This window comes from Rhinatrema bivittatum, chromosome 10 (assembly GCF_901001135.1).
Source record: "Rhinatrema bivittatum chromosome 10, aRhiBiv1.1, whole genome shotgun sequence".
Taxonomy (NCBI): Eukaryota; Metazoa; Chordata; class Amphibia; order Gymnophiona; family Rhinatrematidae; genus Rhinatrema; species Rhinatrema bivittatum.
Genome location: NC_042624.1, coordinates 122,618,390 through 122,892,743, shown reverse-complemented (window position 1 = coordinate 122,892,743; position 274,354 = coordinate 122,618,390). Strand labels below are relative to the sequence as shown.

General features: G+C 48.8%; 2 protein-coding genes across 4 annotated transcripts; both read left to right on the top strand.

Annotated features, from left to right (window-relative positions):
• The first annotated feature begins 23,140 nt into the window (after window positions 1-23,140).
• EIF2B3 (eukaryotic translation initiation factor 2B subunit gamma) lies at window positions 23,141-80,444 on the top strand. Its single transcript, XM_029618208.1, is given in 12 exon segments — window positions 23,141-23,288; window positions 28,143-28,282; window positions 31,743-31,899; window positions 32,657-32,737; window positions 32,740-32,767; window positions 37,855-37,944; window positions 46,115-46,245; window positions 47,985-48,175; window positions 48,601-48,678; window positions 52,733-52,881; window positions 75,231-75,334; window positions 80,293-80,444. Coding segments are annotated over 12 exon segments (1,350 nt in total). The 3' UTR covers window positions 80,346-80,444.
• A 31,059-nt stretch (window positions 80,445-111,503) lies between these two features.
• PTCH2 (patched 2) lies at window positions 111,504-234,875 on the top strand. Of its 3 annotated transcripts, XR_003858937.1 has the most exons (24): window positions 111,504-111,664; window positions 117,943-118,135; window positions 162,594-162,783; window positions 163,395-163,464; window positions 170,423-170,514; window positions 174,075-174,270; window positions 177,102-177,223; window positions 180,926-181,073; window positions 187,647-187,778; window positions 187,886-188,041; window positions 192,436-192,528; window positions 192,618-192,743; window positions 200,312-200,430; window positions 200,703-201,093; window positions 202,736-203,048; window positions 206,742-206,884; window positions 207,179-207,359; window positions 207,552-207,832; window positions 209,693-209,830; window positions 210,188-210,330; window positions 224,080-224,179; window positions 225,669-225,908; window positions 230,747-233,078; window positions 233,176-234,875. XR_003858937.1 is itself a non-coding variant. In XM_029618111.1 (23 exons), exons 1-23 carry the CDS (start codon window positions 111,563-111,565, stop codon window positions 231,101-231,103), a joined length of 4,026 nt encoding a protein of 1,341 aa, XP_029473971.1. In that variant the 5' UTR covers window positions 111,504-111,562; the 3' UTR covers window positions 231,104-234,875. The 3 variants fall into 3 exon arrangements, 1 of the variants encoding a protein (XP_029473971.1); XM_029618111.1 differs by having other exon boundaries at window positions 230,747-234,875; XR_003858938.1 differs by lacking the exons at window positions 177,102-177,223; window positions 187,886-188,041; window positions 192,436-192,528; ... (11 more) ...; window positions 230,747-233,078; window positions 233,176-234,875 and having other exon boundaries at window positions 187,647-187,774.
• Window positions 234,876-274,354: the final 39,479 nt, after the last annotated feature.

The following is a 274,354-nucleotide window of genomic DNA, read 5'->3' as shown; positions in this document are numbered from 1 at the left end:
TCGCAGCTTTTTTCTCCATGTCGCATCCTTCGTCCCTCCCGTGCCTCTCCCGGTCGCAGCTTTCTCCCTGTCGCTCCTTCGTCCCTCCCGTGCCTCTCCCGGTCGCAGCTTTCTCCATGTCGCTCCTTCGTCCCTCCCGTGCCTCTCCTGGTTGCGGCTTTCTCCCTGTCGCTCCTTCGTCCCTCCCGTGCCTCTCCTGGTCGCAGCTTTCTCCCTGTCGCTCCTTCGTCCCTCCCGTGCCTCTCCTGGTCGCAGCTTTCTCCCTGTCGCTCCTTCGTTCCTCCAGTGCCTCTGCTGGTCGCAGCTTTTTTCTCCATGTCGCTCCTTCGTCCCTCCCGTGCCTCTCCCGGTCGCAGCTTTTTTCTCCATGTCGCTCCTTCGTCCCTCCCGTGCCTCTCCCGGTCGCAGCTTTTTTCTCCCTGTTGCTCCTTCGTCCCTCCCGTGCCTCTCCCGGTCGCAGCTTTCTCCCTGTCGCTCCTTCGTCCCTCCCGTGCCTCTCCTGGTCGCAGCTTTCTCCTTGTTGTCTTTCATCCTTCCAGTGCCTCTCCCAGTTACCACAGAAAACAATAAGGAGATTGCAGAACTCTGCTAGTCTTCTGCTGAAGGTTTTGTTAGCCTATCTCCTATCTCCCCTGGTTTTCAAGATCTTCCTCAGTTGCCAGTCGAGGTTGGTACAGAACTTAAGCTGTAACACTTCCTGCTCAATCACTGCAGGGTTTCTTGCACACGAGATTAATTAAACATACACCAAGATGTTTTCTTTTGATCAGAGGCTGAATGTCTTTTGTACACACCACCACCACCGCAAAGGGTTTAATCTGCAAAGTCCCGAGAGCAGTGCTTTCTTATCTGGTTCCAAGGTTGTGGAAAAAGCTCCCAAATGAAATTCGTTCTCCTAATCTATCACCAGCTTTTGGCGTTTACTGTCGACGTGCCTGGTTTGTAGGTTATGTGCGTAACATAGAAAATGACAGCAGATAAAGACCCAAATGGTCCATCCAGTCTGCCCAGTCGCTCCGTGCAGCTTACCCCCACGCATTCTGGTAAGGGCAGTAACTGTTGCCCCATGCAGAAATATTATACCTAAGGTTTCTCCATTTCTATCCTCCAGCCCCAAGGATCCTCTGTGTTTATCCCATGCCCGTTACCATGTTCATGTCCCCACCTCTTTCATTCCATGCATCCACCACCCTTTCCATGAGGAAATAGCTCCTGACATTGTTCCTGAAGCTATCCCCTTGGAGTTTCATTCATGGCCCCTAGTTTTCACATAGAAAGGAATTATAAATTGGTTACATAAATATGCATCAGTTAAATAAATGTCCTCCAGCCGTGAGATAGATACAAAATCTCTCAATATAATTATTATTTTTCTTCTTTATCAAAACCTGTTGCAACAGTAAATGCAGTCATCAATAAAGCTTTTCAAAGTAAGGAAGACAAGTAATATATAGACCACCTTTACTAAAATAAGACACTATCTGGGCCCAACTACCCATAAAACATACAAATACCAATTAAACATAAGACAAAAGACTACAACAACCTAACAAATGCTACAATAAACAACCAACCAACCCCACAATCCCCACCCCTACCCCCGTGGACAGTTACCCACATAAATGTTACCCTTGTTAAATGTAACTGCACCTTCAGTCACCACAGTTCCAGTTTGTTGTATCTACTGCACTCCTGTTTATGTAAACCAGCAAGATATGTTTTTCATGATTGCCGGTATATAAAACCCTTAAATAAATAAATAGATAAATAAAGCGGATCTCACAGCAGTTTATAAATATCCAGGGTAAACAGATGACTCAAATCCTAAACAAATTCAACAGGGAGGATGTTATTTCAAAACATCCGAGACAGTGTTACAGAGTGGAAAAAAAGACAAATAATTCATTCCCCAAACTTCAAACGGGGGAGGTATTCAACCGAAATGATCCTAGCATCAGTGTCCTGAAGGGCCCCGCTATTCCCCTTGCTCAGAACGTTGCCATCCTTACGCGCCGTACTCACTTGGCCAGATTTTAAAATCTACGCCAATTTTATAACGTGTGGCGCGCACAAGGGGGTGCACAATTGTGCAACTTGCGCGCGCCGAGCCACGCAGCCTTCCTCCATTCCCCTCCAAGGGCACTCCGAAATTGGAGCGGCCAGGGAGGGAACTTTTCTTCCACCCCCCCCCCCTTCCCCTACCTAATCCGCCCCCCAGCCTACCTAAAACCCCCCCTTACTTTTAATTTTTAAGTTGCGCCTGCCTCTGCGTTTCATGCGTTTTGGACGGCGGCGTAACACAGAAGAAGATAGTCGAATTGCGGCAGGCAACGATATATGTGAGAACGTTGAGACCGGTGTTTTAAATGTTGAAAGCTGAGATTAAGAAGGAAGGGTACATATAAAGAAGGTTGGCAGCGCCGGAAGTGTTACAAAGTTGCAAGATTACCTTGTAATCTAGGTAATATATGAAGACAGATGGGAGTGAATGACTACATAGACGGCAGAAACATTGTAATCATTAGTGGAATGCTGGCATTAAGGACCCTTTGCTAGACGTGGAATTGATATTTGTGAGCAAGGCGGCAAGAAGAAAATTCGTGATCATTAAATTGGGAGATTGGAAGTTTGACTTGGGTACTTCAACATGATAATACCACGAGTTTGTGGACATAGTCCCTGAGGAAGCCCGCATTTGCGGGCGAAACGAGATCTTCGTCGGGTGATATTAATTTACATATGAGAATGATTATCATATTATGTATTTTGTAATTAATTATGTTATTATTGTGAGGTAGTACGCTACACATTGTAAGAGATAAATACGCATTATATCCTTGTATTCAATGATCATGTTGGGGGATTTTATGGGATATGTGAATGATGTGAGTATGTGTGGTTAGTGTGTATGTAGGGTAATGAATGATTGTTTATGTTTTAATATATGCACTGTCTAGATAGGAGTTCCTATGTATTAGAGGAGGTTATTATGTGATAAAATAGATTTAATAAATTTTTGGAAAGAAATGTAATTGTTATAGGACCTCTGGCTTTTGATTAACATATGATACAGACAGAGGCACTGCACTTTTTGTGTTTACCTGCTACGATGAACACTGGCAGATCTTGGCCTTTTCAGCTGCCTTTGGAGCATCTCCCTGGCGTGGGTTTAGAGGTCCTGGAGTTCCTGGGTGGTTAGCTGAGCCGCAGGCAAGGGGACTACTAATGGGAGAGGTAGAGGAGGTCAGGATGTTCTTCATAGATGCTTTGGAAAGGTGAGGGGCCTGGTGGTGGTATTGCAGACATGAGAGTTGTGGGAGAACTCTGCCCATGGCAGGAGAGGTGTTCAGTTGTCCTGGCATTCATTTGATAAGCTTAGAGGAACCTTTTTAGATTGTGGTTGGTTCGTTCAGACTGTCCATTGCCCTGCAGATGGTACACCATTGTAAAATCCAAAGAGATACCAAATTCTTTGCAGACGGAGCGCCAGTACATGACCATGAACTGGGTCCCTTGGTCATAGATGAAGTGTTTAGGTAATCCATGCAAAAAGAAGACATGGTGCGTGAACAGGTGAGCCAGTTATGAGGCCGAAGGAAGTGCTGGGATCAGAATAAAATGAGCCATTTTAGAGAAGAGGTTGATTACAACCCAAATAATTCTGGAGCCCATAGAGAGAGGGAGATCCACTATAAAATCAGTGGACAAATGGGTCCAGAATTCCCTGGGAGCTAGCAATGGCTGTAACAGCCCCCAGGGTCGACCCAACAAGGGTTTATGCTAAGGGGCGGATTTTCAGAGCCCTGCTCGCGTAAATCCGCCCAAAACCGGGCGGATTTACGCGAGCAGGGCCCTGCGCGCCGGGAAGCCTATTTTACATAGGCCTCCCGGCGCGCGCAGAGCCCCGGGACTCGCGTACGTCCCGGGGTTCTCGGAGGGGGGCGTGTCGGGGGGCGGGGCCGGAGCGCGCGGCGTTGCGGGGGCGTGTCGGCAGCGTTTTGGGGGCGGGTACGGGGCGTGGCTACGGCCCGGGGGTGTGGCCGCGCCCTCCGTACCCGCCCCCAGGTCGCGGCCCGGCGCGCAGCAGGCCCGCTGGCGCGCGGGGATTTACGTCTCCCTCCGGGAGGCGTAAATCCCCCGACAAAGGTAAGGGGGGGGTGTAGACAGGGCCGGGGGGGGGGGTTAGGTAGGGGAAGGGAGGGTAAGGTGAGGGGAGGGCAAAGGAAAGTTCCCTCCGAGGCCGCTCCGATTTCGGAGCGGCCTTGGAGGGAACGGGGGGAGGCAGCGCGGCTCGGCGCGCGCAGGCTATACAAAATCGATAGCCTTGCGCGCGCCGATCCAGGATTTTAGTGGATACGCGCGGCTCCGCGCGTATCTACTAAAATCCAGCGTACTTTTGCTTGAGTCTGATGCGCAAGCAAAAGTAGGCTGATCGCGCTTCTTTTAAAATCTACCCCTATGTGCAGGTGGGACAGGAGTCCACATAGGCTTGGACATCTCTCTGCCTCTGTGGCCACCAGCAGTATTGTTGGAGCAGTGCGAGAGTTCAGGGCCGTCCAGGGAGTCGTGGGGCCATCTCAATACTTTTTCTCTGAGTTTGTGGGGGATGACCGTCTTCCCTGGTGGAACAGTCACGGTAGTCGCTAGAATGATCTTGGCTGGATCGTTAATGTGTCTGGGAGGTTCCAGGATGTCCTCTGCCTGGAAAGAGTGGGACAGGGCATCCGCTTGAACGTTCTTGATGGCCAGTCGATACCTTAGCTCGAAGTCAAATCATGCAAAAAAACAGAGACCAGCAAGCTTGGCATGTGTTTAAACGTGCATGATGGAGGTGTTCCAAGTTTTTATGATTGGTGTAGATGGTAAAGCGATTTGGAACCTCTTCGAGCCAGTAATGCCACTCCTCAAGTGCGAGCTTAATGGCCAGAAGTTCTCTGTCGCTGATCCTGTAGTTGGCGTTCAGCAGGCGAGAATTTATGTGAAAAGGAGGAGCACGGATGGAGGACATCATTGGCAGAGTGCTGGCTTAAGACTATCCCTACCCACAGGGTGGACACGTCTACTTTGACTATTGTTGCAACCATCGCGGCCCGACGGCTTCACTCCGCCTACCTTTCTTTTTCTGTGACTCCTCCTGCTCCCTGTGGACGTCTGGCTGCCGCGGCATCTGCCCACCGTCCTCTCCGGCGTCCCCGAACCGGCTTGGGTGCTGCCTCCTGCCATGCTCCTCAGGTACCTTAGGGCACGCGTGCCACATGGCCCTCATTCTTATTTGCTCTATGGCGCGAACCTCAGTGGCGTCCCCCTGCCCGGATATTTAAGCCTACTGTTTATTGCTAGCCGATGCGTTAGCAAGGGATTTCCTACGGATGGGATTCACTCTCCCTACCCAGCTACTCTGCCTCCAACTTCTATTTGGACTATTTGCTGTTAACGAGGTACCCACTCCTCAGGGGCCTCTCTGCTTCTTTCAGGTCGCTATCAGGAACCGGTATTCGCTCCTCGAGGGCCCATGTTCCCTGACTTGCTGCCTGTGACCATCTCCTCTTCTACTTGGAAGAATTCGCTACAGACACCAGCTGTGAGTACCACTACCATCTACTCCTCAGAGCTGTCTCCCTGGAACCAGGTACTTGCTCCTCGAGGGCCTGCCTCCGTTCCAGCACCAGTGCCATCTTCCACGGAGAACTGCTGCACGAGTACTTGCCAACAAGTTTCTGTGCCCAGGGATCTGGTACTCTCTCCTTGAGGCCCAATTCTCCCTATCTCGGGGCTTCTCCATACTGGGGACTGTGTATATCTCAGTGAACTCATTTTCTCAATTCTTCTTCCTACAGCACTGCTACCGGAGTTACCGCTGTTCCAGTGCCCTGAGGAATACTAGCCCAGCCGGGCCCCATCTTCTACTCACTACTGCCACCTCTGGTGGCTTCACAAACTGTCTAATAAAATATATAATCTGTTTGTGTGTCCAGAGCTGAGTCTGACCTGTGGCCCCTCACGGGACTTCCCCCTGTGGGCGTGGTCAGCTGTCACAGTGTCCAAGGGTCCACCCAAACCCTACAAAACATAACAACTATGAAGGGGAGAGTAGGGTCCGGATGGTGAAGACAGGGTTTTCGTAGAAAGGCATCCTTCAATTCTTGGAAGGCGGCGACGGCTTCTGGTAACCAAACTTTAGTATTTGCCTCTTTACGGGTGAGTGCTGTGAGAGGAGCCGTAATCTTAGAGTAGTTAGGAATGAAGTGCCGGTAATAGTTGGCAAAACCTAGGAATCTTTGCGGGGCACGTAGCCCAGGCAGTTGAGGCCAATGTTGGCCCCCTCACCTTTCTAGAGTGACTCCAGCCTCTGGTTCCTCCTCGCTGGCGGCGGTGGGCCGTCATATCCGTCCTTGGGCCTCCCCCGGTGCCTCCAGCTCTGCCACAGTCCCCGGCGTTCCTGGTCCTGCTTCCACTTCTTGTCGGGTCTCTCTGCATGGCCCGCGGAGAGACGCTGCTACTTGCGCCGCGTCCCTCCTCAGGCGCACGCGCAACATTGATTCTTAAGTAGGGACCGTGGCAGGAACCTAGCCTTGGCCCCAGATGATTACATCAACCTGACTACAGTATTTAAGCTCAGGCTCCGCTCCCTGGCGTTGCCTTTGCAACAGGTCTCCTTGCTGGTCGAGTACTCGTTGCTTCTTAGAGATTCGTCTCATCCCTGCATTCCTGTTCCCCGTTGTTCCTGTCTCTTCGTTCCTACCCTGCTTATGCTTCGGATTGACTACACGGACTTTGATTTTGCTTTGCCTGACTTTGCCATTGATCATCTCCAGACCCAAACCTCTGCTACGTCCGACTATGCATTTCCTATCTCCAGACCGCCGCTTCATCCGACTACGCATTGCCTATCTCCAGACCCAGACCTCTGCTTCATCCGACCACGCATTGCCTATCTCCAGACCCAGACCTCTGCTTCATCCAACCACGCATTGCCTATCTCCAGACCCAGACCTCTGCTTCATCCGACCACGCATTGCCTATCTCCAGACCCAGACCTCTGCTTCATCCGACCACGCATTGCCTATCTCCAGACCCAGACCTCTGCTTCATCCGACTACACATTGCCTGTCTCCAGACTCAGAACTCCGCTTTGCCCGACTACGCTCTTGACTATCTCCATGATCAGACCTCAGCCTTGCTTGCCACTGCCTTTGGATTGCCGCCAGCCCTGACTCAAGCCTGCCTTTGGACGCCTCAAACTTATTCCCTGGACGTGGTTTCTTCAGGCTTTGGCCTGCTTTTGCTCGAGCGCCCCCTGTCTGCCTTCGTTCCATAGGCGACCGAGTTTCCAGGACATTACCCAGGCCAGAGTAAGACTGTACCATCTGTCACCTGCTGTCTCTGGGCTGAACCAACGTCTCCTGCAACTACATCCAGGGTCCCACCTTAGTCCTGCTGGCCCCGGCACCCACAGGCTCAACCCGTGTGGAACAAGGGCTGGTATAGGTGAAGCTCCAGCGGTCTTTATCTATCAGCCCACTCTACCTGCCGACGGTGGGGACCCATAGTTCCTCGCCTATGGGTTGCGTCAACCCACCTCGGCTCAAGGGTCCCACTCCGACGCAACAAATACTCCATATATCTCCACAAGAAGCTATAATACCCATCATTGCAGGGGGGGTGTGTCAATAATGCCTTGAGTATCATTAGAAGGGACTATAGTATTTGAGTATCTTCACAGGGTCGGGGGAGTAGAGAATCATAATAGGAAAATTTGGTTCTTACCTGCTAATTTTCATTCCTGTAGTATCAATGATTAGTTCAGATTCCTGAATTTTGCATCCCTGCCAGCAGATGGAGACAGAGAGTTTTACTGACACTGCTACATAATCTAGTGTGCCTCCTGCAGTCCCTCAGTATTGACCTGTTCCCAAGCCAAGAATAACCGTAACAATAATATCCAGGAATAGCCATAATAGCTTAAATGCAAGTTCCCGCAATGAGCAGGAGGAAGGTGAAATTTAAGCTCATGAAAAAAAATAACAAGCACACAGCCTTGAAAAACATGACAACTCTGCATTATACACAAAATCATGGTACTAGTGGCAGACTGTCCCCCTCCCTAATGGGCGGGTCTCTGGACTGATCCGTGGTACTACAGCAATGAAAATTAGCAGTAAGAACAATTTCCCTTTCCCTGTACGTAACCAGATCAGTCCAGACTCCTGGGATATACCGAAGCACCCCCAAACAGAGTGGGACCTGGAGAACGCTCTCACCAAAAGCCATGGAAGCTGGCTTTTGGTGAGAGCTTTTGGATGTCACTTGGATGCAGATACGGAGCTGCTCTCTAAATTGATGGTAGGGTGGAGGGGAATTAGGGCTGGAGGGTACTGGAAGCCAATAGTAACAGGTGGGAGAGAGAAAAAGGGAAAAAAAATGGATAAAGTGCGTAGCTTGCTGGGCAGACTTGACGGGCCGTTTGGTCTTCTTCTGCCGTCATTTCTATGTTTCTATCTTACCCTGACATCCAAGGAGTGATGGGGGGGGCACTGTGGGTGTAGACAGTTGGGACTCCTGGGATGGAGGGCAGGGAGTGATGGGGAGGAAGGATTTGAGAGCTGCATTTCTCAGTCAGCTAAATACAAACAGAAGCTGTAATTAGTGAGTTGGTGGCAGGAGGTTTCAGGGAGGAGGCTGCACCACATCCTTCTCCTTGGGTGGTCCCAAATAGCCAGGTTTTTAATTCAAACCTTCCAGAGACCTCCCAGTAACTCTCCCTAGCTTTAGATGTCCATGAGAAACTGGGCAAGACGCAATCCCCAATCCCTCTCTAGGGTGGGGATCCTCATCCCCAATTGCTGGCCAACAACCCCTCCCAAACTATCCAATTTCAAAAAGGCAGGTGACCCTTCCACACTTTCCCTCTCTGTTCTGATCTTTGTAGCTTTTCCTTTCTTACTGCATTTAATTCTATTATTTTTGGAATTGTGAGGAACGTAATGAAAAATAAGTGTACACATACTTGTCACAATTAGGTCCCCTCTCCCATTCTGAAAAATCTTATTCACTGTGGGGGTCTCAGGGTGCTGTTTTACATTCCCCTGAGGTCTCTCTTCAGCTGTCTGTGCTGTATTCATACTGTGGGTGAGATCTCTTCAGCTGTCTATGCTGTATTCATACTGTGGGTGAGATCTCTTCAGCTGTTTGTGTTGATTTCATACTGTGGGGGGTCTCAGGGTGCTGTTTTACATTCCCCTGAGGTCTCTCTTCAGCTGTCTATGCTGTATTCATACTGTGGGTGAGATCTCTTCAGCTGTCTATGCTGTATTCATACTGTGGGTGAGATCTCTTCAGCTGTTTGTGTTGATTTCATACTGTGGGGGTCTCAGGGTGCTGTTTTACATTCCCCTGAGGTCTCTCTTCAGCTGTCTATGCTGTATTCATACTGTGGGTGAGATCTCTTCAGCTGTCTATGCTGTATTCATACTGTGGGTGAGATCTCTTCAGCTGTTTGTGTTGATTTCATACTGTGGGGGTCTCAGGGTGCTGTTTTACATTCCCCTGAGGTCTCTCTTCAGCTGTCTGTGCTGTATTCATACTGTGGGTGAGATCTCTTCAGCTGTTTGTGATGTATTCATACTGTGGGTGTCTCAGGGTGCTGTTTTACATTCCCCTGAGGTCTCTCTTCAGCTGTTTGTGCTGTACTCATATTGTAGGGGTATCAGGGTACTGCTTTCTCTTCCCCTGAGGTCTCTCTTCAGCTGTTTGTGCTGATTTCATACTGTGGGTGTCCCAGGGTGCTGTTCTCTCTTCCCCTGAGGTCTCTCTTCAGCTGTCTGTGCTGTATTCATACTGTGGGTGTCCCAGGGTGCTGTTCTCTCTTCCCCTGAGGTCTCTCTTCAGCTGTCTGTGCTGATTTCATACTGTGGGTGTCCCAGGGTGCTGTTCTCTCTTCCCCTGAGGTCTCTCTTCAGCTGTTTGTGCTGATTTCATACTGTGGGTGTCCCAGGGTGCTGTTCTCTCTTCCCCTGAAGTCTTTCTTCAGCTGTTTGTGCTGATTTCATACTGTGGGTGTCCCAGGGTGCTGTTCTCTCTTCCCATGAGGTCTCTCTTCAGCTGTTTGTGCTGATTTCATACTGTGGGTGTCCCAGGGTGCTGTTCTCTCTTCCCATGAGATCTCTTTTCAGCAGTTTGTGCTGTACTCATACTGTAGGGGTCTCAGGGTACTGCTCTCTCTTCCCCTGGGGTTTCTCTTCAGCTGTCTGTGCTGTATTCATACTGTGGGTGAGATCTCTTCAGCTGTTTGTGTTGATTTCATACTGTGGGGGTCTCAGGGTGCTGTTTTACATTCCCCTGAGGTCTCTCTTCAGCTGTCTGTGCTGTATTCATACTGTGGGTGAGATCTCTTCAGCTGTTTGTGCTGATTTCATACTGTGGGGGTCTCAGGGTGCTGTTTTACATTCCCCTGAGGTCTCTCTTCAGCTGTCTATGCTGTATTCATACTGTGGGTGAGATCTCTTCAGCTGTCTATGCTGTATTCATACTGTGGGTGAGATCTCTTCAGCTGTTTGTGTTGATTTCATACTGTGGGGGTCTCAGGGTGCTGTTTTACATTCCCCTGAGGTCTCTCTTCAGCTGTCTATGCTGTATTCATACTGTGGGTGAGATCTCTTCAGCTGTCTATGCTGTATTCATACTGTGGGTGAGATCTCTTCAGCTGTTTGTGTTGATTTCATACTGTGGGGGTCTCAGGGTGCTGTTTTACATTCCCCTGAGGTCTCTCTTCAGCTGTCTGTGCTGTATTCATACTGTGGGTGAGATCTCTTCAGCTGTTTGTGATGTATTCATATTGTGGGTGTCTCAGGGTGCTGTTTTACATTCCCCTGAGGTCTCTCTTCAGCTGTTTGTGCTGTACTCATATTGTAGGGGTATCAGGGTGCTGCTTTCTCTTCCCCTGAGGTCTCTCTTCAGCTGTTTGTGCTGATTTCATACTGTGGGTGTCCCAGGGTGCTGTTCTCTCTTCCCCTGAGGTCTCTCTTCAGCTGTCTGTGCTGTATTCATACTGTGGGTGTCCCAGGGTGCTGTTCTCTCTTCCCCTGAGGTCTCTCTTCAGCTGTTTGTGCTGATTTCATACTGTGGGTGTCTCAGGGTGCTGTTTTACATTCCCCTGAGTTCTCTCTTCAGCTGTTTGTGCTGATTTCATACTGTGGGTGTCCCAGGGTGCTGTTCTCTCTTCCCCTGAGGTCTCTCTTCAGCTGTTTGTGCTGATTTCATACTGTGGGTGTCCCAGGGTGCTGTTCTCTCTTCCCCTGAAGTCTTTCTTCAGCTGTTTGTGCTGATTTCATACTGTGGGTGTCCCAGGGTGCTGTTCTCTCTTCCCATGAGGTCTCTCTTCAGCTGTTTGTGCTGATTTCATACTGTGGGTGTCCCAGGGTGCTGTTCTCTCTTCCCATGAGATCTCTTTTCAGCAGTTTGTGCTGTACTCATACTGTAGGGGTCTCAGGGTACTGCTCTCTCTTCCCCTGGGGTTTCTCTTCAGCTGTCTGTGCTGTATTCATACTGTGGGTGAGATCTCTTCAGCTGTTTGTGTTGATTTCATACTGTGGGGGTCTCAGGGTGCTGTTTTACATTCCCCTGAGGTCTCTCTTCAGCTGTCTGTGCTGTATTCATACTGTGGGTGAGATCTCTTCAGCTGTTTGTGCTGATTTCATACTGTGGGGGTCTCAGGGTGCTGTTTTACATTCCCCTGAGGTCTCTCTTCAGCTGTCTATGCTGTATTCATACTGTGGGTGAGATCTCTTCAGCTGTCTATGCTGTATTCATACTGTGGGTGAGATCTCTTCAGCTGTTTGTGTTGATTTCATACTGTGGGGGTCTCAGGGTGCTGTTTTACATTCCCCTGAGGTCTCTCTTCAGCTGTCTATGCTGTATTCATACTGTGGGTGAGATCTCTTCAGCTGTCTATGCTGTATTCATACTGTGGGTGAGATCTCTTCAGCTGTTTGTGTTGATTTCATACTGTGGGGGTCTCAGGGTGCTGTTTTACATTCCCCTGAGGTCTCTCTTCAGCTGTCTGTGCTGTATTCATCCTGTGGGTGAGATCTCTTCAGCTGTTTGTGCTGATTTCATACTGTGGGGGTCTCAGGGTGCTGTTTTACATTCCCCTGAGGTCTCTCTTCAGCTGTCTTTGCTGTATTCATACTGTGGATGAGATCTCTTCAGCTGTTTGTGATGTACTCATACTGTGAGGGTCTCAGGGTGCTGCCGTCTCCCTATTTTCTTGTATTTGGCTTCCTTCATGTTCAAGCTCCTCTGGCTGTTTCTGAAAGCAGGGGATTCTTGTATTCTGATGTAAATGATAAAAGTAAAAGAAAAGGAGCGAGGGGGGGAGCTGGCTTTTTTTGGCAGTGACTGAGCCTGCTGGGGTGCGCCGGGACTGTACGCGGCTTGCAGCCGCTGTGCTCGAGCTCCAGGCTGCCGCCCTCCGCGCTGCAGTAGTTTGGGCCTCCGGACTTGCCGTTGTTGCTCACTGCGCACGTGCGACCAAAGCGGAAGTGAGCGGCGCGAGCGGGGCCGGAGTGGACTTGCGGTGAGTGGGGCTGGGGGAGGGTCTGAGTGCCCGAGAGAGGAAGAACCGGGACCCCTCCCCACTCTCGTTATATACTCCGGACACCCTCCCAATATACCCGGCACTCCCTGCATTTACTCCTCCTCCCTATCCACAAAATACTCCACGCTCACCATATACTCCAGATCCCCGCACCTGACGTCTTCCCTCCCTCCCAAACTCACCTTATACCTCCTACACCCCCACCATATGCACCTGACATCCCTCCCTCCCCACACTCATTATATACCTAACGCTCCCTGCACCCACTGTGAGACATCCCCCCTAAACCTCTGACACCCCTGCACATCATTTACCCCAAACCCCCTGCACCTGATACCTCTATCTCCCAGCACCCCCCCTCCCCCCAGATATGTCTGACACGACTCTCCCTGCACCTGATACCTCTATCTCCCAGCACCCCCCCCCCCAGATATGTCTGACACGACTCTCCCTGCACCTGATACCTCTATCTCCCAGCACCCCCCCTCCCCCAGATATGTCTGACACGACTCTCCCTGCACCTGATACCTCTATCTCCCAGCACCCCCCCCCCCAGATATGTCTGACACGACTCTCCCTGCACCTGATACCTCTATCTCCCAGCACCCCCCTCCCCCAGATATGTCTGACACGACTCTCCCTGCACCTGATAACCTCTATCTCCCAGCACCCCCCTCCCCCAGATATGTTCTGACACGACCCTCCCTGCACCTGATACCTCTCTCTCCCAGCCCCCCCCTCCCCCAGATATGTCTGACACGACTCTCCCTGCACCTGATACCTCTATCTCCCAGCACCCCCCCTCCCCCAGATATGGTCTGACACGACTCTCCCTGCACCTGATACCTCTATCTCCCAGCCCCCCCCTCCCCCAGATATGTCTGACACGACTCTCCCTGCACCTGATACCTCTATCTCCCAGCACCCCCCTCCCCCAGATATGTCTGACACGGCTCTCCCTGCACCTGATACCTCTATCTCCCAGCACCCCCCTCCCCAGATATGTCTCACACGACTCTCCCTGCACCTGATACCTCTATCTCCCCGCACCCCCCTCCCCCAGATATGTCTGACACGACTCTCCCTGCACCTGATACCTCTATCTCCCAGCACCCCCCTCCCCCAGATATGTCTGACACGACTCTCCCTGCACCTGATACCTCTATCTCCCAGCACCCCCCTCCCCAGATATGTCTGACACGACTCTCCCTGCACCTGATACCTCTATCTCCCAGCACCCCCCTCCCCCAGATATGTCTGACACGACTCTCCCTGCACCTGATACCTCTATCTCCCAGCACCCCCCTCCCCCAGATATGTCTGACACGACTCTCCTGCACCTGATACCTCTATCTCCCAGCACCCCCCTCCCCCAGATATGTCTGACACGACTCTCCCTGCACCTGATACCTCTATCTCCCAGCACCCCCCTCCCCCAGATATGTCTGACACGACTCTCCCTGCACCTGATACTCTATCTCCCAGCCCCCCCCCTCCCCCAGATATGTCTGACACGACTCTCCCTGCACCTGATACCTCTATCTCCCAGCACCCCCCCTCCCCCAGATATGTCTGACACGACTCTCCCTGCACCTGATACCTCTATCTCCCAGCACCCCCCTCCCCCAGATATGTCTGACACGACTCTCCCTGCACCTGATACCTCTATCTCCCAGCACCCCCCTCCCCCAGATATGTCTGACACGACTCTCCCTGCACCTGATACCTCTAACTCCGCTGCCGACACGCCAGATATCCTTGTCAACCTTCCTTCTTGCACCCCTCCCCACTGACAGCCAGGAAACTCTTCCCCTCCACACTCTCCAGAGTTTCCTAATACCTCCTCCTCCACCCACCCCCCCTGCTACCCCTTTCCTCACACCCACTAACTACCACAAATAGCTCTCCCTCCACACACCTCATATACCCCTGACACCTGCCCTCTTTGCAAGAGGTATCACTGCCCACTCATGCACCATGACACTCCTCCCCAACACTCACTAGATACCCGATACCTCTAACCCCACTGACACTCTTCATCTCTGCTCATGATACCCCTTCCAGTTCGCTCTTGACACCAGATACGCTAACACCCCTCACCTCACTGATACTCCTATCACCTCCCTGTTGACACCTCTCCCCCCACAGGCACTAGCTAACCCTAACATCCTTCCCACCACACAGAGAGCCAGATACTCTTCCAGTCCACTCACCCTGACACCTCTTCTCTATCTTAGCCCTGAGCTCCCAGTCTGCTGCACCAATCTCCACCTGACCCCCTGTCAGTGAAGCAAGTGGTAGGAGAAAGTGGGACCCTTTTATTGGACCCATTTAATATATTCTGCACAGAGCTGACCTCTCCAAAGCTCATTCCCAAATCCAGGAAACATGTCTTCTGTATATTGATTTTACTGTGATCATTCTCGACTACCTGCTCCCTAATAATTAGAATCATGACTTCTATCTAATTTGTTGCCCTGTTACCTTCCTCTTGTATATATTACAGTTTCATTTCTCATATTTCCATTCTCATGCCTTTTCCTCCAATCTCCCAGTTTTTTTACATTCTTGTTTTTTGTAACTGATTTTCTACATTTTCTCCCTTGTTACATATAAACCGGCATGATGTCCCTGATGAATGTCAGTAAAGAAAAACCTTAAATAAATAAATAAATAAATAAACAAATCACATATGTACTAGGTTAGTCCAAGACAAAGATCTCGCATGCAGCTGACTTTATTCCCACATATTTAAATAGACTAAGACATCAATGGCATTACTTTGTACAGTACGCGGAATCTATCTGCATGACTATGGTGTTAGCAGGATCCTGGCATGCTGTGGAGGAAATCCGCTCCAACTACCTCCTGGATGCTGAGTTACTATCACCATACGCAAGTTAATGAAGGCATGGCTGTAACTTTGGGTTTCTTGAGCCTGCTTAGAGAGGAATTTATAGCCAGTCTAAGATGTCACTGGGTCTGGGGTTGGTTCATGCATGCTGCTGTGCATGAAGAGAACTGGTAAAACTGCCATTTCCTAGCGTGTAACCAGATGGACTCAGGACCAATGGGTTATGCCAGCAGATGGAGACTGAGTCAGATTTCAAAGCTGAAGTCACCCTACAATCACCCCTGCAGTGACCTCAGCCCTTCTGAACTTCTCTGTATCCAGAAGATGGTGGACGTAGCTCTCCCTCTGGGGATCGCTGTACCTTTTGGAAGAAGAAATTCTACTTTAAATTGGAGAAAATATTGAGCCCCGCTCTCCTGTGGTGATTCCTAAAGGTCCCTGAGAATTCCTGAGGTGATTTCCGAGATCCCTCAGAGGTTTGCCTTGGTCCAGTAGCCGGCTCCCGGCATGGACTTTGCTGCTTGAGCAGCTGAAAGGCAGTGGGTGCAGGAAGCAGAGCGCAGCTGTGATGGCCAAAGCCCTCTCCCCCTGCAGCTGGAGACCATCTCTGCCCTCAGCCGGTAAGCACTGAGCCCAGGTAAGTAAAAAAAAAAAAGAAAAAAAGAGAGAGATTTACCTCTCAATTCAGAGACATTTGGAGGGGTTTTCAGTAAAACTAGTTTCCTTGCTCATTGCACTGTACTGACGTCGTCTCTGATCCCGTTGGGGTAAGGGGAAGTGGACTTCTGAGCGGACCCCCGGTGGGCTAGGCCCCACTTTAGGCTTGGTCAGCACACTGCATGGTAGGCACCTTCTTGCGCACGTCGTGCGTGCTATATTGCCCTCCATAGAAAGTCAGTATGCACAGTGCGTCAGCTCTGCGTGTGCGCTGTATGCATAACATCGCATGCGTACATATGCGTACAACCTACTAAGCTCAGAATGCAGGTAAAGCCGAGCACACAGGCTGTGCGTGTGCCTCGCCGCATCCCGCCTAGGCGCCTGAAATCTGTGCGCATAACATTTTAAGTGCGAGTCGGCAGAACGTACAGTTACTACTACCACCAATGGCTCCAGCAGCCAAGAAACGTAAGCGCCTTTCTCTCTGCGCTGCTTGTCATATTAGGCTTTTACAGTCTGACCTGGATTCCAACTTATATCAGCACTGTGAGGAAGCCCAGGGAGAGTTGGCCTCCCTGGACTTTGCTAAGCCCGGCTCCTCCCATTCAGAGGATGGGTCAGCCACAGCCTTAACTGGAAGTACCCCAGATCTAAGTCCCCCTGGGATTGGGTCAGCCATGGGAGAGGGAAATTCAGTGGTACCTACCCCAGTACCTCCTGGACTAGGCATGGACCTGGCAGCCTTTTCGTGGGTGAAATTTTTCCAGGGCCTTCAAGCCTTCGTACAGGCGCAGTCTGCTACCTCACTTGCCCTGTCCGGACGGAGCCTCAGTCGGTAAGCCCTCCCTCTCCCGGTCCTATTGGCAGACCTTGAAGCATGCCTCGACTCACCAAGGATGTCCCTGGCAGAGGCACGGACGAAGAGGAGGCTATGGATTCCTTGGAAGATGGGGAAATTCCCCTTGGCTTAGAACCGTATCGGACCATGTTAAGGTTTTTCCACAGATATCAATTGCTGACCCTAGTTTCCTAGACCCTGAAGATGCTGGGAGTTCCTTCCCTAAGTCAACTTGCTTAATAGCAGTTAATGGACATCTCCAAGAACTTATCCAAACCTTTTTTGAACCCATCCTCTGGCAACAAATTCCAGAACTTTATTGTGCGTTGAGTGAAAAAGAACTTTCTCTGATTAGTCTTAAATGTGCTACTTGCTAACTTCATGGAATGTCCCCTGGTCCTTCTATTATTATTATTATTATTTAAAAGTGTAAATAACCGAGTCACATCTACTCGTTCAAGACCTCTCATGATCTTAAAGACCTCTATCATATCCCCCCTCAGCCGTCTCTTCTCCAAGCTGAACAGCCCTAACCTCTTCAGCCTTTCCTCATAAGGGAGCAGTTCCATCCCCTTTATCATTTTGGTCGCCCTTCTTTGTACCTTCTCTATCGCAACTATATCTTTTTTGAGATGTGGCAGCCAGAATTTTAAACAGTATTCAAGGTGCGGTCTCACCATGGAGCGATACAGAGGCATTATGACATTTTCCGTTTTATTCACCATTCCCTTCCTAATAATTCCCAACATTCTGTTTGCTTTTTTGACTGCTGCAGCACACTGAGCTGACGATTTCACAGTATTATCCACTATGATGCCTAGATCTCTTTCCTGGGTGGTAGCTCCTAATATGGAGCCTAACATCGTGTAACTACAGCAAGGGTTATTTTTCCCTATATGCATCACCTTGCACTTGTCCACATTAAATTTCATCTGCCATTTGGATGCCCAATCTTCCAGTCTCACAAGGTCCTCCTGTAATGTATCACAATCTTCTTGTGATTTAACTACTCTGAATAATTTCGAGTCATCTGCAAATTTGATAACCTTATTCATCGTATTCCTTTCCAGATCATTTATATATATATTGAAAAGCACCGGTCCAAATACAGATCCCTGTGGCACTCCACTGTTTACCCTTTTCCACTGAGAAAATTGATCATTTAATCCTACTCTCTGTTTCCTGTCTTTTAGCCAGTTTGTAATCCACGAAAGGACATCGCCTCCGATCCCATGACTTTTTAGTTTTCTTAGAAGCCTCTCATGCGGGACTTTGTCAAATGCCTTCTGAAAATCCAAATACACTACATCTACCGGTTCACCTTTATCCACATGTTTATTATCCCCTTCAAAAAAAATAAAGGAGGACGAGCGTTAGAAGCTCTATACCCACTGGATCCAACAGAGAGCATTTGCGTTTCCCTAAAGTGGATGTGCTGGTCTGTGCCGTCTCTAAGCGAACATCTATCCCAGTGGAGGGAGGAGCGGCCTTGAATGATGCGCATGATAAGTGGATGGAGTCCATCCTTAAACAGGCCTTTGACGCAGTAGCAATGACCTTACAGATTGCTTTTTGTTATGCCCTGGCAGTTCGTTTGTGCCTGCTCCTATCTCAGGAGGTGGATGACTCGGGGGTGAATTCCAGAGCGGTTATGGAACCTGCAGCCACCTTTTTACCTGTTCTTCGGCCAGAGGAGTGGCCTCAGTGGTGGGAGCCAGAAGAGACAGCTATGGCTGTGGAATTGGTCAGCAGACGCAACCTCCAAGACAAATCCTACAAAGATGCCCTTTAAAGCATCACTCCTTTTTGGAAGTGAATTGGAAATGTTGGCCAGTAAATGGGGCGAATCTCCAGTTCCCCGGCTACCAGAAGATAAGAGAAAGTAGTTACAGTGCCCCTTGCCTAAGAGGGTTCAATCCAGGGGCTCCCAACGCTTTCGCCCCTCCAGAAACTCGACATTTCAGAGTTCTCGGCCGTTTGGGAGATCTCAGTCCTTTCGTGGTTGACAGCCCAAGAGAGGGGCAGGCTCGGGTTCAGGTTCATCCTGAACGCTCCAATGAAATTTTGCTTATCCGCCCTCAGAATGAGAAAGTAGGGGGTCAACTGTCCGTCTTCTACCAGCGGTGGGTCGAGATCACTTCGGACAAATGGGTACTGGAGGTCATATGAGAAGGATATCTGCTGGAATTTCACAGCACTCCTCGGGACATATTCATGATGTCTCCTTGCCACTCAAGCATACGAAGCAGGCAACGGAGACTACTCTTTAAGGCTCCTCAGGTTGAGGGCTATAATCCCAGTACCTGTGTCCCAGGAAAATACGGGACGTTATTCCATCTATTTCATTGTACCCAAGAAGGAAGGTTCCTTTCGCCCCATCCTGAACCTCAAGTATCAACCAACATCTATGAGTGAATCATTTTCGCAAGGAAAGCCTACACTCCATGATAATGGCCATACAATCGGGAGAGTTGCTAACCTCCCTGGACCTGTCTGAGGCCTACCTACATATTCCAATCCGTCAAGAATGCCAACGTTTCCTACACTTTGCGGTACTAGGTCACCATTATCGGTTTCGAGCATGCCCTTTGACCTAGCCACCGCCCCCAGAACATTTTCCAAGATTATGGTGGTCATAGCCGTTGCAATGAGAAAAAAGTGAATCCTAATGCACCTGGATGACCGGTTGATCTGGGCCAAGTCCGTGGAAGAGAGTCTCCAGGTGACCAACAGGGTGAACTCCTTGCTTCAGGAACTCGACTGGGTCGTACATAAGAACATAAATGTCAATCTGGGTCAGACCAAGAGTCCATTAAGTCCAATATCCTGTTTCCAACAGTAGCCAATCCAAGTCACATGTACCTGGCAAGTACCCAAACATTAAGACAGATCACAAGCTATTATTGCTTATTAATTACCTTAATAGTTTATGGATTTAATTTTTAGGAACTTATTCAAACTTTTTTTAAACCCAGTAACACTAACTGCTGAAACTACGTCCCCTGGCAATGAATTCCAGAGCTTAACTATGCACTGAGTGGAAAATAATTTTCTGCGATTTGTTTTAAATGAGCTACTTCCTAACTTCATGGAGTTTCTTCTGGTCCTTCTATTATCTGAGAGAGTAAATAACCGATTTATAGTAACTTGTTCAAGTCCATTCATGATTTTGTGGACCTCTATCATATCCCCCCTTAGTTGTCTCTTCTCCAAACTGAACAGCCCTATCTTCTTTAGCCTTTCCTTATAGGGCAGCCGTTCCATGCCCCACATCATTTTGGTTGCCCTTCTCTGCACTTTCTTCAGTGCAGCTGGACAAAAGCAATTTGAAGCCCTCCCAGTCCTTGGAATATCTGGGAGTCTGGTTCGACACCATCAGGGCAAAGTTTTCTTTCCAATCACGTGGATAAGGAAGTTGATGTCCCAAGTGCGTCAGTTGATGAGCACGACATGCCCAATGGTGTGGAGCTATCTCTAAGTTCTCGGTTTGATGGTGACAACACTGGAAGTGTAGTGCCTTGGGTGAGGGCACTCATGCGACCATTTCAACACTCACTACTGTCACGTTGGAACCCGCAGTCTCAACACTATTCGATTCACCTCCGCTTACCGATGGGAGTATGCTGTCGTCTCCAGTGGTGGCTGCAGGAAGCTCATCTGAGCAGGAGTACCTCTGTCCTCCCCGGACTGGTTGGTCCTCACAACAGATGCAAGCCTCCGGGGCTGGGGAGCTAACTGTCAGAAACTGACGGCCCACGGACATTGGACTGAGGAAGAGGCCCTCTGGAACATCAGTCACCTGGAAGCCCGAGCAGTCAGAATGGCGTGTCTACAATTCAGCCACAGACTCCAGGGTCAAGTGGTCTGCGTAATGTCGGCAACGCAGCGATGGTAACCTACATCAAATACATCTACAGATGATCTCAGCCTCCCACATCACAGGAAAAGACAACGTCAGACCAGACTTTCTAAGCAGGGAGGGTCTGGATCCAGGAGAGTGGGCATTGTTGGCCAAAGCCTTTCAGCTGATAGTAGATCACTGGGGTCTCCTGTCCATTGACCTGGTGGCCGCCACCCACAATGTGAAGGTTCCCCGATTCTTCAGTCGCAGAAAAGATCAGTGATCCCTGGGGATCAATGCTCTTGTTCAGACCTGGCCGGCAGAAGAGTTGCTATACGCCTTTCCTCCATAGCCCCTGCTGGGCAGTGTCATTCGCAGAATCAAGCACCACAGGGGATTAGTCTTACTAGTAGCACCAGTTTGGCTCAGGTGTCCGTGATATGTGGACATGTGGAGACTCCTGGTGGTGACGCCCCTGTGCGGTGGGAGGCTTCAGCAGGGACTAATCCTTCACGAGGGTCCGACTCAATTCTGTCTGGCCCTTGAGAGGGCTCGCCCGATGAAGCGCGGATATTCTGCAGCAGTAATTGCCACCTTACACCACGCTCAGAAGTTCTCTATCTCCCTAGCATATGTGCGGGTCTGGAGAGTATTTGGTGCGAGGAACATGGTGTCCCGCCTCGGGTGGTCAAATCCCACTAATTCTGCAAAATTTGCAGGATGGCTTGAATAAAGTTTTGACCCTTAACTCCTTGAAGGTACAGGTAGCAGCTCTCTCCTGTTTCAGGGGCGAGGTGAACGGAACCCGCCTGTCGGCTGATCCGGATGTGACTTGTTTTCTGAAAACAGTGAAGCACCTTCGGCCACCCCTACGGTGGCCGGTTCCCTTGTGGAATCGTAATCTAGTACTGGAATTTTTGGCAGGGGCCTTCCTTTCGGCTGCTGTGCAGTCTTTCCTTGCATTTATTAACCTTGAAAATGGTGTTCCTGGTGGCTACGTGCTCGGCACATCGCATCTCTGAACTGAAGGCTTTGTCGTGTCAGGAATCGCGTTTCTCTGGATGACTCCAGGAGCATCACAGCTTCGTACCGTTTCATCCTTCTTGCCTAAGGTAGTCTCGGAGTTTCATTTGAATCAGTCCATTTCGTTGCCATCCCTAGATAAGCACAAGGGCACGGAAGAATATAAACTCCTCCACCATTTGAATGTCAGTAGACTTTTGGTGCGCTGTCTGGAAGTTTCAGAACTATTTGTCCTTCACGGTGGAAGGAAGTAGAGCGAACCAGTTTCACGGGCTCCCGTAGCTCGCTGGATTAAGGAGGTGGTCACAGGAGCCTGTGTGGAGGCAGGAAAGCCATTACCGCCTCAGGTTAAAGCTCATTCTACTAGAGTTCAGGCAGTCTCATGGGCAGAAGTTAGACTGCTGTCTCCCGTTGACATCTGCCGAGTGGTGACGTGATCCTCCTTGCACACAGTCTCCAGGTTCTATTGCCTGGATGTACGGGTCCGAGAGGGCACAGTCTTTGCTCGGGTGGTGTTAACCGGACCGCGAGCAGCCTCCCGCCCAATTAGGAGTAGCTTTTGTACATCCCATCAGTCCTGAGTCCATCTGGCTACACGTAAGGAAATGGAGAAATTACTTACCTGATAATTTCATTTTCCTTAGTGTAGACAGATGGACTCAGCATCCCACCCACGGCTGCCCAGGAGCGGTGCCAAAGATTCGCCCGTGGAGTGGCTATCGATTCCAAGAGATTACGGGTAAGCCGTCACCCAGTCCCTAGATCAGGGCATCTATAATCTTACTGGGGTTCATTGTTTGGTTGAGTACAGTTACGGGTATCTGTTTTTAATCAAGTTTTTTCGATAACATGTCCACAGTGGCTTGAAGAGAATATTGGAGGGCTGAGGGCACTGCAGGGCTGTAGCTAGGGCAGTGATGGCGAACTCCAGTCCTCGAGTGCCACAAAGAGGCCAGGCTTTCAGGATATCTACAATGAATATGCATGAGAAAGATTTGCATGCACTGTCTCCATTGTATGCAAATCTATCTCATGCATATTCATTGTGGATATTCTGAAAACCTGGCCTGTTTGTGGCACTTGAGGACTGGAGTTCGCCATCACTGAGCTAGGGTGACGTCGGCTTTGAAACCTGACTCCGTCCCCATCTGCTATCAGGAGAGCACAATACCCACCGGTCCTGAGTCCGTCTGTCTACACTAAGGAAAACAACATTATCAGGTAAGTAACTTCTCCATTACAGTGGGATGGAGGTTGGAGGGCAAAGCAGGGGGCTGATGAGTTGCTCACTGATGAAATGTAACCCTCTGTTGCCCACAGGTTGGTGAGATGGAGCTACAAGCTGTGGTGATGGCTGTAGGAGGGGGGTCTCGGATGATGGATCTTACCTCTAGTACTCCCAAGGCTCTCCTGCCAGTGGCAAACAAGCCCCTGATCTGGTACACGCTGAACATGTTGGAGCGGGTGGGTTTTGAAGGTGAGGTTATTGCCGTGCTGACAGCAAGAGCAGTGGTTTGTTTGCTATGTAATGTCGCTGGAAGTGGCTGAGTGAGTTTATCTTTTGTATTGAGCATGTGCTATAGTTTTTCCACAGCTCTGTATGATAGCAGGAAGCCCTGGGACCTGAAGCAGTCTTCATGATGCCTTGCAGAAGAGCAGTGTGTGGAGGCACACAGTGGGCCCAGCTTCAGTTCTCTGGGCTGGCTGAGGCGAGATGCAGTTCTCGTGCAGCAGTAGCATTAAGGGGCTGGATTTCAGGCCCGTGATTGCCGGGTCTTATTTATTTAGTTAGTTCCAAGGGTTCTGGAAGGTGCCCTGGCGGAGGACCGTCGCAGTGAGAGGAAGGATGCCTGGACAGCTATGCATGAAAATCCCTGGTGCCCTAGTTCATCAGAGGTCCAGAAGCAAACTGCTAGGTGAAGACTAGGGCGTAGGATGGGGGTCAAAGGCAGAATGTGGGAGGGAGACATTGGAGACTTTCGATCTTGAAGGAACAGCTGAGACCCAAGGGGAGCTGAACTCCTTGCCCTGAAGCTGTTACAATCAAATAATTTTAATAGTAGTTTTATCATTCAACCAATCCCCTTATATGGGAGTGAGGTAAGGGGTCCATCATTAACCCCAGAGTGTACAGAATGGGGCCGAGCTCTGCTAGAAATTCTACAACTCCAGTTCTGCAAACGTTCACTCCCTGTCACAGAAACACCCCGAATAGTGGGTGCGGAGCAGAATTTGGACACTCGCCATGCAAAAAAGAATATTCAAATTCTGGTGTCATCTCAGTAACTGCGAAGCAAACTCCTTCATTACCAGACACTCTGCAACATAACAAAACCCTGCAAAAAGCACACTTGGCACCTATGTACAAACCTGTCGTGCCAAACCAGCACCAACACCCAGAACTCAAAACTACAACCCGCGAAAGAAAAGGGCAATGCAATACACCAGTGCACCTCTTATTGGGAAGTGCAGATAGGAAAACTAAATTGTTACATCTCCCTGCATGCCAGCAGGATCTCTCACCTCAGTCACACAGACTAGAAACAGAAAGATGCAGAGAAAACCTGAAGTGGAAACCCCAAGCCAGACTCTGCATGCAGTGCAACCCTAAAGAAATAGAAACAGAAATGCATTTCCTTCTATGAGATCAGAGAGGGTCATCTCCCAAAGTTTACAGAGAAAATCCAACACTTTCCACATAAGAATGAGCAGGAAAACTGCAAAATGTGTCCTGATCTGTCCAAGGACATTGTGGGCCAGCACCAGCTGAGACTTATAACTTTACTGTTATGTGCTAATGAATTCCCCTGGTTCCCCTTTTTTATTTTAATCATTCTGTGTATTACTTTGGCAATGCATGTAAAATTGTCCTGCCAATAAAGTTCTATGAATCAAAACCCACTGTTCAGATCCTGCGAGTGGCTGTAACATGCAATAACAGTAAATGATGGTAGATGAAGAGCATTGGCCCATCTACTCTAGATTCATCCTTTCTGGTTCTCTAGGCAGAGAGCATAGAAATTCCCAGACTTAAACTAACACCAGCACTCATGGCTCTTATCCCACCTCTCAAAACCAGTTCCAAGCACTGCCCTCCATATCTGTTCCAAGCATTTACAAATTCTGTTACAGTGCTGGCCTGACTAACCTCTGCTGAGAGGCTATTGCAGACAATGTGGCCTTTCTTTTTGATTCTTACAAGAACTTCCATGGAGTTAGCAAGTAGCACATTTAAGACTAATTGGAGAAAATTCTTTTTCTCTCAATGCACAATAAAGCTCTGGAATTTGTTGCCAGAGGAGGTGGTTGGTGCAGTTAGTGTAGATGGGTTCAAAAAAGGTTTGGATAAGTTGTTGGAGGAGAGTCCATTAATGTCTATTATTCAAGTTTACTTAGGGAATAGCCACTGCTATTAATTGCATCAGTAGCATGGGATTTTCTTAGTGTTTGGGTAATTGCCAGGTTCTTGTGGCCTGGTTTTGGCCTCTGTTGGAAACAGGATGCTGGGCTTGATGGATCCTTGGTCTGACCCAGTATGGCATGCTCTTATGTTCTTATGTTCTTAACCAAGGTTAACCCAGGTTAGGACCTCAGTATCTGCACCCTAGAAGAGAGAGGAGACAGGTGGAATATGATACCTGAAAGGTATTAATGCAAAAGAAGCAAACCAGTGGAAAGGAAATTGTAGAACTAGGGTTCATTCTATGAAGCTCCAAGGGGAGAGACTTAGGAACAGCGTTCGGATATATCTTTTCCACGGAAAGGGTGGTGGATGCCTGGAATGCTAGAGGCTAAGATGGTAACAGACTTAATTAAAAAAAAAAAAAAAGTGTGGGATAAACACAGAAGGTCTCTGGAGAAAAGAGCATGGTAATGAAGACTGGATAATCTTCCCAGAGTAGCAGTTCAGCCCATAACAGCAGTGGTGTGACTGCTCTGTGTTTCCAAGCATGCATCGGGGTAACCTGCATGGAATGGCAGTTCCAACCTAAGCAGCAGTGATATGATTGCATCGGGGTAACCTGCATGGAGGGGCAGTTTCCAACCTAAGCAGCAGTGATATGATTGCATCGGGATGAATCTGCATGGAGGGGGCAGTTTGACCCTAAGCAGCAGTGATATGATTGCATCGGGGTAAATCTGCATGGGGGGGCAGTTGTGGCCCTCAGCAGCAGTGATATGATTGCATCGGGATGAATCTGCATGGAGGGGCAGTTGTGACCCTAAGCAGCAGTGATATGATTGCATCGGGGTAAATCTGCATGGAGGGGGCAGTTGTTACTATAAGCAGCAGTGACATGATTGCATTGGGGTGAATGTGAATGGAGCAGCAGTGATACGATTGGATTGGGATGAATCTGCATGGAGGGGCAGTTTGTGACCATAAGCAGCAGTGATATGATTGCATCGGGGTAAATCTGCATGGAGTGGCAGTTGTGGCCCTCAGCAGCAGTGACATGATTGCATCGGGATGAATCTGCCTGGAGGGGCAGTTGTGGCCCTCAGCAGCAGTGACATGATTGCATCGGGATGAATCTGCCTGGAGGGGCAGTTGTGACCATAAGCTGCAGTGATATGATTGCATCAGGGTAAATCTGCATGGAGTGGTAGTTGTGACTATAAGCAGCAGGTAGTGTGGTGGCACTGGGCTTCCTGGAAGGTTGGTGTCACCCTCATGGTGGGACCATGGTTGAGGTCTGAGAAGGCTGGATCTTTTTTACCCAGCATCACTAATCTTGGTGGCTGTGGGGATTATTTCAAAGCTTGGTAGTGCGACAGGAAGAGGGACCTGGGTGTTGGTTTGGGAATGGATTTTACAGAAAGCAGGGTCGGGGATGGCAGGGTAGATTTTGGGCAGGCTGAGGATGTGAGCGACGGTTATGGGAAAAGGGTTGAGGGTATAGGTAAAAGACTTAGGAGTGGAGGGACTGGTGTTGGTTTGCATTTTGGTTTTTATCTGCCACCTTTTATTGAGTTACAGTACGCAGGCCCTCTTCCAGGTCTTATTGTCAGCACTGCCACCAACATTTGTGAGGCTGTGTTCACAAACATTTGTCCTGCCTTGCTCACTGATGTTTGGTTCTAACTATCGTCGCTCCTTGCAGTTTACTCCAGCCTTCCTGGAAGTCAGATGCAGCTATACCACTGCTTTAATGGCAGGGGGGATGAAGAAAAGAGGATTTATATTCAGACAACAACCAACAAGGACTGAATTGCACAGGCTGGGTAAACAAAAAAGAGTGGGAGTAGCTTGCTTATTGCGGCGGTTCCTACCCCGAATCAATTAAGCCTGATACTTCACTTGGAATACATATCCAGCGCAGCTCACTGCTTCAATGGTAGGGGGATGAAGAAAAGAGGATCTATATTCAAACAGCAACCAACAAGGACTGAATTGCACAGGCTGGATAAACAAATAAGCGTGGGAGTAGCTTGCTTATTGCGGTGGTTACTACCCCTAACCAATTAAGTTAGATACTTTACTTGATGCGGCTCCAGCACTGCTCTCTGTATCAATGGCAGGGGGGAAGGAATTGGAACCAAAAAGTTACCAATAAAGGGCCAAGAGTAACAGATAAGTATGAGAAACATAAGTGTGAAAGCTTGCTGGGCAGACTGGATGGGCCATTTGGTCGTCTTCTGCCGACATTTCTATGTTTCTATGTAATCTAGTCTGATGCAGCTGTACCCTGACAGCGCACTGATGGAGGGCGACGTGCTGGCTTCTCGTCAGGGTCAGTAAGGTTGCTGTTTCTCACCCACCCCTGGAATGGGTAGCATTTATGGCAAGGTTCAAAGTCAGATGTGTTGGTGCCAGTCCTATTTGTCTTGCCTCAGAAAGGCCTTGCATGATGCTGGCAGGGCTTTTTGAGATCTGTGCTGGCTCTGCCCAGAAAATACTCAAAATTAACAACATGCTGTTATTCTTTTCTTTCTCTGTTTACATTCCTTATTTCATGAGATTTAGGGATGCAGTAGTTTAGCTTTTCATTTACTTGGTTTTCGGTTCTGTGATAAGGGGCATCTCTCCAGCTGTCCTAAAACCTCCAGGATCACTAAGACACCTCTTGCTATGCTAAGAAATCAGAGATGATCCTCCTCCCTGCAGAGACGCAGAAAATAAACCGAACCCAGATAGCCATTAGGAAGTCGGGTCCAGTTTTTGCCACCTGTGTCCGCCATGGCCTTGGGTTACCTGCTCAGCAAGGAAGCTCTCTGGGCTGAGCTCCCTGCACCTGTGCTAAACGGCAGGAGTAAATGATTTCTCCTGTTGCGGTGGGACTTGAGCGTATGTGGCGGTGACTGCCTGCTTTCCATCTTTCCTCTGCAGAAGTCATTGTGCTTACCAGCAAAGAGGTCCAAAAGCAGCTGAGCCCAGACAGGAAGCTGAAACTGGATGTTGTGTGCATTGCTGACGATGCAGATATGGGAACCGCCGACTCCCTGCGGCACATTCACCAGAAAATCAAGGTAACTTCTGACTTGTGTGATCTCTTCCCGACCCAGAGTGGTACAAGTTGAAGCATTCATAAATTCAAGGGGGAAAATCAAAATGAAATGAAAGCATCAAAGATTCATCATGTCTCACAAACATAACAATTCTAAAAAACAGACAAATACTGAATATCAATCCTAAAGTAATGCTTTAAATGAGGGAAATACACTTCTACAAAGGATGAGACCTGGGTGGGAAGGCTTGAGGAGAGAGATGCTGCGAGATGCTTTCCTGATGAGAGCCAGACTGAAAGTGTAACCCACCAGCCGCTGCCTTGGAGGAGACTCGCATGCTGGCTCTCCTCCAGCTGCTCTCCTCCCTGCTTTAAGTGGTACTGCTCTTAGTGACCGCCTGGCCTTGTTATATAGGTTCTCTGTGCAGGGCAAGAGAGAAGGAGGGATACCCTGTTTGATGACTCCCTGAAGAGACCTGCGTGACAGAGAGTGAGGCGAGAGGCTGTATATGAATGCTTCCAGATGAGTAGAAGAGGCTGTGCATGAGGACCAGATGGGAGGGAGTTAGGAGAGAGGCTGCGTATGGTGGCCTCCTGACGGAGCTGACCTTGCAGGAGGGGGTAAAGCTGCCTCAGCAATACAATTTCCTGTTGGTGCATAGGGTGTAGCTGTGCACATCAGCATCTGGGGGCCCTGCTGCAGCTGATTCGCCCTAAGTCCCTGCACCCCATTAGAGGGTCAGCCCTACTTCCTGATGAGGACTTGCTAATGTGAGCCAGGTGAGTGAGGTGTCAGCCTGCTCATGTTAATTCCTTCATAAAAGAGAGACGACGTCAGTAACTCTTCACTTCAGGGGAGTCTGCAGGAAACTGGGGTGACATGAAACCTATGTGCCCTGAGGTGCCCCCCAGCTCTGCCGGGGAAAGCGTAGACGTGTTCCCGCCGCATGTTTCAGTGTTTGAGTTCCCTGCCCGCAGTGAAGGTGCCACGGGACACCAGCAGGAAGCCAGGGTGGAGTCTCAGTCCCACAGCCTCCTCGTGACCTTTTACCCAGCAGAATCTGTGTCGCCTTCCCGCTCCTCATTGCAGAACCAGGTTCTGGCCCCGGCTCACTGCGACAGGTCTCAGATTTATTTTGATCCATGGGACGAACGGGACGAGCTTACACGTAATGCTTTCCAGAGCGAGGCAAAATCAGCAAGGGGTTGATTTTATTTGTCCTAACTGCTGATGGAATTGAGGACTTTTTTCAAAGCACAATCACTCCAGAGCCCGTTTCCCCCAGCTATAATCAATTTCTGCACCGAGAGCTGAACTTTACAGCTTTGCTTTTGTTTCATTTTTGTTTTATTTTTATTTAACGGGTGACAAGCACAGCAGTCTGGCAATGGCAATGTTACAAAATCTTATTGACTTAAAATGGGCCCTGTATAAGTTAAAGGCAGGCAGTCGGAGATCCACAGATAAATTGGCACCTACTGGATCTTTATTATATGCAGATTGTCTCATGCATATTCAGTGTGAGGTTACCAGAGCAGGTTTGGGAAGTCCCGAGTTAAAATATGAATGTACATAGTAAGTGAAAAAAATCAACCTGCACCCTGGCTTCAGGATCTGTAAGTGATCTAAAGATTCTGCACTCATGGAAACGTCTCAGTCCTTCTCTTCCTCGAAAAGGAAGCTGATTCCCTGTGCGCCATCGGGGAGCGAGAGAGGTGTGCACAAATGCTGTAGCACCCTCCTCTGGCAGAGCCTAGACTATGCGGCTTCCCATGCATGAATACGTGCCAGGAAAGCAACCTGTAGAAAGGGGTTGGGTGCAGTCAGGCCTTGTCAAGCCAATAGATGTATAAACATATATTTCCAGCCCTTGGGGAAAGAGGCTCGGCCAGACCGGGAGCGTGTTACCATGTTCCAGAGGAGGCTGGAGACTGCGGCCCCAGGCCTGCAGTTATTGGGAGGGAGATAAGAAAGTAGGGAAGTTCCCCACACACACAATATATATTTACAGTTAAGGAATTCATTTCATAGATTAAATCAGAGTTCTTGCGCGTATGTATAATGACATAACTGACAAGGATGACGTCCAGATAGGGTAGCCTCCATGATAGAGGATTTAGAGCCTCACGTTAGACGAAACTGCCTGGGACGTGATATCGGAGGCAGCACACTCGCTGTTTGTGCTAAGAAGGTGGATCTCATGGTAAAGTCATTACACAGGTATCTAGATACCCTAACTTTTTGTTGGTGGGCTTGCAGACAGGAGGGTACATATGCACATGTAGTGGTTGTATCTTCTTTTGGGGACGATGTGGAGAGGGAGATTCGATTGATAAGTAGATCTAAGATCTCGCTAACACCTTGTTTGGGATTGTTAGGTTATTGGCGAGAGGTAAAGATACGGCACTGATTAATCATAGGCAACCAACAATGTCCCAAAATGATATATGATGTCGGTGGAAACCAATGACACCTTAAATATACCAGCCAACCACAGTTTTCAATACTTATAACAATAGCCATTCATGCTAGGCTTCATCAGGGAGTGTAATCAAACACTTCAAAGGTCTTCAGCCTTATATATAATCATTGGTCTAATAAACTCCCACTCCTTTTTATTTTTGTTTTCTTATGCACTTAAAAGTCAATCAAATGTAAAATGTATTATTCAAAATGATGCCAATAACTTATCTTATTGAGTGAGCTCCAGTGGTGAATACTCCCTCCATTATAAAGCTCTGCCAAATATTGTTCCAAACTTCACTCAACGTCCAACGCTGTTCAATCCTCCGCCAATGTGAAGCCGCTACAAAACCCACGTTATTGGGATTACAGTGCCCTGATGAAGAACCACAGTTGGAAACATGGTCCCGTGTCGGCAAAGGTTGGCGGAGGATTGAACAGCTTCGCACGTGTGGTAGGGAAGCTCTGTGGAGCTCTGCCGACCCTCTGACCAAGTGTTGTCCGGCAATAAACCACACTGGTAACTTAGAAATAACTTGCATGCAGGGAGATCTATTTCTGCTGTTAACAACAAGCACATGACATTATATTATCTGAGGTTATACATTAATAATCGGTAACTCATTATTTAATATTCAGCTGATAATTGGAGCTTACCACCTCCGGATGGTCTGTCTTACAAAATAATATAGTTCCATATAAGGCAAAACTCTTATCCTGACATTTGTAGTAGATTCAGTATTGTGAATAATAATTTTATGCCTACGTGTAATTCTTACTTCTCTAAAAGTTGTACCGTTAGCTGCAAAGAATTTTTTTTTCTGGTTTGAGCTAATCATGGTCAGTTCAGGGCAATGACTCTAACTTCAGAATAGAAAAGGTTATTACAGTCCACAACACAGAACAACTTCTGGCTAATTCTGTGAGACCTGCGCACTTCTGCGTAGCTAGACATGGAAAAGCACAATACACAAGCTGGGTCTACTAAATTTCTACAGTTGTGTGTTTCTTCCTGCAGAGTGATGTGCTGGTGCTAAGTTGTGATCTTATCACGGATGCTGCCTTACACAAGGTGGTAGACTTGTTCCGCGCTCATAACGCCACTCTCTCTATGCTGATGCGTAAAGCAGATGAATCTACGGAGCCTGTGCCAGGTCAGAAGGGAAAGAAGCCAGGTAAGGAGAAATGTTTGTATGAGTTGATCATATCCATTCACTAGCAGAGATCTGATTGGAGCTCTTCTGTCCTGTCCTGCGGTGCAAGCATTGAAAAAGGACTGCAGGAAAGCAGTGCATCAGATCCGCTGCAGCTGCATGTCAGTGAGCCAGGACGTTTAGGAAAGCAGTGCATCAGATCTGCTGCAGCTGCATGTCAGTGAGCCAGGACTTTTAGGAAAGCAGTGCATCAGATCTGCTGCAGCTGCATGACAGAGAGCCAGGACTTTTAGGAAAGCAGTGCATCAGATCCGCTGCAGCTGCATGTCAGTGAGCCAGGACTTTTAGGAAAGCAGTGCATCAGATCTGCTGCAGCTGCATGACAGAGAGCCAGGACTTTTAGGAAAGCAGTGCATCAGATCTGCTGCAGCTGCATGTCAGTGAGCCAGGACTTTTAGGAAAGCAGTGCATCAGATCTGCTGCAGCTGCATGTCAGTGAGCCAGGACTTTTAGGAAAGCAGTGCATCAGATCCGCTGCAGCTGCATGTCAGAGAGCCAGGACGTTTAGGAAAGCAGTGCATCAGATCTGCTGCAGCTGCATGACAGAGAGCCAGGACTTTTAGGAAAGCAGTGCATCAGATCTGCTGCAGCTGCATGTCAGTGTGCCAGGACTTTTAGGAAAGCAGTGCATCAGATCTGCTGCAGCTGCATGTCAGAGAGCCAGGACGTTTAGGAAAGCAGTGCATTATATCTGGGGCTCTTCTCTCCTGTTCTGCAGTGGAACAGCGGGATTTCATTGGGGTGGATGACACGGGGAAAAGACTCCTCTTCATGGCCAATGAGGCAGACCTGGATGAAGAGCTGTGGTGAAGAAATCGATCTTGCAGAAGTAAGTTTCATGTGACCCCCCCCCACCCCCCACACACACATCTGTTTCTGGAAAGTTTGTTAAAATGTCTGGGGTAAGTGGAAGTAGGGATGGGGGAGGTGCTCAGAGCTTGTGCCTTCAGTCCTGGATAAATCAAATGCTGACCTGATGACTCTGTTTGGGGAGAGTAAGAGACAACGTCAACATCTCCCACTCCACCACTGCTCTTTCCCATCAATTTTTCCAAATTTTTTTTTTTTTTTGCCAATTTTTTTTTTTTTGCAATTTTTTTTGCAACAGAGTGGACACGCCGGAAGGAGTGGAGAGAATGGAGACGGGATCTAAGGAAACTGGAAGAGTGGTCGAAGATATGGCAGCTGAGATTCAATATATGATATTGCCAAGAAGTGCAAAGTCATGCATATGGGGAGTGGAAATCCGAATGAACTGTATTCGATGGGGGGGGAAAGGCTGATGTGCACGGAGCAGGAGAGGGACCTTGGGGTGATAGTGTCTAATGATCTGAAGTCGGCGAAACATGCGACAAGGCAAAATAGCTAAAGCCAGAAGAATGCTGGGCTGCATAGAGAGAGGAATATCGAGTAGAAAAGGGAAGTGATTATTCCCTTGTACAGGTCCTTGGTGAGGCCTCACCTGGAGTACTGTGTTCAGTTCTGGAGACCGTACCTTCAAAAAGACAAAGACAAGATGGAGGCGGTACAGAGAAGGGCGACCAGGAAGGTGGAGGAGATCTTCATCGGAGACGTATGAGGAGAGATTGAAGAATCTAAATATGTACACCCTGGAGGAAACGGAGGAGCAGAGGTGATATGATACAGACTTTCAGATACTTGAAGGTGTTAATGATCAAAAGACAACGACAAACCTTTCCGAAGGAAAAAATCAGCAGAACCAGGGGTCACGATTTTTAAGCTCCAGGGAGGAAGATTCAGAACCAATGTCAGGAAGTATTTCTTCACGGAGAGGGTGGTGGATGCCTGGAATGGCCCTTCCGGAGGATGTGGTGAAGACCAAACTGTGAAGGACTTCAAGGGGCGTGGGATAAACACTGTGGATCCATAAAGTCAAGAGGCTGCCAATGAAGAGTGGGTGACTCGCCAGAATGATGGCTACTGCCTGGAGTCAATACCCTTATTAAATAAACATACACAGGCTTACTGTGACTCCAACATCGCTCTAAGCTTCAACAGCAAGAGGAAATGTGGAAAAAAGGATTCACACTCACAAAGAGGGGAGTAGCTGGCTTGTTACGGCGGTTACTACCCCAAATCAAATAAGCCTGATACTTCACTTTCAATGCATATACAGCAAAGTTCTCTGATTCAACGGCAGGGGAGAAGAAAAGAGGGTTTCGCACTCACAAAGCGGGGAGTAGCTGGCTTGTTACGGCGGTTACTACCCCAAACCAAATGTGCCTGATACTTCACTTTCGATGCACATCCAGCATGGCTCTCTGCTTCAACGGCAGGGGAGAAGAAAAACAACCAATAAGGGCTAATAACATAGTCTGGGTAAAACAAATAAGCATGGGTGCCAGCTTGCTTATTGCGGCGGCTACTACCCCTACTACCCCTAACGAATCAAGCTAGATATTTCACTTGGATGCAGCTCCATCACTGCTCTCTACATTAAAGGTGGGGGTGGAAGGGAAATAGAAACCAAGAGCTAAGAGAAACAGATAAGTATGAGAGAAAATATGTGTGAAGCTTACTGGGCAGACTAGATGGGCCATTTTGGTCTTCTTCTGCCCGTCATTTCTATGTTTCTATGTTTCCTCCTGATCTGAGGGAGTGCGGACCATGTTGCTGCACTGCATAGCAGGAGCAATCTTTGTTTCGTGGGAGCCCTCATCAGAATTGGTTGACTAGCAGTGGCCAGTTGCTAAGGGCGGACAGAAGTGCACCTCAAGAAGAGTTTTGAGGTGTGTGCCCTCGGCATTCTCGCGGCTGTGTGTAGCAGTTTCATGTTGAAGGTGGACTTGCGCTGGGTACAGTAGTTGCAAGCAGACAGGTCCTTGTTTGAATCTGAGATGCAGCAGACGGAGCGGCTGGAAGCTGCGTTGGCCTTTGGCGCTGATGCATTATCTGTTCTCGTTAGGGACCTCCTCCAGGACAATGATGTTGCCGGTTTCGGCCCGGAGACGCCTTTGGTTGAGGAATCGATCAGCCAAAGTTTCATCCAAGTCTCAGTTGGGAGCTTTGCCTTCAAGGGGAAGCTGCTGTTAGGTCGGGTCTTGGTACACTGCTGTTTGTATATCGTGGTTTAGGGCTCTGGTGAGGGTGGGTCTTGCTGTAAGGTACACCGTTGGCTGTGTATCATGGTTTAGAGCTCGGGTGAAGGTGGGTCTTGCTGTAAGGTACACTGCTGGTTGTACAATCGTGGTTTGGGGCTCGGGTGAGGGGTGGGTCTTGCTGTAAGGTACACTGTTGGCTGTATATCGTGGTTTAGGGTGAGGGTGGGTCTTGCTGTAATGTACACTGCTGGTTGTATATCGTGGTTTAGGGCTCTGGTGAGGGTGGGTCTTGCTGTAAGGTACACTGCTGGTTGTATATCATGGTTTAGGGCTCTGGTGAGGGTGGGTCTTGCTGTAAGGTACACTGCTGGTTGTATATCCGTGGTTTAGGGCTCGGGTGAGGGTGGGTCTTGCTGTAAGGTACACTGCTGGTTGTATATCATGGGTTTAGGGCTCTGGTGAGGGTGGGTCTTGCTGTAAGGTACACTGCTGGCTGTATATAATGGTTTAGGGCTCGGGTGAGGGTGGGGTCTTGCTTGTAAGGTACACTGTTGGCTGTGTATCATGGTTTAAGGGTGAGGGTGGGTTTTGCTGTAAGGTACACTGTTAGCTGTATATTGTGATTTAGGTCTCGGGTGAGGGTGGGTCTTGCTGTAAGGTACACTGCTGTTTGTACATCTTGGTTTAGTTGAGGGTGGGTCTTGCTGTAAGGTACACTGCTGTTTGTACATCCTGGTTTAGGTTGAGGGTGGGTCTTGCTGTAAGGTACACTGCTGGTTGTACATCGTGGTTTAGGGCTCTGGTGAGGGTAGTTCTTGCTGTAAGGTACACTGCTGGTTGTATATCGTGGTTTAGGGTGAGGGTGGGTCTTGCTGTAAGGTACAGTGCTGTTTGTACACATCGTGGTTTAGGGCTCGGGTGAGGGGTGGTTCTTGCTGTAAGGTACACTGTTGGTTGTATATCATTGTTTAGGGTGAGGGTGGTTCTTGCTGTAAGGTACACAGCTGGCTGGTATCGTGGTCTAGGGCTCTGGTAAGGTTGTACACTGTTGGCTGTATATTGTGGTTTAGGGCTCGGGTGAGGGTGGGTCTTGCTGTAAGGTACACTGTTGGCTGTATATCGTGGTTTAGGGCTCGGGTGAGGGTGGGTCTTGCTGTAAGGTACACTGTTGGCTGTATATCATGGTTTAGGGTGAGGGTGGTTCTTGCTGTAAGGTACACAGCTGGCTGGTATCGTGGTCTAGGGCTCTGGTGAGGTTGGGTCTTGCTGTAACGTACACTGCTGTTTGTACATCGTGGTTTAGGGCTCGGGTGAGGGGTGGTTTCTTGCTTTAAGGTACACTGTTGGCTTGTATATCATGGTTTAGGGTGGAGGGTGGTTCTTGCTGTAAGGTACACTGTTGGCTGTATATCGTGGTTTAGGGTGAGGGTGAGGGTGGTTCTTGCTGTAAGGTACACTGCTGGTTGTACATCGTGGTTGAGGGTGAAGGTGGTTCTTGCTGTAAGGTACACTGCTGCTGGCTGTATATCATGGTTTAGGGGTGAGGGTGGTTCTTACTGTAAGGTACATTGTTGGCTGTATATTATGGTTTAGGGTGAGGGTGGGTCTTGCTGTAAGGTACACTGTTGGCTGTATATCATGGTTTAGGGTGAGGGTGGGTCTTGCTGTAAGGTACACTGTTGGCTGTATATCATGGTTTAGGGCTCGGGTGAGGATGGTTCTTGCTGTAAGGTACACTGTTGGCTGTATATCATGGTTTAGGGTGAGGGTGGTTCTTACTGTAAGGTACACTGTTGGCTGTATATCATGGTTTAGGGTGAGGGTGGGTTCTTACTGTAAGGTACACTGTTGGCTGTATATTATGGTTTAGGATGAGGGTGGGTCTTGCTGTAAGGTACACTGTTGGCTATATATCATGGTTTAGGGCTCGGGTGAGGATGGTTCTTGCTGTAAGGTACACTGTTGGCTGTATATCATGGTTTAGGGTGAGGGGTGGTTCTTGCTGTAAGGTACACTGTTGGCTGTATATCATGGTTTAGGGTGAGGGTGGTTCTTGCTGTAAGGTACACTGTTGGCTGTATATCATGGTTTAGGGTGAGGGTGGGTCTTGCTGTAAGGTACACTGTTGGCTGTATATCATGGTTTAGGGTGAGGGTGGATCTTGCTGTAAGGTACACTGCTGGTTGTATATCATGGTTTAGGGTGAGGGTGGGTCTTGCTGTAAGGTACGGTGTTGGCTATATATCATGGTTTAGGGCTCGGGTGAGGGTGGGTCTTGCTGTAAGGTACACTGTTGGCTGTATATCATGGTTTAGAGTGAGGGTGAGGGTGGGTCTTGCTGTAAGGTACGGTGTTGGTTGTATATAATGATTTAGGGTGAGGGTGAGGGTGGTTCTTGCTGTAAGGTACACTGTTGGCTGTATATCATGGTTTAGAGTGAGGGTGAGGGTGGGTCTTGCTGTAAGGTATGGTGTTGGCTATATATCGTGGTTTAGGGCTCGGGTGAGGGTGGTTCTTGCTGTAAGGTACACTGCTGGTTGTACATCGTGGTTTAGGCCTCGGGTGAGGGTGGTTCTTGCTGTAAGGTACACTGTTGGCTGTATATCATGGTTTAGGGTGAGGGTGGGTCTTGCTGTAAGGTACACTGCTGGTTGTACATCGTGGTTTAGGCCTCGGGTGAGGGTGGTTCTTGCTGTTAGGTACACTGCTGGCTGTGTATCATGGTTTAGGGTTCTGGTGCGGGTGGGTTTGTTGTGGCCACATGTTAGTGCTTGAGTGGTGTGAGCAGGGCATCCAGCACAGAGGAGATCTTCACTGCTGACACTTGCAACTCACAATTTTTTCTCTTTTTCAGACACCCAAGAATCCATGTGAAAACCAGCTTGGTGGATGCCCATCTCTATTGCCTTCGGAAATACGTTGTGGACTTCCTAGTGGAAAACAAGTAAGAGAGAGACGTAGGAAATGAGGTGGGCTGGGTCAACAAGTAAAGGTTTTTCCAGAGTAACTCCTTCCAGCTCGTCCTCTGTGTATTCCCAGTTCTGAGTGACTCATGGAGTGGAACCCAACCCGGACCCTACTCTGCTCTTGTATCCAGCACAGGCTGCTTTAACAGTCTATCCTGAAGTGACAGCATTTCTCTCTCCAAACGAGTTTGCAATCCAAGTTTTTTTTTCAATTTATACTTATTAAATTTCTCATACATTATTCAATGAAAAGAAAGTAAGAATTCTAGGTTACCATATCTTCAGTTTACAAAACCAAAAAAGAAAAGTGAAATCTATACACATTCCCATTCCCTGTATGTACCAGGATCAGTCCAGGACACCTGGGTTGTGACTCCGCACCAGTAGATGGAGACAGAGCAAGACCTGTCGGACTCAGTGATATATGACAATGTGCCTGCCACAGCCCCTCAGTCTTACTCTGCCTCCAGTAGATGGTGCAGGTGCAGTCACAGCCTCTGCCTGCCCTGGGTGCTGTTAGTCAGTCAGGGTTGAGTTTGTTTTCTTATGTTTTAGTGCTGGTTAGCTGAAGGTCCAGACATTTATTTGTTTTTGCCTTTTTCCCTTCTTGAAGAAAGTCCCGTCCGCCCTGCCTCCCAGGGGGGGTGGGAGGTTCTGAGGGGACCATCCCCCCCTGGTAGAGGCCGCTGCTAGGGTCGAAGACCCGGCTGATCGAGTGGCAGCGTCAGGGGTGACACCGGGGAGCCTGGTTCACTCACCCCCGCTGGAGCAGGGCCCCAGGACCGAGGACAGCGGCAAGTTGAAAAAAAAAAAAAGGCTTCTTTTGTTTTTACTGCCTGCCGGCTCTCCTTTGCTTCGCGTCTCGGGGTTTCTCGGGGGGGGGAGGGGGAGCCGCTTGCTGGGGGGTGGTAGTTAAATTTAAATTTTACTTTCTTGGTGCCGCGATCGCTCCGGATGCCGCGGGGGTCAGTTTGCAGGGCCTGTGGCTCGGCGCGCGTCTCTTGAGGGAGGGCCTTTGTGCTTCCTGCGTCCCGGGTGGTGAGGGTCCGTCCGGGGGGCCGATCACGGTCGGGCGCAAGATCGCCGCCTTCGTAGGGAGTGCACCGCCTGACAGGGCCGCCAGATCCCTTCCTGATTAGCGCGGGAGTGGCGGCCATTTTAGGTACCGCCCGCGAAATCGCGCAGGAGGCGGCTGGGGATGGCGGCATGCCCCCCCGCGCTTTCCCTGCAGCAGGGGCCTGCGGGGGGGGGGACGCCCCGGGGGGAGCCGAGTCCCCTGGGGAGGCTAGTATCGCCGATGATTCATCGGGCTCCGGGTCCTCTTTTTCTGCGGATTTTGCGCTGTTGCTGCGCAAGGTTCTTAAATACAAGGGCCGCAGGCGCTGACAGGGGAACGCTTCTGTGGTGGGAGCTTACAAATCTGGTTCTAAGAAGAGGAAAGCCAGGGAGGCCCCTGGTTTTCCCCAAGTGCCACCCAGAGGAAAGCGGCCCCCGCGGGGTGTCCCACAGGAAACGGACAGCGAGTCCACCTCGTATGATGAGGCGGATTCCCCTGAGGAGCCCCCGCGGGGGGCCAAGGGGGCGACAGGGGACGGTTCCGCCCAGCCCAGTGCGGGCAAAGGAGCGCAGGCCATTGAAGGGGATGACCCGAAGGTGGTCCATCTTTTTCGCAGGGTGGAGCTGTCCCCGCTTATTCCGGCCATTCTCCAGGAGCTGGGAATAGAGGCTCCACCGGTGGTCGCACGGCAGGAAGCCAACATGGATCCGGTACTTTTAGGCCTCACGGAGCCAGCAGTAGCCTTCCCTTTCCACTTTTCGTCGACGGATATCCTGTTTAGGGAATGGGATACACCAGAGTTAGGCATGAAGGTGAGCAAGGCCATGGATAAGCTCTACCCCGCTGCCCGGAGGATGCGCTGGAGCTCCTCCGGCTTCCGAAGGTGGACGCGGCGGTTTCGGCGGTGACGAAGAGGTCGACGATCCCGGTCACGGGGGCCACGGCTCTCAGAGACATACAGGACAGGAAGCTGGAGGTGCAACTTAAGAAGATTTTTGAAGTTTCAGCTTTGGGGGTCCGGGCCGCCATCTGTACCAACTTCGCCATGTGGGCTAGTCTGCGCTGGGCCCAGGTCCTCCAGGCAAATGCCGATCTTTCAGCGGAGGAGGCCTCGCAGGTGGATCGGTTAGAGGCGGCAATAGCATATGGGGCAGATGCTCTCCACGACCTTCTTCGTACGTCAGCTAGATCCATGGTTGCGGCCGTCTTGGCGCGCCGCCTCTTGTGGCTTCGCAATTGGGCGGCGGATGGATCCTCCAAGGCTCACCTCAGGGCGCTGCCGTTTAAGGGAAAGTTGTTGTTTGGCAAGGAGTTGGATGATTTGATGCTTTCCCTGGGGGAGAACAGGGCTTTTAAGTTGCCTGAGGACAGGTCCAGAACTCGGTCCTCGTTCCCTAGTAGGTCCCGCTTTCGTGGAAACAGGAAGTCGCGTCCTCAGAGGTCTGCCGGTCCTTCTTACAGGTCGTCTTCTTCCCGGTCCTCCCAGTGGCCGCAGTCCTTTCATGGGAAAAGATTCGGTAGACAAGGGGGAGCCCCGTCGGGCACGGGGCCCAAGGCTTCGCAATGAGATGCGGTTGGCCCATCCCTCGCGTCAACCCCAGGCCGGCGTTCCAAATGACGGGGCGAGGTTGACGTTGTTTTTCGAGGAATGGGCCAACGTAACGTCGGATCAGTGGGTCCTCAATGTGATAAGACATGGCTACGCATTAGATTTTGCTCGAACCCCATCAGACAAGTTCCTGGTGTCGCCCTGCAAGTGTCCCGAGAAGAGGGCGGCAGTGCTAGGAACCCTCCGGCGCTTGGAAAGCTTGGGAGCAATTTCCCCCGTACCTGCCAGTCAGCAAGGCGAGGGCCGTTACTACATTTACTTCATCGTTCCAAAGAAAGACGGCACGTCAAGGCCGATTTTGGATCTGCAAGGGGTAAACAGATGCCTTCGCGTTCCTCACTTCAAAATGGAGACAATTCGATCGGTAATTGCCTCGGTACGTCCAGGCGAATTCCTGGCCTCCCTGGATCTTATGGAGGCGTACCTCCATGTAGGCATCCAGCCGTCTTTTCAGCGGTTCCTCAGGTTTTGCATCCTGGGCAGGCATTATCAGTTCCGGGCGCTCCCTTTTGGACTCACAACGGCCCCTCGCACATTCACGAAGGTGATGGTCGTGGTGGCGGCTCAGCTCCGACGGGAGGGATTCCTGGTACACCCCTACCTGGACGATTGGTTGATCCGGGCCAAGTCCGAGAGTCAGTGTCGTCTGGCAGTTGCCAGGGTCCTCCAGCTGTTGCAGTATCTGGGCTGGGTCGTCAACTTCAGCAAGAGTCAACTTGTTCCCACCCAGTCCTTGGAGTACCTGGGAGCCCTATTCGACACGAAACGGGGCAAGGTGTTCCTATCCGAGGAACGTGTGCACAAGCTGCAGAGTCAAGTGAGACGGTTATTGTCTCTTCGGCTACTGCGGGTCTGCGATTATCTGATGGTTCTGGGTTCTATGGCGTCAACGCTCACGTTGGTCCCCTGAGCGTTCGCTCATCTACGGCCATTACAATCATCCTTACTATCCCGCTGGAAGCCGGTATCAGAGGAGTTCCACCTGCCGCTGCCACTCACGGTCCAGGCGAGAGCAGCCTGCACTGGTGGCTAGATTCGGAACATCTGACTTGTGGAGTGTCCCTGCTAGTTCCCAACTGGACGGTGGTAACCACGGATGCCAGCCTCTCCGGCTGGGGTGTGGTTTGCATAGGCAAGTCAGTACAGGGCCGGTGATCATCGACGCAAGCGCAGTGGTCCATCAACCGGCTAGAGACCAGATCGGCTCGCCTGGCGCTGCAGTCCTTTCTGCCGTTGGTACGGGGAAAGGCGGTCCGGGTGTTGTCGGACAACGCGACCACCGTGGCCTACATCAATCGCCAAGGTGGGACAAGAAGTCCACTAGTGGCGGAGGAGGCACAGCTCTTGATAGCCTGGGCAGAACAACATCTCAGCAACATCGCAGCGTCTCACATTGCCGGAGTCGACAACATCCAGGCGGATTTTCTCAGCCGTCATCACCTGGATCCCGGGGAATGAGAACTGGCGGAAGACGCCTTTCTTCTCATCTGCAAGAAGTGGGGGGTACCCCACATGGATCTGATGGCCACGTGGCAAAACGCGAAGGCCCTGCACTTTTACAGCCGACGTAGAGAGAGAGGAGCCGAGGGCGTTGACGCGTTGGTCCTTCCCTGGCTGACGGATGTGTTGCTGTACGTGTTTCCTCCGTGGCCAATGATAGGCAAGATTCTTCGGCGCATAGAGTTGCACCCGTCCACCCTGATCCTGGTGGCACCGGAGTGGCTGCGTCGTCCGTGGTTCGCAGACCTCATTCAGTTGTCGGTGGATGCTCCCCTTCGTCTTCAGGGGTTTGCGGGGCTCCTCCGTCAGAGCCCCGTCTGTTTGGAGGATGCGGATCACTTTTGTCTCGCGGCATGGCTTTTGAGAGGAATCGGTTGAAGAGAAAAGGTTACTCAGATGCGGTGGTAGCCACGCTGTTGAGGTCCAGGAAGCAGTCCACGTCCTTGGCGTATGTCAGAGTCTGGGTGGTTTTTGAAGAATGGTGCGTGAAGCGCGGGGTGGATCCTACCTCTGCCTCCGTCTCCGATATCCTAGCGTTTCTTCAGGCTGGTCTTGCCAAAGGACTAGCGTGCAGTTCTCTGCGAGTCCAGGTTGCGGCGCTTGGTTGTTTGCGAGGTAAGGTTCAGGGATCTTCCCTGGCACTGCACCCGGATATCTCCCGTTTTCTTCGGGGGGCAAAGCATCTCCATCCTCCATTGCGTCATCCTTGTCCATCCTGGAACCTCAATTGGGTGCTCTCCACCTTATGCTCGGCGCCTTTTGAGCCCTTGAAGCGGTCGACTCTTAAAGACCTTATGTTGAAGACCGTATTCCTTGTCGCGATTACTTCGGCACAGCGAGTTTCGGAGTTGCAGGCGCTGTCCTGTAGGGAGCCGTTCTTGCGCATTTTCGACTCAGGAGTCTCCTTGCGGACAGTCCCTTCCTTTTTGCCTAAGGTCATGTCAGCGTTTCATTTAAATCAATCCATTGAGCTTCCCGCTTTCGCGGTCGGAGAGTCTTCTGACCCGAAAACGAAAGACTTGCGGAAGCTGGATGTGCGGAGGTCCCTCCTTCACTATCTAGAGGTCACTAATCCTTTTCGGGTGACAGATCATCTATTTGTTCTGTTCTCCAGTCCGAAGAGAGGTGCCGCAGCGTCCCGGACGACGATTGCCCGTTGGCTCAAGGAGGCCATTGGCTCAGCGTACCTAGTGCGGGGGAAACCTGTTCCCGGGGGTCTCAGGGCTCACTTGACACGATCCCATGCTGCGTCTTGGGGGGAATCTTCTCAGGTGTCGCCTCAAGAGATTTGCAGGGTGGCTACCTGGAAGTCGTTACATACCTTCATTAGACATTACCGGTTGGATGTTCAGGCTACTGATGCTGGGGGATTTGGAGAGAGGGTACTCCGAGCGGGACTCTCTGCTTCCCACCCTCGGAAAGTTGGCTCTGGTACATTCCAGGTGTCCTGGACTGATCCTGGTACGTACAGGGAAAGGAAAATTAGTTTCTTACCTGATAATTTTCGTTCCTGTAGTACCAAGGATCAGTCCAGGATCCCGCCCGAGTTGCTGCTCTGAAGTAATGGAGAGTCCACTTGTTGTTTGATTACCTAATCTGATTGCTTGTTTTTCACTCCCTCGGTTGGGGGAGTTTATTTATTTATTTAGATTCTTTTCTATACCGAAGTATAGCATATTGCCTTCACTCCGGTTTACATTAAACAAACAACTTAGTACATATAACATTTCTGTGTGTTAACTTATTAATAAGTTTACAAAAACTGGATACATTTCAGTCTCGGATATAGATTATTAACAGGAAGACAAGAAGAATAACGTAAGTCAGTTATCAAGAGAGGCACTTGAAGGTTGTTATGATATGAGATGTAATATAGCGATGTTAATTTACATTGAAAGAGAGTTTATTTATTTATTTAACATTTTTCTATACCGACCTTCATGGTAATAGCCATATCATAATAGCCATAGTTAATGTTCCATTTACAAATTGAAAAGAGTTAAAAAGATATACTATAAAATATGGGGGGGTGGGGAGGAATGGTGGGATATAAAGTATATATCCGGAGAGAGTAGAAAAGAAAGGAAGATCAGTGGGGATGAGGAACTGGATATGAGAGAGATGGTTTATCCAATGCCATCTATGAAAGTTTGTCTAAATAACCATGTTTTGAGTTCTTTTTTGAAAGATTTGCAGTCATTAATAGAGGATAGATAGTTTGGCAAAGAGTTCCATGCTTTTGGTCCTGCAATTGAGAAGGCTCTATTTCTGGTGTTAGATAGTTTGGCAGAGAGTAAAGAGGGGATGACTAATTTGATATTGCTGGAATTTCTTGTTGAGCGAGGCATTATGTGAAGTTGGATCAAGTGGTAGAGGGCATTGTTGTCAGCTTTGTGTATTTCATTATGAAGTAATGTTAAGGTCTTGTATTTAATCCTTTGATCGATCGGCAACCAGTGAAGATTCTTCAGAACCGGAGTGATGTGGTCAAATTTCTTTTTGCCGGTGAGAACTCTGGCTGCTGCATTCTGCAACAAGTTCTGTTCCAGTGGGGGGTTTTTGAATTGCTCCCTGTTAAAGTTAGGTTATCTAGCTAGTTCTTCCTTGTTCATGGTTTTCTACTTTGACATTTCGTAAGACTGAGGGGCTGTGGCTGGCACATTGTCATATATGACTGAGTCCGACAGGTCTTGCGGAGTCACAACCCAGGTGTCCTGGACTGATCCTTGGTACTACAGGAACGAAAATTATCAGGTAAGAAACTAATTTTCCTTTACCAATACACAGCTTTTAATGCAAAGATAATATAAGCCCTTCTCTCCCATGATTTCTCAGCCTGATGACATCACCAGAAGTCCAAAATAATGGTCTTAAATAAAGATTTAATAAAATTGCAGAAAGTACTGACCCTTGAGGGATTCCTGCACTACCAAAACAAATTCCAGATAAAACAAAAACCAAGAAAACATTTGACTTCTAATCCCTATTTCATTCAAGAGATCAAGGAGGATATCAAGTTCCTCAGTGTCAAGTGCCGAGCTTATATCTAAAAATATACCCATAACAGCAGGCCCTCCATCAGATTCATGCACTGATAGCAGCAGATTTTCAGCGCTGTGTGATTGTTGCGGGTGCAATATATCCTCATCCCTCACAAACAGGCCGATGCAGTAAAGTGCGCATTAAAACCATGCATCCAAAGTGGGCGCCCGTTTTTTTACCCCGTGCACATTCACCTCGCTTGGGCGCTCGATGCAATAGGCAAATGAGCCGCTGCGCTATACAGGATGTGCATCCCTCGTGCGTCCTTGGCATTGGGCACCCAGGAGACGCGGCCGTGCTGGGTTAGGAAAATGGAGGCTTGTAAATTGAGCGTCCTTTTTCCTAACCTGACCGCTGTCAAGACTTTTTGTTTCTTTCATTTTTCTGCTTTCTCTGGTTCCTCCTACTTAGTATTGCAACGATCATGAGTTGGAAGAACCACAGAAAATCAGTATTTTCTGCTTTTCTGTTCAGCTTCAAACTGGGGTTGGTGTTACTTTTTCATGGTTAAAATGTGCGCATCGGGCAGGTGTTTTGTTGTTTTACATCGGGGGTACTCGCCAATAGCCTCATCAACACGGCATTTACATGTGATGAGCATTTACATGTGATTTACATGTGGCATTTACATGTGATGAGCGCTATTAGCTACGCGCAGGTTTGCATGCGCTGATCCCCTTACTGCATCAGGGGTTATGGGCGCACGTCCAGCGTGGGTTAACCTGTGCGCTAGCCTGAAAATTCGATAGTTGGTCATAAACTACCTTCTCTAGTAATTTGCCCAATGTGGGTAGATTGGAAATGGAGTGAAAACGTGAAGGGTATCTTTTTAAAGATTCTGGTGTTGTTGTTTCTAGCGCTGTTTAACATGGAATGTGGTGGCAAATGGACACAAAGCTCTGGTGAGTAATTCTTGTGTTGGACGTTCCCTCTCTCCTAGATCGATCACGTCTCTGCGGAGTGAGCTTATTCCTTACCTCGTCAGGAAACAGTTCTCGGCTCCTGCTTTCTCGGAACAGGACCCAGCAGAAAAAGAACAAGACAAAACAGGAAAGGAAAACACGTCTCCAGGTTGGTGTAAGAGGATCAGCGAAATGTACAATTACTTAAATCAAAGCCAGATCACAGGTGTGGGGTTCGACAGGCGGGGGCCTCAAGCAGCAGCTGCTTGTAGGCAGGGATCCTGAGCAGCGCCAGATCGCAGGTGTGGGCCCCAGGTGGGAGCAGGTAACGTGCAGGTACTCTGAGCAGTGCCAGATCACAGGTGTGGGGTTCGACAGGCGGGGGCCTCAAGCAGCAGTTGGTTGTAGGCAGGGATCCTGAGCAGCGCCAGATCGCAGGTGTGGGCCCCAGGTGGCAGCAGGTAACGTGCAGGTACTCTGAGCAGTGCCAGATCACAGGTGTGGGCCCCAGGTGGCAGCAGGTAACGTGCAGGTACTCTGAGCAGTGCCAGATCACAGGTGGGGGCCCCAGGTGGGAGCAGGTAACGTGCAGGTACTCTGAGCAGTGCCAGATCGCAGGTGTGGGCCCCAGGTGGGAGCAGGTAACGTGCAGGTACTCTGAGCAGTGCCAGATCACAGGTGGGGGCCCCAGGTGGGAGCAGGTAACGTGCAGGTACTCTGAGCAGTGCCAGATCACAGGTGTGGGCCCCAGGTGGGAGCAGGTAACGTGCAGGTACTCTGAGCAGTGCCAGATCACAGGTGGGGGCCCCAGGTGGGAGCAGGTAACGTGCAGGTACTCTGAGCAGTGCCAGATCGCAGGTGTGGGCCCCAGGTGGCAGCAGGTAACGTGCAGGTACTCTGAGCAGTGCCAGATCACAGGTGGGGGCCCCAGGTGGGAGCAGGTAACGTGCAGGTACTCTGAGCAGTGCCAGATCACAGGTGGGGGCCCCAGGTGGGAGCAGGTAACGTGCAGGTACTCTGAGCAGTGCCAGATCACAGGTGTGGGGTTCGACAGGCGGGGGCCTCAAGCAGCAGCTGCTTGAAGGCAGGGATCCTGAGCAGCGCCAGATCGCAGGTGTGGGCCCCAGGTGGGAGCAGGTAACGTGCAGGTACTCTGAGCAGTGCCAGATCACAGGTGGGGGCCCCAGGTGGGAGCAGGTAACGTGCAGGTACTCTGAGCAGTGCCAGATCACAGGTGGGGGCCCCAGGTGGGAGCAGGTAACGTGCAGGTACTCTGAGCAGTGCCAGATCGCAGGTGGGGGCCCCAGGTGGCAGCAGGTAACGTGCAGGTACTCTGAGCAGTGCCAGATCGCAGGTGTGGGCCCCAGGTGGCAGCAGGTAACGTGCAGGTACTCTGAGCAGTGCCAGATCACAGGTGGGGGGCCCCAGGTGGGAGCAGGTAACGTGCAGGTACTCTGAGCAGTGCCAGATCACAGGTGGGGGCCCCAGGTGGGAGCAGGTAACGTGCAGGTACTCTGAGCAGTGCCAGATCACAGGTGGGGGCCCCAGGTGGGAGCAGGTAACGTGCAGGTACTCTGAGCAGTGCCAGATCACAGGTGTGGGGCTGTGACTGGTGGGGGCTTGGAGTGGCAGCAGGTTACAGGTAGAGACCCCGAGCAGTGACAAGTTAAAAGCGTGGGGTTACAGGCCTGTTGGCCTTCCAGATGTGGCTTAGTAATGGCAGGGCTGGGTGATGTGACGTGGAGAACCGATCGGGATTGTAAAGCAGGTCATTTCTAGGCAGTCTGTCTTCCAGCTAAGCAGAAGTGAAACTTTTTTCCTGCTAGTGGTCTTGCAGTTTAGCTTGTTCAGAGTATCTGATGTCGTTGATTTTGTAGCTGCAGCTGCTTTGAACATGCTCCTCTGCAGATATTCACAGTTACCTGAAGCGGGACAAACTGCTGACGGAGGTTCAGGGCAAGTCCTGCTGGAACGATCACCGGGGGGATATGAGCGAGGCGTACCATGGAGGGAAACTGCGCTGCTACGTCCATGTTCTGGAGGAGGGAATCTGTTACCGGGTCAACACGCTGGCAATGTACATCGCAGCTAACAGACAGGTGAGCAGCGCGCCTCCTGCAGGATCCAGCTGTAAAGCCTCTTCCGTTACTTTCTCAGCAGTCGGGGAAGTAACGTGTCTCATATCGTGTATGAGGCAGGCTAGGGAAATCACAGAGGGAGCTGAAGAGCCTCATAGTAATTATTGGTACAACCCACTGAGTGTGCGCGGTGCTTTACAGGGTCATTCCCCTCGCTTTCTCAGTCTGTGCACAGAGAGGGTACAGGATTTGCATGGTTGCCATATGAAAGGAAAGTGAAGTGGGGTCTCTTGAGAGCACAGGCAGGGGGCATCCAGGGGGCGAGTGCTTTAGCAGGCAGGAAGGAGAAGGCATGGACAAGCCCCTGTCTGCTTTGGTTTTGTTGCTTGGCCTGCCGTCCAGCACTCTTTACCTGTCTTATTTCTGCCCTCATTTTGCTCCTCTAGGTTCCAAAACTGCTGAGCCTCTTGTGCCCGGAAGAGCCATTGCTCCACCCCTCCGCTCAGATCTTAGACAGAAACCTGGTGAGTAAGGCCAAAGGTGCCTCTTAGGAGTCTGTACGATGCCTCTTGCCCCTGTGGATGGGACGGAGCAGAGTGCGGAAGCCTGAAAGCCAAGGGCATAAGATTGCCTGGAAGCAGCCATCCTGCCAGCAGGGTAAACATAAAAAGGGCTTTCCCTGTACGTACCCGGATCAGTCCAGACTCCTGGGTTTTGCCCCCCTCCCCCCCAGCAGATGGAGACAGAGATGTTTTTAAGACAAACTCTGCCTTACATAGGCTGGTGCCACCTATAGTCCGGCAGTATTCACCTGTCTCCAGCAGGTGGAAGGGGTGCAAATCCTGCAGTCTGGTCTGTGGGAATAGTTTTTGTGAGGAAAGTTAGTCAGAGTTAGGGGATTTTTTTCTATTCATTTGTTAGTGATTGCCTTAACTTTGCTACTTGGGGAAAAAAAAAAAAAGAGGTGAAGCTTAGAGTTTCGACGTACGAACGACGTGGGCGCTAGGCTCGGAGAGGGCCATCCCCTGCTGGTCTGAGGCAGCTGCGAGCCAGGGTTGAGGACCCTCGTATTCTTCTGTGGCAGCTTGGGTGCGATACCGGGGGAGCCCGGCTCACTCCACCCCGAGGATGAGCAGCGTGGACCACTGCCGGGGCAAGGTTGGAAAACAACAAAAAAAAGACTTGGTTTTATTTTTACTTTCGTTTTCCCTCAGCGGGTCGGCTCTCTCTACCTCCCTGGGTTTTCGCTGCATTTCGGGTGTGGGGGTGGGGGGGGGTCATTTTTGGGCTGTTTGGGGCTCGCTGCTTTTCTGTCTGTCTCCCCTCGTGCCGCACGCGTCTCTCGCTTGAGGGAGTTTGTTCGGCATGTTTGCTGGGGGGGTGGGGGTGGGGGGAGGGTTCCTCCGGTGTTCCAAAAGTTTTAAAAATATCGCGAATGCTAGGTCTGCCCGGGATGTGGCGGCGTCAGGCTGGAGTCGATCCGTTCCTGCGAGTCCATCTTACAGTCCTTTAGATCTGCTGCTCAGGCAGCCATGGGGGAGGGGTTGCTCCCACCTCCTCCTTCTCCGCAGAGGAGTTTCCCTGCTGATGGGGAGCCTTTGCAGCCTGATTCCCCTGCTACGCAGGATGACCCTGAGGGGGTCTCGGACTCCTCCTCCTCTTCTTCCTTTTTGTCTGCGTTTGCCTTATTACTCCATAAGGCATTTAAAGCACGGAAGTCAGGCAAGAGGCACACGGCAGAAAAGGTCGCCGCTGGAGGGACCAAATCTCGTGCCAGGAAGTGCACTAAACCTCGAGGCGAGGAGGGACCGTCTCTGCCTAAGCGCTCGCTCCGTACGGGGTTTCCTCAGCCGGATACAGATTCCTCGGGGCAGGATACCGATCCACAGCCTTCTCCTCCGCAGGGGGTGGATACGGATCCTGATCTGCAGCCGCAAGGGGCAGTAAGAGGCTCGCAGGCTGCGGAGGGGGATGACCCCAAAGTAGTTCGCCTTTTTCGCAAGGACGAGCTTGCTCCTCTTATTCCTGCTATCCTGGCGGAGCTGGGCATTGAGAGTCCTCCCGAGGAGGCTAAGTTAGGTAAGATGGATCCTGTCTTGTTGGGTCTGAGAGGTCCAGCGACTGCCTCCCCTTTTCATTTCTCAGCTACAGACTTGCTGTTCTGGGAGTGGGATACCCCGGAGCTGGGGTTGAAAGTGGGAAAGGCCATGGATAAGCTATATCCTCTGCCAGAGGATGCTTTAGAGATGCTGCGGGTGCCCAAGGTAGATGCAGCCGACTCCGCGATTACCACGAAGACCACGATTCCTGTTACGGGAGCAACCGCTCTTAAGGATCTGCAGGACCAGAAGTTGGAGGTCCAGCTTAAGAGAATTTTTGAAGTCTCCGCCCTGGGAGTCAGGGCAGCTATGTGCAGCAACTTTGCAATGAGGGCGAGTCCCCGCTGGGTGCAACAATTACAGGCCAGTGCAGGTTTTTCACAGGAGGAAGCCACTCAGGCGAGTCGGTTAGAATCCTCCGTGGCCCTCTGTGCTGATGCGTTTCATGACTTGTTACGGGTGTTGCCGCAGGAGATTTGTCGGGTGGCTACTTGGTCATCCATTCATACGTTTGCGAGGCATTACCGATTGGATGTACAGGCACTGGGGTCTGCGGAGTTTGGAGCAGGTGTGATGCGAGCGGGCCTCTCCAGATCCCACCCATGTTAGAAGAGCTCTGGTACATCCCAGGAGTCTGGACTGATCCGGATACGTACAGGGAAAGGAAAATTAGTTTCTTACCTGATAATTTTCGTTCCTGTAGTACCACGGATCAGTCCAGAGTCCCGCCCGTAAGATATATGGTAGTTAGAGAGAGTCTGCTCGTTCTCTATTTCTTTGGTTGTTAAATCTGCAGAAAACACTATTCTGTTTTGGATTATCCTTGTGTCAATGGGTCCACAGGTTCTGTTCCTTGAGGGGTTCGGTGACCCGAGTATCTTTTTTTGTCTAGTTGAGAGTTTCTTGTACATAGGTCTAGTAGTTCTGAAGTCATACTGCTTTGACATTGAGTAATACTGCCAGACTGTAGGTGGCACTATCCTATGTAAGGCGGAGTTTGTTTTAAAAACATCTCTGTCTCCATCAGCTAGAGGGAGGGGCAAAACCAGGAGTCTGAACTGATCCGTGGTACTACAGGAACAAAAATTATCAGGTAAGAAACTAATTTTCCTATCCTTGTTTACACACTTAAATGTAAAGCGCTCCTATCAAATCTTATGAGAGGGCTGTTCCACCAGTAAATGGGTGAAAGCTACAGCCCTCCTCCAACTTCCCACGTACTCTGCGGTCCCCGCTGGGGAAGAGATTTTCAAAACAAAACTCCATGGGGAGATTCCCTTTGAAAACTGGTTTGCATGCCCACTGGCAAGCTTCCTGGGGAGTCAGTGGCCACTAAAAAAGGAGCTGGGTGTCCCGCCTTGATTACATCGCTGAACATATGGAGCAGCACTGTGATGTCATCAGCTGAGCGACAGCTTCTCCTGTTAGAAAGGTTGAAGGCTGATGCATTTCTGCTGAGTTTAAGAATTTAGGAAGCAGTTGTCCAGCATTGTCTATTTTAAAATCCAGTTAGGGGCTTATGCTGAGTTAGAAAATGAGGCTTTGCAGGAATCTTGGTCCTGAATCTTGATTTCAAGCATTGCCTCAGGCTTGCAGAGGCCAAGAGTATTGCTGAAGTATTGCTCCTAGCCTTAGGGAGGATGGGAGAGCCAAATGCTGCCCTTTCTGTGGTTGCAGTGGGTGACCCACCTTTGCCAAGAGCCACAGACAAAACCGGAAAATAATGGCAGCCAAGCATGAAGGGTTCCTAAGGAGAGACAGGTGGAAAATAGTAAGGCACAAGAGTGTGCATGATGGTGTGTGATGCATCCTTGATGAGAGACAGATGGGAAAAAGTAAAGACCTAGGGGATACATGATGGTTTCCTGTTGAAAAATGAGTGGAAAGGATTCAGGAAAATGACTTTGCCATGATGACTCTATGATGAGAGCCAGCTAGAAGGGAAAGGCCATTTATGATGGATCCCTGATGAGAGGTGGTTGGGGAAGAGTAAGGAGTGAGGATTTGTATGATGGATCCCTAATGAGAGACGAATGGGAAGAAGTAAGGAACAAGGGTATTCATGATGGCGACCTGATGAAAGAAGGAGGGGAAGGAAGTCAGAAAAATGGCTGTGCCATGATGACTCTATGATGAGAGCCAGATAGAAGGGAAAGGCCATTTATGATGGATCCCTGATGAGAGACGGATAGTAAGGAGTGAGGATATGCATGATGGATCCCTGATGAGAGACAGATGGTAAGGAGAGAGGATATGCATGATGGATCCCTGATGAGAGACAGATGGTAAGGAGTTAGAGGATAGGAGTGATCACAGCCATATCATAACCACGTCCTATCTTGGAGAAGACAGCTCACTCTTGCTTATTCAGTAATGGACCTTTTCCCCACTGTCTTCCTCCCTGACGCTCTGTACACTTGAATGGGTGTTGGGATGTTGGCATGTGTGACTAAGCTTAGTTTGTGCTCCTCCTCTACAGGTCGGATCAGACAGTATCATTGGCTCGGCCACAAAGGTGGGGGAGAAGACCTCCATCAGTCAGTCTGTCATCGGGACGGCTTGTGACTTAAAGGAGAACGTGAGGATTGCTAAGTGTGTCATCATGAACTCGGTGATCATAGAGGAAGGGTGCGTGAATAGAGAATCATCAGGACCCTCCCTTCAGCATGAGTCAGATAAGGAAGTCACCTGAGTATTACCTGCTTGGGACCACATAGTTGAAAGCCCCTAGGGGAAAAAAATGTATTGCAGAAGGAGCAGGCAATGGAGAAACAGTGCTTTCTGGTAAATGGCAGCGCTGTATTACAGTCAGACAGAGCACGAACAGGAAATCTCGCACAAAAGGTCTGCTTTGAGGAGTTCTTATATTGGTCTTATAAAACTATCGCAGACTGCACAGCATCGGGGAGAGATGCTCCCCAGTATGTGAGCTCGACTCGGTGTTTCTGCACACCTCAGAGGCAGGGAGCTTCTCACTCACACCATTCCCAATATTGGATCCTAGTATTCATTTATTTAAAACAAGCCGTAAAGCCCGTTAAAACGGGCTACATCCCTCTGTCTCTCACCTCCCCCTCATTCTCTCTCCCCTCACTCGTCACCACCCCCCTCCCCCACCCACTCCTCTCCACCCTCCCTCTCCTCTCACTCAGTCCCCCCTCTCCCTCACTCCCTCCCACTCAGTCCCCCCTCTCCCTCCCTCCCACTCACTCAGTCCCCCTCTCCCTCCCTTCACCCACCTCCATTTCCTCCCGGCGCCGTAAGCGCGACTTCCCGCAACCCTCACCCGGCTCCATTAACTCCTCCCGCTCCTGCCGGCAGATCTCGGGGGGGGGGGGGGGGGTCACTCCCGCGCGCGCGGCAGTGACCCCCCCGAGATCTGCCGGCAGGAGAAGTAGCGGCACCGCGCGTGCGCGGTGCCGCTACTTCTCCTCCCGCTCCTGCCGGCAGATCTCGGGGGGGGGGGCGCGGGAGTGACACCCCCCCCCCCGAGATCTGCCGGCAGATCTCGGTGGGGGGGGCGCGGGAGTGACACCCCCCCCCCCCCGAGATCTGCCGGCAGATCTGGGGAGGAGAAGCAGCGGCACCGCGCGCGCGGCGCCGCTGCTTCTCCTCCCGCTCCTGCGGCCCCACCGCCATTTTTTTTTTCTGATCGACATCCTTGCCCGCACATGCGCAGTAGAGCTGCGCTCTACTGCGCATTTGCGGGCCGTCGGTCACAGGCCATTTATAAGGTAGATAATTTATATTTTGACAAATCATAAAAAATAATCTCAGTGGAGTACAATATAGCAAGAACAAAACAAATCAATAAAAACATTGTGTGCAGTTCTGGTTACCACATCTCAGGAAGGACACAGCAGAATTAGAAAAGGTACAGAGAAGGGCGACCAAAATGATAAAGGGGATGGAACAATTCCCCTATAAAGAAAGGCTGAAGAGGTTAGGACTCTTCAGCTTAGAGAAGAGGCGGCTGAGGGAGGATATGATAGAGGTTTATAAAATGATGAGTGGAGTAGAGAAAGTAAATGTTAATTGGTTGTTTACTCTTTCAAGAAGTACAAAGCTCAGGGGACACACAATAAAGTTAATAAATTTAAAACTAATAAGAGAAAATATTTTTGTATTCAATGAATAATTAAGCTCTGGAATTCTTTGCTAGAGGTTGTGGTGAAAGCTGTTAGTATAGCTGCATTTAAAAAAGGTTTGTACAAGTTCCTGGAGGAAAAGTCCATAAAGCATTATTAAGGTAGAGTTGCAGAATTTGTCCAAACCTTTTTTAAATGCAGCTACACTAACAGCTTTCACCACATCCTCTAGCAAAGAATTCCAGAGCTTAATTATTCATTGAGTAAAAAAATATTTTCTCTTACTAGTTTTACATTTATTAACTTTATTGTGTGTCCCCTGAGTTTTGTACTTCTTGAAAGAGTAAGCAGAAATCCACTCCTTATCCCTGGGATAAGCAGCTTGGAAGTTTATCTACCCCTTGGGATCCTGCCATGTACTTGTGACCTGGCTTGGCCACTGTTGGAAAAAGGATATTGGGCTTGATGGACCCTTGGTCTGACCCAGTATGGCAAGTCTTATGTTCTTAACATTAAAAGTAACACCGTATACTTAAGCAAAACATTAACATTCTGACTTATTGTTTGCATTATTGTATTTAAAAAATAGAAATTTAAATGTACCTATTCATTTCCTTTCTTTGAACCCTGCTTAGACCAGTCCATATGTATTGGTTTATTCCTCCCAACCAACAGATGGAGACAGAGAACACAACCTTTTTCAGTGACATCACAATGTTAGTATCCTTGGGGTCCATATTCAGCTGTGGAGTGGCTAGTTAAGGTAGCCAGATATACCTATATTCAGCAGCGCGGCCACACCACTGAATATAACCGGCTATCTTAAAGTTAGCCAGATCAGTATTTCTGACTAACTTTAGGATAGCCTTACGGCACGACCAGAATTAGCCGCAGAAGTTAAGCGGCTAACTCCAAATATCAGAGTTAACTGCATAACTTGTGCGGGTAACAGTGACCCACCCCAAAATACCTCCTGCCTGCCCCCAAATTATGCAGCTAAATTCTAGCTGCATACAGCTTCAAATATTGCCACTTTGCCATTTAGACGGATAACTTTTCAATCACCCATCTAAATGGCTTCAGAATATCGGCCTCCTTATGTCAAAGCAGTAGGAGTATAACGATAAACTGTTTTATAGAGAATGAGAAGAGACAGCATTTTCTCAAGAGTTAATTAAGGATTTAGATAAAGACGAGAGTAATCCTGACCTAATAAACTGATTACTTGTAGTTCCCTTGCAAATCATTCACGAACAAGCACAAAATAAATTTGAAGGACTTTACATTAGATTAGATTTCCCTATTCCCTTAGCAATTATAAATATCTAACAATTCATTAACAATATTAGAATGCCAAGAGAGAGCAGTTCAGCAGCGAGATGGGGCTATCTAGTCTTTTGTACCGAGTGCCACATGTGTGATCATCTACCATTTGGTGAGAGGTTGAATGTGTGCACCTGGCTCTCAGAGAATGAGTCCGATTTCTGGAGACCAGAGTGGCAGAACTGGAGGAGCTGAGGCAAACAGAGATGTTCATAGAGGAGATCTACAGGGACATAGTAGTAAAGTCCCATTCCTGTCCAGACAACAGATCAGATCAGTCCAGCAGATGGAGGCAGAGAATAAAAACTTTTCAGGCTCTGCTACATAACCGGGAGTGCATCCTGCAGTCCCTCAGTATTTCTCTGTCTCCAGCAGGTGGTAGAGGTGAAAACCTGCAGTCTGCACAATTTAAAGAAAAAAAAAGAAAAGAAGAGCTAGAAGAGACAGAAGAGGATTGTGGCGTGGGTTCCCTGAGATGTTAGGCAGCTTTGAGGGCCATCCCTCAGGTGGCGCAGGGCAAGCAGGGGGTTGGTATCCCTGGTTTAGCTCAGACTCGAGTCATCAAGGAGACTGAAAGCCGGTGGTTCTGGCTCCCTCCTTCCCCTGGAAGTCAACGAGGGGACTGAATGCCATTCCTGTTCATAACCAGATCAGTCCAGACGAGTGAGTTTTGCATCCCCACCAGCAGATGGAGGCAGAGAACAAAACTTTGAGGCGCTCAGTCCCTCAGTATTTCTCTGTCTCCAGCAGATGCTAAAGGTGCAAACCTGAAGTTGGACTAAAAAAAAAAAGGAGAGAATTTAGTTTTAGCGGAAGATTAGAGATTGGACTGAGGATCCTGAGGTGTTATGTGCTTTTGTGGACCATCCCTCATGTGGAGCCGGGTAACCGGGGGGGTTGGTAACCCCTGTCTGTAGCCCACTGCTTCCGGAGGCCATGATAGCCAGGGGGCTGGCTCCCTCGTTGCCTCTGAGGTCTCCTCCCTCAGGCCGTCGTCCCCGGATAGTGAAGTATTTGATTGTTTTTTGTTCATTTTTATTAAGTTTAAAAAAAAAAAGATTAGGTGAAGCTGGGAGCTTCCGTCTCGGCGGCAGGGAGCTGTCGGTGCTGATTGCAGGGAGTGAGTTGGGAGCCCGGGGGATCCCGGGGACTGCAGGAGGTTTCCCACTCGTCATTCAGAGCGGCGCGGCTCGTCTTGCTGACTGAGTACACGGCCTGCTCTTTTTGATCGATGCGCGCAGGTTGAAATATTTCCCCTTAGCACTGCTGCTTGTGCTTCGTGGGAAATGGCGGCGTGTAGGGCATATGTCCTTTGGTCTGCGAGGCTCAGTGCACGCTCACTTTGTACCGGCTGTGCGATAGGGGAGGAGGGAACCTCCGCTGGCGCAGCTGGTGAAAGGAGGTTCCCTGTACGTCCCCGGATCAGTCCAGACAGTGGTAAAGTCCCCCTTCCAGCAGATGGAGTCAGAGAAAACTTGGAAGGGTGCTCCCTTATAAGAGGGTGCACCCTCTGTTAATCCTCAGTATTCTTCTGACTCCGGCTGAACTCTAGTTCCCCACTAAGACTTCTGAAAAGCTAAATTTAGTGCTCTTTTCTCTATTTCTTAGCTTCCTTCCTATGTTAAGATGGATCAAGGTTACCAGAGGATAGTGGAAAAAAAAAAGAGACAGGGAAAGCTCAGACCCTTGTCTAGGGCCCAGCAATATAACTTGCAGGAAGAGCTGTTTCTCAGTCTCCATTGCTGTATTTTCTTTCAGGTCTATCCTGTAAAGTGCGTCCGCGGTTTCCCCGTTTCTAACCGGCCCTCTACTCACTTTCCGGCCGCGTTAGCCCTTCCTGCGATCCCGAATCCCCTTTAACCTACTCCTACCGCGTCCTAAAATCCCCAGCCAACCCCTTCCGCACGCGGCATGTATATTGCATGCAAACGAGCGAATTAGCTATTCCCTAGCATCCCGTAACCCGCGCCCCGACTATCGCTAGTTTTCCCTGCCGTTTGTCGCGCGTTTAACCTGCAAACTTACCGCCTACCCTGACCCCTGCGGTAGAGGCAGGGGTAAGGGTAGGTGGCAAGCTTTCCCCCAGCCCGGACCCCCAACCCGGACCCGACCGGCCAAGAAGGTATCGTGGCTCCCCTTTTTTTTTTCGCTTCGCCGCTGTCAGTGTCTATTCTTTGCTCCTCCCGGAGCAAGGCTGCTTTTCGCGCCCTGCTCCGGGAGGAGGGGAGAAGAGACCTCAAAAGTGATCTGTCAAGATCCCAAAAGTACAACTTACTTTTTTTTGCAGCCAGACCCGACCCCAACCCGGACCCGACCGGCCAAGAAGGTATCGTGGCTCCCCTTTTTTTTTTTGCTTCGCCGCTGTCAGTCTGTTCTCCCTCCTCCCGGAGCAAGGCTGCTTTTCGCGCCCTGCTCCGGGAGGAGGGGAGAAGAGATGACAGCGGTGAAGCAAAAATAAAAAAGGGGAGCAATTTTCCAAAAGCGACAATTTTGGTTTTTTTCCAAAAGCGACTTACTTTTGGGATCTGTCAAGATCCCAAAAAGTAAGTCGCCTTTGGTCGCCTGCACAACTTACTTTTTTTTGCAGCCATCAGCAGGAACACATGGCGATCGTGGCTCCGGTAGCTCCTCCCGACGAAGATGGCCGCCTGCACGGGGGAAAGCGTGCAATTGGCCGCTCAAGACGTGGCGTCACATCCCGTGACGCCAAACGTCGTGACGTCACGTCTTCAGCAGCCAATTGCACGCTTTCCCCCGTGCAGGCGGCCATCTTCATCGGGAGGAGCTACGGGAGCTACGGGAGCCACGATCGCCATGTGTTCCTGCTGATGGCTGCAAAAAAAAGTAAGTTGTGCAGGCGTCCAAAAGCGACTTACTTTTTGGGATCTTGACAGATCCCAAAAGTAAGTCGCTTTTGGAAAAAACCCAAAATTGTCGCTTTTGGAAAATTGCTCCCCTTTTTTTTTTTTTGCTTCGCCGCTGTCAGTCTGTTCTCCCCTCCTCCCGGAGCAGGGCGCGAAAAGCAGCCTTGCTCCGGGAGGAGGGGAGAACAGACTGACAGCGGCGAAGCAAAAAAAAAAAAGGGGAGTCACGATACCTTCTTGGCCGGTCGGGTCTGGCTGCAAAAAAAAGTAAGTTGTACTTTTGGGATCTTGACAGATCACTTTTGGGGTCTCTTCTCCCCTCCTCCCGGAGCAAGGCTGCTTTTCGCGCCCTGCTTCGGGAGGGGGGGAGGGGGGCTGGCGGTCCCGACTTCCTGGTATCTGTCATTTCAAATGACATTTGAAATGACAGATACCAGCGTGGCGTGAAGCCTTAGGCCCGCGCACCCAGGATACTGTATAGGCGCTCTATCCAGTAAAATGGGTTGCGCAGGCCTAAGGCTTCACGGACGCGGTTTACATTTACATAAAATTAGTGTTCAGGATCGAGCGGTAGGTGAGCTGCACTGTGCCTGCGGCAACCGCGGGTGCCGCAGGCACTAACGCAGCTCTTCCTACCGCTCGGTACTGGATAGACCTGTTTGTGGGGGTAAGTTTTTGTACCCTTCTTACGTGCAAGGGCCGAGCTGTGTGTGGGGTCTCAGTACTGGAATAGCAGGGGATGGCAATGCAGGAGTGAGAGGCATTGGCAGATCTGTGTGTGGGGTCTCAGTACTGGAATAGCAGGGGGTGCTGCAGGGCAGGAGTGAGGTGCATGGGCAGAGCTGTGTGTGGGGTCTCAGTACTGGAATAGCAGGGGGTGCTGCAGGGCAGGAGTGAGGTGCATGGGCAGAGCTGTGTGTGGGGTCTCAGTACTGGAATAGCAGGGGGTGCTGCAGGGCAGGAGTGAGGTGCATGGGCAGAGCTCTGTGTGAGGGTCTCAGTCCTGGAATAGCAGGAGGTGCTGCAGGGCAGGAGGGAGGTGCATGGGCAGAGCTGTGTGTGAGGGTCTCAGTACTGGAATAGCAGGGGGTGCTGCAGGGCAGGAGGGAGGTGCATGGGCAGAGCTGTGTGTGGGGTCTCAGTCCTGGAATAGCAGGAGGTGCTGCAGGGCAGGAGGGAGGTGCATGGGCAGAGCTGTGTGTGAGGGTCTCAGTACTGGAATAGCAGGGGGTGCTGCAGGGCAGGAGGGAGGTGCATGGGCAGAGCTGTGTGTGGGGGTCTCAGTCCTGGAATAGCAGGAGGTGCTGCAGGGCAGGAGGGAGGTGCATGGGCCGAGCTGTGTGTGAGGGTCTCAGTACTGGAATAGCAGGGGGTGCTGCAGGGCAGGAGTGAGGTGCATGGGCAGAGCTGTGTGTGAGGGTCTCAGTCCTGGAATAGCAGGAGGTGCTGCAGGGCAGGAGGGAGGTGCATGGGCAGAGCTGTGTGTGAGGGTCTCAGTTCTGGAATAGCAGGGGGTGCTGCAGGGCAGGAGGGAGGTGCATGGGCAGAGCTGTGTGTGAGGGTCTCAGTACTGGAATAGCAGGGGGTGCTGCAGTGCAGGAGGGAGGTGCATGGGCTGAGCTGTGTGTGAGGGTCTCAGTACTGGAATAGCAGGGGGTGCTGCAGTGCAGGAGGGAGGTGCATGGGCAGAGCTGTGTGTGAGGGTCTCAGTCCTGGAATAGCAGGGGGTGCTGCAGGGCAGGAGTGAGGTGCATGGGCAGAGCTGTGTGTGGGGTCTCAATCCTGGAATAGCAGGAGGTGCTGCAGGGCAGGAGGGAGGTGCATGGGCAGAGCTGTGTGTGAGGGTCTCAGTCCTGGAATAGCAGGGGGTGCTGCAGGGCAGGAGTGAGGTGCATGGGCAGAGCTGTGTGTGAGGGTCTCAGTCCTGGAATAGCAGGGGGTGCTGCAGGGCAGGAGGGAGGTGCATGGGCAGAGCTGTGTGTGAGGGTCTCAGTACAGGAATAGCAGGGGGTGCTGCAGGGCAGGAGTGAGGTGCATGGGCAGAGCTGTGTGTGGGGTCTCAGTACTGGAATAGCAGGGGGTGCTGCAGGACAGGAGGGAGGTGCATTGGCAGAGCTGTGTGTGAGGGTCTCAGTACTGGAATAGCAGGGGGTGCTGCAGGGCAGGAGGGAGGGGCATGGGCAGAGCTGTGTGTGGGGTCTCAGTCCTGGAATAGCAGGGGGTGCTGCAGGGCAGGAGTGAGGTGCATTGGCAGAGCTGTGTGTGGGGTCTCAGTCCTGGAATAGCAGGGGGTGCTGCAGGGCAGGAGGGAGGTGCATGGGCAGAGCTGTGTGTGGGGTCTCAGTCCTGGAATAGCAGGGGGTGCTGCAGGGCAGGAGGGAGGTGCATTGGCAGAGCTGTGTGTGGGGTCTCAGTACTGGAATAGCAGGGGGTGCTGCAGGGCAGGAGGGAGGTGCATGGGCAGAGCTGTGTGTGGGGTCTCAGTACTGGAATAGCAGGGGGTGCTGCAGGGCAGGAGTGAGGTGCATTGGCAGAGCTGTGTGTGGGGTCTCAGTCCTGGAATAGCAGGGGGTGCTGCAGGGCAGGAGTGAGGTGCATGGGCAGAGCTGTGTGTGGGGTCTCAGTCCTGGAATAGCAGGGGGTGCTGCAGGCCAGGTGCATGTGGGAGCTCTGTGTGTGGTATGCTCTTGTATTCTGACTGTTAACAGTATTAGCTGAGCCTCCTTGAGCAGTCAGGGAGATGATTGTGTTGCTTGCTCAGAAGTTTTTGTCATCCCGCTGTTAAAGATAATTGTCCTATCTATCCCTTTTGTAAATGTTTGCATCCCGCCACCTCCAGCCTGAGCGGCACTGGAGTTCCTGATCTCTCTTATTCCAGCCTTTTTCTCCAGAGAACATTGGGCAGAGATTCGGGGCGTCCTAATATTTGGTGTTTTCTTTTAGAAGACCAGGTTGTGCTTCCCATTCCTCCCCAGCTCACAGCTCAATGCCTTTGCTGAAAAGAGCGGCTTCTGCAGAACATTTGGTGCCTTAAATCTTAAATTATTAGCTCAGAAAGTGAATATTAAAACAGCCAACGGAGCTCCTGGCTTCCGATCTTCCTTCCTCGCCTCTCATGTCTGCAGACTGAGGCTTTCATTGTAGGTTCTTGCATGCAGGCCCTTTGCTGTTTCCTGTCAGAGAGATGGAGCTATCGGAAGAGTCCTCGTGTAGCACTGACGGAGACAGACAGGGTAGGAGGAGTGTGGAAAGCTGATGCCGTGGCTCCTGACCACGAGCCATCATCATAAAATACACATCGACCTCAATCCAGTGTAACAAGAACACATGGCTTCAGAATTAGAACCGTAATAGGATAATTTGTTGAAATCTGCGAGAAGTGAGGAATGTTTTATGCTCATTGAAGGGGGACTCTCCCTCGGCAGTGAGTCAGTGGGGAGAGGGAGAGCCTCGTTCGAGGTAGGCAATCGCTACCCTTGCAACGTCAATGATTTTCTAAAATTTGGACAGTCAGAAAAAAAAAAAAGCAGAAAACCAAAATCAGGAAGCGGAGTATTTAAAGAAAGAATTTGGTAATGAAATGCATCGGTAGTGGCGTGCAGGTTCAGTCTCTGCTTTCCAGGGTGGACGCGGTGCTGGGGAAGGTGTCAGAGTTCATGCTTGCAGAGCCCCTCCGCCCCAGGACTGTCGCTGCCCGAGAGGGAGATATAAAACAGGGGAAAATATCCCCAGGTGTAGTTAGAAATGAAGGCTCATGGCACTGCCTACCCTCCCTCTCCCAAAGATAGGCTACGTGTGCTGCTGAGTGCCAGACCTGGCCTCCCGTGACCTAGGTGGCAGATCTGATTTCCATGCTTGATTTTAGGCAGGTTCGGGTCAAAGCTGGCGGTGAGTGAGCGAGCCGGGTGCCATGCCCAGCTAAAGGCTGGTTGCAGTTAGGATCACAGGCCTGTTCCCTCACGTTGCACAAGGAGGTGGTTTTAGAGAAAGTAACGTGTTATTACAAACACAGATGCACAGTAAGGGAGAGCTAAAACCAATGACAAACAAAGCACTGCTTCTCTTTGTCTTGCATATTATAGAGGGGCAAATGGCAAATTCACAAGGCTAATCTGCTAACATTTTACCATGCTATGCCCTGTCCTGTGACCTTGCTACTTTGATTTAATATTGATGGGTAATAAGCAAAATCCTGTACCAGTTTATTGGCCTATGGTGCCATGCAATTGACTGCCAGCTTATCCAGCAGACAGGTGCTTATGCTTTTTCCTATTGCCTTCATTTGGATCTCTTTTCCCTTGTTTGAAAGCTGTTCTTTTGGCCAGAGTAGCCTCTTTCAACTCGCTTTTTAACCATGCTGGCCGCTGTTTGGCCTTCCCTCTGCTTTTTTAATGCATGGAATACATCTGGTCTGGGCTTCCAAGATGGTATTTTTATTTTTTTTTATTTATTGTTTATAATTTTTACAAATATATTTCAAGAAAAAAAACCATCTTGATTTGAAGTCAGAGATAACACAGGAAAAAACAAAAACAAGGTATTTACTATACATAAGAAAATCTTCTTAATATCTCTGTTCCTACTCCAAGTCCTCAATAGGAGGATCCAATACCACAACATCAGGAGTGCTAATCCATTCATTTTTACCAAAATGCTGGCAATTGCACTTACTCAGTCATGATAGGAGAAGAACTAAGAACCGGTACACCTTTATCTGAAAGAAAAGAAAAGAAGAGAGCTGATACTTAACGATACATTTACAAGGGAACTTAAGCAGAAACATTGCGCCAAGCTCTATAACCTTAGGCCTTAACAGTAAAGATTGTTTTCTTCTTTTCTGCGTTGCCCTAGACAAATCTGGGAAAATACTAATTTTAAGACCCATAAAAATGTCTAAAGGATGTCAAAAAAACATTTTCAATGTCCGTTCTTTATCAGCCTCCAAAAGGAAGGATGGAATAACAGAATCCTCCTGCGATGCTTCAAGAATTTCCGTGAGGTTCAATTGAGGAGTCACTACAGGAGTTCCTTCTTTTTAAAAGGAGGTATATAGTAGACTCGTGATGTTACTGGAAGAGCCTGTTCAGGCACTATAAGGACTTCAAGCATATTTCCCTGTACGTACCAGGATCAGTCCAGGACACCTGGGTTGTGACTCCGCACCAGTAGATGGAGACAGACTAAAACTTGTGGGCGGAGCCATATATGCCCCTGTGCCAGTCACAGCCCCTCAGTCTTACTCTGTCTCCAGTAGATGGTGCAGGTGCGGTCACAGCTCCTGCCTGCCCTGGTTCTGGTACTCCGTCAGGGTTGGTTCTTTACTTGGTTTTAGGCCAGTTTAGGCTATAGTTGTTTTCTTTTGGGAATTTTGCATTTTGCATTGTAAATTGTCACTGCCGTCCCGTCCGCCCTGCCTCCCAGGGGGGTTGAGAGGTCCTGAGGGGACTACCCTCCCCCGGTTGAGGCCGCTGCTAGGGTCGAGGACCCGGCTACGCGAGTAGCAGCGTCTGGGGTGACACCGGGGAGCCCGGTTCACTCACCCCTGCTGGATTAGGGCTCCAGGACGGTGGATAGTGACAGGTTTTTTTGTAAAAAAAAAAAAAAAAAAAAAAGAAAGTTGTTGATTTTGTTTCCGGCTCTGTTCCTTCGCGTCGCCGCTCCGTGTTGGCTCCGGGGGGGCGCTGATGGCGGGGGGAGGTCGGTCGCCTTAATCCTACCTGTTTATTCGCGTGGCTCGTCTTTTCGTCGCGTTTCGCCGGCATGCCTCGGGGCTGGGTCGTTTGCTCCCAGGAGGTTCCTAGGTCCTGAAGGGACCATTCCTCCTGGTAGGGCACTGGCTGGGCTACGGGTCGCGGATCCGGGGTTCGCTTACAGCCCAGCCGGGGGATACCGGGGGCCCGGTTCTCTCGCCCCGGCCAGACCGCCGTACCGCTGCGAGGGACAGCTCAGTTTAAAAAAAAACAAAAAAAAAAAAAAAAAAAACGGTGCAGTTTTCTTTTCAGCGCGCCGGGTTCTCTGCTGCAGCGGTCGTTTCGGCGTTTCCCTCTTTCTCCCTTCTCTCTTTTTAATTTTGCTTTTTCGGCACGCTTCCGAGCAGGCCGCTTGGGTCGGCCTGCTCGACTTGCGACTCCAGCGCCGTGCGCCTCTAGCGAGCGCGGTTTCATCAGGCGGCAAAAAGGGGGGGCACAGGATCGTCGGCCTGTCTTCAGGGGGTGCTTGTTCGGCGGCAGCCTCTCGCGTTTGCGGTCGGGGACCATCCGGCGGCCTTCCCCAAGCTGTTCCTGTCTGCCGCGGGAAAAGATTTAAAAAAAAAAAAACAAAAAAAAAAAAAAAAAACGCCGACCTCTCGCGCGAAATTGGCGGGAACGTCGGCCATCTTGGTGCCAGCGTCGAGCGCGACACCAAGCGGCAGGTCCCAGGATTTCCCTTGTTCCGTTCCCCCCCTCCCCCCTCCCCCCTCCCCCCCCAGCGGCCGACTCCGCGGTCTATTTACCATCGGAGGCGGTGGGGGGGGAGGGCTGGGGGAGAAACGCTCTTTGCCCCTGGTTTGCTTTTGGCCTGGCATGGGGCCTTTTCTGTCCCTGGTTTTCTTTTGGCCTGGCTTAGGGCCTTTACGGCCCGCAGAGCCCTCAAGCGACCTTCTGGCCAGGTGGGGGGGGCCTGAGAGGCCAATCAGTTTGGACTGGACGCGTATTCGGCCGCGGATCGCGGCAGCGCGATTCATAGCCAGATCGCCCGTTGGGGGCCCTACCGCCTAGCTTGGGCACGGACCCTGCCTCTGACTCGTCGGATCCGGTATTTCCTAGGTGCCCTCCCCTCCTCCGAGGGGGGCTGGGGGAGAGGTCTACATCTGATTCGTCGGGTCCGGAGATTTCCAAGGCGTCCTCCCCACCTCCGAGGGGGGCTGAGGGGGATGGCGCGCCGCCGCAGGGGGGCGGCGAGGCAGACACAGGCTTCGGAAGGGGATCACTTGAGCTTGATCCGCCTCTTCATCAGGAAGTAGATGGCCCCTGATTCCCGCCATCCTGGAGGGGTTGGGCATCGCCACCCCGCTGCGGGTAGGCTCGGCTGGGCTTCCTTCCTTTTCACCTCTCTGGGTCAGCCCTGCCCTCTCGAGAATAGGATACTCCGGCGTTGCACCTTTAGGTCACGAACGCTTTGGGTAAGCTCTCTCCCTTGCCGGAGATCGAAGGATTTCCCTAGGGGAAATCGGGGTTTTTCCAACGGCCCGAGGATAAATTCAGGGCGCGGGATTCGTTTTCGGCCAGGTCCCGCTTTCGTGATCCCAGGACGTCACGTCCTCAAAGTCTCCTGGTCAGGCGTATAGGACTTCTTCCTCCAGGACCCCGCCATGGCGGCAGCAGTCCTTCGGGGGAAACGAGGGAGCCCCGGAGTGCGCAGGGGTCCTAAGCTTCACAATGAAAGGGGGTCGGCCTCTCGCTCTCTCACCGCAGCCACAGCACGCCATTCCCAACGTCGGGGCGCGGTGGATTTCAGTTGTCGAGAGATGGGCCGGTGTAACGTCAGACCAGTGGGTCCTCCACGTGATCAGACTCGGCTGCCTCCTCCGTTCCGGTCAACCACACGGCAGGGGCCGTTACTCCATTTACTTCCTCGCCCCAAGAAAGGCGGCACGGCCAGATCTATTCTGGATCTCGGTGGAGTGCACAGATGCCTTTGCGTTTCTCACTTCAACATGGAGTCGATTCGGTCGGTAATTGCTGCGGGGCGGCCCGGCGAGTTTCTGACCTCCCTAGATCTCGCGGAGGCGTATCTTCGCATAGGCATTCAGCTGTCGTTCCTGCACTTCGTCAGGTTCTGCGTTCTAGGACGGCATTGCCAGTTTCAAGCGCTCCCGGTTGGTCTCGCGACGGCCCCCGTACGTTCACGAAGGTGATGGTCGCGGTGGCGGCGCGGCTGCGCCAGTAAGGTCTCCTGGTACATCCTTACCTGGACGATTGGTGGATTCGGGCGAAGCCCGAGGATCAATGTCGGTTGTCAGTTGGCCAGGGGCCTACACCTTGGCAGTCCCTAGGATGGGTGGTCAACTTCAACAAGAGTCATCGGACACCCTCGCAGACCTTGGAATATCTGGGAGCCGTTGCCGACACGTCGCAAGGCTAGGTGTTCCTGTCACACGAACGGAGATACGAGCTGCCAGCTCAAGTAAGGCGCTTCTTGTCTCTCAGCCGGCCGCAGGTCTGCGACTGCCTTACGGTCCTGGGCTCTATGGCTTCCACACTCGCGCTGGTTCCCTGGGCGTTCGCTCATCTGCGACCATTACAGTCGTCCTTACTATCTTGCTGGGCGCCGGTTTCCGAGGAGTTCCGCTTACCGCTTCCACTAGGGGGACACGCGAGGTCCAGCCTGCTCTGGTGGCTGGATTCCAGTCATCTGTCCTCTGGAGTGTCTCTTCTGGTGCCCAATTGGACGGTGGTGACCACGGATGCCAGCCTCTCCGGTTGGGGAACGGTCTGCCTAGGGAGCTCGGTCCAAGGCCTATGGTCAGTGTCGCAAGCCCAGTGGTCTATCAACAGACTAGAGACCAGAGCGGTCCGTCTGGCTCTGCAAGCCTCCCTACCGGTAGTGCGGGGAGAAGCAGTCCGAGTGTTGTCGGACAACGCGACCACCATGGCCTACATCAACCGCCGAGGCGGGACAAGGAGCCCACAGATGGCGGAGGAAGCTCGGCGCTTAATGGTCTGGTCAGAGCTACATCTCGGCGACACAGCAGCCTCTCACATTGCAGGAGTCGACAACGTTCAGGCGGATTTTCTCAGCCGGCATCGCCTGGATTCTGGAGAATGGGAGCGGGCGGACGAAGCTTTCTTCTCATTTGCGAAACGTAGGGAGTGCCCCACATGGATCTGATAGCCACGTGGCACAACGCGAAGGCTCCGTGATTTTTCAGTCGGCTTCGAGAAAGGGGGGCAGAAGGCATCGATGCGCTGGTGCTTCCCTGGCCGACGGATGTTCTGCTGTACGTGTTTCCCCCGTGGCCGATGATCGGCAAGATTCGGCGGCGCATTGAGTTGCACCCAGCCAACGTGATCCTGGTGGCACCGGAGTGGCCACGCCGGCCGTGGTTCGCAGACCTCCTCCAGCTCACAGTAGCGGCACCCCTTCAGCGCCAGGGAATGGCGGGTCTACTCCATCAGGGCCCCGTCTGTTTGGAGGATGCGGATCACTTCTGTCTCGCAGCATGGCTTTTGAGAGGAATCGGCTGAGGAGAAAAGGTTACTCAGATGCGGTGGTAGCCACGTTGCTACGTTCCAGGAAACAGTCGACGTCCCTGGCTTATGTCCGTGTCTGGGTAGTTTTTGAGGAATGGTGCGTGCAACGTGGGGTGGGCCCCACTACGGCTTCTGTCTCCGACATTCTGGCATTCCTCCAGACAGGTCTAGCCAAAGGTCTGGCTTGCAGTTCTCTATGGGTCCAAGTGGCGGCGATCGGTTGTTTGCAAGGTGAGATCCGTGGTACGTCCCTGGCTCTTCACCCGGTTATCTCCCGTTTACTTCGGGGAGCTAAGCACCTTCGTCCTCCATTGCGTCTCCCCTGTCCGGCTCGGAACCTCAATTGGGGTGAACCTTTGAAACACGTAACTATTAAGGACCTCACGTTGAAGACGGTGTTCTTGGTGGCGGTCGCTTCGGCACGGCGTGTTTCGGAGTTACAGGCCTTGTCCTGTAGGGAACCCTTCTTGCGCATTTCCGATTCCGGTGTTTCTTTGCGGACGGTTCCTTCCTTCCTGTCGAAAGTGGTGTCGGCCTTCCATGTAAATCAATCGGTTGAGCTGCCCGCTTTCGCGGTCGGGGAGCCCTCTGATCCAGAAGCGAGGGAATTGCGGACGCTTGACGTGCGGAGATCCCTCCTTCGCGGTCTGGAGGTCACTTATCCATTTCGGGTCACAGATCATCTGTTTGTTTGGTTCTCTGGTCCAAAGACAGGAGCTGCAGCGTCCCGCACGACGATTGTCCGTTGGCTCAAGGAGGCCGTTGGTTCGGCGTACTTGGTGCGGGGAAAACCACTTCCCGTGGGTCTTCGGGCTCGCTCGACTCGCTCTCAAGCTGCGTCTTGGGCGGAGGCTTCTCAGGTGTCGCATCAAGAGATTTGCAGGGCGGCTACCTGGAAGTCGTGGCATACCTTTATCCGGCATTACCGGTTGGACGTCCGGGCTACCGATTCCGGGGATTTGGAGAGATGGTACTCCGAGCGGGACTCTCTGCTTCCCACCCTCGGTAAGTTGGCTCTGGTACATCCCAGGTGTCCTGGACTGATCCTGGTACGTACAGGGAAAGGAAAATTAGTTTCTTACCTGATAATTTTCGTTCCTGTAGTACCAAGGATCAGTCCAGGATCCCGCCCGCAGTGCTGCGCTGAAGTAACGGAGAGTCCGCTCACTGTTCTGGGTTAATCTTGTCCGCTTGTTTCGCTCTCTCGGTTGGAGGGTCCGTTTCCAGAAGGGATGTTTCTTTCCCCGTTCTATTAGCGGTTTATAGTTAGTTTTGGTTTTAGTTCTCTGGTTGTGTTTCTACTTTGACATTACGTATGACTGAGGGGCTGTGACTGGCACAGGGGCATATATGGCTCCGCCCACAAGTTTTAGTCTGTCTCCATCTACTGGTGCGGAGTCACAACCCAGGTGTCCTGGACTGATCCTTGGTACTACAGGAACGAAAATTATCAGGTAAGAAACTAATTTTCCTATTTCTTCCACATGTCCTTTGGAGAAGTAAATTGATCCCTGGGAAAATTTACAAAACGCAGATTTTTCCCTCTTAACATATTCTCCAACCTAATGGAAAGTGATTATTCAGGGCTTCCTGAATAATCAGGACAGACCAGATCTCGTGCCTCATTGTATATAAAAGTATGAAAAGAGGCCGTGCTTGCAGGGCTTCCTGAGTAATCAGGACAGACCAGATCTCGTGCCCCATTGTATATAAAAGTATGAAAAGAGGCCGTGCTTGCAGGGCTTCCTGAATAATCAGGACAGACCAGATCTCACGCCTCATTGTATATAAAAGTATGAAAAGAGGCCGTGCTTGCAGGGCTTCCTGAGTAGGCTTCCTGAATAATCAGGACAGACCAGATCTCGTGCCTCATTGTATATAAAAGTATGAAAAGAGGCCGTGCTTGCAGGGCTTCCTGAATAATCAGGACAGACCAGATCTCGTGCCTCATTGCATATAAAAGTATGAAAAGAGGCCGTGCTTGCAGGGCTTCCTGAATAATCAGGACAGACCAGATCTCGTGCCTCATTGCATATAAAAGTAAGAAAAGAGGCAGTGCTTGCAGGGCTTCCTGAATAATCAGGACAGACCAGATCTCATGCCTCATTGCATATAAAAGTATGAAAAGAGGCCGTGCTTGCAGGGCTTCCTGAATAATCAGGACAGACCAGATCTCGTGCCTCATTGTATATAAAAGTATGAAAAGAAGCTGTGCTTGCAGGGCTTCCTGAATAATCAGGACAGACCAGATCTCGTGCCTCATTGTATATAAAAGTATGAAAAGAGGCCGTGCTTGCAGGGCTTCCTGAGTAATCAGGACGGACCAGACCAGATCCCGTGCTCCACTATAAGTGAAGATGTGAAAAGGGGTTGTGCTCACAGGACTCCCTGTGTAATCAGGACATTGCAGATCTCGTCCCACACTGTAAATGAGGGCGTGAAAGAAGGCCATGCTGACAGGGCTTCCTGGAGAACCCAGATCTTGTGGCATGCTGTAAAACTGGCCTGTCTCAGGAGATACGTTTGTGTATGTGTGCGTATTTATATGGCACTGCTCACGTCTGTAGGTCCATTACAGGTTCATATAAACACACAAGCACATTTAGGCATTCAGCCATGCACAATACATACATTTGCGCATGGATACATATAATGGACATTTGAAAACATTGGCATATGTAATATTTATATATGCAGTCACAGACACGTACTTAATCCATATGCACACAAATATTTAATTTTATTCAACAAAGTAACATAGTAACTTATTTCCGAAAAAGACCCAAGTGGTCCATCCCATGTGCCCAGCAAATTGTTAGAGTAGTAACTGCCGCTCCGTGCAGGTTACCCCCATGCCTTCTGTTAAGGATAGTAACTGCCGCTCCCTGCAGGTTACCCCAGTGCCTTCTGTTAAGGGTAGTAACTGCCGCTCCCTGCAGGTTACCCCAGTGCCTTCTGTTAAGGGCAGTAACTGCCGCTCCCTGCAGGTTACCCCAGTGCCTTCTGTTAAGGGCAGTAGCTGCCGCTCCCTGCAGGTTACCCCAGTGCCTTCTGTTAAGGGTAATAACTGCCGCTCCCTGCAGGTTACCCCAGTGCCTTCTGTTAAGGGCAGTAGCTGCCGCTCCCTGCAGGTTACCCCAGTGCCTTCTGTTAAGGGTAGTAACTGTCGCTCCCTGCAGGTTACCCCAGTGCCTTCTGTTAAGGGTAGTAACTGCCACTCCGTGCAGGTTACCCCCATGTTTCTGTTAAGGGCAGTAACTGCTGCTCCGTGCAAGTTACCCTCATGTTTCTGTTAAGGGCAGTAACTGCCGCTCCGTGCAAGTTACCCTCATGTTTCTGTTAAGGGTAGTAACTGCCGTTCCGTGCAGGTTACCCCCATGTTTCTGTTAAGGGTAGTAACTGTCGCTCCGTGCAAGTTACCCTCATGTTTCTGTTAAGGGTAGTAACTGCCGTTTCGTGCAGGTTACCCCCATGTTTCTGTTAAGGGCAGTAACTGCCGCTCCGTGCAAGTTACCCTCATGTTTCTGTTAAGGGTAGTAACTGCCGCTCCGTGCATGTTAACCCCATGTTTCTGATAAGGGCAGTAACTGCCGCTCTGTGCAGGTTACCCCCATGTTTCTGTTAAGGGCAGTAACTGCCGCTCTGTGCAGGTTACCCCCATGTTTCTGTTAAGGGTAGTAACTGCCGCTCCGTGCATGTTAACCCCATGTTTCTGTTAAGGGCAGTAACTGCCGCTCTGTGCAGGTTACCCCCATGTTTCTGATAAGGGTAGTAACTGCCGCTCTGTGCAGGTTACCCCCATGTTTCTGTTAAGGGCAGTAACTGCCGCTCCGTGCATGTTAACCCCATGTTTCTGATAAGGGCAGTAACTGCCGCTCTGTGCAGGTTACCCCCATGTTTCTGTTAAGGGTAGCAACTGCCGCTCCATGCAGGTTACCCCAGTGCCTTCTAGTAAGGACAGTAACTGCCACTCTGTGGAGGTGACGCATTTCGTGCAGGTTACTCCCATGACTTCTATTTAGGGTAGTAACTGCCTCCTATTTCATCACTTTTTTGATTTTCTTAAGATTCTCTCATGCGATATTTTGTAAAATGCTGGCTCACAGGTTTGTTCAGTAGGGGTTTGCATTTTGTTTAGTTTTGTCTGTCATATTGTTTGGGGGGGGGGGGGGTTTGTTTTGTCTTTTGTTTCATTTTTGGTTTTGGAAAATGTGTGCTATTTCCCCAGTCCCCCCCTCCCCCGGCTGATAGCCCTGCCTCCCAAATCCCCACAGACTTTGCCACTAGTTCTTATCAGTTGATAAGGTGAAAGGGCTGGTGCCATTTTGGAATATGGCAGTGCCTGGGTCCCAGAGCCGAGAGGTTGCCCCCAGTAGAACACTAGGGTCATTTTGGTAAGTCGGGGGGGGGGGGGGGGTATTTTTTTTAAACCAAAGGGAAAGCTTGAGGGTGGACCATGCGAATGGCAGTTTTTCTCTACTATTTATTTATTTAAAATCTTTTCTATACCGTCACAACGGTTCACATATAGGCACATATAGTAAATTGTACATGCAAACTGTTCCAATTATTAGTAATGGAGGTGCCTGATGATCTCGGTAACATCGTTTCATAGTAATGGCTAAGAGTTTAGTGATGAATAATCTGACCTGTGACTTAAGATAAAGACTGTTAAATTATACATTTAATTTAAAAGGTGCAATAGACAGACCATGACATACATACATATACTGTGCTAGTGCTGTATGAAGATTGTGTGTGTACAGCTTTCAGCGTGTTTCTCTTTCTCACTCTCTTTGTGAAAAAGCTTCTCTAAAGAGCCAGGTCTTTAAGCTCTTTTTGAAAGTCTTGAAATCTCCCTGTAGTCTTACCTCTATGGGCAGGGTGTTCCATAGCATCGGCCCGGCCAATGATACTGCTCTGTCTCTGACTTGTGTTAGTTTTGCAGTTTTTACTGAGGGCATGGTTAGGAGGGCTTGTTGGCGTAGCATTGTACAAACACATAAGAGACAATGCTTACAGTCTAATCAAGAGACTTGGGGAGTTTCGTGTAGGAAGACAATAGTTAAAATGAGTTAATGAGGCTGAAGGCAGGCAATCTGCTTTAAGGTATAAAAGTAGCTTGATAAAGGAGGGTTTTTAGATGGGGATTTAAACACGGCGAGAGAGGGCCTATGACGCATCAGCTGAAGACGTCTGTTCCGAGCACCCTGCGCAGCCAGAAGGAAAGCATAGGACTGATGGTAGAAGAGAAGGGCTCGGATAGGAGTGACTTGTCTGATAAGCCGAGTGCACTAGGAGGGTTGTAGAGAGATAAGAGAGGAGAGGTAGGGAGGCGCTGCAGAGTGAAGGCTCTTGTAGGTGAGAAAGAGGAGCTTGAACTGTTTTGCAAGAACGGATAGGGAATGACATCAGAAGAGGGGTTATGTGAGCATAGCGACTTTGGAGAAAGAGGAGTGACGCAGGTGAATTTAGGACAGATTGCAGTGGAGAGAGATGGCTCCCTGGGAAACCTGTGAAGAATAAAACGGAGAATGTCACAGTACCTCTGTATCTCTCCATGGTGTGACCACCCCTTGAGGTGCTGGGTGTGGTTCTGGTCACTGCATTTCAGAAAAGCTATAGTTGCACTAGAAGAGGTTCAGAAAAGGGTGATCAAGAAGATAGGGGGGATGGAACGGCTTCCCTCTGGGAAAACGCTAGAGAAATCAGGGCTGTTTGGCTTGAAGAGACGGCTGAGGGGGGGATATGATAAAGGTCTAAAATCATGAGAGCACTAGAATGGGTAAATGCAAATTGATTATTTACTCTTTTGGATGGTATAGGGATTGGAGGCATTCTATGAAGTTAGCAAGTAGTACATTTAGGACAAATTGGAGAAAATTCTTTTTCACTCATCACACAATTAAGCTCTTGAATTCATTACATGAGGATATGGTTAGGGTAGTTAGCTTAGCTGGGTTTAGGAAAGGTTGGACACAAAATTGTTCAGAGTAGTTAAATCACAAGCAGATTGTGATAAATTGCAGGAAGACCTTGTGAGACTGGAAAATTGGGCATCCAAATGGCAGATGAAATTTAATGTGGATAAGTGCAAGGTGATGTATAATAGGGAAAAATAACCCATGCTATAGTTACACAATGTTGGGTTCCATATTAGGTGTTACAACCCAAGAAAGAGATCTAGGTGTCATAGTGGATAACACATTGAAATCGTCGGCTCAGTGCGCTGCGGCAGTCAAAAAAGCAAACTGAATGTTGGGAATTATTAGAAAGGGAATGGTGAATAAAACGGAAAATGTCATAATGCCTCTGTATCGCTCCATGGTGAGACCGCACCTTGAATACTGTGTACAATTCTGGTCGCCGCATCTCAAAAAAGATATAATTGCGATGGAAAAGGTACAGAGAAGGGCAACCAAAATGATAAGGGGAATGGAACAACTCCCCTATGAGGAAAGACTAAAGAGGTTAGGACTTTTCAGCTTGGAGAAGAGACGGCTGACGGGGAGATATGATAGAGATGTTTAAAATCATGAGAGGTCTAGAACGGGTAGATGTGAATCGGTTATTTACTCTTTCGGATAGTAGAAAGACTAGGGGGCACTCCATGAAGTTAGCATGGGGCACATTTAAAACTAATTGGAGAAAGTTCTTTTTTACTCAACGCACAATTAAACTCTGGAATTTGTTACCAGGGGATGTGGTCGGTGCAGTTAGTATAGCTGTGTTTAAAAAAGGATTGGATAAGTTCTTGGAGGAGAAGTCCATTACCTGCTATTAAGTTCACTTAGAGAATAGCCACTGCCATTAGCAATGGTTACATGGAATAGACTTAGTTTTTGGGTACTTGCCAGGTTCTTATGGCCTGGATTGGCCACTGTTGGAAGCAGGATGCTGGGCTTGATGGACCCTTGGTCTGACCCAATATGGCATTTTCTTATGTTCTTAGGAGAGGAAGAGAGTGCAGGGGGTCCAAAGCTACAGGAGGTAGAAATAGAAGAAAAGAACCCAGGAGAGGAGGAAGAGCAGGAAGAAGAAGAGAGGGTGCAGGGAAAGAGCACAAGGTGAAGGAGAGAAAAGGATGGGTAAAGCAAAGGAAAGAGAAGACGAAGGGAGCGAGGTGAGAGAGGGAGAAGCAGAAGGGGTGGAAAGAGTGAGGAAGGAACGGAAGCTGAGGCTGTATTTGTTTCTGTGGTGCTAGGACCTGCAGAAAGCAGAGAGTAAACTGAAACTAAAGTACAGACAGAGGGAGAGACAAACCTGAAACAGAAAAGAGAAAGACATTGAGGCATGACCAGAGAAGGAGAAAAGAGACCTCACGCCGCCGGCAGCAAAGGCTGGAGACTATTGGATTGTCTGGAAGGGAGAGACAGTAAGCGGCCGAACATGACTGCAGGCACTGCTGGAAGAGGAGTCCCCCGCGGTTGTGATTTAAACTCTTTCTTTTCTCTCTGTCCCACTGACAGGTGCAACATCCACAGAAGTGTGATTTGTAACTTCGCTGTGATTAAGAAAGGAGCCAACATCGAGAACTGTCTGATTGGAAACGGACAGCAAATAGATGCAAAATGTGAGCATTCATTCTTTGCTTCATTCTCATGTTAGCAGCCTCTGAATGGTGATAGGTGGCCACTCCTTTCAGTCTGAGGATACCTGTCACTGCTGAACATTTCTACACAGAGCAGGCTGGCAGTGCATCTAGTTTATCTAACAGGTACAGGGATTGCAGTCTGAGTCCAGCTAAAGCATGTCGGTATTACACACCAAGGGCCGGATTTTAAATGCCCTGCGCGCGCCGGCGCACCTGTTTTGCATAGGCTGCCGGCGCGCGCACAGCCCCAGGGCTTCGTAAAAGGGGCGGGGAGGGGGCGTGTCCGGGGGAATGTCCAGGGTCAGGGGGCGGTTCGGGGCGGGACCGGGTGCGTGGCGCCGGCCCGGGGGCGTGGTCGAGGCCTCCGGACCAGCCCCCGGGTTGGGTGATGGCGCACCAGCAGCCCGCTGGCGCGCACAGATTTACATCTGCTTTCAGCAGGCGTAAATCTGCCAACAAAAGGTAAGGGGGGGTTTAGATAGGACCGGGGGGGTGGGTTAGGTAGGGGAAGGGAGGGGAAGGTTTGGGGGGAGGGAACAGGCAGCGTGCGCCGGGCTCGGCGCGCGCAGGTTGCACAAATGTGCACCCCCTTGCGCGCGCCGACCCTGGATTTTATAAGATACGCGCGTATCTTATAAAATCCAGCGTACTTTTGTTCGCGCCTGGTGTGCGAACAAAAGTACGCGCTCGCGCAAATTTATAAAATCTGCCTCCAAGTGCACCCAGGGCATGAAGTGTGTTACACACTGAGTGTATCCGTGGCATGTCGGTATTACACACTGAATGTACGCAGAGTGTGAAAGGCCTTTGCACACTGAGTGCACCCGGGGAGTGAGAGTGCTACACACCAAGTGCACCCAGGGCATGAAGTGTGTTACACACTGAGAGTATCCGTGGCATGTCGATATTACACACTGATGCACCCAGGGCATGAAGTTTGTTACACACTGAGAGTATCCGTGGCATGTCGATATTACACACTGAATGTATGCAGAGTGTGAAAGGCCTTTGCACACTGAGTGCACCCGGGGAGTGAGAGTGCTACACACCAAGTGCACCCAGGGCATGAAGTGTGTTACACACTGAGAGTATCCGTGGCATGTCGATATTACACACTGATGCACCCAGGGCATGAAGTGTGTTACACACTGAGTGTATCCGTGGCATGTCGGTATTACACTCTGATGCACCCAGGGCATGAAGTGTGTTACACACTGAGAGTATCCGTGGCATGTCGGTATTACACTCTGATGCACCCAGGGCATGAAGTGTGTTACACACTGAGAGTATCCGTGGCATGTCGATATTACACACTGATGCACCCAGGGCATGAAGTGTGTTACACACTGAGAGTATCCGTGGCATGTCAGTATTACACTCTGATGCACCCAGGGCATGAAGTGTGTTACACACTGAGAGTATCCGTGGCATGTCAGTATTACACACTGATGCACCCAGGGCATGAAGTGTGTTACACACTGAGAGTATCCGTGGCATGTCGATATTACACACCGAGTGTACGCGGAGTGTGAAAGGCCTTTGCACAATGAGTGCACCCGGGGAGTGAGAGTGCTACACACCAAGTGCACCCAGGGCATGATGTGTGTAGCACCTTCATGCCACGGATACACTGAGTGTATCCGTGGCATGAAGGTGTTCTCAGAGGACAGCAGGGTGTCCGTCCTTACACATGGATGACATCATTGGATGGAGCCCGGCACGGAAAACTTGTGTCAAAGTTTCTAGAAGTTTGAGTCTCATTAGCATGGCCAGCATGCAAGATACCATCCATCTATGCAGGGTCCCCTCAGTCTCCTCTTTTCTGTGGAGCTTCACATCTCAAGGGCAGATCAACCTCACGTTTTGGGCACATGTTTATAGCGCTTTTTTCAAGTTATTTTTGCGCTGCTTTTTCTCGCATCTACCGCATGCTGTTGATGTGGGGTCTTCCCAGTTCTCCCGTTAGTGTCCTAGACAGGTTTTTCGGCGTTTTGGGGTAAGTTTATTTTCATTTTCAATCTCCTGGGGTGGCAGTGTGCTCAGTGTCTGCCACCACCATCGATTTCAATCTCGTGTCCCTTTTGTTTCGCACTGACATGTCCACTTCTGGTTTTAAGCGATGCCCAGGTGTACGAGGACCATGTCTATCAAGGATCCCCATCATAGATGTTTCCTCTGCCTTGGGGCATTGCACAACATTCGGGGTTGCAGCAAGTGTGCCAAGATGAACCTGAAGGGGATGTAAGATCCAGCTCGACAAGATGGAGCTCCTCTTCGAGCCGAAGAAAAATGATCCATCGGCATCGAGGGACTTCTGAGCTGCACCAGTGGACACCGAGCCATCGACATCAGCAAGGCCGCTGTTTCCATCGAGGTCAATGGCTGCCAGGGACACTAGAGAGCGGCCATCTCAGCACCAGAGAAGGACCAATCTGAGTATCGAGGGAAGCCAAAGAAGCCTCAGCATGGGTCCTCGTCGATGCATGACCTCCGAGTCTTTTCTTCCAGCCCCGCTCCTTCCAGCTGTGATAATTGAGCCTCCATCTTCCTGCCTTTTTAGGCCCACAACACATTTCCTCTGCCAGTCTCAAGGTCAGGAAGAGGAGTTACCAATTGCCGCTTTCCCCAGCTGCCAGCAGTGATGGGACAGTGTTTTTCTGCAAGCCTAAGCAGAGCCGGTGTAAGCAGTAGGCAGTCACTGTGCCGCCCGCAAACCTTGGCACTCTGGGCAGTCGCCCTGGGTGATGGGGCCCAGCAAGGCCCTCCTCTCTTATCTTGGTGGTGATGGGGCCCAACGAGTCTTAGCAATCACTGGGTCTAGTGAGTCTCTCCCTTGCCATCTAAGTCAGTGTTTCCCAACCTTTATCAGCCACACCAGACCCCCGCCCTGTCCTGAACCCCCCTGCCCCCAATTCCATCCACTTGCTCACGCCACAAACCTGTCCCTTCCTAACTCCAAATCCCTATCCACCTCTTGCCCCCTCCTATCCTTCCAGAGGCTTCACCCTCCATAGCCCTGTCTCTTTACCTACCCCCTCCACCCATACATCCAGTCTGTGGCCCCTTCATCCACACGGTGACTGCTTTACATGGCTTCCCTCCAGGATTCAACTCTCTCTGCCCCTCCAAACCCAGGCAACAGGGGGAGCAGTTCCTCCTCTCATGCCTTCCACAGTTCCTCTGCATTCCTCCAGCTCTGTCCACGCCTCATACACTCCCCTGTGGCCCCATTCCTGTCCTCCGTGGACGGAAAAGGGGAAGAGTCTGATGGAACGGAAGAGCAAGGGGAAGGCTATGGTGGGGCAACAGAGGAGCTCTGTAGATTGTTTGGTGGAGGCAGGGGCAGAGAGTGAGAGGGGAAGGATTTCCTGCAGAGGCTTAAAACAGTTTCCTTCCTTGTCCCCTTTTACTTTTGTGCAGATTGTGAGCTCTGCTGTCTGCTGCCCTGCTCTTGGCCTCCTCCAATTGCAACCAGCAGCAGGGCCGGTGCAAGGGTCTACCCAGTATGGCCACTTCTTATGCTTGTATGTCTTCTCTGCTGATGTAGGAAGAGGAGAGCGTCATGGCTTAGATCTGTTCTCTTGCCCCACTCTGAGGTTGCTTGACTACTTGCTGCACCTTTCAGCCACTGGTCTGAAGATAACACTGTCAGAGTGCACCTGAGTGCCACCAGGGCCTATCACCAAGGTGTCGATGCTTCGCTTGTCTCCGTGCAGCCCATAGTAGGCTGCTTCCGCTGAAGCCTCCCCTGCGGCCTCCTGTTGTGTGCGAGACCCTTTTGAGCCGCTGAACTCCTGTGATCTGAAGTTCCTGACCTGGAAGGTCATCTTCCTGCTTGTGGTCACTTTGGCGAGCAGGGTCAGCGAGCTTCAGGCATTGGGGACGTATCCGCCCTACACAAAGTTTTTCCATCATAGGGTGGTCCTCCGTACTCACCCTAAGTTCCTGCCTAAGGTGGTGACTGATTTTCATCTTAACCAGTCAATTGTTTCGCCCACCTTTTCTCCCAGGGTGAACCGGCTCTGCAGGGCTTGGATTGCAAGAGGGCCCTGGCTTTCTACCTCGAGAGGACAGCAGGCCACAGGCAGTCCACGCAGCTCTTCATCTCTTTCCACAAGCATAGACTGGGTGTTGCGGTTACCAAGCAAACACTGTCAAGCTGGCTGGTGGATTGTATTTCCTTCTGCTGTGCGCAGGCGGGCTTTCAGCTTGGAGATCATGTCAAGGCTCACTCCAGAGCCCTGGCGGCTTCGGTGGTCCACTCCCTAGCAGTCCCCGTGGCCGAGATCTGCAAGGCTGTGACGTGGAGTCCTGTCCACACGTTCACTGCCCATTCCTGTTTGGACAGAGGTGGCCGACATGGCAGCAGCTTCGGCCAGTCTGTTCTGTGCCATCTCTTTCAGCTGTAGAATCCAACCCTTCCTGCCTAGAGCCCTTTTTTGGGTTCAGGCTGTCTCCCTCTGTTCTCCACAGCTCCAGGTTAGGTGCCTGTGGGTTTAGAGAAGTTCGGGAGCAGCCTGTAGCTAGATATTCACCCGTATGTGAGGACTACCATCCTGCTTGTCCTAGGAGAAAGCAGAGTTGCTTACCTGTAACAGGTGTTCTCCCAGGACAGCAGGATGTTAGTCCTCACCAAACCCGCCCGCCGCCCCGCAGAGCTGGGTTTCTCCTGTGTTTGTTATTTTTTCATAATTCTACGTGGATGGTGGCAGTCTGGGCAGTCAGAGTTTGTAGAAACGTTGAGAAAAGCTTTCCTTGCTGGGCTCCATCGGATGTCACCCATGGGTGAGGATTAATGTCCTGCTGTCCTAGAAGGACACAGCTCCACTATCTCATCAGATGCAGTAGAAGGGGTGGCGTGGGGGAAATTGCCATTACATCCACTTATGTTTGAGCCGATGTCACAGGTAAATTCTGTTCTTTTCTCTTTTTTGCAGCTAAACACGTTAATGAGGTCATTGTGGGCAGTGAGCAGCTCATGGAGATATAACAGCCCTGGGTTTATTTTTTATATGTTACAGAAACTTCCAACTGTTCTCACATTGCTTTTATTTATAGCCTAATAAAGGATGTGTAATGTCGTCCCATGGAGTGCTGGTCCCTCTTATTATTCAGAACTGTGTCTCTACAGAGAGCAGGAGATTCATCGTGTGGCCAAGCATCGTATATGTCGGAAGGGAAGGGAACTCGCACAGGGCATAGGGGGCAGCAGTGGGACAGTGAGCTGGCTATCCTTATCCATGACTCTCCTCATGGAGCGAGTCAGCAGCACCATGTGACCCAGCAGATATTTGTTCTGACCCCTACAGGATGTGACCAGTGACTCTCCCTCCCTGGCATCACTCTGACCTCTGTGGGGTGTGACCAGTAACTCTCCCTTCCTCGTATCACTGTGACCCCTACAAAATGTGACCAGTAACTCTCCCTTCCTCGTATCACTGTGACCCCTACAGAACGTGACCAGTGACTCTCACTCCCTCCCTGGCATCACTCTGACCTCTGTGGGGTGTGACCAGTGATTCTCCATTCCTCATATCACTGTGACCCCTACAGAACGTGACCAGTGACTCTCACTCCCTCCCTGGCATCACGCTGACCTCTGTGGGGTGTGACCAGTGATTCTCCATTCCTCATATCACTGTGACCCCTACAGAATGTGACCAGTGACTCTCACTCCCTCCCTGGCATCACTCTGACCTCTGCGGGGTGTGACCAGTGATTCTCCATTCCTCATATCACTGTGACCCCTACAGAACGTGACCAGTGACTCTCACTCCCTCCCTGGCATCACGCTGACCTCTGTGGGGTGTGACCAGTGATTCTCCATTCCTCATATCACTGTGACCCCTACAGAATGTGACCAGTGACTCTCACTCCCTCCCTGGCATCACTCTGACCTCTGCGGGGTGTGACCAGTGATTCTCCATTCCTCGTATCACTGTGACCCCTACAGAACGTGACCAGTGACTCTCACTCCCTCCCTGGCATCACTCTGACCTCTGCGGGGTGTGACCAGTGATTCTCCATTCCTCATATCACTGTGACCCCTACAGAATGTGACCAGTGACTCTCACTCCCTCCCTGGCATCACTCTGACCTCTGCGGGGTGTGACCAGTGATTCTCCCTTCCTCATATCACTGTGACCCCTACAGAATGTGACCAGTGACTCTCACTCCCTCCCTGGCATCACTCTGACCTCTGCGGGGTGTGACCAGTGATTCTCCATTCCTCGTATCACTGTGACCCCTACAGAACGTGACCAGTGACTCTCACTCCCTCCCTGACATCACTCTGACCTCTGCGGGGTGTGACCAGTGATTCTCCCTTCCTCATATCACTGTGACCCCCTACAGAACGTGACCAGTGACTCTCACTCCCTCCCTGACATCACTCTGACCTCTGCGGGGTGTGACCAGTGATTCTCCCTTCCTCGTATCACTGTGACCCCTACAGAACGTGACCAGTGACTCTCACTCCCTCCCTGGCATCACTCTGACCTCTGCGAGGTGTGACCAATGATTCTCCATTCCTCATATCACTGTGACCCCTACAGAACGAGACCAGTGACTCTCACTCCCTCCCTGGCATCACTCTGACCTCTGCGGGGTGTGACCAGTGATTCTCCATTTCTCATATCACTGTGACCCCTACAGGATGTGACCAGTGACTCTCACTCCCTCCCTTCCTTAGGAAAGGAATGTCAAGGAAATGGCACCTTGGGGCAACATAGAATTTCCTCCAATTTGCAAATTGAAATCTCCCAAAATTATCATATTATTCAAATTAGCCTTATTGTCCTGTATATTTGTTTTGATTAGATTGTAAGCTCTAAGGAGCAGGGACTGTCTCTCATGTGTTTTTGTACAGTGCTGCGTATGTTGAGGAGTGCTATAGAAATAAGTGATAGTTGTAGAGCTTATGAATATAGATTTGCTGGAGCTCATGAAAGCAGTGGAATTAATGCCTGGGTAGATACATGACCTCACCACTTTCTTTTTCACAAGCCATTGCAAGCTGCTTGAATTCTGTTTCCATCTCGTCCTGCTACACCAGTCCAGTCCCTGACATGTAGGATAGTTCCCCCTACCATCAGATGGAGACAGACAACACTGTTTTCCTGTGTGACATTATTGCCACTACTTAGGGGTGGTGCTAGCAGCAGGAATCCAATATTTTCTGCCTCCAGCAGATGATGGGACCGGGTGGTGCAGCAGCTCAATGTTGGAATCCAAAATTCATTACAAAGTATTAACTCTAATTTTCAATATCATCAACAATATTAGCTCTTGTTTATTAGGAGTAACACTTCAACTCTACACACCACAAAGAGCCCTAAGATCACAAAACAAAGGACTTCTAACGGTGCCTTCCGCTCGGAACACACACCTAATGCAAATAGGATAAAGCATAAGCATTGTCAAGTTAAATGTAAAACATTAAAAGGACAGGCGAAGAGAGAAGTTGAAATGAAGTTGGCCGTAGAGGCAAAAACTCATAATAAAAACTTTTAAAAATATATCCGAAGCAAGAAACCTGTGAGGGAGTCGGTTGGACCATTAGATGACAGAGGAGTTAAAGGGACTTTTAGGGAAGATAAGGCCATTACAGAAAGACTAGATGAATTCTTTGCTTCCATGTTTACTAATGAGGATGTTGGGGAGATACCAGTGCCGGAGATGGTTTTCAAGGGTGATGATTCAGACGAACTGAACCAAATCACTTTGAAACCTGGAAGATGTAATAGGTCATATTGACAAACTAAAGAGTAGCAAATCACCTGGACCGGATGGTATGCATCGTAGTGTGCTGAAGGAACTAAAAACTGAAATTTCTGATCTATTAGTTAAAATGTGTAACCTATCATTAAAATCGTCCATTGTACCTGAAGACTGGAGATTGGCCAATGTAACCCCGATATTTAAAAAGGGCTCCAGGGGCGATCCGGGTAACTATAGACCAGTGAGCCTGACTTCAGTGCCGGGAAAAATAGTGGAATCTATTCTAAAGATCAAAATCGTAGAGCATATAGAAAGACATGGTTTAATAGAACACAGTCAACATGGATTTACCCAAGGGAAGTCTTGCCTCACAAATCTGCTTCATTTTTTTGAAGGGGTTAATAAACGTGGATAGAGGTGAATCAGTAGATGTAGTGTATTTGGATTTTCAGAAGGTGTTTCACAAAGCCCCTCATGAGAGGCTTCTAAGAAAACTAAAATGTCATGGGATAGGAGGCGATGTCCTTTCGTTGATTACAAACTGGTTAAAAGACAGGAAACAGAGTAGGATTAAATGGTCAATTTTCTCAGTGGAAAAGGGTAAACAGTGGAGTGCCTCAGGGATCTGTACTTGGACCGGTGCTTTTCAATATATTTGTAAATGATCTGGAAAGGAATTCGACGAGTGAGGTTATCAAATTTGCAGATGATACAAAATTATTCAGAGTAGTTAAATCACAAGCAGATTGTGATACCTTACAGGAGGACCTTGCAAGACTGGAAGATTGGGCATCCAAATGGCAGATGAAATTTAATGTGGATAAGTGCAAGGTGTTGTATATAGGGAAAAATAACCCTTGCTGTAGTTACATGATGTTGGGTTCCATATTAGGAGCCACCACCCAGGAAAGAGATCTAGGCATCATAGTGGATAATAATTTGAAATCGTCAGCTCAGTGTGCTGCAGCAGTCAAAAAAGCAAACAGAATGTTAGGAATTATTAGGAAGGGACTGGTTAATAAAAAGGAAAATGTCATAATGCCTCTGTATCGCTCCATGGTGAGACCGCACCTTGAATATTGTGTACAATTCTGGTCGCCGCATCTCAAAAAAGATATAATTGCGATGGAGAAGGTTCAGAGAAGGGCGACCAAAATGATAAAGGGGATGGAACAGCTCCCCTATGAGGAAAGACTAAAGAGGTTAGGGCTTTTCAGCTTGGAGAAGAGACGGCTGAGGGGGGATATGATAGAGGTGTTTAAAATCATGAGAGGTCTTGAACGAGTAGATGTGACTCGGTTATTTACACTTTTGGATAATAGAAAGACTAGGGGGCACTCCATGAAGTTAGCATGGAGCACATTTAAAACTAATCGGAGAAAGTTCTTTTTTACTCAACGCACAATAAAGCTCAGGAATTTGTTGCCAGAGGATGTGGTTAGTGCAGTTAGTATAGCTGTGTTTAAAAAAGGTTTGGATAAGTTCTAGGAGGAGAAGTCCATTACCTGCTATTAATTAAGTTCACTTAGAGAATAGCCACTGCCATTAGCAATGGTTACATGGAATAGACTTAGTTTTTGGGTACTTGCCAGGTTCTTATGGCCTGGATTGGCCACTGTTGGAAACAGGATGCTGGGCTTGATGGACCCTTGATCTGACCCAGTATGGCATTTTCTTATATGTGGTTATAGTCATGAGATTCTTTCATTCTCTCGATATTTAATATTGTCTTTGTCCTTGTTAATGTTATTCTGTATTCTGATAGGGTTAGGTTGAGTAGTAGGCATTTTTAAATAGCCAAGTCTTTAGTTCTCGTTGGACTTTTTCTTTCTGGGATCATTCATATTGACTCTGGTAGTAAATTCCATAATTTGGACTTGCTGTGGAAAACACACGATCTCTTACATGCTTCAGATGGGTTTGTATAGTTAATAGACCTTTGTTTTGGGATCTTACAATTCTCTGTAGTTTATGGGGAGGGGTAGCAATAGCTTGATATGTACCCAGTCAACTTGACTAATGAGAACATTAACTTGCTTGCATCTATTTTCCCTTTGACTTTGAGGTAGCTTTATGACCCACTAATTTGCAGTGGGAAAGGTGCAGCACTATTTCCTGTTGATTTATATAGATGAAGGTGTAGCACTGTGTCTTATTGTCTCACATTGGTGAAAATGTGGCACTGTGCTCCACTGATTTACACTGGTGAAAGTGTAGCACTATATCCCATTGACTTACACTGGTGAAAGTGTATCACTATATCCCATTGACTTACACTGGTGAAAGTGTAGCACCATATCCCATTGACTTACACTGGTGAAAGTGTAGCACCATATCCCATTGACTTACACTGGTGAAAGTGTAGCACCATATCCCATTGACTTACACTGGTGAAAGTGTAGCACCATATCCCATTGACTTACACTGGTGAAAGTGTAGCACCATATCCCATTGACTTACACTGGTGAAAGTGTAGCACCATATCCCATTGTCTTACACTGGTGAAAGTGCAGCACTATATCCCATTGTCTTACACTGGTGAAAGTGCAGCACTATATCCCATTGACTTACACTGGTGAAAGTGTAGCACCATATCCCATTGATTTACACTGGTGAAAGTGTAGCACCATATCCCATTGACTTACACTGGTAAGTGCAGCACTATATCCCATTGACTTACACTGGTGAAAGTGCAGCACTATATCCCATTGACTTACACTGGTGAAAGTGCAGCACTATATCCCATTGACTTACACTGGTGAAAGTGCAGCACTATATTCCATTGACTTACACTGGTGAAAGTGTAGCACCATATCCCATTGACTTGCGCTGGTGAAAGTGTAGCACCATATCCCATTGACTTACACTGGTGAAAGTGTAGCACCATATCCCATTGACTTGCACTGGTGAAAGTGTAGCACTATATCCCATTGACTTACACTGGTGAAAGTGTAGCACTACATCCCATTGATTTACACTGGTGAAAATACTAACATGACCCATAGACTTGCATTGAAAGAGTCCCTTGAGATGTGTGTTTGCGGGTTATTTGTCCACTAGATACACTCATACTGCAATCTGTATCTGCTTCTTTCTTGGCAAACTTATTCATGAAACAGAGCCACCACTCAATCCCCTCCCCCAACACTCCTACAGCAGCAGGTCACTGGGTCTGTGTGCAGAGGCCAAATGGTTCTTTGTATTGAGGGAAACAAAGGCATGAAGCAGGGCAGAGGCGTGTCTGGAAGCAATGCAGGAATTTCATCTTTGCAGGGTATTCAGGCAACGAGCTGGGACAGTGAGAGCTCGGTGAGATGTGGGAGTTCTGCGCTGTGCATCCTCACTCCCGTCTCTGAACCTGCTTTGGTACTGGTGGCTTCTGCTGCCTGCATATTATCAGCTCTGGACTCTGTTCCCTTGGCTCTCGTTCCTTTCACCTGCCTTAATAACCTTCTTTCCTGATAAAAAGGTCTTATATAGAAAATTTCCTCTTAAGATAAAATTCTGATTAAGCAAGGCGAAGGCCTTATGAATTACGAGAAGAATATTGAAGGTTTGGTTGCTTCAAATACAGTGCTTACCCAAGAAAATCAGGTTTAACATAATAAATTACAGATTAATCCACACCAATGGGTTGTGCACCGCTACCAGCAGATGGAGACTGAGCAAAGCTGACATCATGGTGTATATACCCCTGCACTGACATCATGGTGTATATACCCCTGCACTGACATCATGGTGTATATACCCCTGCACTGACATCATGGTGTATATATCCCTGCACTGACATCATGGTGTATACACCCCTGCACTGACATCATGGTGTATATATCCCTGCACTGACATCATGGTGTATATACCCCTGCACTGACATCATGGTGTATATATCCCTGCACTGACATCATGGTGTATATATCTCTGCACTGACATCATGGTGTATACACCCCTGCACTGACATCATGGTGTATATATCCCTGCACTGACATCATGGTGTATACACCCCTGCACTGACATCATGGTGTATACACCCCTGCACTGACATCATGGTGTATATATCTCTGCACTGACATCATGGTGTATATATCTCTGCACTGACATCATGGTGTATATATCCCTGCACTGACATCATGGTGTATATATCTCTGCACTGACATCATGGTGTATACACCCCTGCACTGACATCATGGTGTATACACCCCTGCACTGACATCATGGTGTATACATCCCTGCACTGACATCATGGTGTATACACCCCTGCACTGACATCATGGTGTATACACCCCTGCACTGACATCATGGTGTATATATCTCTGCACTGACATCATGGTGTATACACCCCTGCACTGACATCATGGTGTATATATCCCTGCACTGACATTAGCCTGCCAATATTCTCCATCTCCAGCAGATGGTGGACATGCATTTCCCTACTGGGGATTACTTAAAAAGAAATTCCTCCAAGGTTGGAACTATATGGAACAATGTTGCTGGTTTTGATCTCCCAGACACTGAAGATTGTGTGTGTTCATGCAAATGTTTATAGGGGTGGATGCGTATCAGTATATGAATGTGTGTGAGTATACATGCATGAGAGTGTTTATAGGGGTGGATGCGTATCAGTATATGAATGTGTGTGTATATACATGCAAGTGAGTGTATACATGCAAGTGAGTGTGAATGTGTGCGTACATAAATGCAAGTGAGTGTTTATAGGAATTTGTATATATCAGAATATGATCGTGTATATACCTGCAGGCAAGTGATTATAGGAGTTTGTATGTATCGATATATGATCATGTGTATACGTGCAGGCGAGTGTTTATAGGAGTTTTTGCGTATCAGTATATGATCGTGAGTATACATGCAGGCACCCTGTTTATAAGAGTTTGTGTATTGGTATATCATTGTGTGTATACATGCAGGCAGTGATTATAAGAGTTTGTGCATTGGTACATAATTGTGTGTATAATTGCAGGCAGTGATTATAAGAGTTTATGTGTATTGGTACCTAATTGTGTGTATATATGCAGGCAGTGATTATAAGAGTTTATGTGTATTGGTATATGATTGTTTGTATACATGCAGGCAGTGATTATAAGAGTTTGTGCATTGGTACATAATTGTGTGTATACGTGCAGGCAGTGATTATAAGAGTTTGTGCATTGGTACATAATTGTGTGTATGTGTGCAGGCAGTGATTATAAGAGTTTGTGTATTGGTATATCATTGTGTATATACATGCAGGCAGTGATTATAAGAGTTTATGTGCATTGGTACATAATTGTGTGTATACATGCAGGCAGTGATTATAAGAGTTTGTGTATTGGTATATCATTGTGTATATGCAGGCAGTGATTATAAGAGTTTGTGCATTGGTACATAATTGTGTGCATACATGCAGGCAGTGATTATAAGAGTTTGTGTATTGGTATGTCATTGTGTATATACATGCAGGCAGTGATTATAAGAGTTTGTGCATTGGTACATAATTGTGTGCATACATGCAGGCAGTGATTATAAGAGTTTATGTGTATTGGTACGTAATTGTGTGTATACATACAGGCAGTGATTATAAGAGTTTATGTGTATTGGTATATAAGAAACATAAGAAATTGCCATGCTGGGTCAGACCAAGGGTCCATCAAGCCCAGCATCCTGTTTCCAACAGAGGCCAAACCAGGCCACAAGAACTTGGCAATTATCTAAACACTAAATATGATTGTGTGTATACGTGCAGGCAGTGATTATAAGAGTTTATGTGTATTGGTATATGATTGAGTGTATACATGCAGGCAGTGATTATAAGAGTTTATGCGTATTGGTACATAATTGTGTGTATACATGCAGGCAGTGATTATAAGAGTTTGTACATTGGTACATAATTGTGTGTATACATGCAGGCAGTGATTATAAGAGTTTGTGCATTGGTACATAATTGTGTGCATACGTGCAGGCAGTGATTATAAGAGTTTGTGCATTGGTACATAATTGTGTGTATGCGTGCAGGCAGTGATTATAAGAGTTTGTGCATTGGTACATAATTGTGTGTATGCATGCAGGCAGTGATTATAAGAGTTTGTGCATTGGTACATAATTGTGTGTATACATGCAGGCAGTGATTATAAGAGTTTGTGCATTGGTATATGATTGTGTGTATACATGCAGGCAGTGATTATAAGAGTTTATGTGTATTGGTACATAATTGTGTGTATACGTGCAGGCAGTGATTATAAGAGTTTGTGCATTGGTACATAATTGTGTGCATACGTGCAGGCAGTGAGTATAAGAGTTTGTGCATTGGTACATAATTGTGTGTATGCGTGCAGGCAGTGATTATAAGAGTTTGTGCATTGGTACATAATTGTGTGTATGCATGCAGGCAGTGATTATAAGAGTTTGTGCATTGGTACATAATTGTGTGTATACATGCAGGCAGTGATTATAAGAGTTTGTGCATTGGTATATGATTGTGTGTATACATGCAGGCAGTGATTATAAGAGTTTGTGCATTGGTACATAATTGTGTGTATGCGTGCAGGCAGTGATTATAAGAGTTTGTGCATTGGTACATAATTGTGTGTATACATGCAGGCAGTGATTATAAGAGTTTATGTGTATTGGTATATAATTGTGTGTATACATGCAGGCAGTGATTATAAGAGTTTGTGCATTGGTACTTAATTGTGTGTATACGTGCTGGCAGTGATTATAAGAGTTTGTGCATTGGTACATAATTGTGTGTATACATGCAGGCAGTGATTATAAGAGTTTGTGCATTGGTACATAATTGTGTGTATATGTGCAGGCAGTGATTATAAGAGTTTGTGCATTGGTACTTAATTGTGTGTATATGTGCAGGCAGTGAATATAAGAGTTTGTGCATTGGTACTTAATTGTGTGTATATGTGCTGGCAGTGATTATAAGAGTTTGTGCATTGGTACATAATTGTGTGTATACGTGCAGGCGGTGATTATAAGAGTTTATGTGTATTGGTACATAATTGTGTGTATATGTGCATGCAGTGATTATAAGAATTTGTGCATTGGTACATAATTGTGTGTATACATGCAGGCAGTGATTATAAGAGTTTATGTGTATTGGTATATGATTGTGTGTATACATGCAGGCAGTGATTATAAGAGTTTATGTGTATTGGTACATAATTGTGTGTATACATGCAGGCAGTGGTTATAAGAGTTTGTGCATTGGTACATAATTGTGTGTATACGTGCAGGTAGTGATTATAAGAGTTTATGTATATTGGTACATAATTGTGTGTATACGTGCATGCAGTGATTATAAGAGTTTGTGCATTGGTACATAATTGTGTGTATACATGCAGGCGGTGATTATAAGAGTTTATGTGTATTGGTATATGATTGTGTGTATACATGCAGGCAGTGATTATAAGAGTTTGTGCATTGGTACATAATTGTGTATACATGCAGGTAGTGATTATAAGAGTTTGTGCATTGGTACATAATTGTGTGTATACGTGCAGGCAGTGATTATAAGAGTTTATCTGTATGGTATATAATTGTGTGTATGTAGTTGTCTCTCTCTCCCTAGGTGGCTTTCTTTCCCTAGTTATCAGTTAAAACATGTCAGACAAATCTTGCTGCCTGATCTCTGATGGCTCATTTTCTATTGGGGTGGGTCTAGGGGATGAAGTGGTCACTGCCTAGGGCACTGGGGAGGAATATCAATGTGTGTGAGGGAGGGAGAATGGGTTCTATCTCTCTGGCTGTTTGCCTGGCTGTCTGTGAATAAAAGCATGTCGTGCGGGCCTTGAAGTCACAGGAATGCACTGGAAGCGGACCCAAGAATGGAGGAGGCTGGCTGTGCCTTTCAATCATTCTCTAGATTACTTTGGCAATGCATGTAAAATTGTCATGTGAATAAAGTTCTATGAATTTGAATCTGTTGTGGGCCTCAGCACCACTTCTCAGTCCTATCCTGTTTTCTTTCCCACTAAACCGGCACTGTTTTACCCTGGTGTTAGCTGGGTGCATGCTGCACCTCTGACAGAAGGGGACAGTAATATGGCAGCACTGCTTTAGCGCAGTGCAGACGCTTTCCCAGTGCCAGCTGAGCACATACCATACCCTCGACATAACAATTCAGGAACAATAAGGCCCTGTCGTTGAAGGGGGTACCTGAGATAAGAGGAGTGTGAAAGGTTGTACACAAGAAAATCCCAAAATACCTTAAGGGACCAGATGCAGAGATTTGTTGTGGTCCGCCTTAAGTCTCAGACAACAGGGAATCTTGGTCCAGGCGGAGGCCGCAGGAAAGTATTCATCTAGCGAGGTCCAGGAAGGTTAGGAAAGGTCCAGATTGAGAGACTGTAAATTGTGACACTGCTCTTTATTTATAAACTGCGAAGATTTGCAGAGTTGTTTTCCGATGTGAATTAATAAAAGTTTCTGAATATTCAGCCAGATCATAGCCTGTGTTTATTCTCTGGCCATTCTGACTGCACATGGTGCCACATATGGTGTCAGTTCGGGGATCTCTGAGCTTAGCTTGCACAGCCAGAAATCCACACCAGAGGGAAGAAAATTGTTTTTGTTTCTTGTTTTTCCCTGCTTCCTGAGGCCCAGAGGCAGCAGCTGCCCGGGAGAAGGTTTTAAACAGGCTAAGGAGAGTATCTCCGTTTGCAGAGAGGGAATTAACAGTACGTCAGTGACGAACAGGCAGGGTTTGGTTTTCAAGAGAAAAGAAAGGGAAAGGCTTCTTGTGCAGGTGCTCGGGAGCAGCGCAGAGCCTTTTTTGGTTTCATCAGTAAACTAAGACCAATAAACCAACATGGAGCAGATGATGCAAGCCCTGGTGGAAGGCCAGCAGTAGTTCCAGAAAGTCGTTCAAAATCTGTATGAGCAGTTCACCCAACTGCAAGCTGCCACGACCCAGGTGAATCCACTACCTTCCATCCTATTTAAGATGAAGGCAGGAGAGGTCCCGGAGATCTTTCTGAGAAACTTCGAAAGGACCCCAGGAGCTAACTGGAACTCATACCTGGCAAATTTGCTTACAGGCAAAGGCCAATCAGCCTTTCAAGTGGCCAATCCCTAGGGAAGGGCCCCTATGCAGAAGTCAAGATCGCCATCCTAGGAAGGGTGGGATGTACGTCAGAAACCTTCCAGCAACGGTTCCAGCAGGGCATGAAACAGCCTGGGAAAAGTCACTGAAACCCATTCCACCACCTGAAAGACACCGGATAGAAATGGCTGCAGCCCGAGGGAAAGACTGACCTCGAGGTAGCCAACCAGGTGCTTCTGAAACAGTTCGACCAGCCCATGTGAAATTGGGTCTTTCAGAGCTCCAGACTGAGTTTGGAAAAAGCATCAGAAGTGGCAGACACCCTCCAATTAATGCCTGACATGGTGTGGAGGTTCGAAAGGCAGCCCACACCGGCCCCATGGCGTAATAATGAGAGTGAAGGCCCCCAGCAACAGTTTTCTGCCCAGTACACAGGCCACATCCTCTCCCGCTTGCTTCAACTGTGGAAGAAGTCACTTGGTCAGACACTGTTGATAAGACAGAAGTGACATGATAGACATCAACCTGGTGACACAGCTGTCACTAGAAACTAAAGTCCACGTGGACAAAGGAAAATCTCCAAAGCAAGGTCAGTCCTTGTCAAAAGAAAAAGAAACTGATAGAAGCCAATAACAAGGTTACAGATACTTTCCCCTGTGTGGGGGATGGATATGGGGAAGAACGCTGCCCATATGGAAAATAAGCAAATGAAGATCCCTTGGGAGGGACAGCTAAAGTTAAACAGAAGGCAGCCCCATGGGCAAGCTCCTGCTGTAAGGCAGAGGATCATACGCAGCAAGAGTGGGAACTCAAGACAGCCCGAGAGTTAGTGTGCATAGTGCTGGATGAGGAGGTGGATGGAAGTGGTGAAAGGAGGATAAGCAATGCGACACTGATAGCAGGGTACAAATTATATCGAAATGATAGGATGGATCAAACTGGTGGAGGGTGGCACTGTCTGTTAGAGAGAGCATTGAGTCAAACAGGATAACGTTCTGGGGGAAGCAAAATGCAATGTAAAATCCCGAGGAGGAAGCAGTGCAGTTAAGTTACTCAGGCCCCGTACCCAGCAGGCAATGTCATTTCAAGAAGATGAGGAGAAAGAAGTTCTCTGCGGCCTGCTCTCCAGCTTCTGGGCCAGGTCTCAGCATCAGGCCTAGGCATGGGCCTAAACCCAGCTGTCAGTACCCGGCCTGCAGGCCCAGCTTAGGGCCCAGACGTCGGGACTCAGCCTCTGCTTCAAGGCCCACAAGGTCCCAGCGATGGGATCAGGTTTCTAGGCTGAGTCCTGGTGTGGAGCCTGGGCTGAGGCCATGATGTCAGGCCTAGGCCTCGGTGTTGGGACCAGGCCTTTGTGTGGGCCTAGGCCAAGGTCTTGGCCTAGGCCCACACAAGGCTGAGGCTTCGGCCTGGGCCTATCCCCCCTCCCGGAGCAGGTATAAGTGGGGGGCGGGGAGAATCCTGGCCCCAGCAAGTTTCCAGGTGGGGGAGAGAGGGCCTCGGGAGGGCCCTGGTTCTTTTTTTAATCCATTTTTGGGGGGTTTTTTTATTTAAAGGTTTATTTCACTTTTGTAAACTTAAGAAAATGAAATAAACATTAAACAAAATTAAATCTGTGGGAAAAAAACCACCCCAATAACAAATAAAAAGAAGAAAACGACATTTCTGTTCCCAGCACATCCCCACTTAACACCCACTTTCTCCTTTGTTTGATGCGGTTGAGGATGAAAATAAATCAATTAATTCCTCTACAACAGGATTCAAAATTCCAGCTAAGTCGATGCTCAGCACCCGTTCTGAAGTAACTGCCGTTCCCACAAAATGCAAATTCTGACTTCAGCTTCCTTCAGTAACACTGTACGTGCTGGGGAATTATATTTAAAAACCATGTGTGCTTCCTTCCTTGCAGCCGGCACTTAGAATATTAACCAGCAAAATTTCTGCTTCCAAGCTGCTGGAATATTCATAACTAGAAAGCAATTCTTCCTATCAGAACATCTTTTTCTGATCTGGCACTTCCCTCCTGCTGCTTTATTTGTAACTGCCCGAGGATTTCCCCATAGGCTCACTCTCCACCACCTAGCCCTCCAGTGCAGTGTCAGGCCTAGTCTGGGGCCACAGACCAAGGGGCCCTCAGGAATGCGGCACACAGGCCCCCGAGTCCAGCCACCTGCTCTTACAAAAGGTGGGAATGGTCCCAAACTGGAAAAAGCACCCGTCCATCCGTCTGTCTATCACTAGAGCTGACCATGGTGCTGAACAGTACTTGACGCACCTTTCATAAATCCCCAAGTTTACTGGTGGGAAGTTTGAGGGGCAGGGGGTGGAGATTGAGCAGTGAAGTATTTTTGAAGTCCGAAGCAGAATTCTGTGTTGTTCAGACCCAGTCCCAGTACCTTTCTCTGTCAAACCATTGACTGAACAGCAAGACATCAAATTACGAGGAGCAGCATCTGAAATGAGATAAACATGTAGGGAAATGACCACACAAAGGGGCTTACACACTGACTCTTAGTGTGCTGTCTCGTGGAGGTGACAGTGTGGTCATTTCCACACTGACTCTTAGTGTGCTGTCTCGTGGAGGTGTCAGTGTGGTCATTTCCACACTGACTCTTAGTGTGCTGTCTCGTGGAGGTGACAGTGTGGTCATTGCCACACTGACTCTTAGTGTGCTGTCTCGTGGAGGTGACAGTGTGGTCATTTCCACACTGACTCTTAGTTTGCTGTCTCGTGGAGGTGTCAGTGTGGTCATTTCCACACTGACTCTTAGTGTGCTGTCTCGTGGAGGTGCACATGAGGCTGAGCAGGTGCATTCTGAATAGCATGGGATGCTCTCCTCCATTCGCTGCTTAGTGCAACTCGCTAAAGCCTAAATTTAACAAGGTAGCAACATTTTAGCATGCATGCTATTTTGTGGGCTCAGCCCACAGGCCGGGGCCACTCCAGTATGGCTTTTAATTTGTCTGGGTCCATATAGAGGGCTTGGTGACAGATATTATATCTTAAGAAAGGAAGTTCTTCGTTTGAAGGCGCATTCTCTAACTTGGTACAGAGATGCTGCTCATAGAGTGTCTGGAGGACCTGTTTCACATGATGTTGGTGCTCTGACAATGACTTCAAGAAGTCTAGAATGTCATCCAGGTAAACTATCTCATGGGAGCAGAGAAGGTCCCGAAAGATCTCATTTGCCATAAATTGGAAGACTGCAGAAGTGTTGCACAACCTGAAGGGCATCACTAGGTATTCATAGTGTCCATCATGTCTTCCACTCATCGCCCTCCCGGATTCTGATCAGGTTGTATGGCCCCCCAAAGGACCACCTTGGAAAATATTTGCACACCACGAAGGTGGTCAAAGAGCTTGGAGAGCAAGGGAAGAGGGTAGGATTCTTCTTGGTAATAACTAATGCAGGAATGTAAGAACCCATCCTTCTCTACAAAAAAAGAAGCCGAGAGGTGAGTGAAGCCTTCTGTCCAAGTTCACTTTAATATATTTGGTCATCGCCTCTGTTTCAGGGGCAGAGAGCGGGTATACTCTGCCTCTGGATGAAGTCTATGGCACAATCATAAGAACAATGAGGCGGCAGGACCTCCACCTGCTGCTTGCTGGAAACGTCTGTGAACTTTATATATTGTGCTAGCAGGCCTGGAAGCTGTGAAGTAAATGTCTGAGCCAGAGGCACCAAAGGCTTTGCTCTTGCCAGCTAGGGCTCCATCTGGCAATTTGTAACGTGGTCCAATCTACATGGGGCTGGTGTAGCATGAGCCACGGTCGGCCCAAAATAACCGCATTGACTGCCTTGTGCAGCACGGAGAGGCTGATCTGCTCTCCATGCAGGATCTCTGTTTACATGGTCAGTGGTGACGAGTGCGGGCAAGGGTTCTCTGTAAATGGAGGCGATAGAAAATGGGGTGTCGAAGGGAACCATAGATGTGTGGTAGTGCTAGACCAGAGCCTCATGGATAAAGCTGCCACTAGTGCCAGTATCCAGATAGGCACGAGTGCTGGCAAGAACGTCCCCAAGAGCGAGTCGTACTGATCCTAGCAGCTGTGGGGAGGTACAGGGATGACCTAGGGTGGCCTCTCCCACCAGGCCTAGGTCCTTCAGTTTTCCTGGCTTATTCGGGCAGCAATTTCCAAAATGCCCAGATGCAGAACAATACAAGCCCAGGTTAAGGTTATGGTACCTCTGCTTCTCCTCTGCTGACAGCTTGAAGTGATCCAGCTGCATGGATTCTACTGGTGCAGGTCCCAGCTCCGGAGGAGAGCAGGAGGTTGTAGGACCCTGGAAATGCAGGGCGAGGCAGACGGAGCAGCGAGCCAAGCCCTCTCTCTCTCTGCTCCATTCCTGAAACCTTATGGCTTAAGCTAATCAGACCTTCCAAGCTATCTGACAAGTCCTGGGCAGCCAGCTCATCTTTAATGCCCTCCAAGAATCCTTGTGGGAAAATCACCGTCCGGCTGTCACTGCCCCAGTGAAGGTTAGAGGCCAGAGTGCGGGACCCTCGTCTAATCTGTAGAAGTTCAGGTGCCTTGGAAGCCCTGCGACTGGGCTCATCCAATATTTGCTGGAATTCTTGCAGGAAGCACGCCAGGTCCCCCATGAGCGGATCATCCCTTTCCTAAAGGGGTTAGGCCCATGCCAGAGCGGTGCTGCCCAAGGAAAGAGTATAAGTCACTGTGACTTGTTCTGTCGGAAACAAGAGAGCCTGCAATTCGAATAGCATCTGACATTGGCTGAGAAAGCCTCTCCCTCGTACCTCGGAGGCAGAGGCAGGTGGAGCGTGGGAGGAGCAGGTCACATGACAGCTGCTGGCGCAGGCTGGATCCCAATTTCCTGAAGATATCCAGCCAAGGTGTTGTGCTAAGCCAGCGATGGCGGAGGCCAGAGTGAGGCCGCTAAGCTCATGGCCTCAGCAAACTGTGAAAGGTAGCGGGGTGAGTGAGCCCTTTGTGCTGTGCTTGACACAGCCTCGAAGGCGAACCCACGCGGTCTACACCAGCAGCTGCTGAATGCGCCCTGTAGTGGGACAGCCTGGAGCTTCATCTATACAGCCGCTTCCCCTGCAGGTGGAGCCCTTGGGTTCTGGGGGCTGGCAAGACTTAGGCGGGTCTTTAGGGTGGTGAAGAAAACTAGAGTCCAAAGGCACTCCGGGGTCAGGGCAGGCAGCATGAATACAGCACAGACAACTGAAGAGCGGATCTTCATCAAAGCCAGCATGCAGGGTCACTACTGATACATGTAAAGCATGAATACAGCACAGACAGCTGAAGAGCAGATCTTCATCAGAGCCCCATGCAGGAGTCTCACTGATACATGTAAAGCATGAATACAGCACAGACAGCTGAAGAGCAGCTCTTCATCAGAGCCCCATGCAGGGGTCACACTGATACATGTAAAGCATGAATACAGCACAGACAACTGAAGAGTGGATCTTCATCAGAGCCCCATGCATGGGTCACTACTGATACATGTAAAGCATGAATACAGCACAGACAGCTGAAGAGCAGATCTTCATCAGAGCCCCATGCAGGGGTCACACTGATACATGTAAAGCATGAATACAGCACAGACAGCTGAAGAGCAGATCTTCATCAGAGCCCCATGCAGGAGTCTCACTGATACTTGTAAAGCATGAATACAGCACAGACAGCTGAAGAGCAGATCTTCATCAAAGCCACCATGCAGGGATCACACTGATACATGTAAAGCATGAATACAGCACAGACAGCTGAAGAGCAGATCTTCATCAGAGCCCCATGCAGGGGTCACACTGATACATGTAAAGCATGAATACAGCACAGAGAGCTGAGGAGCAGATCTTCATCAGAGCCCCATGCAGGGATCACGCTGATACAGGTAAAGCAGGAATACAGCACAGACAGCTGAAGGGTGGATCTTCATCAGAGCCCCATGCAGGCGTCACACTGATATATGTAAAGCATGAATACAGCACAGACAGCTGAAGGGTAGATCTTCATCAGAGCCCCATGCAGGGGTCACACTGATACATGTAAAGCATGAATACAGCACAGAGAGCTGAAGAGCAGCTCTTCATCAGAGCCCCATGTAGGGGTCACACCGATACATGTAAAGCATGAATACAGCACAGACAGCTGAAGGGTGAATCTTCATCAGAGCCCCATGCAGGGGTCACACTGATACATGTAAAGCATGAATTCAGCACAGACAGCTGAAGAGCAGATCTTCATCAGAGCCCCATGCAGGGGTCACACTGATACATGCAAAGCATGAATACAGCACAGTCAGCTGAAGGGCGGATCTTCATCAGAGCCCCATGTAGGGGTCACACCGATACATGTAAAGCATGAATACAGCACAGACAGCTGAAGGGCGGATCTTCATCAGAGCCCCATGCAGGGGTCACACTGATACATGTAAAGCATGAATACAGCACAGACAGCTGAAGAGCAGATCTTCATCAGAGCCCCATGTAGGGGTCACACCGATACATGTAAAGCATGAATACAGCACAGACAGCTGAAGAGAGGATCTTCATGAGAGCCCCATGCAGGGGTCACACTGATACATGCAAAGCATGAATACAGCACAGAGAGCTGAAGAGCAGATCTTCATCAGAGCCCATGTGGGCATCAGACTGATGCAAGTAAAGCATGAATACAGGATGGCTGGTTGAAGAGTAGATCTTTCAGAGTCCCCTGCAGCATCACATTGAGAGAGATACATTAAGAAACATACAATCAGCTGTAGAGGGCACTCTGTGAAAGAGAGTTTTGAAAAAGAGGGGACACTTTGTATTCCAAAATTGTACAGATAGGAATCAAGATATATTATGTGGAAAAGGAGGCAGGCATAGTGTCAGAAAGCAGGTACATTTAAAATCCAATGTAGAGAGCAGCCACTGCCTGGGACTCTCTGGCCATTGCCCCGTATTGAGCTAAACATCAGCCATGGGAACAAGATGCAGATCGTTAGATAAAAGTCATCTCCCTCAATATTCCGTTTGTAGATAGAGCCTTGGAGAGAGTAAGTTAAGTTTGTAACTCCCTGCAAAGCAGAAAGGTCTGTGTGTGCAATGCACATAAGCCTGCTGTGAAAATCCTCCCCTATCTGGCCAGGTACGCGTGCAATTGTCTACGCACAGACGGGCTGATACAATACAGTGCGCTCCGGCAGAGCGCACTGTTAACCCGCGACTGGACGCGCTAGCTTTACCCCTTATTCAGTAAGGGGTAATAGCGCGTCCAAAATACGCGTCCAACCCTCCCCCCCCCCCCGAACCTAATAGCGCCCGCAACATGCAAATGCATGTTGCGGGCGCTATTAGGTATGCGCGCGCGATACAGAAAGTAAAATGTGCAGCCAAGCCGCACATTTTACTTTAAGAAACTAGCGCCTACCCAAAGGTAGGCGCTAGTTTCTGCCGGCACCGGGAAAGTGCACAGAAAAGCAGTAAAAACTGCTTTTCTGTGCACCCTCCAACTTAATATCACATATCACCATGATATTAAGTCGGAGGTCCCGAAAGTTTAAATAAGTACAAAAAGAAAAAAAGAAAAAAAAAAGTTGAAATGAGCCCGCAGCCCGCGGGTTGAAAACCGGACGCTCAATTTTGCCGGCGTCCGGTTTCCGAACCCGTGGCTGTCAGCGGGCTCAAGAACTGATGCTGGCAAAATTGAGTGTCGGCTGTCAAACCCGCTGACAGCCGCCGCTCCTGTCCCTAGCGCCTCTTTTTACCGCTGGCCCTAATTTTAATAAATTAAAATACTGTATCGCGTGCACAGGAGAGTGGCCCGCTCTCCCGCGATTTTACTGTATCGGCCCGAGCGTTACAGAGCGTAAGTTTGCGCACACTGCTTGCATGCAGAATTTGCAGAATATGAAAAGTATGCGTCCCTGCGCCAGCTCCGCATGGGAACCGGGTCACACAGGCATTTTAATGCGCACTGGTCCCCGGTTGTGTGCATCAAACAGGGCTCTCTATAACCTCAAGTCCTCCTTCTGCACAGACGTTTTCCATAATGCGCTGGCTAATTAAACACTTTCTTTACAATTGTTTTGTACTACGGAAGGGTGGGTACATGAAGAAATGAATAATGTGCGCCTGTGCATTTTGCTGCAGAGATGGCTGCTAGGCTGTGAAGTGCAGCCTCGGCCTCCTCCCACCTCCAGATTATTCCCCAGCACCTTCTGGAGCAGGGCAGAGACGGTGAATCCTGCTCGGAGCTGCCGTCCTGCCCCCGCTAGCGCGCTGCGGACACACAAGAGCCAGGCTGGGGTAAAGCGCATGGCTTGCGCCTCTTCCTTGCGCTGTTTTCTTTCAGGCCGTTTTTATTGCCCCGTTAAAGAGTCGCCCAGGTGTGTGATAAGACGCCCCCCCCGTCAGCTCAGAAAGGGCAAGCGGTGGAGGCAGCGCTCGCAGCCCCTGGGTGGAGGGGATCCCAGACGCAGTGCAACGGTGACACCTAGTGGCCAGATTAGGGACACTGCGAGGGGGGGGGGATATAAAAGAGGGGGGAAGGCTCCCGGCGCCAGATCCGAGCCCGGTTCTGATTCGGCTGACAAAGGAGAAGGAGGAAACTGAATTGTCCTGCACGCCGGTGCTTTTCTTGATTTGGGAACTGGGATAAAGATATTGCCAGCCCTTACTTATTGCTCTACAAGGACTTTCTGGCCCGGCCCTCGCGCCCCTTCCAAGCCGTGGGCACAGCAGAACATGGACCCCCCAGACCGCCAGAAGTCCAAATGTAACTGTTGCTTGGAGCCCCGAGACAGGACAATTTGTACACAACAGATGTTTACAGATGCTGGGGAAGTCTTTCATCTTCCTGAAAGGCAGCTCACGAGGAGCCAGCCTGCCGGAGAGCCCCTTTCCTGGGGGCTTTCAGATTGGGTTTTCCACGCTTGTGTGCGCTTTTTCCTCAGTTTCTTATCATTGCAGACTGAGGCAAGGCAGAATTTCCTGCAGATGGGACAGAAAGAGCCTTCCCTCCCCCAGAGGCTGCATCCCCCACCCTAGCCTTGGCCCCTGCCAGACTTTTCAGGCAATGAGAAAGTTTACAGCTGTTACAATAAATGGCCGAGCAAGTAGCTGCACTAATCTTGGGTGAGAGTGTCAGTGTTTCAGTCAGTATATGTATGTGTATGTGTGCATATAAGTTGTTATAACTACCTAGAAATGCCTGTGTATATCTGTATATATCCGCACATGTGCCTCTCTGTAGCTAGGAGTGTGTCTGCATGTGTATGTGTGCATATATGTTGTTGTGTCAATATATAGCTACCTAGAAATGCCTGTGTATATCTGTATATATCCGCACATGTGCCTCTCTGTAGCTAGGAGTGTGTCTGCATGTGTATGTGTGCATATATGTTGTTGTGTTCCTGTGGGAACAGGGAGGAGGCTGGCAACTACAGACCGGTTAGCCTCACTTCGGTGGTGGGAAAAGTAATGGAGTCACTGCTGAAAGAGAGAATAGTGAACTATCTACAGTCTGGAGAATTGATGGACCAGAGGCAGCATGGATTCACCAGGGGAAGATCCTGTCAAACAAATCTGATTGACTTTTTTGACTGGGTAACCAAGGAATTGGATCGAGGAAGAGCACTCGATATCATATACTTGGATTTCAGCAAAGCTTTTGATACGGTTCCGCACAGGAGACTGGTCAATAAAACGAGAAGCTTGGGAGTGAGTGCCGAGGTGGTGACCTGGATTGCAAATTGGTTGACGGACAGAAGACAATGTGTGATGGTAAATGGAACCTTCTCTGAAGAGAGAGCGGTTTTAAGTGGTGTGTACCGCAAGGATCGGTGTTGGGGACCGGTCCTGTTCAATATCTTTGTGAGCGACATTGCGGACGGGATAGAAGGTAAGGTTTGTCTTTTTGCGGATGACACTAAGATCTGCAACAGAGTGGACAAGCCGGAAGGAGTGGAGAGAATGAGACAGGATTTAAGGAAGCTGGAAGAGTGGTCGAAGATATGGCAGCTGAGATTCAATGCCAAGAAGTGCAAAGTCATGCATATGGGGAGTGGAAATCCGAATGAACTGTACTCGATGGGGGGGGAAAGGCTGATGTGCACGGAGCAGGAGAGGGACCTTGGGGTGATAGTGTCTAATGATGTGAAGACAGCGAAACAATGCAACAAGGCGATAGCTAAAGCCAGAAGAATGCTGGGCTGCATAGAGAGAGGAATATCGAGTAATAAAAGGGAAGTGATTATCCCCTTGTACAGGTCCTTGGTGAGGCCTCACCTGGAGTACTGTGTTCAGTTCTGGAGACCGTATCTACAAAAAGACAAAGACAATAGGGATGTGAATCGTGTCCTCGATCGTCTTAACGATCGATTTCGGCTGGGAGGGGGAGGGAATCGTATTGTTGCCGTTTGGGGGGGTAAAATATCGTGAAAAATCGTTAAAAATCGTTAAAAATCGAAAAATCGAAAAACCGGCACACTAAAACCCCCTAAAACCCACCCCCGACCCTTTAAATTAAATCCTCCACCCTCCCGAACCCCCCCCCAAATAACTTAAATAACCTGCGGGTCCAGCGGCGTTCCGGAACGGCAGCGGTCCGGAACGGGCTCCTGCTCCTGCATCTTGTCGTCTTCAGCCGGCGCCATTTTCCAAAATGGCGCCGAAAATGGCGGCGGCCATAGACGAAAAAGATTGGACGGCAGGAGGTCCTTCCGGACCCCCGCTGGACTTTTGGCAAGTCTCCTGGGGGTCAGGAGGCCCCTCACAAGCTGGCCAAAAGTTCCTGGAGGTCCAGCGGGGGTCAGGGAGCGATTTCCCGCCGCGAATCGTTTTCGTACGGAAAACGGCGCCGGCAGGAGATCGACTGCAGGAGGTCGTTCAGCGAGGGTTCCGGCGCCTCGCTGAACGACCTCCTGCAGTCGATCTCCTGCCGGCGCCATTTTCCGTACGAAAACGATTCGCGGCGGGAAATCGCTCCCTGACCCCCGCTGGACCTCCAGGAACTTTTGGCCAGCTTGTGGGGGGCCTCCTGACCCCCACGAGACTTGCCAAAAGTCCAGCGGGGGTCCGGAAGGACCTCCTGCCGTCCAATCTTTTTCGTCTATGGCCGCCGCCATTTTCGGCGCCATTTTGGAAAATGGCGCCGGCTGAAGACGACAAGATGCAGGAGCAGGAGCCCGTTCCGGACCGCTGCCGTTCCGGACCGCCGCTGGACCCGCAGGTTATTTAAGTTATTTGGGGGGGGGTTCGGGAGGGTGGGGGATTTAATTTAAAGGGTCGGGGGTGGGTTTTAGGGGGTTTTAGTGTGCCGGCTCACGATTCTAACGATTTATAACGATAAATCGTTAGAATCTGTATTGTATTGTGTTCCATAACGGTTTAAGACGATATTAAAATTATCGGACGATAATTTTAATCGTCCTAAAACGATTCACATCCCTAAAAGACAAGATGGAAGCGGTACAGAGAAGGGCGACCAGGAAGGTGGAGGATCTTCATCGGATGACGTACGAGGAGAGATTGAAGAATCTAAATATGTACACCCTGGAGGAAAGGAGGAGCAGAGGAGATATGATACAGACTTTCAGATACTTGAAAGGTTTTAATGATCCAAAGGCAACGACAAACCTTTACCATAAGAAAAAAATCAGCAGAACCAGGGGTCACGATTTGAAGCTCCAGGGAGAAAGATTCAGAACCAATGTCAGGAAGTATTTCTTCACGGAGAGGGTGGTGGATGCCTGGAATGCCCTTCCGGAGGAAGTGGTGAAGACCAGAACTGTGAAGGACTTCAAAGGGGCGTGGGATAAACACTGTGGATCCATAAAGTCAAGAGGCCGCCAATGAAGAGTGGGTGACTCGCCAGAATGATGGCTACTGCCTGGACACAATACCCTTATTCAATAAACATACACATGGTTACTGTGACTCCAACATCACTCTAAGCTTCAACAGCAAGAGGAAATGTGGAAAAAAGGATTGCACTCACAAAGCCGGGAGTAGCTGGCTTGTTACGGCGGTTACTACCCCAAACCAAATGTGCCTGATACTTCACTTTAGATGCATATCCAGCATAGCTCTCTGCTTCAACGGCAGGGGAGAAGAAAAACAACCAATAAGGGCTGTATAACATAGTCTGGGTTAAAACAAATAAGCATGGGTGTAGCTTGCTTATTGCGGCGGTTACTACCCCTACTACCCCCTAACTAATCAAGCTAGATATTTCACTTGGATGCAGCTCCATCACTGCTCTCTACATTAATGGTGGGGGAGGAAGGGAAATAGAACCAAGAGCTAAAAGAAACAGATAAGTATGAGAGAAAAAATGTGTGAAGCTTGCTGGGCAGACTGGATGGGCCGTTTGGTCTTCTTCTGCCGTCATTTCTATGTTTCTATGTTTCTATAGCTACCTAGAAATGCCTATGTATATCTGTATATATCCGCACGTGTGCCTCTCTGTAGCTAGGAGTGTGCATGTGTATGTGTGCATATATGTTGTTGTGTCAATATATAGCTACCTAGAAATGCCTGTGTATATCTGTATATATCCGCACGTGTGCCTCTCTGTAGCTAGGAATGTGCATATCTATGTGTGCATATAAGAACATAAGAACATAAGAAAATGCCATACTGGGTCAGACCAAGGGTCCATCAAGCCCAGTATCCTGTTTCCAACAGTGGCCAATCCAGGCCATAAGAACCTGGCAAGTACCCAAAAACGAAGTCTATTCCATGTAACCATTGCTAATGGCAGTGGCTATTCTCTAAGTGAACTTAATAGCAGGTAATGGACTTCTCCTCCAAGAACTTATCCAATCCTTTTTTAAACACAGCTATACTAACTGCACGAACCACATTCTCTGGCAACAAATTCCAGAGTTTAATTGTGCGTTGAGTAAAAAAGAACTTTCTCCGATTAGTTTTAAATGTGCCCCATGCTAACTTCATGGAGTGTTCCCTAGTCCTTCTACTATCCGAAAGAGTAAATAACCGATTCACATCTACCCGTTCTAGACCTCTCATGATTTTAAACACCTCTATCATATCCCCCCTCAGTCGTCTCTTCTCCAAGCTGAAAAGTCCTAACCTCTTTAGTCTTTCCTCATAGGGGAGTTGTTCCATTCCCCTTATCATTTTGGTAGCCCTTCTCTGTACCTTCTCCATCGCAATTATATCTTTTTTGAGATGCGGCGACCAGAATTGTACACAGTATTCAAGGTGCGGTCTCACCATGGAGCGATACAGAGGCATTATGACATTTTCCGTTTTATTCATCATTCCTTTTCTAATAATTCCCAACATTCTGTTTGCTTTGACTGCCGCAGCACACTGAACCGACGATTTCAATGTGTTATCCACTATGATGCCTAGATCTCTTTCTTGGGTTGTAGCACCTAATATGGAACCCAACATCGTGTAATTATAGCATGGCTTATTTTTCCCTATATGCATCACCTTGCACTTATCCACATTAAATTTCATCTGCCATTTGGATGCCCAATTTTCCAGTCTCACAAGGTCTTCCTGCAATTTATCACAATCTGCTTGTGATTTAACTACTCTGCACAATTTTGTGTCATCTGCAAATTTGATTATCTCACTCGTCGTATTTCTTTCCAGATCATTTATAAATATATTGAACAGTAAGGGTCCCAATACAGATCCCTGAGGCACTCCACTGTCCACTCCCTTCCACTGAGAAAATTGCCCATTTAATCCTACTCTCTGTTTCCTGTCTTTTAGCCAGTTTGCAATCCACGAAAGGACATCGCCACCTATCCCATGACTTTTTACTTTTCCTAGAAGCCTCTCATGAGGAACTTTGTCAAACGCCTTCTGAAAATCCAAGTATACTATATCTACCGGTCACCTTTATCCACATGTTTATTAACTCCTTCAAAAAAGTGAAGCAGATTTGTGAGGCAAGACTTGCCCTGGGTAAAGCCATGCTGACTTTGTTCCATTAAACCATGTCTTTCTATATGTTCTGTGATTTTGATGTTTAGAACACTTTCCACTATTTTTCCTGGCACTGAAGTCAGGCTAACTGGTCTGTAGTTTCCCGGATCGCCCCTGGAGCCCTTTTTAAATATTGGGGTTACATTTGCTATCCTCCAGTCTTCAGGTACAATGGATGATTTTAATGACAGGTTACAAATTTTTACTAATAGGTCTGAAATTTCATTTTTTAGTTCCTTCAGAACTCTGGGGTGTATACCATCCGGTCCAGGTGATTTACTACTCTTCAGTTTGTCAATCAGGCCTAGCACATCTTCTAGGTTCACCGTGATTTGATTCAGTCCATCTGAATCATTACCCATGAAAACCTTCTCCATTACGGGTACCTCCCCAACATCCTCTTCAGTAAACACCGAAGCAAAGAAATCATTTAATCTTTCCGCGATGGCCTTATCTTCTCTAAGTGCCCCTTTAACCCCTCGATCATCTAACGGTCCAACTGACTCCCTCACAGGCTTTCTGCTTCGGATATATTTAAAAAAGTTTTTACTGTGAGTTTTTGCCTCTACAGCCAACTTCTTTTCAAATTCTCTCTTAGCCTGTCTTATCAATGTCTTACATTTAACTTGCCAATGTTTATGCTTTATCCTATTTTCTTCTGTTGGATCCTTCTTCCAATTTTTGAATGAAGATCTTTTGGCTAAAATAGCTTCTTTCACCTCCCCTTTTAACCATGCCGGTAATCGTTTTGCCTTCTGTCAATATATAACTGTCAATATATAACTACCTAGAAATGCCTGTGTATATCTGTATATATCCACATGTGTGCCTCTCTGTATCTGGGAGTGTGTCTGCATGTGTATGTGTGCCTATATGTTGTTGTGTCAATATATAGCTATCTCTGCATACCTGTGTATATCTGTATATATCCACATGTGTGCCTCTCTGTATCTAGGAGTGTGTCTGCATGTGTATTTGTGCATATATGTTGTTATGTCAATATATAGCTACTTAGAAATGCCTGTGTATATCTGTATATATCCACATGTGTGCCTCTCTGTATCTAGGAGTGTGTCTGCATGTGTATTTGTGCATATATGTTGTTATGTCAATATATAGCTACCTAGAAATGCCTGTGTATATCTGTATATATCCACATGTGTGCCTCTCTGTATCTAGGAGTGTGTCTGCATGTGTATGTGTGCATATATGTTATTGTGTCAATATATAGCTACCTAGAAATGCCTGTGTATATCTGTATATATCCACATGTGTGCCTCTCTGTATCTAGGAGTGTGTCTGCATGTGTATGTGTGCATATATGTTGTTGTGTCAATATATAGCTACCTAGAAATGCCTGTGTATATCTGTATATATCCACATGTGTGCCTCTCTGTATCTAGGAGTGTGTCTGCATGTGTATGTGTGCATATATGTTATTGTGTCAATATATAACTATCTCTGCATACCTGTGTGTATCTGTATATATCCACATGTGTGCCTCTCTGTAGCTAGGAGTGTGTCTGCATGTGTATGTGTGCCTATATGTTGTTGTGTCAATATATAGCTATCTCTGCATACCTGTGTGTATCTGTATGTATATGCTATATACTGACACAAAAACATATGCCTCTCTGAACATAAGTGCATGTCTGAGTATGTATGTCTGAGCATCTGCCTGTGTGGAGTGGAGGAGTAGTCTTAGTCTATTGGTTAGAGCAGCAGGCTGGGAACCAAGGAAGCCAAGGTTCACATCCTATGGCCACTCCTTGTGACCTTAGGCAAGTCACTCACTGTTTATTGCCTCAGGTACAGACTTACAGGCTGATACAGTAAAAGTCACGGGAGAGCGGGCGAGGGCCTGCTCTCCCGTGCGTGGAATTTAGTATTCAAATGAGGGTCCGTGGTAAAAAGAGGCGCTAGGGACACTAGCGCGTCCCTAGCGCCTCTTTTTTGACAGGAGCGGCAGCTGTCAGCAGGTTGCTCAATTTTGCTGGCGTTGGTTCTCAAACCCGCTGACAGCCACGGGTTCGGAAACCGGATGACGGCAAAATCGAGTGTCCGGTTTTCAACCCGCGAGCCACGGGCTGATTTAAACAAATTTTTTAAAAATTATTTTTAACTTTTGGGGCCTCCGACTTAATATCGCCATGATATTAAGTCGGAGGGTGCACAGAAAAGCAGTTTTTACTGCTTTTCTGTACACTTTCCCAGTGCCGGCAGAAATTAACGTCTACCTTTGGGTAGGCGCTAATTTCTTAAAGTAAAACGTGCGGCTTGGCTGCACATTTTACTTACTGAATCACGCGGGAATAACTAATAGGGCCATCAACATGCATTTGCATGTTGTGGGCGCTATTGGGTTCGGAGGGGGTTGGACGCACTATTACCCCTTACTGAATAAGGGGTAAAGCTAGTGCGTCGAAAACGCGCATCCAAACGCAGGTTTACAGTGCGCTCCGCTGGAGCGCACTGTTAACCTGATGCAGTACAGTGCGCTCCGCTGGAGCGCACTGTACTGCATCAGCCTGTTAGATTGTAAGCCCTCTGGGGATAGGGAAGGACCTGCAGTGCTTGAATATAACTCACCGTGAACTACCAATGAAAAGGTGTGAGCTAAATTCAAATAAATTTAATCCATATGTGTGCATTAATGCATGTATTTGTGTGTAGCATCATATATAATCTTTGTATAGGTAGAGTAAATGTATGTGTGTGTATATATAAAATGGTCCCTTGTAACCTTGTATTTTGTAAACCCTTATGCTGGCTTTATGATGACTAATCCGAATGACGGTATATAAAACTCGATAAACAAATAAATAAAAGAATATATATAGGGGTCCATTTAAAGCCAACCTCTGGCCAGTAAAGTTAACTGGATAATCTGGCTGACTTTCTCAGATATTCAGCAGTGCACCTGAGCACTGAATATACGTGGATATATTAAAGTTACCTGCTATGTTAGCCAGATAAGGCTGAAAATCAGCATTACTTAACCAGAAAACTGCTACTAGTCCAGAATGCTCTACCCTAACCTCTATTATCCAGCTATCTCAGGGCTGGTCAGTGTGGCAGGTTTTTCAAATCCCACTGTTTGTCCAGACAAATAGTTCCAAATATTGGCCTGTATAAGTATTTATGTCTATGTGTATATGTAATTATGTGTATGCCTGTATAGATATGCATGAATCTGTGTATATGCATGTGTGTGTTTCCGGTAAGTTTGCCAGTGTGCAAATATGCATGTGCAGTATATACACACAGGCATATACACACAAATACATTGATGTGTATACACAGACACACATAGATACAAGCATATATACTGTACGCATGTATCTTGGTCACTGTGTGTATATGCATGTCTGTATATAGATGCATGTATGAGTTTGTGTTTATACAAGTATGGTGTGTGTGCATGCCTATGTCTATATGTGTGTATCTATATGTGTATTTGTGTATATATGCATGTAACTCTGTGTGTCTGTATGTATATGTGTGTATCTGTGTGTGTGTTTGCATGTGCCGTGTATATGCATATCTGAGAGTATATGTGTGTGTCTGTATATATACATATATTTGTATGCTTGTGTATATGCATGTTTGTGTTTGTATATATATATATATATATATATATATATATACAAAGGGGTACATTTTATAAAAAAGCGCGAGCACGTACTTTTGTTCACGCACCACACGCAAACAAAAGTACGCCGGATTTATAAAGTACACCGGAACTATAAAATCCAGGGTCGGCGCGCGCAATGGGGTGCACATTTACATGTTTCCGTATGTATATGTGGGTGTCTGTTTTTGTATGTATATGTATGTTTCTGTATGTATCTCTGGGTATCTGTATGTATATGTGTGTATTTACCTGTTTCTGTATGTATATGTGGGTGACTGTATTTGTATTATATGTGTGTTTCTGTATGTATCTGTGGGTATCTGTATGTATATGTTGGTATTTATGTGTCTCTGTATTATATGTCGGTGTTTGTTTTTGTATGTATATGTGTGTTACTGTATGTATATGTGGGTTTCGTATGTATACATGTGTTTCTGTATGTATATGTGTGTTACTGTATGTATATGTGGGTGTCTGTATGTATATGTGGGTGTCTTTTTGTATGTATATGTGTGTTACTGTATGTGTATGTGGGTTTTATATGTATATGTGTGTTTCTGTATGTATATGTCTGTTTCTGTATGTACATATGGCTGTCTGTGTGTTTCTGTATGTATATGTGGATTTTGTATGTATATGTGTTTTTCTGTATGTATATGTGTGTTACTGTATGTACACGTGGGTGTCTGTGTGTTTCTGTATGTATATGTGGGTTACTGTATGTATATGTGTGTTACTGTATGTATATGTGGGTTTCTGTATGTATATGTGGGTTACTGTATGTATCTGTGTGTTACTGTATGTATATGTGTGTTTCTGTATGTATATGTGTGTTACTGTATGTATATGTGGGTTTCTGTATGTATATGTGTGTTTCTGTATGTATATGTGGGTTTCTGTATGTATATGTGTGTTACTGTATGTATATGTGGGTTTCTGTATGTATATGTGGGTTACTGTATGTATCTGTGTGTTACTGTATGTATATGTGTGTTTCTGTATGTATATGTGTGTTACTGTATGTACATGTGTGTTTCTGTATGTATATGTGTGTTTCTGTATGTATATCTGTGTGTTTTGTATGTATATGTGGGTTTCTGTATGTATCTGTGTTACTGTATGTATATGTGGGTTTCTGTATGTATATGTGTGTTTCTGTATGTATATCTGTGTGTTTTGTATGTATATGTGTGTTTCTGTATGTATATCTGTGTGTTTTGTATGTATATGTGGGTTTCTGTATGTATCTGTGTTACTGTATGTATATGTGGGTTTCTGTATGTATATGTGTGTTTCTGTATGTATATCTGTGTGTTTTGTATGTATATGTGTGTTTCTGTATGTATATCTGTGTGTTTTGTATGTATATGTGTGTTTCTGTATGTATATGTGTGTTTTGTATGTATATGTGTGTTTCTGTATGTATATGTGTGTTTCTGTATGTATATGTGTGTTTTGTATGTATATGTGTGTTTCTGTATGTATATGTGTGTTTTGTATGTATATGTGTGTTTCTGTATGTATATGTGTGTTACTGTATGTACATGTGTGTGTGTGTGTGTGTGTTTGCTGGTGGGTTTCGGGTGGAGGTAGTCTGGGGTTGCATTTGTAGCAGATTTCCTGTTCAGCCCCCCTCCCCCTCCCCCTTTAGTCTTGAGTGGGAGGAGGAGGGCAGCCTGGGTGGTCTCTCCCCCCTCCTTTGCTGAGCTGTTGCTTAGCAGCTAATAATAGGAGATGTTTGCAGAGTAATTTGCCTCTTCCTTGGCCAATGGGAAGCGGCCCCCAGCCCCCACCCCGGCTCCCTCTTTCAGGATCTTCCCTGCCAGCTCGGCTCCTGGCAGTGTCCGCATGGGGATGCTTGGGCTGCAGCTGCCCACCTAAGGGAACCCATGGCCCCGGGGCCCCCCTCCGCCGGGGCCGCTGCCAGCTCGGATCTGCTCCGGAGACCCAGCTACTGCCAGGCTGCCTTCGCGCTGCAGCAGATCTGCAAGGTACGAGGTGTCAGCTCCCATCCTGGCGCCCGAGCTTTAATTCCTTGCTCTAAGCGTTGTGGAAAGTGTGGATACTTGCGTATTCTGTGTCTCCCGATCCGTGTGAGAGCTGGTGTGTGCACGTCTGTATGTGTGTGTAAGAGAATGTCTTTTTGTGCATGTCTGTGTTTGAGTAAGGGGGTTTGTGTGTGTGCGTGTATGTCTATAAGAGTATGAGTTTGCTTGTGTATGTGTGCATGCACGTGTGTGTGTATGTGTAACAGTATGTGTGTGTGTGTATATGTAACAGTATGTGTGTGTGTGTATGAGTTTGCTTTTGTATGTGTGCATGCACGTGTGTGTGTATGTGCAACAGTATGTGTGTGTGTATGTGTAACAGTATGCGTGTATGTGTATGAGTTTGCTTGTGTATGTATGCATGCACATGTGCATATATGTGTGTAAGAGTATATGTGTGTATAAGAGTATGTGTGTAAGTGAATGAGTGTGTGCATGCACGTGTGTGTGTATGTGTAACAGTATGTGTGTGTATGAGTAACAGTATGCATGTATGTGTATGAGTTTGCTTGTGTATGTATGCATGCACGTGTGCATGTATGTGTGTAAGAGTATATGTGTGTATAAGAGTATGTGTGTAAGTGAATGAGTGTGTGCATGCACGTGTGTGTGTATGTGTAACAGTATGTGTGTGTATGTGTATGAGTTTGCTTGTGTATGTGTGCATGCACGTGTGCGTGTATGTGTAACAGTATGCATGTATGTGTATGAGTTTGCTTGTGTATGTGTGCATGCACGTGTCCGTGTATGTGTGTAAGAGTATATGTGTGTATAAGAGTATGTGTGTGTATAAGTGTGCTCTTGTGTGTGTGTAAGTGAATGTGTGTGGCATGCACGTGTGTGTGTATATGTAACAGTATATGTGTGTGTGTGTGTGTATGTGTATGAGTTTGCTTGTGTATGTGTGCATGCACGTGTATATGTAACAGTATGTGTGTGTGTGTATATATGTATGAGTTTGCTTGTGTGTGTGTGTATATGTGTATGAGTTTGCTTGTGTGTGTGTATATGTAACAGTATGTGTGTGTGTCTGTGTATGAGTTTGCTTGTGTATGTGTGCATGCACGTGTGTGTATGTGTAACAGTATGTGTGTGTATGAGTATGAGTTTGCTTGTGTATGTGTGCATGCACGTGTGCGTGTATGTGTGTAAGAGTATATGTGTGTATAAGAGTGTTTGTGCTCTTGTGTGTGTGTAAGTGAATGTGTGTGCGCATGTGAGTCTTTGTATGTATGTAAGAATGTGTAAGTGAATGTGTGTGTGTGAGTGTGGGTGTGTATCATTTTTTCTCACAGAACTGTCAGTGAATCAGTTGCTTTAGGATATTTGGGAGGGGAAGGTCTGTAGGGAAACAAATCAGATTCTTTTTTTTATACTAAAAACTGCGGTTAAAGTCAACCAAGGAGCAAAAGAACTGTTGTGAGAAAGACAATTTGAGACTGGGAGTGCCGAGGACTGGGAGAGGAGGGAGGGAAGGGCGCTGGGAGTGAGCCAGTGTGATGGGGGTTTAGGAAGGTACCTACACTGCCTTGTAAAAGTCTTCACACCCTTTACCCTTTTCACATTCTGCTGTTTTAAAAGTGCAAATCAAAATGCATTAAAGTAGGAGTTTGTTCCACTGATTTACACAACATCATCATGAAAGAACAATTACAGAAATATTCCAAAAGGGATTATTAAGAATAAAACACCAAAAGGACTTGATTGCATAAGTCTTCACACCCTTTGTCATAGCAAATCCAAATTTGCTGCGATTCAAAAGGGCCATACTAAGTTAAACAGAGCCCGCCTGGGACCAATCACAGTAGCTGAGCTGCTTGGAGAGCTTCTGGATGAAGAATCAGCTGTTTCTGTTGTATGAATCTGAAGCAAAGGTCAAAATCAACCAGAACTCGGGGGTCACAGATTGGGGGAAGCTGTAAGGGAAGTTCAGTGTCTCTGAATAGTCCTTGGGGCTCCCAAGCCCATCGTCGTTAGCTGGAAGCAGTTTGGTACCGCTGAGAGGTTAAAGCTGTGGGCTCAGAACCAGGGAAGCCAGGGTTCAAAGTCTGTGTGACCGCAGGCGAGTCACTTTCCTCTCCTCTGCCTCGGGCACAACCTGATTTACTAAGGCTTATCTCCCTGAATGTAACTTGCCTTGAGCAGGAGCTGCATCTAAATATTTAAAGTAAAGACGCTCCCTGCAGAAGGTCTGTGTGAGGGCGAAGGTGTTCTGTACAAGCACCAGAGAAGGCTGTGGCAGGGGCTGGTGGCCAGAAGGAAGCTGTGCCACTGTACATAGCGTTTGCAAAGAAACACTCAAGGGAACACTGCCTGCCTGCGGCAGAAGGTTTTGTGCTCCGATGAGAGCAAAGTGTAAAACAGACGCAGCACCGCATATACGGCAAAGACTGAGAGAACGCGTGAAGGTCCGACCGGTTCCAGTCTGCCACAGACCTGGGACTGTGGAGGAGATTCCTCTTTCATCAAATGAATCATCCTAAGCGCAAAGCAAAAGCAAGAGTGGCGTGGCTTGGCAGGAAGAAAATGAATGTCCTGGACCTTGAGTGTCCCAGCCCTGAATCCAATAGAAAATCCATGCTAAAGCTTGAAGACTGCGGTCCACAGACGACTTTCCTGCGCGACTCCTGGCTGCAAAGGGGGCTCCCACCAAGCACTGAGGGAAGGGGGTGAAGACTTATGTAATCAAGATTTATTTTTTTGTGTGTGTGTGCTTCATTCTTCATTACTTTTGCAATATTTCTGTAATTATTTTTTCATGATAAACGTGAAGAATATGTTGTGTAGATCAGTGAAAGAAACTTCTAATTGAATGCACGTTTGTATGTTTTAGACAAAACAACATAAAGTGGAGTTTGGCTGGGAGTAGGGAGCTTAGTGAGCTGTGAGCACTCAGTAAAGCGCGGCTGACCATTATCTTTTATTAAATCTGCTGGGTGTAGATTTGTACAGAAATCCCACTCAGTATTTCCCTGGATTTTCACAGAAGGTGCCACGGTGACGTCTCCTGTTCTCTGTACTTGAATGAGAAGAGTAGAGGAGGGGCTGCTGTGAATTCTCTTATATCTGGTCCCACAGGAAGCTCTTCTAACTGCTTTCTGCAGGCCCCCAGCTGACGGGCACTGAGCTGACCACTAGCCATTCCTGTAGGTAGGAGGCTCGGAGGGGCCAGCTCCTGCCTTCCTGTCAGGGTAGCTGAGGCCCAGGCTCCCAGACGCACTCTCCTGGGCAGTGACCCTTGCAAGTCTCCAGTGTCCAGGCTGAGGTGTGCACTGGTCCCAGTGGGCTCCATCCCAGTGGGATGAGGCCAGCATTCGTTCAGTTTCAGACCTCACAAGCATCCGTCCCCTTGGAGGCAGGATAACCTTCACTCCAGTGCAGCGATCGCGTCAGAGCTCCTGGAAGGCCACGCGGGAGCCTGCGACGTGCAGCTCTCAGCAAGGCTCCTGTGCTTTCCATGTGCTGATAAAGGATTGGACCTGGGAGAGGGGGGGAGGGGAAGGATTGGACGTGGGAGAGGGGGGGGGAGGGGAAGGATTGGACCTGGGAGAGGGGGGGAGGGGAAGGATTGGACCTGGGAGAGGGGGGGGGAGGGGAAGGATTGGACGTGGGAGAGGGGGGGGAGGGGAAGGATTGGACCTGGGAGGGGGGGAGGGGAAGGATTGGAACTGGGAGGGGGGGGGGAGGGGAAGGATTGGACGTGGGAGAGGGGGGGGAGGGGAAGGATTGGACCTGGGAGAGGGGGGAGGGGAAGGATTGGACGTGGGAGAGGGGGGGGAGGGGAAGGATTGGACCTGGGAGAGGGGGGGAGGGGAAGGATTGGACCTGGGAGAGGGGGGAGGGGGAGGATTGGACGTGGGGAGAGGGGGGGGAGGGGAAGGATTGGACCTGGGAGAGGGGGGAGGGGAAGGATTGGACCTGGGAGGGGGGGGAGGGGAAAGATTGGAACTGGGAGGGGGGGGAGGGGAAGGATTGGACCTGGGAGGGGGGGGGAGGGGAAGGATTGGACCTGGGAGGGGGGGGGGGAAGGATTGGACCTGGGAGAGGGGGGAGGGGAAAGATTGGAACTGGGAGGGGAAGGATTGGACCTGGGAGGGGAGGGGGAGGATTGGACCTGGGGGGGAGGGGAAGGATGCTGCTCTTTGCTCTGCTGGTGGAGTCTGGGGGTTCGCTCAGGAGCTGTTGGATTTTGAGCCATTTTCCTGCAGACTGGGGGGGGGGAGCAGGGAATGGGAAGACTCCCACAGGACTGAGATGACCTCTCCCTGCTCTGGAGGGGGTTTCTTATGGGGGCAATGGGTTTCCTCGGCACATACACCGCCAGGAATGAATTTCATTCGTATGCTGGGAGTGACCTCACCCTCTCAAGTGTACAAAGCTGAAAGGCAGAGTATAAAATAAATAAACAGGTAACTACTGCTAATGCTCATCTTCATATCTGCATCGTGGTAAAGTGATGCGCACAAGGCGCGAGAGCGAGGGGTGCCTGCAAGTTCTTAACCAGGCCGTGGCATCCAGTGCAATTGGGACTATTCCTGTATCTTTCCGCCACAGCTTCCCGCTCTCTGATTGCATCATTTGATACCTGAGGATCTTCTCTTCTCTCCAGATAATTCACAGAATAGACTTCTATCAGTAACGCCTTTCTTACGCTTTTCTCCTTTACCTCAATATCTGGTTTCTTGCATTAAGCTTTTTGTCGGTGAGAATAGGAAAGTCCCAGGTGATCACAACTCCTTCATTCTCTGTGGTTCTGTCAGGGTCGTGATCGCAGCGATGTTACAGTATTTACAGTTTGCAGTGCATGAGCCCTGCTACTTTACTGTGCCTCTCTGTATACAGAGCTTCTCACATCGGCACATCGCAAGGGGTATAGCTCTTTCTAGTTCTCACAGTGAAGCACTGTGTACCCCTCCTTGGGGAGGAGAGGGGTTCTCGCAGTGAGGTGCAGTGGATCCCTTCTATTGGGGAGGAGAGGGATTCTCGCAGTGAGGTGCAGTGGATCCTTCCTATTGGGGAGGAGAGGGGTTCTTGCAGTGCATCCCCTCATTGGGGAGGGCAGTTCTTGTAGTGAGGTGCAGTGGATCCTTCCTATTGGGGAGGAGAGGGGTTCTCGCAGTGAGGTGTAGTGGATCCTTCCTATTGGGGAGGAGAGGGGTTCTCGCAGTGAGGTGTAGTGGATCCTTCCTATTGGGGAGGAGAGGGGTTCTTGCAGTGAGGTGCAGTTGATCCCTTCTATTGGGGAGGAGAGGGGTTCTCGCAGTGAGGTGCAGTGGATCCTTCCTATTGGGGAGGAGAGGGGTTCTTGCAGTGCATCCCCTCATTGGGGAGGGCAGTTCTTGTAGTGAGGTGCAGCGGATCCTTCCTATTGGGGAGGAGAGGGATTCTCGCAGTGAGGTGCAGTGGATCCTTCCTATTGGGGAGGAGAGGGGTTCTTGCAGTGAGGTGTAGTGGATCCTTCCTATTGGGGAGGAGAGGGGTTCTCGCAGTGAGGTGTAGTGGATCCTTCCTATTGGGGAGGAGAGGGGTTCTCGCAGTGAGGTGCAGTTGATCCCTTCTATTGGGGAGGAGAGGGGTTCTTGCAGTGAGGTGCAGTGGATCCTTCCTATTGGGGAGGAGAGGGGTTCTTGCAGTGCATCCCCTCATTGGGGAGGGCAGTTCTTGTAGTGAGGTGCAGCGGATCCTTCCTATTGGGGAGGAGAGGGGTTCTCGCAGTGAGGTGTAGTGGATCCTTCCTTTTGGGGAGGACAGGGGTTCTTGCAGTGCATCCCCTCATTGGGGAGGGCAGTTCTTGTAGTGAGGTGCAGCGGATCTCTCCTGTTGGGGAGGAGAGGGGTTCTTGCAGTGAGGTGTAGTGACTCACCTCATTGGGGAGGGTGGTTCTTGCAGTGAGGTGCAGTGAATGCCCCTGGTAGCGAGGGGAGGGGTTTGTGCAATGGATCCTTCCTGTTGGGGAGAGGATGAGTTCTTCCCCTGAGGTGCAGTGGATCCCCCATTGGGGAGGGGGTACTGCAGTGAAGTGCATTGGCTCCCTCCTGTTGCAGAGGGGAGGGGTTCTTGCAGTAAGGCGCAGTGCCTCCCCTGTTGGGGAGAGGGGTTCTCGCAGTGAGGTGCATTGGTCACCCCCTGTTGTGTGTGTGGGGGGGATTCTTGCAGTGATGGGAGGGGCACTGGATTGGTTATAATTTGCGGGCTTTTCTTTCCTCTGTCCTTTCTTACAGGGTAAGGCTGTGGGCCGGAAGGCTCCCCTCTGGCTGAGGGCCCGCTTCCAGGCGCTCCTCTTTTCCCTGGGCTGCCAGATTCAGCGCCACTGTGGCAAGGTGCTCTTTGTTGGACTGCTGCTCTTCAGTGCCCTGGCTGTGGGGCTGCGGGTGGCCTCCATCGAGACGGACATTGAGCGCCTCTGGGTGGAAGGTAAGGCCCCTGCCTCTCTTTAGTAGTGAGGTGGCAGGAGATATCTGCAGTACCTTTGGTACCTCAAGGGAAGTCTCTCTCCCAGCACACAGGAGAAGCTACCAACATCCAAGCTGCCGCTGCAGGGCACTCAGAGTTATACGGGTGACGGGGTACACGTGATGTGCTAAATAAGTGACTGTACACACGTGCTGCACACCATGTGATTGCATACATGTGATGCTGTACATTTACAATAGTTTTTGTTGCTTCTGTTGAACCTTTGAGTATTTTGGCTGATTGTTCGGGGACGTCATCCTCTGTCCCATGTACCCCTTTTCTGTATTACATAATGTTATAGATGTGACCTCTCTCTGTCCCATGTACCTCTTTTCTGTATTACATAATGTTATAGATGTGACCTCTCTCTGTCCCATGTACCTCTTTTCTGTATTACATAATGTTATAGATGTGACCTCTCTCTGTCCCATGTACCCCTTTAATGTATTACATAATGTTATAGATGTGACCTCTCTCTGTCACATGTACCCCTTTTCTGTATTACATAATGTTATAGATGTGACCTCTCTCTGTCACATGTACCCCGTTTCTGTATTACATAATGTTATAGATGTGACCTCTCTCTGTCACATGTGCCCCGTTTCTGTATTACATAATGTTATAGATGTGACCTCTCTCTGTCACATGTGCCCCTTTTCTGTATTACATAATGTTATAGATGTGACCTCTCTCTGTCACATGAACCCCTTTTCTGTATTACATAATGTTATAGATGTGACCTCTCTCTGTCCCATGTACCCCTTTTCTGTATTACATAATGTTATAGATGTGACCTCTCTCTGTCACATGTACCCCTTTTCTGTATTACATAATGTTATAGATGTGACCTCTCTCTGTCACATGTACCCCTTTTCTGTATTACATAATGTTATAGATGTGACCTCTCTCTGTCACATGTACCCCTTTTCTGTATTACATAATGTTATAGATGTGACCTCTCTCTGTCCCATGTACCCCTTTTCTGTATTACATAATGTTATAGATGTGACCTCTCTCTGTCACATGTACCCCTTTTCTGTATTACATAATGTTATAGATGTGACCTCTCTCTGTCACATGAACCCCTTTTCTGTATTACATAATGTTATAGATGTGACCTCTCTCTGTCACATGTACCCCTTTTCTGTATTACATAATGTTATAGATGTGACCTCTCTCTGTCACATGAACCCCTTTTCTGTATTACATAATGTTATAGATGTGACCTCTCTCTGTCACATGTACCCCTTTTCTGTATTACATAATGTTATAGATGTGACCTCTCTCTGTCCCATGTACCTCTTTTCTGTATTACATAATGTTATAGATGGGACCTCTCTCTGTCACATGAACCCCTTTTCTGTATTACATAATGTTATAGATGGGACCTCTCTCTGTCACATGTACCCCGTTTCTGTATTACATAATGTTATAGATGTGACCTCTCTCTGTCCCATGTACCCCCTTTTCTGTATTACATAATGTTATAGATGTGACCTCTCTCTGTCACATGAACCCCTTTTCTGTATTACATAATGTTATAGATGTGACCTCTCTCTGTCACATGTGCCCCTTTTCTGTATTACATAATGTTATAGATGTGACCTCTCTCTGTCACATGTACCCCTTTTCTGTATTACATAATGTTATAGATGTGACCTCTCTCTGTCACATGAACCCCGTTTCTGTATTACATAATGTTATAGATGTGACCTCTCTCTGTCCCATGTACCCCTTTTCTGTATTACATAATGTTATAGATGTGACCTCTCTCTGTCACATGTACCCCTTTTCTGTATTACATAATGTTATAGATGTGACCTCTCTCTGTCACATGAACCCCGTTTCTGTATTACATAATGTTATAGATGTGACCTCTCTCTGTCCCATGTACCCCTTTTCTGTATTACATAATGTTATAGATGTGACCTCTCTCTGTCACATGTACCCCTTTTCTGTATTACATAATGTTATAGATGTGACCTCTGTCTGTCACATGAACCCCGTTTCTGTATTACATAATGTTATAGATGTGACCTCTCTCTGTCACATGTGCCCCTTTTCTGTATTACATAATGTTATAGATGTGACCTCTCTCTGTCACATGTACCCCGTTTCTGTATTACATAATGTTATAGATGTGACCTCTCTCTGTCACATGTGCCCCTTTTCTGTATTACATAATGTTATAGATGTGACCTCTCTCTGTCACATGTGCCCCTTTTCTGTATTACATAATGTTATAGATGTGACCTCTCTCTGTCCCATGTACCCCGTTTCTGTATTACATAATGTTATAGATGTGACCTCTCTCTGTCCCATGTACCCCTTTTCTGTATTACATAATGTTATAGATGTGACCTCTCTCTGTCACATGTGCCCCTTTTCTGTATTACATAATGTTATAGATGTGACCTCTCTCTGTCACATGTACCCCGTTTCTGTATTACATAATGTTATAGATGTGACCTCTCTCTGTCACATGTGCCCCGTTTCTGTATTACATAATGTTATAGATGTGACCTCTCTCTGTCACATGTGCCCCTTTTCTGTATTACATAATGTTATAGATGTGACCTCTCTCTGTCACATGAACCCCTTTTCTGTATTACATAATGTTATAGATGTGACCTCTCTCTGTCACATGTGCCCCTTTTCTGTATTACATAATGTTATAGATGTGACCTCTCTCTGTCACATGTGCCCCTTTTCTGTATTACATAATGTTATAGATGTGACCTCTCTCTGTCACATGAACCCCTTTTCTGTATTACATAATGTTATAGATGTGACCTCTCTCTGTCACATGAACCCCTTTTCTGTATTACATAATGTTATAGATGTGACCTCTCTCTGTCACATGAACCCCTTTTCTGTATTACATAATGTTATAGATGTGACCTCTCTCTGTCCCATGTGCCCCTTTTCTGTATTACATAATGTTATAGATGTGACCTCTCTCTGTCACATGTGCCCCTTTTCTGTATTACATAATGTTATAGATGTGACCTCTCTCTGTCACATGTGCCCCTTTTCTGTATTACATAATGTTATAGATGTGACCTCTCTCTGTCACATGTACCCCTTTTCTGTATTACATAATGTTATAGATGTGACCTCTCTCTGTCACATGTACCCCTTTTCTGTATTACATAATGTTATAGATGTGACCTCTCTCTGTCACATGAACCCCTTTTCTGTATTACATAATGTTATAGATGTGACCTCTCTCTGTCACATGAACCCCTTTTCTGTATTACATAATGTTATAGATGTGACCTCTCTCTGTCACATGAACCCCTTTTCTGTATTACATAATGTTATAGATGTGACCTCTCTCTGTCCCATGTACCCCTTTTCTGTATTACATAATGTTATAGATGTGACCTCTCTCTGTCACATGAACCCCTTTTCTGTATTACATAATGTTATAGATGTGACCTCTCTCTGTCATATGTACCCCTTTTCTGTATTACATAATGTTATAGATGTGACCTCTCTCTGTCACATGTACCCTCTTTTCTGTATTACATAATGTTATAGATGTGACCTCTCTCTGTCACATGTACCCCGTTTCTGTATTACATAATGTTATAGATGTGACCTCTCTCTGTCACGGAAGGTTGTGCATGTGACCTCTCTCTTTGGCAGACCAGGGACAGGATTAGAACCTGCCAGGAATCGCAGCTTGAGCCCAAGCCAGGGAGCGCGCTGTGTGCGGGGATCCGTGCCACGGCAAGTCGCTGCCGCTGCAGTGAACCCGCTCTGTGTACCCTCCCCTTCGGCTTTGCTCACGCATACGTTTCCTTGTTTTTCAACCCAGCAGTGTTTTCTGCTTGTGTGCAAATCTGGGAACACATACTGTGGGTGCCTGCGAACAATCTTTGAGGACTGTCGGTGGCATTAGTACATCCTCAGGTTTCTGAGCAGAGAGAGGAGCTCCCCGCCAGGCATCCCCTGACTGGAGCAATCTGTGCTGTCTTGGGGTCTGAGCCCTGGCATTCGTGCCCTGACTAATTCTCCTGACTCCCGCCGATAAGGCTCTTCCCTGCACAGAGCCCTATCCTCCAACGTTGCTTCTCCACTCCCCGAGACCTCTCGCTGCTGCCCTCAGCAATTAACATTAAAACAGACAAACATGATGGCAGGAAAAGGCCGTATGCCCCATTGTGTCTGCTCATCTCAATAATCACTCAGACATCCCCTGTGCTTATCCCAGGCTTTCCTGAATTCAGATCCTGTCCTTGTCTCCTTCACTTCCATTGGGAGGCCGTTCCATGCATCCCCCACCCTCTCTGTAAGGAAATATTTCCTAAGATTACTCCTGAGTCTACCCCCTTTTCACCCTCATCCCATGACCCCTCGTTCTAGAGCCTCCTTTCCATGGACCTTGGAGATATCTGAATGTCTCTATCCTATCTCCCCTATCTCTCGCCTTTCCTCCAGGGTATCCATGTTTAGATCTTTAAGTCTCTCCCCCTATGCTTTAGAACAAAGACCACTGACCATGTTAGCAGCCTCCCCCCTCTGGAGCGACTCCATCCTGTTTATATCCTATTGGAGGTGGGGTCTCCAGAACTGGACTCAGTATCCCAAGTGAGGTCTCACCAGGGACCTGCACAGGGGCAATATCTCCTCCCTTTCTCTGCTGACCCTTCCTCTCCCTGTGCAGCCGAGCAGCTTTCTGGCTTTTACCCTCGCTTTATCCACCTGTTTGGCCGCCTTAAGATCATCAGATACAATCACCCCCAGATCCTGCTCTTGTTTCATGATTAGAAAAGAATTTCACCCTCATACTTAGAGCTTCTGATTCTAGGTATTTATTTTCAGTAATTAGGGGATCTTTGGAAGTACTAAAAATTGGTGTTTTGGGGGATCTTTTCTGGCTGAATCAAATACATACATTTGTGCAGCTGAGGCGTCGTTAGTGTACAAAATGCACAAAGATGAGGCGAGGATGCAGGATATTCAAAGGAAGGGGCGAGACAGCACTATGGGAAGTGATGTTTTTCCAGGGTTTATCTAATAAATGCTTTTTTTTTTTTTTTGCATTGGGGTGTTCTGTCTGGGTTTATCCGTTAAAACCTAAAACTCAGAAACCCTACCTATACTATACCCCTGACCCGGGTTTTTGCTGCTCTTCTTTTGTTAGCATTAAATCTTACCTGCCGGACTCAGGTTTTGCTAGCTCCCTAATTATGTTTTCCACACCTTCTTGGGTATCTACCCTGCTGCAGATTTTTCATTTATTTGTTTACCAAGTCTTATAATCCGCATCTTTCATGCTAACTTCAGTGCGGCTACAAAAGAAACACTCATCAGCAAAAAGACAAACCTTTCCTAACAATTCTTCCACAATGTCACTCACGAGCCCCGCGGCACCGCACTAGTAACATCTCTGCTCTTGGAGTGAGCTCCATTTACCACTCCCCTTTGTCACCTCCCACTCACCCACTTTCTACCCCAGTCACTCACTCTAGGATCCACACCAAGGGCGCTCAATTTATTTATAAGTCTGTGTGTCAAAGGCCTCGCTGAAATCCAAGTACACTACGTCTAGTGCTCTTCCTTGATCCAACTCTCTGGTCACCCAATCAAAGAAATTGATCAGATTCATCTGACAAGATTTGCCTCTGGTAAAACCCTGCTGCCTCGGATCCTGCAATCCATTGGATTCCAGAAGCTGCACTCTCCTCTGTTTTAGCAGCGAGTCCATTAGTTTGCTCAGCACAGAGGTCAGACTGACCGGCCTGTGGTTCCCAGCCTCCTCCTTACTTCCACCTTTGTGAATAGGAACCACATCCGCCTGTCTCCAGTCCTCCGGAACTGCTCCAGACTCTAAGGAAGCATTGAAAAGGTCACCAGCGGGGCTGCCAGGACATCTCTGAGCTCCCTTAGTACCCTCGGCTGTGTCCCATCCAGCCCCATCGCCTTATCTGCTTTAAGTTTAGTTAGATCCTCATGTTCTGAAAATCGATTGAGGTTTTCCTCACTTCCAATCTTATTTGTGTTTGTTTTGTGTGGTCCTGCTCCAGGCCTTTCCACAGTGAACACCGACTTGTTAAGCAGCTTTCCTCATCAGCCTCCATGTATTCCTCTCCCTCGCCTCTGAGTCTCACAATAACACTTTTGCACTTCCTTCTATCCCGAACATATCTAAAAAAGTCACCCCCCGGGTTTTACCACATTTGCTGTTTTTCTTCCTTTTGAATTTTCGCATTCCTGACTGCTTTCCCAGATATTGTCTCCTGTCTTCCTCTTTTTATGATCGCTAACCTTTCCTCCCTTACCTTTTCAGCTACTTCTTTAGAAAACCACAGTGGCCTCTTTTTCTTCTTTCCTTTATTTACATTCCTAACAAAAAGGTTGCCCTTATCATATCTCCTTTTAGTTTTGCTCACTGCTCTTACTTCCCTTCGATTTTCTCTTCCAGCAAACGACTCCTTGAGCTTCTCCCCTGTTTTGAGAAAGTTCGTTTCCATGCAGTCTGGAACCATGAGCTTTGAATGAACCTTCATCTCCTGTGCTTGAATACTGAACCACACCATCAATTGTTTAATCTTTCAAAAAATAAAAAGACTGGGGGGAGGGGGCAATCCATGAGGTTAGTAAGTAGCACATTTAAAACAAATTAGAAAAAATACTTTTTTCACTCAAAGCACAATTAATTTGGAATTCATTGCCGGAGGATATGTTAGAGGCAGTTAGCATAGCTGCGTTTAAAAAAATATGTGGGCGAGTTCCTGGAGGAAAAATCCATAAACTGTTATAAACCAGGTAGACTTGAGAAAAGCCACTGTTTCTCCCTGGGTTGAAGTAACATGGACTCTATTTACTATTTTAGATCCTGCAAGGTACTTGTGACCTGGATTGGCCACTGTTGGAAGCAGGATACTGGGCTTGTATCTTTGGTCTGACCCAGTATGGAAAATCTTATGTTCTTAGCACCTTTTATTTTTTTCCATCCAGCTAATGACTCCTTGAGGTGCTCCCCCGTTTTGAGAAAGTTCGGTTTCCTGAAGTCTAGGACCTCACCTTAAAATGAACCTTTATCTCCTGAGCTCTAACACTGAACCACACCATCTGGTAACTCCTGGATCCCAAATGATCATCTACTACAAAATTAGAAATACTGTCCCCATTGGAAAGCCCAGGACCGGTATCGCCCCCTCTGGGTGGGTTGCATTATTAGTTGATGGAACATTTCTCCTTGCAGAGGATCCAAGATCTGTCCCCTTCCAGAGGACACCACTGTCGGGATATTTCAATCAACATTTGACAGCCTGAAGTCCCCTAGCAATAGCATGGAAAATCTGTATATCCCATGCTGTCTGTCTGTGACCCCCAAAGCCAAGAGCAGGCAGTGCACAGTCAAGGCGAGAGTGGAGCAGAGACCGGGCATCTTCTGCCTGCCACAGTCACCTTCCCCTTGGATTGAGCCCTCATGTACGTCGACAGGAACAACAGGAAGCACAAGACACTCGCTAAGAAAATGGAGAACCCAAACCTAGAGACATTAAGGCACCCACAGAAGCAGTGCAGGATACATGAAGCAATCAAGAATTAAACGGGAAGATACAGTTATTAATTTATTAAAAATGTATATACCACAAATCAATGTTTCTAGCAGGTCCCAATATTACATTCCTAAAATCATAAAACAATAAAAAAAATACATATTAAAATAAAACATGAGTAAAAATAACATGAGTAAATACAAAATAGACAACACAATAAGCTTAAACAATAATGCTGCTTATCTACACAATCTGCCATAATGTACTTTACACCATATCACTGCTACCAAAAAAGCTTTTTTCTTAAGTGGCTATTCAAAACCATTTTAAACCGGTTTCAATACAAAAAATACCATTGCTCGTAAAATCTAAAATAGCGTAAAACAACCCCTTATAAAGTAATTATCAGCCAGCCAGTTTAGCAGCCAGAGACCCCAATTCAAATATATATTTTTTAATAAAAGCCTGTTGAAAAAGGAAGCCCTTCACTAATTTCCTAAATTTTAATAAAGATGATTTTTCTTTTATAGGTCTTGGCCAAAGGTCAAGACCTTGTATGTAAAACAGCCATTTTTTTTTGATTCGTCCAGTCTAATAACATGAAGCAATGTAGGATTAAGCAGGAACATGAAATGCAGGACCAAGTTTAGGAAGGAACATAAGACCAAGAAGGATCAAGCTCTGGCAATGCAGACTATTGAGGAGCCTGAACTATAACTGTGCAAACAAGAACAAGAGGGCTGCCAGCAGGAAGTGTGGCCCATAGAGCTGGGAGAACTAGCCAGAGTGTTCAAGAGGCTCACTATGGCCCTCTTTAGGCGGGAGGCAAGAATTGCCCAAAAGAGTCACGCTTTCCAGATTAACCCACAGTGCTGCCTCCTTACCTCCTAATCTTTAATAGATTTCATATTTACCACCATTCCTCCCTGCTCAGCCTTCTGGAATATGTTGTAGCCTGGGATAACTTTATCCTAGTCGTGGTGTTCTGTGCACCAGGTCTCTGGGACGGCTTCTTCCAAGACTGCCGCTGGATCGGAGACATTTTATTTATTTAGATTTTTATATTCTGCTTTTCGCACACGTTGGCACTTCAGAGCAGGTTACATTCAGGGACTGTAGGCATTTCCCTATCTCAATCAAAGTTTGGACTTGAGGCAACCGAGGGTAAAGTGACTTGCCCAGGGTCACAAGGAGCGACAGTGTCTCCCCAGATGGTAACCACTAGGCTCCTCCTCCACTCCCCTCCCCTCTCCGTGCAAGTGTTTAATGTTCTACTTCACCTGCCCCCAGTGATCCTCAGCAGGCTTGCCAGTCCTTTATTTATGTAAAAACTTTTCTATACCGTCGCTAAGTTAGGTACCATCGCAACGGTTTACAAACAGGCACAAAATAATTTATTTATTTATTTATTTTAGCATTTTTCTATACCGACCTTCAAAGTTAAATACCTTATCAGGTCGGTTTACATCGAACAGGGACGTAAACAGTAAAACATAAACAACTTATTATAATCAGGAGAAACAAAGTTACATTTAACAAGGACTGCAAAACTTGGAAGCTTAAACAGCTTACATTCTAACAGGTGCCAATTAAGTACGGTTACAAACTCATGAATAAAATCAATCTTTGAGTAGTGATGGTCAATTCCAGGGGTGTTATTGAGTTACTCTTCATAGTTATGTTAACATGCATTTTTAAGGACTGTTAAAATCTTCATTCTCAGTTGCACTTCTCTGACTTGTTTTCTCTCCTCCTCTCTACCCTCCCGCTTCTTTAGGAAAGGCTTGTTTAAAGAGCCATGTCTTTAAGGTTTTCTTAATAAATTTGATATCACTCTGTAACCTGATTTCAGTGGACAATCGTGTTCCATAGATTGGGCCCTGCCAGTGATAGGGCCCTTTCTCTTACCTGGGTTAGTTTTGCTGACTTTACTGAAGGGACTGTTAGTAGTGCTTTGTTAGCTGAGCGGAGGTTTCTTTGTGGGACGTGGACTCGTAGGGCTGTGTTTAGCCAGTCTGCTTCTTTATCATATATTAGTTTGTGTATGGTGCACAAGGCCTTGTATTTTATCCTGTATTCGATGGGCAACCAGTGTAAGTCTGCTAGAGTTTCAGTTATATGGTCCCTCCTCTTTTTTCCCGTCAGTATTCTGGCTGCAGTATTTTGAAGTATCTGGAGTGGTCTTATTGATCTGCTGGGGAGTCCTAGTAAGAGTGCATTACAGTAATTATTTATTTACAATATTTGTAGGCAGTATAGTCCAACGTTCTGTCCTGGGAGACAGTTTTGCCCCTTCTTTGATCAATGGTCACCCTCCCCACGGCTTCTCTCTCTCTTTCTTTGGATTTATAAACTGCCTCTTTCCCATTCGGCTACAAGGCGATGTACAACGAAACTGAGATACAAGATAATTACATAACACACTATACATAGCATTAAGCAAAGACCTTAAGATAAAATAAAGTTTGAATCTATTTGCAATCTGAGATGCATGCATGGGTAGACGACCCAGGGCTCACTTTCCGTTAAACGTGCTCTTGGGGAAGGAAGGACGCGACCAGGCTGATAGCGAGACATAAAGAAAGCTGTGCCCAATAACTTGCACGCCCGCCTGTGAGTGACGGGCAACCAGCGGCTGTGCCTGATGATGAGTTTTAGTGCTGCAGTCATCTGAGGTCTGCGCATCTGTACCAAAAGTGCGAAGGTCATCTTTATCAAGATATCATGTGTTCCCCTTCCACAAACCCTCTGGCTCCTGCCCTCAGACATTGCTTCCCCCCCCCCCCCCCCACACACACACACCAAGCCCCCTGGCTCTCTCCCTCAGGCGTTGCTTCTCTCCCTCCCCTCTTTTCTGTGTTTACACTCCGTCTTGTTAGACTTCATTGCTGCCGGACGTGTTGCATGAGTGCTAGCCCTGTCTCATTGCCCTTCCCCCAGCCAGCCCAGCACTCCTTGGGTGGTCCCAGGCTATCCTTGGATTTCCTTCAGCAATAAGAACAACTTTACTGATGCCCCCCATCCCCTCCACTTCAAAAATCCAGGCGGAGTGAGTTGAAAGGCAGCAGAGTTTACTCACCTGTTGCCCACAGGATGGAGGGGTCAGAGATGGGGCACCACTGCCTTGTGTTGACCTTGCACACTGCAGGCAACGCTGTTCCCTGTCTTTGCCGAGGCCTATAGGGCCTGGGGAGGGAGGTGGTGGAGGTAATTCCGGAAAACCTGCAATAAGCGCTGAGGATTCCTACATCCAAAGCTAGGGATCAGCTGGGGTCAGGGCTGCTACTCCAGGCATGGACCTTACATTGATTCATCAGTGTCTGTGCAACGGCAAGGTGCTACCGAATAAAGGTGGAGACAGAAATTTGGGGCACTGGTAGGATTTTTTTTGGTTTAGGAAGTTTAAATGTGCGACCGGTGTTAGCTGGCTTTGAAATAGAGAATAGAAAGCCTGGGAGCAGCGTTAGATTCCAGATCCTTTCACGGAGGCCGGTGGGCGGCAGCCATGCTCAGTTGCACCAGGCCGCTTTTAGATATTAAAGCACCGAAGCTGGTGCTGGAGCCCTGGGCGGTTGTGTTGCTGGGGATGCCCGTTGCTGTGGTTAAGAGAAAGCTTCTCCTTAGCCAGTTTCCCTGCACTGGAGAGAATAAACCTTAAACTGAGACAGTGGGTTTTCACTGCATGTGCTCCAAAGTATTTGTTTGACAAATTGGCCTTGTATGAAGCGGGAAGGGCCATCAGCCGGCAGCCTGTAAGGTGCACTTGCTTAGATAGTGGCATTGTGATACGCAGGCCTGGCCTAATGTGGCGCCACACATTTGGAAGCAGCTTCCCATCACTATCCGGGCTATCAAAGGCCATGAAGACCCTTTGAGACCTTGTGGTTCCTGCGTCCTCTTCTTCCTCTGTTTAATTGAGAGAGCTGGAATCTTATTTTCTGGAAGTTGTTTGGTTGGACGCTTGAATGGCTGAATAGAATAATAGCAGCAATGACGATGACGGTGTTTTCTGTTGATGTCCAAGTCATTTATGCTCGTCACAGATGCCAACATGCAGTGAAAGTTACAGCGGGGGTAGTCGGGTCGATAACACCAAAACCTGGGGATGCAAAATTCTGCTTCTCTCAGCGGGACATGTAACAGGACGAGTGATGGGGGATGCAGCCAGACCCTTCCCAACATTTAGGACACTCACGGCTTCTCAATCCTCAGAAATCTGCCATCCTAGGTAAGGGCTTGTGCAGAAATTCAGACCTTAGTCTGTCCTGATGTCTAAACCTCAACTCCATCGGCGGAGCTCGATCTGACACCACAGCCCTCAACCTCATCTGCTTACCTTCATCCTGCAAGCACGCCCTGGACCTGCACCGCCTGCTACACAAAGATTCAGAGACCCAGGCCCTGACCAACCAGTGTAATGGCGGAAGTGACAGGGTTAGGAGGGGGAGGCCATTATAGTATCTGGGGGAAGTGATGGGGTTAGGAGGGGAGGCCATTGAAGTCTCTGGGGTGAGAGTGACGGGGTTAGGAGGGGGAAGCCATTGATGTCTCTGGGGTGAGAGTGACGGGGTTAGGAGGGGGAGGCCATTGATGTCTCTGGGGTGAGAGTGACGGGGTTAGGAGGGGGAGGCCATTATAGTATCTGGGGGAAGTGATGGGGTTAGGAGGGGAGGCCATTGAAGTCTCTGGGGTGAGAGTGACGGGGTTAGGAGGGGGAAGCCATTGATGTCTCTGGGGTGAGAGTGACGGGGATAGGAGGGGGAGGCCATTGATGTCTTTGGGGTGAGAGTGACGGGGTTAGGAGGGGGAGGCCATTATAGTATCTGGGGGAAGTGATGGGGTTAGGAGGGGAGGCCATTGATGTCTCTGGGGTGAGAGTGACGGGGTTAGGAGGGGGGATAACATTGATGTCTCTGGGGTGAGAGTGACGGGGTTAGGAGGGGGAGGCCATTATAGTATCTGGGGGAAGTGACGGGGTTAGGAGGGGGAGGCCATTATAGTATCTGGGGGAAGTGATGGGGTTAGGAGGGGAGGCCATTGAAGTCTCTGGGGTGAGAGTGACGGGGTTAGGAGGGGGAAGCCATTGATGTCTCTGGGGTGAGAGTGACGGGGTTAGGAGGGGGAGGCCATTGATGTCTCTGGGGTGAGAGTGACGGGGTTAGGAGGGGGAGGCCATTATAGTATCTGGGGGAAGTGATGGGGTTAGGAGGGGAGGCCATTGATGTCTCTGGGGTGAGAGTGACGGGGTTAGGAGGGGGAGGCCATTGGAATCTCCGGGGGAGGGGATCTCTCGGTCTTTAAGCTCTTACCCTTGTAGTGAGGTAGCTTAGGATCGTGGCTGTAAATTGAGCTTTCTCTTGGCTCCCCCCACAGCAGAGGCTGTGCTGCCTGGTGTTTTGGTTAAGTTTGGCCACCTGGCGCCTGGCCTGGAGCATGGAAAATGTTTTCAGGGCAGGGTGCGGGAGTCAAGCTGCTCTGGCCCAGCAAATTCTTGATTTATGGTTGTCAGGATTTCCAAGAAAGTTTGGTTTAATTTTTAACAAAAACAATCAAGGCCCAGCTGTGCCTGTGTTGCTCAGGCTTTCATCAGACTGATGGCTTTATAGCTGGCCAGCCTCCTTGGAGAAACTTTTCTGCCTGCTATAAAATCTCTCCCTCTTCTGTGGGTTTCTCTCAGGCCTGAGATCCCAGGGCTGCCTGGAGTGTGCAGGAGTGGGGGCAATTTGCACAGAGCTGAGGAGAGAAACATGGAGGGAGAAATACATAAAAAGCGACTGGGAGACCCACCTGAAACAGCACTAAATGCCAATATTCAAACAGTAACTATCTCATCTATGTAACGGCAAGAACTACAAATGTACCAGGCCCTAAAACACCAATACTCCTCCTATTAGGAAAATAGACTAAGCCAGGCTGCTGTAGATCCTTTCACAGAAACTACACGCTAGCAGAATAGCTCACCTCAGTCAAACGTGCAGATCACAGACAGACCCTCATCAACTCCAGAATAAAGAGACCATAAAGTATAAATAGAAACATAGAACTGGAAATCACAGCAAGCCAGACTCTGTATGCAGTGCAACACTGGAGAAATAGAAATGCAGTCCCCCCTCTGCTGTGCAAAATACAGAGGTTCCTATTCAGTAAGGCGGTGAACAGCTAAAAGTTTCCAGATAAAGCAATCTGGATAACTTTAGCTGAATATTTAGCAGGACATGTCTCCTGCTGCATATACTCAGCTAATGTTATCTGGGTGCCTGTTAGCTGAGTATATTCAAGAGATGTATTCCACTGAATATTCAGCTAAAGTTATTCAGAAGTGTGTGTGTGAGGCGGTGTACACTAGAGGTGTGTATTAGGGGGAATATACTACAACTGTATGTATATCTGTATAGGGCATTGTGTGAGATGGGTGTGTACCAGTATGAACAGAGGTGCATACTATGGGCGTGTGTCAGGGTGTGTGTATATACTATGGGTGTGAGTGAGGGGATATATACTACAGTTTATGTATCTGTATATAGAGCACAGTGTGAGGGTGTGTATATTATGAGTATGTCGGGGTTTTACACAATAGCTGTGTGTGAGGGGTATATACTACGGCTGTATGTGTGTATATAGCACTATATGAGGGGGTGTATACTATGGGTATGTGTGTGTGTGTGTGTGGTGTATACTATGGATGTGTGAGGGTGTGTACACTACGGCTGTATGTATGTGTGCACAGAGCACCGTGCGAGCAGGTGTATACTATGAGTGTGTGTCAGGATGTGTATACTATGTGTAGAGTGTATACTATGGGTGAGTATGAAGGGGTGTATACTATGGCTGTATGTGTGTATACAGCACTGTGTGAGGGGATTGTGTGTTATAAGCGTGTATCTGTGTATAGAGCACTGTGTGAGGGGGTGTATACTACAAGTGTGTGCCAGGATGTGTATACTATGGGTGTGTGTGAGGGGACATATACTATGGCGGTGTGAGAGGGGGTGTATACTATGGGTGTGTGTGAAGGGGTATATACTACGAGTGTGTGCCTAGATGTGTATACTATGGGAGTGTGTGAGGGGGTGTATACTATGAGTGTGTGCCAGGATGTGTATACTATGGGTGTGTGTGAGGGGCATATACTATGGCGGTGTGTGAGGGGGTGTATACTACGAGTGTGTGCCTGGATGTGTATACTATGGGTGTGTGTGAGTATACACACACCCATAGTATATGGGTGTGTGAGGGGGTGTGTGAGGGGGTATATACTACGAGTGTGTGCCTGGATGTGTATACTATGGGGGTGTGTGAGGGGGTATATACTACGAGTGTGTGCCTGGATGTGTATACTATGGGTGTGTGTGAGGGGGCATATACTATGGCGGTGTGTGAGGGGGTATATACTACGAGTGTGTGCCTGGATGTGTATACTATGGGGGTGTGTGAGGGGGTGTATACTACGAGTGTGTGCCTGGATGTGAATATTATGGCGGTGTGTGAGGGGGTGTATACTACGAGTGTGTGCCTGGATGTGAATATTATGGGTGTGTGTGAGGGGGTATATACTACGAGTGTGTGCCTGGATGTGTATACTATGGGGGTGTGTGAGGGGGTATATACTATGAGTGTGTGCCTGGATGTGTATACTATGGGGATGTTTGAGGGGGTATATACTACGAGTGTGTGCCTGGATGTGTATACTATGGGTGTGTGTGAAGGGGTATATACTACGAGTGTGTGCCTGGATGTGTATACTATGGGGGTGTGTGAGGGGGTATATACTATGAGTGTGTGCCTGGATGTGTATACTATGGGGGTGTTTGAGGGGGTATATACTATGAGTGTGTGCCTGGATGTGTATACTATGGGTGTGTGTGAAGGGGTATATACTACGAGTGTGTGCCTGGATGTGTATACTATGGGGGTGTGTGAGGGGGTATATACTATGAGTGTGTGCCTGGATGTGTATACTATGGGGGTGTTTGAGGGGGTATATACTACGAGTGTGTGCCTGGATGTGTATACTATGGGTGTGTGTGAAGGGGTATATACTACGAGGGTGTGCCTGGATGTGTATACTATGGGGGTGTGTGAGGGGGTATATACTATGAGTGTGTGCCTGGATGTGTATACTATGGGGGTGTTTGAGGGGGTATATACTATGAGTGTGTGCCTGGATGTGAATATTATGGGGGTGTGTGAGGGGGTATATACTACGAGTGTGTGCCTGGATGTGTATACTATGGGGGTGTGTGAAGGGGTGTATACTACGTTGTGTGTGCCTGGATGTGTATACTATGGGGGTGTGTGAGGGGGTATATACTATGAGTGTGTGCCTGGATGTGTATACTATGGGGGTATGTGAGGGGGTGCATACTACGAGTGTGTGCCTGGATGCGTATACTATAGGGGTGTGTGAGGGGGTATATACTATGAGTGTGTGCCTGGATGTGTATACTATGGGGGTATGTACTACGAGTGTGTGCCTGGATGTGTATACTATGGGGGTGTGTGAGGGGGTATATACTACGAGTGTGTGCCTGGATGTGTATACTGTGGGGGTGTATGAGGGGGTATATACTACGAGTGTGTGCCTGGATGTGTATACTATGGGTGTGTGTGAAGGGGTATATACTACGCTGTATGTATGTGTGTACAGAGCACTGAGTGAGAGGGTGTTCACTGTGTAGCATTTTGTGTGTGCTTTTGGGGTGGATAGAGACCCAGGATGGTCTGGTAGCTGTCAGAGCGGGGAGGGTGCTGACAGATTCATGGGTGGTCAGGATAAGCTGTGGGTGGTCTTGGGAGGATCTGGCTGACCACAAAGGATGATGCTAATAGAAGAGTCAGCAGCTGTGGCTTGGGGGAGGAAGGTGCGGAAGAGGCCAATATCCAGCCTTTCTGATGTGAAGGATGTTTGCAGTGCACTGGGCTGGGAGTCCTTGGGGCTGAGTGCATGATTAGGGTTGGACTGCGTTATGTGGGCTGGGAGCACAGTTCCCTGCTCAGTCTTGTGCAGGTTGCATTTCACTCTGTATTGGCTCCTCTGTGGGTTATGATTCACATTTTTGTACCCTGCTTCGAGCAGGCAAATCGCGCTCCCTGTGCACAGACGCGCCGTGGCACGTACTCGCATAAGTGTTGCCCAGATAAAGCTCTCCGGGGGATTACAGACCTGGCAGGCTGCAAGCAGACTGACCCAGGCTGTTTTATTTACTTACTTATGTATTTTCTATACCGATATTCGATTCGAAGTTTCGCACCGGTTTACATACAACGGGATGTGTAAAGGCGAGCCTTACGGTGACATGGTACAGTGTAACAGATTACCCGAGTAAAGATAAAGAAAACTTGCTTTACGTAATAACTTGTCTAACAGTAAATATATTCTGATGTAATTACTATGTACCATGGCAGAGAGGGGTAACAGGAGGGGGGGGGGGGGAGCTTTCCAAAAGAGCCTTGTTTTCAGATGGTGGGGGTTGAATATGAGTGCGCCCCGGGAATGGCTGGAAGCCGACCCTAGCGCCTCCTTATTGTCAAAAGCAGTGGCTGTCAGCGGGTCTGACAGGCGACCCTCAATTTTACCAACGTCGGTTGTCGAACCTGCTGAAAGCCACGGGCTCGGAAAACGGGCGCAGGCAAAATTGAGCATCCGACTTCCAACCCACAGGCCAATTTTTTTTTAAAGATTTTTTATTTTTTTTTTTATTTTTGGGGCCTCCGACTTAATATCGCTATGATATTAAGTCAGAGGGTACACAGAAAAGCAGTAGTTAACTGCCGCTCCCTGCAGGTTACCCCCATGTTTCTGTTAAGGGCAGTAACTGCCCCTCCCTGCAGGTTACCCCCATGTTTCTGTTAAGGGCAGTAACTGCCGCTCCCTGCAGGTTACCCCATGTTTCTGTTAAGAGTAGTAACTGCCGCTCCATGCAGGTTACCCCATGTTTCTGTTAAGAGTAGTAACTGCCGCTCCGTGCAGGTTACCCCATGTTTCTGTTAAGAGTAGTAACTGCCGCTCCGTGCAGGTTACCCCCATGTTTCTGTTAAGGGCAGTAACTGCCACTCCCTGCAGGTTACCCCCATGTTTCTGTTAAGGGCAGTAACTGCCCCTCCCTGCAGGTTACCCCCATGTTCCTGTTAAGGGCAGTAACTGCCGCTCTGTGCAGGTTACCCCATGTTTCTGTTAAGGGCAGTAACTGCCGCTCTGTGCAGGTTAACCCATGTTTCTGTTAAGGGCAGTAACTGTCGCTCCGTGCAGGTTACCCCATGTTTCTGTTAAGGGTAGTAACTGCCGCTCTGTGCAGGTTAACCCATATTTCTGTTAAGGGCAGTAACTGTCGCTCCGTGCAGGTTACCCCATGTTTCTGTTAAGGGTAGTAACTGCCGCTCCCTGCAGGTTACCCCCATGTTTTTGTTAAGGGCAGTAACTGCCGCTCTGTGCAGGTTACCCCCATGTTTCTGTTAAGGGCAGTAACTGCCGCTCTGTGCAGGTTACCCCATGTTTCTGTTAAGGGCAGTAATTGCCGCTCTGTGCAGGTTACCCCATGTTTCTGTTAAAGGTAGTAACTGCCGCTCCGTGCAGGTTACCCCCATGTTTCTGTTAAGGGCAGTAACTGCCGCTCTGTGCAGGTTACCCCCATGTTTCTGTTAAGGGCAGTAACTGCCGCTCCGTGCAGGTTACCCCCATGTTTCTGTTAAGGGCAGTAACTGTCGCTCCGTGCAGGTTACCCCCATGTTTCTGTTAAGGGCAGTAACTGTCGCTCCGTGCAGGTTACCCCCATGTTTCTGTTAAGGGCAGTAACTGCCGCTCCGTGCAGGTTACTCCCATGTTTCTGTTAAGGGCAGTAACTGCCGCTCCGTGCAGGTTATCCCCTGCAAGCTTTCTTCGTTTCCTTTGGGACTTTGCTGCAGAAGCAGTCCTGTGCTTTTTCCCTTAGGTCTGGGTATCAGTATCCCAGACCATAGAATTCGGGGCCCACGGCTCTTTTCTGAATCAGTGTGCCTTCGCCATAAGGCTCATGGATGAGAATAATAATAAGAAAAGGAATGCTATAGTGGGATGCTGTCCATGGCCAGCAAACTCAGCAACAGGCTGAGCAGGGGAATTATTATGCCCAAATTCCTTGCCTCACTTACTCGCTTGCTTCTCATCCTTGTGAATGCTGTTGTCTGCTTCTCAGCCTGTTGCAGGGTTGCATGTTCCCTTCCCTTTACTTTCACATCTGTCGATGGTGGAAGCAGAACTTGGTAGGGTCTGTCCCAGGAACAGCGAGGTTCTAGGGTGTTAGCTCGCAGGAAGTTTTGGATTAAAACAGCATCAACTGGCTGCAGTGACAGATTTAGGATTTTGTTGCCCCTAGGCCCTGGTGGTGCTGTCCCCCCAACCACTAAGTCAATAAACAGGGAGTAGGTCCAAGGCACAGCCCCATAGTTTTCTGTGTCAGCTCAAGGATAAATTCTGTGCAAACGTTTTTGAAATTTTTGAAATACATTGGCAAACATTTCCATCTTTTATCCTGCGTTATAAACCTTTTCTCTGTCTGTAGAGTTTATTTTCCTTTTCCTGGGTAAGCACAAGGAATCTCAAGTTTCAGTAGAAGGAGGAGATCTCAGGGATAGTAAAGGAGGAGGAGTGGACCGGGAATAGAGGGAGGAGGTGAGAAGACAGTAAACAGTTCAGCCAACCTGCTGACCCTCTAGCCACAGGCCTAGTGGGCCTACTGACAAATCCAGGCTAAATGCACATGGACCAGAGATTTCAGCAGTCACTTTGCAATATAAAATTAATCAAGACAAGCCAATCAGGTTCATTCCTGAAGCTGGGGATACTGGCATGGGGTGCCCAGCAATCAAATCATTCAGAAGGACAGCTCTGGCTTCAGTAAGTCTTTATAGCAGTTTTGGTCAGCGTAAGCCAGTTTTCTTTACAGCTTTAATCAGTCTAAATCAGCTTAGTTTTAATGATTTAATCCTTCATTAGGCCACTGAAATCTATATTTCACACACACTGCAGTGATCACTTACTCAATTACCTTATTGTGAAATTCTTTGATCACTGTTTATGCTTGGTGAAGAACGGATTTCTGGAGCAATACATTTTTGTCACTGTGGTATTAGTGTTAGTCATTATTGGCAGCCCTTGTGCATCAAGTCCATTTGACATTGCAATGAAAAGTTATGGTGTGCACAGGTAATAATACAGTTTGTATAAAGTTCATTGCGCAAATCTTATAAAAAAGCATTTTCTCCCTTTGGCTATGTGCCATACATTATCAGAACAGAGTTTACAATTAGGCTAGAAGTCCTGTGAGGGAATCAGCGGGACCACTAAATGACCGAGGGGTAACAGAGACACTCAGGGAGGACAAGACCATAGCAGAAAAACTAAATCAATTCTTTGGTCTTTATCCAAACGATTAAATTACACATAAAATAATATACAACCTCCTCAACCCAGTATAACCTCAACAATCACTTATGTTATTCAGAAGTTTAAAAAAACCCCACACATATGTAAAACCCAAAGCCAATAGCAGTCGTACCTTAAACACATCTCATTCACACGTATAAAACCATATAAGTATGATAACTTCCATACCTTACACACATCCCATTCATACGTATAAAACCATATAAGTATGATAACTTCCATACCTTACACACATCCCATTCATACGTATAAAACCATATAAGTATGATAACTTCCATACCTTACACACATCCCATTCATACGTATAAAACCATATAGGTATGATAACTTCCATACCTTACACACATCCCATTCATACGTATAAAACCATATAAGTATGATAACTTCCATACCTTACACACATCTCATTCATACGTATAAAACCATATAAGTATGATAACTTCCATACCTTACACACATCCCATTCATACGTATAAAACCATATAAGTATGATAACTTCCATACCTTACACACATCCCATTCATACGTATAAAACCATATAGGTATGATAACTTCCATACCTTACACACATCCCATTCATACGTATAAAACCATATAAGTATGATAACTTCCATACCTTACACACATCCCATTCATACGTATAAAACCATATAGGTATGATAACTTCCATACCTTACACACATCCCATTCATACGTATAAAACCATATAAGTATGATAACTTCCATACCTTACACACATCCCATTCATACGTATAAAACCATATAGGTATGATAACTTCCATACCTTAAACACATCTCATTCACACGTATAAAACCATATAAGTATGATAACTTCCATACCTTACACACATCTCATTCACACGTATAAAACCATATAAGTATGATAACTTCCATACCTTACACACATCTCATTCATACGTATAAAACCATATAAGTATGATAACTTCCATACCTTACACACATCCCATTCATACGTATAAAACCATATAAGTATGATAACTTCCATACCTTAAACACATCTCATTCACACGTATAAAACCATATAAGTATGATAACTTCCATACCTTACACACATCCCATTCATACGTATAAAACCATATAAGTATGATAACTTCCATACCTTACACACATCCCATTCATACGTATAAAACCATATAAGTATGATAACTTCCATACCTTACACACATCCCATTCATACGTATAAAACCATATAAGTATGATAACTTCCATACCTTACACACATCTCATTCACACGTATAAAACCATATAAGTATGATAACTTCCATACCTTACACACATCTCATTCACACGTATAAAACCATATAAGTATGATAACTTCCATACCTTACACACATCCCATTCATACGTATAAAACCATATAAGTATGATAACTTCCATACCTGACACACATCCCATTCATACGTATAAAACCATATAAGTATGATAACTTCCATACCTTACACACATCCCATTCATACGTATAAAACCATATAAGTATGATAACTTCCATACCTTACACACATCCCATTCATACGTATAAAACCATATAAGTATGATAACTTCCATACCTTACACACATCCCATTCATACGTATAAAACCATATAAGTATGATAACTTCCATACCTTACACACATCCCATTCATACGTATAAAACCATATAAGTATGATAACTTCCATACCTTAAACACATCTCATTCACACGTATAAAACCATATAAGTATGATAACTTCCATACCTTACACACATCTCATTCACACGTATAAAACCATATAAGTATGATAACTTCCATACCTTACACACATCCCATTCATACACATTCATACACTTCCATACCTTACACACATCCCATTCATACGTATAAAACCATATAGGTCTGATAACTTCCATACCTTACACACATCTCATTCATACGTATAAAACCATATAAGTATGATAACTTCCATACCTTACACACATCCCATTCATACGTATAAAACCATATAAGTATGATAACTTCCATACCTTACACACATCCCATTCACACGTATAAAACCATATAAGTATGATAACTTCCATACCTTACACACATCCCATTCATACGTATAAAACCATATAAGTATGATAACTTCCATACCTTACACACATCCCATTCATACGTATAAAACCATATAAGTATGATAACTTCCATACCTTACACACTTCCCATTCATACGTATAAAACCATATAGGTATGATAACTTCCATACCTTACACACATCTCATTCATACGTATAAAACCATATAAGTATGATAACTTCCATACCTTACACACTTCCCATTCATACGTATAAAACCATATAAGTATGATAACTTCCATACCTTACACACATCTCATTCATACGTATAAAACCATATAAGTATGATAACTTCCATACCTTACACACATCCCATTCATACGTATAAAACCATATAAGTATGATAACTTCCATACCTTACACACATCTCATTCATACGTATAAAACCATATAAGTATGATAACTTCCATACCTTACACACATCCCATTCATACGTATAAAACCATATAGGTCTGATAACTTCCATACCTTACACACATCCCATTCATACGTATAAAACCATATAAGTATGATAACTTCCATACCTTACACACATCCCATTCATACGTATAAAACCATATAGGTCTGATAACTTCCATACCTTACACACATCCCATTCATACGTATAAAACCATATAGGTATGATAACTTCCATACCTTACACACATCCCATTCATACGTATAAAACCATATAGGTCTGATAACTTCCATACCTTACACACATCCCATTCATACGTATAAAACCATAGAGGTATGATAACTTCCACAAATATCCTCAGCTCGTAGTTTCAAAGGCTCTTCTCCATGGTTCATAACCAGCAAACCCTTCTGCACTGCTTGAAATATTTTAATCAATAAATCTTGCTGATATCTCAGTAAACCCCGATCTTGGGTTTCAATGATGGAGAAGAGCCTTTGAAACTACGTGCCGAGGATATTTTTGGAAGTTGTCATATATGTAATCCGCTTTGATGTATACTTTGAAGTGCCGAAAAGCGGAATATAAAAATCTAAATAAATCAATGTATGAATGTGAATGTGTATGAATGGGGATTGATATTGGGTTTTACATATGTGTGGGGCTGTTTTAAACTTGGGGATAACATTTATTTATTTAAAAACTTTTCTATACTGTCATTAAGGGCATCATTTTCCACGCCGCTTTTCTATACCGTCATTAAGGGCATCATTTTCCACGCCGCTCGCACGCGAAAAGTCCCTTATTGCGTGCGATACCAGGATGGGGTACACAGCTGCAGAGGTCAGGACCTGCCATAAGCTGTAGCCCTGTTTTCCGGGTGTCGGTGGGCAGGCTGTGTGCTGTTCTGATGAGAGTCCGCACCACCGCACCCCTCTCCTCTGTGTATTTAAATTTAGGGCCAGGTTTATACTTTGCGCACCCATAGGCAGGGGGTTAGGGGTCTGCCTCCCATCCCCCACCCCACAGTTATCCGCATGGTTCCCTCGCAGCTGAGCAGCGTTTGAGTGACTGCTCCTATACTTCGCAGCATTGCTCACAGAAAAGTTTCTTCGTGCTATGCACAGCAATGCAACGCCAATACTGGCGCACAAAGATTGTAGGTTTAACAAAAAAAAAAAAGCCTCTGGCTCTGGACCTCCCCCCTTACCTTCCAGCCGCCGCCTGACGCACACTGGAGGGCCCCGCTGCTGGCTGCCTGTTGCTATGGAAACGGCGCGCCAGCTGCGGGGCCCAGCAGCCCCGGAGGCCTAGACCTAGGCCTCGTTACACGCAGGCCCCTGACGGTGAGCAAGCGCCGAGAGCCTTCCTCCCCCTCGGGTAGGAAACATGAAGCGAAGGCGCAGCCGGGGCGGCCCCGGCCCCTCCTGTTAGTCCGCGGGGGCCCCGGAGGTGGCTGGGGCGACCTCACAGATGGAAGCGGCAGGGGGCGACCTCACCCCGGTGCTGGATTACCCTGCCCCCCCCTCAGCGCAGGCTGATTATGACTTATCCCCTGCCGGGGCGGGGCACCCGGGCCTTCCCTTAGCAAAAGCCGCGGCCAGGCCTGTTTGTTTAGAAGAAAGAGCCCGCGCCCTGCTTTTGTTTTTCAGTCCAGGGGAGGGAGGGGGAGGCCCCCCCCCTGTTTGTTGGAGAACATCCCCAAGCCCTTCAGAAGAGGCACAAAGGATGGGCTCATGGGAGCCCTCTGCTCCCCCCCCCCCGGCCCAAGAGGGGAGGGGGAAAGCTCTATTTCCATTACTCCCCCCCCCCCTCAGGCCCAAGAGGGGAGGGGGAAAGCTCTATTTCCATTACTCCCCCCCCCCCTCAGGCCCAAGAGGGGAGGGGGAAAGCTCTATTTCCATTACTCCCCCCCCCTCAGGCCCAAGAGGGGAGGGGGAAAGCTCTATTTCCATTACTCCCCCCCCCCTCAGGCCCAAGAGGGGAGGGGGAAAGCTCTATTTCCATTACTCCCCCCCCCCTCAGGCCCAAGAGGGGAGGGGGAAAGCTCTATTTCCATTACTCCCCCCCCTCAGGCCCAAGAGGGGAGGGGGAAAGCTCTATTTCCATTACTCCCCCCCCTCAGGCCCAAGAGGGGAGGGGGAAAGCTCTATTTACATTACTCCCCCCCCTCAGGCCCAAGAGGGGAGGGGGAAAGCTCTATTTCCATTACTCCCCCCCCCCCAGGCCCAAGAGGGGAGGGGGAAAGCTCTATTTCCATTACTCCCCCCCCCTCAGGCCCAAGAGGGGAGGGGGAAAGCTCTATTTCCATTACTCCCCCCCCCTCAGGCCCGAGGGGAGGGGGAAAGCTCTATTTCCATTACCCCCCCCCCCCCCCAGGGTTCTCTATAAAAGAAGCAGGGGCTGCCCCTCAGCTTCCCGCCTCCTGCCTGTGCACATGCAGTGCTCATGAGGGAAAGCCCAATTAATGAAAGCCGCATGTTCTGACAGGAATTAGCCGGGGACAGGGCCGCGCCTCTGTTCTCCTCCGCCGCTACTGAGTGGGACGGGTAAAAATGGCCGTCTGGGGACCCCCCCCCCTGCCAGATTTCCTCCAGAGCAGCAGGTGACCTTTCACAGCCTCCTTAATCCATCCAATCCTGCCCCACAACACCGGAGGTGGCCCATGGCTGCAGCCCTCTGTCAGTCTCCACCAGGGCCAACCAAGTCTACTCAGCCCGAAATCCAGAAGCAGATACCAGAACCCACCTTCACTCTCTTGTGGTCTCTTCCTTTTTACCAGTGGTTTTGTGTGTGAAGGAGATGCTCAGATGGCCTCCTGTTTGCACGGACTACTGACAGGAGAGAGGGCACAGTGGCCTGGGCTACGGGCCTTAGCATATGCACAGTATTGCCACCCTGGGATTTTTAGTTCCTTTCTCAGTAAACTTTATATCCGGAGTCCTGGAAAAATCCAGGGAAGTAAGGAGAGAGACTGTGAAAAGTGGGAGTTTATTTAGGTGTCCACATACAAAGGAGCCTGAGTATCTTTTCCAGTCACCCAGCCAAACAGTAAGGACGCGGTAGAAAGAGTGCGGCAGTGCCGGGCGCACCCGCGTTTGCTGCACGCACAGTTCGGATCATGTACTGCTCGATACAGTATTTAAATGGCATGCAAATGCAAGCCGCGTCCAAGAAGCGTCCGTGAAGCGCAATCCATTTTACTGTATAGGCGCTATACAGCGCCTATAGATGCTGTATAGGTGCTGTGTACCACTGTATCCTGTATACCACTTCCTGGTGCCTGTCATTTCAAATGACAGGTACCAGGAAGTGGATGGTTCTCCTACAGACCCCGCTGCCCTGAGCGCCCGGCGCCAGGAAGCCCCAGCAGCCGGCGATCGGAGGCAGGGAGCGCAACAAAGCACCCTCCTTCGGACCGGCAAGAGAGACGAAATTTCACAGTCCCAAACCAACCCAATCCAAGGCCCAGCAGAGAGAGAGGAAATTTCACCCAGTCGCTTGCGGCCATATGGAGCCGCAAGCGATGGAAAAGAGGAGTGGAGATTTGGCGGCCGCAAGCAGTGCCCAACCTGCTCGCGACCCAGAAAACCGCACAGTCAGCGGGCAAGATCGAGAATGAGGTAGGAATACCAATACACCAGCTACTGAGGAAACAAACAAACCCGATTGCTATAGATCTCTATAGACACTATATGATAGCAGAATCTCTCATCATGGTCACACACACAGAGCAGAGATAGACCCTCACCACATACAGAATACAAAATAAAGGAGCACAAATTAGACAAAAACTGAAAGGAAACCCCAAGAAGCCAGACTCTGTGTATTAATAATGGAAAAACAGAACCACCATTCCTCATAAAACAAATAAAATCACTGGCCCTGATTAGTGGGAGCCTTGCTTGGGTAATCTTAGCTGGGTATAGTGCCTGAACAGTTAAGGAAGGCAACGCTGAGATCACTGTTAAAAAAAAAATGAGAAAGTGGACCCTGTAACTATGACAAATTATGGTCCTATATCTACACTGGCCAACATTTTGGAAAAGGTTGTTCATAAAGAGCTTGATGAGTTTTTAGAAGATAATCCGTTAGTAAATTTGAATCAGTATGGATTCAGGAAGGAGCACAGCACAGAGTTACTATTCTTGTCCCTGACTGATTCAGTTCTGAATATATCAGCGCATTCCATACAATAGCCCATAAATCGTTGCTGTATGGACTATCTGAATTGGGTACAGCTGGGCTAGTTATGAAATGGTTTTCAGCTTTTCTTTCACAGAGGCGTCCTCAAATCATTTTTGCTGGATAGAGAGCTGCAGAGGCCCTGTCTGCCACCCTGTTTAATATCTCGGCTGCCCCCCTGTGCAAGGCTTTCCAAGACGTAGGAGTAGAGTTTAGGCTGTTTGCAAATGACATTCAATTTTGCTTTCCGATAAAGGGATCATTGGAGGAAGCTTTAGACAAATTGAAATCCTGCATTCAGGTAATTAAAACCTGGTAGAATCACAATTTTTTATCTTTAAATCTGAGTAAAACTGAAATACTGATCTTAAATAAAAATGAATTGAGGGTGGGGAATGTCTAACTTTTCAGTGAGATGCTGTTGATGTCAAGTTATCCCAGGGGGTGAGTGATTTGGGCGACTGTTGATGAAGGAACATGTTTTGAATCCAGTAAAAAAGGGGCATTTTAGACCATGGCTACTCCACCGTTTGAAACCCTATTTGGAAAGTAATGATTTTAGATTAGTTTTACAAACCATGGTTTTAAATAAAGTGGATTATTGTAATTCACAATGCTTGGGTTTGCCAAATAATGTGATTCATCCTTTACAACTGCTCCAAACTTCGGCTGCTAGGGTGTTCTGTGGGGTTGGAAGATACAATATCCTGCCTGCCCTTTGTCACCTTTACTGTAGAAGCTAGGATTAAGTTTCAAATCCGATGCCTAGCGCATAGATAGGTTGATGGGGGCAGAAAGACTGGGTTGGGGCTAAATTGCAAAGCTACAGACTGCAGAGAGAAATATCTGCAGCCAACAAATGTTTTTTTAACAGCTCCTTGAGTTAAAGCTGCTCATTTAAATGCCACTCGTGTTAGGGCTCTAGCCATTGCCATTGCCAGTCTGCTGAAAATATGCACCTTTTGGGTGTTTATAAAGCATCTGCTGTACTACTGCAGGCCCACCCGTGTCACCTCCACCTGCTGCTTATTCTACATCTGTTGCACTGTCTATTCTCTTCTTGCAGTCGTACCTTTATTAATTCACGCTATCATGACATTTACTCTTGTGCAAACCTGTAAACTAGACTTCTCATCTCTGTGGACCGCTCTACCCGATACACACAGTAAAATCCTTTTTCTCCTGTGTCACGCTTTGAACTCTATGGTTGGAAAAGCATGAAATAAATAAATGATGGTGAATTTTTCTTTCTTTCTTTTTTTTTTTTTATATAAATACCCCTAAGAGAAAATTCCTGACAAACCTGGTTAATCAATAATAATTGGTACACCCTAAACATACATAGAAATGTGCCACCTCCCTCCATGGCCGCCTATATTTGCAAAAGCTGAGCCTGGTAACAAGATTTGTGCTTCGCTAATACCCTGACATGACAACGCCTTGTCTGCCCCTCTGAAACTGCCCCAGAGCGCGGCAGGAAGGGGAGTCTCCTGGTCCCCCAGCCCCAGGCCACCAGTAGCTCACACAGACTCCCTGCACGTGGCACGGGACCAGTGATGTCATCGTGACAACGTAGTCTGTGCCGACCAATCAGAGGCAGCGAGTGGCTGAGGTAATCTTGCGGAATGTCAGTAAGGATGGTTGTAATTGGTAGAGGCTGGGCGGCGCTGCCAGGGGGGCAGTAGGTAGAAGAGCCTTGCTTTTAGGCGGGTAGATGATGCGCGAGGGCAAGAGACTTTTCCTTTGGCTAAAGATTAACGGAGAATGTGTGGGAGCTCTTACCGTGCTTTCTAGCTAATTTCAAAGAGGAAGTACCCGAGTGGTATCGTTTTGAGAATCAGCCAGCGAAAACCACATACACTGAAAATGTTTGTGTGCTGTGCACTGGCCGTGTGTGTGGGCGGCCAGGGCGGGAGCGGGGCGTTTAATAGCGCACGCACTCTGCAAACTGACCCAGCTAATGGTGCCCCCCGGGGACATTTACTCAGATATAGGAGGGAACACCTTACCCCTCACTCCTCCCCACAGCTGAGTATCCTCTCTGCTTACCCAGGTTTTCTGGAAATCTCTTTCTGTTTTGGCCTCCATCACTGTCTTTTCAGTGAAGATACAGTTCATGTTGCTCCTGAGTCTTCCTCCTTGGAGCCTCATACTGTGTGGTCTTCTTCTAGGTCATTCATTCCTCTGAAAAAGTTGAATCTCTCTCTTGGTTCTCCCTGCCTTCATGCTCCTCTATTTAGGCCCTTGAGTATTTGGGCTTATGACCGGACCCTGCACCGTGTTAGTGGCCTTTTTCTGGCCCATCTCTATCCCCCAAGATATGGCAGAGCGCTGTAGAGAGGTATTATCTGCTGGTTATACCTCTGCTTGTACACATGAGAATCACATAGATCACGCTTCAATTCCCTGCTTAGACTGCAGCTCTGCATAGGGATTGTTATACATTCGGCTTGGTTGTATGTGGGGGTCCTGGTTTTCTTTCTGACATGGATATAACGTTTCCAGCATATTTAGTATTGAGAAGTTTGGCTTGATGCAGTTGTGAATATGCCCAGAGGGGATCACATGCGTACGAGCACACGTGGGCTCCTTGCCGGCCAGCACACCTTCTGGCTGGATAAACGACCCTCTCCAGTGATATTGGCATTACCGTGGGAGCGATGTTCATTAATGATCTGGTAAAGGAAGCAGAGAGTGAGGCCATCAAATGTGCAGACGACACAAAACTATTCAAACTTGTTGATACAACATCCACCTCCTTGTCTCCAGTATCCCAAATTCTACAAGTAATTCCCCTAGCCACGCTGGGAGGACACAGTCACAGGGTCATTCTGGCTCAGCATCGTCTTCCTTCTGGGATTATTTTGTGGTGCAAACTCATTGTGCATCTCTGCTGTCTTGTGGTGCACAGACTTTGTTGTTTGTACCAGTGAGGCAGTAGTGTCTGCCACAGGCATCTAAGATTGATCTAATGGTTGTTACCATTGTGGGATCGTTTCAAACTCTTACTGTATCTGGCACCACTTTCAGCTGGGCATGCCCATGTAATTCCAAAGTCCTGGGAGCAGAAGTGACACTGTCTCCTTTGTCTGCAGTGAGCAGAAGCTTCTTCAGGTCCGTTTTCTTGGAAACCTCAGTGAGGCTGCTGCACTCTGAAAGGTGTGGCCGGCTTCTCCCCCATTCAGCCTTTTTGGGGGTCTCTGGTGCACCTGTCAGATCTGTGGCAGCCTTTGTCATGTCAAAATCATGCTAAGATCTGCAACAGAGTGAACATGCCTGAGGAGTAAAGAGAATGAAAAGTGATTTAAGGAAGCTGGAAGAGTGCTGGAAGATTTGGCAGCTGGGATTCAGTGCCAAGAAGTGCAGAGTCCTGCATCTGGGGTGCGGTCATCCAAAAGAGCTGTATGTGATGGGGGTGGAAGTCTAATATGCATGGACTGGGAGAGGGACCTTGGGGAACTAGTGTCTGGCTATCTGAATACGGTGTAGCAATGTGACAAGGCGATAGCTAAAGCTAAAAGAATGCTGGGCTGCATAGAGAGAGGAATAACCAGGAAGTGGTAATGCCCTTGTACAGGGCCTTGGTGAGGCCTCATCTTAAGTACTGTGTTCAGTTCTGGAGCCCGTATCTCAAAAGAGACAGAGACAGGATAAGAGGGTCCAGAGAAGGGTGACCAGAGAAGGGTGTGTGGGCTCTGTATCAGAAGACTTATGAGAGGCTGAAGGATGTGAATATGTTCACCCTGGAAGAGAGGAGGTGCAGGGGAGATAGGATACAGACCTTCACATACCTGAAAGGTTTTAATGATGCACAATCGTCAAACCTTTTCCATTGGAAAGAAATCAATAGAACTAAGAATCCTAAAATGAAAGTCCAGGGAGGACGAATCAGAACCAACGTCAGGAAATATTTCTTCAAGGAGAGGGTGGTGAATACCTACTGTGCCCTTCCAGAGGAGGTGGTGAAGATTAAAAGTCAAAGAATTCAAAGGGGCATGAGATGAATACTGTGGATCCCTAAAGGCTAGAGGATGGGAATGAAGAGGGCATGGGGGTAACTTGCTGGTGTGGCGGTTACTGCCCTTAATAAACAACAGTATCAAGGCTTCATGCAACTCCATCATTGCTCTCTGCTTCAATGGTAGAGGGAAAAGGGGAATTGGATTCAGACAGCAACCAACAAGGGCCATGACTTTTATGGTTTGGGGAACAAATAAACATGGGAGTAACTAACTGATGCGGTGCTTACTACCCTTAATCACTAACAGGCCGATACAGTACAGTGCACTCCCCGAGTGCACTCTTAACCCGCGTTTGGACGCGTGTTTTCGATGCGCTAGCTTTACCCCTTATTCAGTAAGGGGTAATAGTGCGTCGAAAACGTGCTTCCAACCCCCCCGAAACTAATAGCGCCCGCAACATGCAAATGCATGTTGCGGGCGCTATTAGTTATTCCTGCGCGATTCAATAAGTAAAATGTGCAGCCAAGCCACACATTTTACTCTCAGAAATTAGCACCTGCCCAAAGGTCGGCGTTAATTTCTGCCGGCACCGGGAAAATGCACAGAAAAGCAGTAAAAACTGCTTTTCTGTGCACCCTCCGACTTAATATCATGGCGATATTAAGTCGGAGGCCCCAAAAGTTAAAAATAATTAAAAATTTAAAAAAAAAATTTTTAATCGGCCGGCGGCCCGCGGGTTGGAAGACGGACGCTCAATTTAGCCTGCGTCCGGTTTCCGAACCCGTGGCTGTCAGCGGTTTTGAGAATCAACGCCGGCAAAATTGAGCGTCTGCTGTCAAACCCGCTGACAGCCGCCGCTCCTGTCAATAAAGAGGCGCGAGGGACGCACTAGTGTCCCTAGTGCCTCTTTTTACCGCGGGCCCTCATTTGCATGCGGGCCGATACTAAATCGTGCGCACATTAGAGTGGCCTGTGCGCGCGCCGGGAGAGCGGGCGACTTTTACTGTATCGGCTCGTTTGCCTGATACTTTGCTGCAGCTCCAACACTGCTCTCTGCTTTCACGGCAGGAGTTAGAGAAAAGTGGATTCAAACAGCATCCGCGGGCCCTGACATTTATGGTCTGGTAAACTGATAATCGTGGGGGTAAGCAGATACTGGCAAAAGCTTGCTGGGCAGACTCGGTGGATCATTTGGTCCTTTTCTGCCGTCGTTTCTGTGTTACTGCTGCTGCAGAGGAAGCCCCTGCTGGGGTAGTGTCGCTGCTTTCTGAACGTCCTGTAGCGTTGCGTTGCCTGCTTGCAGCGTTTTGGATAACTTTTCAGTGGCAGAGGAGACTGCCACAAGTTTTTGGAGCACGTTCCTCGTGTGACTGCTCGATCTGTGTCGTTACGTTGCAGAGGACACTGTACTTACCTCCGATGGATTTCACTGCACTCTCCGGGGTTACGTTTTTCTTTCAATGTGAGGGCTGCGCGATGAGATGGATTCACCTCTAACACCAAGTCCAGTGCTTTGCAGTTTTTGCACAGATGTGTGCAGTGTGCCCTGCAGTGACTGTGATTATTTGCTTAAATGAAGCTGCAGCACTGCGTATTTGGCTAAACATATTAGCCCCAGCATCATATTCCCTCTGCATGGAGCCAGCAGCATGTTGCAGTGTATTTAATACATTACAGATGGCAGAGGAGTCAGTTTAGGTAAGTCAGCGAGGGCAATGAAACCTTTGTTATTGCCAATTTCATCTACCAAGCGAAATAAAGTGAGCATTGCGTTTCATGTGCAAGAATAAAATCCCGCCTCCTGCACGTTTGAACGAGTTCTGGGTAGGATGAATGAAGGAATGGATCACATCATCCAGCAGCTAAGGTCAGGATGATCCTCGGCAGGAAGCTGCTATAGGTTGCCCCTCTGGGGATCCTGACCCTCTGTTGCTGGTCCTTGTCGCATTTGGAAATAAATGTTTAATTAGCATTTCTCAGTTCTGTGCACGCTGCCAGAGGAACTGAGTAGTAGCGGTGCTCGCTTGATGCGGCCTGGATGTTTGCGTCTGAGCTGCGGTTTCCCGGAAACACCTTCGCATTTCATAGCCTTGGAAGGATTTGGCTGCATGTTTCCAATTCTGAAAACAACGAACGGCAAATGTACCCGGGAGCTTTCTGACTGCACAGAAACGGTCCTGTGCGTCTCACACTTAGCCTGACGGTGCTCTCCTGGAGCGGGAGGTCGGAAGCCGGTGAAATCCATGCACCGGGTGCCGGTGGCACCCACCAGAGACGTAGATACGGCCGTCCGTTTTCACGACCTCGCTGAGGAGGTGGGGGGCGCAAGGCCGAAGATTTGCCGGGGAGCCTAACACTTTCCATTCCGCTTCCCCGATGAAACGAAGGCCCAAACACGGAGAGGGCCTCCCCCTCCGCTCGCAAATCTTAAGTATTAGCGAAAGGCGACCCTGAGGAAGCACAGGCGCAACGCTGGCACCAGACTGTGCGATCACATCGCCCTGCTGCTCGTATCCCCGTCTCCTGCGGGGGCAGTGATGCTTCCACCTGAGTTAGCTCTCTGCCAAAAATCCATGACCGATGTAATTATTGGAAGTAGCACGGCCAGCCAGAAGCAGAGGACGAACCTTTTCTGTGGCAGGACTCCTCTTAGGGAACAGCTTGGCTGATGACATTGATAAAATCGACTGCTGCCTTACATTCAGGAAGCACATAAACGCGCCCCAGTTTCAGCAGGGGTACAACACCCGATCGGCGTTGACTCTTTGCAGCCATGAAGCCATTCTAATCTGCAGAACCAATTATGTGTGCTATTTTTCTTTTTGTAATTATTTTTATTCATTTTTATCGTTTTAATGTATGTTTTTTTTAAATGTTTCGGATTTTAATTTTTATGTATGTCAGTTTGTAAGCCGCTGAGCACCCAGGATTGAGCGGGATATAAATCTGGAAGTAAATACAATAAAGCAAGACTGGCAGAGGTGATCCTGAAAAACTGGGGTTGCAGGCATAACGCTGCCATTGGACTGAGAAATGAGGCACTGTCTGTGCTCTCTTGCTGAGGACTGTCGTTATTGTGACAGGGCTGGGAGGGCGGTGAATAACGGGGAAATGCCTGGAAAAGCGGCGAATGAAGGCTGATGGTGTCGTGCACCGGCAGAGATTGGTTCTGATCCAGCAGCAGGAAACTGCCAGGCCTAACGCAATGTAATTAAAGATAAAGGAACTGGCTCCGAGGTGACCAAAACCCTCTGTACAGCAAGGAAGGGACCCATCCCATCGTGAACGTGCCGAGGAGAACTGCACACCATTCATCTGTTGTGGAGAATGTGCACAGGAAGGAGAATGAGGAATAAGACTGGCAGCGGGAGGCAGGGCCTGGGCCCCTGTGTCAGGGATGTTTGCTAGAGATTTAAATCTGAGCTGGGTCGGGAGGACTCTCCTCCGCCCTGGCAGAGTCTTTGTGTCTTTAAGGAGGTTCTGCGGGGAGTTGCTGTGCTCAGCTGGTGAATCGGTTAAAGGCAGCTTGGGTGGTCCAGATGGAGGAGGTGTAATTATTTCAGGCCTGGGTAATTACAGCCTGCACTCTGAAGCTTGTTGTTCTTGGACAAGTCCCACACAGCCCTGCTTTCCCTCTGCTTCCCACTCCTAGCTCCGGCGTAGCTCAGGGCTGCTATTGCGATACAACGTAAGCCGCAGGGTCCGCAGGGCACTGTAACGTGTCGGTTCTGTTCTGACCCAAACCAACCCCAAGACCCGGGCCGAGGTTACCATTCCATCGCCCGCCCACCCTGAGATCCGGGTCTGTCTGTCCATCCCTGTACCCCGAGGACACGGTTTCTGTTCTTACGTTTTACTGCTTTGAAGTTTTGGGAGTGTTAAGCTTGGGTAGCTGCAGTTTGCACACAAATAAGGTGATAAATTCTCACTAAGGCAAGCACAAGCTCCACACCTGCATTGCATCTGAAAGTTGTGCTATCACGGGTCCATGTAAAAGGGAGCATTACAGCCTGTACCATCGGCATGCATGCTCACGCCTCCTAGATCACCTCTGCCTGCTCTGAAGGACCACACTGGAGCTCCATGGGAGACCAAGGGTCTTCTCGTGTTCTGTGTCTGTGGGGAGAAACCTTGATGAATCCGCATAGCCCTGGGCGTAAACCTCATACCAGGCAGCGAGGGATACCAGCCCTCTCGCTGAGACAGCAAGGTTAGTCTCTCTCAGCAATACTGCAGAAGGGGTAAAAGGATAGGTTTGTTTATTTGTGGATGATAGAAAGATGTACAACAGAGTGGACCCACCTGAGGGAGCAGACAGAAGGCAAAGAGACCTAAAAAATCTTGGAGATTGGTCAAAGGCTTTGGCAGCTAAAATTTGATGCAAAAAAAGTTACAGGGTCATGCGTTTGAGATGTATGAATCCAAAGGAGCTGGTACGCAATGCTGGAGGGTGAGAATGGAGTAGGAGTATTTGCTGATGTGCTCGGACTGGGCAGGAGACCTCAGGGTTATAGTGTCAGATGATCTGAAGGCTGCAGAGCAATCTGTCCAGGCGATGGCTAAGGCCAAACGAATGCTACACTGCACAGAGAGAGGCATAACCAGCAGGAAAAAGGAGGTGGCCATGCCCTGTACAGGTCTGGGTGAAGCCTCACCTGGAGCCCATAACTCAGAAAGGATAGGGACAGGCTGTAAGCGGACCAGGGACGGGCGACCAAAACGGTGGGGGATTTGCAGCAAAAGACATTTTAAGGTGAGACCTCCTGACCCTGGAGGAGAGGAAAGAGGAGGGTATGATGCAGATATTTAAATACCTGAGAGGTAGTAATGCACAATTAAACCTTTTCCATCTGAAAGGAAACTGTAAAAATAGGAGTCACAATCTTAAACGGCAAGGAGGTATTATCACAAAGATGGAAACAAAACACTGGAGTAATCTGCAGGGAGCGGCAGTTATTAGGGATGTGCATCGGGTGCCCCATCGTTTGCGCTTTCGGGTTCGTGTGGCCGCGGGAAAATCCAGTTAGCGCGCACTAACCCAAAAAACGATATTCACGAAAATTCAGGGGGAAAAGTGTTCGTTTCATGTTTTACCCAATATATAATGAATTAAGAAATATCGTACGATATTTCAATTCATTATAAAAACGATTCACATCCCTAGCAGTTACTACCCTTAACAGAAACACGGGGGTAACCTGCAGGGAGCGGCAGTTACTACCCTTAACAGAAACATGGGGGTAACCTGCACGGAGCGGCAGTTACTACCCTTAACAGAAACATGGGGGTAACCTGCACGGAGCGGCAGTTACTGCCCTTAACAGAAACACGGGGGTAACCTGCACGGAGGGGCAGTTACTGCCCTTAACAGAAACATGGGGGTAACCTGCACGGAGCGGCAGTCACTGCCCTTAACAGAAACATGGGGGTAACCTGCACGGAGCGGCAGTCACTGCCCTTAACAGAAACATGGGGTAACCTGCACGGAGCGGCAGTTACTACCCTTAACAGAAACATGGGGGTAACCTGCACGGAGCGGCAGTTACTGCCCTTAACAGAAACATGGGGGTAACCTGCACGGAGCGGCAGTCACTGCCCTTAACAGAAACATGGGGGTAACCTGCACGGAGCGGCAGTTACTACCCTTAACAGAAACATGGGGATAACCTGCACGGAGCGGCAGTTACTACCCTTAACAGAAACATGGGGATAACCTGCACGGAGCGGCAGTTACTACCCTTAACAGAAACATGGGGATAACCTGCACGGAGCGGCAGTTACTACCCTTAACAGAAACATGAGGGTAACCTGCACGGAGCGGCAGTTACTACCCTTAACAGAAACATGGGGATAACCTGCACGGAGCGGCAGTTACTACCCTTAACAGAAACATGGGGATAACCTGCACGGAGCGGCAGTTACTACCCTTAACAGAAACATGGGGATAACCTGCACGGAGCGGCAGTTACTACCCTTAACAGAAACATGGGGATAACCTGCACGGAGCGGCAGTTACTACCCTTAACAGAAACATGGGGATAACCTGCACGGAGCGGCAGTTACTACCCTTAACAGAAACATGGGGGTAACCTGCACGGAGCGGCAGTTACTGCCCTTAACAGAAACATGGGGGGGTAACCTGCACGGAGGGGCAGTTACTGCCCTTAACAGAAACATGGGGGTAACCTGCACGGAGCGGCAGTCACTACCCTTAACAGAAACATGGGGTAACCTGCACGGAGCGGCAGTTACTACCCTTAACAGAAACATGGGGGTAACCTGCACGGAGCGGCAGTTACTGCCCTTAACAGAAACATGGGGGTAACCTGCACGGCGCGGCAGTTACTGCCCTTAACAGAAACACGGGGGTAACCTGCACGGAGCGGCACTCACTACCCTTAACAGAAACATGGGGTAACCTGCATGGAGCGGCAGTTACTGCCCTTAACAGAAACATGGGGGTAACCTGCACGGAGCGGCAGTTACTACCCTTAACAGAAACGTGAGGGTAACCTGCATGGAGCGGCAGTTACTGCCCTTAACAGAAGGCATGGGGGTAACCTGCATGAGGCAGCAGTTACTGCCCTTAACAGAAACATGGGGGTAACCTGCACGGAGCGGCAGTTACTGCCCTTAACAGAAACATGGGGGTAACCTGCAGGGAGCGGCAGTTACTGCCCTTAACAGAAGGCATGGGGGTAACCTGCATGAGGCAGCAGTTACTCCCCTTAACAGAAACATGGGGGTAACCTGCACGGAGTGGCAGTTACTACCCTTAACAGAAACGTGAGGGTAACCTGCACGGAGCGGCAGTTACTGCCCTTAACAGAAACATGGGGGTAACCTGCAGGGAGCGGCAGTTACTCCCCTTAACAGAAACATGGGGGTAACCTGCACGGAGCGGCAGTTATTACCCTTAACAGAAACATGGGGGTAACCTGCACGGAGCGGCAGTTATTACCCTTAACAGAAACATGGGGGTAACCTGCATGGAGCCACCCAATGCACTTCAAACAGGACATTTCAGGGGCAACAATGGAGAAGAGAGAAGTGAGAATCACGGTGCAGGGAGGAAGGGAGAAAGACACCAGCACCTCCCAGACCCCTCCAACCTCGCTGTCATTGAGTTATACACACCAAGATCACCAAGAGCTTTGCTCATTCTCAGATCATCCACGAGATCTTTAATGTTACTCTGTCTTTCCTCGTTAATGCTTGGGTAATTAGTGCCCTGGAATTTAAGTCTTCCTCAGTGCTCTTTGAAGTCTGGATCGTATTACACTCTTTCACATTAACACTAATTACAAACGCTCCTTTACTCTCTCCTTCCCCTGCCGTTTCACCTCCTCTGTCTGTCTCCTTTCTTCCATCTCTCTCTCCTTCAGGAAACTTTATGGGCTGCCAGAGTAATGCACAAAGTGGTTAAAAAAGAAGAGGAACATATGAAATCCAAAATGTTCTGCTGTCACTCTGTCCGCTTTCTCTCTCCACTTGAAGCAGGGTAGGATGGGAATGATCTCGGCCTGTCCTCTCCTTGATGTGTGCATTGTGCCTGAGAGCTGGCGTTCATAGGATTATAATATGTGCAGGGCCCAGGACCCAGCAGCAATAGATATAAAGGCACTTTTCCACAAAGCAGGAAGGGAAATGTTAATCACCAAATCAGTAGTTAAAAATCAGATCAAAGAAAACACTTCCAAAACAGCCCAGTCTGCTGAGGAATATAAATATTTAAGACAATTCTCCAACAGAGAGCCCCTCAGAGAAGATTTTACACAGCACCGGTTTTCATAAGCTTAGACATTAGCAAACAAACCTAAAATGGAAAAAACCAGAATACATGCAGAAAAATCTGTCTAAACCAGCAGAGGCCATGATTCCTTCCGGGACAAAGGGTAAAACCTGGACTCAGCACCTGCAGGCCCTCTGAAGAGCTCACCCAAGAGAAAGGGCAATCAAAGATACCCGATAAGAGTAGAGAAAATCAAGGAAGGTCTCCTGACGCTTATAGCACATGTGGCCTCCTTGCCTTACTAAATCCAGGAAGCACCAGCAAAACTCTTTAACCTGATTCTACCTTCCGGCCAGAGGGGTTAAATCCGCCAGCAACCCAGACAGTAACATTAGCAAAGATCTGCACAAAAGGCTCCTCCAAAACACAGAACCACTGACCACAGACCCTGATTAACAAACATCCCCTCGGGGAGAATCTTTGCACGGTTTATTGACTTCCCAAAAGCCTTCTGCTCTGTCCAGTGCCATCCTAACTTCAGCTTTAAACAATTGCAAACCTGTGTTGGGGAAACATTTATGATATAATGAAATGCTTGTATCCATCCCTAACTGTAAGGTCAAAATAAACAACCTGCAGAAGAGAGCCAGCGTCCGAGAGGAGAGAGGCAGGGGTGTAACGCTCAGGGTCCTCCCCGCTGTACTAGAGAGCGCTCCTCAGCACCAGGGCAGATGATTTGGTTGGTCTGCAAGAGACTTACTGCAAATCATAGGCCCTACAGGGCAACTTGGCAAAGCCAAATATTAGATTTTCCAGATAAAGCAAAGATATCTCCAACAGATTCAAGTCCTTACTAAATAATTCTTTATTTAACTCTCCTTCTATTCCGCCCAGCCCAGGACATGTAGCTTTGGGCAGGTTGCATTAGTGAAAACATTAGCAAATAAACACGAAACTGAACATACACTAGAACAGGAGACCCCAAACTAGGGCCTGAAGGCAGGCCTTGCCTGAATTCATCCGGCACCCAGCAGCGACGGCCTGCAGGGCTGGTGATGGGAGTGGGAATGGGAGTGCATTCTGCTGCTACCAGCAGCGCAGATTCTTGACCTGAGTAAGTGGTGCTCTTTGCAAGGCCACCACTGATTGTGTTGGGTTTTGTTGGTACTGGTGCCGCTTGTGCAAGTGAGGCCACTAGGGCCGAAGAAGGGGAGAGCCACTGCAGCACAGCCACAAGGAGTTTTAGGCTGCCCTGGAGGGTATTGCAGGCAATGGGGAGGAGGGTACTGGTGGTCTCCCGATCTGTGGGGATAGTGGTTTCTAGTGCACCAGCTCGTAGGCTGTAAAATGCACGGGCAACATATGGAGGTGTGCTTGGAAGTTCTTTCTCAATACCGTTAGGTCTGTATTGTGTCTCTTTCTGCCTGTCTGACTGCAGATCTTAGTACCTGATGCTGTCGTTCTCCACACATCATACTATTAATCGTTTATATAGCTCTGCCAAAACTGGCCCCAGAATGAATCCCTGAGGCACTTCACTCATCACTCGTCTCTCCTCAGGGTAGCTTCCATTTACCACCACTCGCTGTCATCTGCCAGCCGGTCTGTAACCCATTCTACCACCTTGGGACCCACTCACAGGCTTCCTATGAGGAACAGTGTCCGAAGCTTTGATGAAGTCCAGATCAATCACATCGCGTGCTCCTCCTTTATCTCTAGGCACCCAATCAAAAAGGTCAATCAGGTTCATTCCATACAATCTTCCTCTGGCAAAACCTCGCTGCCTGGGATCCTGCAGATCTTTGACTCTCCTCTCCTTCAGCAGTGCCTCCATTAACCCCTCCCGGTTCCAGGCCCCGCCAGCTCCTCTCTGAGCTCCTTTACTAGCCTGGGATGTGTCTCGTCAGGCCCCATATAGAAAAATGCTAAATAAATAAAATAAATGTTGGGGTTCCATCTCCGTTCCCTTCTGGAAATGGGGCTCCTTCCCTTTGCCAATGGTCCTTCTCCAGGGTCCACCTTAGTGAACAGCGAACTGAAGTATTTGTTTAATGTTTCCTCATCTTTCTCTGCACAGTGACCCTTGTCTCCTCTCAGTCTGGCCTTCCTCCTTCCTCTGATAGATCCCTCTCTTTTCCTCTTCAGCAATCTTTCCGTCCACTCCGGCTTTTGCTATCCTGCTTTCTTTCCATTTCTTTCACTTTCATCAGAGATTCTTTCCCGTCTTCCTCAGTTTTAGTTCCTTTGTTCTTTTTGAATGCCGATCTTTATTCCTTTAATTTTCCATAAAGATTTGTTGTTGCTGTTATAGCTCCTCTCAGTTTGGTCCTTTTCTGTTCTGCGGCAGTCAAAAAAGCAAACAGAATGTTGGGAATTATTAGAAAAGGAAATGGTGAATAAAACGGAAAATGTCATAATGCCTCTGTATCGCTCCATGGTGAGACCGCACCTTGAATACTGTGTACAATTCTGGTCGCCGCATCTCAAAAAAGATATAATTGCGATGGAGAAGGTACAGAGAAGGGCTACCAAAATGATAAGGGGAATGGAACAACTCCCCTATGAGGAAAGACTAAAGAGGTTAGGACTTTTCAGCTTGGAGAAGAGATGGCTGAGGGGGGGATATGATAGAGGTATTTAAAATCATGAGAGGTCTAGAACGAGTAGATGTGACTCGGTTATTTACTCTTTCGGATAGTAGAAAGACTAGGGGACACTCCATGAAGTTAGCATGGGGCACATTTAAAACTAATCGGAGAAAGTTCTTTTTTACTCAACGCACAATAAAGCTCTGGAATTTGTTGCCAGAGAATGTGGTTCGTGCAGTTAGTGTAGCTGTGTTTAAAAAAGGATTGGATAAGTTCTTGGAGGAGAAGTCCATTACCTGCTATTAAGTTCACGTAGAGAATAGCCACTGCCATTAGCAATGGTTACATGGAATAGACTTAGTTTTTGAGTACTTGCCAGGTACTTGTAGCCTAGATTGGCCACTGTTGGAAACAGGATGCTGGGCTTGATGGACCCTTGGTCTGACCCAGCATGGCATGTTCTTATGTTCTTATGTTCTTTTGTTCACTTCACCCCTCGTCTCCCAGCCTTTTCAAGGTACATTCTCATTTTCCCAAACTCTATATTTTTTCAAATCCTCAACTTTGTTTTTCGTGTGACTTCTCTCCATCTTAGCTGCTTTATCACTGGCGCTCAGGTTGGCACCCACCCGGACATTAGAGCTACCGTCTCCATCCGTGAATACCAGGGCCAGCTTCGCTTGTCCCTGAAAGGCTCTGCAGAAGGGATAACTCCAACCCATATCTGCAAAGGGGAGGAGGTTTAAAATCCATGACCAGCAACAAATGACCTTCCCTTCCCGTCTTCTGGCTGTCTGTGGCCAGATCTCTGTCCAGTTCCCCCTGTCTGAGTCAGAGGCCTGTAGATGTGCTGCCCACGGTGCTTCCTCCTCTTCCCAAATTCCCTGTATCCCAACGCTGCTACTCCCCTTTTACTGTCTGTCTGTCTGTCTGTCATCTGTACCCTTCCTGAAGAAGTTATCCTTCAGTACTGAACCAGGTCTCTCCAAATCCGCCTCCACGTTAGGGATTTTATTTCCCAGCCTCTGAGCATTTGTGCTCAGTGCTTTCCAGCTATTTTCTCTTGGCTTGATGCTTTTCTTGGCTTCCTTTGAGCTCCTTTTGCCTGGAGCTGGACTGTTTTAGTTTGTTCATTTCTGCACTCACTTCCTGTATTTGTGGGCAGGCGCCGTTCCAATTCCATTCTCTTCCTTCTGTCATCCCCACCCTCTGAATCTCTCACTGAGGATCCGTTTTCCTGCCAGGGACAGACTCCCAGCCCTCTTCACACCATGTTTTCAGCCTTCCCTTCCCTTTCCGTGAACAGATAACACTTCTGAAAGGCAATGGCTTCCCCAGTATCTGCAGATCTCTTTGTACAATAGTCATTTTCATTACGTTAATTAATTAGATTTCAGCACAGTTACTTTGAAAATTAAATTCTGGAGAGGAGGGGAGGCCTAATTAACAGTTGAGATGAGTTTTAAAAGGACACAAGGTTAGAGAGGAATAATGTAAATAAATATATTTGGAAAAAGCTCTTAGCAGCTGGAGCGCTGCAATCTCCTGACCTGGAGGCAGCTTTCCACCTTAGGGGCAGATACGAAACTAAACCCAGTCTTTCTTTCCCGGGAGCAGCCCTGTCATTTCTTTTTAAAGGCTGTAAACCGCAGCCATTTACAGGGGGGAAAGCCGCCAATAGGTAACGAGAGTTCCCCCCCAGGACTAAGGGTAACCATCCAAGTCCTCAGGCTCGGTGCAAAGTGAATGTGCGGCCCTTGGCTGCCTAATGAAATGGTTAAGTTCAGCCCCCCCATGTGGGACTGCTGGTGATTTCATCTTCTCCTCTCTTCTAAGCCTGCTCCAGTGTGGGGGGCGTCTCTGCTGAGAGCCTGCAGTCTGGCGGGGGGGGTGTTTAGCCGCACGCGCCCTTATTTTATTTATTTATCACCTTTAGCATCGAGTGCTGGGTGAGCTACAGTAGCCAAGTGGTAGAGAAAGTGCAAGCTCCAAGGAGGTTAGGTCAAGCGATCCAGCAGTTTTGCTCCTGAATTGGGACTCTGCATCCAGCCGTTCCTGCAGGGAGTGCTCCTGCATCCAGCCGTTCCTGCAGGGAGTGCCGTGGTTTGTACCTGCAGGGCGTGCCGTGGTTTGTTCCTGCAGGGCGTGCCGTGGTTTGTACCTGCAGGGAGTGCCGTGGTTTGTTCCTGCAGGGCGTGCCGTGGTTTGTACCTGCAGGGCGTGCCGTGGTTTGTTCCTGCAGGGAGTGCCGTGGTTTGTACCTGCAGGGCGTGCCGTGGTTTGTACCTGCAGGGCGTGCCGTGGTTTGTTCCTGCAGGGAGTGCCGTGGTTTGTACCTGCAGGGCGTGCCGTGGTTTGTACCTGCAGGGAGTGCCGTGGTTTGTTCCTGCAGGGCGTGCCGTGGTTTGTACCTGCAGGGCGTGCCGTGGTTTGTTCCTGCAGGGAGTGCCGTGGTTTGTACCTGCAGGGAGTGCCGTGGTTTGTTCCTGCAGGGCGTGCCGTGGTTTGTTCCTGCAGGGCGTGCCGTGGTTTGTTCCTGCAGGGAGTGCCGTGGTTTGTACCTGCAGGGAGTGCCGTGGTTTGTTCCTGCAGGGAGTGCCGTGGTTTGTTCCTGCAGGGCGTGCCGTGGTTTGTTCCTGCAGGGAGTGCCGTGGTTTGTACCTGCAGGGAGTGCCGTGGTTTGTACCAGGCTTGGGATGGGGAAGCTCAGCCAGTGAGAGCAGACGTCCCAGGATTACGCTGTGCACTGGCAGTTCAGGAGCTGATGCCTTAAAATGAAATATCTTCTCCTTGCTGCCCAGAATCTGGTTGAATTTCGCTGAAATGTTGAAAGTGCCTGTGCATGCAAGCCCCAGCGCCAGGGTGCACCCCTGCGGTGCCGGCAAGCTCCCTGGGAGGGCAGGCTGTGTGTGGCAACTCTGGACCTGCAGACCTTGTACCTGGTGTTCAGCAGGAAAGGACACAATTGGAGATTCCCTAAGCCGTTCACTGACCTGCTCATGGATTTAGCAGCACCCAGAACAGCTCCCCACAGTCCTGCTGGGCAGGGAGGGCAGCTCACCCTCACACAGGCCCAGACTGTAAAGCCCGCTCAGCTGAGTGCGCTCTCTGACGCGCGTTTTCGACACGCGTCCACTACCCCTTGTATTGTAAGGGGTTTAGCGCGTCGAAAATGCATGTCCAACCCCCTCCCCACAAAAAAAAATCTAATAATGCTAATCAAGTGCATGTTGATGAGGCTATTAGTTATGAACCCTGGGACACAGAAATGAATGCCCGAAAAAGTGCACAGAAAAGCAGAAAATCCTGCTGACAGCCACCTCTCCTGGTTTTCCGCTAATAAGGAAGCGCTAGGCACGCACTATTGTCCCTAGCGCCTCCTTTTTACTGCGACACCCCCTCATTTAAATTCAGGCTCGTGTGCCCAGGAGAGGTGGCTGGGCGCGCGTTGGGAGAGCGCTGTATGGGCCTGATCGTGTCTTCTGCTGTGCCTAATGCAGTGTGTCTCGTCTCTTGCACGCAGCGGGCAGCCGGGTCAGCCACGAGCTGCGGTACACGAAGGAGAAGCTGGGCGAAGAAGCGGTGTACACCTCCCAGATGCTGATTCAGACACCGACCCAGGAAGGCGAGAATGTTCTGACCCAGGAGGCCCTGCTCCTGCACCTCCGAGCTGCTCTGGCTGCCAGCAGGGTCCGGGTATCACACTACGGAAAGTAAGTCGCCACACGGCAGCCAGAGAGACCACCAAGCGCCTGCCACGCTATTCCTGGCAGGAGGCAGGCTCCTCACCCTCTCTTTCCGGCCATGCTGGCTCTGGCTCTATTTGGATGCTTTTTTTCAGCCTCAGTTTGAGTTGATGCAGTTTTTTTCCACATAGCGCTTATGTATCCATACATCACTGGCATCACCACATCTCTTCTCTTTACTGCTCCTCTAGGAGCAGAACAATTTTTCTAATGTGCCGGTTCTTGAGGAAAAAAGTACAAACCACCAGCAAGAGGGCACTTTTATGAACTCCTCTTCCGAGGGATTAGAGCACAGCTTCATTTACCATCTCTTCTCTTTTTAATTTCAATAAACGGGGCCTTCTGTAGCCACAGCTTCTGAAATAACGTCCCTGCTGACTTACTAAATGTGCATCCATTTATTATGTATTTCTTGTATTTGTTAGTCAGTGGTGCTCGAGCGCAAAGCGATGTACACTCACGAAACATACATAAAAGCAAGACAGAAAATACAGAACAATAAATATCTTAAAACAAAAAACTACATACAAACAAAAAGCAATGCCATATACTTCTTGTGTTTGTTCTGCGTTCTGCAGGTCCTGGGATTTGAACAAGCTTTGCTTCAAGTCAGGAGTCCCCGTCATCGAGAATGGAATGATCGAGCGGGTGAGTCTCCTGCTGCTGATCGCCAGCGGCCCAGAGCTTCCTGGGGTTTAGAGATGGCAGTGGAACCAGTGGGGCTAATGTCCTGGGGATTCATTTTCCAGTATAATCAGGTCCAGATGAATCAGTTGGCTTTATTTTTAAATTTCTAACTGTTTCGAAATCCTGGGCTTTCAGTCCTTCTGTCCTAAAGGAACTGAGACTGAATGTGGCTGATCTCATCAAACCATCTGATAACTATTGGGAACAGCGGGGCAGAAGTGAGATGCACTGTCAGATCTGTGGGGGGGCAGGTCTGAGTACTGGGGCAGCAGAGGTTGCTTGCAGGGCAGGAGTGAGGTGCATTGGCAGATCTGTGTGAGTCCTAGAATATAAACAGGGTGCTGCAGGGCAGGAGTGAGGTGCATTACCAGATCTGTGTGAGTCCTAGAATATAAACAGGGTGCTGCAGGGCAGGAGTGAGGTGCATTGGCAGATCTGTGTGTGTCCTAGAATATAAACAGGGTGCTGCAGGGCAGGAGTGAGGTGCATTGGAGATCTGTGGGGGGGCAGGTCTGAGTACTGGGGCAGCAGAGGTTGCTTGCAGGGCAGGAGTGAGGTGCATTGGCAGATCTGTGTGAGTCCTAGAATATAAACAGGGTGCTGCAGGGCAGGAGTGAGGTGCATTACCAGATCTGTGTGAGTCCTAGAATATAAACAGGGTGCTGCAGGGCAGGAGTGAGGTGCATTGGCAGATCTGTGTGAGTCCTAGAATATAAACAGGGTGCTGCAGGGCAGGAGTGAGGTGCATTGGCAGATCTATGGGGGGGCAGGTCTGAGTACTGGGGCAGCAGAGGCTGCTTGCAGGGCAGGAGTGAGATGCATTGGCAGATCTGTGTGAGTCCTAGAATATAAACAGGGTGCTGCAGGGCAGGAGTGAGGTGCATTACCAGATCTGTGTGTGTCCTAGAATATAAACAGGGTGCTGCAGGGCAGGAGTGAGGTGCATTGGCAGATCTGTGTGTGTCCTAGAATATAAACAGGGTGCTGCAGGGCAGGAGTGAGGTGCATTACCAGATCTGTGTGAGTCCTAGAATATAAACAGGGTGCTGCAGGGCAGGAGTGAGGTGCATTGTCAGACCTACGAGTACTGAAATAGCAGGATAGGAATGAGGTATACTGGTAGAGTTGTGTATGGGGGTCTCAGTACTGAAATAGCAGGGGTGCTTGCAGGGCAGAGTGACATGCATTGTCAGATCTGTGAGGAGGCGATATCCTTTTGTGGATTACAAACTGGTTAAAAGACAGGAAACAGAGAGTAGGATTAAATGGTCAATTTTCTCAGTGGAAGGGAGTGGACAGTGGAGTGCCTCAGGGATCTGTATTGGGACCCTTACTTTTCAATATTTATAAATGATTTGGAAAGAAATACGATGAGTGAGGTTATCAAATTTGCGGATGATACAAAATTATTCAGAGTAGTTAAATCAGAAGCGGATTGTGATACATTACAGGAGGACCTTGCAAGACTGGAAGATTGGGCATCCAAATGGCAGATGAAATTTAATGTGGACAAGTGCAAGGTGTTGCATATAGGGAAAAATAACCCTTGCTGTAGTAACACGATGTTAGGTTCCATATTAGGTGCTACCACCCAGGAAAGAGATCTAGGCATCATAGTGGATAATACTTTAAAATTGTCGGCTCAGTGTGCTGCAGCAGTCAAAAAAGCAAACAGAATGTTAGGAATTATTAGGAAGGGAATGGTTAATAAAACGGAAAATGTCATAATGCCTCTGTATCGCTCCATGGTGAGACCCCACCTTGAATACTGTGTACAATTCTGGTCGCCGCATCTCAAAAAAGATATAATTGCAATGGAGAAGGTACAGAGAAGGGCAACCAAAATGATAAAGGGAATGGAACAGCTCCCCTATGAGGAAAGGCTGAAGAGGTTAGGGCTGTTCAGTTTGGAGAAGATACGGCTGAGGGGGGATATGATAGAGGTCTTTAAGACTCCTGCAGCACTCATCCAGGTCTTTAAGACTCCTGCAGCACTCCTGCAGCACTCATCCAGTCCCCAGAGGCACTCATCCAGCAGCACTCATCCAGTCTCCTGCAGCACTCATCCAGCAGCACTCATCCAGTCTCCTGCAGCACTCATCCAGTCCCCAGAGGCACTCATCCAGCAGCACTCATCCAGTCTCCTGCAGCACTCATCCAGTCTCCAGAGGCACTCATCCAGTCCCCAGAGGCACTCATCCAGCAGCACTCATCCAGTCTCCTGCAGCACGCATCCAGTCTCCAGAGGCACTCATCCAGTCCCCAGAGGCACTCATCCAGCAGCACTCATCCAGTCTCCTGCAGCACTCATCCAGTCTCCAGAGGCACTCATCCAGTCTCCTGCAGCACTCATCCAGTCTCCTGCAGCACTCATCCAGTCCCCAGAGGCACTCATCCAGCAGCACTCATCCAGTCTCCTGCAGCACTCATCCAGTCTCCAGAGGCACTCATCCAGTCCCCAGAGGCACTCATCCAGCAGCACTCATCCAGTCTCCTGCAGCACTCATCCAGTCTCCAGAGGCACTCATCCAGTCCCCAGAGGCACTCATCCAGCAGCACTCATCCAGTCTCCTGCAGCACTCATCCAGTCTCCAGAGGCACTCATCCAGTCCCCAGAGGCACTCATCCAGCAGCACTCATCCAGTCTCCTGCAGCACTCATCCAGTCTCCAGAGGCACTCATCCAGTCTCCTGCAGCACTCATCCAGTCTCCTGCAGCACTCATCCAGTCTCCAGAGGCACTCATCCAGCAGCACGCATCCAGTCTCCTGCGGCACGCATCCAGTCTCCAGAGGCACGCATCCAATCTCTAGCAGCACTCATCCAGGCTACAGAAGCACACATCCAGTCTCTAGCAGCACATCCAAGCTCCGGTAGCACTCATCCAGCACCGATCCAACCTGAACAATAATGTACTACCGACCACGCACCTACAAATCACTCATCCCAATCATGATTTCCCCCACTACACAGTTACTAGGCCTCACCCTATTCACCATAATCCTATTCAACGCCCAATCTCTCACCAACAAAACTCTTATACTCAACGACATACTGCAGGACACAACCCCAGACGTTTGCGCCATAACAGAAACATGGCTCAAATCCACGGACATCACACTCATTAACCAATTACCAACGCAGACTTACGATTTCTTCTCCATCCCAAGACAAAAAAAAAGAGGAGGGGGTATCTTCCTAGCTGCAAAAAAATCCTTAAGGTTCTCACACCACCCCATCAGTACAGTAACTAAACTAGAACTAGGATTGTTCAAATCAGAACAACTCCAAATCCTGCTAGTCTACGCCCCGCCAGGCTTACTAGAGTCAGACTCCTCTCCTATCATCGAAACCATAACTCTGCATCTCAATCTTGACTCCCCTGCTATAATCCTGGGTGACTTCAATTTACATGTTGACAAAGTTCCCCTCTCTACAAACTGTGAAGCCCTCCTCACCGCACTGTCAGCGATGGGATTCAGACAACAAATCAATAAACCCACCCACAAAGCAGGCCACACGCTCGATCTACTCTTTACAAACACTGGTATTTCTCTTACAAAACAACCAAATTGCAAAAAAGTCCCATGGTCAGATCATTCTCTAATCTCCACCAGTTTTTCCTTACCTCGATCAGACTCCAAACTCAACTCAAGACCCTCTTTCCTAAACAGAAAACCTTGCAACTCGGAACATCTAAGTAAAGCTCTAACCTCGGATCTACCACTCATTGAAGTATCTACCCCTAACGCTGCCCTCCAATCCTGGTCCAAAATAACAAAATCTATAGCAAACACTCTCTGCCCACTGACAACCAAAACAAGGTCTGCTAATACATCCAAACGTCAACCCTGGTATAATGATGAACTACGAAAACTCAAACAATTACTTCGGCAAAAAGAAAGAAAATGGCGCAAAGCCCCTTCACCAGCCTCACTCTCTGATTACAAACGATCACTCCATCTTTACAAAAGTACCACGTTGAAAATCAAAAGAGACTACTATGCCCGAAAGGTTCATCATCTCAGCTTTGACTCAAAAGCTCTATTTGCCTTCGTTTCCAGCCTCACTAAACCTATCACTCCAGATATACCACCCGAACAAGCCCAGACTAAAGCAGACGAATTGGCTCTTCATTTTAACAAAAAAATATCGGATCTCCTTAATCAGCTGATTCCAAACACTACGTCTCCAGATAACACATATCTTCCCCAAAATAAAGACATCCAGCTTAATGCCTTTGAACCCATCACAATCACAGAGATACAAAATGTATTAAAAAGAATGAAACCGTCATCACACCCATTTGATCAAATCCCTACCAAAATGCTTCTTCTTATCCCGGACACAATAGCAAAAACCCTAGCAGATATTATAAACTGCTCCTTATCACATGGCATCTACCCAGATGACCTAAAAACTGCCTCAATCAAGCCACTGCTAAAAAAAACCAAATCTAAATGCATGTGATCCCAACAACTTCCGGCCTATTTCCAACCTACCATTTTTAGCTAAAATCATGGAAAAACTGGTAAACACCCAACTATCCAACTACCTAGAGGACCACAGTATTCTGTCCCCAAACCAATATGGTTTTCGCAAAGCCGCAAGCACCGAAACGCTACTAATTTCACTCATGGACTACCTACTCTCTGGTATTGATAAAGGCCAAGCATATTTACTAATCCTCCTTGACTTCTCGGCGGCCTTTGACACCGTCAACCACGCCCTTCTTCTAAAACAGCTGGCAAACATTGGTTTAACAGGTGCCACACTAAACTGGTTCAAAACATTTCTAGAAAACAGAGGATACAGAGTCAAAATTCATAATAAAGAATCCCAATACCACCCTTCTAATAGAGGAGTGCCGCAAGGATCATCACTTTCACCCACCCTTTTCAATGTCTACCTGCTACCACTCTGCCAACTACTTACAAAATTAAGCCTGAAACATTTCCTTTTTGCAGACGACGTACAGATCGTAATCCCTATAAAAGAATCAATCTCAAAAACAATGGAATACTGGGACAGTTGCCTATTAGAAATTAAACTTCTCCTCAACAGTCTAAACCTTGTACTCAATGCTTCGAAAACAGAATTCCTGCTCATATCACCGGAAAACAATAACACACATCCTAAACCACCCGCACTCCTTCAAACAACCCGCGTAAGAGACTTAGGAGCCATCCTAGACAATCGTCTCAACCTCAAAACATTCATTAACCAAACCACCAAAGATTGCTTCTACAAATTACATATCCTGAAAAGAATAAAACCGCTGTTTCACACTCAGGACTTCAGAACAATCTTGCAAGCAATAATCTTTTCCAAACTAGATTATTGCAACTCATTACTATTAGGCCTCCCAGCTTCTTACACCAAACCTTTACAAATGGTTCAGAACTCTGCAGCCAGAGTCCTTACAAATTCCAGGAAAATTGACCACATTTCACCTATTCTCAAAAACCTCCATTGGCTTCCGATCCACTATAGAATCATGTACAAAACCATTAACATCATTTACAAAACTATCAACCAACACACGCAACTCGACCTACAAATACCACTTAAAAATTCACCTCCGCCAGGCCTATCAGGGAACACTACAAAGAGTCACTCCAAATTCCAAAGGCCAAAACCTACCAACATAAATCCTTGAGTCTCAGAGCCTTCTCATCAGCAGGTCCAGCTCTCTGGAACTCGATCCCACCTGATTTGAGACAAGAGCCATGCTCTTTAACATTTAGGAAAAGACTAAAAACTTGGCTTTTCAAAAAGCATTTCCAAGCCTTGAATAAAACCTCCTCTCACTAGCACTAACTCATATGCAATAATGGAATGTAAACACGAATCAACCAACCTCAAACCCTCTCTCACTAATTCCTGCTGAATATTTATCATACTATTACCATTCACAACTGTCATATTTATTCATTTGATTACCTATGTACCGTTTCATAGTCTTATTTTTTCACTTGCTATTCTAATGTATCAATAGGCTGAAATGTAAATATTGTGCTGTTCAATTTCTCCCCTTCCATCCCAAGTTTATTTTCCTTGTTTTTTGTAACTTTCCCTCTCCCTTTTTCTGATTCACTGTATTTAAAGTTCAAGGTTCTTATTGAAAATATTGTTTTTTACGTTACGTTATGCTTTACACTCCTTGTTATTTGTAAACCGGGTTGATGTGATGCCTATCATGAAACTCGGTATAACAAAAACAATAAATAAATAAATAAGATCATGAGAGGTCTTGAACGAGTAGATGTGAATCGGTTATTTACACTTTCGAATAACAGAAGGACTAGGGAGCACTCCATGAAGTTAGCATGGGGCACATTTAAAACTAATCGGAGAAAGTTCTTTTTCATTCAACGCACAATAAAGCTCTGGAATTTGCTGCCAGAGGATGTGGTTAGTGCAGTTAGTGTAGCTGGGTTCAAAAAAGGTTTGGATAAGTTCTTGGAGGAGAAGTCCATTAACGGCTATTAATCAAGTTTACTTAGGGAATAGCCACTGCTATTAATTGCATCAGTAGCATGGGATCTTCTTAGTGTCTGGGTAATTGCCAGGTTCTTGTGGCCTGGATTGGCCTCTGTTGGAAACAGGATGCTGGGCTTGATGGACCCTTGGTCTGACCCAGCACGGCAATTTCTTATGTTCTTATGTTCTTATGTACTGAAATAGCAGGGGTTACTGCAGGATAGGAGTGAGGTACCCGGGTAGTAGTGGAGCAGTAGGGCAGGAGTGAGGTGCATCGGCAAAGAGCTGTGCTCCTCAGATGGATCCTGTATGGGGTGCAGCCCTTTATGAATGGCTGAGGCAGTGCTTGTCCTCCAGCTGATCTGTTGTGCGCTGGTCTGGACTCACGCTGTCTTTTCATGACTTTGCTCTTGTTCTGTGTCCCTTTCTCTGGGCAGATGATTGAAAAGCTGTTTCCATGTGTGATCCTTAGCCCACTGGACTGCTTCTGGGAAGGGGCTCAGCTACAAGGGGGTTCTGGCTACCTCCCGTAAGTAACCTTTCTTGCACTCCTGCTGCTACGCTTGTCTTTGCCCCAGCCTGTAGCAACACTTCTGTTCTCTGCCCAGGCGGTAGCACTACTGCCATGTGGTCTTGCAGCTTGTACCATTTCCATGCTTCATTCTGGAGGGGTCCCATGCAAACTGTGCTAAAGAATGAGCATTAGGCACTGTTAGTAAATAGAGTGATTAGGAAGATCAAAGATGTTTTACCTCATTTGCAGCGTAGAAGTCACAGTATGAGATACAATGGGAAAAATTCCATGTTGTGGGAAGAATGGGGAAAAGAGAGTCGGTGTGAAACAGACACTACCACGATATTACATATCCTTGCCACGGAAAGGGCCGAGGGCAGCGGACTTCTTGTATACCTGCAATGGAAAAGGCTGAAGTGAGTGTCATGGACACTGCACCTCGCCATCATGTATCCATGCCATGACAAGGACCAAAGTGAGTGTCATGGACACCATAACATGATATCTTGTATCTCTACCTCTGAAAGGGCTAAGGTGAATTTCACAGACATTACACTGTAATACCAAGTGTCCCTGCCACTGAAAGGGTGGAGGTGAGTGTCATGGACATCGTACTGTAATAACACGTGTCCCTGTCACTGAAAGGGTGGAGGTGAGTGTCACGGACATTATACTGTAATAACACGTGTCCCTGTCACTGAAAGGATGGAGGTGAGTGTCACGGACATTGTACTGTAATAACACGTGTCCCTGTCACTGAAAGCGTGGAGGTGAGTGTCACGGACATTATACTGTAATAACACGTGTCCCTGTCACTGAAAGGGTGGAGGTGAGTGTCACGGACATCATACTGTGATACCACGTGTCCCTGCCACTGAAAGGGTGGAGGTGAGTGTCACGGACATTGTACTGTGATACCACGTGTCCCTGCCACTGAAAGGGTGGAGGTGAGTGTCACGGACATCATACTGTAATAACACGTGCCCCTGCCACTGAAAGGGTGGAGGTGAGTGTCACGGACATCATACTGTGATACCACATGTCCCTTCCACTGAAAGGGTGGAGGTGAGTGTCACGGACATCATACTGTAATAACACGTGTCCCTGCCACTGAAAGGATGGAGGTGAGTGTCACGGACATTGTACTGTGATACCACGTGTCCCTGCCACTGAAAGGGTGGAGGTGAGTGTCACGGACATCATACTGTGATACCACGTGTCCCTGCCACTGAAAGGGTGGAGGTGAGTGTCACGGACATCATACTGTAATAACACGTGTCCCTGTCACTGAAAGGGTGGAGGTGAGTGTCACGGACATCATACTGTGATACCACGTGTCCCTTCCACTGAAAGGTTGGAGTGAGTGTCACGGACATTGTACTGTGATACCACGTGTCCCTGTCACTGAAAGGGTGGAGGTGAGTGTCATGGACATCGTACTGTGATACCACATGTCCCTGCCACTGAAAGGTTGGAGGTGAGTGTCATGGACATCGTACTGTGATACCACGTGTCCCTGCCACTGAAAGGGTGGAGGTGAGTGTCACGGACATCGTACTGTGATACCAAATGTCCCGGTCACAGAAAACAGGTGAGCCTGGTACTGAGGGGCAGGTGAGTGTGGTGCCTGAGGTAGGTGAGTGAGAACTCTGACAGGTGAGCCTGGTACTGAGGGGCAGGTGAGTGTGGTGCCTGAGGTAGGTGAGTGAGAACTCTGACTGGGGAGCCTGGTACTGTGGGACAGGTGAATGTGGTGCCTGAGGTAGGGGAGTGAGAACTCTGACAGGTGAGCCTGGTACTGAGGGGCAGGTGAGTGTGGTGCTTGAGGTAGGTGAGTGAGAACTCTGACTGGGGAGCCTGGTACTGTGGGACAGGTGAATGTGGTGCCTGAGGTAGGTGAGTGAGAACTCTGACAGGTGAGCCTGGTACTGAGGGGCAGGTGAGTGTGGTGCTTGAGGTAGGTGAGTGAGAACTCTGACTGGGGAGCCTGGTACTGTGGGACAGGTGAGTGTGGTCCCCAGGACCGGAGGTTCTCTGTGTCTCTCTTATTAATCAGTAACTAGTGATACATTCACTGATTCACTTCTCTCACTTGTGTGCGTCTCTCTCTGTTTTCTCTGCACTGCTTCTGATTCCACTGTTTCACTCTATTGTTGTGACTCCTCCTTTGCCTTTCTCTGATCATGTTTTGCCTCCCCTCTCCATTCTCATCCCAGTCCCCTCCTGCCCTGTGCTGGGGTAAATGTATCCATGCCTGGAAAGGTCCTGAGTGCGGCTGTGTGTGTGTGTGTGTGAGAGAGCGTGAGGGGATGGAGGAAAAGGTCACGCTTTGTAACCACGTGAGAGAAAAGTGTACAAAAGCAGATGATGAGATTCATGATTGAATGTCTGAGCTGTAGCTCTTGGGGTGGGAGGGGAACACTGACAGCTGTGCAGGGAGTTGTGTGTGTGTATGTGTGTGTGGGGGTGTGTGGGTGTGTGTGTGGGGGGGGGGTGTGTGTGTGTGTATGTGTGTGTGTGTATGTGTGTGGGTGTGTGTATGTGTGTGTGTGTGTGGGGGGTGTGTGTGTGAGTGTGTGTGAGTGTGTATGTGTGTGGGTGTGTGTATGTGTGTGTGTGTGTGGGGGGTGTGTGTGTGAGTGTGTGTGAGTGTGTGTGTGTCTGTGAGTGTGTGTGTGTGTGTGAGTGTGTGTGAGTGTGTGTGTGTCTGTGAGTGTCTGTGAGTGTGTGTGTGTGTATGTGTGTGTGGGGGTGTGTGTGAGTGTGTCTGTGAGTGTCTGTGAGTGGGTGTGTCTGTGAGTGTGTGTGTGTGTGTGTGTGTGAGTGTGTGTGTGTCTGTGAGTGTGTGTGTGTGTGTGTGTGAGTGTGTGTGTGTCTGTGTGTGTCTGTGAGTGTGTGTGTGTGACTGTGTGTGGGGGGGGGGGGTGTGGGTTGGAGGTAAGGATGTATTGAGAGAGGAGAGCTGCTGCATAGACAAGCCGACTGATCTCAGCATTAATGTGGGAGGGAGGGTTTGCTTTCACCTTTCCTGTGCACTCCGCACTGCGGTGGGGCCTTGTTTTCCCACCTGGGGATCACAGGGTTTGAGCTCCCACGCAGGGGCTCCACCAGCTGAGCTGGAGCGGGTAGTCCCGTCCTTCCTCTGCTTGCTCTGCCTTGTCACAGTACGTGTGTGTGTTTTGGTGGTGGGCAGCGGTAGGGGGCCAGTCCTTCAGCCCAGGTTGATGGGACAGGACCCACCTCCCTAGGAGCGCTTATCGGGCGCTGCCAGCGTACGCAGGCTCCCTCTCTGTGAAGATGTTAGGGGGTTGCCGCTAATCGTCCTGACTGGCTGCGCACAGCTAGCAGCGCGTGCTTTCTCCCCTCTGTCAGAGGATCATGCACACGCTGGCTTACTCGCGGCTGGCAGCCTGGGGCACCCAGGACCCAGCTCTCTCCAGCCCGCCCTGCCCAGGCTCTGGCGTTCGCCTGCTTGGTCTCAGTTTTAAAATGTTTTAAAGTAGAAATGTCGGCGTAGAGCGTGCCCAGTCTGTCTCTGCAAAATGTCATCGTTTGCCTTCTCAATATTTTTCCAGTGGGCGGCCCGATATCCAGTGGACAAACCTGAACCCAGTTCAGTTGATGGAGGAACTGGGACAGTTCACGTCCCTAGATGGCTTTAGAGAGATGCTGGATAAGGCGCAGGTCGGGCAAGCTTACATGGACAGGCCTTGCCTTGATCCCAGAGACCCTGAGTGCCCGGACAGTGCCCCAAACAAGCATGGGAAACAGGTGGGTGTCTTCACCATGATCCACAGCGTCCAGAGACAGATGTAATGAATTAACAAAGAAAATAAAGAGCAGAAAGTCTCTGCGGTTAAAGAATATCGGGCCAGATGCATGAAAGGTGTATTTTTATTTTGTGTCTACGGGAAAGTGCATAGGCCTTGGGGTTAGCAGGTTGATTCCCCTGAAGTCTCTGACTGAATTAGGAGGGGGAGGCCATTGATGTCTCTGGGGTGAGAGTGACGGGGTTAGGAGGGGGAGGCCATTGATGTCTCTGGGGTGAGAGTGACAGGGTTAGGAGGTGGAGGCCATTGATGTCTCTGGGGTGAGAGTGACGGGGTTAGGAGGGGGAAGCCATTGATGTCTCTGGGGTGAGAGTGACGGGGTTAGGAGGTGGAGGCCATTGATGTCTCTGGGGTGAGAGTGACGGGGTTAGGAGGGGGGAGGCCATTGATGTCTCTGGGGTGAGAGTGACAGGGTTAGGAGGGGGAAGCCATTGATGTCTCTGAGGTGAGAGTGACAGGGTTAGGAGGGGGAAGCCATTGATGTCTCTGAGATGAGAGTGACAGGGTTAGGAGGGGGAAGCCATTGATGTCTCTGGGGTGAGAGTGACAGGGTTAGGAGGGGGGAGGCCATTGATGTCTCTGGGGTGAGAGTGACAGGGTTAGGAGGTGGAGGCCATTGATGTCTCTGGGGTGAGAGTGACGGGGTTAGGAGGGGGGAGGCCATTGATGTCTCTGGGGTGAGAGTGACAGGGTTAGGAGGGGGGAGGCCATTGATGTCTCTGGGGTGAGAGTGACAGGGTTAGGAGGGGGGAGGCCATTGATGTCTCTGGGGTGAGAGTGACAGGGTTAGGAGGTGGAGGCCATTGATGTCTCTGGGGTGAGAGTGACGGGGTTAGGAGGGGGGATAACATTGATGTCTCTGGGGTGAGAGTGACAGGGTTAGGAGGTGGAGGCCATTGATGTCTCTGGGGTGAGAGTGACGGGGTTAGGAGGGGGGAAGCCATTGATGTCTCTGGGGTGAGAGTGACGGGGTTAGGAGGGGGAAGCCATTGATGTCTCTGGGGTGAGAGTGACGAGGTTAGGAGGGGGAGGCCATTGATGTCTCTGGGGTGAGAGTGACGGGGTTAGGAGGGGGGGATGCCATTGATGTCTCTGGGTTGAGAGTGACAGGGTTAGGAGGGGGATGCCATTGATGTCTCTGGGTTGAGAGTGACAGGGTTAGGAGGGGGAGGCCATTGATGTCTCTGGGGTGAGAGTGACGGGGTTAGGAGGGGAGGCCATTGATGTCTCTGGGGTGAGAGTGACGGGGTTAGGAGGGGGAAGCCATTGATGTCTCTGGGGTGAGAGTGATGTGGTTAGGAGGGGAGGCCATTGATGTCTCTGGGGTGAGAGTGACAGGGTTAGGAGGGGGAAGCCATTGATGTCTCTGGGGTGAGAGTGACGTGGTTAGGAGGGGAGGCCATTGATGTCTCTGGGGTGAGAGTGACAGGGTTAGGAGGGGGATGCCATTGATGTCTCTGGGGTGAGAGTGACGGGGTTAGGAGGGGAAGCCATTGATGTCTCTGGGGTGAGAGTGACGTGGTTAGGAGGGGAGGCCATTGATGTCTCTGGGTTGAGAGTGACGGGGTTAGGAGGGGGGAGGCCATTGATGTCTCTGGGGTGAGAGTGACGGGGTTAGGAGGGGGGAGGCCATTGATGTCTCTGGGGTGAGAGTGACAGGGTTAGGAGGGGAGGCCATTGATGTCTCTGGGGTGAGAGTGACGGGGTTAGGAGGGGAGGCCATTGATGTCTCTGGGGTGAGAGTGACGGGGTTAGGAGGGGGAAGCCATTGACGTCTCTGGGGTGAGAGTGACGGGGTTAGGAGGGGGGAGGCCATTGATGTCTGGCAGTGAAATCTTAGTGAAGAGTGTGACAATAATTAACATTGTAACTGATATAAAATGTAAATCTGAACATATTAAGCTATAGATATATGTGAAAGATATAGTAGTCTGTTTATAGTACAATTATATGTCAAATATTTATAATTCTATTTTCTCCATAATTTATACTATGACATATAATATTTCCCATTGGTGGATAGATACAGAGCAGTATTATATAAACTCTCTATAAAAATTCTGAATGTACAGCAGGTCCTTTATTCCTGTTCCGCGCTAGTTATGGGTGTGCGGGGCGTACATTGACCTGTTTGTTCAGTTTGTCTGCCTGCATTTCATAAACGTAGATCTCCACCCGGGAAGTTCATAAGCAGCGTTTCCCAATGGCGTAATCTATTACCCAGCTCCGGAGGAAGCGCTGTTGGCTGGGCAGCAGCTCACTCAGGGCCAGATATTCTCTAGCTTATGAGATGATATCTTACATTTCCGGCTGGAATAAAATCAGAGAGAATATGCGGCTGCATGGGTTTCTCGAGGAGATGCAGAGTGTGGCTGTGTGTTACACACCGGAGAATGCAGGATTTCTGGGTATGGAGCAGACCTGCCTCATCTCCTGCACTTGGCTGCTGTTTGCCACGTCCCCTGGCAGGGTCGGGAAGCTGAGGGCTGTGGCCTAGGTCCGGTGGGCTGCAGGGGGAGGAGGGAACAGCCACGGTGCCTGTAGTCTGCCTGCTGTGCCAGTGGAGAAGTGAGGGAGGGTCTGGGAGTAGGGAGGGGAGCTGAGGATAGATGCTGAGGGAGGGGGAGAGAGAAAAGGGCTGTGAAAGGGGGATGAGTTTGAGGGGAGAGGGTCTGGAGCTGGGGGAGAGAGACTGCGAGGGGGGAGAGCGCCCCCTGGGGATGCAGCAGGAAAGTGACCTTTCCTTCACCGAGTTTTTTCTGACTTCTCTAGACTGCGGACATTCCCTTGGAACTCACTGGAGGTTGCCACGGGTTTTCCAAGAAGTTCATGCACTGGCAGGAAGAGCTGATTCTGGGTGGCATTGTGAAGAGCTCGCAGGGAGCACTGCAGAGGTGAGGGGGGGGAGTAGCGCGGGTCACTCTGGGGGCGGTGTGGGGGTGCCCTGCAGGCCTGACCAGAGCAGCAGCGGACAGGCTGAAATAATCTATACATGTGGCGTTGGGGCTGGCGCCACCGTGGCAGTGTGCAGGCAGCCCAGGGTGCCAGGCCCCTCCGGGGACGGGCCTGGCACCCTGCTGGGGTAGAAGTGAGGCAGGGGTATTAGCCGAAACTGCTGCGGAGGTGTGGGGACGGTAATAGCAGAGCACCTTGCAGAGGTGAGGGGGGGCCTAGCTGGGGACACTGCAGAAGAGGTAAGGGGATGGGGTGGAAGGATTTGCCCCTGGATTGAGAGGCCCAGGCATGATCCGGCGGGAGATTTATTTAAAGAGATATAGTGAGAGATCCATGCCCCTCTCCTCCTGGTGACCTCCTGTTGTTTGTATCTCGCAGGATCCCTGGGTTTCCCCCGTAAGTGCCGCCTTTGCTTGCAGGGCTGTCCTGTTCTCCCACTGCATTGCTTTTGGGTGACTGTCAGTGACCTGGGTTTTGGCCTGCTTCATTATTTATTTATTTATTTGGCAATGGCAGCTTCCTTCTGCTTTTCTTGGTCGTTGCGGCAATGGTCTTCGGCTGGGGGCTTCTTCCGGAGCCGTGCAACCATGGCCCTAGGTCTGGCTGCTAACTGTTACCATTGCGCCTTTACCTGATTGATTGCTCGTTACGCACTCGTCAATTAAATCCCCAAAGTGTGATGGTAACCTAAACTTAGATAGCAAGAGAGGCACATGAACCACTGAGCATGCAATCGGCAGAGAAAGAGCCTCTTTCCTGGCAAGTTTACCCAGGGAAACTGATGCGTGATGATGAGGTCCGTGTGCCGTGCTCCGGTTCTGCTTGGAGAGAGGCAGAGAAACAAAGTCTGTTACAAACTCTTAGAGCAAAGACTGGTTTCATCCATTCTCAGCTCCCTCTGTGGATTGATTAAAGCAAAGATAGAATATCCATCCAAACCTAAAGTCCTTAAGTAAAGATTAAATGGATGCAGTGCGACCAGAGGGGAAGACTGAACATGATGTAAACCATCAGACACCAGAGTGAAAGGTTTTAAGATGCTCAGCTAGTGCACCATGGCCCATAGTCTTACATCGAATAGAATTAACAAAGAAGGCAACCAAAATGATAAAGGGGATGGAACAGCTCCCCTATGAGGAAAGACTAAAGAGGTTAGGGCTGTTCAGCTTGGAGAAGAGACGGCTGAGGGGGGATATGATAGGTCTTTAAGATCATGAGAGGTCTTGAACGAGTAGATGTGAATTGGTTCTTTACACTTTCAAATAATAGAAGGACTAGGGGGCATTCCATGAAGTTAGCAAGTAGCACATTTAAGACTAATCGGAGAAAATTCTTTTTCATTCAATGCATAATAAAGCTCTGGAATTTGTTGCCAGAGGATGTGGTTAGTGCAGTTAGTGTAGCTGGGTTCAAAAAAGGTTTGGATAAGTTCTTGGAGGAGAAGTCCATTAACTGCTATTAATCAAGTTTACTTAGGGGTAGATTTTCAGACGAGCGCGAATAGCCTACTTTTGTTTGCGCTCCAGGCGCAAACAAAAGTACGCTGGATTTTAGTAGATACGCGCGTAGTCGCGCGTATCGGCTAAAATCCTGGATCGGCGCGCGCAAGGCTATCGATTTCGTATAGCCTGCGCGCGCCGAGCCGCACAGCCTACCCCCGTTCCCTCCTAGGCCGCTCCGAAATCGGAGCGGCCTAGAAGGGAACTTTCCTTTGCCCTCCCCTCACCTTCCCCTCCCTTCCCCTACCTAACCCACCCGCCCGGCCCTGTCTAAACCCCCATCCTACCTTTGTCGGGGGATTTACGCCTCCCAGAGGGAGGCGTAAATCCCCACGCGCGAGCGGGACTCCTGCGCGCCGGGCCGCGACCTGGGGGCGGGTACGGAGGGCGTGGCCACGCCCCCGGACCGCCCCGGGCCGTAGCCACGCCCCCGTACCCGCCCCCAAAACGCTGCCGACACGCCCCCGCAACGCCGCACGCTCCGCCCCGCCCCCCGACACGCCTCCCGACACGCCCACTCCGAAAACCCCGGGACTTACACGAGTCCCGGGGTTCTGCGCGCGCCGGTGAGCCTATGTAAAATAGGCTCACCGGCGCGCAGGGCCCTGCTCGCGTAAATCCGCCCGGTTTTGGGCGGATTTACGCGAGCAGGGCTCTGAAAATCCGCCCCTTAGGGAATAGCCACTGCTATTAATTGCATCAGTAGCATGGGATCTTCTTAGTGTTTGGGTAATTGCCAGGTTCTTATGGCCTGGTTTTGGCCTCTGTTGGAAACAGGATGCTGGGCTTGATGGACCCTTGGTCTGACCCAGCATGGCAATTTCTTATGTTCTTATGTTCTTAAGGGACTTTCAGAGTGAGGAATTAAATCTGATACTGAGACCCGCTCCAAACCCTGAATGTCTCTGCTCCAGGATGTCGTCTCCTCAGTAAACTGCAAACAAGTGCAATTTCAATAGGTTTGCCTAATTTTGGTACGTCAGAACCTGGCCTGAAATGTGCTAGGGTCTTGGGGTTCAGATCTGGCTTCCGTAGGACCGCACACAGAGGAGGAGGGTCAGCCCTGGCTGGATCCGGGCCAGGAATCAGAGCCATGGCTATGTGCAGCACCCGCTTTCTGAAACAGGAGCCTTGCGCCCTTATCCAGGGTATTTTCAATTGAAATGTAGTTGTGAAAGGAGCAGAGTGTGACAAACTGAATCTTTGCCAGCCGCAGACCCTGGAGAATCTCAGTGGAAGGGACACATTCATCTCCAACACCCAGAGCAGGGCTTCTCCCTCTGATTTATTAGCATCCAGCCACTTTTTTTTTTTTTTTCACTCCTCCTTTCCTCTCGGTCCCCATCGCCAGCCTAAACGCCTTTTCATTGAGCCCACCCAGGCCACGTGTCGGGCCTGCGGCCCACCATCTGTTCCCAGCCCCAGCAGGCACCTGTTTCTAACCAGCAGACCCGCCCTGCCCTCTGTAACCTTTCCATCCTGGGAACGTTAGATCGTAAATGATTATTAGAGAGAGAGGGCATCGGCTTGCAGGGGCTTTTACCTGCAGAGTTCAAAGGCCCAAAATATGACTAGGTTGGTGGGTTGGGAGAAGCGGAGTTGCTAGGGGGAAGCAAAGTTCCCCAGCAGTTTAAATTATAAAGGAAATATCTTAGGAGGTGGCGATGGGGACGGGGGATACCTTACTTCCCTGTGGGAGCTGAGCTGCCGTGTACAAGCCACTTACAGAAATGAGTTGCCTTTCCGGGCCACTTTAATAGAAAATCTGCAGAGCTCGCCTTACAAATTCCCTGCAGGTAATTTAAGCTGTGCATACAGGAGTGGTTTAACAGGAACCTCCGTAGGACGTGAACGCCCCTGACCCTCAGACCTTCCTCTTCAAACTCTTTTATGGGATCCTTTTCCATCTCCCCCGCTTCACGTCCATGAAATGAGTTGCCTGTAAGAGAGTTATAAATGTTCGCTTTTCAGAAGGGGCAGCGACTCCTCTGTCCCAGCCAGGAAAGCCCCCAGGCACAGCTTTCTCTTGTTCGTGGGGGCACTAGAATTGGGTAAGAGGAGGAGGGCCGGGAGCCCATACCGCAGGACTTGCAGAGTCCCTGACAATGTTGGCGTTTTCTCTGCTTCTCTTTACCCTTACAGTGCGGAGGCCCTTCAGACCATGTTCCTCTTGATGAGTCCCCGGCAGCTGTACGAACACTTCAGGGGCGATTACGAGATTCATGACATCAACTGGAGTGAGGAGAAGGCGGCCGCCATCTTGGAAGCGTGGCAGAGACAGTTTGTCGAGGTAAAGCTATTTTACACATGCAGTGTGCATCCCTAGCCTAAGCACACCCCAGGAACTGTTCTGTTAATGCAATGAAGAAGAGTACATGCTCTGTGGAACGACGTGGACGTGTGGCATTCAGCTCAGAGGGTGTGGCATTCAGCTAACATGGTGCTTACTCTTCCAAACCTGGCCTCCTAGGAGGCAGTCGAGAAAGAACTCTTCCTGTAGGTACCCGGATCAGTCCAGACAGTGGGTTGAGCCTCCTTTCCAGCAGGTGGAGACAGACTGAAACTTGCAGGATGCCCTATATCAGGACAGAGCCTCTCCTCTCACCCTTCAGTATTCGTCTGTCTCCAGTAGGTGCAGCATCTCCCCTTCGGTTCTCGGCTGTAGCCTAGTCAGCCTCTTCTTTCTCTTTAGGCTCAAGCAAGTACTTCTTTTGGGTCTTGTTTTAAAAAAAAAAAAAAAAAGGATCTCTGAAGGAAATTTCTGCCGCCTTTAGTGCCTTTCTGTTTTTTTGTGTGGGAGACGTCCGTCTCCCAGCTCTTGCCCGGCTCAGGGGGGCTTGTCCCCTTTTGCAGGAGGGGGTTCCCTGCATAGTCCTGAGTCCGTGGATGCTTCCAGGTGTGGGGACCGACGCTCTCTGGGCCTCGTAGCCATTATTAGGATCATTTTTCAGGCAGCAGAGGGGGCCATTCAGCAGCGAACCACAGCAACAACAGGGGGCGTCCTGTGCAAAATCAGAAGTAAGGGGAGTGCAAGGGAGGATCCAGGAGCACTGCCACAGCTACATTTTTCCACTCGGCTCTGGGCAATTTTCTAAGAGTCTGATCTAGCAGGATAATTATTTAATTACCTGGCTAAATCTTTACAAATTATCCTCCCTGTGGGAAGGCTGACAGATGCTCTTTGGAGGGTCACCAAAGCAGTTTTACCAGTGGGAAGATCCTTAAAATTCATGAATCTGTACAGCAAGAAGGCATGGGTGGATGGGAAGCTGCGTCCTACGCAAACATTGTTGTCCTGTGTCACAGTACTTGGGCAGGTGGTCACCAGACTGACTAAGCACTGCTCACGTTCTGGAGTTGGACGTGCGCCTCTGCCGAAGCGTGGAGGCACAGACAAAAGGGACGATGCCCATCCTCTGACAGCAGTGATGCTGGTAATCATTGAGATGGTCTGATGGGGAAGGAAGAGAGACCACAGGCAGGGACTGTAGGCTAGAAGGGAAATTCTGAAGTTGAACTGTGCTGCTAGTGAAAACTTTGTACCCCCTGTGTTAAGATTTCATGCACATCTACATTAAATGCAGAGCAGGATCCAAACAATAAAAATGAAGAAGAAATCCACCCAAAAGAGATAAAAGACAAACCACAATAAGGCAGGCATGGAAGAAGAGATCCAAAAATACAAAAGGAGGTAATTGAGAAAAGTACATTATTCCTTAGAGCAATGAGAAGATCCCTAAGTTCCTAGCGTGTAGCCAGATGGACTCAGGACCAATGGGTTGTGCTCCCCTGCAGCAGATGGAGACGGAGTCAGGTTTCAAAGCTGACGTCACCCTAGGATCACCCCTGCAGTGACCTCAGCCCTTCAGTATTTCTCCGTCTCCAGAAGATGTGGACATGCTTTCCCTCTGGGGATTGCTGTACCTTTTGGAAGAAGAAATTCTACTTTTAAATTGGAGAAAATATTGAGCCCCGCTCTCCTGTGGTGATTCCTAAAGGTCCCTGAGAATTCCTGTGGTGATTTCCAGGATCCCTCAGAGGTGCACCTTGGTCCGGTAGCCGGCTCCCGGCATGGACTTTGCTGCTTAAGCAGCTGAAAGGCAGCAGGTGCAGGAAGCCGAGCGCGGCAGTGATGGAAAAAGCCCTCTCCCCCCCGCAGCCGGAGACCATCTCTGCGCTCAGCCGCTAAGCACTGAGCCCAGGTAAGTAAAAAGAGGATTCCTCCTGATTCAGAGACGGAGGGGTTTCGGGAAGACTTCCTCTGGTCTCCTTGCTCGACGTGCCCTACGATCCCATTGGGGTAAGGGGAAGTGGACATCCGAGAGGGTTGAGCGGCCCCCCAGTAGGCTACATCCCACTTTAGGCTTGGTTGGCATACTGTGTGGGAGGCCGCGGCAGCGCCATCTTGCGCACGTTTTTGTGCCTGCATTGCCCACCATAGAGCTTCGGTACGCCCAGCGCGGGTCGGCTCTGTGCACACGTGCATATGCACACAACTTACTAGGCACAGGATACAAGTAAAGCCGGGCTCACGGGCTGTGTGTGCCTCGCTGCGGCCTGCGTAGGCGCCCGAAATCTGGGCGCATAACATTTTAAGAGCGAGCCATCTGAACACGCAGTGACCGTCACCAATGGCTCCGGCAGCCAAGAAACATAAGCTCCTTTCTCTCTGCACTGCTTGTCATATTAGGGCTGCACAGTCTGACCTGCATTCTTACTTATGTCAGCACCGTGAGGAGGCCCAGGGAGAGTTGGCCATCCCGGACTTTGCTAAGCCCGGCTCCTCCCATTCAGAAGATGGGTCGGCCACAGCCTTAACCAGATCTGAGTAACCCCGGGAGTGGGTCATCCATGGGAGAGGGAAATTCAGCAGCACCTACCCCAGTACCTCCTGGGCCAGGCATGGACCCGGCAGCCTTCCCGTGGGTGGAATTCTTTTGACAGGCGCAGTCTGCTACCTCACTTGCCCTGTCCGGACAGAACCTCAGCTGGTAAGCCCTCCCTCTCCCAGTCCTATCGGCAGACCTCGAGACATGGCTCGTCTTACCAAGGGTATTCCTGGCAGGGACCCGGACGGCACATACGAAGAAGAGGATCCATATCCCTTGGAAGATGGGGAAATTCCCTCCAGGTTTAGAACTGTATCAGACCATGTTACGGTTTTTCCATAGAGATGAATTGCTGGCCCTGGCTTCCCAGACCCTGAAGATGCTGGGAGTTCCTGGGGTGGACTCTATGACGGAACCAAAGAAGAACCCCATTCTGATCTCCCTACGGAAAGCCTCTTCCTTCTTTCCAGTTCTGGAAGCCATCCAGGAGTTTATTGAGACCCAGAAGCAAGTTTTAAAGGTGGATGAGCATTAGAATATCACAAATTGAAGTTATTGCATCACCTTAAACCATTTCTTCACTCCACTGATTTCCGTACTGTTTTACAGGCATTGCTGTTCTCTAGCATGGACTATTGTAATTCTCTCTTCATCGGTTTACCCAAATATACCCTCCGACCATTACAGATCATTCAAAATTCTGCAGCTCGTTTAGTGACTGGCACACCAATGTGTGAGCACATAACCTCAGTATTACAGCAACTTCACTGGCTACCAATAACATTCCAAATTCAATATAAACTTGCCACAATTATTCACTCCCTTATCAATAATGTACAATCGCCATGGATAAACGCTATCATGAAAATGCACTCCCCAACGAGATCACTGTGCTCAGCAAACCAGAACCTGGTGGATATTCCCTCCCCTAAAATAGCAGGAAAGAGCATTATCAATAGCAGTTCCAATTTCCTGGAATTCATTACCAAATGAATTGAGAAACCTGAAAGATACTAGGTTTTTTTAAAAAAGCACTAAAAACCTTTTTATTTAAACTTGCATTTAATGAATAATTTCAGTCCAAAATGTTTTGATTACTTGTTATACAATGATGATTGTATGTGACACTTTGATCTGTTTTTAAAAACCTGTGAATGTTATATTGTAACCCGCCCTGAATGTGGGAAGGGCGGGCTCAAAATGTTTTAAATAAATAAATAAATAAATAAACCAACCCACTGGATCCGGCAGCAAGAAAACGTTTGCGTTTCACAAAAGTGGATGCGCCGGTCTGTGTCGTCTGTAAGCAAACAACTATCCCAGTGGAGGGAGGAGCGGCCTTAAGGGATGCGCAGGATAGGCGGATGGAGTCCATCCTTAAACAGGCCTTTAACGCAATAGGAATAACATTACAGATTGCGTCTTGTTGTGCCCTGGTAGCTCGTTCATGCCTGCTCCTCTCTCGGGAGGTGGATGACTCGGGGGAGAATTCCAGAGCAGTTATGGAACCCGCTGCCACATTTTAAGCTTACGTGAGCTCGGCCAGAGGAGTGGCCTCAGTGGTGGGAGCCAGAAGAGACAGCTATGGCTGTGGAATTGGTCAGCAGACGCAACCTCCAAGGACAGTCACAATCCCACTAATTCTGGAATTTTTGCAGGACGGCTTGAATAAAGGTTTGACCCTTAACTTCTTGAAGGTGCAGGTAGCAGCTCTCTCTTGTTTCAGGGGTGAGGTGAACGGAACCTGCCTATCGGTTCATCCATACATGGCCTGTTTTCTGAAAGGGGTGAAGCACCTTCGGCCACCCCTACAGTGGCCGGTTCCCTTGGAGAATCGTAATCTAGTACTGGAATTTTTGGCAGGGCCTTCCTTTCGGCTGCTGTGCAGTCTTTCCTTGTGTTTATTAACCTTGAAAATGGTGTTCCTGGTGGCTACATGCTCGGCACATCGCATCTCTGAACTATAGGCATTCTTGTGTCGGGAACCGTTACAGCTTCGTACCGTTTCATCCTTCTTGCCCAAGGTAGTCTCGAAGTTTCATTTGAATCAGTCCATTTTGTTGCCTTCCCTAGATAAGCACAGGGACGTGGAGGAATACCATCTCCTCCGTCATTTGAATGTCGGTAGAATTTTGGTGCGGTATCTGGAAGTTGCAGAACCGGTCCGAAAGATGGACCACATGTTTGTCCTTCACGGTGGAAGGAAGTAGAGCGAACCAGTTTCATGGGCTACCATAGCTCGCTGGATTAAGGAGGTGGTCACGGGAGTCTTTGTGGAGGCAGGAAAGCCATTACCTTCTCAGATGAGAGTTCATTCCACTAGGACTCAGGCAGTCTCTTGGGCGAGGTTAGACCGCTGACCCACGTTGATATCTGCCAAGCAGTGACGTGATCCTCCTTGTACACCTTCTCCAGGTTCTATTGCATGGGCGCACAGGCCCAAGAAGACGCAGCCTTTGGAAGGGCGGTATTAACCGGACCATGGGCAGCCCCCCGCCCCGATCTGGAGTAGCTTTTGTACATCCCATTGGTCCTGAGTCCATCTGGCTACTCGCTAGGAAATGGAGAAATTACTTACCTGATAATTTCATTTTCCTTAGTGTAGACAGATGGACTCAGCATCCCGCCCACGGCTGCCCAGGAGCGGTGCCAAGGATTCGCCCGTGGAGTGGATATCGATTCCAAGAGATTACGGGTAAGCAGTCACCCAGTCCCTAGATCAGGGCATCTATAATCTTACTAGGGTTCAGTGTTTGTTTGGTTGAGTACAGTTATGGTTATCCATTTGTAATCAAGTTTTTTCACTAGTATGTCCACAGTTGGTTTTGAAGAAAATACTGAAGGGCCGAGGTCACTGCAGGGGGGTATCTAGGGTGATGTCAGCTTTGAAACCTGACTCTGTCTCCATCTGCTGCAGGGGAGCATAAACCTGAGTCCATCTGTCTACACTAAGGAAAACAAAATTATCAGGTAAGTCATTTCTCCAATGGGGAACCTTTTTCTTTTGATTTGGTGTGATAATCTTCAAATCCTTCATTCAGTGACATGAACCAGAGCTACTTAGCCAGTCTGTTGCCTGCTCAGAAAGCACTCTTAGGGCTGGTGGCACTTTACACGCTGTGACGTGTTTCTCTCGTGATGGTGGTTTCTAAGAGTTATATAGCACAGGGGTGGAATGGGCTTTTTGGTGCTGTCGGTCACCATGAAGTTCAGCTGCTTTGTGAGCATGAGCAGCCTGGAGGCTCCTCATCTTGATACATGGAGCGTTACAGGCACAAGCTGTTTCATGTCTGTTCGTTTGTGCGTGCGAGAGAGGTAATAGGTGCTGTATGTTGATGTACACAGTGTGGGCAGTTTCCTGCGGTAAAGCTCTCACAACAGACTCTGCTCTTGCTAGTTAGAGTTAGATTTTATCCTTGCCTCAAAGAGACCAGGTGACCTTAGCCAACCTTTCACCTCTGTGACCCTCAGCAACTGCAGCCATCATTCTTGGTTGTCAGACTTCCAAAGGAGGGTTCGGAGGGGAAATAAAGTGCAGGAAGTTAAATCATTGACCCCTTCCCCCCTCCAATAAAATCAAGCTGATTAGCAGTTTCATTGCCAGATGTAAGATGTTGAGTTTGGTTTGTCACAAAGCCGTTTTCCTTGGTGTGGTGCACCTAGAGGAACCCAAGCGGTGGTTATGCGTGTGTTCAGACGGCCAGCGGTCACCCGGAGCTTTCCATGATATGTGCATACATGTAGGGCGACTCTCTCTTAATCCTGAATCTCACTCTGACATTTGAAGAGTCCCGAGTCTAGACAGGCCAAAGACTCATCCTTCTTAAACCACACTTCTCCCACTGAAACACTTGAGAACAGTTTCGTCGGTGTCTGCCGGTCCTTCCTGCTGCGTGGGTGATAAGAGCAGGCATTGCTGGGCTTTAGGGTGGACTCCAGGGTCGTTGCATCTTCTCCTGAGCTCTGCTCCTGTGGGTCCATGGGGTTAACATGGGGCCCTACCGCTGACAGCTTTCCCACGATTCTCTTCACAGATCGCCCAGCAGTCCGTGCCACAGAACTCCTCCCAAACCGTCCACGCCTTCTCCACCACGACGCTGAATGACATCATGAAGTCCTTCTCGGACGTCAGCGTGGTGCGCGTCGCTGGCGGGTATCTTCTCATGGTACGCTCCTGGGGTTGCCACAGAATGCTTCGCCCGTGGTACGTGGGGGCCTGCCACGTTTGCCGTCCCTCACCTCTGTGCTGCCTCTCTCTCTCTCTCTCTTTCAGCTCGCGTATGCCTGTGTCACCATGCTGCGCTGGGACTGCTCCAAATCGCAAGGCGCTGTGGGCTTGGCTGGAGTCCTGCTCGTGGCCCTGTCTGTGGCCTCAGGGCTGGGGCTGTGCTCGCTGCTTGGCCTTTCCTTCAATGCTGCCACCACTCAGGTAGGTGATGATGATAATCGCTGGAGTGGAGGAGTGGCCAGCAACCTGAATCCAAGGAAGCCAACGTTCCTATCCTCTTTCTCCTGCTGACTTTGGGCAAATCACTTTACCCTCCATTGCCTCCGGCACAAGCTGAGAGGTTAATATTCAGTGCTCCTTGTCCAGTTAAATTCAGAGGCAGTGGTATTTGAAAATCCTGCCTCTGAATTATGCAGATGACTGATCCAGCTGATCCTGATCATGCCATAGATAGATAGTTGGGTGCTGGACTAAACCCGAGCGACCCGTTCTCACACAGCACAAGCTAGGAGTCCGTGAACTTTTGATATTTGAATATTAGTATGATTGGTTTTTGGACATTTGGCGTGATTATCTCCCCAGGCTAGAAATCTAGGGTTTGGAGCACTATTCCTGTGCTACGATAGAGTCTGAAATCCCAGAATGTTGCCCCAGGAATATCCCACTATAGTGTACCAAACCCAGAACGTTGCCACAGGAATAGTGCACTATAGTGTGCTAAACCCAGAACATTGCCACAGGAATAGTGCACTATAGTGTACCAAACCCAGAACGTTTCCACAGGAATATCCCACTATAGTGCCCCAGGAATAGTGCACTATAGTGTGCCAAACCCAGAACGTTACCACAGGAATAGTGCACTATAGTGTACCAAACCCAGAACGTTGCCACAGGAATAGTGCACTATAGTGTACCAAACCCAGAACGTTGCCACAGGAATAGTGCACTATAGTGTACCAAACCCAGAACGTTGCCACAGGAATAGTGCACTATAGTGTACCAAACCCAGAACGTTGCCCCAGGAATAGTGCACTATAGTGTACCAAACCCAGAACGTTGCCACAGGAATATCCCACTATAGTGTACCAAACCCAGAACGTTGCCACAGGAATAGTGCACTATAGTGTACCAAACCCAGAACGTTGCCCCAGGAATAGTGCACTATAGTGTACCAAACCCAGAACGTTGCCACAGGAATATCCCACTATAGTGTACCAAACCCAGAACGTTGCCCCAGGAATAGTGCACTATAGTGTACCAAACCCAGAACGTTGCCACAGGAATATCCCACTATAGTGTGCTAAACCCAGAATGTTGCCCCAGGAATAGTGCACTATAGTGTACCAAACCCAGAACGTTGCCACAGGAATAGTGCACTATAGTGTGCTAAACCCAGAACGTTGCCACCGGAATATCCCACTATAGTGTACCAAACCCAGAACGTTGCCACAGGAATAGTGCACTATAGTGTACCAAACCCAGAACGTTGCCCCAGGAATAGTGCACTATAGTGTACCAAACCCAGAACGTTGCCACAGGAATAGTGCACTATAGTGTACCAAACCCAGAACGTTGCCACAGGAATATCCCACTATAGTGTGCTAAACCCAGAACGTTTCCACAGGAATATCCCACTATAGTGTGCCAAACCCAGAACGTTGCCCCAGGAATAGTGCACTATAGTGTACCAAACCCAGAACGTTGCCCCAGGAATAGTGCACTATAGTGTACCAAACCCAGAACGTTTCCACAGGAATATCCCACTATAGTGTGCCAAACCCAGAACGTTGCCCCAGGAATAGTGCACTATAGTGTACCAAACCCAGAACGTTGCCACAGGAATATCCCAGTATAGTGTACCAAACCCAGAACGTTGCCACAGGAATATCCCACTATAGTGTGCTAAACCCAGAACGTTTCCACAGGAATATCCCACTATAGTGTGCTAAACCCAGAACGTTGCCACAGGAATACCGCACTATAGTGTGCCATATCAAGCGCATTCCCACAAGAATACCACACTGTAGTGTACCAAACCCAGAACGTTGCCACAGGAATATCCCACTATAGTGTACCAAACCCAGAACGTTGCCACAGGAATACCGCACTATAGTGTGCCATATCAAGCGCATTCCCACAAGAATACCATACTGTAGTGTACCAAACCCAGAACGTTGCCACAGGAATATCCCACTATAGTGTGCCAAACCCAGAACGTTGCCACAGGAATAGTGCACTATAGTGTACCAAACCCAGAACGTTGCCACAGGAATAGTGCACTATAGTGTGCTAAACCCAGAACGTTGCCACCGGAATATCCCACTATAGTGTACCAAACCCAGAACGTTGCCACAGGAATAGTGCACTATAGTGTGCTAAACCCAGAACGTTGCCACCGGAATATCCCACTATAGTGTACCAAACCCAGAACGTTGCCCCAGGAATAGTGCACTATAGTGTACCAAACCCAGAACGTTGCCCCAGGAATAGTGCACTATAGTGTACCAAACCCAGAACGTTGCCACAGGAATAGTGCACTATAGTGTACCAAACCCAGAACGTTGCCACAGGAATATCCCACTATAGTGTGCTAAACCCAGAACGTTTCCACAGGAATATCCCACTATAGTGTGCCAAACCCAGAACGTTGCCCCAGGAATAGTGCACTATAGTGTACCAAACCCAGAACGTTGCCACAGGAATAGTGCACTATAGTGTACCAAACCCAGAACGTTTCCACAGGAATATCCCACTATAGTGTGCCAAACCCAGAACGTTGCCCCAGGAATAGTGCACTATAGTGTACCAAACCCAGAACGTTGCCACAGGAATATCCCAGTATAGTGTACCAAACCCAGAACGTTGCCACAGGAATATCCCACTATAGTGTGCTAAACCCAGAACGTTTCCACAGGAATATCCCACTATAGTGTGCTAAACCCAGAACGTTTCCACAGGAATATCCCACTATAGTGTGCTAAACCCAGAACGTTGCCACAGGAATACCGCACTATAGTGTGCCATATCAAGCGCATTCCCACAAGAATACCACACTGTAGTGTACCAAACCCAGAACGTTGCCACAGGAATATCCCACTATAGTGTACCAAACCCAGAACGTTGCCACAGGAATACCGCACTATAGTGTGCCATATCAAGCGCATTCCCACAAGAATACCATACTGTAGTGTACCAAACCCAGAACATTGCCACAGGAATATCCCACTATAGTGTGCCAAACCCAGAACGTTGCCCCAGAAATAGTGCAGTATAGTGTACCAAACCCAGAACGTTGCCACAGGAATATCCCACTATAGTGTACCAAACCCAGAACGTTGCCACAGGAATATCCCACTATAGTGTGCTAAACCCAGAACGTTGCCACAGGAATACCGCACTATAGTGTACCAAACCCAGAACGTTTCCACAGGAATACCGCACTATAGTGTGCCATATCAAGCGCATTCCCACAAGAATACCACACTGTAGTGTACCAAACCCAGAACGTTGCCACAGGAATATCCCACTATAGTGTACCAAACCCAGAACGTTTCCACAGGAATACCGCACTATAGTGTGCCATATCAAGCGCATTCCCACAAGAATACCACACTGTAGTTTACCAAACCCAGAACGTTGCCAGAGGAATATCCCACTATAGTGTGCTAAACCCAGAACGTTGCCACAGGAATAGTGCACTATAGTGTGCCAAACCCAGAACGTTGCCACAGGAATATCGCACTATAGTGTGCCATATCAAGCGCATTCCCACAAGAATACCACACTGTAATTTACCAAACCCAGAACGTTGCCACAGGAATATCCCACTATAGTGTGCCAAACCCAGAACGTTGCCCCAGGAATAGTGCACTATAGTGTACCAAACCCAGAACGTTGCCACAGGAATATCCCACTATAGTGTACCAAACCCAGAACGTTGCCACAGGAATATCCCACTATAGTGTGCTAAACCCAGAACGTTGCCACAGGAATACCGCACTATAGTGTACCAAACCCAGAACGTTGCCACAGGAATATCCCACTATAGTGTGCCAAACCCAGAACGTTGCCCCAGGAATAGTGCACTATAGTGTACCAAACCCAGAACGTTGCCACAGGAATAGTGCACTATAGTGTACCAAACCCAGAACGTTGCCACAGGAATAGTGCACTATAGTGTGCCAAACTTAGGGCATTCCTAAAGGAATGCTGCATTATAATGTACCAAATACAGAGCTTTCCCACAGGCATACACAATATAGTGTGCTAATTCCAGAGTATTCCCACAGGAATACTGACTATAGTGTTTTACATACAGAGCGTTCCTACAGGAATTTCACACTATAGTGAAGACATCCAGAGCGTTCCTACAGGAATTTCACACTATAGTGAACCACATCCAGAGCGTTCCTACAGGAATTTCACACTATAGTGAAGACATCCAGAGCGTTCCTACAGGAATTTCACACTATAGTGAACCACATCCAGAGCGTTCCTACAGGAATTTCACACTATAGTGAAGACATCCAGAGCGTTCCTACAGGAATTTCACACTATAGTGAACCACATCCAGAGAGTTTCCTGTCATCCCGCAGGTGCTGCCATTCCTAGCTCTGGGCATCGGAGTGGACGATATGTTTCTTCTGGCGCACGCCTTCATCGAGGCTGGACCCAGCACCCCATTCAAGGTTGGTAGGGAGTGGATGAAATAAGACAGAGAGAGGGAGGGAACAAGCCTTCTCCCTGTGAGTAACTTCCCCTTGGTTTGTCATTTTAGGAGAGAACAGGGGAGTGCCTGCGCCGGACTGGAACCAGTGTCACCCTCACCTCCATCAACAACATGATTGCCTTCTTCATGGCAGCTCTGGTGCCCATTCCAGCTCTGCGGGCATTCTCCCTTCAGGTGGGTATTAATCCACTGTTGTTTCTCTCTCCATCCCCCACTGGGGTCGGTACAGCTATAAGCAGTTCCTTCTGTATACAACAGGGCAGATTACAAAACAAATTATTGCAGTGCAACCTACACGGTTCGTTTTAGTGATGTGTGCGTTATACTGATTTCCAAAGCAAATCTATCCGGTGGGTCCTCCTTGAGGATTAATGTAAAGACTTTACACGTGCGCGTGCTATTCCAGGCACCTGCATGCTACATTCAAACAGCAAATCTCCAGAGAATATTCCTTGGAAATCTGGGCCCACACTTTACACCTGCCTGCAGGAGAAATTCAAAAAGAAATCCCCTCTTCCTCCAAACCCCACCAGGAAAATGCAGGTGAAAGTAAAAGTTCACATGTTCTGACCTTCCCGTCACTTAACCCTGCCCCTGAGAATGTCATCAGGAAAATGCAGGTGAAAGTAAAAGTACACATGTTCTGACCTCCCCGTCACTTAACCCTGCCCCTGAGCATGTCATCAGGAAAATGCAGGTGAAAGTAAAAGTACACTTGTTCTGACCTCCCCGTCACTTAACCCTGCCCCTGAGAATGTCATCAGGAAAATGCAGGTGAAAGTAAAAGTACACTTGTTCTGACCTCCCCGTCACTTAACCCTGCCCCTGAGAATGTCATCAGGAAAATGCAGGTGAAAGTAAAAGTACACTTGTTCTGACCTCCCCGTCACTTAACCCTGTCCCTGAGAATGTCATCAGGAAAATGCAGGTGAAAGTAAAAGTACACTTGTTCTGACCTCCCCGTCACTTAACTCTGTCCCTGAGAATGTCATCAGGAAATGCAGGTGAAAGTAAAAGTACACTTGTTCTGACCCTCCCCGTCACTTAACCCTGCCCCTGAGAATGTCATCAGGAAAATGCAGGTGAAAGTAAAAGTTCACATGTTCTGACCTCCCCGTCACTTAACCCTGCCCCTGAGACTGTCATCAGGAAAATGCAGGTGAAAGTAAAAGTACACTTGTTCTGACCTCCCTGTCACTTAACCCTGTCCCTGAGAATGTCATCAGGAAAATGCAGGTGAAAGTAAAAGTACACTTGTTCTGACCTCCCCGTCACTTAACCCTGCCCCTGAGAATGTCATCAGGAAAATGCAGGTGAAAGTAAAAGTTCACATGTTCTGACCTCCCCGTCACTTAACCCTGCCCCTGAGAATGTCATCAGGAAAATGCAGGTGAAAGTAAAAGTTCACATGTTCTGACCTCCCCGTCACTTAACCCTGTCCCTGAGACTGTCATCAGGAAAATGCAGGTGAAAGTAAAAGTACACTTGTTCTGACCTCCCCGTCACTTAACCCTGTCCCTGAGAATGTCATCAGGAAAATGCAGGTGAAAGTAAAAGTACACTTGTTCTGACCTCCCCGTCACTTAACCCTGCCCCTGAGAATGTCATCAGGAAAATGCAGGTGAAAGTAAAAGTACACTTGTTCTGACCTCCCCGTCACTTAACCCTGCCCCTGAGAATGTCATCAGGAAAATGCAGGTGAAAGTAAAAGTTCACATGTTCTGACCTCCCCGTCACTTAACCCTGAGAATGTCATCAGGAAAATGCAGGTGAAAGTAAAAGTTCACATGTTCTGACCTCCCCGTCACTTAACCCATCCCCTGAGAATGTCATCAGGAAAATGCAGGTGAAAGTAAAAGTACACATGTTCTGACCTCCCCGTCACTTAACCCTGCCCCTGAGAATGTCATCAGGAAAATGCAGGTGAAAGTAAAAGTTCACATGTTCTGAGCTCCCCGTCACTTAACCCTGTCCCTGAGACTGTCATCAGGAAAATGCAGGTGAAAGTAAAAGTACACTTGTTCTGAGCTCCCCGTCACTTAACCCTGCCCCTGAGAATGTCATCAGGAAAATGCAGGTGAAAGTAAAAGTACACTTGTTCTGACCTCCCCGTCACTTAACCCTGCCCCTGAGACTGTCATCAGGAAAATGCAGGTGAAAGTAAAAGTACACTTGTTCTGACCTCCCCGTCACTTAACCCTGCCCCTGAGAATGTCATCAGGAAAATGCAGGTGAAAGTAAAAGTACACTTGTTCTGACCTCCCCGTCACTTAACCCTGCCCCTGAGAATGTCATCAGGAAAATGCAGGTGAAAGTAAAAGTACACTTGTTCTGACCTCCCCGTCACTTAACCCTGCCCCTGAGAATGTCATCAGGAAAATGCAGGTGAAAGTAAAAGTTCACATGTTCTGAGCTCCCCGTCACTTAACCCTGCCCCTGAGAATGTCATCAGGAAAATGCAGGTGAAAGTAAAAGTACACTTGTTCTGACCTCCCCGTCACTTAACCCTGCCCCTGAGAATGTCATCAGGAAAATGCAGGTGAAAGTAAAAGTACACTTGTTCTGACCTCCCCGTCACGTAACCCTGCCCCTGAGAATGTCATCAGGAAATGCAGGTGAAAGTAAAAGTACACATGTTCTGACCTCCCCGTCACTTAACCCTGTCCCTGAGAATGTCATCAGGAAAATGCAGGTGAAAGTAAAAGTACACATGTTCTGACCTCCCCGTCACGTAACCCTGCCCCTGAGAATGTCATCAGGAAAATGCAGGTGAAAGTAAAAGTACACATGTTCTGACCTCCCCGTCACTTAACCCTGCCCCTGAGAATGTCATCAGGAAAATGCAGGTGAAAGTAAAAGTACACTTGTTCTGACCTCCCCGTCACTTAACCCTGCCCCTGAGAATGTCATCAGGAAAATGCAGGTGAAAGTAAAAGTACACATGTTCTGACCTCCCCGTCACTTAACCCTGTCCCTGAGAATGTCATCAGGAAAATGCAGGTGAAAGTAAAAGTACACTTGTTCTGACCTCCCCGTCACTTAACCCTGTCCCTGAGAATGTCATCAGGAAAATGCAGGTGAAAGTAAAAGTACACTTGTTCTGACCTCCCCGTCACTTAACCCTGCCCCTGAGAATGTCATCAGGAAAATGCAGGTGAAAGTAAAAGTACACTTGTTCTGACCTCCCCGTCACTTAACCCTGCCCCTGAGAATGTCATCAGGAAAATGCAGGTGAAAGTAAAAGTACACATGTTCTGACCTCCCCGTCACTTAACCCTGCCCCTGAGAATGTCATCAGGAAAATGCAGGTGAAAGTAAAAGTACACATGTTCTGACCTCCCCGTCACTTAACCCTGCCCCTGAGAATGTCATCAGGAAAATGCAGGTGAAAGTAAAAGTACACTTGTTCTGACCTCCCCGTCACTTAACCCTGTCCCTGAGAATGTCATCAGGAAAATGCAGGTGAAAGTAAAAGTACACTTGTTCTGACCTCCCCGTCACTTAACCCTGCCCCTGAGAATGTCATCAGGAAAATGCAGGTGAAAGTAAAAGTACACTTGTTCTGACCTCCCCGTCACTTAACCCTGTCCCTGAGAATGTCATCAGGAAAATGCAGGTGAAAGTAAAAGTACATCTGTTCTTATCTCCCTCTGACCTGACCCACCCTTGGGAAACCTATCAGAAAATGCAGGTGAAAGTAAAAGTACACATGTTCTTCATGCCTGGGAAAAGGATGGATGGTGACTAGTCAGCCAGATTACCTGTGTGCAAGAATGGCAAGTTGATTGATGACTTTTGTCTTCTCCCATGCTTTTAAAGTGCTTTTTCCTAGCGTGTAGCCAGATGGACCCGGGACCAATGGGTTGTGCTCCACTGCCAGCAGATGAGACAGGGTCGGGTTTCAAAGCTGACGTCATCCTAGAAACACCCTGCATTGACCTCAGCCCTTCAGTATTTCTCCGTCTCCAGAAGATGTAGACATGCTTTCCCTATGGGGATCGCTGTACCCTTTGGAAGAAGAAATTATACTTTTAAATTGGGGAAAAGATTGAATCCCGCTCTCCTGCGGTGATAACTAGAGGTCCCTCTCCCATTTGAGAATTCATGAGGTGATTTCCGAGATCCCTCAGAGGTGTGCCTTGGTCCATTAACCAGTTCCCGGCATGGACTTTTCCAAGATTATGGTGGATATGGCGGCAGCATTGAGAAGAGAAGGAATCCTGGTACACCCATATTTGGACGACTGGTTGATCTGGGTCAAGTCTGTGGAAGAAAGTCTCTGGCTGACCAACAGGGTGACCTCCTTGCTTCAGGAACTCAGTTGGGTAGTAAACCTGGACAAGAGCAGTCTCAAGCCTTCCCAGTCGTTGCAGTATCTGGGAGTCCGATTCGACACCAGGCAGGGCAAGGTCTTCCTCCCGACCACACGGATATGGAAGTTGATGTCCCAGGTGCGTCAGTTGATGAACACAGTACGCCGAAGATGTGGAACTCTCTCCAAGTTCTTGGTTTGATGGCGGCAACCTTGGAAGTAGTGCTGTGGGTGAGAGTACACTTGCGTCCACTTCAACGCTCGCTGCTGACACTTTGGAATCCGCAGTCTGAAGACTATTCAGTTCAGCTCCACTTACTGATGGGAATCTGCTCTTAGCTCAAGTGGTGGTTGCAGGAGGCTCATCTGAGCAGGGGGGGTGTCCCTGTCCTCCCCGAACTGGCTGGTTCTTACAATGGACACGAGTATCTGGGGCTAGAGAGCTCACTGTCAGGAACTCACGACCCAGGGAATTTGGTCCTTAACTCCTTGAAGGTACAGGTAGCGGCTCTCTCCTGTTTCAGGAGCGAGGTGAATGGAACCTCCCTGTCGGCTCATCCAGACATGGCCTGTTTTCTGAAAGGGGTGAAGCACCTTCAGCCACCCCTACAGTGGCCGGTTCCCTTGTGGAATCGTAATCTTGTATTGGAATCTTTGGCAGGGCCTTCCTTTTGGCTGCTGTGCAGTCTTTCCTTGCATTTATTAACCGTGAAAACAGTGTTCCTGGTGACTATATGCTTGGCACGTTGCATCTCTGAACTGCAGGCATTGTTGTGTCAGGAACTGTTCCTCCGGATGACTCCAGGAGCATTACAGCTTCGTACCGTTTCATCCTTCTTGCCCAAGGTAGTCTCGAAGTTTCATTTGAATCAGTCCATTTTGTTGCCTTCCCTAGATAAGCACAGGGACGTGGAGGAATACCATCTCCTCCGTCATTTGAATGTCGGTAGAATTTTGGTGCGGTATCTGGAAGTTGCAGAACAGGTCCGAAAGATGGACCACATGTTTGTCCTTCACGGTGGAAGGAAGTAGAGCGAACCAGTTTCGTGGGCTACCATAGCTCGCTGGATTAAGGAGGTGGTCACGGGAGTCTTTGTGGAGGCAGGAAAGCCATTACCTTCTCAGATGAGAGTTCATTCCACTAGGACTCAGGCAGTCTCTTGGGCGAGGTTAGACTGCTGACCCACGCTGATATCTGCCAAGCAGTGATGTGATCCTCCTTGTACACCTTCTCCAGGTTCTATTGCATGGGCGCACAGGCCCAAGAAGACGCAGCCTTTGGAAGGGCGGTATTAACCGGACCATGGGCAGCCTCCCGCCCCGATCTGGAGTAGCTTTTGTACATCCCATTGGTCCTGAGTCCATCTGGCTACTCGCTAGGAAATGGAGAAATTACTTACCTGATAATTTCATTTTCCTTAGTGTAGACAGATGGACTCAGCATCCCGCCCACGGCTGCCCAGGAGCGGTGCCAAGGATTCGCCCGTGGAGTGGCTATCGATTCCAAGAGATTACGGGTAAGCCGTCATCCAGTCCCTAGGTCAGGTCATCTGTAATCTTACTGGGGTTCAGTGTTTATGTTTGGTTGAGTACAGTTACGGGTATCTGTTTTTAATCAAGGTTTTTCGATAACATGTCCACAGTTGGTTTTGAAGAGAATACCGAGGGGCTGAGGTCACTGCAGGAGTGTATGTAGGCTGACGTCAGTTTTGAAACCTGACTCTGTCTCCATCTGCTGGCAGGGGAAGACAACCCATTGATCCTGAGTCCATCTGTCTACCCTAAGGAAAACGAAATTATCAGGTAAGTAATTTCTCCATTTAACATTAGTCTCTTAACTCCTTTAGTAACCTTTGTGGACCTTTTGACTCAGCAGTTGATATTCAAAGGCTCTGTCCAGGTAATTCTTAATACTTCCCCCCAAAATATTATTTTTTGATATAAAGAGGCATTAGTGGAGACATCCGGGTGTTTGGTTAAATTTTAGGCTAAGGTTAGCAGGGTAAGCCTGGTCAGAAAAATATCCGTTCGAAAGTTACCTGGATAATGTTATCTGGGAATATCATCCCAGTATATTCTGCTAAATATCCGGGCAAATTCCCTGCTCACTGAATATCAATGTCTCTCGCCCTGGGCCTCTCTTGCTGTCTTACATACTATTTTGTTTTCCTGTCTACTTTCTGCAAACAGCAGGCAGAGAGCTGTATTCTTAAGGCAGGTCACCTGGTGCATTGTGACGGAGCCCGGCCTGCATCCCAGGGACCCCCTAAAGCCTGGCTGAGATTTACCCCATCTGTAGAGAAAGTGCTTGCACTGACTCTGGAGGGAACGTCTGTGGGTGCAGGGGAAGGGAGACTCCCACCACACCCTCCTCTCCCCTCCTCCTCCACTATGCAAACACACTCCCCTCACACACACTTTTCTAACCGCTACACAGACACACGCATACACTTCTTGTCACCATCATCTCACATATACGTACTTCTGCAAACACACAGACACACACACACTCACTCACACACACTCTCACTCACACACACACTGACACACACACACACACACTGACACACACACTCCCCTCACACACACTTTTCTAACCGCTACACAGCCACACGCATACACTTCTTGTCACCATCATCTCACATATACGGACTTCTGCACACACACGCACACACACTCTCACTCACACTCACACACTGACACACACACTCCCCTCACACACACTTTTCTAACCGCTACACATGCACACGCATAAACTTCTTGTCACCATCATCTCACATATACGTACTTCTGCACACACACACACACACACACACACTCTCACTCACACAGACACACACACACACTCACTCACACACACTTTTCTAACCGCTACACAGACACACCCATACACTTCTTGTCACCATCATCTCACATATACGTACTTCTGCACACACACACACACACACACACTCTCACTCACACAGACATACACACACACTCACTCACACAGACATACACACACACTCACTCACACACACACTCTCACACACACACTGACACACACACTCACTCACACACACACTGACATTTCCCTTATTGACAGTGGGCCAGGACTGCAGGGAGATCTCTAATGGGTACCACCTCCGTCTAGCCCACGCCCCAGGGGAGCCCCCCTCACAACCTGGGTGGTCTGTCCCTCTCCCTTTCCTCACATTCCCAGAAGGATCTGTTGTCTGACTTTGCTTCTTTTGGTTCCTAAAAAGGAGGCCAGAGGCGCGGAAGATCAGCTGGAGACCACAGTGCTGGGATTCCTAAAACCTTTCCAAAGGAAGTCAAGTCTGCTCAGTTTAATGTTTTGACACGTTGGCTCCACTCTGAGGGAACATTTCTGCTGTTCGTCGGGATCGGATACTAAAGAGCCTCTGCTTCTGCACTTTGTTCCCCACAGGCTGCCATAGTTGTGGTGTTTAATTTCGCCATGGTCTTGCTCATTTTTCCTGCCATCTTGAGCCTGGATCTTCGCCGACGAGAGGATAAAAGACTTGACTTAGTCTGTTGCTTTTACAGGTAACTTTCTCTATCTGGAAGAGCAGACAGTACCCTCGCTCTAGCAGTGCCGGAAATCAGGCCCTCATTTACCCACAAAATTCCCAGTGCTGTTCACACCTAACCCAAGTCGACCCTGAGAGAGGCCATGCAGGCCCAGCTTTTATTAAATCTCATCACACACTCATCCCTTTTATAGGAAAACTCCCAAAATGCACGGCAGCTGAATTCCCAGGCCTGAATAAGTCAGTGAAGGCTTTTCTACTCTGACTCTTTTTCCCCTTCCTTTCCAGGCCTTGCTCAAGCCGAGTCATCCAGATGCAGCCACGAGGGTCCGCAGATGCCAGCGCGGGCCGCACCTTCCAGCCTTCCTCGTACAGGAGCACCACCATCACCACCAGCACCCGGATCACCACCACGGTGCAGGCCTTCACCCAGTGCGACCCCACAGGGCAGCACCTCATCACCATCCTGCCGCCTACCTCCCGGATTGCCACCTCACCCTCCATCGTCGTTCCTTCGGGAGGCTCCTTCAGCCCCTCCAGCTCCACACGGGATCTGCTGGCTCAGCTGGAGGAGGCAAAGGGAGGCAGGGAGTGTATCCCCCTTCCCTTTCTCAGGTGGAACCTGGCAGAGATTGCCAGGGAGACGTACGCCCCCCTGCTGCTGAAACCACAAAGCAAGGTAGGTAAGAGAGTGCCGGGCGGCAGCGGCGTGGGTCTCAGGCGTCCTCTTCCTTCACAAGCACTGGTTTCATGCTCGGGCTGGTACTTCCCAGCCTTAGTCGGATGCGTTGCTGGCTGCCCTGGCTCAGTGACTTGTATTCCCAGCAGCTGTCATGGGCCTGGATTATTTATTTATTTATTATTATTATTATTAAAGGATTAGGATTATTAAAGGATTAGGATTATTAAAGGATTAGGAGCTTTGCCTGCCTGGGATTCAGGGCTCCTGACAACGTGAAGGTGGCTTTTCCGAGACATCGACCTGGGTAAAATGGAAACTGAAAGCTGGTCGGGCCCTTTACCCACGTTAAGAAGAGGGGTTCCTGTGGGGGACACTGTGCATTGCTGAGCCCCACCTCCTTGCACTCACATAAATAGCGGCTGCAAAGCACACACAGAGCATAAGAACCTGCCATACTGGGTCAGACCCAGGATCCATCAAGCCCAGCATCCTGTGTCCAACAGTGGCCAATCCAGGCCACAAGAACCTGGCAGGATCCCAAACACTAATTACATCCCATACAGACACTTGTAACACCAAACTGTGCTCCTGGAACTGCAGGGCTGGTGATGTCTCATCCCCCGGGAGGTGTGACTGCCAACTCCTCACTGAGGGGAGGGGGGAATACAGGGTTGGTGATGTCTCATTCCTTGGGGTGGGAGAGGGTGGCAAGGGGGTGTAGGGCTGGTGATTTCCATCCCCTGGGAAGTGTGTGTGCCAGATTCTGAGGGCGGGGAGTGCAGGACTGGGGAGAGAGGGAAGGTGGGACAGAGGGAGTGCAGGGCTAGGGATGTCTCATCCCCCGGGAGGTGTGACTGCCAGATTCTGAGGGTGGGGAGTGCAGGACTTGGGAGAGAGGGAAGGCGGGACAGAGGGAGTGCAGGGCTGGGGATGTCTCATCCCCTGGGAGGTGTGACTGCCAGATTCTGAGGGTGGGGAGTGCAGGACTTGGGAGAGAGGGAAGGTGGGACAGAGGGAGTGCAGGGCTAGGGATGTCTCATCCCCCGAGAGGTGTGACTGCCAGCTCCTCATTGAGGGGAGGGTGAATACAGGGCTGGTGATGTCTCATTCCTTGGGGTGGCAGAGGGTGGCAAGGGGGTGTAGGGCAGGTGATTTTGCATCCTATGGGAGGAGTGACTGCCAGATTCTGAGGGTGGGGAGTGCAGGACTTGGAGAGAGGGAAGGCGGGACAGAGGGAGTGCAGGGCTGGGGATGTCTCATCCCCTGGGAGGAGTGACTGCCAGATTCTGAGGGTGGGGAGTGCAGGACTTGGGAGAGAGGGAAGGCGGGACAGAGGGAGTGCAGGGCTGGGGATGTCTCATCCCCTGGGAGGAGTGACTGCCAGATTCTGAGGGTGGGAAGTGCAGGACTGGGGAGAGAGGGAAGGTGGGACAGAGGGAGTGCAGGGCTGGGGATGTCTCATCCCCTGGGAGGTGTGACTGCCAGATTCTGAGGGTGGGAAGTGCAGGACTGGGGAGAGAGGGAAGGTGGGACAGAGGGAGTGCAGGGCTGGTGTTGTCTTATGGAAGGATGTGGCTGCCCATGTTTGGGACGTTGTCAGGGTGTTGCCTGCTGACACTGACTCTTGTCTCCTGTGCAGGGCATCGTGGTTCTCCTCTTCATGGCATTGCTGGGGATCAGCCTTTACGGCTCCATGCTGGTGCACGATGGCCTCTACCTGACGGACATTGTGCCCCACGGCACCAAGGAGTTCCGCTTCATCTCTGCACAATTCAAATACTTCTCTTACTACAACATGTTCATCGTTACAAAGGGCGGCTTTGAGTACCCCCGCAGCCAGGAGCTCCTCTATAACCTGCACCAGGCTTTCTCGGCTGCCAAGTACATCCTGCGCGTGAAGAACAAAGAGTTGCCCAGAATGTGGCTGCACTATTTCCAGGACTGGCTTAGAGGTGAGGGCTCTCTTATTGCCGATCTGTGGAATGGAGTGGGAGTTCAGGGCCGCCACCATTTCGAACAAGAAAAGGATTAGCCTGTTCCTTATGAAATGGAGCCAGGGGGCACTCCTAATGGAGTGACTACAGTACAGGCTGCTGAATTGCCAAGGACAACACATGGCACATGTCGTCATAGCATGCATACATAGCCCTGTCATGGTTAAACCCTGCTCCATGGCCTCACATGGCACATGTCGTCATAGCATGCATACATAGCCCTGTCATGGTTAAACCCTGCTCCATGGCCTTCACATGGCACATGTCGTCATAGCATGCATACATAGACCTGTCATGGTTAAACCCTGCTCCATGGCCTTCACATGGCACATGTCGTCATAGCATGCATACATAGACCTGTCATGGTTAAAACCTGCTCCATGGCCTTCACATGGCACATGTCGTCATAGCATGCATACATAAACCTGTCATGGTTAAACTCTGCTCCATGGCCTTCACATGGCACATGTCGTCATAGCATGCATACATAGACCTGTCATGGTTAAACCCTGCTCCATGGCCTTCACATGGCACATGTCGTCATAGCATGCATACATAGACCTGTCATGGTTAAAACCTGCTCCATGGCCTTCACATGGCACATGTCGTCATAGCATGCATACATAAACCTGTCATGGTTAAACTCTGCTCCATGGCCTTCACATGGCACATGTCGTCATAGCATGCATACATAGCCCTGTCATAGTTAAACCCTGCTCCATGGCCTTCACATGGCACATGTCGTCATAGCATGCATACATAGCCCTGTCATAGTTAAACCCTGCTCCATGGCCTTCACATGGCACATGTCGTCATAGCATGCATACATAGACCTGTCATGGTTAAACCCTGCTCCATGGCCTTCACATGGCACATGTCGTCATAGCATGCATACATAGCCCTGTCATAGTTAAACCCTGCTCCATGGCCTTCACATGGCACATGTCGTCATAGCATGCATACATAGCCCTGTCATGGTTAAACCCTGCTCCATGGCCTTCACATGGCAACATGTCGTCATAGCATGCATACATAGACCTGTCATGGTTAAACCCTGCTCCATGGCCTTCACATGGCACATGTCGTCATAGCATGCATACATAGCCCTGTCATGGTTAAACCCTGCTCCATGGCCTTCACATGGCACATGTCGTCATAGCATGCATACATAGACCTGTCATGGTTAAAACCTGCTCCATGGCCTTCACATGGCACATGTCGTCATAGCATGCATACATAGACCTGTCATGGTTAAACCCTGCTCCATGGCCTTCACATGGCACATGTCGTCATAACATGCATACATAGACCTGTCATGGTTAAACCCTGCTCCATGGCCTTCACATGGCACATGTCGTCATAGCATGCATACATAGCCCTGTCATGGTTAAACCCTGCTCCATGGCCTTCACATGGCACATGTCGTCATAGCATGCATACATAGCCCTGTCATAGTTAAACCCTGCTCCATGGCCTTCACATGGCACATGTCGTCATAGCATGCATACATAGCCCTGTCATGGTTAAACCCTGCTCCATGGCCTTCACATGGCACATGTCGTCATAGCATGCATACATAGACCTGTCATGGTTAAACCCTGCTCCATGGCCTTCACATGGCACATGTCGTCATAGCATGCATACATAGACCTGTCATGGTTAAACCCTGCTCCATGGCCTTCACATGGCACATGTCGTCATAGCATGCATACATAGCCCTGTCATGGTTAAACCCTGCTCCATGGCCTTCACATGGCACATGTCGTCATAACATGCATACATAGACCTGTCATGGTTAAACCCTGCTCCATGGCCTTCACATGGCACATGTCGTCATAGCATGCATACATAGCCCTGTCATGGTTAAACCCTGCTCCATGGCCTTCGGGGACGTTTCCTATCAGAAAGAAAAGACAGTTTCCCTGTACATACCCAGATCAGTCCAGACCTTGGGTTGAGCCTCCTGTCCAGCAGGTGGAGACAGACCAAAACTGAAAGGGTATCCTATATGAGGACAGAGCCTACCCTGCAGCCCTTCAGTATTTGTCTATCTCCAGCAGATGCCAAACAGCTCACCTTGCGGTTCCCTTACTTCATTTCTTTATCTTTGCCCTGCGGGGTTTTTCTCTGTGTTTCTCAAGCTCAAGCAAGTATTATTCTTCTTTGTATTTAATTAAAAAAAAGTTTGCAACAGTTTTTAAAGCAGCTCTGTCATTTAGGAGACAGCGCTGTCTCCTCACTCTTGGGGGGCCTAGCGGGGCTTGCCCCTTGAGTTTCTCAGTCTAGGCTCCCTTCCTGGTGACCCTTGTACTTGGGGCGATACTGGTGGTCCAGTCACTCCCCCTAAATATCTGCCTTGGCCCCTGGGACGTTGTCATTCCCCGGCAGCACTTACAGGGAAGTTCATTCCCCTGTCTGAAAAAGACAGGGTAGGCTCTGTCCTGATATAGGAGACCCTTTCAGTTTTGGTCTGTCTCCATCTGCTGGACAGGAGGCTCAACCCACGGTCTGGACTGATCCGTGGTACTACAGGAACGAAAATTAGCAGGAAAGAACCAATTTTCCTTTCCAGGATGCAGTGGAGTCGGGCTTCAGACAACCAGGGCTGAATGAGCTGGCCTGGGTGAGGCAGCGGCACTGCATTGTGGGGACAAGTTCCCATAGCCTGCCTAGGTGCCAGTTGGCTGCGTGCTTGAAAATACATAGCATTTTCCCTCTCCCAATCTGGGATGGCCCATTTTAATGAAATCTAGAGGTGGCTAGGCAGTTTTCACCAGGGGGGATAGAACTAGTTAACTCCTTACTTGCCCAGCTAGATCTCTTCCAGAACCACCCATTGCACTATTATTTATTTTAAAAAAATTATATTCTGCATCATCTTCAACTGTAAGTGGATCCCAGTTTTACATCCATAAAATAAACATATACATTACAGACAAAAAACAGATCAACAATATTTATTAGCCTGGGCTTCCACTTTTCAGCACAGATTCTGCACCTGCTGGAAAGTCCCTCAATTCTCAGAGCTTGGTTATCAAACCAGCAGTACAAACCACTGTTTTGGATTAAATATCAACTCTTTCACATGTTTAGGAAGAAGGAGAGAGTATAGCAAGATGGAAACTGTTCAGAGCAAATGCTATGGTCTTTTATATCACTCGTTTAAGTGAACCTATCAGGGAGCGCAGGAAGAGACCTCGCATCAATACTTCCTGTCTCTGCTCTCCCTACTGAGATTCAGAGAGCCTATTCACTAAGGATTTTCTACCAGTTTGTGTCTGTGGGAAAGACAGATTGTGAATATGGCTTTCAGTAAGTTACCAACAGATATGAAAGCAGCTCTGCAGACAGAGAAATAAGATTCCCAGCGCATTCCCACAGGAATACTGCACTATAACGTACCAAACCCAGAATGTGCCGACATTTTATTTGTCAGGGGGGAATGTGTGCAGTACTGATTGATAGAGGATGGACTCTCTAACCCCGAGGTTGGATGCCTGCTGCCCACATAACTGACCGCTGCCTTTAAAAGCAAATGCCACCCTCTGCATAAACCACACACCTTTTTAAAAGCTTCTGCTTTCTCTTGCTTTTATGAGGCAGGAGCATGGGTCAGCTTCTAACCCTCTCCCCCTCTGCTCTGTTCTTCAGGTCTACAGGCTGCATTTGACCAGGACTGGGAGGCAGGCCGGATCAGGTGGGACAGTTATCGCAATGCCTCTGAGGATGGTGCCCTTGGCTATAAGCTGCTGATCCAAACGGGCAACAAGAAGGACCCTTTGAACTATAACCAGGTGAGGTTACACAACTCTAACGCAGCATTGCAAGGTGGGGGAAGGGTGCATGTCTGAAATCGTTGAGAGCCATGTCTGAGGGGCTGCAAGGAGGTGGTGACATTCCTGCTGAATTTCAGGAAATCACTGTCACTTGGACGGAGAGCTGCATTTTGCTGGTCACTTTTCTTTCCACCTTCCCTGTCCCCTGTGCACTTTCCTATTCTAATGGGGGATGTTGATGGAAGTTTTGGATTGTGAGTGATATTTTCACTTGGTCCCCTAATCTCTGTGTGTGGATGTTCATTTGTGCAGCTCACAGCACGGCGCCTTGTGGATGGGAACGGGATCATCAGCCCTGACACCTTTTACATCTACCTGACTGCATGGAGCAGTAACGATCCTCTGGGTTATGCAGCCTCGCAGGCTAACTTCTACCCCCAGCCCCCTGAATGGATTCATGACAAATACGAGAACACAGGCGAGCACCTGCGAAGTAAGTGTCCAGAGCGATGCCTTCACAGCAGGGATACACCCAGCTACAAGGGACTTTGCTTCTCCATCTGCCCCTACTTGGGTTGCATCACCCTGATACCTGCAGTTACAGTTCCCCGTCTCCCTCTAATTTTCTGCTTTTCTTGTCCTGATATTCTGCTTTGACTTACATTTCCCTTTTCCGTCCCCACAGTTCCAGCTGCAGAACCTCTGGAGTTTGCTCAGTTTCCGTTTTACCTGAATGGCCTGCAGCAGACCTCGGACTTCATTGAAGCCATTAAGAGCGTTCGGGCCATCTGCGAGGAGTTTGCCCAGAAGGGGGTGCTGAGTTACCCTAGCGGTTACCCATTCTTGTTCTGGGAGCAGTATATCGGGCTGCGTCACTGGTTCCTGCTGGCCATCAGTGTGGTGCTCGCCTGCACCTTCCTGGTCTGCGCGATGCTCCTGTTGAACCCATGGACTGCTGGCATCATTGTGAGTACCTGGGCTTCTTACAGCTGTGCCCTCCTGTGCCCTAACCAGGCCCTGCTGAGAACCTGGTTCACTTCTCTGCTAGCGTTTCACCCCCCACGAGGAACAGGGTCAATGTGATTAGCATAGCGAGGTTTAGAAAGGGTTTGGACAAGTTCCAGGAGCAAAAGTCCATAAACTGCCACTAACCATGTAGACTTTTGGAAAGACACTGCTTATCCCTGGGAGAGGATCAAGAAATGGATCTGTTCTTTGACACCTTCCAGGTACGGTCTGGCCTTATGTTGCTTTGTAGGGAAGCAGCTGAGCAGATGTGAGGAGAGTTCGGAAGGCTGGTCCTGAGGCTCTCAGAAGGTGCGATACACACAAGCAAAACATTGAAGGGCGATGAGTAATTTTTACTGGCAGAGTCTACAGCCGTCTCCAGACAGAGCGTGTGTACTTGCACCTTGACGCTGGCTGCAGGTACGAGGTAGCAGTGAACGTTTCCACCACCTGCTCTCTGTAGATTTTTCTCTGGATGATAGCACATGCAGACTTGGAGATACAATCTGTGCGCATTATATTTCATCCCTGCCCAGACCAAGCCCCCAGGGAGAACTTTGCATAAACGCAGCGGTGCACACTTTAGCTGTTTGGAGAGACGGCAGTTCCAAGACGATCGGTTTATCCGGGAAAATGGCTTTTACAATTGCCCTGCGCGGCGCCAGTCCGCAAAAGGATTTATCTGGGTAAATTACCCTCCATCTGGATAAAAGTGCCTGCAGGCTTAGACTCTTAGCTGGGTTAAAAAAAGAGGTTTCCAGGGCGGGAGGGGGAAACAGAGCACATACTGGGCATTTTCAGTATCCCCCCCTCTCAAGGCTGTCGGTAGGGAGTAGCTTACTCTTTCTGATTCCTGATTGCAGGTGCACAGGGTAATTATGCAGCTGAGGTTTTCCAGAAATAAGCGATGTATGAAACGGTAACGATTCTCCACCCCATCTGGACTGGAGATTGCTGTGAGGATGCCAGCAGACTCCACGTGCGACGCTGTCTCCCTAACCCGGACGTAGCTTTCAAGAGAGGTGAATGGACTGAGCAGTCAGGGCAGATTTTCCCTAGAAAGAACCTCTCCCAAGGCTTACTTGTGTTTCGTCCGATCCTGGAGAATATCGTTTACGAGCCGGCAGACAACGAGGACAATCAAAGCCCCACACGAGTTCCCTGCAGGCAGTATCAGTTTGTGGGACCCTTCAATCAGCCTCAAATTGCTGTGTCCTGTGTCCTTTTCCAATCAAAGATGAGGAAGCAGAACCTGTCCATGGCTGGCAAGCAGAGTTCCCGACCCACTAGCCCTTTTTCGGCAGATCCAATTGTGGGAGGGAAATTCAGTCCTTTCTAGGGGCCTGGCTGTCCCCCACTCAGGATTACAGCATAGGGTTTCATTTTCCACTGGCTCGATCCTGCATCATCCACAGGTTGCAAACCACAGGAAAAGCCAGGCAGCTTCAACTGGAAGCCCCGGGAGAGGCACTTTCTGGTGCAGATCTGCTCCCCTGCTGATAGCAATGAGACAGTGTCACACATGGAGTCAGCTGGCATCCGACTGGTGTGGAGAAATAATATGACAGGCATGGACAGAGGTAAGCCAAAATGAATTAGGTGTAAGAAGGAAGCCTAAGAACAAGACTTAGCAGCTATGGAAGTTTTACTCCTGTGAGGTCCCAGGATGCCTTCGAATGTGTGTTTAAACGGAACAGAGTAGGTGAGAGTCATGTGAAGTGATGTGGATCCCACTGACTGATGCAGAGACACGAGCCAGAGCAGCACCAGCACCACACGGGGCTTCCTGGACTCCTGAATCCTGTCTGTCTGTTTCAGGTCTTCGTTTTGGCCATGATGACGCTGGAGCTCTTTGGCATTATGGGCTTGATTGGCATCAAGCTGAGTGCTATCCCAGTGGTCATCCTCATTGCCTCGGTTGGGATCGGCGTGGAATTTACTGTGCACATTGCCTTGGTAGGTGCCCTTTCACTTTTTCCGTTGTACATTGCATTCTGGGACTTGTAGTTCTGCAGTTAAGAGCAGGCTCAGTTATGAGGCATTTTTAGTGCGGCCACCTGCGAGATGCAGTGGCCGCAAAGGATTTCAAGTTATTTTCTGCATGTGGGAGGCTGTCTGGCAGATCTTTTGGACCAACGCCTTAAATAGGTCAGTTAGGAGGTGTCCAGTCAGTTTACAAAGCTTTCCCTGCAGGGTGCACTGCCGTAATGGTGAGGAGTGAGGTCTGCTGCGGCCTACATTCCAGGCCAGTCTGGGATGATTTGCTCATTCCTTGCTGTATATTTAGGCTGTCCTATGCTTTGTCCTGTGCAGGGGTTCCTCACCGCAATTGGCAGCAGAAACCTGCGCTCGGCCTTGGCTTTGGAGCACATGTTTGCCCCGGTCATGGATGGTGCCATCTCCACACTCCTCGGGGTGCTCATGCTTGCTGGCTCTGAATTTGACTTCATCTTAAGGTATTAAGTTCCTTTCTGATCACAGCCCCTCGCTAGCTGTGTCTTATAATAATGACAATTGGGTAAAGGCCCAGTTTGGGTGGTAGAGTGGGACAGAATTGCATTTCTAACTCTTTCACCTGATTGACCCTCTCTAACCTTCTCTCTCATGATGAAAAGAAGCAGGTGGGGGAAGGGGTCAGGGGGCTCACGACCTTTCCTCATCTGGTGCTGTCACTCCCATCCAAAAGACCTGGAGCAAAACCTTCCCTGCAGCTGCAGCTCGGCTCGCTGTCTGAAAGCGAGGAAGTGATAGTGCCACTGCGAATAATCTTAGCAGTGTGACTGCAGAGAGGACCAAACCTGGGACATCCAGCAGCAGCAGCAGCAGCAAGCGAATACAGACAAGACCGACAAGAAGAGAGAAAACCATTCCAGCTCCCCACAGATTCATTCAGCATGTTAGTGACTTACTGACAGATTACTATGGGCAGAATAACCTTACGGTCACATGGGATGGGCTCCAGGTTATGTTAACATAGTGGGATGTAGTCACATGGGATAGACTGGAAGAAAGACACGAAGGAACTAGAAAAGGTGCAGAGGATAACGGGGAGGGAATGGCTCCCCTGTGATGAGAGGAGATTATAAAATGATAACGGGGAGGGAATGGCTCCCCTGTGATGAGAGGAGATTATAAAATGATAACGGGGAGGGAATGGCTCCCCTGTGATGAGAGGAGTTTATAAAATGATAACGGGAGGGAATGGCTCCCCTGTGATGAGAGGTTGTACAGGCTAAGGCTCCTCAGCTTGGAAGAGAGTCAGCTGAGAGGGGACATGAGAGGAGATTATAGAATCATGAGTGCGGTGGAACGGGTAAATGAAGGAGGGGGATTTACTATTTCAATTAACTCTAAAACAAGGGGACACTTCATGAAGCCAAGAGGTAGCAGATTGAAAATATATTTAAGAAATTATTAATCCTAATATTAATAATAATAAAATAAGCTATGGAATTTGTTGCTGGCAGACGTGCTCCAGGTCAGCTTTAAGAAAAGTTTGGACAAGTTTGTGGATGACAAATCCATTAACTACTATTTAGCCAAATAGGGAAGAGGATTGCCGGGAGCTGGGAGGTGCTGGGTCCTTCCAGGGTCCTTGGTGCGACCCGGCTCACCACATTCATAAGCTCGGGCTGCGCAGCATCGGCCGTGGGATGTGCAGTGATTGAGCAGCCTTGCTCCTGGCCTGGACCGTCCCCGCACGGCAGACGTCTCTGCTGAGAGAGAAGCTGCGCTGAGCGGGCCTCCCATGAATGGATGCTCTGTTACGCGCCAGGCCCTGCTGGGAGGTCTTGTTTAGGGGAAGGCAGTGCAGGCCGGCCAGGAAATAGCTCGCAGAGCTCCCATATAAACATTTCTTCTCTGCCGAGCGTGGAGTAAACAGCTGACGGAGCTGAGTACTTTCAGACTGCTGACCCCACATCCCCGGCTGCCTTCCCCTTCCCCTCAAACTAAACAAGAAATGGAAAAACTGACAAGAAGCCCTGTAAACAGGAGAGCAGTCGGCCTGGCAGCTCGGAATTAACCCCCTCCTGGCTGAGCTGCTGCAGCCCCTCGTTCCCGACTTTATACTGTGTCAGATATCCTACAGACTCCCCTTTCTCACATTTACAAGAGGATATTGAGAAGCCGGGGCAAGTGAACGGAGCAAGGCCTGCACTGTGAGCCTCAGGGAAGGGAAGGTGCAGGAGAGACGGGAGGAAGCTGAAGGGGAAGCGGTCTTCTTGCAAAGCTGCCGAGAATCACCTGAAAGAGAGGTAAAAGGCAGTGGCAGAGTTGAGCAGGTGGAACCCCTGTTTGCATAGGCAGTAGCTTCTTTTCCTGGGGCGGGATAGGTAATTTATCTCCAAGTCCCTCTGGTGGGGAAACGCCACACGTTCTGTACCTCTTCCCTCAGATCTCCCGCTGCGTTCCCAAGGACTTTCACTTTATTCAGAGGTTCAGAGTTTGATAACCTTAACAGAAAGACATGAATAGCCGTTAACAGTAAGCAGCACGCCAACTTCCCACTGCTTCTGCGGACGCCATGGCCGACGTTCCAGAACCTCTCGGGTCACTTCCAAGCCAAGAGGAATGGCTTTTCTGCTTGGCACACAACAACGTCCTGCTCAAGAGGTTCGTCCATGACATTCCTTCCTCCTGGACCAAACCAGCAATGCTTCATCCCATGTGGAAGGTCCTCGCAGATCACATCTTGCCGATCCAGTACGGTAACGATGTTAATCTGCAGCACATCTGTCAGGACTTCCACTCCCCTGGAAAAAGCCTCCTTTCTCTCCTGGGGAACCAGGCCGCTGCTTCCATTAGGCAAACTAGTGAGAGAGGGGCTGGGCTTGTATGAAGTAATGCAAGATGCAGCCAGATAGACTCAGGACCAATGGGGTTATGCTCCCCTGCCAGCAGATGGAGATGGAGTCAGGTTGCAAAGCTGACAACACAGTACATATACTCCAGCAGTGACCTCAGCTCTCCAGTATTCTCCGTCTCCAGCAGATGATGGACGTACTTTTCCTTATAGGGATTGTTCTACTTTTTGGAAGGAGAAATTCTACGTTCTAAATTGAAGGAAATTGAGCCCGGCTCTCCTGCGGTGATACTTAAAGGTCCCTCCCCCAATTGAGAATTCCTGAGGCGATTTCCGAGATCCCTCAGAGGTTTGCCTTCACCCGGTAGTCAGTTCCCAGCATGGATTTTGCTACTTAAGCAGCTGAAAGGTAATGGGTGCAGAAAGCTGAGTGTGACGGTTACGGCCAAAGCTTTCTCCCCCCAAAGCCAGAGACCATCTCTGTACTCAGCAGGTAAGTGCTGAGCCCAGTTAAGATTAAAAAAACCAAAACCAAAAGGAATATTAGCTCCAGATTCAGAGAGGATCAGAGGTAGTTTTCGTAGGACTCCCCTTGGTGTCCGTGCTCAGCGCGCCGTACCGACGTTGTTCCCGCTTCCATTGGGGGTAAGAGGAATTGGGCTTCCGAGCGGGTTGAGCAGCCCCCAGTGGGCTAGGCCCTGCTGTAGGCTTGGTTGGCACACCCTGTGGTAGGCTGCAGTGGCGCCATCTTGCGTGCATTTGTGCGCGTGTCGTATTGCCTCCCGTAGGACGTCAGTATGTACAGTGCATTGTCTCTGCGCACACGCTGTGCACATAACTTCAGGCGCATCCCCGCGTGCACAACTTTGAAAGCACGTAGTATAGGAAGAGCTGTGCGTGCGCATTGCGCACCCGGACACTCGGAATATGTACCCATAAATTTTTAAGCGTGTGCCGAGAGAGTGCACATCTACCGTTGCCAATGGCACCGCCAACCAAGAAAACTAAGCGCCTTGCTTTCTGCAATAGTAGAGCCTCTCAGGTCAATTCTCCTTGGGCTTCCTTGCAGTGCCAACTTATGTTGGCACTGCAAGGAAGCCCAAGGAGAATTGACCTCCTCGGACTTTGCTAAGCCAGGCTCTTCCCATTCGGATGATGGGTTGGCCACTGCCTTAACTGGAAGTATGCCAGACTTTAGTATCCCCTTGACTGTTTCATCCGTGTGAGAGGGAAATTCAGCTGGTCCCACCCCATTACCTCCGGGATTAGGCATGGACCCGGCTGCCTTTTCCTGGATGGAGTTTTTCCAGGGGCTACAAGCCTTCATGCAGACGCAGTCTACTGCCTCTCTTGCCCCTGTCCGGACGGAACCTCAGTCGGTGGCCCTCCCTCTCCCTTTTCTACCGGCAGACCCCAAGGTATGCCTCACCTTACCAAGAGTATCCCTGGCAGGGACCCAGACTGCATGGACAAAGAGGAAGATACAGATTCCTTGGAAGACGGGGAAATTCCCCCCAGGTTTAGACCTGTAACGGAACATGTTTTGGTTTTACTATAGAGATGAATTGCGGGCCCTGATTTCCCAGACCCTGAAGATGCTGGGAGTTCCTGGTAAGGATTCTATGAAGGAACCAAAGAAGAATCCCATTCTGATCTCCCTGCGGAAGACCTCTTGCTACTTTCCAGTGATGGATGCCATCCAGGAGTTGCTTGATCTGGAATGGGATGCCTCAGAAGAAAATTTTAAAGGGGGTCGAGCATTGGAAGCTCTACATACCCTCTGGACCCAACGGTAAGGGATTGTTTGCGTTTTCCTAAAGTGGATGCACTGGTCTCTGCTGTCTCTAAATGAACAACTATCCCAGCACATGATAGTCGGATTGAGTCTATCAAACAAATTCTTGGAGGAGAAGTCCATTAACTGCTATTAATCAAGTTTACTTAGGGAATAGCCACTGCTATTAATTGCATCAGTAGCATGGGATCTTCTTAGTGTTTGGGTAATTGCCAGGTTCTTGTGGCCTGGTTTGGCCTCTGTTGGAAACAGGATGCGGGGCTTGATGGATCCTTGGTCTGACCCAGCATGGAAATTTCTTATGTTCTTAAACCTTTGACGCTGTAGCAATGACCTTACAAATCGCTTCTTGTTGCGCTCTGGTGGCTTGTTCGTGTCTACTCCGGGGTGAATTCCAGAGCGGTTATGGAGCCCACTGCTGCTTTTTTAGCAGACACAGGCTCTGATTTAATCCGTACTTCGGACGGAGGAGTGGCCTCAGTGGTGGCAGCCAGACAGCTATGGCTGCGGAACTGGTCAGCTGATGCAACCTCCAAAGCTAATCTTACAAAGATGCCCTTTAAAGGATCACTCCTATTTGGCAGCAAGTTGGAAAAGCTGGCCAGTAAATGGGGTGAGTCTCCAGTTCCCCGTTTACCGGAAGATAAGAGGAAGCAGCCACAGTGCTCCTCGCCTATGAGGGGTTGTTCTAGGGGTTCCCAGTGTTTTTGCCCCTACAGAAATTTGACATTTCAGAGCTCTCGACTCCCTTGGGAGGTCCCAGTCCTTTCGTACCCGACAAGTCCAGGAGAGGGACAGTTCAATCTCATTCCGAAACCCACAATGAAATTTTACTGACCCAACTTCTGGATGAGGAGATAGGGGGCTCACCTGTCTCTCTTTTACCAATGGTGTGTCGAAATTACTTCAGACAATTGGGTACTGGAAGTCATTCGAGAAGGAAGATGTAGTAGGCCAGATTGACAAACTAAAGAGTAGCAAATCACCTGGACCGGATGGTATGCACCCTAGGGTACTGAAGGAACTCAAAATGAAATTTCTGATCTATTAGTTAAAATTTGTAACCTAACATTAAAATCATCCATTGTACCTGAAGACTGGAGGGTGGCCAATGTAACCCCAATATTTAAAAAAGGCTCCAGGGGTGATCCGGGTAACTGTAGACCAGTGAGCCTGACTTCAGTGCTGGGAAAAAAAAATTATTCTCAAGATCAAAATCGTAGAGCATATAGAAAGACATGGTTTAATGGAACACAGTCAACATGGATTTACCCAAGGGAAGTCTTGCCTAACAAATCTGCTTCATTTTTTTGAAGGGGTTAATAAACATGTGGATAAAGGTGAACCGGTAGATGTAGTGTATTTGGATTTTCAGAAGGCGTTTGATAAAGTCCCTCATGAGAAGCTTCTACGAAAACTAAAAAGTCATGGGATAGAGGCGATGTCCTTTCGTGGATTACAAACTGGTTAAAAGACAGGAAATAGAGAGTAGGATTAAATGGGCAATTTTCTCAGTGGAAAAGGGTAAACAGTGGAGTGCCTCAGGGATCTGTACTTGGACCGGTGCTTTTCAATATATATATATATAAATGATCTGGAAAGGAATATGACGAGTGAGGTTATCAAATTTGCGGATGATACAAAATTATTCAGAGTAGTTAAATCACAAGCGGACTGTGATACATTACAGGAGGACCTTGCGAGACTGGAAGATTGGGTATCCAAATTGCAGATGAAATTTAATGTGGACAAGTGCAAGGTGTTGCATATAGGGAAAAATAACCCATGCTCTAGTTACACAATGTTAGGTTCCATATTAGGAGCAACCACTCAGGAAAAAGATCTAGGCATCATAGTGGATAATACTTTAAAATCATCGGCTCAGTGTGCTGCAGCAGTCAAAAAAGCAAACAGAATGTTGGGAATTATTAGGAAGGGAATGGTTAATAGAACGGAAAATGTCATAATGCCTCTGTATCACAGGAGATAGACCTTCTGATGGAGTGGGCGGAAATACATCAACAGATGATCTCAGTCTCCCACATCACAGGAAAAGACAATGTCAGAGCAGACTTTCTAAGCAGAGAGAGTCTGGATCCAGGAGAGTGGGGATTGTCAGCCAAAGCATTTCAACTGATAGTAGATCATTGGGGGCTCCCATCAGTTGACCTGCTGGCTGCATCCCACAGTGCGAAGGTTCCTTGATTCTTCAGTCACAGAAGAGATCCATGGTCCCTGGGAATCGACGCTCTCATCCAGATCTGGCCAGAAGACAAGTTGCTATACTCCTTCCCTCCATGGCCCCTGCTGGGCAGAGTTATTCACAGAATTGATCGCCACAGGGGACTATTCCTACTGGTAGCTCCAGATTGGCCCAGGCATCCGTGCTTATGGACATGCAGAGACCCTGGTGGGGAATCCCCTGTATTTCCCACTGCTCAGGGACCTGTTACAGCAGGGACCGTTCCTTCCCAAGGATCCGACTCGATTCTGTCTTACGATCTGGCCCTTGAGAGGGCTCACCTGATGAAGCAAGGGTATTGTGCAGTGGTAATTGTCACCTTGCTCCATGCTTAGAAGTTCTCCACATCCCTAGCTTACATGCAGGTCTGGAGGGTATTTAAGGCCTGGTGTGAGAACGCGGTGTCAACCATCAGGCGGTCATAGTCCCACTTATTCTGGAATTTTTGCAGGATGGTTTGAATAAAAATTTGGCCCTTAACTCCTTGAAGGTGCAAATAGCGGCTCTCTCCTGTTTCAAGGGTAAGGTGAATGGGGCCTCCCTTTCGGCCCACCCTGATGGGGCCCGTTTTCTGAAGGGAGTGAAGCACCTTCGACCTCCATTACGGATTCCGGTCCCCTTGAGGAATTTCAATTTAGTACTGGAATTCTTGGCAGGTCCTTCATTTCGGCTGCTGAGGAGTCTTTCCTTGCGCTTATTGACCTTGAAGACGGTGTTCCTGGTGGCTATATGCTCGGCACATCACATTTTGTAACTGCAGGTGTTGTCATGCCGGGAGCCATCCCTCCGGATGACTCCAGGAGCATTACAGCTATGTATTGTCCCATCCTTCTTGCCCAAAGTAGACTCGGAGTTTCATTTGAATCAGTCCATTTTGTTGCCATCCCTAGATGAACTCAAGGACGCGGAGGAATATCGTCTCCTCATTTGGATGTCAAGAGACTTTTAGTGTGGTATCTGGAAGTCTCAGAACCTGTCTGAAAGACAGACCGCCTGTTTATCCTTCATGGCAGAAGGAAACAGAGTGAACCAGCTTTGCGGGCTCCCATAGCTCGCTGGATTAAGGAGGTGGTCATGGGAGCCTGTGTGGAGGCAGGAAAGCCATTACCTTCTCAGATGAGAGCTCATTCCACTAGGGCTCAGGCAGTCTGATGGACGGAAGCTTAAACTTTTGTCTCCCGTCGATATCTGCCGAGTGGCGACATGGTCCTGCTTGCACATCTTCTCCAGGTTTTATCACTTGGACATGCAGGCCCGAGAGGACACGGCCTTTGCACGGATTGACCAGACCGCAGGCAGCCCCCCGCCCCGATCTGGAGTAGCTTTTGTACATCCCATTGGTCCTGAGTCCATCTGGCTACACACTAGGAAATGGAGAAATTACTTACCTGATAATTTCATTTTCCTTAGTGTAGACAGATGGACTCAGCATCCCGCCCTCGGCTGCCTAAGAACGGTGTCAAGGATTCGCCCATGGAGTGGATATCGATTCCAAGAGATTACGGGTAAGTCGTCATCCAGGCCATAGATCAGGGCATCCATAATCTTACTGGGGTTCAGTGTTTATGTTTGGTTGAGTACAGTTATGGGTATCCGGTTTTAATCATATCTTAATCAAGTTTTTCACTAGTATGTCCACAGTGGCTTTTGAAGAGAATTCTGGAGGGCTGAGGGCACTGCAGGGGGTATCTAGGGTGACACCAGCTTTGAAATCTGACACCGTCTCCATCTGCTGGCAGGGGAGCATAAACCCATTTGTCCTGAGTCCATCTGTCTGCACTAAGGAAAACAAAATTACCAGAAAGTAATTTCTCCATTTTTGTCCCTATTTTAAAACCTTACTGTACGTCTGAAGTACCCTGGCATCGCACCCCTCTTCCCTGTGTGCCTCCTGGCTTTCCTCTTCGCCTCACTTGTGATCCCCTTTCTGCTGTGTAAGAATGCACACACTAATGTAAACAGGTTTTCAGGAAGTAGCGCGGCTGTAGTGATGGATGGGAAGTCTCCGGGGAGTCACAGGCCCCAGGCCTGCTCAGGAATTTGTTGTCCTTGAAACCGAGCCAAACAGGAAGTCCACTGGAGGAGCAGAAAGGTAGAGAGCTGGGGAGAATCCCCCACCATCTCGTCGCCTCGGCTGACAGAGAAGATTTGGGGTGGGGAAGGGAGGAGAGCAGAGGAGAGATTTGCCAAGAAACTGAGAATTCACATCCCTCTCACCCCCCAGAGAGTGATGAGAGTCTGAGAACAGATCTCTGGGTCAGAATAGACTCTTCTGAATTGGTGGAGACCTGCCAAATTTATTACCAAACAGTTCCTTCTGTCCACGGACTGCATGTGTCTTATTAAGTGAGATTGTACAGGAGCAAATTGCAGTAAGCTTTAGTCTCATGGCCGTAAGGTCTCTCCTCCAACACAGCTGAGCGTCAGTTTGTGCGGGGCCTCAGCACATCATGCCCTGTACATGCACCCCCAAGAAGAAGGTTTACCCCATGACAGTCCTGGGCTACATTGAGAACAGAGCAGAAGTATCACAGGCCGCAGTCCCGGGATACAATGAGAACAGAGCAGGAGTATCACAGGCCGCAGTCCCGGGATACAATGAGAACAGAGCAGGAGTATCACAGGCCGCAGCCCCGGGATACAATGAGAACAGAGCAGGAGTATCACAGGCCGCAGTCCCGGGATACAATGAGAACAGAGCAGGAGTATCACAGGCCGCAGTCCCGGGATACAATGAGAACAGAGCAGGAGTATCACAGGCCGCAGTCCCGGGATACAGTGAGAACAGGGCAGGGGTATCACAGGCCGCAGCCCCAGGATACAGTGAGAACAGAGCAGGAGTATCACAGGCCGCAGTCCCGGGATACAATGAGAACAGAGCAGGAGTATCACAGGCTGCAGTCCCGGGATACAATGAGAACAGGGCAGGGGTATCACAGGCCGCAGTCCCGGGATACAATGAGAACAGAGCAGGAGTATCACAGGCTGCAGTCCCGGGATACAATGAGAACAGAGCAGGAGTATCACAGGCTGCAGTCCCGGGATACAATGAGAACAGAGCAGGAGTATCACAGGCCGCAGTCCCGGGATACAATGAGAACAGGGCAGGGGTATCACAGGCCGCAGTCCCGGGATACAATGAGAACAGAGCAGGAGTATCACAGGCTGCAGTCCCGGGATACAGTGAGAACAGGGCAGGGGTATCACAGGCCGCAGCCCCAGGATACAGTGAGAACAGGGCAGGGGTATCACAGGCCGCAGTCCCAGGATACAATGAGAACAGAGCAGGAGTATCACAGGCCGCAGTCCCAGGATACAATGAGAACAGGGCAGGGGTATCACAGGCCGCAGTCCCGGGATACAATGAGAACAGAGCAGGAGTATCACAGGCCGCAGTCCCGGGATACAATGAGAGCAGAGCAGGAGTATCACAGGCCGCAGTCCCGGGATACAATGAGAACAGAGCAGGAGTATCACAGGCCGCAGTCCCAGGATACAATGAGAACAGGGCAGGGGTATCACAGGCCGCAGCCCCAGGATACAATGAGAACAGAGCAGGAGTATCACAGGCCGCAGTCCCAGGATACAATGAGAACAGAGCAGGAGTATCACAGGCCACAGTCCCGGGATACAATGAGAGCAGAGCAGGAGTATCACAGGCCTCAGCCCCAGGATACAATGAGAACAGGGCAGGAGTATCACAGGCCTCAGCCCCAGGATACAATGAGAACAGGGCAGGAGTATCACAGGCCTCAGCCCCAGGATACAATGAGAACAGGGCAGGAGTATCACAGGCCGCAGTCCCGGGATACAATGAGAACAGAGCAGGAGTATCACAGGCCGCAGTCCCGGGATACAATGAGAACAGAGCAGGAGTATCACAGGCCGCAGTCCCGGGATACAATGAGAACAGAGCAGGAGTATCACAGGCCGCAGTCCCGGGATACAATGAGAACAGAGCAGGAGTATCACAGGCCGCAGTCCCGGGATACAATGAGAACAGAGCAGGAGTATCACAGGCCGCAGTCCCGGGATACAATGAGAGCAGAGCAGGAGTATCACAGGCCGCAGTCCCGGGATACAATGAGAACAGAGCAGGAGTATCACAGGCCGCAGTCCCGGGATACAATGAGAGCAGAGCAGGAGTATCACAGGCCGCAGTCCCGGGATACAATGAGAGCAGAGCAGGAGTATCACAGGCCGCAGTCCCGGGATACAATGAGAACAGAGCAGGAGTATCACAGGCCGCAGTCCCGGGATACAATGAGAACAGAGCAGGAGTATCACAGGCCGCAGTCCCGGGATACAATGAGAACAGAGCAGGAGTATCACAGGCCGCAGTCCCGGGATACAATGAGAGCAGAGCAGGAGTATCACAGGCCGCAGTCCCGGGATACAATGAGAACAGGGCAGGGGTATCACAGGCCGCAGTCCCGGGATACAATGAGAACAGAGCAGGAGTATCACAGGCTGCAGTCCCGGGATACAGTGAGAACAGGGCAGGGGTATCACAGGCCGCAGCCCCAGGATACAGTGAGAACAGGGCAGGGGTATCACAGGCCGCAGTCCCAGGATACAATGAGAACAGAGCAGGAGTATCACAGGCCGCAGTCCCAGGATACAATGAGAACAGGGCAGGGGTATCACAGGCCGCAGTCCCGGGATACAATGAGAACAGAGCAGGAGTATCACAGGCCGCAGTCCCGGGATACAATGAGAGCAGAGCAGGAGTATCACAGGCCGCAGTCCCGGGATACAATGAGAACAGAGCAGGAGTATCACAGGCCGCAGTCCCAGGATACAATGAGAACAGGGCAGGGGTATCACAGGCCGCAGCCCCAGGATACAATGAGAACAGAGCAGGAGTATCACAGGCCGCAGTCCCAGGATACAATGAGAACAGAGCAGGAGTATCACAGGCCACAGTCCCGGGATACAATGAGAGCAGAGCAGGAGTATCACAGGCCTCAGCCCCAGGATACAATGAGAACAGGGCAGGAGTATCACAGGCCTCAGCCCCAGGATACAATGAGAACAGGGCAGGAGTATCACAGGCCTCAGCCCCAGGATACAATGAGAACAGGGCAGGAGTATCACAGGCCGCAGTCCCGGGATACAATGAGAACAGAGCAGGAGTATCACAGGCCGCAGTCCCGGGATACAATGAGAACAGAGCAGGAGTATCACAGGCCGCAGTCCCGGGATACAATGAGAACAGAGCAGGAGTATCACAGGCCGCAGCCCCGGGATACAATGAGAACAGAGCAGGAGTATCACAGGCCGCAGTCCCGGGATACAATGAGAACAGAGCAGGAGTATCACAGGCCGCAGTCCCGGGATACAATGAGAGCAGAGCAGGAGTATCACAGGCCGCAGTCCCGGGATACAATGAGAACAGAGCAGGAGTATCACAGGCTGCAGTCCCGGGATACAATGAGAGCAGAGCAGGAGTATCACAGGCCGCAGTCCCGGGATACAATGAGAGCAGAGCAGGAGTATCACAGGCCGCAGTCCCGGGATACAATGAGAACAGAGCAGGAGTATCACAGGCCGCAGTCCCGGGATACAATGAGAACAGAGCAGGAGTATCACAGGCCGCAGTCCCGGGATACAATGAGAACAGAGCAGGAGTATCACAGGCCGCAGTCCCGGGATACAATGAGAGCAGAGCAGGAGTATCACAGGCCGCAGTCCCGGGATACAATGAGAGCAGAGCAGGAGTATCACAGGCCGCAGTCCCGGGATACAATGCGAACAGAGCAGGAGTATCACAGGCCGCAGTCCCGAGATACAATGAGAACAGGGCAGGAGTATCACAGGCCGCAGTCCCGGGATACAATGAGAACAGAGCAGGAGTATCACAGGCCGCAGTCCCGGGATAAAATGAGAACAGAGCAGGAGTATCACAGGCCGCAGTCCCGGGATACCATGAGAACAGAGCAGGAGTATCACAGGCCGCAGTCCCGGGATACAATGAGAACAGAGCAGGAGTATCACAGGCCGCAGTCCCGGGATACAATGAGAACAGAGCAGGAGTATCACAGGCCGCAGTCCCGGGATACAATGAGAACAGAGCAGGAGTATCACAGGCCGCAGTCCCGGGATACAGTGAGAACAGGGCAGGGGTATCACAGGCCACAGCCCCGGGATACAGTGAGAACAGGGCAGGGGTATCACAGGCCGCAGTCCCAGGATACAATGAGAACAGAGCAGGAGTATCACAGGCCGCAGTCCCAGGATACAATGAGAACAGGGCAGGGGTATCACAGGCCGCAGCCCCAGGATACAATGAGAACAGAGCAGGAGTATCACAGGCCGCAGTCCCGGGATACAATGAGAACAGAGCAGGAGTATCACAGGCCGCAGCCCCGGGATACAATGAGAACAGAGCAGGAGTATCACAGGCCGCAGTCCCGGGATACAATGAGAACAGAGCAGGAGTATCACAGGCCGCAGTCCCGGGATACAATGAGAACAGAGCAGGAGTATCACAGGCCGCAGTCCCGGGATACAATGAGAACAGAGCAGGAGTATCACAGGCCGCAGTCCCGGGATACAATGAGAACAGAGCAGGAGTATCACAGGCCTCAGCCCCAGGATACAATGAGAACAGAGCAGGAGTATCACAGGCCTCAGCCCCAGGATACAATGAGAACAGAGCAGGAGTATCACAGGCCGCAGCCCCGGGATACAATGAGAACAGAGCAGGAGTATCACAGGCCGCAGCCCCGGGATACAATGAGAACAGAGCAGGAGTATCACAGGCCGCAGTCCCGGGATACAATGAGAACAGAGCAGGAGTATCACAGGCTGCAATCCTGGAATGCAGTGAGATCAGGGCAGGGGTATCACAGGCTGCAATCCTGGAATGCAGTGAGATCAGGGCAGGGGTATCACAGGCTGCAATCCTGGAATGCAGTGAGATCAGGGCAGGGGTATCACAGGCCGCAGTCCTGGAATGCAGTGAGATCAGGGCAGGGGTATCACAGGCTGCAATCCTGGAATGCAGTGAGATCAGGGCAGGGGTATCACAGGCTGCAATCCTGGAATGCAGTGAGATCAGGGCAGGGGTATCACAGGCTGCAATCCTGGAATGCAGTGAGATCAGGGCAGGAGTATCACAGGCCGCAGTCCTGGAATGCAGTGAGATCAGGGCAAGATTGTCACAGGTTGCAATCCTGGAATGAGTGAGATCAGGGCAGGGGTATCCCAGGCTGCAATCCTGAGACACAGTGAGATCAGGGTAGGGATATTGCAGGCCTCAGACCTGGGATACAGTGAGACTGACGTATGGGCACTGCAGTTTGCACTCCCTGAGTTTGTGCTATGATGACATCGGTTTCTTTTTTTTTTCTCTTTCCTAGATATTTCTTTGCTGTATTAACCATTCTGACCATCCTGGGCCTCCTGAATGGACTGGTCTTGCTTCCGGTCTTGCTCTCTGTCATCGGCCCCCCAGCCGAAGTAAGTCTGACCCCTGCCTGCTCCCCCTACGTCTGGCAGACTACATGGGACAAGCTGAGTGAATGTCTATGCGGATACGGAAACCTCTGAGGAAGTCAGGAGCTTAGTTATCCATCTTCTGACTTTATCAGATGATTCTGTGACGGGGATCCACTGAACTCATGTGACAGATAATGCCCAGACTATGGAGAGGGTTGTGAATTGAGTTCTTGGCCTCTTGTTCTGCAAAGACCCCTGGAACCCCCGAGGAGAGCCCTGCTGCCAGCCATCGAATGCTGAATGAGCCCCGCTTCCCTTGCAGGCAGTGGGAGCTAGAAAAGTAGATCAGATCTGGAAATAAGGAGGATGATTTTCAGTAGCTGCCTGTGTGCATTTTAATAAATATGAATCAAAGCGATGCACAGAAAATACGATTTCCTGGCGTGGAGCCAGATGGACTCAGGACCAATGGGTTATGCTCCCCGCCAGCAGTTGGAAAATAAAATTTAAAAACATCTTAAATTAAGTTGAAAATAGATAACAATATAAAAAGCCCACAATAAATAGGAAAATAACAACATAAAGCATAAAATAATGAGGTAGAAAAGAATAGAGCATAAAAAACATAATGCAAAACAGAACAGAGGTCATCAATAAAATGATTGACTCTTAAAGGCTTTCACAATGAAATAAGGTCTAAAGGCTTTCTAAGTCTGGGCTAGTCTTTCTCTAGGTGAATAATCAGAGATAGAGCGTGGCGCAGGGTGAGAGAACGGTTTCTCTGCTGAATTCCAGCCTGATCTCTCCTGAAGAAGGTAAAGTGAGTAATTCTTGTTGTGAGGACCTCGGTGTGTGCGATGGCCGACGTGGCCTGATAAAGCGAGCAGCTTTCAAGGTTAAACACCCTGTTTTACACTGAATCTAGTAATGAGATCACAGAAGAGTCACAGAAGAGCGGGGCTGTGTGTGATCAAACTTCCGCTTACCGCCGAATTCTGCAGGAATTGAAAAAGTTTAAATTGTGAAGCGAGACCATGTGATAGGGCTAGGAGCAAGAGTGTGTGTCTGACTCTAAATCAGAAAGTTTCAAGTATGGTTTAATGTGGCAGAGAAATCGTAAAAATGAGCAAGAGGTTTGCACTATTTTATTTACCTGAAGTGAAAAATCACGTGAGCCCCAGGATACGAATGGAAGCCCTAACTGGGACGGGGCCTTCTACCCTTACCCTCTGACTTCAGAGCTTTGCTCTGGCAGCTTAAAGCAGCGCAACTCCTTTTTGAAACTGAGCCGAGCCAGCTTAGCAGACCGGGCAGCTTGGATGGTGAAAAGGCCTCCTTCCCGCAGGGCTGCGTCCGGCATCTGCATCTGCATCCGGCATCTGCATCTGCATCTGCATCTGCCTGTGACTCAGGGGTGTCCCAGCTCACACTTAGGAGTGCTCTCTATAGCTTTTCTCGCTGTTCATTTTCTAACTTTGTGATCCCCTTGCCCTGATCTTGAATCCCTCAGGTGAACCCAGTGGATAACAGCAGTCGCTTGCCACCGCCGTCACCAGAACCCATCCCTTCAGCCCTAAACCACCATGGGTTTTACATGCGGCACGCTGCCTTGGAGTGCTCAGAGGCTGAACAATACTGTGAGAGCAGCACCACCTCGGGGAGCAGCGAGGATGAGCTCAGGGCGTCCTCCACCCTGCCCGCAGACATCGTGCTGGAAGCCAGCAAGAACCACAGCTTCCCCCCAATCACTGTAAGTGCCAGTTCTTCAGGACACATGGACTGTCATGGATGTGTGTCAGGGGAGAGGCTTTGAGTGTGCGTATGTGTAAGGGGAGAGGCTATGAGTGTGCATATGTGTAAGGGGAGAGGCTATGAGTGTGCGTATGTGTAAGGGGAGAGGCTATGAGTGTGCGTATTTATTTATTTATTTATTTAGAGTTTTTATATACCGGCAATCATGAAACATATCTTGCTGGTTTACATAGAACGGGGGTGCAATAAATACATAGAACTTAAAAACATAGAACCAGAACTGAGGTGACAGAAGGTACAGTTACATTTAACAATGGAGGCCAAACTTGGAGAAGGAAAAAGAGAAGAGAGGATAGAAATGGTTAAACAATGTACAATTTAAATGTAGTATACAAAATAAATGTTATATACAAATGGTAAGGTGTTTTGGGAGTCATTGGGTTGTGTCCGGAAAAGCTTGCTTGAATAACCAAGTCTTAAGTTTTTTCCTAAAAGTTGGGAGGCAGGGCTCCTGTCTGAGGTCTGTAGGAATGGAATTCCACAGTAGAGGGCCAGCTGTGGAGGTGGCACGATCTCTTAGGGTAATGTGTTTGGTCGTTTTCACTGGGGGAACCAGGAGGGAACCTCTGTAAGCATCTCTGGTAGGTCTAGTAGAGTTATGTACTTGGAGAGGGAATTGGAGATCGAGAGTGGTGAGTTGATGAATAGTTTTATAGGTGATAGTTATGGCTTTATACATGATGCGGAAGTATACGGGTAACCAATGAAGCTCTTTCAGGACTGGTGAAATGTGGTCTCTTTTCCTTGCGCCTGTCAGAATACGGGCAGCTGAATTTTGAACCATCTGTAGTGGTTTGGAGTAGGATGAAGGTAGACCTAGCAATAGGGAATTGCAGTAGTCCAGTTTCGAAAATATGACTGCTTGGATGATCGTTCTGAAATCTTGAGCGTGGAAAAGAGGTCTTATCCTTTTCAGGACCTGGAGTTTATAGAAGCAGTCTTTGGTTGTTTTGTTGATGTGGGCCTTGAAGTTTAGCCGGTTATCTATTATCACTCCTAGGTCTCTGGTTTGTGTGGTAGGAAGATTGGTAGGAAGTATACTGTTGTTGGTGTTGTTTTCAGGCGAGATGAGCAGGATCTCAGTCTTGGAGGAATTTAAGATGAGGTGTAGACTGTTGAGTAGTTGTTTGATTTTTTGGTGGCATGATTCCCAGTAGACAAGAGTATTAGAGTATGTGTCTTTGATAGGGATGATGATTTGAATATCATCTGCGTATAGGAAAAACTTTAGATTGAGGTCGGTGAGAAGTTGGCATAGAGGGAGAAGGTAAATATTGAATAGAGTCGGAGATAATGAGGAGCCTTGAGGGACTCCTATGGCAGAGTCAAATCTTGAGGATTCCTTGTTTTGGAGTTTGACTTTGTAACCTCTATTGTTGAGAAAGGTTTTAAACCAGGAAAGGACGGTGCCGCAGATTCCTATGGATGACAACTGGTTTAGGAGGATGGCGTGGCTGACAGTGTCGAACGCTGCAGATAGGTCTAGCAAGATCAATAGGAATGAGTTTCCTTTGTCGAGGCCCAATAGGAGATGGTCTGTCAAAGAGATAAGGAGAGATTCTGTGCCTCGATTTTTTCGGAATCCGTGTTGTGGGGCGAAGAGGAGGTTATTGTCTTCGATGTAGTTTGAAAGTTGAGAGTTGACTAGTTTTTCCATGATCTTAGCGATGAATGGGAGGTTAGCTATGGGGCGGAAGTTGTTGGGGTCCTTCGGGTCAAGGTTTGGTTTCTTTAGGAGTGGTGAGATTGAGGCCATTTTGAGATCATCTGGGAAGGATCCTTGGGCTAGAGAGCAGTTGATGATGTTTGTCAATGATGTGGCTATTGAGTCTGGAATAGATAGGAGTAGTTTGGTGGGGATGTGGTCTGCAGGATGAGACGAAGGTTTCATTCTTCTCAGGATGGTTTGTATCTCAGTGGAAGAGACGGGCTCAAAAGTGTTTAGGCTGGAGTTTGTGATGGACGGGTGTTGATATGTCGGGAGGGCATCCGTTGAATTGGAAGGCAGTTGAGTTAAAAGATTGTTGATTTTATTTTGGAAAAACTGGGCGAGTTCTTCAGCTTTGGATTGTGCCATGTCGCTGGGGATTTCTCGCGGTATGGTTTGAGTGAGGCTGGATACATAAGCGAAGAGGGCTTTAGCATCAAAGACCAGGTTGTGAATCTTAGATGCAAAATAATCTTTTTTTGATTTTGATGTGAGGGCTTTGTATTGGTATAGTGTGGATTTGTATGATGAAATGGTGAAGTCACAAGGAGTTTTACGCCAAGTCGCTTCTTTCTTTCTTAAGCTTTCTTAAGCATATGTGTCAGGGGAGAGGCTATGAGTGCGTATGTGTAAGGGGAGAGGCTATGAGTGTGCGTATGTGTCAGGGGAGAGGCTATGAGCGTGCATATGTGTAAGAGGAGAGGCTATGAGTGTGCATATGTGTCAGGGGAGAGGCTATGAGTGTGTATGTGTAAGGGGAGAGGCTATGAGTGTGCGTATGTGTCAGGGGAGAGGCTATGTGCGTGCGTATGTGTCAGGGGAGAGGCTATGAGTGTGCGTATATGTAAGGGGAGAGGCTATGAGCGTGCGTATGTGTCAGGGGAGAGGCTATGAGCGTGCGTATGTGTAAGAGGAGAGGCTATGAGCGTGCGTATGTGTCAGGGGAGAGGCTGTGAGCGTGCGTATATGTAAGGGGAGAGGCTATGAGAGTGCGTATTTGTAAGGGGAGAGGCTATGAGTGTGCATATGTATCAGGGGAGAAGCTATGAGTGTGCGTATTTATCGGGAGAGGCTATGAGTGTGCGTATGTGTAAGAGGAGAGGCTATGAGTGTGCGTATGTATCAGGGGAGAGGCTATGTGTGTGCGTAGTGTAAGAGGAGAAGCTATGAGTGTGCGTATGTGTCAGGGGAGAGGCTATGAGTGTGTGTATGTGTAAGGGGAGAGGCTATGAGTGTGCTTATGTATCAGGGGAGAGGCTATGAGTGTGCGTATGTGTAAGGGGAGAGGCTATGAGTGTGCTTATGTATCAGGGGAGAGGCTATGAGTGTGCGTATGTGTCAGGGGAGAGGCTATGAGTGTGTGTATGTATCAGGGGAGAGGCTATGAGTGTGTGTATGTGTAAGGGGAGAGTCTATGAGTGTGCGTATGTATCAGGGGAGAGGCTATGAGTGTGCGTAGTGTAAGAGGAGAAGCTATGAGTGTGCATATGTGTAAGAGGAGAGGCTATGAGTGTGCGTATGTATCAGGGGAGAGGCTACGAGTGTGCGTAGTGTAAGAGGAGAAGCTATGAGTGTGCATATGTGTAAGAGGAGAGGCTATGAGTGTGCGTATGTGTCAGGGGAGAGGCTATGAGTGTGCGTATGTATCAGGGGAGAGGCTATGAGTGTGCGTATGTGTAAGGGGAAGGAATATAGATGTGTTGGTGTTTATAAGGGGAAGGGCTGTGAATATGCATGTATGTGTGTAAGGGGAGGGGCTATGGGTTCAGATGTGTATAAGGGGAGGAGCTATGGGTACAGGTGGGGTGTAAGGGGAGGAGCTATGGGTACAGGTGTGTATAAGGGGAGGGGCTATGGGTACAGGTGGGGGTGTAAGGGGAGGAGCTATGGGTACAGGTGGGGTATAAGGGGAGGAGCTATGGGTACAGGTGTGTATAAGGGGAGGGGCTATGGGTACAGTGGGGTGTAAGGGGAGGGGCTATGGGTACAGGTGTGTATAAGGGGAGGGGCTATGGGTACAGGTGGGGGTGTAAGGGGAGGAGCTATGGGTACATGTGGGGATATAAGGGGAGGGGCTATGGGTACAGGTGTGTATAAGGGGAGGGGCTATGGGTACAGGTGGGGGTGTAAGGGGAGGAGCTATGGGTACAGGTGTGTATAAGGGGAGGAGCTATGGGTACAGGTGGGGGTGTAAGGGGAGGAGCTATGGGTACAGGTGTGTATAAGGGGAGGAGCTATGGGTACAGGTGGGGTGTAAGGGGAGGAGCTATGGGTGCAGGTGTGTATAAGGGGAGGGGCTATGGGTACAGGTGGGGGTGTAAGGGGAGGAGCTATGGGTACAGGTGTGTATAAGGGGAGGGGCTATGGGTACAGGTGGGGGTGTAAGGGGAGGAGCTATGGGTACAGGTGGGGTGTAAGGGGAGGGGCTATGGGTACAGGTGGGGGTGTAAGGGGAGGGGCTATGGGTGCAGGTGTGTATAAGGGGAGGGGCTATGGGTACAGGTGGGGGTGTAGGGGGAGGAGCTATGGGTACAGGTGGGGGTGTAAGGGGAGGAGCTATGGGTACAGGTGTGTATAAGGGGAGGGGCTATGGGTACAGGTGGGGGTATAAGGGGAGGAGCTATGGGTACAGGTGGGGGTGTAAGGGGAGGAGCTATGGGTACAGGTGGGGGTGTAAGGGGAGGAGCTATGGGTACAGGTGTGTATAAGGGGAGGAGCTATGGGTACAGGTGGGGTGTAAGGGGAGGCGCTATGGGTGCAGGTGTGTATAAGGGGAGGGGCTATGGGTACAGGTGGGGGTGTATGGGGAGGAGCTATGGGTACAGGTGGGGGTGTATGGGGAGGAGCTATGGGTACAGGTGGGGTGTATGGGAGGGCCTTTGGCTGTCTGTGTTTTGTTATCTCAATGCCAGTGAGCAGATGCTCTGTTCTGCATTTCATGGCTGCCACCCTGGTTTATTTTGGGATCTGTAGTTCTGCTGTTCCTGTTTAGGCAGTAAATCTTAGACCGTGAGCTGTACTTGTCAATTCTCCTTTCCCTCTGAACCTTTAACTCTTTACCATGACAGGTGGTGAAAGGTCAGAATGAAAGCCAGGATCTGCCAACCAAGAAGGACCCTGGGCCACTGCCCCTCCCCAGCAGCTCTTCCCCTCAGCTGGACTCAGGCAGCCCCAGGACTGCACTGCCAGCCTACAGCAGCGTCACTTCAGTGTCGGCCACCGCCTCCATCACAGTGGCCCTGCACCCCGCCTTACCCGGCTCGCTGCAGGGCTACACACACCAGGGCTTTGAGGACAGGGAGTCGGATTATGTCAAGGAGACTCCTCGGTCCTTGCAGCTGATCCACCCGAGGAAGAAACGCAGCAAACCCCAGCCAGAAATCTATGAGCCGGAGGACCTGGAGGCAGCCAGGAGGCCTGTGTGAGGCGCCAGGGGCAAGGCAGAGTCAGGCTCGGTGTTAGGGTGCACTCAGCGCTCCCTCTTAATCAGCATTTGGGTGGCAGGAAGACTGTCTCTTAAGACAGGCAACGCTGGCAGCGCTGGTGGAAGGGCTCAAGGACCTCGTATCTCTGAGGGGAAAAACGTCCAGCGGGGCTTGCAGGCAGTGCTCCCTCTATGCTTTCTGCCCACGTGTTTTCTTGTGCTATTCACCTTCTAGAAGCTGCAGGACATTACATCTGCTGATTCAGGCCTGTGAAAGAGACTGACCTGAGTGCCTTCTGACCCTAAGATGATTTCAGATAGCAGATCTCGTACTCTTTCAGGCTGCATTGGACTTGGCTGCTGGCTTCCTTTGTAAAAGCAGGAAATCTTCTCTCACTAGAGAGACAAATGCATGAATGAAAGCTGAGGACTAACCTTCTCCTCTCTCCTTACAGGGTGCCAGGAGGAAACTGTCAGCCAAAGAGAGAGAGAGCGAGCCCCGCCTCATCCCGACTCCTCCTCTGAGGACAGAGAGCTGCCCTGAGTTATAGTATTAATAAGAGAAAGCATGCAGGACTACGTGAGAGTGTGGTGTGCGATTCTCTTGCAGGTCCTCCTCTGAGGACGGAGAGCTGCCCTGAGACAGCATAAGAAACGTTAAAGTATTAATTAGAGAAAGCATGCAGGACTACGTGAGAGTGTGGTGTGCGTATCTCTTGCAGGTCCTCCTCTGAGGACAGAGAGCTGCCCTGAGTTATAGTATTAATAAGAGAAAGCATGCAGGACTACGTGAGAGTGTGGTGTGCGATTCTCTTGCAGGTCCTCCTCTGAGGACGGAGAGCTGCCCTGAGACAGCATAAGAAACGTTAAAGTATTAATTAGAGAAAGCATGCAGGACTACGTGAGAGTGTGGTGTGCGTATCTCTTGCAGGTCCTCCTCTGAGGAAAGAGAGCTGCCCTGAGTTATAGTATTAATAAGAGAAAGCATGCAGGACTACGTGAGAGTGTGGTGTGCGTATCTCTTGCAGGTCCTCCTCTGAGGACAGAGAGCTGCCCTGAGTTATAGTATTAATAAGAGAAAGCATGCAGGACTACGTGAGAGTGTGGTGTGCGATTCTCTTGCAGGTCCTCCTCTGAGGACGGAGAGCTGCCCTGAGACAGCATAAGAAACGTTAAAGTATTAATAAGAGAAAGCATGCAGGACTACGTGAGAGTGTGGTGTGCGTATCTCTTGCAGGTCCTCCTCTGAGGACAGAGAGCTGCCCTGAGTTATAGTATTAATAAGAGAAAGCATGCAGGACTACGTGAGAGTGTGGTGTGCGTATCTCTTGCAGGTCCTCCTCTGAGGACAGAGAGCTGCCCTGAGTTATAGTATTAATAAGAGAAAGCATGCAGGACTACGTGAGAGTGTGGTGTGTGATTCTCTTGCAGGTCCTCCTCTGAGGACGGAGAGCTGCCCTGAGACAGCATAAGAAGCGTTATAGTATTAATAAGAGAAAGCATGCAGGACTACGTGAGAGTGTGGTGTGCGAATCTCTTGCAGGTCCTCCTCTGAGGACGGAGAGCTGCCCTGAGACAGCATAAGAAGCGTTATAGTATTAATAAGAGAAAGCATGCAGGACTACGTGAGAGTGTGGTGTGCGAATCTCTTGCAGGTCCTCCTCTGAGGACGGAGAGCTGCCCTGAGACAGCATAAGAAGCGTTATAGTATTAATAAGAGAAAGCATGCAGGACTACGTGAGAGTGTGGTGTGCGTATCTCTTGCAGGTCCTCCTCTGAGGACGGAGAGCTGCCCTGAGACAGCATAAGAAGCGTTATAGTATTAATAAGAGAAAGCATGCAGGACTACGTGAGAGTGTGGTGTGCGTATCTCTTGCAGGTCCTCCTCTGAGGACAGAGAGCTGCCCTGAGTTATAGTATTAATAAGAGAAAGCATGCAGGACTACGTGAGAGTGTGGTGTGCGTATCTCTTGCAGGTCCTCCTCTGAGGACAGAGAGCTGCCCTGAGTTATAGTATTAATAAGAGAAAGCATGCAGGACTACGTGAGAGTGTGGTGTGCGTATCTCTTGCAGGACGTGATGAGGAGTAAGGATCCTGGCTGGGCTGCCCTCCCCCCATAGTGCAGAATGAGGGTAATGAAACGTTTGTCCCACGCAAGAAAGTTATTGTCTCAAACGCTCTGCTGCTATTTAAAAAAAAGAAGCTGTATAAAGTCCACCTTTGTTTCTTGTAAAGATGCAGTATCCCTTTCAACCTTCTCCAAACGGCTGAGTGAGTGCGGGCACGGGGGGACCTGTGGCCACTGATTCCCGGACCTGGGTGACAGCTGAATGGCTCTGGTGAAACCTAACCTGCTACTTAAGTTTGGAGGGGGAATGATTTTGGCAGCTCCTTTGCCCCTTTTCCTGCTGACCGGTGAGTGGCTCCCATTAGCCCATCTTGGCAAGACTGGCACAGGTGACATCATTGGTGCAAGCGTGTGTGATGTCATTCCTGACCTGTTGCCAGGTTTTTGGCTCCCAGGTAAGCCGGCAGCTTTCAGAACAGGAAGTGCTCCCCAGCCATAGACCAAGTACCCCCTGACTTTTCAGGCTGGAGCCTTACTGCTCCCTGCAGGAAGGGATACTGCATCTCCTCTGCTTTGCTTCAGACGTTTATTTCTGATATCTGTTTCCTTGAAAAGTAATGGGGAGACCCGAGCTGCTTTCTGGCAGTGCTGGGGCAGGTCTCAGCTGGTATCACTCTTAGCAGGGCGCTGGGCCGTGGCAGAGTCTGCTGGTTTGTCCTTGGTTGTTTCTAGCTGCTTCTGTCATGGAATCGGTGCGAGTCCCAGTGCTGGGTTGGGCTGCCTGTAACTTGTCCAGTTACTGCTAAAACTCTTCTTACACTGTCCAGATGCTTTCTGCACCTTGTAATCTTGAAGAATAGGGATTGGGTGGGTGATGGGTCCCCCACCATGAGACTCAGCTATCTGAACATCGGAAGACTTCATAAGAGGGAATTCTCCAAGGGTCACTGGCCTCTCTCACCACTGTCCTCTCCCAACAGTGTTAATGTCAGACTCCCTTCCCTTCCCTAAACTAAAGCTGCACTATCAGTCCATGGACCCTACAGCTGATGACGTGGTTTGGTTTTCTGCATCCAAGCTATGACGTCATTGACGCCATCCTTTGTGGGGCAGTAGGGTTAGGCAGCCCAGCCAGGGGAGGAATGAGCGAGGGCTGTCATGGTATAAGCGAGACTCTTCAGAGATTGGTGGCTTGTGTGCTCCTAATGTGTCCATGTCGGTGTCTTCAGAGACCTCAGGTGGCTTTGCACTTTCACAGGCCAGGTAGTGGGGTATTCTGGGTAAAACAAAGTGAGCATTACAGTGACGTGTAAAGGTGCAACTCGGCTACTGCTAAAAGCAAGATCAGGGTGGGTTTATCTTGGTGCAGCCACAGCTGTGGATGTGGGGAGGGGCTACACATACGCACTGTATACTTTCAAGGATTTACAGTCCTGAATGGCGTTGAGATGAAACCCGCGTGTCGGGGATGTTTCTTAGGCTGTGCCCTTCCTTTGGGGCGGAGAGATGTGCACAAGCAAGTTAAGCGCTGCAGGAAAGCAAGGGTGTAGCCCTAACGAGGAAAGCCCTCGTCCCTCTTAATAACAAATATTGTAATGCCTTATAAATTATTTATATAAAAGAACAAAGCTTTATTTTTGTAGATTGTACAGAAGTTAGCCCTGTGACTGAAGTTTTATTTTTAAAGAGTAAATATATATTATATATAAATATGTGTCTCTGTTGTTGAAGTGACTTTCTCTTTCTGGACAGTCCTCTCCCACATTTGTGTGAGTGTGCACGTGTGTAAATTAGAAACACAATTATTATTGCACTCTGTCCTGGTGCAGACAGTGCAGTGTTAATGTGTGACTGCAAAGCTTAGCACAGATGTTGCTGTCTCCTGGGAAGAGCACTAGCGGTCTGCTTATGATGAGGTTTGGAGTTTGTGCTGGGGGACAAGGGATCAACATCCCAGTCACAAGAAGCCTTAGACCTCACACAATCCATCAAACAGAGGCCTCTGAGGCCCTCCTGGAAGCCCAGCTCCTGAGATCACGGCTCCTTGCAATACCACCTGATGGCCAACTTATGAAAACTGCAAGGTGAGCTACTGAAGAAAGGAAGGTTAAGTATCCAGAAGCATCCAAGGCAGCAGGGTTTTACCACAGGGAGCTCGTATCGGATGAATTAGATCCGTTTCTCTGATTGGGTGACTAGAGATTGGGTTACTTAGATGTCAGTAAAGCTAGTGATACAGTCCTGCATAGGAGGCTCATGAGTGGTCCCAAGATGGTGGATTGGATCGGAAAGTGATTGGATGGAGGTGGAGGTAACTGGAAGTCAAAGGGGAATAGTGGAGGGCCTCAGGGATTGATCCTGGGGCCGGTTCTGATATCGTGGAGCAGTTAGAAGGAAGGTTTTGGCTGACGACACTAAGATCTGCAAGACAGTGGACATCCCTCAGGGAGTAGGCAGAATGAGAAGTGATCTAAGATAGATTTAGGGTTTTTGTGCCCCCCCCTGAGGATGGACATCAGGGAGAAGAAGGTCTAAGACACAGTCCCCTGGTCAGGGGTAGATTCTGTTGTGGCAAAAATGTAAAAATTCAGAAGCAAATTGGCAAACATTTCCATCTTTTCTATTACATTATAAAGATAAAGTAGTTTTACACTATGGTAGTTCTACACTGTGATTGGTAGTTTTACAGTATGATTAGTAGTTTTACACTATGGTAGTTTTACACTATGATTAGTAGTTTTACACTTTGGTAGTTTTACACTGTGATTGGTAGTTTTACAGTATGATTAGTAGTTTTACACTATGGTAGTTTTACACTGTGATTAGTAGTTTTACACTATGATTAGCAGTTTTACACTGTGATAAGTAGTTTTACACTGTGATTAGTAGTTTTACACTATGGTAGTTTTACACTGTGATTGGTAGTTTTACAGTATGATTAGTAGTTTTACACTATGGTAGTTTTACACTGTGATTAGTAGTTTTACATTGTGATAAGTAGTTTTACACTATGGTAGTTTTACACTGTGATAAGTAGTTTTACAGTATGATTAGTAGTTTTACACTATGGTAGTTTTACACTGTGATTAGTAGTTTTACACTTTGGTAGTTTTACACTGTGATTGGTAGTTTTACAGTATGATTAGTAGTTTTACACTTTGGTAGTTTTACACTGTGATTGGTAGTTTTACACTATGATTAGTAGTTTTACACTATGGTAGTTTTACACTGTGACTAGTAGTTTTACACTATGGTAGTTTTACACTGTGATTAGTAGTTTTACAGTATGATTAGTAGTTTTACACTATGGTAGTTTTACACTGTGATTAGTAGTTTTACATTGTGATAAGTAGTTTTACACTATGGTAGTTTTACACTGTGATAAGTAGTTTTACAGTATGATTAGTAGTTTTACACTATGGTAGTTTTACTCTGTGATTAGTAATTTTACACTGTGATAAGTAGTTTTACACTGTGACTAGTAGTTTTACACTATGGTAGTTTTACAGTATGATTAGTAGTTTTACACTGTGATAAGTAGTTTTACACTATGGTAGTTTTACACTATGATTGGTAGTTTTACACTGTGATTAGTAGTTTTACACTATGGTAGTTTTACACTGTGATTAGTAGTTTTACACTGTGATTAGTATAATTTTATATTATTTTTCTTGGGTGAAGAACAGTGATCTCAAATATCAGTACAGGGAGGGGGTTCAGGAATGGGGGAGGAGTGTGAGAAGGAAAGAGGACTTGGGATGGGGAAGATTAGGAATCTGTCAGGAGTGAGAGGGAAGGGGAAGGGTTGGAGGGAGTCGGAAGGGTTGGGAGTGGGTTTCAGGATCTGGAGATGGAGAGATAGGAAGGGGGATTCCAGGATCTGGGGATAGAATCCCAGATTAAAGGAGGGAGGAGCTGAATTGCAGTGGATGGGGCGGAGAGGAAGGGGGTGTCCTGTTCCTCCTTGCATCCCCTAACATGCCCCTTCTCCCTCCTACACAGACCTAGACCTCCTAACCAATCCCCCTCTCATCCCCCAGCCTCTTTTTCCACCCTCCGTGTTCAGCCCCTCCTAATCTCCCCAGAATGATCCCCCTTTCTCTGTCTGCTGCCTGGAGGAGAGGGGCTGGATGAGGAAGGAGAGGGCTAAAGGCGGCTAGGCTGCTGCCCCCCCCACCATTCCTGCTGCCCACTGACACATCCAGGCCTGAAGATAGGATGAGGAATGGTCAAATGCTTGCCAGTTAAGAGTCACACATTTGTTTTATAGAAATGCAAAGGAGCTGAACACAATGGGGGAGAGAGAGAGAGACCTTGGGGTGATCTCATCTGATAAGTAGCAAAACAGAGCAGGCAGAGAGATGCCAGGGCACCCAGGGAGAGGCATAACGAGCAGAAAAGAGAAGTAGAGGGTGCTGGTGAGAGCTCATGGTGGGTCCAGTTCTGCAGACCTTATCTTTCAAAAGGATAGAGAAGCTACCAGAATGGGGAGGGGCGATAGGGTCATTCAGGCAGAAGAAGGGAACCCCTGTCAGAGGTCCCATTGCTCTAGAACAAGAGGTCACGGCATGAAGTTGCAGGGTTAGACTCGGGAACAAGACTGGAAATGATTTCTTCACAGAAAGGGTGGTCTCTCAGCAGGGAGGGCGTGGAAAGAAATGATAGCAGAATTCAAGGAAGACCCCTAGTAGAGAGGAAGGGGCAGGGAGGCTGGGGATTACCCGGGGTCTGTGGCACGGCACCAGGAGAAAGTTACTGGTCCTTATTCTATGAGGGTGGTGGGAACTCGCCCTTCCCTCCCCCGAGAGCAGAGGCATTAAGGAAGCCGACCTGGTGATACTGCGGGTCATAAGGGGCCAAGTTGGTATCCGGCTACAGAAACCAACCAGGTCAGTTCTGGTAGGCTGGTGGTGTCCAGCAAGGTCATGAGGTTGCAGGAGGCTGAATGTTCAAACCACAAGCTCAGTAGCTTTGGAAGCTGTTTGGGTTTAATGCCGTTATACCCCACCGGCACACAGTCGTCTGCCATCACGGTGCAGGTAATTATTAACCCTACCACGCAGACACTGACTGGAGGAAGGGGACCTTGCTGCCTTTGCACTCATTGGAGGCTGCAGCGTGAGTTTGCACCACTCACTGAGTGGTGACACTCAGCCCACCCAATGAGCTTGATGATCCCACCGCTCCCACCAGAAAAGAAGGTCTTTCATGTAAAGCAATAACCCAACCTTCACTCAGGGATAAACCCTTGCACATAAGGGTCCTTCCAAGCACCACTCAGTGCTGCCCCACCTGCTCGCATGCCCCTCTACTGCCAGCCTCCCCCTCACCAACTGCATTCCCTTCTACCTCCGGGCAAACGCCCCGCCTGCAAGCAATGCCCTGCTGATTTCTAGGGGTCTCTGAGACCCTGCAACGTCCAGGGATCACACAGCTCCTAGAAATGCAGAACGAAAACCAAAACATTCTTGGGATCGCTAATCAAATGGTAAAGAATAAATGGGGAAAAGCAGAGAATGGTGGAACAACCTAACCAATAGGAAAATGTTTTTAGATAGGTTTTTGCACCAATTCTTTATCCATAAAGCTCCCTATACATTAATAAATAGCAATCAAAATATGAGAGGAAAAAGAAAAGAATAAAAGGGGGAAAAAAGCGGCGTGAACACCAGGATATCAAGCAGGAAAGTTTCATATATTAACCTTATGTTAAATGTAAAACGCTCTGGCGTATGTTCCTGTTCTCTGTACACCGACGCGATATCTAAAAAAACTTTAAATAAATAAATAAAAAGGCCAAGGTGATCATTCCTTGAATAGTAACATAGTAAAAACGGTACAAAAAGACCTAATGGTCCATCCAGTCTGCCCAGCAATTTACTTATGGTAGTAACTGCTGCTCCCTGCAGGTTACCCCCATGGTTCTGTTAAGGGCAGTAACTGCCGCTCCATGCAAGTTACCCCCATGTTTCTGTTAAGGGCAGTAACTGCCGCTCCATGCAGGTAACCCCCATGTTTTTGTTAAGGGCAGTAACTGCCGCTCCGTGCAGGTTACTTCCATATTTCTGATAAGGGCAGTAACTGCCGCTCCGTGCAGGTTACCCCCATGTTTCTGTTAAGGGCAGTAACTGCCGCTCCGTGCAGGTTTCCCCTTGTTTCTGTTAAGGGCAGTAACTGCCGCTCCTTGCAGGTTACCCCCATGTTTCTGTTAAGGGCAGTAACTGCTGCCTCATGCAGGTTACCCCCATGTTTCTGTTAAAGGTAGTAACTGCTGCTCCCTGCAGGTTACCCCCATGGTTCTGTTAAGGGCAGTAACTGCCGCTCCATGCAGGTTACCCCCATGGTTCTGTTAAGGGCAGTAACTGCCGCTCCATGCAGGTAACCCCCATGTTTTTGTTAAGGGCAGTAACTGCCGCTCCGTGCAGGTTACTTCCATATTTCTGATAAGGGCAGTAACTGCCGCTCCGTGCAGGTTACTTCCATATTTCTGATAAGGGCAGTAACTGCCGCTCCGTGCAGGTTACCCCCATGTTTCTCTTAAGGGCAGTAACTGCCGCTCCGTGCAGGTTTCCCCTTGTTTCTGTTAAGGGCAGTAACTGCCGCTCCTTGCAGGTTACCCCCATGTTTCTGTTAAGGGCAGTAACTGCTGCCTCATGCAGGTTACCCCCATGTTTCTGTTAAAGGTAGTAACTGCTGCTCCCTGCAGGTTACCCCCATGGTTCTGTTAAGGGCAGTAACTGCCGCTCCATGCAGGTTACCCCCATGGTTCTGTTAAGGGCAGTAACTGCCGCTCCATGCAGGTAACCCCCATGTTTTTGTTAAGGGCAGTAACTGCCGCTCCGTGCAGGTTACTTCCATATTTCTGATAAGGGCAGTAACTGCCGCTCCGTGCAGGTTACCCCCATGTTTCTGTTAAGGGCAGTAACTGCCGCTCCGTGCAGGTTTCCCCTTGTTTCTGTTAAGGGCAGTAACTGCCGCTCCTTGCAGGTTACCCCCATGTTTCTGTTAAGGGCAGTAACTGCTGCTCCGTGCAGGTTACCCCCATGTTTCTGTTAAGGGCAGTAACTGCTGCTCCATGCAGGTTACCCCCATGTTTCTGTTAAGGGCAGTAACTGCCTCTCCATGCAGGTTACCTCCATATTTCTGTTAAGGGCAGTAATTGCCGCTCCGTGCAGGTTACCCCCATGTTTTTGTTAAGGGCAGTAACTGCCGCTCCGTGCAGGTTACCCCTTGTTTCTGTTAAGGGCAGTAACTGCCACTCCCTGCAAGTTACCCCCATGTTTCTGTTAAGGGTAGTAACTGCCGCTCCCTGCAGGTTACCCCCATGTTTCTGTTATGGGCAGTAACTGCCGCTCCCTGCAGGTTACCCCCATGTTTCTGTTATGGGCAGTAACTGCCGCTCCTTGCAGGTTACCCCCATGTTTCTGTTATGGGCAGTAACTGCCGCTCCCTGCAGGTTACCCCCATGTTTCTGTTATGGGCAGTAACTTCCGCTCCCTGCAGGTTACCCCCATGTTTCTGTTATGGGCAGTAACTGCCGCTCCCTGCAGGTTACCCCCATGTTTCTGTTATGGGCAGTAACTGCCGCTCCCTGCAGGTTACCCCCATGTTTCTGTTATGGGCAGTAACTGCCGCTCCCTGCAGGTTACCCCCATGTTTCTGTTATGGGCAGTAACTGCCGCTCCCTGCAGGTTACCCCCATGTTTCTGTTATGGGCAGTAACTGCCGCTCCCTGCAGGTAAGCTGTTCCATGGCAGCAGGCTGCAACACAGCCTCTCCTCTTTTTTGCTGCCAGTGGTTTGGGCTCCACCAGCAGCCACACGGCTTCTGCTCTTCTTTGGATGGCAGCGGCCCTATGGGCTCTGCCGTCGGAACTGTGGCCTCACCTCTTTTTGTGTTGCCTGTAGGTTGAGCTCCACTGGCAGCTCTGCAGCCTCTCCTGCTGCCGCCACCCCCAGCTGTGCCACCGTTTGCAAATGTATTGTATGCACACCCAGTCGCACTGGGCCTGTTTATACGCAATGCACGTACATCCTTACTTCTTCCTAATGTACCCCACTTCTTATCTATTGAATTGCAATCTACCTCATATCTGCAGGTTTCCTTTGCTTGTGTACTCAATGCCTTTGAGGAAAAGGCAGAATACCAAATGCTTATAAATTAAATATTTGCTGATGTTTTTTACTATTATGATGCTTTTTTGCTATGTATTTCCTTTTATTGGTGCTATTCTATGTTGTAATGTATTGTATTTTATAGAAAAATTGTTGTGTGTATATGACCAAACTGAAATTAGTTTAGACTAATTTAATACATGTCTGATGAGCTTTTGAGAGCTCAGCTCATTGTAGAATGTATTAAGTGAGTCCAATAAAAAGATCCCATCCTGCACCTCCTTATTCCTGGAAAGGAAATCTTGGGTGGCCGTGATCAAGTTCTTTGCTGCCCTCTGCTGGCAACTAGAGGCAGTGAAAACAAGGCTGCGATTCAAAAACGTTTTTGCATGGTCGGATGATGAGGTCCAGCCTAAAATGCACTTCTGTGTACTCAGATATCATCACCCATAGCTCATTCTGCACAGAAGAGCGCTCTTCAAGCTTTTCACAAATGTATGAAGTTAGTATAATAGAAAAGGTTCACGTACAACTTGTCAGCCTACATTCTATGTAATTATCAGAAAATGCCTTTCCCTTTCTTATAATAAGCTTCAAAGATCATGACCAGGGCAGGAGTCGGGTACTGGAATAGCAGGGGTTAATGCAGGGAAGGAGTGAGGTATATAGGCAGAGCTGGGGGGGGGGGGGGGGGCCCTTCCCATGCTCCCTTCAGATTGTGCAACTATGGTAGCTGCTGGGTGGCACTGTTGAGCAATAATCAAGGCTTCCCTCCCCCAGGAGATGTGAGTGCTGCTTCTGCAGCATCCCTAGCCCAGCCCGTCCAGGGAACAGAAGAGCTGACCTGGAACTGAACCTAGATCTCTCTGCACAGGCCTGTGAAGCCTGCCTGCCTCGTGTGTGTGCTGGATGGTGTATCTAGGTGGCATATATTGATGGTGTGCTCGCCTCATGGGGATGTGCGGGTGGTGTGTACATGTGTGGTGTATATGGGTAGTGCATTGGAGTGGTCTTCCCTGAATAATTAATTCAAAATACAGGCATAGATCATGGCAGCGTGGGTTTTTTTGCATGGCACTACCTTACAAGATGTATCAGGATTGCATACAAGCAAGTATTGGTTCTTATCGGCAAAGAAAACAATACAGGTGCTGCATTTTCAGTGAATGGCAGATAGGACTGAGCAATCGCTATTCACAGCTGCATACAGTGTTTGCCTATAAAAGAGGCTGATTGCTGAAAGCTGTGTTAGCGTTGGCAGGAGAACTCCCCGGATCGATACAAGCAGCTGGGTGTATGGGATGTTACCCCTCTGGGGTTATAGTACAATTCTCCAGCAGAGCCCTTTGGCCACTGAACCAGAGACTGCTTCAGGGTGCACATTGTTGAAAATAAGAAAATTGAGACCCCCTTTTGTGAGTCATTGTTTGGAGAAGGGGTACGATTTTGAAGATTTGAGATTCACCGCGAATGATTGTATTTCTCTCATGTCATGATAGAGTTAACTTAGTGGTTACTATGCAATACAGAGAGTCACCACTAGGAGGAGCTGTGGTGAAGGAACCTGGAAGTAAAGTAGAGGATTGCTGTGAGTACTGGTCACTGGCATAAGTAACATTCAAAGTAGGGGGTTCAGTAAATGGCCATTACTTTCCCTTTCCATCCCCCCCCCCCCCCCCGCACTGGCATTATCACATTCCTTTCCCTCCCCCTCTCTCCACCCCACCATCTGGCATAATCACTTTCCTTACCCTCTCCCTCCTTATCCCACCTTCCATCCTAAAGATAAGATTTACTGTCCTAATAAGAGACACTGAAAGCCAAGGAGAGATTTTTCTGTTATTGTGTCCATGGTATCAAGTCTGCAAAGATCTGAGTATTGTATTACTTTGCAAATGAAAGGGGCAACACAAAATGACATTTTGCTTTATTTTGTAACTCTTTAATCCCACTTGAAAATTCTGAGGTCCTCCTGTTCCTGCAGCTTCATCCTAGGTCATTTCCTAATAACAGATTGTACATGAAAAAAAGAAGGTTCAACGTGCAATCTTCAGAAGTAGAAATGTCACAACAAGTTTATTATGTTTACATGCACTGCTGTGGTGCCAGCCAGAAAACCCTGCAAAAACAGGAAAATAGTCACTGGGAACTTATATAGTGGTGGGTGCAGGCTTGACCCTAAGAAAGCCATGAATAAACTGAATTGCAATTACAATATAGTAAACCTCCCATAGCAGAACAGCACTAACTGCCAGCACTCAAACAGTAACAATCCTACCTATGAAAAGCCAATACTGCAAATATTACAACAGGCCCTATAACAACGCTACACCTCCTATTCATAACACAGAACAAGACAGACTGCTGTAGATTCCTACCTGGTAGCAGAATACCTTTGGATGTGTGTGGACAGGTGCAGGCAGCCTGTTCTTATTCCATACACCCTTCCCCTACCACCACAACCAGTCAGTGCTGCTCCCATAATATCCCCAGCCAACCTGAGAAGCAGAGCACTAAACCTGGGCTGGCCTGGGAGATAACGAATCCTGTATGCATGCATCCTTTCTGGAGGGAGCGTTCAAGCTGCTGCTGGCATCTTCCCTGGGACAGTACATCCTTCCCCCGTGGATCTCAGTGATTTCTCTCTATAGGGGAGGGTATGTGGCTTGCTGCTGAGCGTGGCTCTATGTCTGTGATGGGAAGGTCGTTTAAAAGACACGTACATGTGTATACTTACACCCGCTCATGTGTATACGTACACCCGTACATGTGTATACTTACACCCGCTCATGTGTATACGTACACCCGTACATGTGTATACGTACACCCGCTCATGTGTATACTTACACCCGTACATGTGTATACTTACACCCGCACATGTGTATACTTACACCCGCTCATGTGTATATGTACACCCGTACATGTGTATACTTACACCCGCTCATGTGTATACTTACACCCGCTCATGTGTATACGTACACCCGTACATGTGTATACTTACACCCGCTCATGTGTATACGTACACCCGTACATGTGTATACGTACACCCGCTCATGTGTATACGTACACCCGTACATGTGTATACGTACACCTGCTCATGTGTATACTTACACCCGCACATGTGTATACTTTCACCCGCACATGTGTATACATACACCCGCACATGTGTATACGTACACCCGTACATGTGTATACTTACACCCGCTCATGATCAGGTGTAAGAGATTTATTGTCCAGTACTGATTGGGCGGAAGGTGTGGGTAAACTGGGGGAAGTTCAACTGAAGAACCAGGAGACTGGAAAAGAACTGGTGGACTGATTGCTATAACAGGTAATTGCCTTGCTGGGCAAATCTTATAAAACGGGCTGAGTTCCATGTGAAAATCAGGATTTATGCAAGCCCTAGTTTATTTTTATTTTTGCACATAAAATATATGAGTAAGTACAAGCTTCAGTGCATTGACATAAGTGGTATTAGCGTGTGGCGTATTTAATGATAGGAGCATATGTGAACTGTGCATGTTATAAAGAACTATTTATTTATTTATTTATTTAACATTTTTATATACCGAGGTTCTGGTAACAATGTTACTAATCACTTATAACTATAACTGTGCATGTGGGGACTCGCGTGCACGTGACCCCTGGGCATCCTGCCAGGCTCCTGTGGCCGCCGCTGGAATCGGGGCTGAGCCAGTACTGACCGCTCCCTGTGGCTCTCCAGCGCATCCTCGTCTGGGGCCGAACGTCCCTAATCCCAAGCTGTTTTCTCTCCGCCATGGGACGTGTCACCTCCCCCTCCTGGGAACATGGCTACGACAAATTAGGTTCTTTTGAAGCGGGGGCCGGGGAGTGACACTCGGTCCATGCAAGCGTGTCGTTCTGGGTTCCCATGATCCCGCTGCACCCTTCCTTTCAGCCGGGGGAGGGAAGGCAACCATTGTGCCCGCACCTGTTTGCATGAAAAGAAAGGGCTGAGAGGAAGGGCGGTCACCATGGAAGCGCTCTGAAGAGGGGGGAACCCGACAACCCCACTCCACCCCCCCTCCGGCTCATCACTCAACCTGGGGCCCAGGCACACAGGAGTCCCCCCTGCCCCGCTCTCCTGCAAGGACGGGGAGGAGGGTTGGCAGGAGCACGGGCAGAGGAGGAGCTGGAAGGAGTGAGAGGAGAGCTTGCAGACGATGGCTCCCTGAGGAAAGCTGGCTGTAAGCTGTATGAAGCACTCGTTAGTGCTGTCCTGAGCAGCAGCTCAAAACAATTTATTCCATTTCTTCACCAAATTCCCCCCCGCGCTCTCAGCTTCCCGGGCCTCGATGGCTAAAACATTCACCGTCCAGGATAATAAAAGCCATTAAAAAGCCCCAAGGAGCCGGAGCCCTGCCAAAGGGCCTGAGAGAGGCTTGAAAAACAGGCGAGGGGCTGCAGGTCCTGTGCCAGTCAGCAGGGCCTGGGAGAGGCAGGGAAAGGCCACCCCCTCCGCTGCCCGCTGCCGGCACTCAGCCCCCGCTCCCCCCCGTCCTGCACCGGGCAGGCACTGTGTGTGGCAGGAGAGAGGAGCCAGATCCCCAATCAGAGGAGGAAGAGGGAGAGCAACCTTAACTGAGAGAAGGGAAACAGGATTCCCTCCTGAACCTGACTCAGGGCTGAGGGGGAGCTTTTCTCCACAGAATGAGGACCTTACAGCTTTATCTGCAGGATTTTCTATTAATAAGGACTTCAGGATGGAGTCAGGGCGTCAGACACTGGGCAAGAGCGCCCTCTGCTGGCAATACAGAGCAGAGCAGGGACATCAAGCTGAGCAGCCAAGAGGAGCGCAGGCAGCCACATTACACTTCCTGTAAATACAGAGACTCAGGTCACAAAGGCAGGTCAGAGGCAGCACAGTCTGTACCTGAGCTAAGGGGCGCAGGCAGCCACATTACACTTTCTGTAAATACAGAGACTCAGGTCACAAAGGCAGGTCAGAGGGAGCACAGTCTGTACCTGAGCTAAGGGGCGCAGGCAGCCACATTACACTTTCTGTAAATACAGAGACTCAGGTCACAAAGGCAGGTCAGAGGCAGCACAGTCTGTACCTGAGCTAAGGGGCGCAGGCTGCCACATTACACTTTCTGTAAATACAGAGACTCAGGTCACAAAGGCAGGTCAGAGGGAGCACAGTCTGTACCTGAGCTAAGGGGCGCAGGCAGTCACATTACACTTTCTGTAAATACAGAGACTCAGGTCACAAAGGCAGGTCAGAGGCAGCACAGTCTGTACCTGAGCTAAGGGGCGCAGGCAGCCACATTACACTTTCTGTAAATACAGAGACTCAGGTCACAAAGGCAGGTCAGAGGCAGCACAGTCTGTACCTGAGCTAAGGGGCGCAGGCAGCCACATTACACTTTCTGTAAATACAGAGACTCAGGTCACAAAGGCAGGTCAGAGGGAGCACAGTCTGTACCTGAGCTAAGGGGCGCAGGCAGCCACATTACACTTTCTGTAAATACAGAGACTCAGGTCACAAAGGCAGGTCAGAGGCAGCACAGTCTGTACCTGAGCTAAGGGGCGCAGGCAGCCACATTACACTTTCTGTAAATACAGAGACTCAGGTCACAAAGGCAGGTCAGAGGCAGCACAGTCTGTACCTGAGCTAAGGGGCGCAGGCAGTCACATTACACTTTCTGTAAATACAGAGACTCAGGTCACAAAGGCAGGTCAGAGGCAGCACAGTCTGTACCTGAGCTAAGGGGCGCAGGCAGCCACATTACACTTTCTGTAAATACAGAGACTCAGGTCACAAAGGCAGGTCAGAGGGAGCACAGTCTGTACCTGAGCTAAGGGGCGCAGGCAGCCACATTACACTTTCTGTAAATACAGAGACTCAGGTCACAAAGGCAGGTCAGAGGGAGCACAGTCTGTACCTGAGCTAAGGGGCGCAGGCAGCCACATTACACTTTCTGTAAATACAGAGACTCAGGTCACAAAGGCAGGTCAGAGGGAGCACAGTCTGTACCTGAGCTAAGGGGCGCAGGCAGTCACATTACACTTTCTGTAAATACAGAGACTCAGGTCACAAAGGCAGGTCAGAGGGAGCACAGTCTGTACCTGAGCTAAGGGGCGCAGGCAGCCACATTACACTTTCTGTAAATACAGAGACTCAGGTCACAAAGGCAGGCCAGAGGCAGCACAGTCTGTACCTGAGCTAAGGGGCGCAGGCAGTCACATTACACTTTCTGTAAATACAGAGACTCAGGTCACAAAGGCAGGTCAGAGGCAGCACAGTCTGTACCTGAGCTAAGGGGCGCAGGCAGCCACATTACACTTTCTGTAAATACAGAGACTCAGGTCACAAAGGCAGGTCAGAGGCAGCACAGTCTGTACCTGAGCTAAGGGGCGCAGGCAGCCACATTACACTTTCTGTAAATACAGAGACTCAGGTCACAAAGGCAGGTCAGAGGCAGCACAGTCTGTACCTGAGCTAAGGGGCGCAGGCAGCCACATTACACTTTCTGTAAATACAGAGACTCAGGTCACAAAGGCAGGTCAGAGGGAGCACAGTCTGTACCTGAGCTAAGGGGCGCAGGCAGCCACATTACACTTTCTGTAAATACAGAGACTCAGGTCACAAAGGCAGGTCAGAGGCAGCACAGTCTGTACCTGAGCTAAGGGGCGCAGGCAGCCACATTACACTTTCTGTAAATACAGAGACTCAGGTCACATAGGCAGGTCAGAGGGAGCACAGTCTGTACCTGAGCTAAGGGGCGCAGGCAGCCACATTACACTTTCTGTAAATACAGAGACTCAGGTCACAAAGGCAGGTCAGAGGCAGCACAGTCTGTACCTGAGCTAAGGGGCGCAGGCAGCCACATTACACTTTCTGTAAATACAGAGACTCAGGTCACAAAGGCAGGTCAGAGGGAGCACAGTCTGTACCTGAGCTAAGGGGCGCAGGCAGCCACATTACACTTTCTGTAAATACAGAGACTCAGGTCACAAAGGCAGGTCAGAGGCAGCACAGTCTGTACCTGAGCTAAGGGGCGCAGGCAGCCACATTACACTTTCTGTAAATACAGAGACTCAGGTCATAAAACTGAGCGTCCGTTTTCCTAACTCGCTGGCAGCCACCTCTCCTGGGCTTCCGCTGCCGAGGAGGCGCTAGGGGTGCACAATTGTCCCTAGCGCCTCCTTTTTAGGGTCACCCCTCATTTAAATATTGTATGGCGCGTGCAGGAGAGGTGCTGGGCGCGTGTTAGGAGCGTTTTCCGCCCGTCTTTACTGTGTCGGCTGAGGCCTTCTCTCTCCTTCCCTTGGACCCCTGCATCCCCGACTTTGCCCTTCTCGGTGATTTGAGCATTTGCATGTGGCCCTTTGCTTAAAAGGTTTGGGACCTTGTCGTAAACCATCTCCTCCCTTCTTGTAAGGTGACCTGTGCTTCCCTTCCGTGCTCTGGCACTGGAATTGTTTGCTGTGCTCCTCTCATTCTGGTGAAGGAGTGTAAAGTGGGCAGGAAATGCATTACCTTAATCCAATTAAAAGCTATCACTCTTCTGTTTATTGATCTTTATCTCTACACTTAGCTCATTAGCTAATCACCAACACTATTTATAATTGGGCACCCGGGGGAACCTCCTGCAGGGCGCATGACTCTGGTCCACCCATCTTCCCTCCCCCTAGGGTCACTACTGTGGGCTAGGGTTGGCCGTTTCATCTTGTGCTGCATGGTGGCTTCTGCACAGACTTCTCGCACATCTTAAGGTGCTGAGCTCCATGAACTGCTGCGACCGCACAGGCCCCTTTCTGCTCACAGCTGAAGACAGGAGCTGTGAGGTCTCGAAAGCTCATGGGCTACAACATCTTCCCTTAGAAAAGTACCAGAGCCCACAAAGACGCCAATTCTTTTATTTTGGGAGAGACACAATGGCTGCATTGTACATGACCGAGCCATGGCAGGACTGGGGACTCTTTAGGAGCTGAGCAGAAATCTGGCAGAGGAGATTTAAGGTGAGCAACTTGAGACCCAGGAGGCAGGCGCAGTATATTGTGAACCTTTGGCACCAGTCAGTGACAAGGAGTGCACAGCAGAGCCTCACAGATTCATAATGGGGCAATACTTGGCAAAACTAACCAGAAAAAAAGGCAGCGAATGTCAGCGGGAGCGAGGGAGCAGGGGCAGCAGCTGGGTGCACCTTGGAAAGGGGATGGATTTAAAAAGTAGGTACCCACAGGCCCTGGAGGGGAGAGAGCGTTAGCTCCCCAGCCAAGAAATCACCCGCGTGTGCAGCCCTGATAGCACCAAACGGGGAAGGGGAGAGAAGGGAGCCCGCCTCCTGGCTAGAAAGCACTGCAGGGTGCTGGGGTGTGGGGCAGAAGGAAGGGGAGTCCTCTCTCCCTCCCTCCCTCTCTCCCTGGCTTCCTGCAGCGAGTCTCCATTCTCCTCTCTGTCCAGGCAGCTGCCTCTGGTGGCAAATCTCCATGGGTGCCCGAGCATTGCCTGCTCCCCTTCCTCTGAGCAACACTTTAAAAAGGGACTTTAGCAGGGGTCCTCCAGCTGCCGGCCCCCGCATGGGTTTCCATAAAAGCAGGACGCTTGGGTGCCTGCTGCATGTGAGCCAAGGAGCCACTCCATGCTTCCCACCGCAGGACACTGATCCTACCCAGGGCAGAAGCAGAATTTCATTTCAATGCAGGCGGGCCAGGCTGCCCTGCCAGCAGATCCGACTCTGGGCTCCAAGTCAGTGCAGCAGCTCTGCCCGTGCAGAAGGGACAGTCCCTGCTCCGTGGAGAATTAGGAAGGTGCATCTGTTGTGGGAAATGGTAAAAAGTAACAGGGGTTTCGCCAGAAGAACCAGGGCTCAAGATTTAAAAGCAGCATCAAAAGGTGGATCTGAATAAAGCCAGAGTGGCAGCAAGCGAGAGAGCGAGAGTTCAGGACGCAGAGGAGTGGCCGAGTGGTTGGAGCAGGGGGCTCTGACCCAGGGAAACCAGCGTTCACGTCCCACTGCCACCCCTCGTGACCTTGGACAAGTCACTTCACGCTCCCATGCCTCAGGTACAAAATTAGGTTGTGAGCCCTCTGGGGACAGGGAAATACCCGCAGTACCTGAATGCAATCTGCTCTGATGCACTTTGAAGTGCCAAAAAGCGGAATATAAAAATCTAAATAAAGTCTGGCGGAAAGCACGGAGCATTGAGTCTATGATGGGAAGATTGTGCTTCTCTTCTTGCAGGCCTGAGAGAGGGGGATCCTTGGACCAGTCCAGAGAAGCTGGAGCACTCGAATAGTAATGGCAGAAAATGACGCGTCGGCCCGGCTCTCCCTGTCCTCGCGGGAGGGTCACGTTCCAGCGGGAGACATTTCACAGGACATCCTTGGGTTGCCAGTCGGCCTTTGCTTGTAAGTTCTCCACTGTCCTGGATAGACAAGCACAGGCGACCCTGGCCCCCGTCCAAGACTCAGCACCGGCCGTGTAACAGCCCCCAGTCTGAACTGGGTTTTCATTTATTTTTAAATGAGTGGTGTCACTTTCTGAAAAACACAAGCTTTCAGCAAAACTACAGTTTTAGTTCATCTCCACCATGTCCCTAGTGCAGAGGAGTGGGGAGACTCCAGTCCACAAACGTTCAGCTCCTAAGCCAGAAATCGTCCTTCACCTGAAGGTGGGGCCTACGTTTTCAGCTGAAAATTCAGCCTGGGTTAGGGAGGTAAAGCTCGGGCCTGCAATTCATTTATTTTATTTATTTATTTAAACCTTTTATATACCGGTGTTAGTGCGTACATCACATCGGTTTACATTATAACAAAAGCTTAGAAATACATTTAACAGGGAATAACAAGGTATGGGCCGGGTGAATGCATAGAAAGGCATAGAAGTAATAGCGCCACTGGCAAATGGTTCTGAACCTAGGTAATTAAAGGTTCATAGCATCGGTTCTTAACATATTGAAACTATTGATACATATCAGGCTAGATAACATCAACAATTGCTTATTATTATATACATTATGTACAAGAATGCATAGGTGTACAGATTCCAGTGGTATTAGAGATGAAGGCGGGGTATGATCTGGGGAAGGCAGATTGTAACTATTGCCTGGAGTTGGCAGCTAACACTGCCCCCATAGCACATCCACTTTTTAGCTTCCAAAATTTAGCCACACAGCCCTGGCACATTTTCAGAAGGGCCAATTTAGGAACCTAGAGGTCAATATTCAAAAGCCATTTAGACAGCAACTGAAAAGTTTTGCTTCTAAATGGCATAAGTGGTATATTCAACCCCTTATCCAGCTAAAGTATAGACAGATAAGCAATTGTTCAGCTATAATTTAGCTACAAAAGGGGCCTTTGGGATGCGTTCCACAATAAACGCACAATTAAGTTCTGGACTTTTTTTGCCAGAGGATGAGGTTAGGGCAGTTAGTGTAGCTGGGTTCAAAAAAGGTTTGGATAAGTTCTTGGAGGAGAAGTCCATTAACTGCTATTAATCAAGTTTACTTAGGGAATAGCCACTGCTATTAATTGCATCAGTAGCATGGGATCTTCTTGGTGTTTGGGTACTTGCCAGGTTCTTGTGGCCTGGTTTGGCCTCTGTTGGAAACAGGATGCTGGGCTTGATGGACCCTTGGTCTGACCCCAGCATGGCAATTTCTTATGTTCTTAGGGGCTGAGATATCCGGCTAACCTAACTGAATATAGGCTATGTCGGAGAACTTTGCAGCTGCTTCTGAGCGACGCTGGAGGCGTCGGGAGTGGGAGTGGGGCAGAGGGTCCCTCGCTCCCGGATAAAACAGTAAGAGGTGGGAGAGGGAGGGTCAGAGGGATTAGGGGTGGTGCCACTGGGCGGGGGGGCGAGGCAGCTCAATAAGTTTTGTAACTGAAAATCGGGACCTTAGTCTGTAAAAAGGTTTGGGGAGGGGGTTGGAGAGAATGAGGGGGTGGGAGGGGACTCCCCTACAGATACTTTATCTAGTTTCGGTGATGACTGCGCTACTTATATCTGGATAAGCAGCACATTATCTGGCCATACAAGGCCGGAAAACTAAAAATCTACCCGGCTACATTCAAAGATTTTTATAGTTATCTGACTAGACGGAGCTGGATAACTTAAGACACTGGGACGTTTATCCCGCTGTATATATGGGACAAATTATCCGGCTTTCTGAGTAGGGATCTCATCATTGGTAAACCCTTTTCAGATGATGTGAGAGTGACCACGGAAATAGGATGACTGCAAGCCACCAAACGGGCAGTCAGTGGCCTGTCATTCACCCAAGGAACAGAAGAGGGCAGCAGTGCACCACGGCAGGCTGCCAGGGGCTCCCGATCCTTGCACAGCCCGCTCCCTGCTCCCTGCCCCAGACACCCCTCCAATACAGCCCAAAGCTTTTCACTAGGGGAGCAGAGTCCTGATACTTCAGTTACATAGTTCTTCTCATTTATAATGTGAAAAGAAATTTATATTCCCAACCTTTCCAACAAATAATCCCATAGAGGAAGCGCCTTTAATGTCAGAGTGCCCCAGTTTGAGAACAGGAGGGCGCGACGTAAAACTGAAGCCACAGTAAGAATGGGGGCGCCCACAAAACCAGCGCGTCCTTCCTCCTTAGATACCCCTGCAAATGTGTTGTAAATTAACTGGTTTTATTTCTCCAGAGCAGCTCAGGAAGGTCTAGAAATGAGCCAGGATCCTCTTAGAGCTGTGCGTGAATTGGGTTATTGCCTTTTTACTAAATCCATTGTTCTCATCTCCTCTTAATATTTCCTATCCTCCTCCCTTACTTTTTCTTGGGCATTATAATAAGAGTAAGATAGTTATATTATATCTTATTTATATATATATATATTTTTTTTTTCTTCTTCTTTCCTAATGAAACTAGAATTGTTGTTAGCTCTTATGATATTTCCATGCAAAGTTTTTGATCTTTGTACTATAATTGAAATTACATAAATTAAAAACAAAAATCAGGATTTATATAAAACCATACACAGATAGCGTCACACATGCAGCTCTCTCTGGGTCACTTCGAATGTGTGTCGGTCACTCTGTCAGTCACACTCCAAAAACCCTTCTGTTTCCTTAGGATCTACTCTTGGTAGCCAACCAGAAATTGCCCCTTAACAACCCTAAGTGAGCAGGAAATAGAATGAAGTAAAGGTCTCCCGAGACATGAGGATGGCATTTTTCTAAGCTTCGTGTCCGTAAAGCGGGCGCCGGCAGTAAAAGCTCGCACGTAACCTAACAGTGCAGAAGCTGTGCACGTGGTCTCATTCCCGGGGTGGCGGCAGGTCAGGGGAGTGGGGGAGCACTCACGACTTCTGACCTCTCGTTTTCACGCTTACATTCATATTTATAAATATAAAACTGATCCAGCGGTCAGTGTAAGGCCCGAGGGTACGTGCACTTGAAAGTCAAGTTTCAAAGGGAAACAACCTCTGGAGCTTTCTTTGAAAATTGCAGCGTGATCAGTGGCACAAGAATCCTTGCAGGACCAGCACCAGGACACAGGGCAGCGGCCTAGGCAAGCCTTCAGCCTTACAGCCCCCACCCCCATGATGACCCCCTCAGCACTCCTCCTAGAACAATCCTTTGAGAGCCTGACAAATCTTTGTTTGCTTGATCCTCAGTTCTAATCCCAGCTCGGTTCCAGATTCTCTGAGAGACCCTGTCTCAGTTCTAATCCCAGCTCTGTTCGAGACCTCTGAATGATCCTCGGCAGAGGCCTTCATTTCTCTGGGCCTCCGATCCATCACTGACCCTCTACGTGCCCTGGACAGGTCTCTTTACCCCTGTGCCTGGGTTCTAGTCCCAGCTCTGTTTGAGACCTCCGAATGATCCTCGGCAGAGGCCTTCATTTCTCTGGGCCTCTGATCCATCACTGACCCTCTACGTGCCCTGGACAGGTCTCTTTACCCCTGTGCCTGGGTTCTAATCCCAGCTCTGTAAAGGTGTGACCCCGGTCAATCATAAACACTGGCACTACCATCTGCGGTCCCCACTGTTTTTTGTTTTTTTCTGTTTGAAGTCAATTCTTTTTATAGAATCTTTTAGTTTCCTTATAAAAACCACAACTTTAAGATGTAAACAGGATCCTCTGTGGTGACACTAATGAGACTATGATAGACCAACCCATGCAATGGAAAGAGGGTTAAACACCAGAATAAAAAACAAAGTCTTCCTCAGTCCTTCATAAAATACTTATTAAAACATCAACAAGGAACAGTTCCACAGGACAGAGTACAAGGGAATGCCAAACCCAGAGCATTCCCACAGGAATACCACACTATAGAGTACCAAACCCAGAGTATTCCCACAGAAATACCACACTATAGAGTACCAAACCCAGAGCATTCCCACAGGAATACCACACTATAGAGTACCAAACCCAGAGTATTCCCACAGGAATACCACACTATAGAGTACCAAACCCAGAGCATTCCCACAGGAATACCACACTATAGAGTACCAAACCCAGAGTATTCCCACAGAAATACCACACTATAGAGTACCAAACCCAGAGCATTCCCACAGGAATACCGCACTATAGAGTACCAAACCCAGAGCATTCCCACAGGAATACCGCACTATAGAGTACCAAACCCAGAGCATTCCCACAGAAATACCGCACTATAGAGTACCAAACCCAGAGCGTTCCCACAGGAATACCACACTATAGAGTACCAAACCCAGAGCGTTCCCACAGGAATACCACACTATAGAGTACCAAACCCAGAGCGTTCCCACAGGAATACCACACTATAGAGAACCAAACCCAGAGCATTCCCACAGGAATACCGCACTATAGAGAACCAAACCCAGAGCATTCCCACAGGAATACCGCACTATAGAGTACCAAACCCAGAGCATTCCCACAGGAATACCGCACTATAGAGTACCAAACCCAGAGCATTCCCACAGAAATACCGCACGATAGAGTACCAAACCCAGAGCATTCCCACAGGAATACCACACTATAGAGTACCAAACCCAGAGTATTCCCACAGAAATACCGCACGATAGAGTACCAAACCCAGAGCATTCCCACAGAAATACCACACTATAGAGTACCAAACCCAGAGCATTCCCACAGAAATACCGCACTGTAGAGTACCAAACCCAGAGCATTCCCACAGGAATACCGCACTATAGAGTACCAAACCCAGAGCATTCCCACAGGAATACCGCACTATAGAATACCAAACCCAGAGCATTCCCACAGAAATAACGCACTATAGAGTACCAAACCCAGAGCATTCCCACAGGAATACCGCACTATAGAGTACCAAACCCAGAGCATTCCCACAGGAATACCGCACTATAGAGTACCAAACCCAGAGCATTCCCACAGAAATACCGCACTATAGAGTACCAAACCCAGAGCATTCCCACAGGAATACCACACTGTAGTGTAGCAAACCAGAGCGATCCCACAGGAATACCACACTATAGAGTACCAAACCCAGAGCATTCCCACAGAAATACCACACTATAGAGTACCAAACCCAGAGCATTCCCACAGAAATACCGCACTATAGAGTACCAAACCCAGAGCATTCCCACAGGAATACCACACTATAGAGTACCAAACCCAGAGCATTCCCACAGAAATACCGCACTATAGAGTACCAAACCCAGAGCATTCCCACAGGAATACCGCACTATAGAATACCAAACACAGAGAATTCCCACAGGAATACCACACTATAGAGTACCAAACCCAGAGCATTCCCACAGAAATACCGCCCTATAGAGTACCAAACCCAGAGCATTCCCACAGGAATACCACACTATAGAGTACCAAACCCAGAGCATTCCCACAGGAATACCGCCCTATAGAGTACCAAACCCAGAGCATTCCCACAGAAATACCGCCCTATAGAATACCAAATACAGAGCATTCCCACAGGAATACCGCACTATAGAGTACCAAACCCAGAGCATTCCCACAGAAATACCGCACTATAGAGTACCAAACACAGAGCATTCCCACAGGAATACCACACTATAGAGTACCAAACCCAGAGCATTCCCACAGAAATACCGCACTATAGAGTACCAAACACAGAGCATTCCCACAGGAATACCGCACTATAGAGTACCAAACCCAGAGCATTCCCACAGGAATACCGCACTATAGAGTACCAAACCCAGAGCATTCCCACAGAAATACCGCACTATAGAGTACCAAACCCAGAGCATTCCCACAGAAATACCACACTACAGAGTACCAAACCCAGAGCATTCCCACAGAAATACCACACTATAGCGTACCAAACCCAGAGCATTCCCACAGAAATAACACACTATAGAGTACCAAACCCAGAGCATTCCCACAGAAATACCACACTGTAGTGTAGCAAACCAGAGCATTCCCACAGAAATACCGCACTATAGAGTACCAAACCCATAGCATTCCCACAGAAATACCGAACTATAGAGTACCAAACCCAGAGCATTCCCACAGGAATACCACACTGTAGTGTAGCAAACCAGAGCATTCCCACAGAAATACCGCACTATAGAGAACCAAACCCAGAGCATTCCCACAGAAATACCGCACTATAGAGTACCAAACACAGAGCAATCCCACAGGAATACCACACTGTAGTGTAGCAAACCAGAGCATTCCCACAGAAATACCGCACTATAGAGTACCAAACACAGAGCGATCCCACAGGAATACCACACTGTAGTGTAGCAAACCAGAGCATTCCCACAGAAATACCGCACTATAGAGTACCAAACACAGAGCGATCCCACAGGAATACCACACTGTAGTGTAGCAAACCAGAGCATTCCCACAGAAATACCGCACTATAGAATACCAAACACAGAGAATTCCCACAGGAATACTGCACTATAGAGTACCAAACCCAGAGCATTCCCACAGAAATACTGCACTATAGAGTACCAAACCCAGAGCATTCCCACAGGAATAATGCACTTTAGTGTACCAATCCCAGAGCATTCCCACAGAAATACCGCACTATAGAGTACCAAACACAGAGAATTCCCACAGAAATACCGCACGATAGAGTACCAAACCCAGAGCGTTCCCACAGGAATACCACACTATAGAGTACCAAACCCAGAGCGTTCCCACAGGAATACCACACTATAGAGTACCAAACCCAGAGCGTTCCCACAGGAATACCACACTATAGAGAACCAAACCCAGAGCGTTCCCACAGGAATACCGCACGATAGAGTACCAAACCCAGAGCATTCCCACAGGAATACCACACTATAGAGTACCAAACCCAGAGCATTCCCACAGGAATACCGCACTATAGAGTACCAAACACAGAGCATTCCCACAGAAATACCGCACTATAGAGTACCAAACACAGAGCATTCCCACAGGAATACCACACTATAGAGTACCAAACCCAGAACATTCCCACAGAAATACCGCACTATAGAGTACCAAACCCAGAGCATTCCCACAGAAATACCACACTATAGAGTACCAAACCCAGAGCATTCCCACAGGAATACCACACTATAGAGTACCAAACACAGAGCATTCCCACAGGAATACCACACTATAGAGTACCAAACCCAGAGCATTCCCACAGGAATACCACACTATAGAGTACCAAACCCAGAGTATTCCCACAGAAATACCGCACTATAGAGTACCAAACCCAGAGCATTCCCACAGAAATACCACACTATAGAGTACCAAACCCAGAGCATTCCCACAGGAATACCACACTGTAGTGTACCAAACCCAGAGCATTCCCACAGGAATACAGCACTATAGAGTACCAAACCCAGAGCATTCCCACAGGAATACCGCACTATAGAGTACCAAACCCAGAGCATTCCCACAGGAATACCGCACTATAGAGTACCAAACACAGAGCATTCCCACAGAAATAACGCACTATAGAGTACCAAACCCAGAGCATTCCCACAGAAATAACGCACTATAGAGTACCAAACCCAGAGCATTCCCACAGAAATACCACACTATAGAGTACCAAACCCAGAGCATTCCCACAGGAATATCCCACTATAGAGTACCAAACCCAGAGCATTCCCACAGGAATACCACACTATAGAGTACCAAACCCAGAGCATTCCCACAGAAATACCACACTATAGAGTACCAAACACAGAGCATTCCCACAGGAATACCACACTATAGAGTACCAAACCCAGAGCATTCCCACAGGAATACCGCACTATAGAGTACCAAACCCAGAGCATTCCCACAGGAATACCACACTATAGAGTACCAAACCCAGAGTATTCCCACAGAAATACCGCACTATAGAGTACCAAACCCAGAGCATTCCCACAGAAATACCGCACTGTAGAGTACCAAACCCAGAGCATTCCCACAGGAATACCGCACTATAGAGTACCAAACCCAGAGCATTCCCACAGAAATACCGCACTGTAGAGTACCAAACCCAGAGCATTCCCACAGGAATACCGCACTATAGAATACCAAACCCAGAGCATTCCCACAGAAATAACGCACTATAGAGTACCAAACCCAGAGCATTCCCACAGGAATACCGCACTATAGAGTACCAAACCCAGAGCATTCCCACAGAAATACCGCACTATAGAGTACCAAACCCAGAGCATTCCCACAGGAATACCACACTGTAGTGTAGCAAACCAGAGCGATCCCACAGGAATACCACACTATAGAGTACCAAACCCAGAGCATTCCCACAGAAATACCACACTAGAGAGTACCAAACCCAGAGCATTCCCACAGGAATACCACACTGTAGTGTAGCAAACCAGAGCATTCCCACAGAAATACCGCACTATAGAGAACCAAACCCAGAGCATTCCCACAGAAATACCGCACTATAGAGTACCAAACACAGAGCAATCCCACAGGAATACCACACTGTAGTGTAGCAAACCAGAGCATTCCCACAGAAATACCGCACTATAGAGTACCAAACACAGAGCGATCCCACAGGAATACCACACTGTAGTGTAGCAAACCAGAGCATTCCCACAGAAATACCGCACTATAGAGTACCAAACACAGAGCGATCCCACAGGAATACCACACTGTAGTGTAGCAAACCAGAGCATTCCCACAGAAATACCGCACTATAGAATACCAAACCCAGAGCATTCCCACAGAAATACCGCACTATAGAGTACCAAACACAGAGCATTCCCACAGGAATACCGCACTATAGAGTACCAAACCCAGAGCATTCCCACAGGAATACCACACTATAGAGTACCAAACCCAGAGTATTCCCACAGAAATACCGCACTATAGAGTACCAAACCCAGAGCATTCCCACAGAAATACCGCACTGTAGAGTACCAAACCCAGAGCATTCCCACAGAAATACCACACTATAGAGTACCAAACCCAGAGCATTCCCACAGGAATACCACACTGTAGTGTACCAAACCCAGAGCATTCCCACAGGAATACCGCACTATAGAGTACCAAACCCAGAGCATTCCCACAGGAATACCGCACTATAGAGTACCAAACCCAGAGCATTCCCACAGAAATAACACACTATAGAGTACCAAACCCAGAGCATTCCCACAGAAATACCACACTATAGAGTACCAAACCCAGAGCATTCCCACAGGAATATCCCACTATAGAGTACCAAACCCAGAGCATTCCCACAGGAATACCACACTATAGAGTACCAACCCAGAGCATTCCCACAGAAATACCACACTATAGAGTACCAAACACAGAGCATTCCCACAGGAATACCACACTATAGAGTACCAAACCCAGAGCATTCCCACAGGAATACCGCACTATAGAGTACCAAACCCAGAGCATTCCCACAGGAATACCACACTATAGAGTACCAAACCCAGAGTATTCCCACAGAAATACCGCACTATAGAGTACCAAACCCAGAGCATTCCCACAGAAATACCGCACTGTAGAGTACCAAACCCAGAGCATTCCCACAGGAATACCGCACTATAGAGTACCAAACCCAGAGCATTCCCACAGAAATACCGCACTATAGAGTACCAAACCCAGAGCATTCCCACAGGAATACCGCACTATAGAATACCAAACCCAGAGCATTCCCACAGAAATAACGCACTATAGAGTACCAAACCCAGAGCATTCCCACAGGAATACCGCACTATAGAGTACCAAACCCAGAGCATTCCCACAGGAATACCGCACTATAGAGTACCAAACCCAGAGCATTCCCACAGAAATACCGCACTATAGAGTACCAAACCCAGAGCATTCCCACAGGAATACCACACTGTAGTGTAGCAAACCAGAGCGATCCCACAGGAATACCACACTATAGAGTACCAAACCCAGAGCATTCCCACAGAAATACCACACTATAGAGTACCAAACCCAGAGCATTCCCACAGAAATACCGCACTATAGAATACCAAACCCAGAGCATTCCCACAGGAATACCACACTATAGAGTACCAAACCCAGAGCATTCCCACAGAAATACCGCACTATAGAGTACCAAACCCAGAGCATTCCCACAGGAATACCGCACTATAGAATACCAAACACAGAGAATTCCCACAGGAATACCACACTATAGAGTACCAAACCCAGAGCATTCCCACAGAAATACCGCCCTATAGAGTACCAAACACAGAGCATTCCCACAGGAATACCACACTATAGAGTACCAAACCCAGAGCATTCCCACAGAAATACCGCCCTATAGAGTACCAAACCCAGAGCATTCCCACAGGAATACCACACTATAGAGTACCAAACCCAGAGCATTCCCACAGGAATACCGCCCTATAGAGTACCAAACCCAGAGCATTCCCACAGAAATACCGCCCTATAGAATACCAAATACAGAGCATTCCCACAGGAATACCGCACTATAGAGTACCAAACCCAGAGCATTCCCACAGAAATACCGCACTATAGAGTACCAAACACAGAGCATTCCCACAGGAATACCACACTATAGAGTACCAAACCCAGAGCATTCCCACAGAAATACCGCACTATAGAGTACCAAACACAGAGCATTCCCACAGGAATACCGCACTATAGAGTACCAAACCCAGAGCATTCCCACAGGAATACCGCACTATAGAGTACCAAACCCAGAGCATTCCCACAGAAATACCGCACTATAGAGTACCAAACCCAGAGCATTCCCACAGAAATACCACACTACAGAGTACCAAACCCAGAGCATTCCCACAGAAATACCACACTATAGAGTACCAAACCCAGAGCATTCCCACAGAAATACCACACTATAGAGTACCAAACCCAGAGCATTCCCACAGAAATACCACACTGTAGTGTAGCAAACCAGAGCATTCCCACAGAAATACCGCACTATAGAGTACCAAACCCATAGCATTCCCACAGAAATACCGAACTATAGAGTACCAAACCCAGAGCATTCCCACAGGAATACCACACTGTAGTGTAGCAAACCAGAGCATTCCCACAGAAATACCGCACTATAGAGAACCAAACCCAGAGCATTCCCACAGAAATACCGCACTATAGAGTACCAAACACAGAGCAATCCCACAGGAATACCACACTGTAGTGTAGCAAACCAGAGCATTCCCACAGAAATACCGCACTATAGAGTACCAAACACAGAGCGATCCCACAGGAATACCACACTGTAGTGTAGCAAACCAGAGCATTCCCACAGAAATACCGCACTATAGAGTACCAAACACAGAGCGATCCCACAGGAATACCACACTGTAGTGTAGCAAACCAGAGCATTCCCACAGAAATACCGCACTATAGAATACCAAACACAGAGAATTCCCACAGGAATACTGCACTATAGAGTACCAAACCCAGAGCATTCCCACAGAAATACTGCACTATAGAGTACCAAACCCAGAGCATTCCCACAGGAATAATGCACTTTAGTGTACCAATCCCAGAGCATTCCCACAGAAATACCGCACTATAGAGTACCAAACACAGAGAATTCCCACAGAAATACCACACTGTAGAGTACCAAACCCAGAGCATTCCCACAGGAATACCACACTGTAGTGTACCAAACTCAGAGCGATTCCACAGGAATTTCCCACTATAGTGTGCCAAACCCAGAACGATCCCACAGGAATACACCATAGTGTACCAAACCCAGAGCGATCCCACAGGAATATCCCACTATAGTGTGCCAAACCCAGAGCAATCCCACAGGAATACCACACCATAGTGTACCAAACCCATAGCATTCCCACAGGAATACCGCACCATAGTGTACCAAACCCATAGCATTCCCACAGGAATACCACACCATAGTGTACCAAACCCAGAACGTTGCCACAGGAAAACTGAACTATATTTTACCAATTTCAAAGCCTTTCTACAGAATACCGCATTATTTATGTATTTATTTCAGTATTTATTTACTAAAACTTTATTTCTCATCAAATGACAACAAGGCCCACTAGGCCAAGTACATCATCAGAAATTTCACAATCAAAAAACAAAACACACATAATAATAAAAGCAGAAAGCATAAGAAAAATAAAGAGCAAGGAAATAGCAAAGAATACAAGAAAATAAAAAAAGTGAAATGTGCATGAAAGTCAGAGAAAGCAGATAGAGAAAAACTAGAGGCAGTGCAGAGAAGGCAACCCAAATGATGTGGGGTTTGTACCAAAAGCGAGCTCAACGTGTAAGAGAGACGTTGAATACCTGAAAGGCATCAATATACAAGAAGAAAAGCTTTTTCACAGACCTAAGCTCGTGTACCCTGGAAGAAAGGAAAGATAGGGGAGAAATGAGGGAGACATTTAAATGCCTCCATGTTATCAATGCACAGGAGGCTCTAGAACAAGGGGTCATGGGATGAAGGTGAAAGAAGGAAGACTCAAGAGTGGTCGAAGGAATCTCTCTTTATGGAGAGGGACACATGAACAGCCTTAAAGTGGAGGTGGTGGAGATGAGGACAGGAGCTGAAGTCAAGAGAGTTTGGGGCAAGCCTGGGACAAGGATCTGCGAGGGAGTGGTAGGGATTGTAGAGCTGTGAGGTTGGTGTGGATGGGCAGACTGGATAGGCCATTGGTCATTTTCTGCCATCAGGTTTCTGTTTTTCAATGGAAAGGAAGCTGTAGGACTAGGGGGTTACAATATGAAGTTGAAGCAGGGTAGATTCAGAAACGTCAGGAAATATTTTCTCATGGACGCCTGGAATACCCTCCCAGAGGAGGTGGTAAATACAAAAACAACCAGGCTCCTGCTTTTCCTTCAGCTTTCCTGCGCAGGCTGAGGTGCGGCAGCCATGGCCCGGCCCTGCACGGTTCAGAAGAAACCTCAAAGGCTTTCTCACCTCTGCTGCCTCCATCACCTTCTCATCACCTTCCCCTTCACACCTCCACTAATGTACTCTGGGAGTCACTTGTGTGTTCAGACAATCCTTTGCCCTTCACCTGCTCATTCTGTTTGGACTTGAAGGAGTCTAACTCCTGACAGCTACTCAAGGAGTGTAGCGCAGTCCAGATCGTGCTTCTGGACCTTCATTTGTGTGCATTAATCTGGCAACCACATGAGCTGACTCTAAAGCACAATTCATATTTCAGCGGTGCTGGAGCACGGTGTGATGTCATCAGCTGTGCTGAAGCTGCCCTGCTATTGGTTTGTGCCTGGTGATGTCATGTACTAAAGGATTCCCACGGGGGATTCATTCCTTTGCTTATTTATATTCATTAATATGCAAAGCAGTGATCAAGTGACCACGGCAGTATCCAGCTCGGCCAAACAATTACCAGATAAAAGGATAACGTTTTCCTCGCCCCTTTTCCCCAGCATCCTTTCAAAGATCAGCAGGCTGCAGCCTCAGGTATGGGAGACTGGGCGGGATTGTTTTGCAACTCATTGTAAAGGTAAAAGGTTTCCAGACAGATAAGTGAAATCCTGGGGCAGGAGGCTTCAGTGTTTCCTGATGCGGAGCTGAGTCAGGACTTCCTGCAGGTCACACAACAGAGGACTTAGGAACAGCAAACAAACAGTCAGTGTGAGGCAGAGACAGCTCTGAGCTGGAAAGCCTCTCCCATAATACTCAGCCTACAAATAATGCAGGGAGCAGGAGAAATGGCCCCTGGTGGCCAGTGAAAGGCTGAATGCTGTGGCAACCTCCAGTCCCCTGGGATTAGTGCTAGGGCAGGGCGCAGAACCCAGGTAAAGCTCGTGCTGGGAGAAAACCCAAAGAAACAAACTGCCAGGTGGCGACAGTAATCCCAAAGATGCCAAGGCCACCTGTTCTCTGAGCAAACTTTCTGCCTTATCAGGTCACGGATTGTACACAGTGACATCTCCTCCAAGCACCGAATCCCCATAGATACAGAAGCATTGCAAGCAGCTTTTACCGTGCTTAGGCATCAATAACGCCAGCTTTCATGATCTGCTAAATTCTTCAGCAGTGTACGAGTTTATCAGAAGAAATGCACGACAATAAAGGCTGAGCATCTGTCGGTGATATGATATAGCTCACGGTGACAGATGGACCTCCGTGAACCTGATGCAAGGCTGGAGAAACCGAGCCCATTAATGTAAGGGTGACCAGACAGCTCCGCTCAGGGCTGTAGCCAGGCAATTGGGCCCCTATGGCCAAGTTAAAAAGTGCATCCTCATCCTATGAGCTAGGAGACTGAAAACATAACATTATTATTTCTAACCTATAAATAGTCTTAAGGGCAACCGTGATCCCAAAAGTGTCATGATAATGTCATGTCTTTTTCTCTTTTACTGAATTATAGAATTTTTTGTTATATTATATTAAACCAACTAGTCGTCAGTGCCCCACGTTGCTCAGGGAGTCTGGTCTGTAACAGCCTATCTGTACATGTGCCTTGTGCCGTGTGTGCCTGTATCTATGTGTTTGGGGACTCAGCCTGTGTGTGTGCCTGCGTGCATGTACAAGCCAGTGTGTGTGCATCTTGAAGCCTGGGTGTGCATTTGTGAGCTTGTGAACATCTGTTCGAGCTTGTATGCACTTCTGTACACACTTGTGCAAGCTTGTGCACAAATCAGTGGGTGTTTGCATGACCTTGCAAGCTTGTGTGCACCTGTGTTTGTGTGCCTATACTTGCCTGCCCCTGTGTGTTGGAGCATGAGAGCTAGGGCTTCGCAGACAGAGCATATTAGTGAACATCACTCGGTGTTGCTCGGGTTGTCTGTTCAATAACAGCCTGTTTCTGTGTGCACCCGTGCGTGCTTTCATGTGCCTGTGTGTGCTTTTGAGTGTGTGTTTGTGCACGTGCCTGTGTGCAACAGTGCTTTGCAGACTGAGCATATTGTCTTTTTACATTGTACCTTCCACTGTTCCGGGTGCCACAGACATTACCAACTGATTGACGCAAGCCTTATATTTATATATAAAGAGATTAGATTCTAGATTTCATTGACAACAAAACAAACTCTTTCTACTCCCAGGCATATCATGGTGCACCACAAAACCTTGCCGAAAACACACTCAGAACCTTTGTACCATAATAGCACTAATAATTATGAAGCACAAACAACAACCTTACCTATACAAGATAAACTGTTCCAACATTAGTACAGGCCCTAGAACACCAATATACCTCCTGCAGGGAAAACAGAACAATCCGGACTGCTATAGATCCCTCACAGAAACTACATGGCAACAGCGTATCTCACCTTGGACACACATGCAGAACTCAGACACTTATGAAAGAAAAAAATGTAAGATTTATCAACTTTCCTAAGAACTCTTTGATACCACCTAAGGACGTGCTTAAAAGATATTTCCTCGAGATATTAAAGATATTGGAACAAGCTCTTTCTCCCATCTCCGAGGCATATTCTAATCTCTACCTGCTTCTAGGATGAAGAGGTTTCTACACAGCCGCTGGAGCTGGATGATCTCTCTGCCAGTGAGGGCCAGTCCCTGTTACACTGATAGAGACTGGGTTTTAAGCTTGCTCTTTAGACACAGATCTGAGATTTCCTTTAAACCATTAGGTTAGAATTGTTCCTGATGTGGCAAGTCAGACCCAGTTCTTAATTTTGAAACCTAGAGTTTTGCAAGTGGGCGCGATGCTCTTCTTGTATAAAATAGAAGGGCGCTTCTTATGTCTTTTTTCAACTTCTCAATTATCCCTTTTCCTGGCTAAGAAACCTGTAGAGTTCACTTCTCTTTCCCCATTGGTCACCTAAATGCCATAACTTAGACAGATCTTTGAATCCAATATATTAATAACCCTTGTTGGTATAATGCTTTACTTATATTTGATAATATTTTTCTTGAAATTGTGTTTGGGATCCCCTCTCTTTGTGGACTTGGACTGAATTCGATAATATTTACAAATCTTGATATTTGCTGCTTTTTTTTTTTATTGCTTTGTAATATTTTTTCTTATTGTCAATTCTACATTTCATGGCAAGAGGTTTCTTGTTTAATATGTTTTGTAAATTTGTATAAATAAATTAAAAAAAAAAAAAGAAGAAAATTAATGAGTCACTGTGGACAGTTGCTTATCTGTCTATGATTCTGCTTGTAAGCATATTTTGTTATTCTCTTGACCATTCTTGACATTGTTTTGTGAATATAGTTGTACTGTCTTGGTGGCTCAGTAAAGAGAATTAAAAATAAATAAGTTTAACAACCTTGTTGGACCTGAAGTAAGGTAAGCTGTATTAATTATTTTGACTCCTGAAGATGTGCTACCATAATTGTTTTGAGTTTCTTTCACTGTAAATAAAGTGCACTTAAGGAACAGCCTGAGCCTGCCTCCTGTTTCCTCTGGCTGTTATTAAGCCACCTACCACTCTAGCTACCACATAGAGTCTGTGTGTGTGTGTGTGTGTGTCTGTGCAAGACAGAGACAGCGTGTGAGAGTGAAAGCCTGTGTGTGTGACAAAGTCAGGGTGCGAGAGAGAAACAGCGTGTGAGAGTGAGAGCTTCTTGTGTGTGGGTGGGATGGAGACAGCATGTGAGAGTGAAAGCCTGTGTATATGTGTGTGTATGAGAGAAAGACAGCGTATGAGAGCGAGTAAGACAGCATGAGGGAACGAGAGCCTGTGTGTGTGGGATGGAGACAGTGTATGAGTGAAAGCCTGTGAGAGTGTAATTGAGAGAGAGAAAGGCAGCATGTGAGAGTGAGAGTCTGTGTGTGTGTGAGGGATAGAGACAATATATGAGAGTGAAAGCCTCTGTGCGTGTGTGTGTGAGAGAAAGACAGCATGTGAGAGTGAGAGCCTATGTATTTGAGGGAGAAAGGGAAGAAGACAGGAAGAGAGAAAAGACACAAACTAAAACAAAGAGACCCTGAAAAAGTAATTAGGGAAAGGCTGAGAAGACAAACGTGGAAAAAAGAGGCCAGGACCAACCGATTAGAAAAATAAGAGCAGACAACAAAGGTTAAAAAAAAAGAGTGATTGGCATATGCTATCTTTTGGAATGTGCATTAAATATTTGTATTTTGCTCTTTCTTCAGAGTCTGATTTCTTGGGCTTTACATTTCAGTTTTGTCTGTATGTTTTTGTTTTTAATTTGTAGTCCCTTCTTCTGAATAAGGTAAGGGTCGGTCTATGTTCTATGTGTGTGACCGAGGTGCAGTATTTCTGCTAGTGTGTAGTTTCCTGTAGGGATTTGTAGCTGTCCAGCCTGTTTGCCCAGTAAGTGGTGTATTAGTGTTCTAGGGCCTGGTATAATATTAGCATTAGTGTCTTTTCATAGATAAGGTTGCTGCTACTGTCTGAGTCTTGAGATTTATTGCTGGTATGGTATGGCAAGATTCTAAGTTTCTTTTTATTTTTGCAGGGCTTTATGTTACTTCACAAAGTGTTTGGTTTGTTGTTATTGAGGTACGTGTGTGTGTGTGGAAGAGGGGGAGAACTGAGTGTGCATCTGCGTGAGAGTCTGTGTAAGAATGAGCATGTGTGTGTGTGAAGAGTATGAGAGTGAACATGTGAGTGTATGTGAGAAAGTTTGTGTGCATGCTGCTACTGGGGTGTACACCATCACCCGCCGTGCCCTCCCCCTCACTAATCTGCAACAATCTCAGGGTAACTGGAAACAAAAGTTCCCAGATATAGAAATGATCCAAGTGGGGTCAGTCTGTGAGTGAGGGGATAGGATTGGGCATTGAGGGAGAAGGGAGAAAGAAAAGAGTAAGTGAGGGAAGCATTTAGCATTGCTCTTTTTTACCCCCTAAGGAGGCAAAGAATTCCAGGCCCCACACCCCTGTCCAAGGAGACTGAGGACAGTGCACAGTGCACACCAGTCTGCTCCTGCCCATAAAGCAGAGGTGAGATGGCTGATTCAGCTTTAAGAGGAGGCCTGTAACTTTACTAGCCGAGGAGGGAGAGGAAGAGGTGCTGGAGAGGGTAATTTTCCAGGGAGTGGAGGGGCTTGAGGATTGCCAGGGATAGGGGGTTACACTTAGGGGCTTTAGGACCACTGTGGGGGGTAGGGTCAAGGGCCACTGGAGAATTTATGAGGGGGACTAGGGATGGAGGATCAGAATCACCAGAGCAGAGTGGAGGAGAGGGTTGGAGAGAGACAGCCCCATTCTATCTGCCTTCTCCTTACCCCAGTGACCCTGCATCCCCAACCCCTAGCTGTCCTCCACCTACCAGTGCTCATCACACATGTTAAGAGTGTGAGGTGTGTGTTTGGGTACGTGTGTGTGTGCGTGTGATTGAGAGTTCTCGCCCAGTCCTGGTTCCGTCCCTTTGCACAGGTCACACCTGGCCTGGCCCAGCCAGTCTCACCCACTTCCTTTTTCTCTGGAGCAGGGGGCATGTGAATGCAGGGGATTATACAGAAACTCTCTGCACAGGGCAGGGGGCGTGTGAATGCAGGGGAATATACAGAAACTCTCTGCACAGGGCAGGGGGCATGTGAATGCAGGGGAATATACAGAAACTCTCTGCACAGGGCAGGGGGCATGTGAATGCAGGGGAATATACAGAAACTCTCTGCACAGGGCAGGGGGCGTGTGAATGCAGGGGAATATACAGAAACTCTGCACAGGGCAGGGGCCCTGTGAATGCAGGGGAATATACAGAAACTCTCTGCACAGGGCAGGGGGCATGTGAATGCAGGGGAATATACAGAAACTCTCTGCACAGGGCAGGGGGCGTGTGAATGCAGGGGAATATACAGAAACTCTCTGCACAGGGCAGGGGGCGTGTGAATGCAGGGGAATATACAGAAACTCTCTGCACAGGGCAGGGGGCGTGTGAATGCAGGGGAATATACAGAAACTCTATGCACAGGGCAGGGGCCCTGTGAATGCAGGGGAATATACAGAAACTCTCTGCACAGGGCAGGGGGCGTGTGAATGCAGGGGAATATACAGAAACTCTCTACACAGGGCAGGGGCCCTGTGAATGCAGGGGAATATACAGAAACTCTCTGCACAGGGCAGGGGGCATGTGAATATATAGAAACTCTCTGCACAGGGCAGGGGGCATGTGAATGCAGGGGATTATACAGAAACTCTCTGCACAGGGCAGGGGGCCATGTGAATGCAGGGAAATATACAGAAACTCTCTGCACAGGGCAGGGGGCGTGTGAATGCAGGGGAATATACAGAAACTCTCTGCACAGGGCAGGGGGCATGTGAATGCAGGGGAATATACAGAAACTCTCTGCACAGGGCAGGGGGCGTGTGAATGCAGGGGAATATACAGAAACTCTCTGCACAGGGCAGGGGGCATGTGAATGCAGGGGAATATACAGAAACTCTCTGCACAGGGCAGGGGGCATGTGAATGCAGGGGAATATACAGAAACTCTCTGCACAGGGCAGGGGGCATGTGAATGCAGGGGAATATACAGAAACTCTCTGCACAGGGCAGGGGGCATGTGAATGCAGGGGAATATACAGAAACTCTCTGCACAGGCAGGGGGCATGTGAATGCAGGGGAATATACAGAAACTCTATGGAGAGGGCAGGGGGCATGTGAATGCAGGGGAATATACAGAAACTCTCTGCACAGGGCAGGGGGCATGTGAATGCAGGGGAATATACAGAAACTCTCTACACAGGGCAGGGGGCATGTGAATGCAGGGGAATATACAGAAACTCTCTGCACAGGGCAGGGGGCATGTGAATGCAGGGGAATATACAGAAACTCTCTGCACAGGGCAGGGGGCATGTGAATGCAGGGGAATATACAGAAACTCTCTGCACAGGGCAGGGGGCATGTGAATGCAGGGGAATATACAGAAACTCTCTGCACAGGGCAGGGGGCATGTGAATATACAGAAACTCTCTGCACAGGGCAGGGGGCTTGTGAATGCAGGGAATAGACAGAAACTCTCTGCACAGGGCAGGGGCCGTGTGACTGCAGGGGAATATACAGAAACTCTATGGAGAGGGCAGGGGGCGTGTGAATGCAGGGGAATATACAGAAACTCTCTGCACAGGGCAAGGGGCGTGTGAATGAGGGGAATATACAGAAACTCTGCACAGGGCAGGGGGCTTGTGAATGCAGGGGAATATACAGAAACTCTCTGCACAGGGCAGGGGGCATGTGAATGCAGGGGAATATACAGAAACTCTCTGCACAGGGTAGGGGGCATGTGAATGCAGGGGAATATACAGAAACTCTCTGCACAGGGTAGGGGGCATGTGAATGCAGGGGAATATACAGAAACTCTCTGCACAGGGTAGGGGGCATGTGAATGCAGGGGAATATACAGAAACTCTCTGCACAGGGCAGGGGGCATGTGAATATACAGAAACTCTCTGCACAGGGCAGGGGGCTTGTGAATGCAGGGGAATATACAGAAACTCTCTGCACAGGGCAAGGGGCGTGTGAATGAGGGGAATATACAGAAACTCTGCACAGGGTAGGGGGCATGTGAATGCAGGGGAATATACAGAAACTCTCTGCACAGGGCAGGGGGCATGTGAATGCAGGGGAATATACAGAAACTCTCTGCACAGGGTAGGGGGCATGTGAATGCAGGGGAATATACAGAAACTCTCTGCACAGGGCAGGGGGCATGTGACTGCAGGGGAATATACAGAAACTCTATGGAGAGGGCAGGGGGCGTGTGAATGCAGGGGAATATACAGAAACTCTCTGCACAGGGCAAGGGGCGTGTGAATGAGGGGAATATACAGAAACTCTGCACAGGGCAGGGGGCTTGTGAATGCAGGGGAATATACAGAAACTCTCTGCACAGGGCAGGGGGCATGTGAATGCAGGGGAATAGACAGAAACTCTCTGCACAGGGCAGGGGGCATGTGAATGCAGGGGAATATACAGAAACTCACTGCACAGGGTAGGGGCCATGTGAATGCAGGGGAATATACAGAAACTCTCTGCACAGGGTAGGGGGCATGTGAATGCAGGGGAATATACAGAAACTCTCTGCACAGGGCAGGGGCCATGTGAATGCACTGGGTATGATGTGATAAAAAAAGAAGCTGTGATACTGGAAGGCTATTTAGAGCTGAGCAATAAATAGCTCTTTAAAAGACCGGAAGTGTCTGGTTAATCCGTTCCCACGCTCGCCTTCTATTAGGAGACAAGGCAGGCAGATGCTTTCATTCTTCCCAACCCTCTGCTCCAGCAGCACTCCCAGAACCAGCACTGGAAGGGGATCATGTCTCACTCTAGAGGTAGCACAGTAATCGCACTGGGCATAGGCAATCAGCAATTTGTGTGCAACAGTGCAGAGAGGGGGAAGGGCCAAGCTATTCTAGTACAAGATAATTTTATTCTCCCTCTAATTTCCTGGAGCTGGGATAGTGTGATATAATGCCTGGAACATGACAGCGCCCAACTCAGGAACAGACTGACCCAGCAAGCATCACATAACGTCACTGCCCAGGTCTTGCCGTTTCAGCAAGACTAACTGCCAGAAAACTGGAATAAATCTTGTACCTACCCTTCATCTAGAGATCCGTGCTCTCACAGGAACACAAAATCCTCCTAACTCCATCATTCCTCAACACAGAGGTCAATGGCACCCCCCTCCTAACCCCATCATCCCCCCTCAACAAGAGACTTCAATGGCACCCCCCTAACCCCGTCATCCCCCCTCAACAAGAGACTTCAATGGCACCCCCCTAACCCCATCATCCCCCCTCAACAAGAGACTTCAATGCATCCCCCTCCTAACCCCGTCATCCCCCTCAACAAGACTTCAATGCATCCCCCTCCTAACCCCATCACCCCCCCCTCAACAAGAGACTTCAACGTAACCTCCTCCTAACCCCGTCATTCCCCCTCAACAAGAGACTTAAATGGCATCCCCCTAACCCCATCACTCTCACCCCAGAGACATCAATGGCATACCCCTCCTAACCACGTCACTCTCACCCCAGAGACATCAATGGCCTCCCCTCCTAACCCCGTCATTCCCCCTCAACAAGAGACTTCAATGGCATCCCCCTCCTAACCCCATCATCCTCCCTCAACAAGAGACTTCAATGGCATCCCCCCACCCCATTCATCTCCCGTCAACATGAGACTTCAATGGCATCCCCCTCCTAACCCAGTCATCCCCCCTCAACAAGAGACATCAATGGCATCCCCCCTCCTAACCCCGTCACTCTCACCCCAGAGACGTCAATGGCACCCCCCCCTCCTAACCCCGTCACTCTCACCCCAGAGACGTCAATGGCACCCCCCCTCCTAACCCCGTCACTCTCACCCCAGAGACGTCAATGGCACCCCCTCCTAGCCCCGTCACTCTCACCCCAGAGACATCAATGGCCTCCCCCCCTCCTAACCCTGTCACTCTCACCCCAGAGACATCAATGGCTTCCCCCTCCTAACCCTGTCACTCTCACCCCAGAGACTTCAATGGCATCCCCCCTCCTAATCCTGTCACTCTCACCCCAGAGACGTCAATGGCACCCCCTCCTAACCCCGTCACTCTCACCCCAGAGACGTCAATGGCACCCCTTCCTAACCCGTCACTCTCACCCCAGTGACGTCAATGGCCTCCCCCCTCCTAACCCCGTCACTCTCACCCCAGAGACTTCAATGGCATCCCCCTCCTAACCACGTCACTCTCACCCCAGAGACATCAATGGCCTCCCCCTCCTAACCCCGTCATTCCCCCTCAACAAGAGACTTCAATGGCATCACCCCCACCCCATTCATCCCCCGTCAACATGAGACTTCAATGGCATCCCCCTCCTAAACTAGTCATCCCCCCTCAACAAGAGACATCAATGGCATCCCCCCTCCTAACCACGTCACTCTCACCCCAGAGACGTCAATGGCACCCCTCCTAACCCCGTCACTCTCACCCCAGAGATGTCAATGGCATCCCCCTCCTAACCCTGTCACTCTCACCCAAGAGACATCAATGGCATCCCCCTCCTGACCCCGTCAGTCTCACCCCAGAGACATCAATGGCTTCCCCCTCCTAACCCTGTCACTCTCACCCCAGAGACTTCAATGGCATCCCCCCTCCTAACCCTGTCACTCTCACCCCAGAGACGTCAATGGCACCCCCTCCTAACCCCGTCACTCTCACCCCAGTGACGTCAATGGCCTCCCCCCTCCTAACCCCGTCACTCTCACCCCAGAGACTTCAATGGCATCCCCCTCCTAACCCCATCACTCCCCCCCATAGACATCAATGGCATCCCCCTCCTAACCCTGTCACTCTCACCCAAGAGACATCAATGGCATCCCCCTCCTGACCCCGTCAGTCTCACCCCAGAGACATCAATGGCTTCCCCCTCCTAACCCTGTCACTCTCACCCCAGAGACTTCAATGGCATCCCCCCTCCTAACCCTGTCACTCTCACCCCAGAGACGTCAATGGCACCCCCTCCTAACCCCGTCACTCTCACCCCAGAGACGTCAATGGCCTCCCCCCTCCTAACCCCGTCACTCTCACCCCAGAGACTTCAATGGCATCCCCCTCCTAACCCCGTCACTCCCCCCCATAGACATCAATGGCATCCCCCTCCTAACCCCGTCACTCTCATCCCAGAGACATCAATGGAATCCCCCCTTCTAACTTTGTCATTTTCACCCCAGAGACATCAATGGCCTCCCCCTCCTAACCCCTTCACTTCCCCCAGAGACATCAATGGCACCCCCCTTATAACCCCATCACTCTCACCCCAGAGACATCAATGGCACCCCCCCTCCTAACCCCGTCACTCTCACC

Excerpts from the sequence above, each read along its gene's own strand:
- PTCH2 (XM_029618111.1), top strand. The coding sequence starts at position 111,563 with ATGGCCCCGGGGCCCCCCTCCGCCGGGGCCGCTGCCAGCTCGGATCTG. Across the intron at positions 203,049-206,741 it reads TTTCCAGGACTGGCTTAGAG|GTCTACAGGCTGCATTTGAC; the intron begins GTGAGGGCTCTC and ends TCTGTTCTTCAG. Across the intron at positions 224,180-225,668 it reads TCATCGGCCCCCCAGCCGAA|GTGAACCCAGTGGATAACAG; the intron begins GTAAGTCTGACC and ends TGAATCCCTCAG.